This window comes from Poeciliopsis prolifica, unplaced genomic scaffold (genome assembly GCF_027474105.1).
Source record: "Poeciliopsis prolifica strain line A6 unplaced genomic scaffold, Auburn_PproV2 SCAFFOLD022, whole genome shotgun sequence".
Lineage (NCBI taxonomy): Eukaryota > Metazoa > Chordata > Actinopteri > Cyprinodontiformes > Poeciliidae > Poeciliopsis > Poeciliopsis prolifica.
In genome coordinates, this window is record NW_026562397.1 from 6,348,940 (window position 1) to 6,636,557 (window position 287,618).

The following is a 287,618-nucleotide window of genomic DNA, read 5'->3' on the forward strand; positions in this document are numbered from 1 at the left end:
TAAATCTACAATGCCTTCCAGTTTGCTGCTGTTGTACCTAAATTTCTCTACTGTGGGGAAGCATATAATCTTTTTATTTTCATAGATTTTCTTTTATTTTCTAAAAATGTACAATAAATATTTTTATTATATTTTCCAAGTGTTTCGTCTTTTGTTTTTTTACATGACTCTAATTAAAAAAATAAAATAAAAAAACTATGTGCTATTTGGTTTATGACTATTTGATATAAGTATTTCAACTTTTTTATAACTAGTCTAAAAAAAAAGAAGCATTTCTACCACAACAGATACCAGTAAAATCACAACTTTATTTTACAGTTTTATTACCATGTCCACACAACATTGAAACCCTTTTTCTTAAACAGTTTCTCAGAAAGAGCCTGTTAATATTGGATATCCGTTTTGACTGTCTTTCCCATTATATGTTTCTTGGTATTCTGATCGGGTTTGAACAATATTATCCAGCATTTCGGCAGAAAAATACAAAACAGAACTCCATAAGCAGAGGCAAGAATAGCAAATATTTCCACAGCATCGCTTAGTTTACCAGGAGAGCTGACGTATGCTGGGATAAATGTAATCCAGACTGAGGTGAATATCAACATGCTAAAGGTAATAAACTTAGCTTCATTAAAGTTATCAGGCAGCTTTCGAGCCAAAAACGCAAGCACAAAACATAGCACGGCCAAAAACCCAATGTATCCTAGAACAGCGTAGAACCCGATGGCTGACCCGAGATCGCACTGCAAAACGATTCTTTCCTCAAACAGCACAAAATTCATGAAGGGGAACGGAGGACTTATAGTTAACCAAAGTAGGCAAATCAAAACCTGTATGAGCGTGAAGGCTAACACGCTGAGTCTCTGCTGCGCTGGTCCAAACCATTTCATTAAGTTGCTGCCTGGACGTGTGGCCCTGAAGGCTATTAAAACCACCACCGTTTTCCCGAGAACACAGGAAATGCAGAGGACAAAGGTCATGCCGAATGCCGTGTGCCGCAGCATGCAGGACCACTCGGTGGGCCGGCCGATGAAGGTTAGCGAACACAGGAAGCAGAGAGTCAAGGAGACGAGGAGCAGGAAGCTCAGCTCTGAGTTGTTGGCTCGTACGATCGGAGTCTCTTTGTGGGTGAAGAAGATTAGCGTAGCGATCGTAGTCAAAAAGATTCCAAGAAGCGAACACATCGCCAACACCATCCCGAGGATTTCATTGTACGACAGAAACTCAACTGGTTTTGGGATGCAGAAATCTCTTTGGCTATTTGACCAGTACTCCAGAGGGCATTTAAAACACTGCAATGATTCTGTAAAACAAAGTGGGAAAAAACATCTGGTCAGCGCTTGAATCAAAAGACTGAATCTGTACACTGTAAGATTACCGGTTATATTTGTAATTTCGCCTGCTGGACAAGGTATGCAGTCGTGGCAGCAGATTGGCTTTCCTTTCTGGAGGACCTTATAAGTTCCAGGGAGACATTTCTTACTGCACTCTGACACAGGAGCCTTGACAAAAAGATTATTGCAACATTATATTGTATTTCACAAAAAAGTGATCATGTTAAATTAAAATTTTTTTAAACAACAAGAAAAAAGCTCATTACCTCCAACAAGCCATTTGCCCAGACCACAGAGATGTTGTTCATGGTGAACTGTTGGTCATCTGGGAAAGAAGCATCATAAATGCCAACAGTTTCTCCTTCCATGATCCCTCTTGTTGTCATTTGTAAATTTACAAGTTCATATCTTGCTGGTGAGTCTCCATTTCTGTCGAAATAAACTCTTTGCCCATTCATAGTGGTGAAATTTACTCTGTGGAGACTTTGCAAAATCTGCAAAAGACATTCACATGAAATCATAGACAGTTTATTTATTTCACAATAAACTCAGAGTTTCTCACCTGCCATGGCTTTATTTGTTTGGAGTCAAAACAGCTCCTACTGGACGAGGGGGCTTCGTTACCGCCACATTTAATTATGAGGTCAAGTGCATGAGCTACTGCAAAAACGGACTTGTAGACATTATTGGTAAATCTGAGCTCAGACACATTGGTGAACTGGGATTCAACACTCTGCAAGCTCTCTGTGCCACTGCAGGGCCGTCTTTGTGAGTTCACGGTATCATTTAGAGAACAATTAAACACTTCTTCCCAGAAATCTTTGATAAACTGGCTGTTGGGGAACTGTGAAGGGTGCAGCTGCCTCAAATGTTCTTCTAGTCCAGGGATTTTAGCTTTGGGCACAGTGAAACCAAGTGACCCCAGCAGGATGGAGTGTCCTTCGCCATCTGCAAGGGATGAATCTGTGATCCACGCATCACTGCCGATCCACTGCAGTCCTGTGATGTTCTGCTTGTGCAACTCGGAAGCGAGTATTTTAATTTCCCTATGAGACATAAAAGCCACGATGACCTTTGAAGTGGACTGCTTAATGGTTTCTGTTATTCTCTGCACGACGTTGGGCGGGTCAGAAGATGAAAACGCTTCAGAGTACTCTATACAGACTCCATATTCTTCTGCAGCTTGGATGAATGCCGCAATTCCATCCAAGCCATAATCATTATCCACGGCTACGGCCCCAACCCACGTCCACCCAAAATGCCTGACCAGCTTTGCCAGAGCTTTGCTTTGGTAGTAGTCGCTGGGAATAGTTCTGAAAAAAGTCGGATGTTCTCTCCTATTGCTCAGGCAGGAACAAGTTGCAAAATGGCTGATCTATAACAGGACAACAAATCACCTTACATGAGGGTTCAAGAGATTATTATAGAAACTAACTCACAAATCTGAATACTAAGAGAATGCCTCAACACTTCACTGGTATTTTGTCAACCTCTCGTCTGTAACTTACCACAGGTATGTGAAATCGTCCAACAATCTGTGAAAATGCGATGGTTGGACTTGATCCTGAATGGCCTAGGATAGCCCGCACCGCCTCAGTGTCCGGGCAGCCGACATCACCGACGTCCTCTCGGAGCCCACTCACCAGCGCCAACGCAGCCCTCAGTATGTCCATCGTCCCACAGCTGTCATAGATCTTGTAGCCAAGCCTCACACCAGAAAGCATTTCAGGGTTTTTGTTGATCTCATTTATAGCAAAGATCATTGTTTGGGCAAATTTGAATTCTCTGAAGTTGAAACTGGAAACGTACATCACAATTGGAAATCTAAGTCACAACAATGTACATGTAAAATAAACCAGACATGACGCCATGAATCATTTAAAAAGACAATAATAAGGTAATTATTAAATTAGTGTGGACTGAAATACAAGCCCAGCCATACTTGTTGCATTTTCGGAAGCCTGGAACTGACTGAAAAGTGTCGGTAAAATAATTCTGGCCTGTGCGAAATGAAAAAATGCCTCCAATGATGAGATCCCCATCCTGTGCTAATTCAGGCGGTTGTGTTCCTCCTAGCAGTCGACATCCAGTCCTTCCTGTTTTTGTTAGCACAGAGATTAGGAGCAACCTGCACAGCAGCATGGTTCCTCTCTGTTAGATGTCAGATCTGCTCGTCTTCTCAGGGCTTTATACGTTAGAGGTGTGTTTGTCAAAATCCATCTCAATCTCCAGAGGCAGCAACAGACCAGTAAGACAAGCACAATTTTATATACTTCCTTTTAATTCCATGTAGTGCAAACTTTGCACAACATAAAACACTTGATAAATTTCTCTCTTACAGTTCAGCTCAACATTATTCATACCACTTTCAAACAAGAAGTGTGTGGTTATTGTCTTTTAAAAGATAATACAATCTAAAGGGGTGTTCTTTAAGAAATCATTTGAAAAAGGGCATGCTAAAAAGTATTCATAACCTTTTTAATAATCAAAGCAATCAATCCTTTCTTATGTTCAGAACTTTTTTGCACATTTCCACTGGTACGTTGACGATTCATCAATGTTGACGAGCTTCAGGTCTTTGAGGTTGATCCTCACACTAATCTTCAGCTTCTCCTTCAAATTTAGGTCAGGATTTAATATTACGAAAACAACAACAGTATATGGGATTGAAGAAAAAGAGTTGTCTGCATGATGTGTACCATAGGTATGTTTGTACTCTTCATTACTGGGTGTTTAAAATGGACGAAGTTTATGCCAGTCAATCCTGTTCCAGATGGTTTATCTAATTTGGAATAGAAGATGGACTTGTGTGTTTTTTCTTAAGTGTCATGAGAGAAAATTAATAGATTAAGTTGTCTGAAGCAGTGCACACCAAACTAATGTAAATGTGGCTGGCAATAGTGACATGAAGTTGACTGAAAACCAACAGACTTCCTGCAAGACGTGTTGGGTATTCATGTTTGGAGTTTATATGTAGTATCATTGTGAATATGACCAAAATACATCACCAGGCAAATGTATATGCAAACCGGTTCCTAAGCAGACCCACTTCAGTGTCATAATAGGAAGGTATTGCTAAATGTAGTATTTTACAACAAGTTTATTATTTCAACAACTTCTTTAGTCTGACATAATTATTTATTTTGCAAGAAGTTAAGGGAAAATTTGTTACTTTATGTTTCAGTTCTGGGCCTAATAAAGTGATCTGCTTTAGTTCAAACTAGATCCACCTTACTGCGTTTGAGGTTTTTTTTTTTTGGAAGTTATTTATTTTTTGCTGTGGGTTTGTAGATGTGAAAAAACAACCCACTGTCTTTTTATGTTTTTCTTGACCCTTTCCCCATCATATTTTTCTTTGTATTTTTCTCTGGTTTTAGTAAAATGATGTAGCACTTTGGTATGAAAATGCAAATCAGCAGTCCAAAACTGGAGGCAAGAATAGCAAATATCTCCACAGCAACACTGAATTTTCCAGGAGAGCTGACATAAGCTGGGATAAAAGTGATCCAGACGGCACAGAATATCAACATGCTGAAGGTTATCATTTTAGCTTCGTTGAAATTATCTGGTAACTTTCGAGCCAGAAAAGCAAAAAGAAAACACATCATGGCGAGGAGACCTATATATCCAAGGACAGACCAGAAACCAATGGTGGAGCCCAAATTACACTCCAAAACAATTTTATCTTTGAATTCCTTAAAGTTCTTGATTGGAAGTGGAGGAGCTATAGTTAACCAGATGACACAAATCAGAACCTGTATCAGAGTAAAACCCAGAACACTGACTCTTTGCTGCGTAGGCCCAAACCATTTTGTGATATTTCTCCCTGGAAGCGAAGCTTTGAAGGCCATTAGAACCACTATGGTTTTGCCGAGGACGCAGGAGATGCAGAGGACGAAGGTGATGCCGAATGCCGTGTGCCGCAGCATGCAGGACCACTCAGTGGGCTGGCCGATGAACGTCAGAGAGCAGAGGAAACACAGAGTCAAGGAGAAGAGCAGCAGGAAGCTCAGCTCCGAATTGTTTGCCCTCACAAGAGGAGTTTTGCGATGTCTGAAAAAAATGGCCGCAACAAGAGCAGTCATACATGTTCCAAATAAGGAAGCTGTTGTTAGTAATGACCCCATAATCTCCTCATATGAAAGGAACAGCTCCTCTTTCTTTATGCAGGCATCTCGTCCCTCATTTGACCAGAACTCTGGGAAGCATTTGAAACAGGAAATAGAATCTGCAAAAAATAATATCAAAGCGTATCATTTACTGGGGATATGTCATTATGGTGAGACGAAACTTAACACATGCTCTACTTGATCCAAATCCCAACTTGCTTGGGTGATACTGAACCTGTGGTGTTGCTCATTTCTCCTTCTGCACATCGCACACAGTCATAACAGCAAACAGGTTTCCCCTTCTGGAGGACCTTATGTGTACCATGAGGACACGTCTCACTGCAAACTGACACAGGGACCTGCAAAAGCAAAAATATACGTCTAAATATATGTGGTCTAACTTTACAACAAGGTGACAATTGAAATATGCTGGAGTGGATGTAGTTTTTACAGTTAGTTGTTTACCTGCAGTGAGTTTTTCGCCCAGATTAAAGACGTGTTTTTCACACTCAATTGTCTACCTTCAGGTAAAGACGCATCATATATTCCAACACTGACAAATTCAACTGTGTCGTTCTCTCTTGGCTGCCAGTTTATTATTTCATATTTTGCTGGTGGATCTCCTTTGTCATTGAAGGAGACAAAGTCTCCTTCCTTTGTCTTGAAGCGGATCTTTTGTAATTGCTGTAAAATCTGACGGAACAAAAACTACTATTAAGATGAAACAAAGCACAAACCGACCTGTGACTGGGAAATGTTTTTCAGAATTTTATTTTTTGGTATCATGTTCTACTAAAACACAAGGTAAACCTACTGTGTGTGGATCGAGCTGGACGTTCTTGTCACATGTTTTATTGCAGTCGAGAATTTCATGCAGAGCATGAGCCACTGCATAAACCCCTTTATAGACATTGTAAAATATCGGCATGAGTGACATATCCGTGAAGCTGTTTTCTACTCCAGTTAGATCTTCCTCTCCGGTGCATTCCCTCTGAGTCTCTGCCGAGTTTGATTGCTTGAACTTACAGCTGAACAACGCCTCCCAGAACTCTCTGAATAAGACACTGTTTGAGGAATTCAGAGGCTTAACATTAAACATGAACTTTTTGATTCCGTTCACATGCGCTTTGGGGATGGAAAGACCTACAGCTCCATCCAGAATATGACTTTTATCCATTGCTGCAATTTGAGAATCAGAAATCCAGCCTTCGGTTCCCACCCACTGGTAGCCGGTCAAATTGTTTCTAGAAAATTCATGCAGCAGCACGTCCCAATCCATGTTGGAGAGAAAAGTAACAATGACCTTTGAGGTAGACGTCTTAATAATCTCAATTATTTTTTGTATTTTCTCCAATGGATCTGTTCGAAAGAATGATATGGAGTACTCCACACATACACCCAGCTGCTGTGCGGTGGATATGAACGTCGCCATGCCATTATTTCCGTAATCGTCGTTGGTTCTGACGGCACCGATCCAAGTCCAACCAAAATACTTGACCAGTTGGGCCAGTGCTCTGCTCTGGTAATAGTCACTAGGAATTGTTCTGAGAAATGACGGATACTTGGTTTTATCACTGAGACAAGCACACGTGGCAAAGTGGCTGATCTATTAAAATGAAGACAAACATTTTAAAACAACTGCGAAACAAAGATATAAATATATATTTTTTAACTTAAATTTTTATCTTTTTCACCCACCATTGGGATGTGAAAGGGTCCAACAGCAGTCGCTATGGCTGCTGTAGGGGAGGAAGATGTTTCTCCCATTATCACCTGAACCTGTGCAGGTCTTGTACATGCCTCTGCAGGTAAAGCCTCCATTTCATTACCGTTGAGCAAGGCCAAGGCGACTCTCACACTTCTGGCAATGGAGCCACAGGTGTCATACATTTTATAGCCCAGAGTAACTCCCGGAAGTAGATCTGAACTGTTGTTGATTTCCTCAATGGCAAAAAGCATGGCTTGAGCAAACTGGAAATCTCTGAAATTTAAGCTTAAATACAAGTTTGAATAATGAAAATAGATCCAAATTAAGTCTTTAAGTTATATATACAAACAAAATCAGTCAAAAGAATGAATGATCTTTACCGAATTAGCTTTGTAATTCACCTGGTGCATTGCAGTCTCAGAGGGTTTTTTTCATAGCTATCTTGGCTGTTTTTCCAGCTACTGTGGAAAGAGAAGATTCCTCCCAACATTATGTCCCCGTTGCGAATGAGCTGGGCGTCCTCCAGATCCCCTATTTGTGTGCAGGCTGGTTCCTTTGCGTGAGACGAAGACGCCACTACCAGCCAATAAAAAATGGTCCACCTTCGCCGTGGCCATGTCTGTGCAGACGCCATCCTGACACAAAGAAACGAGCTGGAAACCCTCACCTGAATATTTATACGCTGTGAATTTGCATGAGCTTTGATGACAAAATGCTCATGATTTGTCTAACCCACAGGTTGGAGTGAGGAAAAGGGAAAACCCAACCATGTCTGCAGGTACAGAAACACTTTACAGCAGCTTCCATCCCTATAAGATTTCTATGGCAATATTTGCACATTTTTAATGCTGTCTATATAACATGCAAACATTTTATTTACAACATAGCGAAAGTCTAATAATAATTGCTTTTTAAATGTGTTTATTGAACAGGATTTAGGTTCGAATGACTTTCACAGTCTTTCCTCTAGTTTTCTGTAAATTGGCAAAGTGACAGAGCTGTGCACAACATACAGAAGAGTTAAGCTGGGAAAATATAAAACATAAAAGCAAACATAAATAGCGCAATAAAATCAAGTGGCACTTTGTGACTTGTTAGAAGATTGGACTATTGCCTCATAATCTGCTATTAGCCTATTCACAACGTCAGTCGGCGTTTCTTCACCAGTGAACATGACTGCATCTCTGAAGTCGTCACAATTTACTATTGAAGTGACTACTGCATGCAATTAACTCGACTGGACTCGATTTTATTTAGAAACATTCCAAGTGAAAGAAGAAAAAGCAACACTTTTCAGGTTTTTATTTGTAAAACAGCTTGAAAATTGTTTAACTTTATCATATGTATTATGTATTCCTGATGGGAAGTTCAGCTTTTTTCAGAGAGCCAGCTGAAGGAAGCCGACTCCAAGAAAAAAGAGGCAGCCTTTCTTTGGGAGCTCGTTTGGTACTGCTCCCAAAGAAGTTCTAGCTTAATTTGTAAAATGTGAATGCTTTTCATATTAATAAATCCCTTTGCATTGATAGTTTTTATGAGAAATCTTATACTTGCCAGAATCTATTAATTTGCTCTGTTATGAAAGCAGGAATTCTTGCTTTTGTGCAATGTTTCAATCAAATCTTTAGTTTTTTCTTTTTTACAAAAAAATAAATAAATAATTAACCAAAGCACTCCTAGCAAACCTACTGAAGAGAACCAAAGTAGAGACAGAACCAAACTCTCTAGCCAAGTCTCAGTGCAGGTTGGAATTTAAAAAAATATCCATTGCCCCAACTATGGATACAAGGAACTATTATTTGGTTCCTCGTCTGAGTTAGTATTTATCCTGTTTTTGAGAACACTTTCCAAAGAAGACAAGCTTCCATGATGCCAATCAAAACAACCTGCTACAAGCAGGTCGGAGCCACTGAGAGTGAGAGCTGAGCAGCTAAAGGAACAAAAAGTGGAAGAGCTGGCTCTGACATGATGGGAGTGATCGATGAATTTAATTGAGTGTCATCTAAACTCAACCAACCTGCCCTAAAACAAGTAACCAAAATGATTGGTTTAAAAAAATTATTTTGGGGCGCCCTTTCCCATCATGTTCCTTTTGGTGTTTTTTTCTGGTTTCATCACCATGATGTAGCATTTTGGAATAAAGATACAAAACAATAATCCAAAACTGGAGGCCAGGATAGCAAAGATTTCTACAGCGACGCTGAACTTCCCAGGAGAGCTGACGTACGCCGGGATGAAAGTGATCCACACGGCGCAGAATATCAGCATGCTGAAGGTGATGAATTTGGCTTCGTTGAAATTATCGGGCAGCTTACGTGCCAAAAAAGCACAAATAAAACACAACATAGCGAGAAGTCCAATATACCCAAGCACGGCCCAGAAACCCACAGCTGAACCCAACGAACACTCCAAGATGATTTTGTCTTTAAATTCTTTAAAATTCTTGGATGGAAATGGAGGCGAAGTTGTTAACCAGACAATACAAATGATCACTTGTATGAGAGTAAACCCAAGAACACTGACTCTCTGCTGTGTAGGCCCAAACCATTTCATCACATTTCTACCAGGAAGTGTAGCTTTAAAGGCCATTAGAACCACTATTGTTTTTCCAAGAACACAGGAGATACAGAGGACGAATGTGATGCCGAAGGCCGTGTGGCGCAGCATGCAGGACCACTCAGAGGGCTGGCCGATGAACGTCAGAGAGCAGAGGAAACACAGCTTCAAGGAGAGGAGCAGCAGGAAGCTCAGCTCAGAGTTGTTTGCTCTGACAAGAGGAGTGTTCCTGTACTTAATAAAAATGACTGCGACGACGACAGTCATGCATGTTCCAAACAAAGAAGCCGCAGTGAGCAATGATCCCATAATTTCTCTATATGAAAGAAACTCAGCTTTCTTCTTTATGCAGGCAGTTCGATTTCCATTTGACCAGGATTCAAGAGGGCATCTCACACAGGTGACAGAATCTGTGAAATCATGGCAAAACAGATGTTGAGCTGAACTGGTCTTGATCTTAGAACTGCATAAAGAATACATGTGGCTAGATGTGATCAATGACCTATACATAACTAAAACAATGATACACATGGACATATAAATGCTTACTAACCTGTGCTGTTGCTCATTTCTCCTTCTGCACATCTGATACAGTCAAAACAGCAAACAGGTCGACCTTTCTGGAGGACTTTCTGTGTTCCTGGGGGACACTTCTCACTGCAAACTGAAACTGGCAGCTGCAGAAACATGCAGTCCAATGACAAAAATAACACAGATTGTGGTGAATTTTTCAACTATTTGAAATCAAACCAGAAAATCAAGAACAAGTTAGTTTTTAATCATGTGGCAACTTACCTGGCGTGAGTTTTTAGCCCAAACTATTGACCCAATTTTCACATTTAGCTGTTTATTTACTGGCAACGATGCATCATAAAGGCCGACAGCCGCAAAGTTCAACAAGCCATTTTCACCGCGCTGCCAGTTTATGATCTCATATTTTGCTGGCGGATCTCCGTTCTCATTAAAATAAACCTCGTCTCCTTCCTTTGTTCTAAAGCGAATCCTTTGTACATGCTGTAAAATCTAACATAAAATGAGTCAGGATTAATAACAAATATGGCAAAAGGGCCGAGCTTTGATCAATAAAATGTCCTGTAGGCGTCATATCAGTTCTAACATTAAACTTACTGTGTGTGGATCGAGCTGTACATTGATGTCACATGTTTTATTGCAGTCGAGAATTTCATGCAGAGCATGAGCCACTGCATAAACCCCTTTATAGACATTGTAAAATATCGGCATGAGTGACATATCCGTGAAGCTGTTTTCTACTCCAGTTAGATCTTCCTCTCCGGTGCATTCCCTCTGAGTCTCTGCCGAGTTTGATTGCTTGAACTTACAGCTGAACAACGCCTCCCAAAGCTTTGTAAATAACTCGCTATTTGAGGAATTCAGCGGCTTAACGTTAAACATGAACTCTCTGAGTCCACTGAGGTGCGCTTTGGGGATGGAAAGACCTATCGCTCCATCCAGAATGCGATTTTTGTCCATTGCTGCAATCTGAGAATCAAACATCCAGCCTTCCGTTCCCACCCACTGGTAGCCAGTCAAATTGTTCACAGCAAACACATTTAACAACACGTCTAAGTCCATGTGGGAGAGGAAGGCAACGACGACCTTTGAGTTGGACGACTTGATGACCTCAATAATCTTCTGTATTTTATCAGGTGGATCAGTTCTAAAGAATGATACAGAATATTCCAGACAGATGCCCAGCTGCTCTGCGGTTTCAGTGAACGTCGCCATGCCGTTGTTTCCGTAGTCATCATTGGATCGAACAGCTCCGATCCAAGTCCATCCAAAGTGTTTGACCAGTTGGGCCAGTGCTCTGCTCTGGTAATAGTCACTGGGAATCGTTCTGAGAAATGACGGGTACTTGGTTTTATCACTGAGACAAGCACACGTGGAAAAATGGCTGATCTGATGAAGAAGAAACATACAGCTTTTTTTTTTTTTTTTCACAATTTATTTACTATAAGAAAATGCTCAGCAAACTGAATACATGGACATTTTCACCCACCATTGGGATGTGAAAGGGTCCAACAGCAGTGGCAATGGCTGCACTAGGAGAGGAAGATGTTTCTCCCATTATCACCTGAACCTGTGCAGGTCTTGTACATGCCTCTGCAGGAAAAGCCTCCATTTCATTACCGTTGAGCAAGGCCAGCGAAACTTTGACGCTTCTGGCAATGAAACCACAAGCATCGTACATTTTATAGCCCAGAGTAACTCCCGGAAGTAGATCTGAACTGTTGTTAATTTCTTCAATGGCAAAAAGCATGGCTTGAGCAAACTGGAAGTCTCTGAAATTTAAGCTTGAAGACAAATAATTACTAATTTAATATTTATTTCAGCAACATGCAAGATAACTGAGTCACTTTCATATCAGCGTAGAACTGTAATTCACCTGGTGCATTGCAGTTGCCGAGGTTTTTGTTCATAGTTGTCTTGACTGTTCCTCCAGTTGCTGTGGAATGAAAAGACTCCTCCTAACATTATGTCACCTTTCTTTATTAGCTGGGCATCCTCCAGATCGCCTCTGTGCATGCAGGCCTGCTCCTCGGCCAGAGACAAAGACGACACCAACAACAAATAAAAAAGCTCCAGTTGCCGCTCCGGCCTCCTCCCTGCAGACATTGTGCTGAGTGAAAGAGCCGCGTTTAAAAACCTGCACGAATATTTATACTTTATCTATTCACTGAGTTGTTATGAATAAACAATACTCACTGGGCGGGGTGAGGAAAAGGGAAGGCCCTCGTAAATATGACTAAAACTACAGAATGGTTTTTATTTTTTTACAGTTCAGAAGTTTAATTTTCAAACTTTTTTTCAAGCACATTATTTACCTCAAACTTCTGCAATTAAAAAAAATGTTTCATGTTAATTTTTTTTCAAAATCTGTGCAGTTTCTAATGGTTAGGATAAAGTATTTTCTGTTTGGTTGCCATGTTTAAATCAATGGCGTTTGTCCTGCGTGAAAGCAAAGTAGAGATCTGTCATCACGTGACTGTTTGGTATGAGTAAACTTTGAATAAAAAAAATAATCATGCTCCTCCATCTCCTTTTTAAGATATTATTACCATGTACAGAAATTCACTGTTCCTGGTCAGAAACAACCAATTACAGTCCGGGGGAAGGTCTTAGCGCCGTCAATCAAGTCTGCTGCATCCAGTGCTCAAGATGCAAATGGGAGAGAAAGAACTTACTGTTTGAGGAAAACTGTTTATCCACTGGTATTTATTAAGGGTGGCCATGCTGACTAGCCCCTGCTATGCTGCAGAAGCTGTAGTGCAGAAGAAAGCAGGGATGAGAGTGTGAGCAGCACGTACATATAGACAAAAAAACAAACAAATAATAAAAACATTTACTTTACAGCTTTATTCATGCAGACATTTACTTTACAGCTTTATTCATGCAGATCGTCCTATTGAGATTGAAGCATATGAAGTGAGGCATAGACATATTTTAAATCATACAGTTATTTCAGGGCACCCTTCCCCATCATGTTCTTTTTTGTATTTTTTTCTGGTTTTATTAGCATGACATAACATTTTGGAATAAAGATACAAAACAATAGTCCAAAACTGGAGGCCAGGATAGCAAAGATTTCGACAGCGACACTGAACTTCCCAGGAGAGCTGACGTACGCCGGGATGAAAGTGATCCAGACGGCGCAGAATATCAGCATGCTGAAGGTGATGAATTTGGCTTCGTTGAAATTATCGGGCAGCTTACGTGCCAAAAAAGCACAAATAAAACACAAGACGGCAAGAAATCCTATATACCCAAGCACGGCCCAGAAACCCACAGCTGAACCCAGAGCACACTCCAAGATGATTTTATCTTTGAATCCTTCAAAGTTTTTGGATGGAAAAGGTGGAGAGATGGTTAACCACAGAATACAGATGATCACTTGTATGAGAGTAAACCCAAGAACACTGACTCTCTGCTGTGTAGGCCCAAACCATTTCATCACATTTCTACCAGGAAGTGTAGCTTTAAAGGCCATTAGGACCACTATTGTTTTTCCAAGAACACAGGAGATACAGAGGACGAATGTGATGCCGAAGGCCGTGTGGCGCAGCATGCAGGACCACTCAGAGGGCTGGCCGATGAACGTCAGAGAGCAGAGGAAACACAGCTTCAAGGAGAAGAGCAGCAGGAAGCTCAGCTCAGAGTTGTTTGCTCTGACAAGAGGAGTGTTCCTGTACTTAATAAAAATGACTGTGACGACGACAGTCATGCATGTTCCAAACAAAGAAGCCGCAGTGAGCAATGATCCCATAATTTCTCTATATGAAAGAAACTCCGTCTCCTTGTTTATACAAGCATCTCTATTTTCGTTCGACCAGGATTCAAGAGGACATCTCACACAGGTGACAGAATCTGTGAAATCAACAGACATGCAGAGTTACAAATGCACTTATGTCATTTGTAAGTTTATCCACAAGTAAAGGCAAATAAATGAGTTCAAAATTTGATTTTTTTTTTGTTTTCCAATTGGCATTTTTTCTGTGACAAGTTCTGTCTTTAGCTCTGACTTGCCTGTGCTGTTGCTTATTTCTCCTTCAGCACAGTGTAAACAGTCATAACAACAAATAGGTTTTCCTTTCTGGAGGACTTTTCGTGTTCCAGGTGGACACTTCTCACTGCAAACTGAGACAGGCATCTGCACAAAAAAATACCACATCTTAAAATAAATACATAAATAAATAAATATTTTGCCATTTTTGATTGAAGCTTACCATCAGTGAGTTTTGAGCCCAAATGATTGACTCAATCTGCACATCCATCTGCCTGTCCTCTGCCAACGACGCATCATACAGACCCACTACTGCAAATTCCACAGGGCCATTGTCTCTTCTTTGCCAGTTTATAATTTCATATTTTGCGGCCGGATCTCCGTTTTCATTAAAGGACACTTCATCCCCTTCCTTTGTTTTGAAATAAACCTCTTTTATTTGCTGTAAAATCTAAAGAAACGTGTAAAATCAATACTCGGTAGTCACTTTTTGCCGTACTGACGACTTTAACAGTTTGTTCATTTCCTTGTAGCACTTCATCGTAACTTTGATCACGGCATATTTGCTGTGTCGTACAAATGACGTAAGTTCAACAAAAACAAGGAAGAGCTCACCGTGAGCGGACGCAGCTGTGCATTGCCGTCACATGTTTGGTTACAGCTGAGGATATTGTGCAGAGCGTGGGCAACAGCATACACCCCTTTATACATGTTGTTAAATATGGGCATGAGCGACATGTCGGTGAAGGTGTTTTCGACTCCTGTCAGATCCTCCTGTCCTGTGCATTGTGCCTTAATCTCCACTGAGTATGTCTGCTTAAACTGGCAGCTGAATAATGTCTCCCAGAACTCTGTGAACAAGTTGTTGTTCGATGAAAACAATGGCTCCACATTCAGTATGAACTCTTGAAGGCCACTGACGTGCGCTTTGGGGATGGAGAGGCCAACGGCTCCGTCTAGGATGTGGTTCCTGTCTCCTGCTGCTGTCTGGAAATCAAATATCCAGGCCTCCGTTCCCACCCACTGGTACCCAGTCAGGTTGTGGCTGGAGAATTCGTGTATAATCACATCCATGTCAGCTTGGGAGAGGAAAGCGACTATCACCTTTGAAGTCGAAGCCTTGATGATGTTAATTATTTTTTGGATTTTGTCGGCTGGATCCGTCCTGAAGAAAGACACGGAGTACTCCAGGCAGATGCCCAGATGCTGCGCAGTTTCTGTGAACGTCGCCATGCCGCTGTTGCCATAATCATCGTTCGTTCTGACAGCTCCGACCCAAGTCCATCCAAAGTGCCTCACTAACTGGGCCAGAGCTCTGCTCTGATAGTAGTCGCTGGGTATTGTTCGGAGAAACGAGGGATATTTGGATTTGTCACTGAGACAAGCACATGTGGCAAAGTGGCTGATCTACAGCGAAAATACACATAAACAAATCACATTATGCTGAAAAATACAGTAGAAACATTCGAAAAATGATATATTAAAAATGATAACTCATTTACAAAAAGGCAGCGGTGTCCAGTTTCACCCACCATTGGTATAAAAAACGGTCCGATGACAGTGGCTATCGCTGTGCTTGGAGAGGAAGAGGCTTCTCCCATGATGGCCTGCACTTGAGCAGGTCTTCCACATTCCTTGGAAGGAGCAGACACATTTTCATAATCATTAAGCAAGGCCAATGCAACCTTAACGCTTCTGGCGTTGAAGCCACACGTGTCATAGATTTTGTAGCCCAGAGAAATCCCCGGCAGCAGGTCTGAGCTGTTGTTGATCTCCTCGATGGCAAAAAGCATCGCCTGGGCTAACTGGAACTCTCTGAAATTCAAGCTTCATTCAAGACAGTGATTAATCATTTTCAACATGTTCAGTTTCTTCTGGAAAATCAGCATGACAGAAACAGGTCACAAAACCTGATGTGTTGAACACTCTTGATTTATTTCAACATATTTTATGAAATCACTTTTTGGATAGAATTACCTGGTACATTGCAGTGGGAGAGGTTTTTCAGTGTAAGTCTCCTCTCTTTCTTTCCAGTTATTGTGGAAGGAAAAAAGCCCCCCCAACATAATGTCTCCATCCTTCACTAGCTGAGGGCTTTCTAAATCGCCGCTCTGACTGCATACAAGCTCTTCGGCCTGAGAAAAACATGCTGTCAACACGAACTGCAGTAGTAACCAACTCTGCAGTAACATTCTCTTAGCGGACGTCATGCGGAGCAGTAGCTACACTGACAGGTGGCGTCACATGTGCAACGACAAGGGGCAGGCTTGTATTTATGCTTTTGTGCATTGGAAAAGGGACTTTTCATCTCTGTGGACCTGGAAGGTGGGGGCCGAATGAAGAAGCCCGAAAGCAATGAAATTAAATGAAAATGGACGGTAAAAGCGATGAGGTTGCAAAATTATTTTAAACGTTAGCAATCAGAAGCATGAACCCAGCCTTAGGCTAAACTCCTGACAGCAAAAACATCAACACAAAATTAGGAAAACTCAGCAAAACAAACAGAAAGTAAATATATTAAATAAATCCCTGGGATTTTAAAATTCTCCAACAATAACCCTGATGCTCTCCTACAGATAAATAATGTTCTTAGTTTGTTAAGAGTTGTATTTTTGGCACAAACTTGTTTTTTATACACCTCTAGATGACAAAGAAAATGTATTTGTGGGTTTTATTCTAGAACAATGAAAAAATGCTTTCTTATCTTCAAGCTTCACGTATAAGAGCTGTAATCTGTTCAGTCTTTGCCATCAGCAAGTGGCCAGTTGTCAATTGCTGACAATCAGGCCTTGTTAGTCATTTTAACGATGATCATTAAAATGATTTAATGAGGCTTTGGATCAAACCAGATACTGGAAGCAACTCAACTAATCCACACATACAAAACAAATTAGTTAGTCGTAAACAAACTTGCCTAAATATATTTAATACTTAGTACAAAAGCCCCCCCTTTTTTTTTTTTGTGGAAATGACAGCTATAATCAGTGATGGCATAGTTACTTTGAAAAAGTAACTTTAATCGAATTACTGACTACTACTTGAAAAAGTAACTTTGTTAGATTACTGATTACTTGATTTAGAAAGTAAATTGTTTGTTTCTGTCGTATAGAAACGACGCATAGAGGAAATAAAATTAAATTATAAAAGATAGTAATGCAAAGTGATTTTGTAACTAGTCTGACGACTGGATTTGAAACAGCAATGCGTGAGATTACTCGTTTCTGAAAAAAGCAGTCCGACGTTAGTAACAAGTCACGAAGTGACATCACTGCCTATCGCAAACATTGACCAACTGAGTTGATTTGGTTCTTCATTCAAATTGATTTTAAGTCACTGGGAGCTGTGGACAATAATCATCAGACTTGATGGAGTTAAGTCAGGTGGCTGACTGGACCAAAATGGCAATTTGATTTTCTTTTTCTGAAATTCTTAGGCTGTGTGTTTGGGATAATTGTCTTGCTGACAAACATTTGTTTTCCCCTCAGATTTATGTGATGAATGTCTAAATTCATTTTCCTTCTTTCAGTTCTCAGCTTCAACATTTCACAGTTACCAAGGTGAGTTAGAAGTGAAGTGCAGTGCCCTTCGTCCTTGAAGATGAGTGTGTCAACAATTATGATGAAACCAGATAATATATATATTGTGCATCTGAAGGAGGATTTCTTTCCAAATACCTTCAGATTTAATCCAATTTCATGTGGCCATTCACACTAGATACATAAAATTGAAACTTCTTATTATAGACATCCTATTATTTTATTTTGAAATTACCAAAAACTAAACCAACACATTTAGAGCATGCAAAAGTGGAAAAAAAAAATCTCTGGCAACAATTGTTGCCGGTTAAGGCTTTATTCTCTCTAAACAAAGTAGATGATTTGCCAGTGAGCTCTAAATAATTACATATGTCACTGTAATAAAGCTATTATTACACTCTGTCCCTGGGAGAAACAAACAACTTTAACTTGTTATTTAAGTGCTAACATCAGGATCTGTTTTTTTTTCTGACTGTAACCACAATATAGTTTATTAGTATCATTGCTTTTTCTTTCAGAAAAGAAGTTACTTTTCTCAAACATCAATACAAAGGGAAGACATTCAATTTTATTAGCATCATATTATTAACCATCATAACAATTGAAAAAATAAGCATTTCTAATGGGAATTACAATGTCAGTGTCAAATTTATTTCTATAGCACTTTAAAAACAGGTGTAAAGCTGCACCACAGTGCTGTACAAAAACGACAGTAACACAGATAGATAAAAACAAAGAGTATCAAAGAAATTCTTCAAATAAATGCCAAAGAATAAAAATTTGTTTTGAGAAGCAATTTAAATTGATCCAGGCTGTGGACAGATCTAATCAAGAAAGGTAGATTGTTCCACGATGGAGCAACAACAGAAAAAGCCCGATTGCTTTTCCTCTTCAGTCAGAACGTTCAAATGGTTTTAACATAATGGTAAAAACATGAATATTTACTTAAAAGTATTAACAGACGGATAAATTAATTTCAGATTCTCTCAAGCAAAACAAACAACAAGGCACATTTATTTCTCTTGGACATTTGCGAGGGTCTCTCCTTGACATTTTAACTAAACTATATGAATATAAAATGCTTGCATTATATTGGAAGACTTAAAATTATAAAATGTCTTGACTTATCAACATGGTTTTCAAGCCCCCTTTCCCATCATACTCTTTTTAGTATTTTTCTCTGGTTTCATTAATATGACATAACATTTGGGGATGAAGATACAGATAAGCAGTCCAAAGGTGGAGGCAAGAATAGCAAAGATTTCTACAGCGACGCTGAACTTCCCAGGAGAGCTGACGTACGCCGGGATGAAAGTGATCCACACGGCGCAGAATATCAGCATGCTGAAGGTGATGAATTTGGCTTCGTTGAAGTTGTCAGGCAGCTTACGAGCCAGAAAAGCACAAATGAAACACAACGTGGCAAGAAAGCCAATGTAACCCAGCACAGCCCAGAAGCCCACAGAAGAGCCCAGAGAGCACTCCAAGCTTATTCTGTCTTTAAATTCTTTAAAATTCTTGGATGGAAACGGAGGAGAAGTTGTTAACCAGACGATACAGATGATCACTTGTACGAGAGTAAAAACAAGAACGCTGAGTCTCTGCTGCGTAGGCCCAAACCATTTCATCAAGTTTCTCCCAGGAAGTGTGGCTTTGAACGCCATTAAAACCACCATGGTTTTCCCCAGGACACAGGAAATGCAGAGGACAAACGCGATGCCAAACGATGTGTGGCGCAGCATGCAGGACCACTCAGTCGGCTGGCCGATGAAGGTCAGAGAGCAGAGGAAACAAAGCTTCAAGGAGAAGAGCAGCAGGAAGCTCAGCTCAGCGTTGTTTGCCCTGACAAGAGGAGTGTTCCTGTACGTGACAAAAATGTACGCCACGGCAGAGGTCATGCACGTTCCGAATAGAGACGCTGCGGTGAGCAACGCTCCCATAATTTCCTCGTAGGAAAGAAACACGGCCTCCTTCTTTATGCAAGCGTCTCTCTTCTCGTTCGGCCAGGATTCGAGGGGGCATCTCACACAGCTGACAGAATCTGGAAAAATTAAGTCAAATATGAACCAAGGCTGTGAAAAAACTTTCCAGTTAGATTAACATACTGTTTCCTAAAACAACTTGAAAATGTTTATTGCAACAAAATTGTGTGGCTCAAAAATGTTGATTTATTTAGTCCTAATGATGAATGGATTGTACAAATATTAAAATGATCATCGAAAGCATATAATCATGTGAAAACATTAGTATTTTTTTTCAGGCACCCTTGATACTAAACAGTAGATCAATAGTTTGTTGATTTTCTAAAACATTAGACATTTAATTCACTATAAAGAACTTTTTATAAATAAAAAAGCACACATTAAACAATGCTAAACCTGTGCTGTTGCTTATTTCGCCCTCTGCACACTTTATACAGTCATAGCAGCACACAGGTTTCCCTTTCTGTAAAACTTTGCGTGTTCCTGGTGGACATCTCTCATTGCAAACAGACACAGGCACCTAAACAGGCAAAAGTGAATAAGGAAGTGTAAAAACATTTCTAGAGAGAAAAGGACGAACATTGAAAAGTGACATTTTTAGTTGCAGTTTTAAGTTACCTCTTTAGAGTTCTGTGCCCAAACTAAAGACTCGTTTTGTAGATTCATCTGTTTATCTGGTGGCAGTGAGGCGTCGTAGAGACCCACAGTGACAAAGTCCACAATGCCATTTTCTTTCCTCTGCCAGTTTATGACTTCGTATTTTGCAGCCGGATCTCCATTCTCGTTAAAATAAACCTCATCTCCTTCCTTTGTTTTGAAGTGAATGTTTTTTATGTGGCGTAAAATCTGCAGAGACAAGCAAACCGTGGCTGGAGCGCTTCAGACGCCTGCTCTTTCAAAGCATTCTCTACTTACTGTTAATGGATCGAGCTTCGTGTTGATGTCGCATGTTCGATTGCAGCCCAGCACTGTGTGCAGTGCGTGAGCCACAGCGTACACTCCTTTGTACATGTTGTTAAAGATGGACATGTGGGACATGTCAGTGAAAACGTTTTCCACTCCCGTCAGATCTTCGTGTCCGGTGCACTCTTTCTGCTTTTCTGGTGATTCCGACGGCTTAAACTCGCAGCTGAACAAACCCTCCCAGAACTCTGTGAACAGGTCGGTGTTGGACGAGTTTAGTGGCCTCACGTCAAACATGAACTCTCTGAGACCGGATACGTGCGCTTTGGGAATGAAAAGGCCTATGGCTCCGTCCAGAATGCGATTCTTATCTCTGGATGCGGTTTGGGAATCAAAGATCCAGGCCTCTGTGCCCACCCACTGGTACCCGGTCAAGTTGTACTTCGACAAGTGTTGTATGAGCACATCCATGTCCATGTGAGAGAGGAAACCAACAACCACCCTCGATGTCGAGCCCTTGATCATTTCAATCAGTCGTTGTATTTTGTCTGACGAATCGGTTCTAAAGAAAGTCAGGGAATATTCCACACATATACCCAGCTGCTGTGCAGTTTCTGTAAATATGGCCATGCCGTTATTGCCATAATCTTCATTTGATCGAATAGCTCCGACCCAAGTCCATCCAAAGTGCTTCACTAACTGGGCCAGAGCTCTGCTCTGATAGGAGTCGCTGGGTATTGTTCTGAGAAACGAGGGATATTTGGATTTATCACTGAGACAAGCACATGTGGCATAGTGGCTGATCTGAAAGCACATGTACATATAAAACATTTCAAATGCCTCTTGTAACTGAGATGAATCAGTATTTGTCATTATTGTTGTGTGTGTCAGCCCTGCTCACCAGTGGGATGTGAAACGGTCCGATGACAGTAGCTATAGCCATACTCGGAGATGAAGACGCTTCTCCCATTATGGCCTGCACATTTGCGGGTTTTGTGCATGCCTTTGAAGTGTCAGACACATCCTCGTTCCCGTTAACCAAACCCAGTGCACCTTGAATGCTTCTAGCAATGGAGCCACAGGAATCATAAATCCTGTACCCCAGAGAAATGCCTGGTAGCAGCTCTGATCGGTTATTGATCTCCTCAATGGCGAACAGCATAGCCTGGGCTAACTGGAATTCTCTGAAATTCAAACTTCATGCACACAGTTGCAAATTGCTGGTGTGATAATCAATATATCATAGAATAATTATGTACCTTAGCAATTACATCAATCCCAGATTCATTGAACACAACATATATACAGGTGAACATTACCTAGCGCATTGCAAAGGTGGAGGTTTTTCCATGTAGGTGTTCTCTCTTTCTTTCCAGCTTGTGTGGAAAGAGAAGAGTCCTCCCAACAAAATGTCTCCGTCCATAACCAGCTGAGGGTTTTCAGGGTCTCCTTTCAGTCTGCATCCCTGCTCCTCCGCCTGGGAGAACGACGTCACCAAGAACAGGTGCAGCAGCGTCCAGCCCTGCTCCGGCCACCTCTGTATGAACGTCATGTTGAGTCAAACCCTCAACAACATCGCACGTCCCCGCACTGACAGGCTCACACTGATATTTATGCAGTTTGGAGCAACACAGGACGTAATATTATGTCTCTGGAGCTGAAAGGTGGGGCGAGTGGACAGAGGTGTGACTTGTGATTCTAACCTCACATGTTCTGTTATGCTCTATGTGTTTAAAATTGTTGTCTCCTCTTTTAGGAAACTTTTTTTTTAATTATTATTATTATTATTGATGGTTTTATTCCTAATTCTGAAGAGAACATTATGCACCAGTGAAATGTAGCATCTTCAGTGCACAAACCCTAATCTGTTTCACATCCCAGTGAAACTGCCTCTTTGCTCATAATGCAGTTGTTCACATTTAAATGAATCACTGGGCAAGAAGTGGGAAATCTGCTCGTTTATTTGCACGGTTAAACACGTCAAAGCTCAAAAAGTGTCTCAATTCCAAGTGGCAGACACCCTCTGTCATACCAGTTTGTGTAACGTTCAGATACAAACGGCACAGCTGATGTTTTTGACACAAGAACGAAGCAGAAGGCAATTTCTTTTTTAATTCTTGTGAAGTAAGAATCCGGTCCATTAGTCCTTCCTCGCAGTCGAGACGTCCCCGTCGACGTCTTCGCTGTCAGGATCGCCGCCACGTCCTGTTGACACTCACAGTCCTCAGCTGGTATTTGCCACAGACTGGAACGAAGACAATTTCCCATTTTCTGAAACAAGCAGGAAATGAACTTAGCTCGACAGACCTCATGAGGTGAAGCTAGCAAATTCTTCTCAGTAGCAAAGAAGTTTTACTTTTCAACACAGAATGACAAAAAAAACATAGAAATTATACAGGAAGATTTTTTTGTGCGTATAAATTAGACCACTAAGAGACCACTTAATCTTTACACCATCTGTTTAATGTCAGACAATACATAATCAATTTCATAACACACAGAGACAAAAAACATTCAATATACAGACTATATACAATATATTCTGTTTGATAATATTTAATCACTTTGTTACCTTTCGTCGTCAGAATAACTTTGATTGACCTTTCCCCATCATGTTCTTTTTTGTGTTTTTTTCCGGTTTTAGTAGCATTACGTAACATTTCGGGATGAAGATACAAAACAGCAAACCAAAAGTGGAGGCTAAAATGGCAAAAATTTCCACTGCAACGCTTAACTTCCCAGGCGAGCTGACGTACGCTGGGATGAAAGTGATCCACACGGCGCAGAATATCAGCATGCTGAACGTGATGAACTTGGCTTCGTTGAAGTTATCAGGAAGTTTCCGAGCCAAAAAAGCCAAACTGAAGCACAACGCAGCGAGGAGTCCTATGTACCCGAGCACCGACCAGAAGCCCACAGCCGACCCCAGAGAACACTCCAAGATTATTTTGTCTTTGACTGCTTTGAAATTCCTAAATGGGAAAGGAGGTGAAATCGTCAACCAGAGGATACAGATGATCACTTGCACAGCAGTGAAAGTGAGAACGCTGAGTCTCTGCTGTGTCGGTCCGAACCACTTCATCACATCTCTTCCTGGTAGGGTGGCTTTGAACGCCATCAAAACCACTATGGTTTTCCCCAGGACACAGGAGAGGCAGAGCACAAAGGTGATGCCGAACGCCGTGTGGCGCAGCATGCAGGACCACTCAGAGGGTTCACCGATGAAGGTCAAAGAGCAGAGGAAGCACAGAGTCAGCGAGAAGAGCAGCAGGAAGCTCAGCTCAGAGTTGTTAGCCCTCACCAGAGGAGTTTTTCTGTATCGGAAGAAGATGACCGTGACAATGGCAGTCAAGCATGTTCCAAACAGAGACGCTGCAGTGAGCAGTGCTCCCATAATCTCCCCATATGACAGAAACACGGCCTCCTTCTTTACACAGGCATCTCTTGCCTCATTTGACCAGGTTTCAAGGGGGCATCTCACACAGGTGACTGAATCTGCAGAAATCAGAATGCACAAAAATGTTACATTTACAAAGAAGAGTATATTTTTCTCATGCAAGTTTGTTAAAAATCTTAGATCTTTACTTCTAAAATAGTTTCTTATGGTCCTTTGCATTTTTTCTGAGAAATACATTATATTTTCTGACCTATGAACAAAAAATTTCCTGTTTACATTTAGTGTTGCTAGATTTTTCTCCAATACTGAGAACCTTTTTTTGTTCTCTTGCTGTGCATGCAAATGCCAATAAAAAATGTTCATTTTCATTAACCAAATCAAAAACACGAATAAAATCTTGAATGTAATACAGAGCGATTAAGTTTCACTGCGCTCGAGTTTCCAGCATCATTTGTGTTATGATTGCTGACATGTTGTGTTTCATGTTACATTATTATTTGCAAGCATTCACCTTTAATGTAAAATAGTTTGAGAGCAATCTCTTTTTCCCTTTGTGAAATCTATAAGAGGAAAGTTAAAAGTTTAATGAGAGATTTTTCAGTTTTATTTGAATAACATTTTGCACTGGAAACTTTTAATCAAAGTAACTGTATTTTTAGCGTGATTGCAATTTTAATTAAGCTACTTTTTATGCAAGTGACACAAGTCAAACAACAACTGGATGTAATAACATGTCTTTTTTAACTTTTATGTAAATTAAAATACTGACAAAACTTTCTAACTTCTCATATTTCTTCCCATTTCTTATATTATTTTTTAGGTGTGAAGTAAATCTTATTAAGGATTCTTCATTAATGTACTTTGGAAATGTTTTGACAGTATTGTCCTTCTCAAAACATGTCATCTCGACAGATTGTTTTTTCATGGAAATGTAAAACGTTGCATTACAAAGTTTTTCAACCTGTGGCGTTGCTTATTTCTCCTTCTGCACATCTGACACAGTCGTGGCAGCAAACAGGTTTTCCTTTCTGCAGGACTTTGCGTGTTCCTGGTGGACATTTCTCACTGCAAACTGACACAGGAACCTGCATAGAAAACACAGCAGCACAACAAATTTCTCAAACATTGCGTAATGACCCTGACGAATCCATTCATTTTAGGTTGAAGCTATAAAACGTAGCGCATGGCTGAATACCTCCAATGACTTCTGCGTCCAAATTAGAGCATCGTTTGACAGATTGAGCTTTTTGTCTGCAGTTAATGATGCATCATACAGACCAACAGTGACAAAATCCACCATGCCCTTCTCTCCTGGTTGCCAGTTTATTATTTCGTAAATTGCTGCTGGATCTCCGTTCTCATTAAAATACACCTCATCACCTTCCTTAGTTTTAAAATGAATTTTCTTTAGGTGCTGTAAAATCTAACACAATATCAAGATGACATGATGAACATCTTAAGATGTATATTTTCTTGAGGATCTTATAGTTTCGTCGCAAACTAAATTAAAAATGAAATGCTCACCGTCGTCGGGTCGAGCCGCACGTTGTCATTGCATGTTTTATTGCAACTGAGAATATCATGCAGAGCGTGAGCCACTGCATACACTCCCTTATAGACGTTGTTAAAAATGGGCATGAGTGACATGTCAGTGAAGCTGTTCTCCACTTCTGTGAGATCTTCATGCCCTGTACATCTGCTTTGAAATTCAGCCGACTCTGACTCCTCGAACCTGCAGCTGAACAACGCCTCCCAGAAATCGGTAAATAACTCACTATTGGACGAATTCAGGGGCTCGACATTAAACATGAACTCTCTGAGTCCACCGACTTGCGCCTTAGGAACGGAAAGGCCTATCGCTCCGTCCAGTATGTGATTCTTATCCATTGCTGCGATCTGAGAGTCAAAGATCCAGGACTCGCTGCCGACCCACTGATGCCCGGTCAAATTGTGAGGCGTCAGCTCGTGCATAAGCACGTCCATGTCCATGTGGGAAAGGAAAGCGACAATAACCTTTGAGGTGGAAGACTTCATCATTTCAATGATCTTTTGTATTTTCTCTAAAGGATCTGTTCTGAAGAAAGAGACAGAATACTCCAGACAGATGCCCAGCTGCTCTGCAGTTTCTGTGAACGTCGCCATGCCGTTGTTGCCGTAGTCGTCGTTGGTTCTGACGGCTCCGACCCAAGTCCAGCCGAAATGTTTGACCAGATGAGCCAGAGCTCTGCTCTGATAGTAGTCACTGGGTACGGTTCTTAGAAAGGACGGATACTTGGTTTTATCACTGAGACAGGCACATGTGGCAAAGTGGCTGATCTGCAAAAAAAAAAAGACAAAACAAACAACAACAAATAAAACACCCATGAAACATTCAAAAACTACTGTTTGCTCCCCGTACTTTACAAAACATGTGGCGAATCATATTAATATGATTTATAAAACTGATGACGACGTATTTAACATAAACATTAGAGATGCCATCAATGCTACCCACCAGTGGGATATGAAATGGGCCGATGACAGTGGCTATCGCCGTGCTTGGAGAGGAGGATGTTTCTCCCATGATTCCCTGCACTTGTGCTGCTTTCATGCAAGGACGCTCAGAGGTTGGGGACACGTCGCCGTCGTTATTTGTCAAGGCAAGTGCGACTTTTACACTTCTGGCGATGGAGCCGCATGTGTCGTAGATGTCATAACCGAGCGTCATGCCCGGCAGCAGGTCTGTGCTGTTGTTTATCTCCTCGATGGCAAAAAGCATGGACTGAGCAAACTGGAACTCTCTGAAATTCAAGCTTCACATTCAACGTTCAGAGTTGGCATGAACCAGGAAGACAGCAGCAAAGATGAAAACATACATGTATATATTTATTTTGTTCGACATGGATTTCCGTGGTGCCATTTACCTGATGCATTCCAGTGGCAGTGGCTTTCGTGTGTAAGTGTTTTCTCTGTTCTTCCAGCTGCTGTGAAAAGAAAAGATTCCACCCAAAATAATGTCCCCTTCCTTGGACAGCTGAGGGGTCTCCAGGTCCCCCAGCTGCCTGCAGAACGGCACCTGGGTGTTTGAGAAAGACACTAAGAGCAGCAACTGTAAAAATGTGCAGCCATGCTCTGCCCACCTCTGTGCAGACGCCATGTTGTCGGGAAAGGTGAAGTCGGCGAGTGTCATCTCATGAATGTGGGTCTAACGGCAGACCTGCGTTGGTCCTTATAAACACTTAGACTAGCAGTGATGGTTTGTCTCTGTGGTACAATAAGGTGGAGCAAGAAGTCAGAGGTGGCGACATGTTGTAAGTCTCATATTTTAACAGCATATTTTTGTTTATATCTTTCAGGGCTGTTTTTTTCCCCCAGTGTTTGTAAGTTTCTTCATTTTGAAAGTTATTAACTACCCCGCGACCCTCCAGCTTACATTTTATCTTCAAAATAACTTCTTTCTCGGAAAGGTTTAATCAAATAACATAGCACCAAAAATAAGCTATTGCAATCCGGATGAAAGAGTTCATATGTTTTACAATTACCATCTGATGGATGATGCATATTCCATATAATGAGCACAACAAAATGTAAAAGGCTTGAAGCATTTATTTTTATTCTCAACTTTTGAAAATAACTACATTGCAATGTTAAACGCACCGTGTGCAAATACAGCAAGCGACATGGGGCAAGAAGTTTATATTATATACATGATCCGAGAAAATACATTTCTGGACAATATTTTCACATAATAATAATAATAATAATAATAATAATAGTGATAATCCACAATAAAAGCTGGCATATAATCTGAACATAATATAAACTGATAAATGCTTTTAGTTTCTTCGCAATCATTTTGCTGCTCCCTTCCCCATGATATGTTTTTTAGTGTTTTTGTCTGGTTTCAGTAGCATCACGTAGCATTTTGGAATAAAAATACAAATCAGCAGTCCAAAGGTGGAGGCAAGGATTGCAAAGATTTCTACGGCGACGCTGAACTTCCCGGGGGAGCTGACGTACGCTGGGATGAAAGTGATCCACACGGCGCAGAATATCAGCATGCTGAAGGTGATGAATTTGGCTTCGTTGAAGTTATCGGGCAGCTTACGAGCCAGAAACGCACAAATGAAACACAACATGGCGAGAAGTCCTATGTACCCAAGCACAGCCCAGAAACCCACAGCCGACCCCAGAGCACACTCCAAGATGATTTTATCCTTATACTCTTTAAAGTTCTTGGACGGAAAAGGAGGGGAAATGGTTAACCAGAGGATGCAGATGATGACCTGCACCAGAGTGAAGCTCATTACACTGAGTCTCTGCTACGTAGGCCCAAACCATTTCATCACGTTTCTCCCAGGAAGTGTGGCTTTGAACGCCATTAAAACCACCATTGTTTTGCCCAGGACGCAGGAGATGCAGAGGACGAAGGTGATGCCGAAGGCCGTGTGCCGCAACATGCAGGACCAGTCAGACGGTCGACCGATGAAGGTCAGAGAGCAGAGGAAACACAGGGTCAAAGAGAAGAGCAGCAGGAAGCTCAGCTCAGAGTTGTTTGCCCTCACCAGAGGAGTTTTTCTGTGTCTGTAGAAAACAAACGCTACGAAAGAAGTTACGCATGCTCCGAACAAGGAGGCGGCTGTGAGCAATATTCCCATAATTTCATCGTAAGACAGAAATTCAGCTTCTTTCTTTACACAGATGTCTCTTCTGTCATTTGACCAGGATTCAGGGGGGCATCTCACACAGGTGACAGCGTCTGGAAAGTCAGAACAAAAAGAGTGTTAAACCAGAGATTTAGATTTATCTGTTTTTTTGTCTTTTTAGGTTTTTTTTTTATCTTGATTTAACAATATGGCTACTTGATACAAGTTGTTCTACTGTTGATTAAAGATGGGCTGGTTATACGTCTTTTATACCCTCTGTTGCCACGGCTAGTCATGCTCCATGCAGTTTCATTAAAAAACATTGTTCCACATTTTGTCCTACTACAAGCACAAAACTACAACTTATTTTCCTCCAATATCCCCATCCATGGATGGGGAGCATCTGTCAGTTTGTAATCTGAAAATTGAGCGAAGCCAAACTATTGTAGATTTGCCTTTATGTTTTCTCTGTCATATTTATGACTTGAGGTGATCTATGAACAGGACTTGCTACAGCTTTCTTTCAGTCCTCCTCAGCTTGCACTGAGTCTTTTCAGATGATTTCTGAAGGTGCTGAGTTGGACTTTCTTGATTTTTTTTTTTTTTTTTTTTGTGGGGTTATGAGATTAAATGTGGGCTGCATAAGTGCATCTTCCACACGACAGAGTTTTACTTGTAAAACATTTTCAAACTCCGTGTAAAACCCCTCTATTTCAATAGAAATCTCATTTTAATTCAGTGGATATTTCAAAGGTATTGTGAGGAGAAAATGTGAACCAGAGGTAGGCTAAAGTTACTTTTAGAAGCTGTCTCTCTTTTTTTTAACTAAAACCTGAAGCAAACATTTCTCTCCATTTGCAGTTTCCTCAAAACAGGCCTTGATCATGTATCTGTCTGTGTGCGTTCTTCACAAGTAATTCACACTCAGTGCTGATGACTGAATGCTAGATAACAGGAAGCTAAGAGAAATGTTTAAAAAAATTAAAGAATTAAAAAAACACCAACAAAGCCACTCGGTGTGGTCTTATTGGCTGAAAATGAGCTTACGCTTATTGTGTCATAATCAAAAATGCATCAGAGGTCAGATCAGGTCATGTCACTGCCTATTAAAGCTGTTCATGTGCGGCATTCACAGTGTATTTTTGCATTTGTTTTTGTTCAGAGGGTTGTGTAAATACTACTAAACCTGCGCTGTTGCTGATTTCTCCTTCTGCACAACTTATGCAGTCGTAGCAGCACACAGGCTTCCCTTTCCGGAGGACCTTCCGTGTTCCTGGGGGACACGTCTCACTGCAAACCGACACGGGGACCTGAAAAACAGGAAGCTGCTCAATCAAACAGAGGAAAAGAGTTTTAACTTTACATTTTGCATCTGTAAAAAGATATCTCTATTGCATTTCTTACCTTTGGTGAATTTTGTGTCCAAATGATGGACTTATTTTGCAGATTCATTTGTTTGTTGGCCGGCAACGTTGCGTCATAAAGACCGACCGTGACAAAGTTCACGATGCCATTTTCTCCTGGCTGCCAGTTTATAATTTCGTACTTCGCAGCAGGGTCTCCATTTTCGTTAAAGAAAACCCGATCCCCTTCCTTTGTAGTGAAATTACTCCTTTGTATGTGCTGTAAAATCTGAAAAGACACGTCGTATCAAAGTTAGCAGTCTGACTAAGACATCTGCAGATCTTGTAGCAAAAAAACAAAAAACAAAAGAATTTGTCATTGACACCTCACCGTGAACGGATCTAGCTGCTTATTTTTGTTGCACGTTTTGTTACAGCCCAGGATGTTGTGCAGAGCGTGAGCCACTGCATACACTCCCTTATAGACATTGTTAAAAATAGGCATGAGTGACATGTCAGTGAAGCTGTTCTCCACTCCGCTTATGTCTTCCTCTCCGGTGCATCCTCTCTGGATCTCTGTTGATTTGGATAGTTTGAACTTGCAGCTGAACAACGCCTCCCAGAACTCGGTAAACAAGTCTGCGTTGGACGAATTCAGAGGCCTCACGTCCAGCATGAACTCCCTCAGTCCCGTCACGTATGCCTGGGGAATGGAAAGGCCTATCGCTCCGTCCAGAATATGGTTGACGTCACCTTCAGCGGTTTGAGAATCAAATATCCAAGCCTCGGTCCCCACCCACTGGTAGCCGGTCAAGTTGTGGCCCGACAACTCGCGCAACAACACATCCAAATCCATGTGGGAGAGGAAAGTGACAATCACTTTGGAAGTAGAAGCTTTGATAATGTCTATTATTTTTTGTATCTTCTCCGATGGATCCGTTCTAAAGAAAGAGACAGAATATTCCACACAGATGCCCAGATGCTGCGCAGTTTCAATGAACGTAGCCATCCCATTGTTTCCATAATCTTCATTTGACCTCACGGCTCCGACCCAAGTCCAACCAAAGTGCTGCACCAGGTGCGCCAGAGCTCTGCTCTGGTAATAGTCGCTGGGGATTGTTCTGAGAAACGACGGGTACTTGATTTTATCGCTGAGACAAGCACACGTGGCAAAGTGGCTGATCTAAAAGCAAAGTTTGGTTGTATATTTTGATTAGAAGAAACAGACGTGTTTGTCCTCAACAAAAAGTAATAATAATAGTAAAAGACTGCAAATAAACCTTTTTTTGCTGAAATTTATAGAATCTATACCCACCAGTGGGATATGAAATGGACCCATGACGGTGGCTATTGCCGCGCAAGGAGAGGAAGACGTTTCCCCCATTATGGCCTGAACCTGTGCAGGTCTTGTGCATTCTTCTGCAGGCGAAGCCACCATTTCATTACTGTTAACCAGGGACAGTGCAACTCTCACACTCCTTGCGATGGATCCACAAGTGTCGTATATTTTGTAGCCCAGAGAGATGCCCGGCAGCAGGTCTGAGCTGTTGTTGATCTCCTCGATGGCAAAAAGCATCGCCTGGGCTAACTGGAACTCTCTGAAATTCAAGCTTCATCCAGACAATTTCAAAGCGTTGGTGCAATCAGCAGAAATTCAAAATCCTTTTTGTATTTGTACAAATGGAGGGAAATTTTCTAAATGTAAAAATTGCATATTAAGTTGCTTCTTTTTATTTTTTTATTTCTTTCGTGATGCTTACCTAGTGCATTGCAGCGGCAGAGGATTATCCGTGTAGGTGTTCTCTCTTTCTTTCCAGTTGGTGTGGAAAGAGAAGAGTCCTCCTAACATAATGTCTCCGTTCTTAACTAGCTGGGGGTTTTCAGGGTCTCCTCTCTGAGTGCACACCTGCTCCTCTGCCTGAGTGAAAGTTGCCACCAGGAGCAAATGTAAAAGTGCCCAGCCCTGCTCTGGCCACCTTTGGGTCGACGTCATGGCGAATGACAAACACGAGTCGACCGGTGGCATTACATGTGCCTCGATGTAGATGGCATGATTGCACTGATATTTATGCCATTTGGAGCAGCAAATGGTGTAATAATAGAGCAATGATTAATCATCTCTATGGGACGACTAGGTGTGGTTAAATCATGAAGATAGTCATAAAAATGCACATCAGACATGACTTGTTTTTGTGTGCCATGTCAAATTGATTTATGTTTTTTTTTTATTTTAACAAGTAGAGGTACTCATTGTCTGAAACATCTGATCTTTAAAGTGCACAAATGTTACAAACTTTTCCTTTTTCATTGTGCTCTGTCTTGTATCTGGAAAAAATTATTCCCAGGTTCTTTTAGGTATGTTCTGGCTGCGCTTCCTAAGAACGAGAGCCAGGCCAGAGAGCCGTCAATGGAGGTGACAACTTCTTACAATTTTTACAAACTAGTGTCCATAGTCTCATTTTAAGCATCAGTCTGTTTGTTTATGTTTGTTAAGACACAGTTTTTGTTTTCATTTTAATGCTATTATTACAAAAATTTAAAACGGCAAGTTTGTCTTATCATAAGGAGCAAAACGACTTTTTTTATGTTATTTCTGCTATTACCCTTTATGGCAAAAACAAAGATATATATATATATATATATATACTAAAATACTTATTTTATTTTAGAGTTTGTTTGTTAATTTCTAAAGTGAGGAGGGGCAAATCAGGGGAAGCATTAACACAAAGAAGAAGAAAGAGTCAGATGAAATCTTGTCTGAACTTGGATACCTAGTAAACCCACATCCTACCCAGGGTTTTAAAAGCCCCTGCTGTTGAGTCCTGTCCACACAGGCATGTGACGTCTTTTATAAAATGCTAATTTAAAAAGCTCAGATTCTACATGTGACCTTCTCACTTTCTGGCTTTTTCATTATGACTTTGTGTCAGTATCTCCAAAAACTGGTTCTTAGACTCTACCAAACTGTCTGTAAAAGATGTTTGAACTCTAATTAAAAACATTCAAAAACCTTTCAGCACTTTTAACTTATGAAATGTGAATGCATTTACTCAATCCAAACTGAATCCATAAAAAATATATAATTATAAAAAAACAGGAAAAAAAAGAAACAAATTCATTTTTCAAATCACTGATGCAAATAATTTGTTTCAAAAATAAAAATATGTGTTTAGACTCTCTAATAGCTGTGCGATACCTGAGGGAGATCTAAGATGTATGTGTTGAGCCATCAATATGCTGAATAACTAATACAGATGTAGAATCATAACAATATTACTATTTTTTAACAAAAATAATGATTTCTATCTTAAGCCACTGCTTTGTCTCTTTACTCAGAATTCCCTTGGAACCCGATTCCCCATCATGTTCTTTTTTGTGTTTTTCTCTGGTTTTAGCAACATGACGTAGCATTTTGGAATGAAGATACAAATCAGCAGTCCAAAGCTAGAGGCCAGAATAGCAAAGATCTCCACAGCAACACTAAATTTTCCAGGAGAGCTGACGTACGCCGGGATGAAAGCGATCCACACCGCGCAGAATATCAGCATGCTGAAGGTGATGAATTTGGCTTCGTTGAAATTGTCCGGCAGCTTACGAGCCAGAAAAGCGAACGTGAAACACAGCAAGGCGAGAAGTCCGATGTAGCCCAGCACGGACCAGAAACCCACAGCTGAGCCGAGAGAACACTCCAAGATGATTTTATCTTTAAATTCTTTGAAATTCTTGGATAGAAAAGGAGGAGAGATGCTTAACCAGAGGATGCAGATGATCACTTGAACAAGGGTAAAACCCAGAACGCTCAGCCTCTGTTGCGTAGGTCCAAACCATTTCATCACGTTTCTGCCTGGAAGTGTAGCTTTGAACGCCATTAAAACCACCATGGTTTTGCCCAGGACGCAGGAGATGCAGAGGACGAAGGTGATGCCGAAGGCCGTGTGGCGCAGCATGCAGGACCAGTCAGATGGGCGACCGATAAAGGTCAGAGAGCAGAGGAAACACAGGGTCAAGGAGAAAAGCAGCAGGAAGCTGAGCTCAGAGTTGTTTGCTCTGACAAGAGGAGTTTTCCTGTGTCTGTAGAAAACAAGTGCCACAGCTGCAGTTAGGGACATTCCAAGTAAAGCTGCAGAGGTCAGCAAGATTCCCATAAGTTCTTCAAATGACAGAAACTCAGCCTCCTTCTTTACACACGCATCTCTCCTCGCATTCGACCAGGACTCGTGGGGACATCTGACACAGGAAACTGCATCTGCAAATTCATAATCACGTTTAGGATGTATCTCTGACATTTGGTTTTGTGATGTTTCTTGTGGTCCATCATTAAATGCAATTTCAGTTTCTGTAAGAACTTTTTGCTGTTTAGACTGGTTTTGCTTCTCTCCAACCCTTTTAGTTCTTTATTCTCTGAAAAAACTGAGGCATAACTTCTTGATTTTTCTTGCGTCTATATGCTGGGTGTTTTAACATGACAAATATCCTAATCAATCACAATTAAACTCTTTAAAATTTACTATTTCATTTATTCTGTGCATTTTCAGCAGAGGCAGAAAAGACCCAAAACATTCTTTAGATATAATCCAAATGTTTTTTTGTTTTTTTTTACTTTTTGTTTTTAAATAGCTAAATTTTTAAACTTAGTTTTTAATAAAGTGGTTGGCAAGAACACTGAACCTGTACTGTTGCTGATTTCTCCTTCGGCACATCTTATGCAGTCATAACAGCAGACAGGCTTTCCTTTCTGGAGAACCTTACGAGTTCCCGGGCGACATTTCTCACTGCAGACTGACACCGGCACCTTAGAAAACAAAAACAAATAAAAAAATTAAATAGAATAAAAACTAAATTGAAGTTTTTTTTTGTTTTTTTTTTCATCTTCTAATTTAAACATAAATGTAATGCATGTCAATGAAACTCTATACCTGTGGTGAGCTTTGTGTCCAGGTTATGGACGTATTTTGAAAGTTTAGCTGTGTGCCTGCAGGAAATGACGTATCATAAACACCAACCGTCACAAAGCTCACAATGTCATTTTCTCTTGGCTGCCAGTTTATAATTTCATACTTTGCAGCTGGATCTCCGTTCTTGTTAAAGTAAACCTCGTCCCCTTCCTTTGTCTGGAAGCGAACCTTTTGGATGTGCTGCAAAATCTAGGACAAAAGCATTCATTTAAACTCTGACGTCGTCTCACAATACATCCCTTAAGTCTAGCTGGTGCTCACCGTGTATGGATCAAGCTGCACGTTGTTGCTACACGTTGTGTTACAGCTCAGGACCTTATGCAGAGCGTGAGCCACTGCATACACTCCCTTATAGACGTTGTTAAAAATGGGCATGAGGGACATGTCAGTGAAGCTGTTCTCCACTCCAGTCAGATCTTCATTTCCTGTACACTCTTTCTGAAATTGTGTCAACTGTGCCTTCTTGAACTTACATTGAAATAATGCCTCCCAGAACTTGGTGAACAGCTCATTATTTGACAAAATGAGTGGTCTCACGTCCAGCATGAACTCTCTAAGACCGCTGACTTGCGCTTCGGGGATGGAAAGACCGATCGCTCCGTCCAGGATGTGTTTTTTATCCATTGCTGCAATTTGAGAATCAAAGATCCAGGACTCACTGCCAACCCACTGATACCCTGTCAGGTTGTGGTTGGACAACTCGTGTATAAGTACTTCCATGTCTCTGTGCGAAAGAAAAGCAACAATCACTTTTGCAGTTGACTCCTTCACCGTTTTGATGACCCTCTGTATTTTCTCTAAAGGATCCGTTCTGAAGAAAGAGACAGAATACTCCAGACAGATGCCCAGCTGCTCTGCAGTTTCTGTGAACGTCGCCATGCCGTTGTTGCCGTAGTCGTCGTTGGTTCTGACGGCTCCGACCCAAGTCCAGCCGAAATGTTTGACCAGATGAGCCAGAGCTCTGCTCTGATAGTAGTCACTGGGTATTGTTCTGAGAAACGACGGATACTTGGTTTTATCACTGAGACAGGCACATGTGGCAAAGTGGCTGATCTATGAGAAAAGTGTAAATATTTCACTTTTTGTGTGTAAGAATAAAGTTCCCATTCACAAGGTCTTATTATCTCGGAAACATTCAGAACAATAAGTGTATGGTAGCTGTCAGTGGCCATGCTCACCTGTGGTATATGGAAAGCTCCGATGACGGTGGCCAGGGCGGTGCTGGGAGAGGACGAGGTTTCTCCCATCACGGCCTGGACCTGCACCGGTCTGGAGCACCGACCCCCAGAGGCCAAAGACACACTTTCATCGCCGTCGTTCAACGCGAGAGCAACCTTTATGCTTCTGGTAATGGCGCCGCAAGTGTCGTAGATTTTGTAGCCCAGAGAAATCCCAGGAAGCAACTCTGTGCTGTTGTTCACTTCCTCGATGGCAAAAAGCATGGCCTGAGCAAACTGGAACTCTCTGAAATTTAAACTTTATTTTGAAGCGGGGGAGCAAAAACAAAAAAACAAAAAAATTACAGCATGAAACCCAGACTAAGCAACACCTGAGAGTATTCTCTTGCTCTGTAGTTCTGAAACAGAATAGATAATACATAACTAGTTTACCTGATGCACTCCAGTGGTGGTGGTTTTTGTGTGTAATTATTTTCTCTGCTCTTCCAGCTGCTGTGAAAATAGAATATGCCCCCCAGAATAATGTCCCCGTCTCTGGACAGCTGGGGGATTTCAGGATCCCCTATCTGCCTGCACAGAGGCTCCTGTGTCAGAGAGAAAGACACCCACAGAAACAGCTGCAGAACAGCAAAACTCTGCTCCGGCCACCTTTGCGTGGACATTGTCATATCTGAATAATCCAAAACTCTGGGTGCCGTCCAATGGGAAATTATGGAAGTGACACGTTTGAACCGGCATTTATAAATGTAGCGGCAGGTAATGAATAATCATAACTTTCATTTCTGTGGGACCAGCAGGTAGGGTAGGGGAGGAGGGATGAGATGGTGAGCTCTCATCTTGAGTTTGTCTTATTTGTGTATGTAAGTCTGCTGCATTAAAAGAAAAAAAAAACACATTTTGGACAGTACAGGTCTCACTAATAGGACCTGAGAAAATGGTCATGATAACATTCCTGACATCAACAAAATATTAACGCATTTTCTACGCTTTTAGTTATGTCTTACTGATACTTCAATAAATGCAACTATGTTTCTATATTTCTTAAGCGCTTGATATCTACATTTGAAATTTCATCAACTTTAGTCAAAGCAGCATTTGCTTTTAGAAAAAAATCTAATGAAATACTGCACTTGAAGTAGGATAAGACTAAAAATGTGCGAATTTGAGCAGTTTCTTTTGGAACCGGGATCAAATTAAATAGTGGATTATATCAGCAAAAATTAAAAATCTGGAGGCAAATTAAACTGATCATATTTACGGTGTTATCATAAATATGATGATGTCAGTGTGCTGGTTGGAGCAACATGTCATGATCTATTGCCCTTTAAACTTTATTCCTCACAACTATTTGTAGATGCACCAGAACCAGTTTAAAAATGGGGCTAGAAATTTGGTTTAGGATGTAGAGATGATAAACTTCGGACGTGAAATGATGTCATTTCCAACTCAGTTCGTTTTTGTTATGGGTACTCTCGCACATCACTGATATCAACAAAGGGAAATCGTGTAATTATTATCTTTAATTCTTGTTTTTTACTTAAATGAGAAGAAAATAATTTGAAGCCAAACCAAACGGGATTCTCATTTGAACTTTTTGGCTTGAAACTGAATGATGATCTATAACTCTGACAGTGCCTTGGGAGGAATGTTTCAGGATTGTTTAGGTTTTCATCCGTTCTGGCAAACCGTTTTTTTTTTGGTTACCCAGAAAAGGAGGCGATGCATTGAGATAGTATTTGGGTTCATGGAGGCCTACGTACTGCGTACTTAATGGTACGGTCAGGGAGAAGAATGAACGCTTAAGGGAATCTCTTCAGTCTCAGCTGTTGACTGATAAGGTGAGCAGCTCTATGTTCATGAAACCAACTTGAAGCTTAGCTGCTGCACCTTCACACCTTACAAGTTGGACTTATTTGACCTTCTTCGTTTGGAGATTTTGCCAAAGTCCCAGGCACTTAGAGAGTTTGCTAGCGGACTCTAGAAAGGCCTTGGAATCTTCCAGAATGAACTGGAGGGTGTTGATGGAGAGACGTGTTTCCATCTGGATCTATTATCGGTGCAAACTGACCTCAGATAAGTGGGAAACACTGAATAAATCAACCTGCACACAGGATCTAAAGTTATTAAAGAAAGATCATAGAACATCATTCTTCATTACATTTTTCTTACACAACAGAACATACATGAATTTAAGAGAAGCTTTTATATATTTTTTAAACTACTAAATAAGTTAAAGCTTTTACTTACATTACATTATATTATAAGTTACATTGTTACAAAAATTTACTCTTCAGAATGACTTTTGTGGCCCTTTCCCCATCATGTTCTTTTTTGTGTTTTTCTCTGGTTTCAGTAACATGATATAACATTTTGGGATAAAAATACAAATTAACAGCCCAAAAGTGGAGGCAAGAATAGCAAAGATCTCCACAGCAACACTGAAATTTCCAGGAGAGCTGACGTACGCCGGGATGAAAGTGATCCACACAGCGCAGAATATCAGCATGCTGAAGGTGATGAATTTGGCTTCGTTGAAATTATCGGGCAACTTCCGAGCTAAAAAAGCAAAAATAAAACACAAGACGGCAAGAGTCCTATGTAACCGAGGACGGACCAGAAACCCACAGCAGAGCCCAGGGCACACTCCAGGATGATTTTTTCTTTGAATTCCTCAAAATTTTTGGATGGAAAAGGAGGAGAGATGCTTAACCAGAGGATGCAGATGATCACTTGTACGAGAGTGAAACCCAGAACGCTCAGCCTCTGCTGCGTAGGTCCAAACCATTTCATTAAATTTCTTCCAGGAAGTGTAGCTTTGAACGCCATTAAAACCACCATGGTTTTCCCCAGAACACAGGAGAGGCAGAGCACAAAGGTGATGCCGAAGGCCGTGTGGCGCAGCATGCAGGACCACTTAGAGGGCTGGCCGATGAACGTCAGAGAGCAGAGGAAACACAGAGTCAGAGAGAAGAGCAGCAGGAAGCTCAGCTCAGAGTTGTTGGCTCTGACAAGAGGAGTTTTTCTGTTTCTGTAGAAAATGATTGTCACAATGGCTGTTACACATGTCCCAAATAAAGCCGCAGCAGTGAGGAGTATGCCCATAATTTCATCGTATGATAAAAAGACTGCTTCCTTTTTAATACAGGCATCTCTTCTCTTGTTTGACCAGGATTCAGGGGGACATCTCACACAGGTGACAGCATCTGCAAAACATGGCATTAAACTTAGAGAATACATATTTTTTTGTGTCTTTTGATGTCAAAATGTATCAGATTATGGAAAGGAAGAAGCAATGAGTCTTCTTGGTTTTCTTGCTGAAGTGATTTAATCCTGAGAATCTTTAGAAGGGGGGAAGGATTAAAAAAATTACTTTCCAAACAATTTAGTATTGTTAAAAAAAAAAAAACATTTCTATCAGGTCAACTTTGAAAACATTTTCTACCAACAAATGTTTGGCAATTTGCTGCAAAAAAATCCAAAGAACAATTTTTATGGTATTGAAAACATTCCTTGATGACAAAATGCTGTCATCTGTCATTTAATGATCTTTGCTCCTAAATGTTTTTGAGTTAATTATACTCTAATTCAAGCCTGCAACTGGAATAATACACAGCTACTCTGATTCAGATTTATTCGTGTCACAAATGGGCAATTGATGTTACAGAAAGGACAAAATATAACAAACTGTCATACTTTCACTGACAAAAAAAAATAAAAAATTTAAAAAAAAGTCCAATATTGTGTTAAAATGTTCTATACCTGTAATGTTGCTGATTTCTCCTTCTGCACATCCTATACAGTCATGGCAGCAAACAGGTTTTCCTTTCTGGAGAACCTTCCGGGTCCCTGGGCGACACTTCTCACTGCAAACCGACACAGGGACCTGCAGAAGCAAAAGTGTCAAAAAAGATTCATTTTCCAAGAACTTAAAAATAACAAAGCAGTAACAAGTATTTATTATGTCAGTAAAAATATGAATCACCATTTACAGTTGTTTGTACCTGTTTTGAGCTCTGTGACCACAGTATTGACTTGTTTTGCAGTTTTAGCTGCTCATCAAATGGTAATGACGCATCATAAACACCAACGGTGATAAAGTCCACAATGCCGTTTTCTCTTGCTTGCCAGTTTATAACTTCATACTTTGCAGCTGGATCTCCGTTCTCGTTAAAGTAAACCTCTTCTCCCTCCTTTGTCTTGAAGTGAATCTTTTGAATGTGCTGCAAAATCTAAGGAATATAGTCTTTTTTTAATTGCATAACTCAAAGGATAACTGTATCACTTCTCAGCATTCTTTCCCTTTGCTCTTTTTGATGTATGCACATGGAAAAACCCTGACATTATATCTGCTCACCGTGAATGGGTCGAGATGCACATTGTTGTTGCAGGTTTTATCACATCCGAGAATGTCATGCAGAGCATGAGCCACTGCATACACTCCCTTGTACACATTGTTAAAAATGGGCATGAGGGACATGTCAGTGAAGCTGTTCTCCACTCCAGTCAGATCCTCATGTCCAGTACATTCTCTGTCATTTTCATCCGATTTCTCCCTCTTGAACTTGCAGCTAAACAACGTCTCCCAGAACTCTGTGTACAAGTCGCTATTCAAGGATCTGAGTGGCCTCACGTCTAGTATGAACTCTCTGAGACCACTCACATGTGTATTGGGGATGGAAACGCCGATCGCACCGTCCAGCATGTGATTCTTATCCACGGCCGCAATTTGAGAATCGAAGATCCAGGACTCACTTCCCACCCACTGGTACCCGGTCAGGTTATAGTGGGACATCTCGTGTATCAGCACATCCATGTCCAAGTGTGATACAAAAGCAACAATCACTTTGGAGGTCGAAGCCTGTATCGTTTCGATCACCTTCTGGATTTTTTCCGTTGAATCTGTTCTGAAGAAAGAGACAGAATACTCCAGACAGATGCCCAGCTGCTCTGCGATTTCTGTGAACGTCGCCATGCCGTTGTTGCCGTAGTCGTCGTTGGTTCTGACGGCTCCGACCCAAGTCCAGCCGAAATGTTTGACCAGCTGAGCCAGAGCTCTGCTCTGATAGTAGTCACTGGGTATTGTTCTGAGAAACGACGGATACTTGGTTTTATCACTGAGACAGGCACATGTGGCAAAGTGGCTGATCTAAAAGAAATCAGATATTTAGAAAATACAAACACACGCTTTTAATTAAATTTGGATAACTTTTTAGGAAAAAAAGTAGATTTAACAGCTCTACTTACCAATGGTATGTGAAACGGTCCAATGAGAGTACCTATTGCAGTGCTGGGAGATGAAGAAGTTTCCCCCACTATGGCCTGCACTTGTACTGGTCTGGTACACGGCGTGTCAGAGTTTGAAGATGTATTCACATTGTCATTGTTCAAAGCCAGAGCAACTTTTATTGTTTTGGGAATTGAACCACAAGTGTCGTAGATGCTGTAGCCCAGAGAAACGCCCGGCAGTAGGTCTGTACTGTTGTTTATTTCCTCAATGGCAAAGAGCATAGTCTGTGCAAACTGGAACTCTCTGAAATTCAAGCTTGATTGAAGATTAACAAAAGGATGGCATGACAAATGACAATACAATGGTAAGCTATAATTAAGCGTTTGTGGTGAGAGTTACCTAATGCATTGCAGAGCCAAAGGCTTTTGTGTGTACATGTCCTCTCTGTTCTTCCAGCTGCTGTGGAAGTAGAAGATCCCACCCAACACAATGTCCCCATCCTGGGACAGCTGAGCCATCTCAGGGTCTCCTATCTGCACGCACCAGGGCTCCTCCGTCTGTGACAAAGACACCAGAAAAACGAGCTGGAGAAGAGCACATCCCAGCTCAGACCATCCCTGCATGAATCTCATGTTTTCTGAAATGTGCAAATTACTGGGTGGTGTTTCATAAACCATAATATAAACTAACACTCCGACAGTCTCTTATGAAGGGATCTGCGTATAAGTGACATGGTGTCTCAGTGGAACTACAAAAAGGAAAAATGGGAGGGACTTGGTGACCAACTGTTATTGTGCTTGAAATATGATTTATATGATTTAAATGTGTATCGTGATTCATATCTTGACCTCTTCCCTTCAAGTTTATTTTATATTCAAATTCGTTTTTCTTGATATGTATTTTTATGAAAATTGAAGCTTTTTGGCAAACCTTTTTTCAATGCAGTACAAAAATGAAACGAAAATGAATTCAGTGTGGTAACGATCACACCAACACAATAGACACATTAAAGTTCAATTTGTAAAAGTGTTTCCATCCACAGATACATGATGCAAGTTTTTGCCCTCTTGAATAATCAGTCCGTCTAGATTATGTGCACAGCACATTTCAGCAACAGGGCCGTTCAAAGAGCTTCACTTCTTCACAACACAAGTTATATATACAAAAAACACACCATATATTCAACAGTTCAGAAAAAGCAGAGTGGCGCAGCGGAAGCGTGCTGGGCCCATAACCCAGCGGTCGATGGATCGAAACCATCCTCTGCTATGCTAATCTTTTCACAATACATTCAAAGTGTCTCATTGACCTTTCCATCTTGTTCCTGCTCTCGTCTCTGTGTTGTTTTGTCAAGAAGCAAAACAGTCTTTTCCAAAATCTTTGTTCTGAGCTGCATCGGAACATTGTTTAAAAATAAATCCTCCTTACATCCTGGTAGAGAAAGGATTCTTCCAAAGAAGAAATGATGACTACTGCTCCAACCTCTTGTCTTCCATTGTTTACTTTGCCCTTCATCAATTAACCGGTGGCGTCAAGTGGACTTCCTGTCATGTTTTTGGGACGGAGATGATGCTGAGGACTCTGCAAGGGCAAGCGGCTGGTGTGGACAACATAACAAAAAGTTGCTCAAGCTAGCTAGGAGTTGAACCTGGACTCTTCTGATCCGTAGTCAGACGCGTTATCCATTGCGCCACTAGCCCATCTGGCTGCTAGAAGCTCCTTGTCATCGTGTCGGACCACGACTGACTGGTCCCAGCGTATGGTAAAGAAATTGTACTAATCAAAACACATGCATAGTGGGAGGGTTGAAATCATGACCTTCAGATTACAAGACTGCCACGCTGCCAACTAGGATCTATAAACACTGCAGAAGAAAGATGCAGTGTGTAGAAGCATGTGAACGCTTCTTATCACTGTGCGCCAGCACCGTTGATAGCTCAGTTGGAAGAGTGGACGACTGTAGAATACAAAAGTGGACATTCTTCGGTTCGTTAGGAGTGGCTGATGAACAACACGTTCTAGCGACAAGCCGTGATCACATAGTGTTTAGTACTCTGTGTTGTGGCTGCAGCAACCCTGGTTTGACTCCAGGTCATGGCAAGTTGATTAAAAGCAGAGTGGCGCAGCGGAAGCGTGCTGGGCCCATAACCCAGAGGTCGATGGATCAAAACCATCCTCTGCTATGCTAACCTTGACCTTTCCATCTCATTCCTGCAAATCTTTAGTGGAAAGGTTTGTTAGGAGTGACTGACGACCTATACATAGTGATCGTATAGTGATTAGTACTCTGAGTTGAGGCCACAGAATTCTACCAGTGTTCTCCATCGGCACAAAATAATTGTATTATTCAAAACGCATGGCTCGTGTGAGGTTTGGATTCACGATTTTCAGATTATGCGACCGACGCACTGCATACTGCGCCATCTAGGCTGAAAACTTAAATTTTGTTTTCGTTCATCTGGAGGAAGCACATAAACACACTTTTCTGTTCCAAGGATTTATTCAGTGACTGGATTAGTTCTGAGTCACCCGGTGACGTCGTAATGTAGAGATGTGCATCATCTGTGTGGCTATGAAAGCTAATCTTAGCTAATAGTCTTTAAATTTGACTACGTTTATGCCTTTGAAATCATGTAGATTACAGTTTTATATAAGATCCAGGTTTAGACTTGCTTGTTTTAAAAGTGTTACTGTTTATTTGTACAAGTTGTAGTACACATATGAATTTATTCATGATGAAAAATGCATATAAAGTAAACATCACATTTACATTCAGATTTTGGTGGCGGTGAAGCTTTATCTTCAGAATGACTTTTGTGGCCCTTTCCCCATCATGTTCTTTTTTGTGTTTTTCTCTGGTTTCAGTAACATGATATAACATTTTGGGATAAAAATACAAATTAACAGCCCAAAAGTGGAGGCAAGAATAGCAAAGATCTCCACAGCAACACTGAAATTTCCAGGAGAGCTGACGTACGCCGGGATGAAAGTGATCCACACAGCGCAGAATATCAGCATGCTGAAGGTGATGAATTTGGCTTCGTTGAAATTATCGGGCAACTTCCGAGCTAAAAAAGCAAAAATAAAACACAAGACGGCAAGAAGTCCTATGTAACCGAGGACGGACCAGAAACCCACAGCAGAGCCCAGGGCACACTCCAGGATGATTTTTTCTTTGAATTCCTCAAAATTTTTAGATGGAAAAGGAGGAGAGATGCTTAACCAGAGGATGCAGATGATCACTTGTACGAGAGTGAAACCCAGAACGCTCAGCCTCTGCTGCGTAGGTCCAAACCATTTTATTAAATTTCTCCCAGGAAGTGTAGCTTTGAACGCCATTAAAACCACCATGGTTTTCCCCAGAACACAGGAGAGGCAGAGCACAAAGGTGATGCCGAAGGCCGTGTGGCGCAGCATGCAGGACCACTTAGAGGGCTGGCCGATGAACGTCAGAGAGCAGAGGAAACACAGAGTCAGAGAGAAGAGCAGCAGGAAGCTCAGCTCAGAGTTGTTGGCTCTGACAAGAGGAGTTTTTCTGTATCTGAAAAAAATTACTATCACAATGGCTGTTACACATGTTCCAAATAAGGCTGCAGTGGTGAGGAGTATGCCCATAATTTCTTCATGTGATAGAAAAACAGCCTCCTTTTTAATACAGGCATCTCTTCTCTCATTTGGCCACAATTCAGGGGGACATCTCACACAAATGACAGCATCTGCAAATTTAACAAATTAAATTTATATATACAGTATAAATGTAGTATGTTTTTAAACTTTTATTTCTGCCATAAAGACTCAGCCAAAAAATATCTACAACTTTTAAGCTCAGATAATTTCATTTTGAGATTATTCAGAACTTTTGACCACATAATTTTATCTTACATGTTTGTCATATAGCATATACTCTTAACTTATGAAACTAGTCCTAAGCTTGTTCTCTGAAGATTTATTTTATTTTTTTTTAAATCAGTTTTCACTAGCTGATACTGCAACAAATTGTATATGATACTGGTTAAAATCATTGTGAGTGCATATTCAATAAACAATATCCTTGGAAAATTCCTTCATTTCAACAGCTTAATTTACCAACGGAAACAAATGATATAGATTAACTTCACTCACACTGACGTTTTAAAACCTATGCTAAGATATACATATTTCTATATTTTTATTTTTTATTTTTTTTAGTTTGCAAGTCAAGTTTGTAAGTAAATTATTTTTACCTATAATGAAGAAAAATAGTAGGTTCCATTTCCTTTTTGCAACTCTTTGAGATTGGAACTTCTTTTGTTCAGTATTAACATTTTTTAAATATTGCATTAAAATCATCTATACCTGTAACATTGCTTATTTCTCCATCGGCACATCCTATACAGTCATGGCAGCAAACAGGTTTTCCTTTCTGGAGAACCTTCCGGGTCCCTGGGGGACACTTCTCACTGCAAACCGACACAGGGACCTGCAAAAATCACCTTCACAATATTATATGTTGTTCTCACTGGTCTTTATGACTGTTTTCGAATGAATATAAATATGAAATATAACATAAAAATATTTAAACACTGAAAAACACGCATTTAGCAACTGCAGCAGTTTTTACCTTAGTTGAGCCCTGCGCCCATTTTAAGGCCTTATTTTGAAGACTCAGCTGTTGGTCAAATGGTAATGATGCATCATAGACCCCAACTATGACAAAGTCCAAAGTGCCATTTTCTGTTGGCTGCCAGTGCATAATTTCATACTTTGCAGCTGGATCTCCGTTCTCGTTAAAGTAAACCTCTTCTCCCTCCTTTGTCTTGAAGTGAATCTTTTGAATATGCTGCAAAATCTAAGACACAAGTTTTGTTTTGTTTTTTTTAAATTCCACACCTCAATGGATGTAATACATGGACATCTGCCTTAGTGCACTTCTCTGTAACCTTTGTCTTTACTTATGTCTTTTATCCTCACCGTGAATGGGTCGAGCTGCACATTGTTGTTGCAGGTTTTATCACATCCGAGAATGTCATGCAGAGCGTGAGCCACTGCATACACTCCCTTGTACACATTGTTAAAAATGGGCATGAGGGACATGTCAGTGAAGCTGTTCTCCACTCCAGTCAGATCCTCATGTCCAGTACATTCTCTGTCATTTTCATCTGATTTCTCCCGCTTGAACTTGCAGCTAAACAACGTCTCCCAGAACTCTGTGTACAAGTCGCTATTCAAGGATCTGAGTGGCCTCACGTCAAACATGAACTCTTCGAGTCCGCTCACATGAGCTTTAGGAATGGAAACGCCGATCGCTCCGTCCAGGATGCGATTCTTATCCACTGCTGCAAACTGAGAATCGGAGATCCACCCTTCACTTCCCACCCACTGGTACCCGGTCATGTTGTGGTTTGACAACTCATGTATCAGCACGTCCATGTCCAAGTGTGCGACGAAGGCGATAATCACCTTTGAGGTGGACGTCTTTATAGTGTTGATCACCTTTTGTATTTTTTCCGTTGAATCCGTTCTGAAGAAAGAGACAGAATATTCCAAGCAGATGCCCAGCTGCTCTGCAGTTTCTGTGAATGCAGCGATGCCGTTGTTGCCATAATCATCATTGCTTCGGACGGCTCCGACCCAAGTCCAGCCGAAACGTTTGACCAGCTGAGCCAGAGCTCTGCTCTGATAGTAGTCACTGGGTACGGTTCTTAGAAAGGATGGATACTTGGTTTTATCACTGAGACAGGCACATGTGGCAAAGTGGCTGATCTGCAAAAAGATGACAAAATAAGGATCATCATCATAAATTCATCTTAAATATAATTTTAATTGTACCAGTTTGACATACCAGTGGTATGTGAAATGGTCCGATGAGAGTCGATATCGCAGTGCTGGGAGATGACGAAGTTTCTCCCACTATCGCCTGAACTTGTACAGGTTTGGTGCATGGAGTGTCAGAGCTTGAAGACACACTTTCATTGCGATTGTTCAAAGCAAGCGCAACTTTTATGCTTCTGGGAATGGAACCACACGTGTCATATATGCTGTATCCGAGAGAAATACCTGGCAGTAGGTCCGTTCTGTTATTTATCTCCTCAATGGCAAAGAGCATGGTCTGGGCAAACTGGATTTCTCTGAAATTTATACTTGATTCAAACGACAACAAGAGATAATTGCACGTGAAGCATCCACTTGCACGATAACAGAAAACAAAGGTAAGTTGTAAACAGAGCTTATAAGATATAATTTACCTGATGCATTGCAGTGGCAACGGCTTATGTTCATAGGTCTTCTCTATGTTCCTCCAGCTGCTGTGAAAGTAGAAGATTCCTCCCAGCTTTATGTCGCCATCCCTGTGCAGCTGAGGGGTCTCAGAATCTCCCAGCTGCCTACATAATGGCTCCTGAGTCTGAGAGAAAGACACAGATAACAACAGCTGTAAAAGCACACAGCCCAACTCAGGCCAACTGTGCGTGAAACTCATGTCTGCAGAAGCCAAATCACCAAACAGCATTTCATAAACCTTCAGGCAAACCAACGCTTGGAAAAGGTACTTTATGAATCCTGGATCAATTCATATATGAGGGACAGCCACGTTTTTCTCTTTGTGGGACAACAAGGCGGAGAAAAGGGAGGAGCAACGTTACAGGGTTTGGTTTCTTTTAAAATAAATTGAATATATGTAATTAGGGAAGACAGTTTCACTTCTGAAAATGAATTCATAACAGATGTAACATTAATCCAGCAAAGTTTAAAATAATGCATTCTCCTAACCAACAACACTTTTACAGAAGTTTGTTGTTTCCAAATGCAACAAATGGTAACAGTGATGAATAAACAACTAAATATTTTTATAGTTGTCTGTACGTCATAGAAAACCATCTGGTCACAGTTATCTTCTCCTTTTGCTTTGAAATATCACTCAATAGTTAAATTTTTTTTCTTAGTTTATTATGTTTGTCTCTCATTATGTTATGCATGCTTTATATGTTCAAATATCCATATTTCTAGACGTGGTGTTGCTGCCAGTTTTAGTAGAAGGGTTCAATTATAAGCAAAAAAAAAGTTGTCGTCTAGTAAATGTTTTCTTTTTTGTGGCAATATGTGCGTGTGTGTGTGTGTGTGTGGGTGGGTGCTGTGACACAAAAAAGCCACACTGCAAGTTTTTTTCTGCTTTATTTTAGTCAAGCTTTTATTACTGACAAGACAAGCTTGGACACATGTTGATGTATGAAAACTGTAAAACCTTTATCCTCATTTCATTTAGAGTTCTTTGCATACCAACATGCTGTGTTCAATGTTTTCTTATCACGCACAACAGTGACATTTTCATCAGAGAGAGAAATCTAGTGACATTTGTAGAATTAATTACTGTAATTTATAAAAATTTATCACTCTTGTTTGGTGAGATACAACATTAATATTTTCTCCATGAGAAAAATCACAATAGTATGATTTTTCTTCGTTTTTTTTCTCAGTTGAAACATACATCTTAAAGTGTGCTTTTATTCACCAAGTGCTTCTTTGTATTGTTTTGGGGTTTAAATAAAATGATGTAACACTTAGGCAAAAAAATACACAGCAGCATCCCATAACTTGAAGCCAGAATAGCAAATATCTCCACCGCCACACTGAATTTCCCAGGAGAGCTCACATAAGCTGGAATGAATGTGATCCACACGGCGCAGAATATCAGCATGCTGAAAGTGATAAACCTGGCTTCATTGAAATTGTCAGGAAGCTTTCTGGCTAAGAAGGCCAATCCAAAGCACAACATAGCTAAAACCCCAATATATCCCAACACGGCCCAGAAGCCTAAAGGTGATCCAAGTGCACACTCTAGAATGATCTTCTCGCTGTAATATTGAGTGTTTTTGAATGGATGGGGAGGGCTGACTGTTAGCCATATTACACAAATCAAAACCTGTACAAGTGTGAGAGCTAAGACACCGACCCTCTGCTGTGGAGGGCCAAACCATTTCATCACATTGCTGCCAGGAATGGTAGCCCGAAAGGCCAACAAAACCACCGTTGTTTTCCCCAGAACACAGGACACACAGAGGACGAAGGTGATGCCAAAAGCTGTGTGGCGCAGCATGCAGGACCAATCAGAGGGCCGGCCGATGAAGGTCAGAGAGCACAGAAAGCACAAACCCAAGGAGAACAGCAGCAGGAAACTCAACTCAGAGTTGTTGGCTCGGACAATGGGCGTGTGTCTTTGGCAGAAAAATATCAGGCTTACAGCCACTGTTGAGATTGCACCAAGGAACGATAAGGTGACCAGCGTTATGCCCATTAGTTCTGTGAAGGTGAGGAACTCAACCGATTTTAAGTCACATCGGTTCCTCTCTTCACTGGACTTGTACTCAGGAGGGCATTTTTCACATTTCACTGCATCTGAAAGGATAAATACGTTTAGGCTGTACAGAGAACACATCTTCAAGTAAACCAGTAAAGTGCTGGCAGTGATTTTACCCAGCAGGAACACAATGAGCACCAGGGTAAAGGCTACAAATCCCACCGCCTCACTTGTGCTGTTGCTGAACTCCCCCTCAGCACAGACAATGCAGTCAAAGCAGCAGACGGGTTTGCCTTTGATGAACGCCCGACGAGTTCCAGGCAAACAGCTGTCACTGCAGATGGATGTCGGTACCTGGTTCACAGAGACAAAACGTAAAGCTGAAACGGTGTAAAAACAAACCCCCATTGAACACAGAGTATAAATTGACTCACATCAGGACTTTCTCCTGCCCAGATGGCTCTCACTCCAACTTCCATCTCAAATTGCTGACCTTCAGGTCTGGAGGCGTCGTAATAACCAATAGTTTCAAACTGTATGTACCCTGTCTTGTCCAGTTGCCAGTTCACCAGTCCGTAACGTGCAACGGGGTCACCAAACTCGTCGAAGAAAACATTTTCACCGGTTTTACTGGTGAAATTTACCTGCGTTAGGTAATGCAACACCTGTACAGGGGAAAACATGAGTTTTTCATGATTACAGCATCATTACTGTTTGGATTCGAGCACATTGTTGTTTTTGTTTCTGTTTACCTGCCATGGTTGAAAATTTTTCCTTTCAGCACAAGTATTGTTCTCAAAGGGCCCCTCTCCATCTTTGCAATTAAACAGCATGCTCAAAGCATGAGCAACAGCGTATATGGCTTTGTTGACATTATTCAACAGGCTGGCGTCTGAAACATCAGTAAAACGCGTCGTTACGTCCCGCAGAGTCTCTGCGCCGCTGCAGACTGAAATGCGATCCTTTGGGTGAATCCCTGTTTTGGGTGACAGGGTGCAGTCAAAGAGTGTTTCCCACAACTCAACGAGTCCCCGATTTCCCGGTGCGGTGGACGGTCTGCTATTGGTGAGAAACTCCTGCAGCCCAGGGATGTGAGCATTCAGTGCTGCGAAGCCCACGGCCCCCTGAACCACGGCGTAGTTCGCCTGAGAGGCAAAGTAACGATACGTGATCCAGCCTTCGCTTCCCACCCACTGCAGGCCTGTCACATTCTGAGCATGAAGCTCTTTCATGAGTACATCAAGATCTGTTGCATCTGCAAAAGCAACTATGACCTTAGAGGTGGATTTTCTGATAATATCCACGGCTTGTAGGAACGACTTCCTGGGGTCGGTTCGGTAGATGGCGACTGAATACTCAACGCACACGCCTTCCTTTGTTGCTGCTTCCAAGAAGCTGGCCATGCCACCATTTCCATAGTCATTGTTAGTTCGGATTGCTCCCACCCAAGTCCAGCCAAAGTGTTTCACAAGCTTTGCTAGAGCTTGGCTTTGATGAATATCACTCGGTATGGTTCGAAAGAAGGACGGATAGATTCTCCTGTCGCTGAGACACGCACAAGTGGCCGAATGACTGATCTGAAAAGAAAAACAGGAAATTAAAGTCGCATCATTCTCTGCAGTCAGTCAGAATGCATGAATGCCACTCACCACAGGAATACTGAAGGGACCCAGTGAACGTGCTATGCCTATCGTAGATGTGGAGGTGGTGTCCCCAATGACAGCATACACGTTGGAGAGGTGGCTACACAACCCTTCTCCGTTTTCATATGGATTCATTAGATTCAGCGATGACATGATAGACAGAGGTACGCTTGGGCAGGAGTCAAAGATCCTATAACCGAGTGTCACATCTGGCAGCAGTTCAGTGCTGTTGTTAATTTCATCTATCGCAAACATCATGGTGTACGCATACTGAAGCTCGCCTATTTCCAGCCTGTAAAAAAATCCGAAAAAGACATGAAAATCACAGGATGACAAAAGTTTCAAATTTACCGATAACTATCTTACCCTTCACACTGAATAGCTCCCGGGTTGACTGTGAGTGCTGGACTGACTGTGACCGGGTTCTGGTGGAAGGAGAAAATGCCTCCGATGATGATATCTCCCTCCTTAGAAAACTGAGACAGTTCTTTTGTCCCGTATATTTGACATGAAGGGTTTTCCCCTCTTACATCATCCACAAGAGAGAGAAGCAACAGGCCCACAACAGGCAGCATAATTCCTCACCTGAGTACTTAGCACATAAATACTAAGTGAAAGCGCAGGCAGAGTCTGACTGCTTTATAGGAGCGCATCATACCCCAGCAGGGTTGTTTCTGAATATTTTCATTGTCTCCACCAATAACGTTGCTTGTTTTGTCACGGACAGGGAAGCAGAACTTTAAGTCCTGCACGCTCTCCTGTAAATGCTTCTATAAATTAGTTTTATCATAAAAACATACTTTTAACAATTATTACTCAGGATGCTTGAATACATTCTTTCAAAAAAGTTTGCCAATTTTTTTAAGAGTCCACAATCTCTCTCGTTCATTCACTTTAGCGGTGATGTTTGCCACGCATGTGCTAAAATGTCTCACCTGAACATTGTTTAACTGTATTTTTTTATTATTATTATTTATATTATATGTTTGCCTGGACACAGACATGTGTAGTCATCAATAATTAATCTGTTTTAGATGCTAGGATTGTTTTGTGCAATTAACTGAAGAAACAAATGTAGGTTTATGATAACAATTTAAGCTACTTTTCCTTTTTTTTATTCTTTCGTGACACTTTGCTTTGGATGACTTAAAATTTTATGATTAATTTTCCAGCTCCTCTTTTCCAGACAGCAGAGGATGTCAGAGGAAATGTAATTGTAAAAGAAGAAGTAGACTTTTAAGACTGAGTGAGAAACTAGTGTGAACAGCTAATAGGACAGCTGTGCAAGACATCACAATAAAAATAAAATAAAATAAAAAAAACAGTTTTTTTTGTCTTTAAAACTCCTCCACCAGACGCAGACATAGCAACACGTCGTGCAATTTGAGTGTCAGACATTTTAAACTCTTAGATCAAGATTTCTGCTCAAAACTGGGATCAGAAAAGGACATTTCAACGACACAGATGTCTCTTATTCCATTCATCGGCGCTCACTTGGACACAAGAGCTTCAAAAAGATCACAAAGATGCGGTTCTCCTTTTTATGACTGTTTAATAAGTAAAGCAAAGAGTTTACAGCAGATCAAAGGACCCACCAACACCAAAACCGTCAAGCCCCAAAAAACTTTATTTTCAAATCAAGTTTTTCAATTATTCTGTACTTAATGTTGTGAAATTATTACGCCGATTGTACCGGCTGAATTCTGTTTTGTAATTCTGTGTCACTGTAATTTGTGCAAACTTTTCTTTTGTTTTTTCTCTTTTTTTTTTTTTGCAATTAGATGTTTACCTTTCTTTCCTGTTTCAACCTAAGAATTTTATAATGTCAAGGTGCTGTAATAAAAAAGTACATTCCCTGGTGTTGGGAGTCGATGTCACTTATTTTGCCATTATTGAGGCTGCTCAGTGTAGCTCAACAGGAATATTAGCAAGTAATGATTAAACGCATACTGGATGGTGAATGCATTTTTCTCATTGAGATGAATAATTAGTGAAAAGTAAACACAAAGAACCGAAGAAATTATGAAAGTCTTCAGAAATGTGGACTGTGTTACCACTGTATTTTTTTTGCTAAGGATTGTGTCGTCCCATCAAATGTTTTTTAGTATTCCTCTCAGGTTTCAGTAGTAAAATATAACATTTTGGTGCAAAAATGCAAAAAAGCAAGCCAACGCTGGAGGCCAGGATTGCAAATATCTCTACCGCTACAGTAAACTTACCAGGAGAGCTGACATATGCTGGGATGAATGTGAGCCAGACAGCACTAAATATCAGCATGCTGAAGGTGATGAATTTAGCTTCATTAAAGTTATCAGGTAACTTGCGGCCTAAAAAAGCCAAGAAAAAGCACAGCAGGGCCAGAAATCCTATATATGCCATCACAACCCAAAACGCCACAGTTGATCCTAAATCACACTCCAGAATAATCTTTTCTCTGGCGTAAACTGTGTTCTTGTGTGGAAATGGTGGAGCAAAAGCTAACCATGTCACACAAATAAACACTTGAATTAAAGTACACCCAATGACGCTCGTTCTCTGAAGTGGAGCTGAACACTGAGGAAACACATTTGCTGGTCTCTTAGCTTTAAAGGCCATCAGCACGGTTATGGTTTTAGCAAGAATACATGAGATGCACAGAGCAAAAGCTACGCCAAAGGCTGTATGACGGAGCATGCAGGACCACTCAGTGGGCTGGCCGATGAAAGTCAGAGAGCAGAGGAAACACAGAGTCAAGGAGAAGAGGAGCAGGAAGCTCAGCTCAGAATTACTGGCTTTGACGAGTGGCGTGTGCCGAAAGCGGAAAAACACACACAAGACCACGAGTGTTAAACTGGCTCCGCACAGCGAGAAGGCAGTGAGGAGGGCCCCCATAGTCTCTCCATATGACAGGAACTCAATCACCTTTGGGACACATTTGCTGTGGTCGACATTCGACCAGTAGTCCGCCGGACACCGTGAGCACTCTGCAGAATCTGATCAGGAAAAATGAAAACCGGAATGGTTTGGGTGTTCTACTATGAACATTTGCACTATTCATAGTAGGAACATGGAGGAGTACACTTGTTTTACTCACTGCTTGTGTTGCTGATCTCTCCAGCAGCGCATGGGACACAGGAGAAGCAGCAGATGGGTTTGCCTTTAATGATTGCTTTCCGGAAGCCTGGCAGGCAGTTCTCACTGCAGACAGACAGCGGCTTCTAAAACACCAGATCAATTCAACAATCAGTTCCCCAAAAATACATGAGCTGTGTAAATGAACAGATTTTAAAATACACTTGCTAAAAGCAATAACTTTTTATCTGTACCATGTTACAATTGCTTTGTTTTATGAAGTTTAACACTCAGAAACACTCATTTGTTTATACCTCCACAGACTCTGCGGCCCATGTGATGTCGACTCCATTCACGGTCAACTGGTTTCCATCTGGATGTGATGCGTCGTAATTTCCTACCGTTGCAAACACAACATCTCCTGCAGGGTTTCTCTGCCAGTTCACAAGCTCATAAATTGCTGCGGGGTCTCCGTTTTCATCAAAATACACGTTTTCTCCTGACTCTACAGTAAAATTAATGTCCTGGAGATATTTCACAACCTATCAATGTTGGAAAGAGGTTTATAAGCACAATTTTAGATGTATTCTAAAACAGCAGACATTTATGTAAAATGTTAAATAAATTTTTAACCTGTCGTGGCTCTGGACGGTCTCTTAAATCGCAAGGGTGAGTCACATTTTCACCACCTTGCTTACATTTCAACATGCTATGCAAGGCATGAGCAACGGCATACACAGCCTTGTACACGTTGTTGGATATCCTCAACTCTGACACATCTGTGAAAGCGTTATCTACATCTCGAAGACTTTCGGAGCCAGAACATAATTTTGTGTCAGCTGTACTGGACTGGAAACTGCACTCAAATGTTGCCTCCCAGAACTCTTTCAGCAAATTGCTCTCGGGTGCCTGACTTGGGTTCACCTGTAAAAGAAAGTCCTGCAGGCCTGTGATTTTTGCCTTTCTTATTGCAAAGCCCAGCGACCCGCTTAGTATGCCAGAGTACCGTTTCTTAGCCAGATGAGCAGATGTAATCCAGGATTCACTGCCGACCCACTGTAACTCCGTCAGGTTTTGACTCAAAGCTTCCTCCAGCAAAACATCCATCTCATCATAAGCCAGGAATGCAACCAAAACACTCGCTGTGCCTCTACGGATCACTCTGACAACCCTCTCCACATTCTCTCTGGAGCCAGTCCTTGAGACGGACTCAGAGTATTCGACACAAATCCCCTCCTGATTCGCGGCTTCGATGAAAGTTGCCATCCCATGTTACCGTAGTCGTTATCACTTCTTACTGCCCGACCCACGTCCAGCCAAAGGTTTTACCAGTTTGGCCAGCGCTCTGCTCTGGTAGTAGTCACTGGGAATGGTTCTGAAAAAGGAGGGATACTCCCTTCTGTTACTGAGACAAGCACATGTTGCAAAGTGACTAATCTAGAGGAAAAGAGAGTGACACAAACACATTAGCAAGTGCAGTGATGCTTTCTCACCTGCAATATTGTTATGTGTTTTTGTTTTGCCTGTAGATCTTGTGAAATATGTGTGACCACAATCTGATTTATTTGATAAGTTAATTTTGAACTTTCTTGAGTTGAGTCCCACTAAGCTAAATAAGTGTAAGCATTTACCACTGGTATTTGGAAAATCCCTGAAATTTGCAACATCACAATGGTGGTAGAAGACTCAGAGGTTCCAACTACGGCATGAACGGACGATTGGCCGGAGCAGTTTTTTCCAAAAGTCCTTCCCTCTCCGTTCATCAAACCCATTCCTGCACGTGTCGTAGGCAACGTGGAAGCGCAGCTGTCGAATATCTTATATCCAAGTGAGACATTAGGCAGTAGGGAGCTGCTGTTGTTAATTTCCTCAATGGCAAACAACATCGTTTGAGCAAAACGGAATTCCCTTAAGTTAATTCTGTAAAAAGACATGTTGAGGTTTGTGCATTTCGTCAGAGTTTAAAAAGCCAGTTAAAACAAAAGAACAGGAATCAGCGTACAAGTACCTGGAGCACGTTAGAGGTTCTGGTGACTCAGTCCAGGAGAGTAAAAGCTTTGAGATTTGGCTGTGTAGGGAAAAAGCTCCACCTATCACAATATCTCCCTCCTCAGACATCAGAGGAAGCTCTCGGCTCCCCAGCATTTCACAGAAAGCTGTTTCATCCTGTGCAAATCCTCGAGTACAAACTACAAACATCAGCATTATGCAGATGTTTATCCACATGTTGGGAAAAAAAAGGAAAAGACACAACATACAATCGCCTTTTCTCTCCGATTCACTGAAAATTGGGCTCTCTGTGAGGTTGTGCTTTATATTGGTGGAGATGATGATGGCAAAGGTCCTCTAATCCAATCAGAGTGACGATGATGTAAGCAACTTTCAATTCACTTGTTTTTTTTGTTTGTTTTTTTTATTGTTCATAATTTTTTCTACACTACTTCAAATCTATAATGTAGAAACACAGATTTTAATTATATTTCTAAATATATTTTATATGTTGTCTTTCAGGATCTTTTAGATTCTATGCCCTTTGAACCATTTGTATTCAATAACTTGAATGAATAATTTTATAAGCAATATTATTCTACTAACAGCGCTTGCATAGGTTGGATCTAGGATTATATAAATGTAACTTAAAATACAGAAGCCCACTCACCTCAGATTCCTCCATGCAAATGAAGCTAAAAAATGTTAAAATATTTATTCATATATGTCTGTAAATGTATATATAATGACAGAAAACGTTTAAAACATAAAATACTTAAAACTAATTTCATATGATCTAATCTGAACATAATTCCTCAGATTTTTCTGGTGATTCGTGGACATGTCACTGTTTCTGTTGTTTTAGTTTATTTTATGTTAACAAAATGTTGTGTTCATTTCACATAAACTTTTATTTGTGCATTCATGTCGAACAAAAAGCCTGACCCCCCCCCCAAGTTCATGTGGAGTCTGGTCTGCTATCAACTGTGCCACTGTGTGTATCATATTAGAAAATTCATACAAGACTGAAATTTCAAATTGATAACGTCCCCAAACTTTGTGGGATATTAATTGGCTGAAGTAATTATTTTGATAATTAAATATGAGATTATATACATTTCTTTCTGTTAGATCATGCCTTAGCAATACAATTTAAACATATTAATCTTTCATATGTATATGATGACAGCCAATAAGTGTAATGGATGCAATGTACTTAATATAATGTTATAGTCAAGAGGTTCCCAAAGTGTGGAGCGCACACTTTGGGAACTATATATAGTCAATCTACGTTGTTAGTATTTAACTAAAGTTTACTAAAGTAACTCTTTTGTTTGTAACACTCCAAATATTCTTTCATTGTGCTTTTGCCTAATTTCGTCCCATCAAATGTTTTTTAGTATTCCTCTCAGGTTTCAGTAGTAAAATATAACATTTTGGTGCAAAAATGCAAAAAAGCAAGCCAAAGCTGGAGGCCAGGATTGCAAATATCTCTACCGCTACAGTAAACTTACCAGGAGAGCTGACATATGCTGGGATGAATGTGAGCCAGACAGCACTAAATATCAGCATGCTGAAGGTGATGAATTTAGCTTCATTAAAGTTATCAGGTAACTTGCGGCCTAAAAAAGCCAAGAAAAAGCACAGCAGGGCCAGAAATCCTATATATGCCATCACAACCCAAAACGCTATAGGTGAGCCAAGGAAACACTCCAGAATAATCTTTTCTCTGGCGTAAACTGTGTTCTTGTGTGGAAATGGTGGAGCAAAAGCTAACCATGTCACACAAATAAACACTTGAATTAAAGTACACGCAATGACGCTCGTTCTCTGAAGTGGAGCTGAACACTGAGGAAACACGTTTACTGGCCTTTTAGCTTTAAAGGCCATCAGCACGGTTATGGTTTTAGCAAGAATACATGAGATGCACAGAGCAAAAGCTACGCCAAAGGCTGTATGACGGAGCATGCAGGACCACTCAGTGGGCTGGCCGATGAAAGTCAGAGAGCAGAGGAAACACAGAGTCAAGGAGAAGAGGAGCAGGAAGCTCAGCTCAGAATTACTGGCTTTGACGAGTGGCGTGCGAAAGCGGAAAAAAAACACACACAAGACCACGAGTGTTAAACTGGCTCCGCACAGCGAGAAGGCAGTGAGGAGGGCCCCCATAGTCTCTCCATATGACAGGAACTCAATCACCTTTGGGACACATTTGCTGTGGTCGACATTCGACCAGTACTCCGCCGGACACCGTGAGCACTCTGCAGAATCTGATCAGGAAAAATGAAAAGAAAGAAAACAGGATGACTCTGTAAAACGCAAAATAAGTAGCAGACTATAGAGCGCACCTCCCTATAAGCCGAAGTTAAAAAAAAAAAAAAACTGGAAATGTACAAATATAAGCCGCACTGGGCTATAAGCCGCTAGTATTTGCACTGCTCTAGGTTTTCTGCAAGAATGCAGGAGAGAGCTGTGTCACTGATAAATCTGCTATTAAGGATGCAGCCATCGCTGAACCAGTGGTAAGCCTACATGCACTACCACATCGATAGCCTTTAACTTAAAAGTAGCATCATATGAACTTCTTCGTGTGGTTTCCTTGATGAGGAGGTATGAGCTTGCCTGCTGCCAGCTTGTTCAAAGTGAAAATCAGCACTTTATTTTTTGATTTCCATGTTTGACTTGCAAAGATTCACTGTCTGCTAAAGAGCCCCCTGGTGGTTGAAGAAAAATCCTCAGAAAAGCGCACAAGCCTCATGGTTCAAAAAATGGGAAAAAAGTAGCGGCTTATAGTCCAAAATGTACGGCATAAGTTTTATATTGTAACCTGGGTTCTCTCACACAATTAAATTAAAAGCAGAAAGTAGAAATAGATTTTGTCGCTCACTGTTGGTGTTGCTGATTTCTCCTCCAGCGCAGGGAACACAGGAGAAGCAGCAGATGGGTTTGCCTTTGATTATCGCCTGACGGAAACCTGGCAGACAGTTTTCACTGCAGACAGACAGCGGCCTCTGGAACGAAAGCAAAAATTCAACCTGAAATAAGAAAAACTGACATGAACTTACTTTCATATGTAGTGTTTAATCAGATATGTTGATACGTTGAGGTTAACAATTAACAAAGGGCGGGAAAGTCTATAAAAGTTATGTAAAAGTGAATTTGTTTTCTCAACAATAGCTAAACTGCTAGACATTTTTGGGATATTTTGTCTTTTTCCAGTTAACAATCATTGCTTCAATTTATAATCACCAAATTTATCTTATTTCATTCAGTAAATGATGACACTTTAAATACAAAGTTGCTTTAAAAGTCCATTAAAAGTGGATTGCATTATTTGGTCAATATTGACCCTTTGAATGCAAAGTTCTATTAAAATTTGTACTAAACGCCCATTGAAAGTATCACCTCTGCAAGAAAAGTGTCATTATGTACTGAATAACCCTTCAAGACAACAATCATAAACATTCATGTTCGTGACAGATGTTATGTCAGTCTCATGCACACCCCTTCGAATCAAGTGTTACCAAATTATCTTCAACAATAGTCAAAAAATGGATTTTTACCTCCCAGGATTCTGCGGCCCATGTTATTTTCACGTTGTTCATGGTGAACTGGTTCCAGTTTGGTTGTGAGGCATCATAGTTCCCTACAGTCGTGAACACAATGTCTCCTGCATGGTTTCTCTGCCAGTTCACCAGATCATATGTTGCTGCTGGATCCCCATTGTCATCAAAGTACACTTGCTCCCCAGACTGTAGTGTAAAATTTACCTTCTGGAGCTGTTCTGCAACCTGTCCACAGAGAAAAACAGAAACAACAGCACACAAACTTACAAAAAATAACATACAAAAGACCTGATATTTCAACTAAGTAACACAAGCAAACTAAACAAAACAACAAAACAAAAGCAGCCATTCATTTTCCAAGGTAAGCTTTCACCTGTCTTTGTTCTGAATGATCTTTTAAGAAGCACGAGTGCGACACTGAGTCACCACTTGGTCCACATTTTAGCAAACTATGAAAGGCATGAGCAACGGCATACACAGCCTTGTACACGTTGTTGGATATCCTCAGCTCTGACACATCTGTGAAAGCGTTATCTGCATCTCGAAGACTTTCAGAGCCAGAACATAATTTTGTGCCAGGCGCACTGGACCGGAAACTGCATCCAAAAGTAGTTTCCCAGAACTCTCTCAGCAGGCTGCTCTGGGGTTCCTGACTTGGGTTCACCTTCAAGAGAAAATCTCGCAACCCTGTGATTTTTGCCTTTCTTATCGCAAAGCCCAGCGACCCAGTTAAAATCCCAGCGTACCTCTTCTTAGCCAAATAGTGTGCTGTGATCCAGGATTCACTGCCAACCCACTGCAACCCAGTTAAATTTTGCGTCAGAACTTCCTCGAGCAGAACATCCATTTCACCCTGGGCCAGGAATGCAACCAAAACACTCGCTGTGCCTTTACGGATCACTCTGACAACCCTCTCCACATTCTCTCTGGAGCCAGTCCTTGAGACGGACTCAGAGTATTCGACACAAATCCCCTCCTGATTCGCGGCTTCGATGAAAGTTGCCATCCCATTGTTACCGTAGTCGTTATCACTTCTTACTGCCCCGACCCACGTCCAGCCAAAGTGTTTTACCAGTTTGGCCAGCGCTCTGCTCTGGTAGTAGTCACTGGGAATGGTTCTGAAAAAGGAGGGATACTCCCTTCTGTTACTGAGACAAGCACATGTTGCAAAGTGGCTGATCTATTGGAAACAAAACAGACAAATCAGAAACCATAAGAATTAAAGTAACAGATTTTATCTGGTATGATAAAAGCTCTGAAACTTCTAGCTCAAATCTTATGTTCTTCACAACAAACAGCCGAAGCCTGTAAAGTGCATAATTCAGAGACTGAGGTCCAGACAAAATTCAGGGAGCAAAAACAATCTTTAATACATCTGCAGACAGAGAGCAAAAAGTACACTGCATTAGGCGACAAATCATTCTGCTCTAACAAACTCAGAGTTGCATAGTTGCTTTCTTCACCTCTCTCTGCTAACAGAGGCAGAGACTCAATCTTCGAAGACCAAACAAAAGAAACAAAGGAAAACAGATAGAGCAGTTCAACCTTACACTCTCATTCACTGTAATGTCTACGGGATGCGAAAACTAAACACTCTATCTCCATGCAGGGAAGGCCACAGGAAAAACAGCAAGTTCCCAAATAACCCGTCTGGGAAACTTCAACAGACACATCTTGTTCAATTAGTTTGTACGCCCTCTGAAGCGGCATGAAAAAACAACTTGACTATGCTACATATGATGCAAATAAAAGATTTTCTCTTTAAAGAAAAATCTACTTCACAAGCCGTACCAAAATTACATCTGAGAGCAGCTATCTTAGAATTTTTATTTCCAGGATATAAAATGTCATGAAGATAAATTAGATTTACCATAGGTATTTGGAAAACCCCGGAAATCTGTTGCATTGCAATTGTTGAGGAGGATTCAGAGGCTCCGATGATGGCATGAACAGAAGAACAGTTTTTACTCCAGGTGTTTTCCTCTCCGTTCATCAGACCCATCACGGCCCATGTTGACGGAAGTGTTGAACCGCAGCTGTCAAATATCCTGTACCCAACTGTAACATCGGGAAGCAGTTCGCTGCTGTTGTTAATTTCTTCAATGGCAAATATCATCGTTTGCACAAAACGAAATTCTCTGAGATTGATCCTGAGAAAAGAATGTTTTATTTTCGATGACATGAAATCAAATTGCAGAATAAAAGTTTGCTTTACCTGGAGCATTTGAAAGGTTCTGGTGTTTCAAATTCTGAGAGTGAGGACATTGAGATTTGACTATAGATGGAAAAAGCCCCACCAATAATGATATCGCCTTCCTTCGATAAGAGAGAAACCTCTGGGCTTCCGTACATCTCACAGGTACTGTCGTTCTCCGCCTTAAAGAATCGCAGAATGACAATCAACAGTGATATTACGCAAATCCAGTCACCCATCTTTGTTCAGACTTCTATGAGTGTTTAGGTGATTTCTTTCTGAAAGAGGATGGGCTTTGTACTTATACACATGATGATGATGATGATGATGATGATGATGATGATGATGATGATGATCCTCATCGAATCATGTATGTCATGATTCATTTACATTTGATGTGACATGAAATATTTCCAAGGTGCTACATCAAGAATAGCATTACTTGTTATAGATTTATTTTTACATATTTATGTAAAAAAAATTATGTTATTTAGCAATTTTTCCGTGACAACCTGATAGGATTCAATCATGACTCTATGAGTCATTGTAAAACCATATTTCGAAAAGCATGCTTTCTTTTAGACATACGTACGAGTTTTTCGAAACATATTTGAGGAGGGGTTTTTGTTGTTGTTTGTACTTTTCTTAAGCTTTTCCACTTTGCCTTTATCACACATTGTAACATGAACAGATTTAGTCGATTGCATTGAGTGCAGGTGTGTTGTGAAGTCAGGGACTTCACACAAAGTGTGCTTTTCGCATTGACTGCGTCCTTATCTCTGATGAGTGACTAAATGAATAGCGTAATTGCAGGGGCTATGGAAAAACAAAAACAAAAACAGAACACAGAGCTATTTTTAAATCTACTGACCTATCCAGGTTCCCCTGAGAAAACAAAATCAAAATTAACAGTTTGACATGTAACCCTCCATCCCTTCCATGTCTCAAAATATGATAAAACGATGCCAAAGGACTCTTTGTTTAAAAAGCATTTAATCGTTTTCATCCACTTTTTATTGACAGGCAAAACATATTTACACTCTTTTTTCTGATGACCGAAAAAATCCAGCTTCTTCAAATGTTCCATTGATGACGTTCAGATTTATTTTTTTGTGGTGAGTCCTACGTCATTGTAAAAAGAAGTTTCAAGCTATTCTTTTCAGATTATTCCCTCAACAGATTCTCCATTAGATTCATGTCAGGACTTTGTTTAGGCCATTCCAAGACACTGCTATTACTTCCAGTCGGAGGAAATATCTTTTTGTAAAATGAAAACATTCCTTCAACCTAATTTTGCCAGAGGTGTGGATTTCTTCTGGCTTGGTGTATCTATTTTCCTCTTTGTGTAACTCTATGGCTGTGAGAAAGTCAGAGTTATTCAGCAAAAGCAGATAGTTACCCATCATCACTCCATGCTGTAGTTAAATAGAGGAACAAAAAAAACTGTTACTGTGTTGTTTTATATTTGACACTGGTTTTGTAAAGTATTCTAATCTTTTGAGGCTTTAAGGTTGATTAAAAAAAAACATTTTTTACTGTTTAATAATATTTTTTTTACAAAACAGATAGAGAGATATAAAGTTTTTTTTTTATAAAAGAGGACCTTCAACTGCAGCCAATTGTGAAATAATAATAATAATAAAAAAGAAAGTATTGTGTACATTAGAAAATATAGTACGTTTTACATAACATAAGATATCTATTCATCTTATTTGTGAAAAGATATACAGTCCCTATATAACATAAAGAAACTGCCAAATTTGTAAAAGCTAAGAAAAGACTATGTTTCATAAGAAAATGACTAGTGTTGTGTTTTTCCCAGCAGGTGTTTCTTTGTGTTCAGCTTAGGCCTCAGGACAAGGATAAAACATTTTGGTGCAAATATACAAAACAGTATCCCATAACTTGACGCTAGAATAGCAAATATCTCCACAGCTACCGTGAGATTTCCAGGAGAGCTGACATAAGCTGGGATGAAGGTGATCCAGACGGCACAGAAAATTAACATACTGAAGGTGATGTGTTTGGCTTCATTGAAGGTATCTGGCAGCTTCCTGGCTAAGAAAGCAAGGACAAAACATAGCAAGGCCAGGAGTCCAACGTATCCCAACACAGCCCAAAAGCCAACAGGTGATCCCAGAGCGCATTCAAGGATGATTTTCTCCTTATAGTAATTCATATTTTTGTAAGGAAAGGGGGGATTTATTGTTAACCAGAGGATGCAAATTATGACCTGTATAAACGTGAAAAACAAAACAGTGAGTCTCTGCTGTGCAGGCCCAAACCATTTCATCACATTGCTGCCTGGAAGTGTGGCTTTAAAGGCCATTAGAACCACGATAGTTTTCCCAAGAATACAAGAGATGCAGAGGACGAAGGTGATGCCGAACGCTGTGTGCCGCAGCATGCAGGACCACTCAGTGGGCTGGCCAATAAAGGTTAGAGAACACAAAAAACACAGAGACAAGGAGAACAGCAACAGGAAGCTGAGCTCAGAGTTGTTTGCTTTCACCAGTGGAGTGTCCTTGTTGACTAAAAACAGTGTCGCTACTATTAAAGTTAGCACAACACCGAACAAAGTGAAAAATATCAGTATCTTGCCCATAACTTCAGTAAAAGAGAGAAACTCAATTTCTTTTGGTAAACATGCATCTCTGTTTTGATTGGACCAAAATGCTTCAGGGCATTTTTTGCAGCCAATAGAATCTGTAATAAAAATAATGGGGTTTTTTTTGTTATTGCAGTTCAATAAGTCGCACTCTAACAATATTTACAAATGACTGTATCATTGCTAGTTTCAACATAATACACACACTGTGGCAGGCAATTTGTGTGCACATTTTACTGCAATTTGTGTCTGTTGTACCTGTCGTGTTGCTAAATTCTCCAACTGGACACGGCACACAGTCAAAGCAGCAAACGGGTTTTCCTTTTGAAGGACTTTATGGGTTCCTGGTCGACAGCTTTCACTGCAAACTGACACAGGTGGCTGTAATAATAAAAACATGATTAAAGAAAAGGACTTTGTGAAATATCTTTACAGGTGTAATGAGATTTTTTTGTCAGGAAAAATCATTACCTCTTTTGTCCCCCCTGGCCACATAATGGCGTCTGTGTTAAGAATAAACCTCTTGCCAGACGGTAGTGAAGCATCATAGTAGCCAACAGGTCTGAACTGAACAGATCCATCTGTTCCACGTTGCCAGTTCACCACCTCATACCTGGCAACGGCAGCTCCAGTTTGATCAAACCGCACTCTGTCCCCATTCTTGACAGTAAAGTTCACGTTCTTTAGAGCCTCTACTACCTAAAGAGCAATCAATAAAACTTATTTCAACATTATAGTTTTACACCAAGAGTCCAAACAATACAGGAATAATGATTTATTCTTATACCTCCCATGGCTTAATTTCCATTGTTTTTCTACATCCTTGTCCCTCTGAACATTTCATGATGCTGTGCAGAGAATGTGATATGGCATAGACGGCTTTATAGATGTTAGTGGAGTACCTTAGCTCTTCCACATCATCATCCTTATCGCTGAGCTCCATTAAATCCTGACTGGCTCTGCAAGGGTTTTGACTGGTCTCCATGTTTGCCTCATTGCACAGGAATTCAGTTTTCCAGAAATCTCTAACTAGAAAATCCTCCAGGCCACTGATATTGGCCTTTTGCACTGCAAAGCCGAGTGCACCTCCCAGCACACTAAAGCTGGTGGGAGTCACAAGGCTGTCCGCAGTGATCCAGGCCTCCACGCCGATGAACTGCCGTCCCGTGATGTTGTGGAGACTCAACTGCTCTAGCAGGTTATTCATTTCCATATGGGCAAGAAAGCCAACAATCACTCGAGCTGTGCTCTTTCTGATCACTTCTACCACCTTCAGTAGTTTCTCTGGCTCTGCTCTGTCAAATTTCTCTGTGTACTCCACACAAACTCCTTCCTCTTGGGCCGCAGAAAGGAAGATGGCCATCCCATTGTTGCCGTAATCACTGTCACTGTTGACTGCTCCGACCCAGGTCCAGCCAAAGTGTTTGACAAGCTGTGCAAGGGCACGGCTTTGATGAATATCACTTGCAATGGTTCGAAAAAAAGAGGGATACTCCTTCCTACTGCTCAAACACTCGCATGTGGCAGAATGACTTATCTGTTGACAGACAAACAGAACAGTAAACTGCACAATAAAGAGCAAAACAACATAAAAACTGATTGAGATCACTCTTACCATTGGAATTTGAAATGGTCCAGTAGTGCGAGAAAGGACAATGGTTGAAGAAGATTCAGACTCTCCAATAATTGCATGAACTGCCGACTGACCAGAGCAGCTATTTCCCAAAGTCAGCTCATGGCCGTTCATCAGAGCCATCGCTGCACGCATCGAGGATAATGTCGACCCACAGTTGTCATAAATTCTGTATCCAATTGATATATTCCCAAGAATATCCTCATTTTTATTAATTTCTTGAATCGAAAATATCATTGTCTGAGCAAAGCGAAACCCCCTTAGGTCAACACTGAGAATAGAAATCACAATGCAAAACTCTGTTCACAAAGACAAAATGTTGATGCAATATTTTATACACAGTTCAGAATTACCTAGTGCACTCCAGTGTTGTTGGTCTTTCTGTAAAGGAAAGTGAAGGTTGTGTGATTTTGCTGTGGATTGAAAAAACACCTCCAATCGTCACATCTCCATCTTGAGACAGAAGAGGAAATTCTGGATGTCCCCGTATCTGGCAGAGAGAATCAGGCTCCCAGATGGCATTGGATGCAAACAGGAGGCTGATAAAAATAAAGACTCCTAATACGGAGGACATGTTTATCTTGGTGTTTCCTTTCTGGGAAGAGTCTCATAAGTCAATATGGTTGCTTATTAAAGTAGCTGGTGACAAGACTATATTTTCATCATCCAATCAAAAAAAAAAAAAAGTGGGACGGCTGTGACTGGAGCTCGTCATTGTGTTGTCTGAGAATATTGTTCTTTGATAGATAGTGCATAGAAATTTGGTCATTTCTATAATACGCTATCATATAAGACAGTGTTGAATGAAATGAATGCAACTGAAGCAATGTTTAAGTTTTTCATTTATTGTCTTAATGTACACTTTCTGATAAATTAATTCTCACACAGAAAGTGTTAACAATCAACTTTAGTGAATCACTGAGATCCTTCTGCATCCATAAAACAAACCAGATGTGATGCATGCTTCAAAGTGTCGATGCGGTGATTCTTCGGGAACAAAAGCTCTGCAGGCCAAACTTCAGGTGAACAGTTAAGATTTTATTTCAAACTTCAACCAAACTCAGCGCCACCGAATCTTGAGGAAATCTTGTCCCAATCGTAGAAGATTACATGACGACCTCTGGAAGCCCCTCTTTTTTAGGGAACTTGATAACAGGACACAACACCATATCTGGTTCCCCCCCACACAACATATGCATTGTACAGAATTATTACTACATGCATGCTTTCCACCTCAGTTCCTCTTAGTACCTGGTGCCACCTATCACCTATTTATGCGCTGGAATCCATTTGTTTAGACTCAGTGTCTCCAGATTATCGCCCAAGCGCACCCCAAAGTCCTATTGTGTGGTCAGACACTACGCAGATTTCCCACCTCAAGAGCGCAAAGCATAATAGACTATTTACAATATAAATCTCTACCACTGGGGTAATAATCAAAAAACCTGTTTTCAAATAATCACAGAAATGCATTATGACATTATGTTCACTTCAGTGTATCTTAAGGTTTTTATTTATCTTCAAAGATCGTTGTACCTGTGAATATATGCTACATTTTTACATGAAAATTGGTCATATTGTTTACATTTTGTAAATAAATATACAAGTTTTAAGACATAATTGAATAAAGTGGAGTTTTTTTAAGCTAAGGAAAGACTATGTTTCATAAGAAAATGACTAGTGTTGTGTTTTTCCCAGCAGGTGTTTCTTTGTGTTCAGCTCAGGCCTCAGGACAAGGATAAAACATTTTGGTGCAAATATACAAAACAGTATCCCATAACTTGACGCTAGAATAGCAAATATCTCCACAGCTACCGTGAGATTTCCAGGAGAGCTGACATAAGCTGGGATGAAGGTGATCCAGACGGCACAGAAAATTAACATACTGAAGGTGATGTGTTTGGCCTCATTGAAGGTATCTGGCAGCTTCCTGGCTAAGAAAGCAAGGACAAAACATAGCAAGGCCAAGAGTCCAACGTATCCCAACACAGCCCAAAAGCCAACAGGTGATCCCAGAGCGCATTCAAGGATGATTTTCTCCAAATAGTACTTGAAGTTTTTTAAAGGAAAGGGGGGATTTATTGTTAACCAGAGGATGCAAATTATGACCTGTACAAACGTGAAAAACAAAACAGTGAGTCTCTGCTGTGCAGGCCCAAACCATTTCATCACATTGCTGCCTGGAAGTGTGGCTTTAAAGGCCATTAGAACCACGATAGTTTTCCCAAGAATACAAGAGATGCAGAGGACGAAGGTGATGCCGAACGCTGTGTGCCGCAGCATGCAGGACCACTCAGTGGGCTGGCCAATAAAGGTTAGAGAACACAAGAAACACAGAGACAAGGAGAACAGCAACAGGAAGCTGAGCTCAGAGTTGTTTGCTTTCACCAGTGGAGTGTCCTTGTTGACTAAAAACAGTGTCGCTACTATTAAAGTTAGCACAACACCGAACAAAGTGAAAAATATCAGTATCTTGCCCATAACTTCAGTAAAAGAGAGAAACTCAATTTCTTTTGGTAAACATGCATCTCTGTTTTGATTGGACCAAAATGCTTCAGGGCATTTTTTGCAGCCAATAGAATCTGTAATAAAAATAATGGTTTTTATTTTGTTATTGCAGTTCAATAAGTCGCACTCTAACAATATTTACAAATGACTGTATCATTGCTAGTTTCAACATAATACACACACTGTGGCAGGCAATTTGTGTGCACATTTTACTGCAATTTGTGTCTGTTGTACCTGTCGTGTTGCTAAATTCTCCAACTGGACACGGCACACAGTCAAAGCAGCAAACGGGTTTTCCTTTTTGAAGGACTTTATGGGTTCCTGGTCGACAGCTTTCACTGCAAACTGACACAGGTGGCTGTAATAATAAAAACATGATTAAAGAAAAGGACTTTGTGAAATATCTTTACAGGTGTAATGAGATTTTTTTGTCAGGAAAAATCACTACCTCTTTTGTCCCCCTGGCCATAATGGCGTCTGTGTTAAGAATAAACCTCTTGCCAGACGGTAGTGAAGCATCATAGTAGCCAACAGGTCTGAACTGAACAGATCCATCTGTTCCACGTTGCCAGTTCACCACCTCATACCTGGCAACGGCAGCTCCAGTTTGATCAAACCGCACTCTGTCCCCATTCTTGACAGTAAAGTTCACGTTCTTTAGAGCCTCTACTACCTAAAGAGCAATCGATAAAACTTATTTCAACATTATAGTTTTAAACCTAGAATACAAAATATACAAGAGTAATGGTTTATTCTTATACCTCCCATGGCTTAATTTCTACCATTTTTTGACATCCTTGTCCCTCTGAACACTTCAAGACTGTGTGCAGAGAATGTGATATGGCATAGACGGCTTTATAGATGTTAGTGGAGTACCTTAGCTCTTCCACATCATCATCCTTATCGCTGAGCTCCATTAAATCCTGACTGGCTTTGCAAGGGTTTTGACTGGTCTCCATGTTTGCCTCATTGCACAGGAATTGAGTTTTCCAGAAATCTCTAACTAGAAAATCCTCCAGGCCACTGATATTGGCCTTTTGCACTGCAAAGCCGAGTGCACCTCCCAGCACACTAAAGCTGGTGGGAGTCACAAGGCTGTCCGCAGTGATCCAGGCCTCCACGCCAATGAACTGCCGTCCCGTGATGTTGTGGAGACTCAACTGCTCTAGCAGGTTATTCATTTCCACATGAGCAAGAAAGCCAACAATTACTCGAGCTGTGCTCTTTCTGATCACTTCTACCACCTTCAGTAGTTTCTCTGGCTCTGCTCTGTCAAATTTCTCTGTGTACTCCACACAAACTCCTTCCTCTTGGGCCGCAGAAAGGAAGATGGCCATCCCATTGTTGCCGTAATCACTGTCACTGTTGACTGCTCCGACCCAGGTCCAGCCAAAGTGTTTGACAAGCTGTGCAAGAGCACGGCTTTGATAAAGATCACTTGCAATGGTTCGAAAAAAAGAGGGATACTCCTTCCTACTGCTCAAACACTCGCATGTGGCAGAATGACTTATCTGTTGAAAGACAAACAGAACAGAAAACTGCACAATAAAGAGCAAAACGACAGAAAAACTCATTGGGATCACTCTTACCACTGGAATTTGAAATGGTCCAGTAGTGCGAGAAAGGACAATGGTTGAAGAAGATTCAGACTCTCCAATAATTGCATGAACCGCCGACTGACCAGAGCAGCTATTTCCCAAAGTCAGCTCATGGCCGTTCATCAGAGCCATCGCTGCACGCATCGAGGATAATGTCGACCCACAGTTGTCATAAATTCTGTATCCAATTGATATATTCCCAAGAATATCCTCATTTTTATTAATTTCCTGAATAGCAAAAATCATTGTCTGAGCAAAGCGAAACTCCCTTAGGTTAATACTGAGAATAGAAATCACAATGCAAAACTCTGTTCACAAAGACAAAAAGTTGATGCAATATTTTATACACAGTTCAGAATTACCCAGTGCACTCCAGTGTTGTTGGTCTTTCTGTAAAGGAAAGTGAAGGTTGTGTGATTTTGCTGTGGATTGAAAAAACACCTCCAATCGTCACATCTCCATCTTGAGACAGAAGAGGAAATTCTGGATGTCCCCGTATCTGGCAGAGAGAATCAGGCTCCCAGGTGGCATTGGATGCAAACAGGAGGCTGATAAAAATAAAGACTCCTAATACGGAGGACATGTTTATCTTGGTGTTTCCTTTCTGGGAAGAGTCTCATAAGTCAATATGGTTGCTTATTAAAGTAGCTGGTGACAAGACTATATTTTCATCATCCAATCAAAAGAAAATGTGGGACGGCTGTGACTGGAGCTCGTCATTGTGTGGTCTGAGAATATTGTGCTTTGATAGATAGTGCATAGAAATTTGGTCGTTTCTAAAATAGGCTATCATATAAGACAGTGTTGAATGAAATGAATGCAACTGAAGCAATGTTTTAGTTTTTATATAATTATTTTAATGTACATTTTCTGATGAAATAACAGGACACAACACCCTATCTGGTTCCCCCCCTCTCAACATATGGATCGTACAGAATTATTATTACATGCATGCTTTCCACCTCAGTTCCTCTGCAGTACCTGGTACCCAGTATCACCTTATGCACTGGAATCCATTTTAGGCAGACACAGTTTGTCCAGAATATCTCCCAAGCCCTCCCCAAAGTCCTATTGTGTGGGACTTTGGTGTGTCCCACACAATAGGTATTATGCAGTTTTCCCACCTCCAGATATATAATATGAATCTCTGTCACTGGGGTAATAATCAAAAAACCTGTTTTCAAATAATCACAGAAATGCATTATGACATTATGTTCACTTCAGTGTATCTTAAGGTTTTTATTTATCTTCAAAGATCGTTGTACCTGTGAAAATATGTTACATTTTTATATGAAAATTGGTCATATTGTTTACGTTTTGTGAATAAATATACAAGTTTTAAGACATAATTGAATAAAGTGGAGTTTTTTTTTAAGCTAAGAAAAGACTATGTTTCATAAGAAAATGACTAGTGTTGTGTTTTTCCCAGCAGGTGTTTCTTTGTGTTCAGCTCAGGCCTCAGGACAAGGATAAAACATTTTGGTGCAAATATACAAAACAGTATCCCATAACTTGACGCTAGAATAGCAAATATCTCCACAGCTACCGTGAGATTTCCAGGAGAGCTGACATAAGCTGGGATGAAGGTGATCCAGACGGCACAGAAAATCAACATACTGAAGGTGATGTGTTTGGCCTCATTGAAGGTATCTGGCAGCTTCCTGGCTAAGAAAGCAAGGACAAAACATAGCAAGGCCAGGAGTCCAACGTATCCCAACACAGCCCAAAAGCCAACAGGTGATCCCAGAGCGCATTCGAGGATGATTTTCTCCTTATAGTAATTCATATTTTTGTAAGGAAAGGGGGGATTTATTGTTAACCAGAGGATGCAAATTATGACCTGTACAAACGTGAAAAACAAAACAGTGAGTCTCTGCTGTGCAGGCCCAAACCATTTCATCACATTGCTGCCTGGAAGTGTGGCTTTAAAGGCCATTAGAACCACGATAGTTTTCCCAAGAATACAAGAGATGCAGAGGACGAAGGTGATGCCGAACGCTGTGTGCCGCAGCATGCAGGACCACTCAGTGGGCTGGCCAATAAAGGTTAGAGAACACAAGAAACACAGAGACAAGGAGAACAGCAACAGGAAGCTGAGCTCAGAGTTGTTTGCTTTCACCAGTGGAGTGTCCTTGTTGACTAAAAACAGTGTTGCTAATATTAAAGTTAGCAGCAAACCAAACATAGTACAAACCACCAGTATCTTGCCCATAACCTCAGTGAAAGAAAGAAACTCAATGTTTTTGGCTAAACATGCATCTCTGTTCTGATTGGACCAAAATGCTTCAGGGCATTTTTTGCAGCCAATAGAATCTGTAACAAAAAGTGATATTATTACTCTACTTACATCAAATATACTCTAATAACATTCATAGCTGATTGTATAGCAGCTAATTTGAACATGACAAACACGCTTAAGCAGGTGAAGTGTGTACAAATGTTGGTGTGAATTAGGACTCTGGTACCTGTCGTGTTGCTAAATTCTCCAGCTGGACACGGGACACAGTCAAAGCAGCACACATGCTTTCCTTTTTGAAGGACTTTATGGGTTCCTGGTCGACAGCTTTCGCTGCAAACTGACACAGGTAGCTTTAAACAAACAAACAAAAAATGTTACTCACGATTAAACTTTGTTCAAATTTTCTAACATGTATTGTACATGTTAGGTCTTTACCTCTTTTCCTCCTCCAGACCATATAATGGCCTCTGTGTTAAGAGAAAACCCTTCGTCGGAGGGCAGGGAGGCATCGTAGTAACCAACGGGTTTAAACAGAACGGATCCGTCTGATCCACGCTGCCAGTTCACCAACTCATATTTGTTGACAGCTGCTCCAGTATTATCAAACCACACTCTTTCTCCATTCTTAATGGTGAAATTCACATGCTTTAGTGCCTCCACCACCTAAAATGCAGGAGACATCACTTTTTGTCAGAATTATTTTCTTTACATATATGTAAAGACACTCATTCCAGTCTCCAGTGTTTTTATTATTTTTATTTTTACCTCCCGTGGCTTGATCTCTGGTGCCTTATTACACCCTTTTTTGTCTGAACACTTCAATATGTTGTGGAGAGAATGAGCTACTGCATAGATGGCTTTGTAAATATTAGTGGGGTATCTCAACATCTCCAAATCATCATCATGACCTTCAAGCTGAAACAGATCTGGATAATCTTTGCAAGTTCTCGAAACACTTTCTCTGTTTGTCTCATTGCACAGGTATTGAGTTTTCCAGAAATCTCTAACTAGAAAATCCTCCAGGCCACTGATATTGGCCTTTTGCACTGCAAAGCCGAGTGCACCTCCCAGCACACTAAAGCTGGTGGGAGTCACAAGGCTGTCCGCAGTGATCCAGGCCTCCACGCCGATGAACTGCCGTCCCGTGATGTTGTGGAGACTCAACTGCTCTAGCAGGTTATTCATTTCCACATGGGAAAGAAAGCCAACAATTACTCGTGCTGTGCTCTTTTTAATGACTTCTATCACTTTCAGGAGTCTTTCTGGCTCTGCTCTGTCGAATTTCTCTGTGTACTCCACACAAACTCCTTCCTCTTGGGCCGCAGAAAGGAAGATGGCCATCCCATTGTTGCCATAGTCGTTGTCGCTGTTGACTGCTCCGACCCAGGTCCAGCCAAAGTGTTTAACCAGCTGTGCAAGGGCACGGCTTTGATAAAGATCACTGACAATGGTTCGAAAAAAAGAGGGATACTCCTTCCTACTGCTCAAACACTCGCACGTGGCAGAATGACTTATCTGTTGACAGACAAACAGAACAGAAAACTGCACAATAAAGAGCAAAACAACATAAAAACTGATTGGGATCACTCTTACCACTGGAATTTGAAATGGTCCAGTAGTGCGAGAAAGGACAATGGTTGAAGAAGATTCAGACTCTCCAATAATTGCATGAACCGCCGACTGACCAGAGCAGCTATTTCCCAAAGTCAGCTCATGGCCGTTCATCAGAGCCATCGCTGCACGCATCGAGGATAATGTTGACGCACAGTTGTCATAAATCCGATACCCGATAGAAATGTTGGGAAGGAGATCTTTTTTGTTGTTTATTTCCTCAATTGCAAATATCATTGACTGGGCAAATCGAAACTCCCTTAGGTTAATGCTGAAAGAAAAAGACCAAAGTACAACATTCTGTTTACTTAAGAGAAGAACATCATGCAACACACTGCTTAGAGCTCAAAATCACCTGCTGCATTCATAAGCTGTTGGTCTCTCTGTAAAGGAAAATGAAGGCTGCGTAATTTTGCTGTGGATGGAAAAGGCACCTCCGATCATCACGTCTCCTTCTTTAGACAGTACAGGAAACTCTGGACTTCCCCGTATCTGGCAGAGCGAAGCTGGCTCCCCCACTGTGACACATGCTTCTATTAGGCCTATCAGAGTAAGTACTGTTGCACCTGGTGACATTTTTATTTGGCTGGATACAGCGAGAGAAGAGTCACCCCACAAATGGGTTTTGTTCATGAATATAACCCACACTAGTGTAGCCTACCTTCATACTGACCAATCAGACATGTGGGACGGCCCTGATTGGAACTAACAGCATCTAAAAAATACAAACAAAAAAAAAAGCATATTGTGTTTTTAGGGATAACACAATTGAGATTTAGTTATTTATACAAAAAAAATAACACATTGCCAGGGAGGCAAGATAAATAGATAATTCAACATGAATTCAACCATCCTAATCTGGTCCCAGAACAGAGGTGTCCAAAAGCACTCTATTGTTTCTAACGTAATGCTTTTGCTATAACAATGTACCAACAATTGTGTTTCAGGAGATCTTGAGAGGAAATAAATGTACAACTTAAAGCATTGAATACCAATGTTTGAGCTACTGGATAGGCTATAAAGATCTATTACTATATTTGTCATGTGATTAGCCAAAATATTTGTCTCTGCAACACAGCCAGATCAAATTATTATGTTGCTAATTTTTCCTTGTATGGTTGCATGTTTTCCAAAGATCACATATAATTATTTTGTCAGGTTTATGCATGTCCTTTTCTGGAGACTGCAGAGTAGCTGAGCGAGACGGCTGACTCAGAAAAAGAGTGAGAATAAGAAAGAAAAAAGCTCTAACAAACTAATCCAAGCCTGGCGAATTTGCAATTATTATTATTTTTGCTGTAACAACAATTTTTGTGTCCTGGGTCCGAATCCCGGCCCAGGTTCTTTTTGCCTGGAGTTTGCAGGTTCTGCCTGTGCATGAGTGGGTTCTCTCCAGGTACCCACAGTCCAAAATCATGACTGTCTGTTGGATTGATCTCTCTAAATTCTCCTTAAGTATATGTGTGTGCATGTTTCATTGTTTGCCCTGTTTATCTCTGTTGCCCTTGTGATGGACTGGCAACTTATCCAGGGTGAACACCGCCTCTCGCCCGTTGACCACTGGAGGTAGCCACCAGCATCCCTGGTGACCCCACCATGGATAAGAGTCTTGGGCAATGGGTGGATGGACTGATGAACATTTTTCTTCCTCACACCCAAATTGTTTCGGGGATCATTTGAAATGAGCTAGTTGAGACATACAAAACATTATATGAGAACTGAGATCTTTTGATTTCTCTGGCTGGAAGAACACCTAACACATATAGTTCCTGTAGTAAGAGAGACAATAGCTTGTTCCCATGATATAATAGAAAAAACGACATTTGAGATATTTTAACACTTTCTGATAGAAAAGTTTTCACATTAAAACACAATTTAAAAAAAAAGGAAAAAGGGTTGTGCAATGCAGTGGTCTTTTTTCCAAAGCTACAGTATACATATTTTTCAGTGACTTTTTCTTTGGAGTTCAAAGGTCACAAAAAAGTTGGTCAATACCAACAATCTTGCTTTTTCACTTGGCAGTTATTATTAATAGCTTTCCATGGGTGCTAGTCTATCAATAATAGATTCTTTTGAATAAAAATGCAGATATATCTTATTTTAAATTCTAGTAAAGCCTATTTCTGTGCTCATCCACTAGCATTTACAAGCATTTAAGTTGGTCTTGTTATATCACATTTATAGATTTCCAACATATATTTGGTAAATGCAGTTCAAATATGTAGTAGCTGAACATCTTATTGTACTTATGAGGCCTAATACTAGTTTTCTTTAAATGTGGACTTCCATCTATGTAAAAAGTTTATTTCTTACTGCTTTACCCAACATGTCACTTCACTTTCAAAGTTGGACAGTGACAAGGGACTTAAAGTTGCACATCTGTCAACTGATCAAAACAAGAGTTAAACACAAATGTTAAGCAGTGAGCCATGTGACATTTAATTTGATGTTTTTCTCTCTTACCAGCCTGAGGGGTGTTTAGAGGTCATCCTATGTGCCTTTCAGTCCCTTCATTAATTAAAAAGGAAATTGTTGTTTGAATATTTTTAGAAAGGCCTAATTTATGAAACGCCTTAGACCTGCTTTGTTAGGTCATTTGGGAATTGATTTAGAAAAACAAATGGCACCTGTGCCTTGGGCATGGTTGTGACTTACATGCACTTTCCAATAACAAGCCTACAAACCCTCTGTAGAGTTCACGGTTCCATCCCAACAACAAGATCTTCTTAAAGTTTGACTGGGAACCTTTCCTTCAGGTTGCATCATAGTTCAATAATAACTATAGAGACACTTTGTCTGTACACAGCCGTCGTTCACAACAAAGTTGCTTTGTGATCTTGGTCAACTTGCAAAAGTTACATAGTGTAAATGTTAGAGATTTTTTGATATGATCATTTTGTTAAAGTGTTCTCTTCCTTATGTGTGTATGGGCTGACCTGGAGGTACGATTGTCTTCATGCGAGATAGTAAAGCTTTATGGTTCTCAGACCTTCCTCTCTGGTGTTTATCTACCCAGTTTTAGGTGACAGTTTGACCCAGAGCTGAACTGGGCTCAGATTGTAAATTAGATATCATACCTGGAACTGAGTTGTTGGTCTGTTTGTGTTAAATGTTTTACGACCTGCACCATGCTGACCTGTACCATGTGACTGTTGTTCTTTGACAATAAAGAGGGAGCTCACGTGAAAGCAGATCAGAACTCTCTATTGAACAGCTTGGAGGAGCTGTTGATTGGAGATTTCTCCTTCTGCAGAAGCCTGACCATATTTAATTCATATACGTTGTCTGTGGTTATTTTATTGTAGGTTCGAGGAAAATACCTAACAGTAAATATGTTTCTATTTGGTCGATATTAGTGATAATTGACTTTTAAATTGTATGACTTCATTCAACTTTTTGGGTTTGAAAAAATGTGTGTCTTTCTATATAGCTTCTGTAAACATATGTTTTCAGTTGTATGTTTTTGAGTTGTTGAAATAACGTTGAAAGTTTAAATCAAGATTAAAAGGCCAAAAGGTTCAATTGCAAAGCCGGGTCTGTTTACGCATTTGACCTATGGCCTGTTGTGTTCATTTCAATGTGTAACACCAGTTCTTATTGATGTGGGCCAATCAATATGCTTACCAACAATTTAAGATGGTAAATAAGTAATGTCAGACAAATTCATCCATCCCTTCCTCCGAATGTAAAACTTCCTCACCAGAATTTGAATTCAGGTTTCACATTATTATCATTCCTAAGAGATACACTACAGTCAGAGACAATAGATCCCTCTATCTATTTGTTCAAAAATTAGCTTCTACTCTTTGGATTGTGATCTAAGCTGCTGTTTCTCCCCGCCAATGCACAGACCAATATCAGTAAACAAAAAATATATATAAATCTGGGCTTCACACAAATGTTCATAGACACCAAGAATAACCTGCATATTTAGGTTTCTTACAGTGACACACCCGACTAAAATAAATGGATTAACAGGCTTCAAATTGTTTGTATTCAGTCCGTGAAAAGAAATTTCTACAAGGTAACCACACTGCAGTTGTAGAAATGATTTAAAATGGATGGTGGCCTCCTCAATGCTTCAATAACTGGGTTTTGTTGGACAGCTAGATGAGACATATTTATAATTAGTTGACTTTGAAAACCTGAAACAACTTTTAAACTATTTTATATGTCCATGAAGTGTCTAGCTTTAAATACCTTCTTACCGCAATGTTCAAGCAACTGGCTGTGCTGCTCATAGAAATGTTGAATGAAACTCGAAGTATGTTTGACAATATGAGCCTTTATAAAATCCTGTAGGATGTGGAAATTGGCTCAACAATTGTCTATAATGTCGATGAATACAACAGCAAAAACTTTCACTGAATTCACAGGAAAAAAAAATAAGAAGAAAAAATAACAATAGGTACTGAAAACAAATAAATTCCCACATTCCAGATCAGGCCAATATGGATTGAGATGAGTTGAAAGACAAACCATCCATCCTATGTTTAAGGGTATTAGACAGAAATATAGCAGAGACAATGCTGCCACCTCCAGACCATATTGTGCTACTGCTGACAACTGTGTTCAATTAAACTGAAAAGGTGAGGCAGACAGATAAACACAATAAGAAAGCACATGTCATTTTCTTAAAACAGAGCATAAAAATCAAAATATATTTATTTATCGTTTGATAATCCGTGAAATTAAATTCAAGAAATTGACATAGTTCAAAATAGAAGGATTTCCCTGTGTACATTGCCCAGGGGCACCTCAACATGTGGCAGGAGGACGCTGGAATTGAACCTACGACTTCCCGATCACATGACTGCAATGGTGGACCATTGTGCCAACATAAAACTCCAGAGTTTGAGCTGTTGTGTTGAATGAGTATTGCATTCTAACCAGGTGAACATAGATCTCACAAAAGTTAGATGTGTGAACTGACTAGAAGTGAGCTCAGTTCTCAAGTCTTGTTTAATAACAAAAATAAAACATGCCATTTTATTGCATGGTTTCTATAATGACAAGATTATTATTGGTTATTAGTTTTACATACAAAAACTAAATGTTGTCGTTTTTAGATTGCTAACCTAACCCAGCAAGCTAACATAATATTTTGCGTGCAATATGTTCACATCAAGCTTTGTTATTGGCATGAAAATCTGAATTTTAGAAAGCACAGGTTAGCTGAGTTTCAGTGGTGCAGTTAATATTTTTACCCTTTGAGGCCACTAAAAGTGTTTTTATGTCACCATCTGCCAGCTAACAGCCAGGCATAAGTGGTGCAGACTATTTATTTTACTTCTTAACAAGACAACAAGCAATGCAAACATTCACACAAAAACAAAGGAGGCTCAGTACAATTTATGAAAAAAGGTCTGGAATAAATAGATTGTCATCTTAAGTCATTTATGACCACTTGTCACAGAAAAAACAAACAAAAAATGCAGCAATGTATTCTGTTACAAAACGTAAGTCCCGTTTTACTTAAACTAAAATGGTTCATGATGGTAAAACTGTAGAGAAAATCTGCAGACAAGACAGAGGCTGAAAACAGCCGAGGTTTATGAGAGTTCCAGCTGAGTCCCACATAGAATACAGTGGTTCGGCCCTGTTGCATGTATGAGAGTGGGTAGGCGGCGTATTAATGCGCGAGTGGGTTGAAAACATTTTTCTGTCCGCCACTCTGTTGCCTACTACTTGTAAAGCATTTTGACTGAAACACACTCACACATTCACCCATAAACAAACACTGGCAGGCTCAGAGGATAAGCAAATGTGAAAGCAAAAAACAGAATAAAACTTTAAAAAAACAACAAAAAAAACAGAATGAGTGATTGTATGCAGTGAACAGGAGAGTTGATTTAATGGACAACAGTGTTACAGTTTGAGAGACAAACTTTAACAGCAGACAACCAATGAGGGTTATTCCTTTTGGGACAACAATCCATCTTGGATGCTGCGCTGCCTGTTCACCAGCTGTGGTCCATCCAGTAAAGAACAAAGAGAAGCTTCCATCTCCCTGTAGGCCTCCATGAGAGCTCCAGCAGTTATACAGGAGAGGTATCGTACCGGCAGAAACGCAGAACAAAACTGCCCATCTCAGAGGTCGTTAGGTCACCAAACACGACAAACATTCTCAGAGACCATGTTGCTGCTTTTCTTGCAGGTGAATGCTCTGGCAAACTCTGGAAGATTCTGAAGGGAGCCAAGTACTCTAGAGCATACAAAGGAGACTGGAGTTAGCAAGTGAACTTTGTGTCAGAGGGATTCTGCTTTTTAAACTGTACTTTATGTCACAAAGTGCTGACTTCATGTCATTACCTGAACATCCCTGGACTGTGCACTTCTACTTTAATGGAATTAACGGCTTGCTCTGGTCGATAGGATCCACACCAAATCTTAAAAATACATACAGGATGTAACATATCAGACAAGTACAGAGCTTCCTGAATTCAATATTAGGGGTGTCAGGTATCCTACTGTATTTCTGCCATCCCACCCAATAAGCATAATCATTTTTGCAAAAGGCAAATAAAAATCCTGACATTTTCTTTAACTGCAGTGCCATGTTGTGTTTTTCTATATTATTTGTGTTATCTAAGCTTTGGAAATGCTATTAGCTCATTTACCATGCTTCCTACTGCATACTGACATAAGGACCGTGAACAATGTTCAAAATAGAAACTGCAATTTTAAATAGGTGGATAGCAACTTCACAACTTTGAGATCATACTTTCATGAATGGCATTTTTCTCAAGACAAAAAAAAAAAAAAATAGGAACAGCCAATGCCTAAAATTAAAAGGTTGGACTTCTACTAAACTGGTCAGTGTCATTCATCATGAACCTGCTATTAAACTATTTTTCATTTTAATGCCAATTGTTTTACAAATTAAAGCAGGTCATAATTGAGTTACAGTAAAGAATTATCAAGTAACTATTACAGTAGTCAGAATGAATTGTGTCAGAAATATTGATGAAAAATATTTAATACTGAACTTTATTAAAATGCATTAATATCAAAGATTTTCTTTGATTACCTGTCCAAAGTTAAGGAAGAAGAGCTGATCATGTGAAAGGTCGATTCCAGGCAGCAGTGGCTCCGCTCCATTCCTCTCCACAAATTTCTTGTATGCCTATAATAAAATACAAAATTTTTTATATTTTACACACAGTTAATAAATGTTTGATTGATGCATTTTTGAGTAATGCGCTACATATACTTCTCATTTATGTTTGCTACCACAGCTTCTACGATACAAAGTAAACATTTGCTGTTGCAATACATGTATTGCCAATTCAAACAGGTCCTTTGTTGTATTATACTGAAAGCAAAAATCAAACATTTGATTTTTTTCCAGAAAAAAAAAAAAAAGTTTGAAAACATGTGAGCCACACCACCGAAGATAGAAAGCAGAAAGAAATAATCATGGAGGATCTCAAAGAAAAAAGGAGTATGTCTAAATATAAACAGTGATAAAAAAAACAAAAAAAAAAACATTTCTATCACTTTTTATGTCAGTATTCAATTATGTCTAATATATATTATTTATATAAACATTTACAAATGCATTTCTCCGACTATTCTATAGATATAAAGCAAAAGTGGGAACTGAATATTGTTATTCAAGATGAGGAGTGGGAGGAGATCTGTGAAAAAAGGTTTTAAGATCACCCACAGTCCAGGTTGGAAGAAATTTGACTGGAAATTGAGAATAAGATTCTTCAAAACACTTTTCAGTATTTCAAATTATGACAGAAATGACATAATTGGTTGTGCCTTTATCTGGTGCACTAATGAGCGGAAGGAAAATAGAATTTTTGATTATGTGCCAGACCAGTCACTGGTCAGGTCTGATCAAGCAAAAAAATGTATAAAGCAATGATGACAAAGCGATTTCTCTTTGCATTTCTAATTCAGAGTAATTATCTTGGAGCAGCTTGCAAGAAAAATTCTGTCATATTAGTTGTTTTTTTGACATACAAGATCATTTTTTTTGTTTAAATAACATTGAAATCTTTTTGCAGAGTTGTAATGACTTTAAACTGGTTAATGACTTTGTTGATCTGGAGGTACAATATCAGCCTTCATACAACCTAACAAACATGTCAACGTCCTGACAAATAGACTTTGACATTTTTTTCAAGTTGTATGAAGCAGGTCACATATGTAAACAAAACATTTTTACAGCGTCTCTTAAGTTCTTCACCTGGTATGCCAGTCGAATCCCTCCATTGTCAGCTATGTTCTCACTGATGGTGTTGTCGCCATTCAACTAAGGAGAAAATATAGGTGCAGAGTCCAAAAAATGATAAAGAGACCTGAAAGTTTTCCCTCCATATTTTCAGTAAATTGCAGATTTCAGTTTCTGGGTTAAAAGAACGAATCACCCAGGGAGGAAAAGAAGCATTGTTGAAAGGAGCAATACAGGGGAAGGATAAAAGGAGAAGTACTCGTATGTCAACACAAACACTAAAGAGACCTAAAGCAGAGAGAAGATGAAGCTGGAAAACAGGAAGAAAGATTGAAAAATGACAGATGGATAAGCTGGCAAAGACAACAGGAATTCTGGTAACATCCATAAAAGTGAAGTTAATGGAATTTTTCATGTGATGTTCCAGAAAAATAGGAAAAAACGAAACAATTGACTGTGTGAACATACATGTAGACCATTAGCCAGGTCCCAGGAAAAGTTGCTGTACTGGTCAACGATGCACCTTGAGAATTGCAGAAATTTTTCAGTAGATTCAGGAGTCCACCAGTCCTTTAGATTGCCGTCCTTGTCAAACTTGCGACCTGCAGACATAGAACAGATGGGAGCTAGGAGATAATGTGACATTGTTTAGGTTAAAACAGCATTGTTGACAAAGGGGATCCCTTGGTATTGACCCTTTGCATGTATGTCAATCATTCGAAGCGCCATGATGTAGATCAGAAGTGGGAATCGGGAGTATTGAACTGGTTGGATACAGTTGTTTTTCCAAGTTGTTTTTGTCAGTTTATTCATGGTTTCCACTTGCTGGAATTAAGCTAATTTATCTGTCAATGTAGCACACCTGGTTGGGAAACATGTTCCTCTATGGGCCAAAGAGCCAGAAGAAACCTCTGCACTTCCCTTGTTAAATTAAAATGACTAAACTGGATGGAATTTTGTAGTTTGAAACTGTAAGTTTCTTAAGGCTAAAAATGATTGTTAGATATTAGAATTTGTCATGTGTAAATAAGAATGCAGATGACATACCTGAGGTGGAAAATAATTTAAATTACAGTACTATTACAAGTATCCTGAGGCCAAAGGCATAATAAGGTGAAGCAAAGCTCTTCTCTAAACTGATACCAGTTACAGGGGGAAATTGATGTGTTCACAGACTAATGTAACCCAGCAAAATGTAAGGAAGAACAATGAAGTAGAAAAATCCTACCTTTGATATCAAAGCCATGTGTAATCTCATGACCAATTGCCATGCCAATTCCACCATAGTTGAGAGATTTAGGCTGGCCTTTGCTAAAGAAAGGGGGTTGAAGGATACCAGCAGGAAACACTACAGACAGAGAAACAATTTTTAAATTTCAAAATATCTTAGGATTTATGTTTTGTGGCTGAACATAATTTCCGATGCTTATTTGGTACCAATTTCATTAAAGTTGGGTGAGTAGAAGGCGTTGATAACAGCAGCTCCAACAAACCACCTTGAAAAAATAAATAAAAAATGAGAGAGGTGTTATCAAACAATGACACTATGAAACTACATTGAGGCAATAAAAAGCCTACGTGAAGAAAATGTGTAAAATTAACACACAGCTTTTAACACCCCAGGTTAATGTCTGACTCTGCTGTTAAAGCTGAACTCTAAATGCATGCAGGAGTTTTTGTGGTATAAAGTGAACACACTGCACAAAGAATAAATTAGGTAAACAGTGTAGTAGTTCACTCTGCTAGGACCATGAATAAGACAGGAGATTTAAATATCAAACCATGCACTTTTCATTTATAACACATCTGGAGTAAAGCTGGTAAATCCACCGCCACCACCAAAAAAAAACAAAATAAAAAAAACCTTACGTATTCTTGACTTTTTCTCGCAATTTCTGTAGGTATTTCTTGGCACGATACTCCTTGCTCCGCAGGATGTTTTTAAAGTATTCCTCTGCACTGAAGTTCAGCTAACAGTAACACAGCCAGGAAAAAAGAGGAACACATTTCAGGCAAAAATTCACTGGGATGTTTTAGGAAGGATAAAAAATGCAACTTTCCTGAAGAAATTTTTGTTACAAAGAACTTAGTGAAATATGGTTAACAGAATTTTTTCATAAATACTCACATCTTTGTACTCATTGTTTAGATATTCGTCATTCATGATGTCTTCAGAATAACCAATGCGTTGACGGATAGCTCGGGCCTGAAAAACAAAAGCAAAAAGGAAAATGAGAATAAACCTGGTTTATTTGTTGTTCTAAATAGAAATAAGATGATTCTTGCAACTGATGTTCACACCTTCTCTTCAGCTGCTTTTTTGGTCTTTTCATCCATCCAGGAAAGGTCATTAAGGTTACTAATGAAAACTTCCCGAATGTCTTTAATAAGTTCCTCCATCTAATCTCCCAACACACCAAAGAGAGAGCAATGTCATAAGATGCCAATGATAGAACAAGAAAATGCATCATGAAAAGGTGCTCTGCTGTTTCTGTTGTTGTTCATCAACTCTAATTGGATCAGAAATAAGACAAATATAATTTATGTCAAACTATTAACAGAGTTCCTAAAATTATTAGGCTTTACATATCCACATATCAGAACGTTTCAGACTTGCATATTAGTCTGTTAATATGACAACTGCATTGACATGATTGTTTTAAAAATAACATATACTCAAAATTTTAATATTTCTATCAGGATTTTTCTTGGAGGACTTGGCCATACACTTGACTAAAAGAAATAAAAATTTGCTCGACTTCAAATATTTCCAGGGTCAATGTCATTATCAGTTGAACTGCCAGTTTTCCAAAACCAGGAAATAATCTGCAGTGTGTAAAGAATGTAAGGAAGAACAATGAAGTTGTATGAAATATCACTTATATCATACAGTGATATAAGTATGACTGTATGCAAACTTCTGAATTTAAAGAAAAAAACTATATACAAAAATATCTAATTACTTATAGATGAATAAATCTCAGAAATCATTTCTATAATGATTCATCTATATGTAAGGGATTTCTAACTTGAATCTCAGAATTCTTACTGTGATCTGAGTAGGCAAACATCTTTATTGAGATGCTTAAGAGTTACGAGGATGTTACTCATACACGAAACAATATTGCAGCAAAGCCTGCGTTATGCACATGCACAGAGGCACACAGTTGAGATTTACAGCATCGGTGGTCTGAGCATAATAACAAGGACGCCTCATTCAGCTGCTTCCAGTGGATGCAAGCAAGATAACACTGAGGCACAGACACGAGACAGATGTCTCTTAAACTGTCTCATTCTACATGTGAATACATAAAAACACTCACTTTCTTTATGTCATCAGTTCAGACTGTCAATGTAAAATAAAGCTGTTCAATAAAGTTTTTTTAATCTGATAATCAGCCCAATTCAGCCTCAACCAACCAGCTCTTTGCTGTTGTCCGAGAAAGCCTCCTGCACATAGAGCCGTCCCACAGCTTTCGTCAGAATGGCGTTGACAGAAAGTGCACAACGTCTCCACACGGCATCCTCTGATGTTGTACCGGTCAGAACCTATTGGGAAGTTGAGAGAAAATTTGTGAATGAAGGAGAAATTTCAAGGCAATACTTTATTCATCGGTTTCTCTTTCAGGACGTAGAGCGAAAGAAAAAAGATGGATTATGAAAAAAAGTTTACAAGAATCTAGAAAACACAAAAAATAAAGTACACATTGCCTGAACATTTGAATTTCCTTGAACTATCAAGAGACAGTTCAAGAGAAATTGCAATTCAAAAACAAAGTAATGCTGAATTATTCTGTAGCATGGAGCTGAACTCAGAGCCCTTCTGATAATCTGATTGGTAGATCTACTTGCACTGAAACGGATAACATAAACGTTGCAGTGAATCTGGTCATGACAGACCGGAATCCAAACCACTGTAGCACTGGTGTTATGTTTAGGGTCATTGTCTTGCTGGGAGATAAATCTCCTCCCCAAACTGATTATAACTAGTCTCCCTGCTGCTGTTTAGTCATCTGAACAGAGCTCAAGGCCAATAGCCTCTCAACAAATTCTCACATTTGCTGTTCCGTCAAAAATTCTATGAACGTTTTGCTTCTTTGACCAATTCAAAGGTCAACGAAGCAAAAAGATACAAAGGTCTAGACTCTGTGGTGTAAAAATGATATCTCATGCTCCATGAACCACTCTTTCACAATTTGAATCTGATGAATCCTGACATTGTCATCTAGGAATGTGCTCTTGCCAACAGGGAAGAAGAAATCCATTGATGAAGTAACCTGGTCATTCAGTATAGAATCGTCAGATTACATTATTCTTTCAACCTTAGTGTTGCTGAACATAGACCTAACCTGACAGTGCTAAGACCTGGGGCAACAACCCAGATCATGCTTATACAGTAGGCGCCAGGCATGATGGGTAATAACTTCACTTGCCTCTTTTCTTTCCCTGATGCGGCCATCACTCCGGAAGATGGTGAATCTTAACTCATCAAACAACATGATCGTCTTCCATTGCTCCAGAGTCCAATCCTTATTCTCCAGAGCAAACTAAAGCTTTTCTTCCCAGTTAGCCTCACTGATTAGTTGTTTCTAAAGGCTATACAGCTGCTCAGTCACAATCCATTGAGTTCCCTTCTCACTGTGTGTGTGGAAATGCTCTTACTTTCACGATTAAGCATAGCCCAGAGATCCACTGTTGTATTTCTTCTATTTGATTTCACCAAACGATTAAGTGATCATGGTCATTCAGAATTATTTTTTGGCTACATTTCTTCTTTAGTAGATTCTGCAATCTCCTTACATGTTTTCTCATGTTTGATGACTGAGATTGGACCCTTCTCAAACACACTGAGATCTTCCTTACTTCAATGACATTTCAGAGACTATTAAATGTAACATCTATAAATTTTCCTTGCACCTTTTTTTCAACAGCTACAAGTAACTTTTTACACCAATACAATAAGTTGCATTTTTGAAATTGTTATAAAGACATTGCAAGGACATTCATGAAAGACATTTTCCCAAGTCAACAAGTCAAGGTGATATGGGGGTGTGTACCTTGAGGAAATCATTCCTGGTGTTTCTGTAAGCTCGACTCAGTGTCCCTATTGTTTTCATAAGAAACCGCCAAACCACATAGTTTTGCAGATCCCTGAGAAACAAAATGCAGCAAGGATCAGGAGATCGACATAATCCGCATACAATTACTGCAAAGGTAAGCAAGTTCTCTGGAAAACAAAAAACATCTCTGACAGGTATTGTCTTCCATACCTCTTGGTGTATTTGGCTAATACAGTTTTGAGTTTTCCGTAATATCTGGGGGAGTAGTTGATAATTTTCTCCGATTCGGGAACCTTGATGTTCACGCTGTCCATTATCTTAGCTGTGAAATAACTCCAGTTGAATCTCTTCAGGATGAGCCAAAACACACACAAGGAAATCAAGTTTAAGACATTTGATGCCAAGTTTAAATTATAGAAATGCTCACATGCTAAGATGTTAGCATTACCTGAGAGTCAATTTCAAAAGAGAAGATTCTATTCAGAGTCCTCAGTTCGATCTTGTTGTAAAGAAACACTGGATCCCTCCGAAACTCTGATGAGTCAGTGGCCTAGGAGGAATCGAAACACATGTACGCTCTCAATATATCTCCAGAAGCATGAAGCATTTTCAACCCAGGAGGCCTCAGGTCTGTAAATGTCAGAGTTTGAATGGTTTAACTGCTTTGTAATAATGAGCAGCAGAGTGGAGAGGAAGCACAGCATGTAAGCAACAGGAGAAGCGCAGATTGACAAAACAGGGTTACAAATCTGTTGATTGATAGGAAATTCTTGGTGTGACAGGTTAACAAGCTTGTCACAAAATTATGTGTTCATGCCCAAAATTATTTAGTACTGTGAACTTTTTCTGAATTTGCTAGTATACTTTGATGATTATGCCGGACGATGCCGGTTACATAAATGCTAATAAATATGCCAGGGCTTTAAAATACTAAATGGATAAATGTGGCCACACTTTTCTAACATTTGACTGTTCCACTACTTTAGCTGTACAAGTAGACCAGAAGTAAAAAAGCAAAACAAAAAAAACAGCATGTATGAAGAAAATGGTAGGTTCTAGAGAAACCACAAAAGGGTCATGTTATTTTCCCACAGACGTTGCTGACAAGAAAAGCTCCAATAAGCCCACCTAACACCCCAAACCATACATGTTTTTCTTTTCATTTAATACTGCAAAAGATTTTATTTTTTTTTGGCTGTGCCGTAGACATGATCAGTGTCAGTAGCTGTCTTTAAATGAGTTCCAAATTCAAAGTTTCTACATCCCAAAGTCCAGAACTGGTAGAGAACTGCACTGGCTGCGTTTCTACCAGTGTCTTCTGGGCAAACATTCCAACTATGTTTGTCAGGTCAGGTCTTAGACAGAGGCTAAGGTGGAAAAACTAGAGCAGTTCTTGGGAAGTAATTTAATTATTACATGAGATAATAGGCTAATAGGGCTTTAGATAAGATTTTTGAGGAATATTTCTTTGTGTTGTAGTAATACCTTTTTTACTTAATCAAATCATTAAGGGAAACTTAGTGTGATTATAATGAAGCTATTCAATGGCTAAATCAATAATGAATGTTTTTTTTATCATCATTCTTAATAATTAAGAGTAGAGTTTTTCAGCTGGGTTGACTGATCCAAGTATTTTTGTTTGACTAACCAATTATTAACATGCTGTCCCTACTGAGGGAAAAACAAATGTGAAGTCCTTTAGTTAAGCAAAGACAAGAGCATGGCATGGTCATGAGTGTACATTTCAGTCATCTCTGAAACAATAGATCTATCCTCACAATAAAGATGTCTTTCTCCAAATCCACAACTCGTTTCACCTCTGCTTTCACCTCTGCTTCGTTGAATTTCAATCCCGGTTCAGTGCGGATCAGCTTTGCCAGATTAAACATGACTGTTCATAAGCTTCACATGCCTGTAAAGCACATTGATGTTTGTTTTCCCAATACAAAAATAAGATAAATGTTTAAATAACTATTAAACATGTCAGCATACCTTTGCATAGCGACCCTTGCAGGTGTAGTAGTCTTTGGACAAGAGGCCAAAGGACGCTTGTTGGTCAAACTGACAAAGAATGGAAGACAAAAAAATTTTTTTTTTTAAAATCAAGACAATATTCTAGTTATCTGACATAATGATCATTATGTAACCAGGTTTGGCCAACAGATTGAACTTTCTCATTACAAGAGACACTTGTTCAAGAATTTAAGTATGTCTGATTTATCAGCTATAAAATAGGAAAATTAACTATTTTTCACAGGTTTTTGGTTTTAATTAGTTGAAATACTGCAAAACCATTGTTAATTTTCCTACTGATGCCAAATATTTTATTGTTTTACAAATAGTAGGGGTCTTTGCAACATAAAAGAACAAAAGCAGAACATTTTGGACTATTTTTTATTCCAAAATTATATTTTTATATTGTTCAAATCTTTTCTGGGAGATTTTGTTTCAAGATTTTTATCAACTCTAAATCCAAATAATAAAAACTTAAAAAAACAAATATGCTTGAATTGTTGTTTACCCTCTCTGTTAAAATTAGTGAAAAATTAACTGACTAAATTCTAATTCACTGTGATGCACTATCAGGGGTTTTACAGCCGCAAGCTTTTTACGTACATGAATGATGTGTGAAGTGGAGTCTCTGTCATCGGTGCCAACGAAAAAGCTAACCACAAGTTGAGTTGAATATTTCCAATTTAACCTGGCAAGGACATCCTCTAACCTCCAGGTTTTCCCTGAAGAAATAGGATTGGACAAAAAAGGACATATGAGGGAGGAACTGCAATAAGTGACTTATAGCATGATGGCAGCGAGGGGAAGATGGGTAAAAATGTAATACCATAGACAGTCTCCCAGTTGTCCACAGCTATGGGCCACTCAAAAATATCTGGCAGCATGTCGAACAAAGGACGTCCTCCTTTCTGCTCAATTAATTCTACAGTGAAGCATTGATGAAAGTGAAATGGAAATTTTTGATATTATATCTAATATTACATTTCTATCTTCCACATTTTGTAAGAAATGGGATTTGCACAAAAGAATGCCAATACAAAACATAACAGTTTATCTAAAGTGAACTAGTCCATTCACATCTTATGTCTGCTGACTCACTCTCGTTTATGCAGGAGTTGTAAAGTGTCTTTGCCTTGGTGAGAGCAGCAGCCTCCCTGTCTACCTTCTTTTCAAGGACACCTGCATATAAGCACAAACAAAAGCACACATGGAAAAATGGACAAGATAAAGGTGAAATCAGAGTACCTGATAAAATTCAGAGGTGAGGGTGTATGTGGAGCAGCACATGCTTGCAGAATGATGCAGAGCTGTTTTTAGATTTAGCTCCAACAGTGTGTGCGTGTTCTTACAATAGAAACTGTCAGCCTGCTTATGTTCTTAATTCAAAGGTGTGACCACTTCAAGATGCCTTCAAGTGAAATATTTTTTGGGAATAAACTTAACTTGCCTTGTTGTTTTTGATAGTAGTTATTAGACTTCTGCTCAACTGCAGTCCTCACAATGTGAAAATCCCCCAAACTCTAAAATAGGCCTTTTCTTTTTTTTTTCTTTTTGTTAATGAAGCTGAGTTTTAAATGAATTATTTCATATCTCACACTCATGAACCAGAAGAAAAAAACCTTTTAAAATTCTGTCACCTTTGAGGATGACCTCCAAGTTAGAGTTTAAGACGTCATACAAGCCATATTTGGAGCTTGTCTCTGGGATGACGTTCTTTTTCAGCCATCCTCCACAGGCATACTGATAGAAGTTGTCACAAGGATCCACGCTAGCATCCATGTTCTTAATGAGGCGAGACGCTGCAGGAAATTGAGAGGTTTGTTGGAAGGGGAAAATAATCTTGAACAAGTATGAAATAGTTTGCAATAGTATGAGTTGGAAGAAGCCCTATCAAATTATGCAGATGAAATACAATTTAGTTCTGCTAGGAAGACTGTCAAGACTGTAATAAAACTTACAAAGAGAGAGAACTGGAAGGCAGGGAAATAAATTAGTGAACAACAAAGCAGCAACAAGACAGAAGAACATAAAGACGGTCTAACTGATGAGAAAGAAACTTGAGCATTGACAAGAGTAGCCACGCTTCATTTAATACAGTTGTGTACCAAGACATAGGTGCTCCAGACAAAAGGTCTTTCAAAATAAGACAGACTGATATTGTTTAAATTTAAATGTGGATCTGCATCACCTGCATAATCTAGAAAACAAAATTCATGCTATTCTTGAATTGTTATCAACGGACGCCCACAATCATTCTCCTGGCCGCAAATTGCCTCCAGGTTGCACTTTGGCCAGTCCCGTTTTTTAACCTCTTGGATAAGCTCCAATTTCTAAGACTTGGAGCTCATGACCAAAGAAATATCACTAAACAATGGGCTAGATTGCTCTACTATCAATTTTAGTTAAGTTTTCTGTTGTTTCAAGGACACAAACAATTTTCAACGTGACATTTAATAAATCAAATGTAAATAGTAGGAAGATGAATTTTCTTTTTAATAAATTTAATCTTGTACATTATTTTTTGTACAGTTGGTAGCATTATTGCCTTGCAACAAGAAGGTCATGCGTTGGATTCCCGGCCTGGAGTCTTTCTGCACAGGGTTTGCATGTTCTCCCTGTGCATGCGCAAGTTCTCTCCGGGTACTCCGTCTTCCTCCCACAGTCCAAAAAACATGATTGCTAGGTAAATTGGTCTCTGAATTCTCCCTAGGTGTGACTGTGGGTTCATGGTTGTTTGGCCTGTTTGTCTCTGTGTTGCCCTGCAACAGACTGGCGACCTGTCCAGGGTGACCCCGCCTCTCGCCCAGAACGTAGCTGGAGATAGACACCAGCACCTCCTGACCCCACTAGGGATAAGGTTGCAAAGAAAATGGATGGATGGACATTATTTTATTATCTTTGTAGATGTCTGTTTCATTTCCTGTAAGAAACAAACTCCTTGATTGATTGAAAATACATACATGTAGAACATGCACAATTCTAGGGCTGATCATATCTGTTTTATTGTGGTTTTGACTGAAAGAGAACATGTCTCTTTCGAAGAGGCCATTTTCAGTGAGCAATGTCTAAAATGCTTCTGTTGCAGCCTCACTTTTCCCATGCCGGCTCCCGCTGGGAGAAGTCAAAGCCTTCAGGATGAAACAATAGAGAGAGAAAACAAGCAACACAAGCTGCTTACCCGAATGTGTGCAGTCAGCTGTGATGCAAGTTTTATCTGCAAGAGAATGTAAAACACATTTCCATAACTCAGTGGGTTTTTCAGCACCCAGTGGTGATTACATCTAAATCAGTTCCTTCTTCTGCATTTCTTGTTATTAATTAATTTGTTGCATATACGTAACGCAAACTCCTCTCAAGTGTCACTTTCTCTCTGTCAGAAATGTGTCAGTCAAGTGACACTTTGATGCACTGACAGACCAGCAGAAAATGAATAATAGCTCTTTTCAATTTTCTTAGATCATCATCCTGTTTTGAAAAGAAAAATAAAAAACACTTTCAAGGACATATGCAGTTCCTCGGATCAAGAAATTTGAGACAGTGTTTTTGAATCATTAAAATTAAGGGGACGTTTGAACACACATATACACATATATGAGCAAAGGGCAGCACTTGTGCATGCTCTTAGTGAAACCTAATGAATGTCCTAGACAAATCCTTTCAAATAGATGATTCCGTTGTTTTGCTCACACGTTTGTTTGACTTTATTAAAGACAAGAATACATGCCTAAAACATATCAGTATCAGTGCTAATCTTTACTTAAAACACTCACTTGACTGGGTGGCAAACAAGATGATGAGGACAACAATGATAAGAAGGAACAAGGAGACGACAGTAAATAGGCCCATTTCCAGAGGGGTCCAACGGGGCTTCCTTGCCGATTTTGGAGTATCGGTCTCTGTCATCCTCAAGTCTCCTCTTTCACTGGCTGCATCATCTGATCTAATGGGGAATAAACCATTAGTCAATTTATTAAGAAAGCTCTTCCAGACCAGCCTCGAGACTTCAACAGACAGTCAATAGAAGGACCTCAATGCCTCCAACAGACACCAAGATAAAATAACTAAATGACGAACTTGCTATCACTGTGCTAACCCACAATTTCATGGAGTTACTGTCACTGCCAAGGACTTCCATTTTCTTATCATACAGCTGACTGTTGACCCTGGAATATTTTGGAGTGAGGAATTTCACAACTAGATTTATTGCAAAGGTGGCATCCTATCACAGTGGAAGTTCAAACTCTTTCACAAATGTTTGCAAAAACAGTCTGCATGTCTAGGTGCTTTAACTGTATACTCCTTTAGCCATTGAAGTGATTGGAACATCTGATTCCGATAATTTGGATGGGAGAGCAAATACTTTTGGAAAAGGGAAAATGATGCAGAAAATCAGTTACTTTTCACTGCAAAGAGCATGGCGATTGGTGATGTCACTTCCCCTATTGATAAAGAATAAATAAATTCTCATTTTAAATAATCTACTGACTAAATTACAATATTGTTCATTACAACCTATATTTTTACTCTAAAGTGTGCCAATAATTAATTGGCACACTTTACCTTGTCATTATATATACCTTGTTGTTGGGCTTTCAAACATATTAGCTTGTGTGAGAGAATATGTCAATGACAGGCATGAACTTAAAATAGCTGTAGAACAGCGCTTTATGCAATTTGGTTATGGCATATTCATCAAATTCGATATGGCGGCCACGTTTACTATTAACATCTACTATTTAATTCCTTTAAATACAGAGACAAACAGATTCGGACTTACTATTATTATAAATTAAATATACAAAATAAACACATAAATAGTAATCCCCTTTGTCAAAAATGATTTAAACTGAACAATGCAGGACATCTGGAATCAATCTCAAGCTAACATTAGCCTTTAGCTATAAATATGACTACAGCAAAAATAATAAAAAAACAGTAAAAACAGACATTTCAAGACCTCAGCAGCCAGACAACGTCGTAAGCGAACACATGTAATTGCCTTACAGATTATTATTATTCCTAATAAACGAAACTAAATATCTTGTCGTGTGAATAAAGTGTTTGCTAACAGTGTTTAAAGGACATTGTAAAGTATTTCCAACGGTTGTTGAATAAATAAGACGAAGTTGGTAGAAAAAATATCGCTATGTGTAGATTAAAATACATAATTTATTTGGGCAGCACAACAAAACAAACAAAAGAAGAAAAACGTGAAAAACTTACGGATTAAATTTGGTTCAACCGAGCCCGCTGCCATGGCGACCGAGCTGACGCCTGTCACGCTTTTTGTCACGCTCTTTGACGTGAACCGAGTTATATGTGGCTGGCAGTGGCATGCGGTCAGGAAAAATAACATAGAATGATGAAATAATCTATATTGCTATTTTCACACGGTGGTTTGTACTATGAAGTATTTATTTTTTCATTTAGCGTAACCAATTTTGAATATTTTTTCTTCAAAATTGCTGAATTTTCTTAATTTTCCATTCAAATGCTCGGAGGCAGCAGCGAGCTGATTGCGCAACCTTTCACTTGATGAGAGCATACTCCTTCTGTTTGTACGTCGGTAATAAAATTATTAAAAACATGTATTAACTTATTTTCCATAATTTAGCTCATGTAAATAATGTAAAGTGTTTCTAGTCCCCAACTGTGTGTGTAACGTGTTTCGTGTACTGAATAGCCATCATAAACGGCAGAGAACAGTTCCGAGGCGAGGCAGGCAGTTTTCTTGCCTCATGGCAGGGGGCGCTCATGATCCCAGATATTGTGACTGCACACAATGGAAAGAGTAAGAAACAGTAACAACGAGCTCGCCATAGAGCTAGCCATACAGTAACTTCAAGTGCAGAGATATATTTATAGTTTTCTCTTTTTACCACAGACAGCAATCACTTATTAACAATCACATAATAGACATTAAGCTTAAAACTATACTACTTCCACAGACAGAATGTTCTGCTTTCTGTGTGGGAAATATTTCAGTGATTTTTGTATTTGTTGTTGTCAGTTGCTATGGTAACGAGTCTCCTCATTGCTGCGCTGATACAGAGGAAGAAAGAAGTGGTTTTGAGTTGTACTTCAACGGCTTTTTCTGTTGCTGTGGAGCAGAGCACGAAATTAATAATATGTACATGTCCAAGTTTGATTGAGACAACGAAATCATATATATATATTATATATATATATATATATATATATATATATATATATATATATATATATACCTTTTTTGGTAAATTGTGGGTTATTTATTGTTTATTGTTATTTCTTTGTTGTTTCTGGTGATGTGGACAGTTTACCAAAATAAAATGAATGATATATTGCCAAATAATGAGAAAAATGTTTCTTTTTTTTCTTTCTTTTCTTTTTTTTGCATTTTCAAGCCACTACGTTTTGAGTTCTAAAATTACAAAATTTCTTCAATGGAAACTGTCTTACTTTTTTCACTTTGGAGTTATTAATAGCTCTTTATTTGTGCTTGCCTATCAATGATACTATTTTTAATTCTGCTAAAGTGTATTCCTATGCTCATCCACTTCAGTTTACAACAATGTAAGTTGTTTTTTTTATTATTTCTCAGTTATTTGGTTAGCGCTGTTCACATGTCATAGCTGAACTTCTTATCTTATAAACTTTAAAAAAAAAAACACAAGGAGCGTTTGTATCCAGTGAGCAGAAGATTGACAGGTGATTTATTGAACAACAGTATTAAAGTTTGAGGAGACAGCAGATAATAACCCGTTAGGGTTATTATCTGGGTCATCCATCTTGGATGCTGCGATGCCTGTTCACCAGCTGTTGTCCATCCAGTAAAGAACAAAGAGAAGCTTCCATCTCCCTGTAGGCCTCCATGAGAGCTCCAGCAGTTATACGGGAGAGGTATCGTACCGGCAGAAAATAAGGACCGTGTTTGGTCTTTAGGTCACCAAACACGACAAACATTGTCAGAGACCATGTTGCTGCTTTTCTTGCAGTTGAATGCTTTGGCAAACTCTGGAAAATTCTGAAGGGAGCCAAGTACTCTAGAGTATACAAAGGAAACTGGAGTTAGCAAGTGAACTTTGTGTCAGAGGGATCCTGCTTTTTAAACTGGGACAACTTTTAAGTCACAAAGTGCTGACTTCTGCACTTCATGTTATTACCTGAACAACACTGGACTGTGTACATCCATTTGAATGGAATTAATGGCTTGTTCTGGTCGATAGGATTCACACCAAATCTTAAACACATATACAGGATGTAATGTATCAGACAAGTACAGAGCTTAAGCAAATGTATTCATATATGGATGCATCAGTGTATCGCACTAATTTACTGAACTAAACATATATTTCCACCTCTGACCCACATGCATATACTTTTTTTGCAGAAGATAAATAAAAGTCCTTACATTTTTTTTAATTGCCGAGCCAATTAAAAATATTTTGCTTTTCCAACATTTAGTTGAAGGACAAAGCACTGAGCTTTAAAAATGGCATGACGTCACTTACCATGCTTCCCACCGAGAGTCATGGCAAGCTGAACTTCACATATGTTGTCAACATCCAGCTGTGTTGACTTTCTAATCCTGACTGACTTTAAAGCTGCAGTTTGAAACTTTCGTAGAACTTTAAAAAAAATATTTGTTCAAACCACAGGTGTCAAACTCCATTCCTGGAGGGCCACTGTCCGGCAACCTTTAGAAACGACTCCTCTGCACCACACCAGAATAGAATACTTAGGTCATTAGCAAGGCTCTGAAGAACTTATCTACACAAGAAGGAGTTAATTAAGCCATGTCAATCCAGTGTTTTGCATCTGTGGCACATCTAAAAACTGCAGGACACTGGCCCTTGAGGTCTAGAGCTTGACACTCCTTGTTTAAACTGTCATCATGTCGTAACAGACTGAGACAAATAATCTAAAGAAAAAAATAAATGAATACAAAAATAGAGCTTCACTGCTTTCTCAAAGTACACCCTGCGCAAACTAGAAAGAACCAATCACAACTCAGGTCTTAGCATTGTTAGTCACAATCTCATGTGGCGTCACGGCAGATAAATGCTATTGTACTGGTAAGTTGTTTCTCTGCCGTTAGGAGATTTGTGGCGACTACATGAGATTGAGCAACAGCGATAAGACCTTTCTTCTGGCTCTTATTGGTTGTTTTAGGTCGAGGGTGGTGGAGTTCTTCAGATGGTGAAAGTCGCTCAGGGAGGTGTTGGAGGAAACTGATGTATTCACATTATGTTTTATACTGTCACAATATGGTGACAGTTTTAACAAATAAATAAATATATTCTTTGTAAAATATAGTGCTGCTTTAAGTATAGGTGGGCATGAATGACATTTTCTCAAGACTAAAGAACTGACATTTATTTTCTAGGAACAGTTAAAGTAATTTTGTTTAAAGAAAAATAGCAATACGTTAGTTTCGCATTTATCCCACTGCCTAAAAGTACTACAATTAAAATGTTGGATTATTACTAAAGTGGTCAGTGCCATCATGCACCTGCTACTAAAAAAATTACAATTGAAGGTTAATTGTTTTATAAACTAAAGCAGGTCATTGTGGAGTTACAGTAAAGAGCTATGAAGTAACTATTGAGATAGGCAGAATGAATTCTGTCAGCAATACTGACACATTTTTTGAAATACTAAACTTTCTTAAACATTTATAAAAATTAAAGATTTTTTTTTAGTTTGACTGATTACCTGAGCAAAGTTAAGAAAGAAGAGTTGATCATGTGAAAGGTCAATCCCCGGCAGTGGGAGCTCCTCTCCATTCCTCTTCACAAATTTCTTGTATGCCTACAGTGAGACACAAAATTTGATCTATTTTACACACATTGAAAAATTCAAGTTAACAACAGTTTCATTTATTAATGTTTCAAAAACATACAAGATATATTTAAGGTTTCGAGCTGACGGGAGCGAGCACATAGCCAATGCGAGGCATGGCTGTTTGTCTGCTCCCAGCAAGGTAGGGAACTCCACTGTTTTCACTCTGCTTTTTCCATCCATCTTCATATTAGTATGTTTCTGAAGTATGTTTCTCATACAGACGTCTAACCTAGAAACTTAATTCAACTTTTAATTGGTATCCAGGTTCAGGACCCACACTGCTACTCAGACTCAAATGTTAGGGCAGGTTCGACTGGGTGACGCATTTCAGCTTACAAAACTCATGTGAGCAAAGCCTCTTCGAAATATTCTTCAACAGATGAGCCAATGTGCAAACGTTTTTGGTCTGGAATGTTTTTCATCAAAGAGCCATTAAAACTGCATTAGCCTAAACCAATCTCGCCCCCTCGTATCTACTCTGAGGCAAATGAAGCCTAGCATAATATACATTAAGGAAGAACCAAAAATTGTGCTGGATGTTTGATTTTTTTTGCCCAATTAGAATGTAATAGCTTAGCAAACATTGCTTGGAAAGAAGCTGCAAAATTAAATTGCTCATAATTTTGAAACCGCAATCCTTTGCACCTCCAACTGCAAACATTATCTCTCTTTTTCAGTGTATAAAACTAATCAGAAGTTTTGGTTAAGTTTTAATTTCTGGGTCTAATCCAATTTGATTTCTTTCTGCTTGTAGTCCTGCTCTTTCTCAACCTTTTTCAGACAGGATTTAAAAACAAGCCAAGACTCAACTCTGCTTATAAAGAACTTCTTAAATAATTACTCTGACTAAAAATTTGAACAAATAATTGATGCCAAAAAGAGGCAGCCCTCACAAACTGATCCTATTTGTTAATGTAGAAACATTACATTTTAGTATTTATTCCCTAACAGACAATGTTGTCATTGCAACCTAGTATATTAATGAATGGAAGGACAATTTAATTTTTGATTATGTCACCAGTCACTGGTCAGGGCTGATCAAGCAGAAAATTATAAGGCAATGAAAGCAATTTATCTGCATTTCTAATTCACGGTAATTATCTTGAAGCAGCTTGAAAGCAAAATGTATCTTATCAGTTGTTGTCTCTAAGGTTCGTATCTACGTTAGCATTTTGTAAAAAACACAAGATACATATTTTTATTTTTTTAATAACATTTAAATCATTTTTATAGGATTGGTTAATGACTGTTATTCAGAGTCACAGTATCAGCAATCATGCCCTCATGCAACCTAACAAACATGTCAACGTCCTGACAAATAGACTTTGACATTTTTTTCAAGTTGTATGAAGCAGGTCACATATGTAAACAAAACATTTTTACAGGAAATCTTAAGTTCTTCACCTGGTATGCCAGTCGAATCCCTCCATTGTCAGCTATGTTCTCATTGAGGGTGATGTCGCCATTCAACTAAGGGGAAAATATAGGTGCAGAGTCCAAAAAATGATAAAGAGACCTGAAAGTTTTCCTTCCATATTTTCAGTAAATTGCAGATTTCAGTTTCTGGGTTAAAAGAACGAATCACCCAGGGAAGAAAAGAAGCATTGTTGAAAGGAGCAATACAGGGGAAGGATAAAAGGAGAAGTACTCGTATGTCAACACAAAACACTAAAGCAGAGAGAAGATGAAGCTGGAAAACAGGAAGAAAGATTTAAAAATGACAGCTGGATAAGCTGGCAAAGACAACAGGAATTCTGGTAACATCCATAAAAGTGAAGTTAATGGAATTTTTCACGTAATGGTCCAAAAAAGTAGAAAACCAAGTAAACATACATGTAGACCATCAGCCAGGTCCCAGGAAAATCTGCTGTACTGGTTAGCGATGCACCTTGAGAGATCCAGGAATTTTTTAGTAGATCCAGGAGTCCACCAGACCTTCAGTTTTCCATCCTTGTCATAGCTGCGACCTAGAGGCACAGAACAGATGTCAGGAATTTAAGGGGTGGAAATATTAACATTTATTTATACTGCAAAAGTAATCAAATAATGAATGATACAGGTATGATACGATTTACAATTTAAATTGTAATATAAAAACTCAACCTGTAAAATTTAGTGTCAATTTGAGAGGTGATGCTGCATCCACTTTTAAAAACTATGTTGCCTAAAAAAGATTTATTATTGTTTAAAATGAAAAATGTAGTTTTCTTTCAGCCAGTTGACAAGGAGTCTGGAGTGATGTGTGAGGAAGGGTAGCAAGTCGATCTATGTTCCAAACAGGCAGAAGAAACCAATGGTCACCCTGGCACATTCTATGTGACACTTTGTATGTATTTAATTATGGTTACTGCACTTTTGGATGTTTTGAAGTTTTGCAGGGACTGTTGTATTGGAGAAACTAATAAAATGATTATCTTATATCTGAGGTGGAAAATAGTTTAATTTGCAGTACAATGCAAATGCAAGAAACTGTAGCAAAGAAATAAATCCAAACACCAAAGGCATAATAAGATGAAGCAAATCTCTTCTCTAAAGTGGTATCAGTTACAGGGGAAGTTAATTTGTTCACAGACTAATATAATCCAACAAAACCTTAAGACACAACAATGAAGTAGAAAAATCATACCAATGCCATCAAAGCCATGAACAATCTCATGACCGATTACCATGCCAATTCCACCGTAGTTGAGAGATTTAGGCTGGCCTTTGCTAAAGAAAGGGGGTTGAAGGATACCAGCAGAAAACACTAAAGACAGAGAAAGTTTTTTTTAAATTTCAAAAGATCTTAGGCTTTATGTTTTGTGGCTGAACATAATTTCCGATGCTTATTTGCTACCAATTTCATTTGAGTTGGCTGAGTAGAAGGCGTTGATAACAGCAGCTCCAACTGGCAACCTTGAAAAAATAAATAAAAAATGAGAGAAGCGTTATCAAACGATGGCACTATGAAACAACATTGAGGCAAAGTAAAAAGCCTACTTGAAGAAAAATGTGTAAAATTAACACACAGCTTTTAACACCCCAGGTTAATGTATGACTCTCCGCTGTTAAAGCTGAACTCTAAATGCATGCAGGAGTTTTTGTGGTATAAAGTGAACACACTGCACAAAGAATAAATTAGGTAAACAGTGTAGTAGTTCACTCTGCTAGGACCATGAATAAGACAGGAGATTTAAATACCAAACTATGCATTTTTCATTTATAACACATCTGGAGCAAAGCTTGTAAATCCACCGCCACCACCAAAAAAAAAACAAAACAAAAAAAACCTTACTTATTCTTGTTGAATTTTTCTCTCAATTTCTGCAGGTCTTTCTTGGTCAAATACTCCATCATCTGAAGGATGTTTTTAAAGTATTCCTCTGCACTGAAGTTCAGCTAACAGTAACACAGCCAGGAATAAATCAGGAGGATTAGCAGTGATGGAAGCTGTCAATACTCAGTCATGTATTCACAAAAGTAACTCGTTTTAGGCAAAAATTCACTGGGATGTTTTAGGAAGAATAAGAAATGCAACTTTCCTGAAGAATTTTTTGTTACAAAGAACTTAGTGAAATGGTTAACAGAATTTTTTCATAAATACTCACATCTTTGTACTCATTGTTTAGATATTCGTCATTCATGATGTCTTCAGAATAACCAATGCGTTGACGGATAGCTCGGGCCTGAAAAACAAAAGCAAAAAGGAAAATGAGAATAAACCTGGTTTATTTGTTGTTCTAAATAGAAATAAGATGATTCTTGCAACTGATGTTCACACCTTCTCTTCAGCTGCTTTTTTGGTCTTTTCATCCATCCAGGAAAGGTCATTAAGGTTACTAATGAAAACTTCCCGAATGTCTTTAATAAGTTCCTCCATCTAATCTCCCAACACACCAAAGAGAGAGCAAATGTCATAAGATGCCAATGATAGAACAAGAAAATGCATCATGAAAAGGTGCTCTGCTGTTTCTGTTGTTGTTCATCAACTCTAATTGGATCAGAAATAAGACAAATATAATTTATGTCAAACTATTAACAGAGTTCCTAAAATTATTAGGCTTTACATATCCACATATCAGAACGTTTCAGACTTGCATATTAGTCTGTTAATATGACAACTGCATTGACATGATTGTTTTAAAAATAATATATACTCAAAATTTTAATATTTCCATCAGGATTTTTCTTGGAGGACTTGGCCATACACTTGACTAAAAGAAATAAAAATTTGCTCGACTTCAAATATTTCCAGGGTCAATGTCATTATCAGTTGAACTGCTAGTTTTCCAAAACCAGGAAATAATCTGCAGTGTGTAAGGAATGTAAGGAAGAACAATTAAGTTGTATAAAATATCACTTATATCATATAGTGATATAAGTATGACTGTATGCAAACTTCTGAATTTAAAGAAAAAAAATATATACAAAAATATCTAATTACTTATAGATGAATAAATCTCAGAAATACTTTCTATAATGGATTCATCTATATGTAAGGGATTTCTAACTTGAATCTCAGAATTCTTACTGTGATCTGAGTAGGCAAACATCTATATTGAGATGCTTAAGAGTTACGAGGATGTTACTCATACACAAAACAATATTGCAGCAAAGCCTGCGTTATGCACATGCACAGAGGCACACAGTTGAGATTTACAGCATCGGTGGTCTGAGCATAATAACAAGGACGCCTCATTCAGCTGCTTCCAGTGGATGCAAGCAAGATAACACTGAGGCACAGACCCGAGACAGATGTCTCTTAAACTGTCTCATTCTACATGTGAATACATAAAAACACTCACTTTCTTTATGTCATCAGTTCAGACTGTCAATGTAAAATAAAGCTGTTCAATAAAGTTTTTTTAATCTCATAATCAGCCCAATTCAGCCTCAACCAACCAGCTGTTTGCTGTTGTCAGAGAAAGCCTCCTGCACATAGAGCCGTCCCACAGCTTTGTCCAGGTTGCGGTTGACAAGAAGTGCACAACGTCTCCACACAGTATCCTCTGATGTTGCACCGGACAGAACCTGTTGGGAAGTTGAGAGAAAATTTTTGAATGAAGGAGAAATTTCAAGGCAATACTTTATTCATGTTAAAATAAAATTGATTTCACTTTTACAACGTAGAGCGAAAGAAAAAAGACGGGTTATGAAAGAAAGTTTACAAGAATCTATTAATAACAACAAAAAAAAAATACAGCATCCTAAAGTGGTCCTCAACACCTGGGGCTCGGACCGGTACCGGTCCGTGGACCAATTAGTACTGGGCCGCACAATAATCAATTCAATTTTTACATTTCATGTATTATTTGAGTCGAGAGGATCTTTTATTTTGAAAATCCTATAACCGGATTGTCTCATTTACGCCTTGCGGCGCCAACATTGAGCCACAAGCAGCAAAATGAGTCAGAAATATCAGATGTCTTTGGAAAGATTTTTGTGAAGGAGAAAAGGCCCAGAAAAGAGACAGGAGAATGGATTTATCCCTGTAGGTGATTTCCACATTCCAAGCCCACTCTGCATGATATGCTCGTTGATGAGGCAATGAAGCTTCAAACTGCTTTGCCACGTAGAAACCATGCACCCAGTGCATAAGCAACACTTCGGGCGTCATTGTCTCCTCATCACTGACAGATGGGAGAAACAAGCTCAGGGCTCCCATTAGTCGTTATCTTGAGTTAATATTTTCACAAAAGTAAAATGTTTGTTTTTGTGGCACATCTGTATCTCATTTTGAAGGGATATGTAAACGTCACCATAGCGACCAGAGTCAGAGACCGTCAGGGCAGCGGTCGATACGAGATGAGAGGAGTAGAGCTTGTGAGTTTTAGGTCTGGCTCACACGGCACGATTTAAGGATTGACGGCCGATTTTCCAAACCTCTGTGACCACAGAGCTGATAAATGTCCAACAGGTTCGGTCTGTTGGTGTGTCCAGCCACAAGGCAGGAGCAACACACCACAAGAACTGATTCCACTCATTAATATCCTGATTCCAGAAGAAAATCCAGTCAAACCCCCCAACATATCATACGTCAATTTAGAACAATCAAACAGGGATGACCATGTAGAAGCAGTAGTGATAGTTTCCTGGACTCATTTTAAGCGATAAAAGATGTAACAAAGAGAAAAGGTGTTTGATAAAAGATGGCGGGAGAAGCCGCTCTATTTGTTGTACTGAATTATGTTTTTTTTGTAATTAACATTTTTAACTGAATAAATATAACCACATATAATAAACATAGATAAAAAATTTATTACATATAGTAATAAACATTTCCACATTCACCTCCGATGTCCAACGAACTCTCAGTTGCCATGTCAAGATTCCCTCTGTTATTACGTCACCGCGCTTTATGATTGGCTACTTGTCACATTCAACAGGCTGCGTTCTCGCTCCAAGTCAAGGAAAACCCCACAGGATATGATAATCGGGCCAAGACAATGTTAAATATGCTTGATTTTAGATCTGGCATATTCAATATACCACCACATAACACACCAAACACTGCAGGATGTTGTAAGATTTTTGTAAAGGGAACATTGGGGCAAAAAAAGGCTTTAGCGAGAACACCAACATGCAGAAGCCTTATCTTATGTACTCCCACCCTCACCGGGCCGCAGCAAAATTGCCAGGCCACAGTAATATAAAGATTGGGGACCACTGACCTAAACATTTGAATTTCCTTGAACTATCAAGAGAGAGTTCAAGAGAAATTTCAATACAAAAACAGCACAAAAACAAAGTAATGCTGAATTATCCTGTAGCATGGAGCTAAACTCAGAGGCCAATAGCCTCTCAACAAATTCTCACATTTGCTGCTCCATCAAAAATTCTATGAACGTTTTGCTTCTTTGACCAGTTCAAAGGTCAAAGAAGCAAAAAGATACAAAGGTCTAGACTCTGTGGTGTAAAAATGATATCTCATGCTCCATGAACCACTCTTTCACAATTTGAATTTGATGAATCCTGACATTGTCATCTAGGAATGTGCTCTTGCCAACAGGGAAGAAGAAATCCATTGATGGAATAACCTGGTCATTCAGTATAGAATCGTCAGATTACATTATTCTTTCAACCTTAGTGTTGTTGAACATAGACCTAACCTGACAGTGCTATGACCTGGGGCAACAACCCAGATCATGCTTATACAGTAGGCGCTAGGCATGATGGGTAATAACTTCACTTGCCTCTTTTCTTTCCCTGATGCGGCCATCACTCCGGAAGATGGTGAATCTTAACTCATCAAACCACATGATCGTCTTCCATTGCTCCAGAGTCCAATCCTTATTCTCCAGAGCAAACTAAAGCTTTTCTTCCCAGTTAGCCTCACTGATTAGTTGTTTTCTAAAGGCTATACAGCTGCTCAGTCACAATCCATTGAGTTCCCTTCTCACTGTGTGTGTGGAAATGCTCTTACTTTCACGATTAAGCATAGCCCAGAGATCCACTGTTGTATTTCTTCTATTTGATTTCACCAAACGATTAAGTGATCATGGTCATTCAGAATTCTTTTTTGGCTACATTTCTTCTTTAGTAGATTCTGCAATCTCCTTACATGTTTTCTCATGTTTGATGACTGAGATTGGACCCTTCTCAAACACACTGAGATCTTCCTTACTTCAATGACATTTCAGAGACTATTAAATGTAACATCTATAAATTTTCCTTGCACCTTTTTTTTCAACAGCTACAAGTAACTTTTTACACCAATACAATAAGTTGCATTTTTGCAATTGTTATAAAGACATTGCAAGGACATTCATGAAAGACATTTTCCCAAGTCAACATGTCAAGGTGATATGGGGGTGTGTACCTTGAGGAAATCATTCCCGGTTTTTCTGTAAGGTTGACTCAGTGTCCGTACCATTTTCATAAGAAACCGCCAAACCACATAGTTTTGCAGATCCCTGAGAAACAAAATGCAGCAAGGATCAGGACATCGACATAATCCGCATACAATTACTGCAAAGGTAAGCAATTTCTCTGGAAAACAATAACCATCTCTGACAGGTATTGTCTTCCTTACCTCTTGGTGTATTTGGCTAATACAGTTTTGAGTTTTCTGTAATATTTGGGGGTGTAGTTGATAATATTCTCCGATTCGGGAACCTTGATGTTCACGCTGTCCATTATCTTAGCCGTGAAATAACTCCAGTTGAATCTCTTCAGGATGAGCCAAAACACACACAAGGCAACCAAGATTAAGACATTTGATGCCAAGTTTAAATTATAGAAATGCTCACATGCTAAGATGTTAGCATTACCTGAGAGTCAATTTCAAAAGAGAAGTCTCTATTTAGCGTCCCCAATTTCATTCTGTTGAAAAGAAGCACTGGATCCTTCTGAAACTGCGATCGGTCAGTGGCCTAGGAGGAATCGAAACACATGTACGCTCTCAATATATCTCCAGAAGCATGAAGCATTTTCAACCCAGGAGGCCTCAGGTCTGTAAATGTCAGAGTTTGAATGGTTTAACTGCTTTGTAATAATGAGCAGCAGAGTGGAGAGGAAGCACAGCATGTAAGCAACAGGAGAAGCGCAGATTGACAAAACAAGGTTACAAATCTGTTGATTGATAGGAAATTCTTGGTGTGACAGGTTAACAAGCTTGTCACAAAATGATGTGTTCATGCCCAAAATTATTTAGTACTGTGAACTTTTTCTGAATTTGCTAGTATACTGTGATGATTATGCCGGACGATGCCGGTTACATAAATGCCTAATAAATATGCCAGGGCTTTAAAATACTAAATGGATAAATGTGGCCACACTTTTCTAACATTTGACTGTTCCACTATTTTAGCTGTACAAGTAGACCAGAAGTAAAAAAGCAAAACAAAAAGAAACAGCATGTATGAAGAAAAATGGTAGGGTTCTAGAGAAACCACAAAAGGGTCATGTTATTTTCCCACAGACGTTGCTGACAAGAAAAGCTCCAATATGCCCACCTAACACCCCAAACCATACATGTTTTTCTTTTCATTGAATACTGCAAAAGATTTTTTTTTTTTGGGGTGTGCCTTAGACATGATCAGTGTCAGTAGCTGTCTTTAAATGAGTTCCAAATTCAAAGTTTCCACATCCCAAAGTCCAGAACTGGTAAAGAACTGCACTGGCTGCGTTTCTACCAGTGTCTTCTGGGCAAACATTCCAACTATGTTTGTCAGGTTAGGTCTTAGACAGAGGCTAAGGTGGAAAAACTAGAGCAGTTCTTGGGAAGTAATTTAATTATTACATGAGATAATAGGGCTAATAGGGCTTTAGATAAGATTTTGAGGAATATTTCTTTGTGTTGTAGTAATACCTTTTTACTTATTTCAAATCATTAAGGGAAACTTAGTGTGATTAATAATGAAGCTATTCAATGGCTAAATCAATAATGAATGTTTTTTTTATCATCAATCTTAATAATTAAGAGTAGAGTTTTTCAGCTGGGTTGACTGATCCAAGTATTTTTGGTTTGACTAACCAATTATTAACATGCTGTCCCTACTGAGGGAAAAACAAAATGTGAAGTCCTTTAGTTAAGCAAAGACAAGAGCATGGCATGGTCATGAGTGTCACATTTCAGTCATCTCTGAAACAATAGATCTATGCTCACATTAATGATGTCTTTCTCCAAATCCACAACTCGTTTCACCTCTGCTTTCACCTCTGCTTCGTTGAATTTCAATCCCCGGTCAGTGCGGATCAGCTTTGCCAGATTAAACATGAACTGCTCATAAGCTTCACATGCCTGTAAAGCACATTGATGTTTGTTTTCCCAATACAAAAATAAGATAAATGTTTAAATAACTATTAAACATGTCAGCATACCTTTGCAAAGTCACCCTTGCAGGTGTAGTAGTCTTTGGACAAGAGGGGAAAGGACGCTTGTTGGTCAAACTGACAAAGAATGGAAGACAAAAAAATAAAAATAAAAAATCAAGACAATATTCTAGTTATCTGACATAATGATCATTATGTAACCAGGTTTGGCCAACAGATTGAACTTTCTCATTACAAGAGACACTTGTTCAAGAATTTAAGTATGTCTGATTTATCAACTATACAATAGGAAAATTAACTATTTTTCACAGGTTTTTGGTTTTAATTAGTTGAAATACTGCAAAACTATTGTTAATTTTCCTACTCATGCCAAATATTTTATTGTTTTACAAATTTCAGGGATCTTTGCAACACAAAAGATCAAAAGCAGAACATTTTGGACTATTTTTTATTCCAAAATTTTATTTTTGTAGTGTTCAAATCTCTTCTGGGAGATTTTGTTTCAAGATTTTTATCAACTCTAAATCCAAATGATAAAAAACAGAAAAAAAAAAAACAAATATGCTTGAATTGTTGTTTTCCCTCTCTGTTAAAATTAGTGAAAAATTAACTGACTAAATTCTAATTCACTGTGATGCACTATCAGGGGTTTTACAGCCACAAGCTTTGTACGTACATAAATGATGTGTGAAGTGGAGTCTCTGTCATCATTGTCAATAATAAAGCTAACCAGGGCATCAGTTGCATATTTCCAATTTAACCTGGCAATGACATCCTCTAACCTCCAGGTTTTCCCTGAAGAAATAAGATTGGACAAAAGAGGACATACGAGGGACGAACTTCAATAAGTGGTTTATAGCATGATGGCAGCGAAGAAGGGTAAAAATGTAATAATAGACAGTCTCCCAGTTGTCCACAGCTAGGGCCAATCAAAGATATCTGGCAGCATGTCGAACAAAGGACGTCCTCCTTTCTGCTCAATTAATTCTACAGTTAAGCATTGATGAAAGTGAAATGGAAATTTTTGATATTATATCTAATATTACATTTCTATCTTCCACATTTTGAAAGAAATGGGATTTGCCCAAAAGAATGCCAATACAAAACATAACAGTTTATCTAAAGTGAACTAGTCCATTCACATCTTATGTCTGCTGACTCACTCTCGTTTATGCAGGAGTTGTAAAGTGTCTTTGCCTTGGTGAGAGCAGCAGCCTCCCTGTCTACCTTCTTTTCAAGGACACCTGCATATAAGCACAAACAAAAGCACACATGGAAAAAATGGACAAGATAAAGGTGAAATCAGAGTACCTGATAAAATTCAGAGGGTGAGGGTGTATGTGGAGCAGCACATGCTTGCAGAATGATGCAGAGCTGTTTTTAGATTTAGCTCCAACAGTTTGTGTGCGTGTTCTTACAATAGAAACTGTCAGCCTGCTTATGTTCTTAATTCAAAGGTGTAACCACTTCAAGATGCGTTTAAGTGAAATATTTTTTTGGAGTAAACTTAACTTGCCTTGTTGTTTTTGATAGTAGTTATTAGACTTCTGCTCAACTGCAGTCCTCACAATGTGAAAATACCCCAAACTCTGAAAAAGGCCTTTTCTTTTTTTTTTTTTTACAACCAACTAAAGGACTCAACCTGCGGTCCTCAGGAGATGCTGTTCTGCAACTTTTAATAACTCCAGTGCTTCAAAACACCTCAATTATTGTTTTGATAATCAGGAACTTCACAGTGTTTAGGGAGAAAAAAAAAGAAATTTCTCTGAACACTATGGCCATGCCTGTGTTCAGGAAAACAAGCTGTTGAGTTTAACATCTCTCATTTTTAAGGCTGCAGTGACAAGCATGCTTATGCACTTTACTCAAAAACACTTTCTTTGATTCAACTTTAATACAGCAGTGTAAAAGCAGCATCCTTCTTTAGAAACAATCTTTTGTGGCTTCCTTTGTTGAAGATATAATTGACTCTCCTGGACAATTGTCCATGAGGGACTCTTTCCCTTGAATGTGTAGGTTACAACATGGAATGTCACAGGATGTATTACAATATTTTATCAAAATTCACAGAGTAAAGAAAAATGCTTCAGATACATCTCTGTTAATGAAGCTGAGTTATGAAATAATCCATTTGAAACTCAAACTCGTGAACAAAAAAAAAAAAAACTTTTAAAATTCTGTCACCTTTGAGGATGACCTCCAAGTTAGAGTTTAAGACGTCATACAAGCCATATTTGGAGCTTGTCTCTGGGATGACGTTCTTTTTCAGCCATCCTCCACAGGCATACTGATAGAAGTTGTCACAAGGATCCACGCTAGCATCCATGTTCTTAATGAGGCGAGACGCTGCAGGAAATTGAGAGGTTAATTGGGAGGGACAAAAATAATCTTGAACTAGTATGAAATAGTTTGCAATAGTATGAGTTGGAAGAAGCCCTATCAAATTATGCAGATGAAATACAATTTAGTTCTGCTAGGAAGACTGTCAAGACTGTAATAAAACTTACAAAGAGAGAGAACTGGAAGGCAGGGAAATAAATTAGTGAACAACAAAGCAGCAACAAGACAGAAGAACATAAAGACGGTCTAACTGATGAGAAAGAAACTTGAGCATTGACAAGAGTAGCCACGCTTCATTTAATACAGTTGTGTACCAAGACACAGGTGCTCCAGACAAAAGGTCTTTCAAATAAGACAGACTGATATTGTTTAAATTTAAATGTGGATCTGCATCACCTGCATAATCTAGAAAACAAAATTCATGCTATTCTTGAATTGTTATCAACGGACGCCCACAATCATTCTCCTGGCCGCAAATTGCCTCCAGGTTGCACTTTGGCCAATCCCGTTTTTTAACCTCTTGGATAAACTCCAATTTCTAAGACTTGGAGCTCATGACCAAAGAAATATCACTAAACAATGGGCTAGATTGCTCTACTATCAATTTTAGTTATGTTTTCTGTTGTTTCAAGGACACAACCAATTTTCAACGTGACATTTAATAAATCAAATGTAAATAGTAGGAAGATGAAATTTTTTTTAATAAATTTAATCTTGTACATTATTTTTTGTATAGTTGGTAGCATTATTGCCTTGCAACAAGAAGGTCATGCGTTGGATTCCCGGCCTGGAGTCTTTCTGCACAGGGTTTGCATGTTCTCCCTGTGCATGCGCAAGTGCTCTCCGGGTACTCTGTCTTCCTCCCACAGTCCAAAAACATGATTGCTAGGTAAATTGGTCTCTGAATTCTCCCTAGGTGTGACTGTGGGTTCATGGTTGTTTGGCCTGTTTGTCTCTGTGTTGCCCTGCAACAGACTGGCGACCTGTCCAGGGTGACCCCGCCTCTCGCCTAGAACGTAGCTGGAGATAGACACCAGCACCTCCTGACCCCACTAGGGATAAGGTTGCAAAGAAAATGGATGGATGGACATTATTTTATTATCTTTGTAGATGTCTGTTTCATTTCCTGTAGGAACCAAACTCTTTGGCTGAATGAAAATACGTACATGTAGAACATGCACAACTCTAGGGCTGATCATATCTGCTTTATTGTGGTTTTGACTGAAAGAGAACATGTCTCTTTCGAAGAGGCCATTTTCAGTGAGCAATGACTAAAATGCTTCTGTTGCAGCCTCACTTTTCCCATGCCGGCTCCCGCTGGGAGAAGTCAAAGCCTTCAGGATGAAACAATAGAGAGAGAAAACAAACAAACACAAGCTGCTTACCCGAATGTGTGCAGTCAGCTGTGGTGCAAGTTTTATCTGCAAGAGAATGTAAAACACATTTCCATAACTCAGTGGGTTTTTCAGCACCCAGTGGTGATTACATCTAAATCAGTTCCTTCTTCTGCATTTCTTGTTATTAATTAATTTGTTGCATATACGTAACGCAAAACTCCTCTCAAGTGTCACTTTCTCTCTGTCAGAAATGTGTCAGTCAAGTGACTCTTTGATGCACTGACAGACCAGCAGAAAAATGAATAATAGCTCTTTTCAATTTTTCTTAGATCATCATCCTGTTTTGAAAAGAAAAATAAAAAACACTTTCAAGGACATATGCAGTTCCTCGGATCAAGAAATTTGAGACAGTGTTTTTGAATCATTAAAATTGAACACATATGCATATTTTACTTTTTTTAAATTCTGTTCCAAAGACTGTTTTGAAGCAAAGTTGAGAAGCACATAGAACATATATGAGCAAAGGGCAGCACTTGTGCATGCTCTTAGTGAAACCTAATGAATGTCCTAGACAAATCCTTTCAAATAGATGATTCCGTTGTTTTGCTCACACGTTTGTTTGACTTCATTAAAGACAAGAATACATGCCTAAAACATATCAGTATCAGTGCTAATCTTTACTTAAAACACTCACTTGACTGGGTGGCAATCAAGATGATGAGGATAACAATGACAAGAAGGAACAAGGAGAGGACAGTAAATAGGCCCATTTCCAGACGGGTCCAACGGGGCTTCCTTGCTGATTTTGGAGTATCGGTCTCTGTCATCCTCAAGTCTAATCTTTCACTGGCTGCATCATCTGATCAAATGGGGAATAAACCATTAGTCAATTTATTAAGAAAGCTCTTCCAGACCAGCCTCGAGACTTCAACAGACAGTCAATAGAAGGACCTCAATGCCTCCAACAGACACCAAGATAAAATAACTAAATGACGAACTTGCTATCACTGTGCTAACCCACAATTTCATGGAGTTACTGTCACTGCCAAGGACTTCCATTTTCTTATCATACAGCTGACTGTTGACCCTGGAATATTTTGGAGTGAGGAATTTCACAACTAGATTTATTGCAAAGGTGGCATCCTATCACAGTGGAAGTTCAAACTCTTTCACAAATGTTTGCAAAAACAGTCTGCATGTCTAGGTGCTTTAACTGTATACTCCTTTAGCCATTGAAGTGATTGGAACATCTGATTCCGATAATTTGGATGGGAGAGCAAATACTTTTGGAAAAGGGAAATGCAAAGAGGATGGTGATTGGTGATGTCACATCCCCTATTGATAAAGAATAAATAAATTCTCATTTTAAATAATCTACTGACTAAATTACAATATTGTTCAATACAACCTATATTTTTACTCTAAAGGCTGCCAATAATTAATTGGCACACTTTACCTTGTCATTATATATACCTTGTTGTTGGGCTTTCAAACATATTAGCTTGTGTGAGAGAATATGTCAATGACAGGCATGAACTTAAAATAGCTGTAGAACAGCGCTTTATGCAATTCGGTTATGGCATATTCATCAAATTCGATATGGCGGCCACGTTTACTATTAATATCTACTATTTAATTCCTTTAAATACAGAGACAAACAAGATTCGGACTTACTATTATTATAAATTAAATATACAAAATAAACACATAAATTGTAATCCCCTTTGTCAAAAATTATTTAAACTGAACAATGCAGGACATCTGGAATCAATCTCAAGCTAACATTAGCCTCGAGCTATGAATATGACAACAAAATAATTTAAAAAAACCCAGTAAAAACAGACATTTCAAGACCTCAGCAGCCAGACAACGTCGTAAGCGAACACATGTAATTGCCTTACAGATTATTATTATTCCTAATAAACGAAACTAAATATCTTGTCGTGTGAATAAAGTGTTTGCTAACAGTGTTTAAAGGACATTGTAAAGTATTTCCAACGGTTGTTGAATTAATAAGACGAAGGAGGTAGGAAAAATATCGCTATGTGTAGATTAAAATACATAATTTATTTGGGCAGCACAACAAAACAAACAAAAGAAGACAAACGTGAAAAACTTACGGATTAAATTTGGTTCAACCGAGCCCGCTGCCATGGCGACCGAGCTGACGCCTGTCACGCTTTTGTCACGCTCTTTGACGTGAACCGAGTTATATGTGGCTGGCAGTGGCATGCGGTCAGGAAAAATAACATAGAATGATGAAATAATCTATATTGCTATTTTCACACGGTGGTTTGTACTATGAAGTATTTATTTTTTCATTTAGCGTAACCAATTTTGATTATTTTTTCTTCAAAATTGCTGAATTTTCTTAATTTCCCATTCAAATGCTCGGAGGCAGCAGCGAGCTGATTGCGCAACCTTTCACTAACTTGCACTGGCTGTCACTTGATGAGAGCATACTCCTTCTGTTTGTACGTCGGTAATAAAATTATTAAAACATGTATTAACTTATTTTCCATAATTTAGCTCATGTAAATAATGTAAAGTGTTTCTAGTCACCAACTGTGTGTGTGACGTGTTTCGTGTACTGAATAGCCATCATAAACGGCAGAGAACAGTTCCGAGGCGAGGCAGGCAGTTTTCTTGCCTCATGGCAGGGGGCGCTCATGATCCCAGATATTGTGACTGCACACAATGAAAAGAGTAAGAAACAGTAACAACGAGCTCGCCATAGAGCTAGCCATACAGTGACTTCAAGTGCAGAGATATATTTATAGTTTTCTCTTTTTACCACAGACAGCAATCACTTATTAACAATCACATAATAGACATTAAGCTTAAAACTATACTACTTCCACAGACAGAATGTTCTGCTTTCTGTGTGGGAAATATTTCAGTGATTTTTGTATTTGTTGTTGTCAGTTGCTATGGTAACGAGTCTCCTCATTGCTGCGCAGATACAGAGGAAGAAAGAAGTGGTTTTGAGTTGTACTTCAACGGCTTTTCCTGTTGCTGTGGAGCAGAGCACGAAATTAATAATATGTACATGTCCAAGTTTGATTGAGTCAACGAAATCATATATATATATATATATATATATATATATATATATATATATATATATATATATATATATATATATATATATATATATATATATATATATATATATATGCCAAGACTGCAAAACCCGACACACCAACCTGTGCATGGCTTGGATTGATTACAAGAAAGCCTATGACTCAATGCCGCATACTTGGATCATTGAATGCTTAGAGATGTATAACATCAACAGGACTCTGAGAGCCTTCATTGCAAACTCGATGAGGCTGTGGAAAACCACCCTTGAAGCCAACTGCAAACCACTTGCACAAGTGTCCATCAAATGTGGCATATACCAAGGAGATGCTCTGTCCCCGCTACTGTTCTGCATAGGCCTGAACCCCCTCAGCCAAGTTATCAACAAGACTGGCTACGGATACAGACTCAAAAATGGGGCCAATATCAGTCACCTACTCTACATGGATGACATCAAGCTGTACGCCAAGTGTGAGCGAGACATCGACTCACTGATCCACACCACCAGGATCTACAGCACGGACATTGGGATGTCATTCGGACTAGAGAAATGTGGTCGGCTGGTCACAAAGAGGGGGAAGGTCATCCACACAGAAGGGGTCTCACTCCCAGAAGGAACAATAGCAGACATAGAGGACAGTTACAAGTACCTAGGTATACCACAAGCAAATGGCAACCTCGATGAGGTCACAAGGAAAGGAGCCACAGCTAAATACCTCCAACGAATAAGGCAAGTCCTGAGAAGCCAGCTCAATGGCAAGAACAAAATCCGTGCGATAAACAGCTATGCCCTGCCAGTAATCAGATACCCTGCTGGAATAATTAGCTGGCCAAAGGAGGAGATAAAAGCCACAGATATTAAGACCAGAAAGCTACTAACAATGCATGGAGGGTTCCATCCCAAATCCAGCACGCTGAGACTGTACACGAGCCGCAAGGAAGGAGGCAGAGGACTAGTGAGTGTGAGAACCACTGTCCAGGACGAAACAACTAAGATCCATAAATACATCAGGGACAAAGCCTCAACAGACAATGTGCTCAGTGAATGTCTCAGACAACAGGGAACGGAGGTTGAGGTGCCAGAGATACCATCATGGGAGGACAAACCCCTACATGGGATGTACCACCAGCAAATAACCCAAGTGGCTGATATCAGTAAATCCTACCAATGGCTGGAAAAAGCTGGACTCAAGGACAGCACAGAGGCCCTCATCCTGGCCGCCCAGGAACAGGCCCTAAACACCAGAGCAATAGAGGCCCAGATCTACCACACCAGACAAGACCCAAGGTGTAGGTTGTGCAAGGAGGCCCCTGAGACAGTCCAGCACATCACAGCAGGGTGCAAGATACTGGCAGGGAAAGCGTACATGGAGCGACATAATCAAGTGGCAGGCATAGTGTACAGAAACATCTGTGCAGAATATGGACTGGAAACCCCGAGATCAAAGTGGGAAACACCCCCAAAGGTGGTGGAGAACGCCAGAGCTAAGATCCTGTGGGACTTCCAGATCCAGACAGACAAAATGGTAATGGCGAACCAACCAGACATTGTCGTAGTGGATAAACATCAGAGGAAAGCCGTTGTGGTAGATGTAGCAATACCAAGTGATTGCAACATCAGGAAAAAGGAGCACGAGAAACTGGAGAAATACCAGGGTCTCAGGGAAGAACTGGAGAGGGCCTGGAAGGTGAAGACCACAGTGGTACCTGTGGTCATCGGGGCCCTCGGGGCAGTAACCCCCAAACTGGAGCAGTGGCTACAACAGATCCCAGGAACAACATCAGACATCTCAGTCCAGAAATGTGCAGTCCTTGGCACAGCCAAGATACTGCGCAGAACCCTCAAGCTCCCAGGCCTCTGGTAGAGGACCCGAGCTCAGAGGATAAGAACCACCCACGGTGGGTGAGAAGGGAATTTTATTTTATATATATATATATATATATATATATATATATATATATATATATATATATATATATATATATATATATATATTAAAAAAAAAAAAAAATCCCTTCTCACCCACCGCGGGTGGTTCTTATCCTCTGAGCTCGGGTCCTCTACCAGAGGCCTGGAGCTTGAGGGTCCTGCAGTATCTTGGCTGTGCCAAGGACTGCACATTTCTGGACTGAGATGTCTGATGTTGTTCCTGGGATCTGTTGTAGCCACTGCTCCAGTTTGGGGGTTACTGCCCCGAGGGCCCCGATGACCACAGGCACCACTGTGGTCTTCACCTTCCAGGCCTCTCCAGTTCTTCCCTGAGGCCCTGGTATTTCTCCAGTTTCTCGTGCTCCTTTTTCCTGATGTTGCAATCACTTGGTATTGCTACATCAACCACAACGGCTTTCCTCTGATGTTTATCCACTACGACAATGTCTGGTTGGTTCGCCATTACCATTTTGTCTGTCTGGATCTGGAAGTCCCACAGGCTCTGGCGTTCTCCACCACCTTTGGGGGTGTTTCCCACTTTGATCTTGGGGTTTCCAGTCCATATTCTGCACAGATGTTTCTGTACACTATGCCTGCCACTTGATTATGTCGCTCCATGTACGCTTTCCCTGCCAGTATCTTGCACCCTGCTGTGATGTGCTGGACTGTCTCAGGGGCCTCCTTGCACAACCTACATCTTGGGTCTTGTCTGGTGTGGTAGATCTGGGCCTCTATTGCTCTGGTGTTTAGGGCCTGTTCCTGGGCGGCCAGGATGAGGGCCTCTGTGCTGTCCTTGAGTCCAGCTTTTTCCAGCCATTGGTAGGATTTACTGATATCAGCCACTTGGGTTATTTGCTGGTGGTACATCCCATGTAGGGGCTTGTCCTCCCATGATGGTATCTCTGGCACCTCAACCTCCGTTCCCTGTTGTCTGAGACATTCGCTGAGCACATTGTCTGTTGAGGCTTTGTCCCTGATGTATTTATGGATCTTAGTTGTTTCGTCCTGGACAGTGGTTCTCACACTCACTAGTCCTCTGCCTCCTTCCTTGCGGCTCGTGTACAGTTTCAGGGTGCTGGATTTGGGATGGAACCCTCCATGCATGGTTAGTAGCTTTCTAGTCTTAATATCTGTGGCTTTTATCTCCTCCTTTGGCCAGCTAATTATTCCAGCAGGGTATCTGATTACTGGCAGGGCATAGCTGTTTATCGCACGGATTTTGTTCTTGCCATTGAGCTGGCTTCTCAGGACTTGCCTTATTCGTTGGAGGTATTTAGCTGTGGCTCCTTTCCTTGTGGCCTCATCGAGGTTACCATTTGCTTGTGGTATACCTAGGTACTTGTAACTGTCCTCTATGTCTGCTATTGTTCCTTGTGGGAGTGAGACCCCTTCTGTGTGGATGACCTTCCCCCTCTTTGTGATCAGCCGACCACATTTCTCTAGTCCGAATGACATCCCAATGTCAGTGCTGTAGATCCTGGTGGTGTGGATCAGTGAGTCGATGTCTCGCTCACTCTTGGCGTACAGCTTGATGTCATCCATGTAGAGGAAGTGACTGATGTTGGCCCCATTTTTGAGTCTGTATCCGTAGCCAGTCTTGTTGATAATTTGGCTGAGGGGGTTCAGGCCTATGCAGAACAGTAGCGGGGACAGAGCATCTCCTTGGTATATGCCACATTTGATGGACACTTGTGCAAGTGGTTTGCAGTTGGCTTCAAGGGTGGTTTTCCACAGCCTCATCGAGTTTGCAATGAAGGCTCTCAGAATCCTGTTGATGTTATACATCTCTAGGCATTCAATGATCCAAGTATGCGGCATTGAGTCATAGGCTTTCTTGTAATCGATCCAAGCCATGCACAGGTTGGTGTGTCGGGTTTTGCAGTCTCGGGCAACTGTGCGGTCTACGAGGAGTTGGTGTTTGGCTCCTCTGGTATTTACACCGATACCCTTCTGTGCTGTGCTCATGTGTTTATCCATGTGTTTGCTTATCTTGGCCGCTATGATATATATATATATATATATATATATATATAATATATATATATATATATATATATATACAGCTGTTTACCATAGATCATCATAATCATTTGTTTTCAGATCATACGTTTCTGCAGAGGAGTTAGTTCAAGATGTCTTGAATTTTTTTCTTTATTCACAAAAAGTTCTTTAAAGATTGTGGTACTACATTTTTATATATATACTACATATACTACATATATATATATATATATATATATATATATATATATATATATATATATATATATATATATATATATATATATTCCTTTTTTGGTAAATTGTGGGTTATTTATTGTTTATTGTTATTTCTGGTGATGTGGACAGTTTACCAAAATAAAAGAAATGAATGAATGAATGATATATTGCCAAATAATGAGAAAAATGTTTCTTTTTTTTCTTTTTTTTGCATTTTCAAGCCACTACGTTTTGAGTTCTAAAATTACAAAATTTCTTCAATGGAAACTGTCTTACTTTTTTCACTTTGGAGTTATTAATAGCTCTTTATTTGTGCTTGCCTATCAATGATACTATTTTTAATTCTGCTAAAGTGTATTCCTATGCTCATCCACTTCAGTTTACAACAATGTAAGTTTTTTTTTTTATTATTTCTCAGTTATTTGGTTAGCGCTGTTCACATGTCATAGCTGAACTTCTTATCTTATAAACTTTAAAAAAAAAAACACAAGGAGCGTTTGTATCCAGTGAGCAGAAGATTGACAGGTGATTTATTGAACAACAGTATTAAAGTTTGAGGAGACCAAGATGGATGCATCGCAGCATCCATCTTGGATGCTGCGCTGCCTGTTCACCAGCTGTGGTCCATCCAGTAAAGAACAAAGAAGCTTCCATCTCCCTGTAGGCCTCCATGAGAGCTCCAGCAGTTATACGGGAGAGGTATCTTAACCGGCAGAAAATAAGGACCGTGTTTGGTCTTTAGGTCACCAAACACGACAAACATTGTCAGAGACCATGTTGCTGCTTTTCTTGCAGTTGAATGCTTTGGCAAACTCTGGAAAATTCTGAAGGGAGCCAAGTACTCTAGAGTATACAAAGAAAACTGGAGTTAGCAAGTGAACTTTGTGTCAGAGGGATCCTGCTTTTTAAACTGGGACAACTTTTAAGTCACAAAGTGCTGACTTCTGCACTTCATGTTATTACCTGAACAACATTGGACTGTGTACATCCATTTCAATGGAATTAATGGCTTGTTCTGGTCGATAGGATTCACACCAAATCTTAAACACATATACAGGATGTAATGTATCAGACAAGTACAGAACTTAAGCAAATGTATTCATATATGGATGCATCAGTGTATCCCACTAATTTACTGAACTAAACATATATTTCCACCTCTGACCCACATGCATATACTTTTTTTGCAGAAGATAAATAAAAGTCCTTTCCTTTTTTTTTAATTGCCGAGCCAATTAAAAATATTTTAATTTTTCAATATTTAGTTTAAGGACAAAGCACTGAGCTTTAAAAATGGCATGACGTCACTTACCATGCTTCCCCCGAGAGTCATGGCAAGCTAAACTTCACATATGTTGTCAACATCCAGCTGTGTTGACTTTCTAATCCTGACTGACTTTAAAGCTGCAGTTTGAAACTTTCGTAGAACTTTAAAAAAAATATTTGTTCAAACCACAGGTGTCAAACTCCATTCCTGGAGGGCCACTGTCCGGCAACCTTTAGAAACGACTCCTCTGCACCACACCAGAATAGAATACTTAGGTCATTAGCAAGGCTCTGAAGAACTTATCTACACAAGAAGGAGTTAATTAAGCCATGTCAATCCAGTGTTTTGCATCTGTGGCACATCTAAAAACTGCAGGACACTGGCCCTTGAGGACTAGAGCTTGACACTCCTGGTTTAAACTGTCATCATGTCGTAACAGACTGAGACAAATAATCTAAAGAAAAAAATAAATGAATACAAAAATAGAGCTTCACTGCTTTCTCAAAGTACACCCTGCGCAAACTAGAAAGAACCAATCACAACTCAGGTCTTAGCATTGTTAGTCAGAATCTCATGTGGCGTCACGGCAGATAAATGCTATTGTACTGGTAAGTTGTTTCTCTGCCGTTAGGAGATTTGTGGCGACTACATGAGATTGAGCAACAGCGATAAGACCTTTCTTCTGGCTCTTATTGGTTGTTTTAGGTCGAGGGTGGTGGAGTTCTTCAGATGGTGAAAGTCGCTCAGGGAGGTGTTGGAGGAAACTGATGTATTCACATTATGTTTTATACTGTCACAATATGGTGACAGTTGTAACAAATAAATAAATATATTCTTTGTAAAATATACTGCTGCTTTAAGTATAGGTGGGCATGAATGACATTTTTTCAAGACTAAAGAACTGACATTTATTTTCTAGGAACAGTTAAAGTAATTTTGTTTAAAGAAAAATAACAATACGCTAGTTTAGCATTTATCCCACTGCCTAAAAGTACTACAATTAAAATGTTGGATTATTACTAAAGTGGTCAGTGCCATCATGCACCTGCTACTAAAAAATGTACAATTGAAGGTTAATTGTTTTATAAACTAAAGCAGGTCATTGTGGAGTTACAGTAAAGAGCTATGAAGTAACTATTGAGATAGGCAGAATGAATTCTGTTAGCAATACTGACACATTTTTTGAAATACTAAACTTTCTTAAACATTTATAAAAATTAAAAATTTTTTTTAGTTTGACTGATTACCTGAGCAAAGTTAAGAAAGAAGAGTTGATCATGTGAAAGGTCAATCCCCGGCAGTGGGAGCTCCTCTCCATTCCTCTTCACAAATTTCTTGTATGCCTACAGTTAGACACAAAATTTGATCTATTTTACACACATTGAAAAATTCAAGTTAACAACAGTTTCATTTATTAATGTTTCAAAAACATACAAGATATATTTAAGGTTTCGAGCTGACGGGAGCGAGCACATAGCCAATGCGAGGCATGGCTGTTTGTCTGCTCCCAGCAAGGTAGGGAACTCCACTGTTTTCACTCTGCTTTTTCCATCCATCTTCATATTAGTATGTTTCTGAAGTATGTTTCTCATACAGACGTCTAACCCAGAAACTTAATTCAACTTTTAATTGGTATCCAGGTTCAGGACCCACACTGCTACTCAGACTCAAATGTTAGGGCAGGTTCGACTGGGTGACGCATTTCAGCTTATAATTACAAAACTCATGTGAGCAAAGCCTCTTCGAAATATTCTTCAACAGATGAGCCAATGTGCAAACGTTTTTGGTCTGGAATGTTTTTCATCAAAGAGCCATTAAAACTGCATTAGCCTAAACCAATCTCGCCCCCGTATCTACTCTGAGGCAAATGAAGCCTAGCATAATATACATTAAGGAAGAACCAAAAATTGTGCTGGATGTTTGATTTTTTTTGCCCAATTAGAATGTAATAGCTTAGCAAACATTGCTTGGAAAGAAGCTGCAAAATTAAATTGCTCATAATTTTGAAACCGCAATCCTTTGCACCTCCAACTGCAAACATTATCTCTCTTTTTCAGTGTATAAAACTAATCAGAAGTTTGTGGTTAAGTTTTAATTTCTGGGTCTAATCCAATTTGATTTCTTTCTGCTTGTAGTCCTGCTCTTTCTCAACCTTTTTCAGACAGGATTTAAAAACAAGCCAAGACTCAACTCTGCTTTTAAAGAACTTCTTAAATAATTACTCTGACTAAAATTTTGAACAAATAATTGATGCCAAAAAGAGGCAGCCCTCACAAACTGATCCTATTTGTTAATGTAGAAACATTACATTTTAGTATTTATTCCCTAACAGACAATGTTGTCATTGCAACCTAGTACATTAATGAATGGAAGGACAATTTAATTTTTGATTATGTCACCAGTCACTGGTCAGGGCTGATCAAGCAGAAAATTATAAGGCAATGAAAGCAATTTCTCTGCATTTCTAATTCACGGTAATTATCTTGAAGCAGCTTGAAAGCAAAATGTATCTTATCAGTTGTTGTCTCTAAGGTTCGTATCTACGTTAGCATTTTGTAAAAAACACAAGATACATATTTTTATTTTTTTAATAACATTTAAATCATTTTTATAGGATTGGTTAATGACTGTTATTCAGAGTCACAGTATCAGCAATCATGCCCTCATACAACCTAACAAACATGTCAACGTCCTGACAAATAGACTTTGACATTTTTTTCAAGTTGTATGAAGCAGGTCACATATGTAAACAAAACATTTTTACAGCATCTCTTAAGTTCTTCACCTGGTATGCTAGTCGAATCCCTCCATTATCAGCTATGTTCTCATTGAGGGTGATGTCGCCATTCAACTAAGGGGAAAATATAGGTGCAGAGTCCAAAAAATGATAAAGAGACCTGAAAGTTTGTCAACACAAAACACTAAAGCAGAGAGAAGATGAAGCTGGAAAACAGGAAGAAAGATTTAAAAATGACAGCTGGATAAGCTGGCAAAGACAACAGGAATTCTGGTAACATCCATAAAAGTGAAGTTAATGGAATTTTTCACGTAATGGTCCAAAAAAGTAGAAAACCAAGTAAACATACATGTAGACCATCAGCCAGGTCCCAGGAAAATCTGCTGTACTGGTTAGCGATGCACCTTGAGAGATCCAGGAATTTTTTAGTAGATCCAGGAGTCCACCAGACCTTCAGTTTTCCATCCTTGTCATAGCTGCGACCTAGAGACACAGAACAGATGTCAGGGATTTAAGGTGTGGGAATATTAACATTTATTTATACTGCAAAAGCAATCAAATAATGAATGATACAGGTATGATACCATTTGCAATTTAAATTTTAATATAGAAACTCAACCTGTAAAATTTAGTGTCAATTTGAGAGGTGATGCTGCATCCACTTTTAAAAACTGTGTTGCCTAAAAAAGATTTATTATTGTTTAAAGTGAAAAATGTAGTTTTCTTTCAGCCAGTTGACAAGGAGTCTGGAGTGATGTGTGAGGAAGGGTAGCAAGTCGATCTATGTTCCAAACAGGCAGAAGAAACCAATGGTCACCCTGGCACATTCTATGTGACACTTTGTATGTATTTAATTATGGTTACTGCACTTTTGGATGTTTTGAAGTTTTGCAGGGACTGTTGTATTGGAGAAACTAATAAAATGATCTTATCTTATATCTGAGGTGGAAAATAGTTTAATTTGCAGTACAATGCAAATGCAAGAAACTGTAGCAAAGAAATAAATCCAAACACCAAAGGCATAATAAGATGAAGCAAAGCTCTTCTCTAAAGTGGTATCAGTTACAGGGGAAGTTAATTTGTTCACAGACTAATATAATCCAACAAAATCTTAAGACACAACAATAAAGTAGAAAAATCATACCAATGTCATCAAAGCCATGAACAATCTCATGACCGATTACCATGCCAATTCCACCGTAGTTGAGAGATTTAGGCTGGCCTTTGCTAAAGAAAGGGGGTTGAAGGATACCAGCAGGAAACACTACAGACAGAGAAAGTTTTTTTAAATTTCAAAAGATCTTAGGCTTTATGTTTTGTGGCTGAACATAATTTCCGATGCTTATTTGCTACCAATTTCATTTGAGTTGGCTGAGTAGAAGGCGTTGATAACAGCAGCTCCAATTGACCACCTTGAAAAAATAAATAAAAAATGAGAGAAGCGTTATCAAACGATGACACTATGAAACTACATTGAGGCAAAGTAAAAACCCTACTAGAAGAAAATGTGGAAAATTAACATACAGCTTTTAACACCCCAGGTTAATGTATGACTCTGCTGTTAAAGCTGAACTCTAAATGCATGCAGGAGTTTTTGTGGTATAAAGTGAACACACTGCACAAAGAATAAATTAGGTAAACAGTGTAGTAGTTCACTCTGCTAGGACCATGTATAAGACAAGAGATTTAAATACCAAACCATGCATTTTTCATTTATAACACATCTGGAGTAAAGCTGGTAAATCCACCGCCACCACCAAAAAAAAAACAAAACAAAAAAAACCTTACTTATTCTTGTTGACTTTTTCTCTCAATTTCTGCAGGTCTTTCTTGGTCCAATGCTCCATGCTGTGCAGGATGTTTTTAAAGTATTCCTCTGCACTGAAGTTCAGCTAACAGTAACACAGCCAGGAATAAATCAGGAGGATTAGCAGTGATAGAAGCTGTCAATACTCAGTCATGTATTCACAAAAGTAACTCGTTTTAGGCAAAAATTCACTGGGATGTTTTAGGAAGGATAAGAAATGCAACTTTCCTGAAGAATTTTTTGTTACAAAGAACTTAGTGAAATATGGTTAACAGAATTTTTTCATAAATACTCACATCTTTGTACTCATTGTTTAGATATTCGTCATTCATGATGTCTTCAGAATAACCAATGCGTTGACGGATAGCTCGGGCCTGAAAAACAAAAGCAAAAAGGAAAATGAGAATAAACCTGGTTTATTTGTTGTTCTAAATAGAAATAAGATGATTCTTGCAACTGATGTTCACACCTTCTCTTCAGCTGCTTTTTTGGTCTTTTCATCCATCCAGGAAAGGTCATTAAGATTACTAATGAAAACTTCCCGAATGTCTTTAATAAGTTCCTCCATCTAATCTCCCAACACACCAAAGAGAGAGCAAATGTCATAAGATGCCAATGATAGAACAAGAAAATGCATCATGAAAAGGTGCTCTGCTGTTTCTGTTGTTGTTCATCAACTCTAATTTGATCAGAAATAAGACAAATATAATTTATGTCAAACTATTAACAGAGTTCCTAAAATTATTAGGCTTTACATATCCACATATCAGAACGATTCAGACTTGCATATTAGTCTGTTAATATGACAACTGCATTGACATGATTGTTTTAAAAATAATATATACTCAAAATTTTAATATTTCCATCAGGATTTTTCTTTGAGGACTTGGCCATACACTTGACTAAAAGAAATAAAAATTTGCTCAACTTCAAATATTTCCAGGGTCAATGTCATTATCAGTTGAACTGCTAGTTTTCCAAAACCAGGAAATAATCTGCAGTGTGTAAGGAATGTAAGGAAGAACAATGAAGTTGTATTAAATATCACTTATATCATATAGTGATATAAGTATGACTGTATGCAAACTTCTGAATTTAAAGAAAAAAACTATATACAAAAATATCTAATTACTTATAGATGAATAAATCTCAGAAATAATTTCTATAATGGATTCATCTATATGTAAGGGATTTATAACTTGAATCTCAGAATTCTTACTGTGATCTGAGTAGGCAAACATCTTTATTGAGATGCTTAAGAGTTACGAGGATATTACTCATACACGAAACAATATTGCAGCAAAGCCTGCGTTATGCACATGCACAGAGGCACACAGTTGAGATTTACAGCATCGGTGGTCTGAGCATAATAACAAGGACGCCTCATTCAGCTGCTTCCAGTGGATGCAAGCAAGATAACACTGAGGCACAGACACGAGACAGATGTGTCTTAAACTGTCTCATTCTACATGTGAATACATAAAAACACTCACTTTCTTTATGTCATCAGTTCAGACTGTCAATGTAAAATAAAGCTGTTCAATAAAGTTTTTTTAATCTGATAATCAGCTCAATTCAGCCTCAACCAACCAGCTGTTTGCTGTTGTCAGAGAAAGCCTCCTGCACATAGAGCCGTCCCACAGCGTTGTCCAGGTTGCGGTTGACAAGAAGTGCACAACGTCGCCACACAGTATCCTCTGATGTTGCACCGGACTGAACCTGTTGGGAAGTTGAGACAAAATTTGTGAATGAAGGAGAAATTTCAAGGCAATCGATTTCACTTTTAGGATGTAGAGCGAAAGAGCTTGTGAGTTTTAGGTCTGGCTCACACGGCACGATTTAAGGATTGACGGCCGATTTTCCAAACCTCTGTGACCACAGAGCTGATAAATGTCCAACAGGTTCGGTCTGTTGGTGTGTCCAGCCACAAGGCAGGAGCAACACACCACAAGAACTGATTCCACTCATTAATATCCTGATTCCAGAAGAAAATCCAGTCAAACCCCCCAACATATCATACGTCAATTTAGAACAATCAAACAGGGATGACCATGTAGAAGCAGTAGTGATAGTTTCCTGGACTCATTTTAAGCAATAAAAGATGTAACAAAAAGAAAAGGTGTTTGATAAAAGATGGTGGGAGAAGCCGCTCTATTTGCTGCACTATGATTTGGAGGCGAGTTATGTTTTTTTGTAATTAACAGTTTTAACTGAATAAATATAACCACGTAAAATAAACGTATATAAAAATGTCTTACATATAGTAATAAACATTTCCACATTCACCTCCGATGTCCAACGAACTCTCAGTTGCCATGTCAAGATTCCCTCTGTTATTACGTCACCGCGCTTTATGATTGGCTACTTGTCACATTCAACAGGCTGCGTTCTCGCTCCAAGTCAAGGAAAACCCCACAGGATATGATAATCGGGCCAAGACAATGCTTGATTTTAGATCTGGCATATTCAATATACCACCACATAACACACCAAACACTGCAGCATGTTGTAAGATTTTTGTAAAGGGAACATTGGGAAAAAAGGCTTTAGCGAGAACCCCAACATGCAGAAGCTTTATCTTATGTACTCCCACCCTCACCGGGCCGCAGCAAAATTGCCAGTCCACAGTAATATAAAGATTGGGGACCACTGACCTAAACATTTGAATTTCCTTGAACTATCAAGAGAGAGTTCAAGAGAAATTTCAATACAAAAACAGCACAAAAACAAAGTAATGCTGAATTATCCTGTAGCATGGAGTTAAACTCAGAGCCCTTCTGATAATCTGATTGGTAGATCTACCTGCATTGAAACGGATAACATAAACATTGCAGTGAATCTGGTCATGACAGACTGGAATCCAAACCACTGTAGCACTGGTGTTATGTTTAGGGTCATTGTCTTGCTGGGAGATAAATCTCCTCCCCAAACTGATTATAACTAGTCTCTCTGTTGCTGTTCAGTCATCTCAACAGAGCTCAAGGCCAATAGCCTCTCAACAAATTCTCACATTTGCTGCTCCGTCAAAAATTCCATGAACGTTTTGCTTCTTTGACCAGTTCAAAGGTCAAAGAAGCAAAAAGATACAAAGGTCTAGACTCTGTGGTGTGAAAATGATATCTCATGCTCCATGAACCACTCTTTCACAATTTGAATTTGATGAATCCTGACATTGTCATCTAGGAATGTGCTCTTGCCAACAGGGAAGAAGAAATCCATTGATGGAATAACCTGGTCATTCAGTATAGAATCGTCAGATTACATTATTCTTTCAACCTTAGTGTTGCTGAACATAGACCTAACCTGACAGTGCTAAGACCTGGGGCAACAACCCAGATCATGCTTATACAGTAGGCGCTAGGCATGATGGGTAATAACTTCACTTGCCTCTTTTCTTTCCCTGATGCGGCCATCACTGTGGAAGATGGTGAATCTTAACTCATCAAACCACATGATCGTCTTCCATTGCTCCAGAGTCCAATCCTTATTCTCCAGAGCAAACTAAAGCTTTTCTTCCCAGTTAGCCTCACTGATTAGTTGTTTTCTAAAGGCTATACAGCTGCTCAGTCACAATCCATTGAGTTCCCTTCTCACTGTGTGTGTGGAAATGCTCTTACTTTCACGATTAAGCATAGCCCAGAGATCCACTGTTGTATTTCTTCTATTTGATTTCACCAAACGATTAAGTGATCATGGTCATTCAGAATTCTTTTTTGGCTACATTTCTTCTTTAGTAGATTCTGCAATCTCCTTACATGTTTTCTCATGTTTGATAACTGAGATTGGACCCTTCTCAAACACACTGAGATCTTCCTTACTTCAATGACATTTCAGAGACTATTAAATGTAACATCTATAAATTTCCCTTATACCTTTTTTTTCAACAGCTACAAGTAATTTTTTACACCAATACAATAACTTACATTTTTGCAATTGTTATAAAGACATTGCAAGGACATTCATGAAAGACATTTTCCCAAGTCAACAAGTCAAGGTGATATGGGGGTGTGTACCTGGAGGAAATAATTCCTGGTGTTTCTGTAAGCTCGACTCAGTGCCCGTACCATTTTCATAAGAAACCGCCAAACCACATAGTTTTGCAGATCCCTGAGAAACAAAACGCAGCAAGGATCAGGAGATCGACATTATCCACATACAATTACTGCAAAGGAAAACCCACAACCAAAAACCATCTCTGACTTGGATAGTCTTCCATACCTCTTGGTGTATTTGGCTAATACATTTTTGAGTTTTCCGTAATATCTGGGGGAGTAGTTGATAATTTTCTCCGATTCAGGAACCTTGATGTTCACGTTGTCCATTATCTTAGCTGTGAAATAACTCCAGTTGAATCTCTTCAGGATGAGCCAAAACACACACAAGGAAACATAGTTTAAGACATTTGAGGCCAAGTTTAAATAATAGAAATGCTCACATGCTAAGATGTTAGCATTACCTGAGAGTCAATTTCAAAAGAGAAGATTCTATTCAGAGTCCCCAATTCGATCCTGTTGTAAAGAAACATTGGATCCCTCCGAAACTCTGGTGGGTCAGTGGCCTAGTAGAAATCGAAACACATGTACGCTCTCAATATATCTCCAGAAGCATGAAGCATTTTCAGCCCAGGAGGCCCCAGGTCTGTAAATGTCAGAGTTTGAATGGTTTAACTGCTTTGTATCAATCAATCAAATTTTATTTGTATAGCACATTTAAGCAAGAAGGCATTTCAAAGTGCTTTACATCAAAAACACAAAACACAAAGTCATGCAACTTAAAGATTAGCCTCAGTCTGGTTCTTCACTTAGGATTCTAATTCCGAGGACAGAAAGTTTCACTCACAGAGAGAGATGAGCACCACTCACTCTTGTATGCACACACACACACAACAGCAATGACACAGCAATAAAAACCGCAGCAACAAACAATTTCCTATCAGTGCGAGGATTCTTCCTTATGGGAAGTCCTCATAAAATTAGGGGCTCTAAAAACACCTCTCTTGTAGATTTTAGTTGAACCAACTGGGATTCTACACCCTCTGGGAATTTAGTCAAGTTGTTCTGACAAGGCCTCCAACCTGGGAATTTAGCTGAGAAGTTGAAATCACCATAATGAGCAGCAGAGTGGAGCGGAAGCACAGCATGTAAGCAACAGGAGAAGCGCAGATTGACAAAACAGGGTTACAAATCTGTTGATTTCTTAATAATTAAGAGTAGAGTTGTTCAGCTGGGTTGACTAATCCAAGTATTTTAGGTTTGACTAACCAATTATTAACATGTAGTCCCTACTGAGGGAAAAACAAAATGGGAAGTCCTTTAGCTAAGCAAAGACAAGAGCATGGCATGGTCATGAGTGTCACATTTCAGTCATCTCTGAAACAATAGATCTATGCTCACATTAATGATGTCTTTCTCCAAATCCACAACTCGTTTCACCTCTGCTTTTATCTCTGCTTCGTTGAATTTCAATCCCCGGTCAGTGCGGATCAGCTTTGCCAGATCAAACATGAACTGCTCATAAACTTCACATGCCTGTAAAGCACATTAATAATGTTTGTTTTCCCAAAACAATAAAAAAAATAAAATAAATGTTTAAATAACTATTAAACATGTCCGCACACCTTTGCATAGCGACCCTTGCAGGTGTAGTGGTCTTTGGACCACAGGCCAAAGGTTGTTTGTTGGTCAAACTGACAAAGAATGGAAGACAAAAAAAAAAAAATCAAGACAATATTCTAGTTATCTGACATAATGATCATTATGTAACCAGGTTTGGCCAACAGACTGAACTTTCTCATTACAAGAGACACTTGTTCAAGAATTTAAGTATGTCTGATTTATCAGCTATAAAATAGGAAAATTAACTATTTTTCACAGGTTTTTGGTTTTAATTAGTTGAAATACTGCAAAACCATTTTTAATTTTCCTACTGATGCCAAATATTTTATTGTTTTACAAATTTCAGGGATCTATGCAACACAAAAGAACAAAAGCAGAACATTTTGGACTATTTTTTATTCCAAAATTTTATTTTTGTAGTGTTCAAATCTCTTCTGGGAGATTTTGTTTCAAGATTTTTATCAACTCTAAATCCAAATAATGAAAACTGAAAAAAAAAAACAAATATGCTTGAATTGTTGTTTTCCCTCTCTGTTAAAATTTGTGAAAAATTAACTGACTAAATTCTAATTCACTGTGATGCACTATCAGGGGTTTTACAGCCACAAGCTTTGTACGTACATAAATGATGTGTGAAGTGGAGTCTCTGTCATCATTGTCAACGATAAAGCTAACCAGGACATCAGTTGCATATTTCCAATTTAACCTGGCAAGGACATCCTCTAACCTCCAGGTTTTTCCTGAAGAAATAAGATTGGACAAAAGAGGACATACGAGGGACGAACTTCAATAAGTGATTTATAGCATGATGGCAGCGAGGGGAAGAAGGGTAAAAATGTAATACCATAGACAGTCTCCCAGTTGTCCACAGCTATGGGCCAATCAAAGATATCTGGCAGCATGTCGAACAAAGGACGTCCTCCTTTCTGCTCAATTAATTCTACAGTGAAGCATTGATGAAAGTGAAATGGAAATTTTTGATATTATATCTAATATTACATTTCTATCTTCCACATTTTGAAAGAAATGGGATTTGCACAAAAGAATGCCAATACAAAACATAACAGTTTATCTAAAGTGAACTAGTCCATTCACATCTTATGTCTGCTGACTCACTCTCGTTTATGCAGGAGTTGTAAAGTGTCTTTGCCTTGGTGAAAGCAGCAGCCTCCTTGTCTACCTTCTTTTCAAGGACACCTGCATATAAGCACAAACAAAAGCACACATGGAAAAATGGACAAGATAAAGGTGAAATCAGAGTACCTGATAAAATTCAGAGGGTGAGGGTGTATGTGGAGCAGCACATGCTTGCAGAATGATGCAGCTGTTTTTAGATTTAGCTCCAACAGTTTGTGTGCGTGTTCTTACAATAGAAACTGTCAGCCTGCTTATGTTCTTAATTCAAAGGTGTAACCACTTCAAGATGCATTTAAGTGAAATATTTTTTTTGAATAAACTTAACTTGCCTTGTTGTTTTTGATAGTAGTTATTAGACTTCTGCTCAACTGCAGTCCTCACAATGTGAAAATACCCCAAACTCTGAAAAAGGCCTTTTCTTTTTTTTTTTTTTTACAACCAACTAAAGGACTCAACCTGCGGTCCTCAGGAGATGCTGTTCTGCAACTTTTAATAGCTCTAGTGCTTCAAAACACCTCAATTATTGTTTTGATAATCAGGAACTTCACAGTGTTTAGGGAGAAAAAAAAAGAAATTTCCCTGAACACTATGGCCATGCCTGTGTTCAGGAAAACAAGCTGTTGAGTTTAACATCTCTCATTTTTAAGGCTGTAGTGACAAGCATGCTTATGCAGTTTACTCAAAAAACTTTCTTTGATTCAACTTTCATACAGCAGTGTAAAAGCAGCATCCTTCTTTAGAAACAATCTTTTGTGGCTTCCTTTGTTGAAGATATAATTGACTCTCCTGGACAATTGTCCATGAGGGACTCTTTCCCTTGAATGAGTAGGTTACAACATGGAATGTCACAAGATGTATTACAATATTTTATCAAAATTCACAGAGTAAAGAAAAATGCTTCAGATACATCTCTGTTAATGAAGCTGAGTTATGAAATAATCCATTTAAAACTCAAACTCGTGAACAAAAAAAAAAACTTTTAAAATTCTGTCACCTTTGAGGATGACCTCCAAGTTCGAGTTTAAGATGTCATACACGCCATATCTGGAGCTTGTCTCTGGGATGACGTTCTTTTTCAGCCATCCTCCACAGGCATACTGATAGAAGTTGTCACAAGGATCCACGCTAGCATCCATGTTCTGAATGAGGCGAGACGCTGCAGGAAATTGAGAGGTTAATTGGGAGGGACAAAATAATCTTGAACAAGTATGAAATAGTTTGCAATAGTATGAGTTGGAAGAAGCCCTATCAAATTATGCAGATGAAATACAATTTAGTTCTGCTAGGAAGACTGTCAAGACTGTAATAAAACTTACAAAGAGAGAGAACTGGAAGGCAGGGAAATAAATAAGTGAACAACAAAGCAGCAACAAGACAGAAGAACATAAAGACGGTCTAACTGATGAGAAAAAACTTGAGCATTGACAAGAGTAGCCACGCTTCATTTAATACAGTTGTGTACCAAGACATAGGTGCTCCAGACAAAAGGTCTTTCAAAATAAGACAGACTGATATTGTTTAAATTTAAATGTGGATCTGCATCACCTGCATAGTCTAGAAAACAAATTCATGCTATTCTTGAATTGTTATCAACGGACGCCCACAATCATTCTCCTGGCCGCAAATTGCCTCCAGGTTGCACTTTGGCCAATCCCGTTTTTTAACCTCTTGGATAAGCTCCAATTTCTAAGACTTGGAGCTCATGACCAAAGAAATGGGTTAGATTGCTCTAATATCAATTATAGTCAAGTTTTATGTAGTTTATCAAGGACAGAATCATTTTTATGTGACATTTAATAAATCAAATGTAAATAGTAGGAAGATGAAACTTTTTTCATAAATTTAATCTCATTGTACATTATTTGGTTATATTTGCAAATGTCTGTTTCATTTTCTGTAAGAAACAAACTCCTTGATTGATTGAAAATGCATACATGTAGAACATGCACAATTCTAGGGCTGATCATATCTGCTTTATTGTGGTTTTGACTGAAGGAGAACATGTCTCTTTCGAAGAGGCCATTTTCAGTGAGCAATGACTAAAATGCTTCTGTTGCAGCCTCACTTTTCCATTGCCGGCTCCCGCTGGGAGAAGTCAAAGCCTTCAGGATGAAACAATAGAGAGAGAAAACAAACAAACACAAGCTGCTTACCCGAATGTGTGCAGTCAGCTGTGGTGCAGATTTCATCTGTAAGAGAATGTAAAACACATTTCCATAACTCAGTGGGTTTTTCAGCACTCAGTGGTTGATTTTATCTAAATCAGTTCTTTTTTCTGTTCTCTTCTTCTGCATTTCTTTTTATTCATTAATTTGTTGCACATATGTAACGCAAAACTCCTCTCAAGTGTCACTTTCTCTCTGTCAGACATGTATCAATCAAATGACACTTTGATGCACTGACAGACCAGCAGAAAAATTAATAATAGCAGAGAATCTTCCGCTCTGTCGTCCTGGCCTCGACTGCTAAGGTAAAAATTACTCAAAAAATGTTGGCGGTGAGGCCTTGAGTTCCACTACCTCTGATATTATAGAACTGTTTGTCTGAGGTTTGCTCTGATCCCGCATGGTGGAGGAGGTGCCGTCATGTCAATTGGATGGCCTTTTCTGTCAGGATCATCTATCATCATGACCTGCTGAACTTTATCAATAACTAATCTATAGATCACCTGCTTAGGTCTTGTTAGGTCATTTGGGAACTAACTCAACCCCTATTTCACTGCTTATTTTAAAACAGAAGCATGAAGGAGTGAAAATCTAAAACTTGGACTTTGAACTGAATGAAAAAATTTGGGCCTTGGTTTTCAATTTTTCTTAGATCATCATCCTTTTTTGAAAAAAAAAAAAAACATTTTCTAGGAAATATGCAGTTCCTAGACTCAAGAAATTTGAGACAGTGTTTTTGAATCATTAACACCTTTTTAAGGGGACGTCTGAACACATGCATATTTTTCTTTTTTTTTAAAATTCTGTTCCAAAGACTATTTTGAAACAAAGTTGAGAAGCACATTGAACAAGCTCCAGATATGAGCAAAGGGCAGCACTTGTGCATGCTCTTAGTGAAACCTAATGAATGTCCTAGACAAATCCTTTCGAATAGATGATTCACTTGTTTTGCTCACACGTTTGTTTGACTTTATTAAAGACAAGAATACATGCCTAAAACATATCAGTATCAGTGCTAATCTTTACTTAAAACACTCACTTGACTGGGTGGCAAACAAGACCATGAGGATAACAATGATAATAAGGAACAAGGAGACGACAGTAAATAGGCCCATTTCCAGAGGGGTCCAACGGGGCTTCCTTGCTGATTTTGGAGTATCGGTCTCTGTCATCCTCAAGTCTCCTCTTTCACCGGCTGCATCATCTGATCTACTGGGGAATAAACCATTACTTAATTTATGGACAAAGCTCTTCCAATCACAGCTGCAAATACTTTTGGCAAAGGGAAAAATGAGGCAGAAAATCAGTTATTTCTCGCACTTCTCCAGATGAAGTCCCTCTGTGCAAAGAGGATGGTGATTGGTGATGTTATCATAAAGTATCTGCTGACAAAATTACAATGTTGTTCAATACAATCTATAGTTGCAGCACAGCGCTTTTATGAAATTTGGTTAATTTGCTGATAGCTTATGGCATATTCATCAAATTCGATATGGCGGCCACGTTTACTATTAATATCTACTATTTAATTCCTTTAAATACAGAGACAAACAATATTCGGACTTACTATTATTATAAATTAAATATACAAAATAAACACATAAATTGTAATCCCCTTTGTCAAAAATTATTTAAACTGAACAATGCAGGACATCTGGAATCAATCTCAAGCTAACATTAGCCTCGAGCTATGAATATGACGACAGCAAAATAATAAAAAAAAAAAACCCAGTAAAAACAGACATTTCAAGACCTCAGCAGCCAGACAACGTCGTAAGCGAAAACAGATTATTATTATTCCTAATAAACGAAACTAAATATCTTGTCGTGTGAATAAAGTGTTTGCTAACAGTGTTTAAATGACATTGTAAAGTATTTCCAACGGTTGTTGAATAAATAAGACGAAGTTGGTAGGAAAAATATCGCTATGTGTAGATTAAAATACATAATTTATTTGGGCAGCACAACAAAACAAACAAAAGAAGACAAACGTGAAAAACTTACGGATTAAATTTGGTTCAACCGAGCCCGCTGCCATGGCGACCGAGCTGACGCCTGTCACGCTTTTTGTCACGCTCTTTGACGTGAACCGAGTTATATGTGGCTGGTATTAATAGTAGCTTTTTATTTGTGCTTGCCTATGAATACTATTTTTTAATTCTACTAAAGTTTATTCCTATGCTCATCCACTTTAGTTTACAACAATCTGAGTTGGTTTCATTTCTGGACTTCCCCGTATCTGGCAGAGCGAAGCTGGCTCCCCCACTGTGACACATGCTTCTATTAGGCCTATCAGAGTAAGTACTGTTGCACCTGGTGACATTTTTATTTGGCTGGATACAGCGAGAGAAGAGTCACCCCACAAATGGGTTTTGTTCATGAATATAACCCACACTAGTGTAGCCTACCTTCATACTGACCAATCAGACATGTGGGACGGCCCTGATTGGAACTAACAGCATTTAAAAAAAAAAAAACATATTGTGTTTTTAGGGATAACACAATTGAGATTTAGTTATTTATACAAAAAAAATAACACATTGCCAGGGAGGCAAGATAAATAGATAATTCAACATGAATTCAACCATCCTAATCTGGTCCCAGAACAGAGGTGTCCAAAAGCACTCTATTGTTTCTAACGTAATGCTTTTGCTATAACAATGTACCAACAATTGTGTTTCAGGAGATCTTGAGAGGAAATAAATGTACAACTTAAAGCATTGAATACCAATGTTTGAGCTACTGGATAGGCTATAAAGATCTATTACTATATTTGTCATGTGATTAGCCAAAATATTTGTCTCTGCAACACAGCCAGATCAAATTATTATGTTGCTAATTTTTCCTTGTATGGTTGCATGTTTTCCAAAGATCACATATAATTATTTTGTCAGGTTTATGCATGTCCTTTTCTGGAGACTGCAGAGTAGCTGAGCGAGACGGCTGACTCAGAGAAAGAGTGAGAATAAGAAAAAAAAAAAGCTCTAACAAACTAATCCAAGCCTGGTGAATTTGCAATTAAAGTTTAGGTTAACTGGGTTTTAGTGGTGCAGTTAATATTTTTATCCTTTGAGGCCACTAAAAGTGTTTTTATGTCACCATCTGCCAGCTAACAGCCAGGCGTAAGTGGTGCAGATTTTTTTATTTTATTTTACCTCTTAACAAGACAACAAGCAATGCAAACATTCACACAAAAACAAAGGTGGCTCAGTACAATTTATGAAAAAAGGTCTGGAATAAATAGACTGTCATCTTAAGTCATTTATGACCACTTGTCACAGAAAAAACAAACAAAAAATGCAGCAATGCAGGTTAACTATTCTGTTACAAAACATAATTCCCGTTTTACTTAAACTAAAATGGTTCATGATGGTAAAACTGTAGAGAAAATCTGCAGACAAGACAGAGGCTGAAAACAGCTGAGGTTTATGAGAGTTCCAGCTGAGTCCCACATAGAATACAGTGGTTCGGCCCTGTTGCATGTATGAGAGTGGGTAGGCGGCGTATTAATGCGCGAGTGGGTTGAAAACATTTTTCTGTTTGCCTCTCTGTTGCCTTATAAAGCATTTTGACTGAAACACACTCACACATTGTGAAGAAGTTTTATTCGTATTAAATGATGTTCCTTTATGTATCATATAAATGTAATGTTTTTTGTATCACAGTCAAGGTTTTTTTTCTGTGCAGCTGGAAACGGTGTACAAACTAATGAAGCATGATGTGTCTACTGAAGTACGTTTCCCAGGGTTGCTGAACTTCCCCAGACAATTATTTGGAAACTTTCTGTTTTTCCCGTGGCCTTCCCTGTATGGAGATGGTTCCTTATGTGTTCCTTTGTCTCTTTTGTTTGGTCTTAGAAGATTGAGTCTCCGCCTGAGTAGTAAAGAGAGATGAATAAAGTAACTATGCAACTCTGGGTTCCTCAGAGCGGATCCTAATTTGTGCCTAATGCAGTGTATTTCTTGCTCTCCGTCTGCAGACGTATTAAAGATTGTTTTTGCTCCCTGACTTTTGTCTGGACCTCAGTCTCTGAATTGTGCACTTCACAACATTCACCCATAAACAAACACTGGCAGGCTCAGAGGATAAGCAAATGTGAAAGAAAAAAACAGAATAAAACTTTAAAAAAACAAAAAAAACAGAATGAGTGATTGTATGCAGTGAACAGGAGAGTTGATTTATTGGACAACAGTGTTACAGGTTGAGAGACAAACTTTAACAGCAGACAACCAATGAGGGTTATTCCTTTTGGGACAACAATCCATCTTGGATGCTGCGCTGCCTGTTCACCAGCTGTGGTCCATCCAGTAAAGAACAAAGAGAAGCTTCCATCTCCCTGTAGGCCTCCATGAGAGCTCCAGCAGTTATACGGGAGAGATATCGTACCGGCAGAAAGCAGAACAAAACTGCCCATCTCAGAGGTCGTTAGGTCACCAAACACGACAAACATTCTCAGAGACCATGTTGCTGCTTTTCTTGCAGGTGAATGCTTTGGCAAACTCTGGAAAATTCTGAAGGGAGCCAAGTACTCTAGAGTATACAAAGGAGACTGGAGTTAGCAAGTGAACTTTGTGTCAGAGGGATTCTGCTTTTTAAACTGTACTTTATGTCACAAAGTGCTGACTTCATGTCATTACCTGAACATCCCTGGACTGTGCACGTCTACGTTAATGGAATTAACAGCTTGCTCTAGTCGATAGGATTCACACCAAATCTTAAAAATACATACAGGATGTAACATATCAGACAAGTACAGAGCTTCCTGAATTCAATATTAGGGGTGTCAGGTATCCCACTGTATTTCTGCCATCCCACCCAATAAGCATATTCATTTTTGCAAAAGACAAATAAAAATCCTGACATTTTCTTTAACTGCAGTGCCATGTTGTGTTTTTCTATATTATTTGTGTTATCTAAGCTTTGGAAATGCTATTAGCTCATTTACCATGCTTCCTACTGCATACTGACATAAGGACCGTGAAAAATGTTCAAAATAGAAACTGCAGTTTTAAATAGGTGGATAGCAACTTCACAACTTTGAGATCATACTTTCATGAATGGCATTTTTCTCAAGACAAAAAAAAAAAAAAAATAGGAACAGCCAATGCCTAAAATTAAAAGGTTGGACTAAACTGGTCAGTGTCATTCATCATGAACCTGCTATTAAACCTATTAAACTATTTTTCATTTTAATGCCAATTGTTTTACAAATTAAAGCAGGTCATAATTGAGTTACAGTAAAGAATTATCAAGTAACTATTACAGTAGTCAGAATGAATTGTGTCAGAAATATTGATGAAAAATATTTAATACTGAACTTTATTAAAATGTATTAATATCAAAGCTTTTCTTTGATTACCTGTCCAAAGTTAAGGAAGAAGAGCTGATCATGTGAAAGGTCGATTCCAGGCAGCAGTGGCTCCTCTCCATTCCTCTCCACAAATTTCTTGTATGCCTATAATAAAATACAAAATTTTATATATTTTACACACAGTTAATAAATGTTTGATTGATGCATTTTTGAGTAATGCGCTACATATACTTCTCATTTATGTTTGCTACCACAGCTTCTACGATACAAAGTAATCATTTGCTGTTGCAATACATGTATTGCCAATTCAAACAGGTCCTTTGTTGTATTATACTGAAAGCAAAAATCAAACATTTGATTTTTTTCCAGAAAAAAAAAAAAAGTTTGAAAACATGTGAGCCACACCACCGAAGATAGAAAGCAGAAAGAAATAATCATGGAGGATCTCAAAGAAAAAATGAGTATGTCTAAATATAAACAGTGATAAAAAAAACATTTCTATCACTTTTTATGTCAGTATTCAATTATGTCTAATATATATTATTTATATAAACATTTACAAATGCATTTCTCCGACTATTCTATAGATATAAAGCAAAGTGGGAACTGAATATTTTATTCAAGAGGAGTGGGAGGAGATCTGTGAAAAAAGGTTTTAAGATCACCCACAGTCCAGGTTGGAAGAAATTTGACTGGAAATTGAGAATAAGATTCTTCAAAACACTTTTCAGTATTTCAAATTATGACAGAAATGACATAATTGGTTGTGCCTTTATCTGGTGCACTAATGAGCGGAAGCAAAATTGAATTTTTGATTATGTGCCAGACCAGTCACTGGTCAGGTCTGATCAAGCAAAAAAATGTATAAGGCAATGATGACAAAGCGATTTCTCTTTGCATTTCTAATTCAGAGTAATTATCTTGGAGCAGCTTGCAAGAAAAATTCTGTCATATTAGTTGTTTTTTGACATACAAGATCATTTTTTTTATGTTTAAATAACATTGAAATCTTTTTGCAGAGTTGTAATGACTTTAAACTGGTTAATGACTTTGTTGATCTGGAGGTACAATATCAGCCTTCATACAACCTAACAAACATGTCAACGTCCTGACAAATAGACTTTGACATTTTTTTCAAGTTGTATGAAGCAGGTCACATATGTAAACAAAACATTTTTACAGCGTCTCTTAAGTTCTTCACCTGGTATGCCAGTCGAATCCCTCCATTGTCAGCTATGTTCTCTCTGAGGGTGTTGTCGCCATTCAACTAAGGAGAAAATATAGGTGCAGAGTCCAAAAAATGATAAAGAGACTTGAAAGTTTTCCTTCCATATTTTCAGTAAATTGCAGATTTCAGTTTCTGGGTTAAAAGAACGAATCACCCAGGGAGGAAAAGAAGCATTGTTGAAAGGAGCAATACAGGGGAAGGATAAAAGGAGAAGTACTCGTATGTCAACACAAAACACTAAAGAGACCTAAAGCAGAGAGAAGATGAAGCTGGAAAACAGGAAGAAAGATTGAAAAATGACAGATGGATAAGCTGGCAAAGACAACAGGAATTCTGGTAACATCCATAAAAGTGAAGTTAATGGAATTTTTCATGTGATGTTCCAGAAAAATAGGAAAAAACGAAACAATTGACTGTGTGAACATACATGTAGACCATTAGCCAGGTCCCAGGAAAAGTTGCTGTACTGGTCAACGATGCACCTTGAGAATTGCAGAAATTTTTCAGTAGATTCAGGAGTCCACCAGTCCTTTAGATTGCCGTCCTTGTCAAACTTGCGACCTGCAGACATAGAACAGATGGGAGCTAGGAGATAATGTGACATTGTTTAGGTTAAAACAGCATTGTTGACAAAGGGCATCCCTTGGTATTGACTCTTTGCATGTATGTCAATCATTCGAAGCGCCATGATGTAGATCAGAAGTGGGAATTGGGAGTATTGAACTGGTTGGATACAGTTGTTTTTCCAAGTTGTTTTTGTCAGTTTATTCATGGTTTCCACTTGCTGGAATCAAGCTAATTTATCTGTCAATGTAGCACACCTGGTTGGGAAACATGTTCCTCTATGGGCCAAAGAGCCAGAAGAAACCTCTGCACTTCCCTTGTTAAATTAAAATGACTAAACTGGATGGAATTTTGTAGTTTTGAAACTGTAAGTTTCTTAAGGCTAAAAATGATTGTTAGATATTAGAATTTGTCATGTGTAAATAAGAATGCAGATGACATACCTGAGGTGGAAAATAATTTAAATTACAGTACTATTACAAGTATCCTGAGGCCAAAGGCATAATAAGGTGAAGCAAAGCTCTTCTCTAAACTGATACCAGTTACAGGGGGAAATTGATGTGTTCACAGACTAATGTAACCCAGCAAAATGTAAGGAAGAACAATGAAGTAGAAAAATCCTACCTTTGATATCAAAGCCATGTGTAATCTCATGACCAATTACCATGCCAATTCCACCATAGTTGAGAGATTTAGGCTGGCCTTTGCTAAAGTAAGGGGGTTGAAGGATACCAGCAGGAAACACTACAGACAGAGAAACAATTTTTAAATTTCAAAATATCTTAGGATTTATGTTTTGTGGCTGAACATAATTTCCGATGCTTATTTGGTACCAATTTCATTAAAGTTGGATGAGTAGAAGGCGTCGATAACAGCAGCTCCAACAAACCACCTTGAAAAAATAAATAAAAAATGAGAGAGGTGTTATCAAACGATGACACTATGAAACTACATTGAGGCAATAAAAAGCCTACGTGAAAAAAATGTGGAAAATTAACACACAGCTTTTAACACCCCAGGTTAATGTCTGACTGCTGTTAAAGCTGAACTCTAAATGCATGCAGGAGTTTTTGTGGTATAAAGTGAACACACTGCACAAAGAATAAATTAGGTAAACAGTGTAGTTGTTCACTCTGCTAGGACCATGAATAAGACAAGAGATTTAAATATCAAACCATGCACTTTTCATTTATAACACATCTGGAGTAAAGCTGGTAAATCCACCGCCACCACCAAATAAAAAAAAAAAAAAAAAAAAAAAACTTACGTATTCTTGACTTTTTCTCGCAATTTCTGTAGGTATTTCTTGGCACGATACTCCATGCTCCGCAGGATGTTTTTAAAGTATTCCTCTGCACTGAAGTTCAGCTAACAGTAACACAGCCAGGAAAAAAGAGGAACACATTTCAGGCAAAAATTCACTGGGATGTTTTAGGAAGGATAAAAAATGCAACTTTCCTGAAGAATTTTTTGTTACAAAGAACTTAGTGAAATACACTGTAACAAATTGCCCAGTATTTTTACAGTAAAATGCTGGCAGCAGGGTTGCCAGCATTATACCGTTAATATACAGTACCCTTACTGTAATCAGCTTTACAGTATATTACCGTCACAAAAGAAATCTTTTGATTACAGCACATTGCTGTTTTTTTTTATCAGATTCACAGTAGACTACTGGCAGCAGTGTTGCCAGTATATTACTGTTTTTCTACACTAACAAATTGTGCTGTATTTTTACAGTAGACTACTGGCAGCTGTGTTGCCAGTATATTACAGTTTTTCTATGGTACCATTACTGTTGAATTCACATACAGCTTACTACTGTAAATTTCCAATATAAAATAGAAACATGAAAAAAAAAACACTTAGAAAATGTAAGTTCCATCATGTCAAACATTTATTTGGAAAAAAAAAGAACCAACTCAAACATTGACTCATACACAGTCTTTAGTGGGCCACATAATAAAGACGAAGGTTTTGAAACGACAACGTATGTGTGCCTTAAACCTAAACCTTTTCTACAAGAATGTTGAGGGTAAACTGTCCAAAGTAAGTCATATTCTGGAAAAACAGTAAGAAAATCACCATCTATTTTGTGAAATAAATTTCTTAACTGATTTAAAGAGTTTTTGAATAAAGCATGAATTGTGGCCTTTTGATTAGTCTGAAATTAAATAAGTATGAAATAAATTATGGAAATAATGCATTGTACAACTCAGCACACTACTTTTTCAATACAAAATACTACTTTTTGTGGAAGTGAGGAACAACATGATGCAACATAAAACAAATGAAACATTTAACTTTCAATCTAAAGCATAAAAAAAATTGCAAATTTTAGTTTGATAAAAATTTAAATGAAACATTTAGACTTGAATTTCCTTTAGGGCAAAATCAGAGCTCCAACTTCAAAATATAAAACAGTGAAACAATACTTGACAACACTGCCAAGATAAGTTAAACATGGTGCCTGTACAGTCAAAATTACATCTGAAGAACAGAAAGTGGGAGCCTTAACAAAATTTATGCTCTTAATTAAAAGAGATGTCTTAAGATTATGCTGACCTTTAAACCAAAAAAAATCTCTCAAGAACACTCCTGTTCAGGGATTAGTTGCCTTCATGCCTGTATAGTTTTTTGTTTGTTTGTTTTTGCGTGGAGGGGCAACAATATCTATAGCTTGGTTAGAAAGTTCTCACTATGAAATTTCACTCAAAGTTCATGAGGTTTTTCATCAGAGTTGAAACACGGGGGATGACAGTGACCGACTTCTTTTGAAAAGTTTTCCCTGTCCTCTTGGAGATGATATTGCTACAGCTGGCCTTGGTCCGGGTTGATATCAAGAAAGCGCCTGAAAATGCAGTAATTTCAGATTAGCATATGATGCTTAAGGAGTCAGGGTTTAATGTGTGCTAGATGAAGACAAACTTTTGAATGTTAAGAGTTAATAAAGAGACACCAGCATAACATTTAAACAGTTTTCTGCCAAGTCAACTCTGTGAAACTCCAAATTCCCAGTTGATATCCATTCACCAATTTCACTTTAGCAGCAATTCAAGTCAAATTACACAAAAGAAAGAAAAAGAGCTTCCAAACATGTCAATATTTGTAAATATGAATCATCAAAAATAACTTACCTTAGGATTGGCTCATAAAATGCAGGATTCAAATGGATAGTCCTTGTAAAGAAAGTTCTAGAGCAGGGGTGTCAAACTCCAGTCCTCGAGGGCCGGTATCCTGCAACGTTTAGATGTGCCTCTGCTGCACCACCTGAATACAATAATAGGTCATTAGCAAGACTCTGGAGAACTTATCTACACAAGGAGGAGGTAATGAAGCCATTTCATTCCAGTGTTTTGTACCTGTGGCACATTGAAAAACTGCAGGACACCTGGAGGACTGGAGTTTGACACCCCTGTTCTAGAGGTTGCTTCCACATGTCACAACAACATGTCTTCTTCAGAAATACAGTAGCGTTCTGTTTGAAGACAGCCTCCTTACCGTTGAATCTAAAATCATTCCCAAAATGCAATGCTACTCACAGTATACTACAGTATTTTATTAAAAACAGTAATAATTGCCCAGAATGCATTGCTTTTCACGGTGCAGTACCGTTTTCAATAGAAACAGTATGATACTGTTCAGTTTTGGCCGATTTTTACAGCAATTTGTTACAGTGTATGGTTAACAGAATTTTTTCATAAATACTCACATCTTTGTACTCATTGTTTAGATATTCGTCATTCATGATGTCTTCAGAATAACCAATGCGTTGACGGATAGTTCGGGCCTGAAAAAAAAAGCAAAAAGGAAAATGAGAATAAACCTGGTTTATTTGTTGTTCTAAATAGAAATAAGATTATTCTTGCAACTGATGTTCACACCTTCTCTTCAGCTGCTTTTTTGGTCTTTTCATCCATCCAGGAAAGGTCATTAAGGTTACTAATGAAAACTTCCCGAATGTCTTTAATAAGTTCCTCCATCTAATCTCCCAACACACCAAAGAGAGAGCAAATGTCATAAGATGCCAATGATAGAACAAGAAAATGCATCATGAAAAGGTGCTCTGCTGTTTCTGTTGTTTATCAACTCTAATTGGATCAGAAATAAGACAAATATAATTTATGTCAAACTATTAACAGAGTTCCTAAAATTATTAGGCTTTACATATCCACATATCAGAACGATTCAGACTTGCATATTAGTCTGTTAATATGACAACTGCATTATGATAAAATATATTTTAATATATTGTTCTTTTAAAAATAACAACATATCGTCAATATTTTAATATTTCTATCAGGATTTTTCTTGGAGGACTTGGCCATACACTTGACTAAAAGAAATAAAAATTTGCTCGACTTCAAATATTTCCAGGGTCAATGTCATTATCAGTTGAACTGCCAGTTTTCCAAAACCAGGAAATAATCTGCAGTGTGTAAGGAATGTAAGGAAGAACAATGAAGTTGTATTAAATATCACTTATATCATATAGTGATATAAGTATGACTGTATGCAAACTTCTGAATTTAAAGAAAAAAAATATATACAAAAATATCCAATTACTTATAGATGAATAAATCTCAGAAATAATTTCTATAATGGATTCATCTATATGTAAGGGATTTCTAACTTGAATCTCAGAATTCTTACTGTGATCTGAGTAGGCAAACATCTTTATTGAGATGCTTAAGAGTTACGAGGATGTTACTCATACACGAAACAATATTGCAGCAAAGCCTGCGTTATGCACATGCACAGAGGCACACAGTTGAGATTTACAGCATCGGTGGTCTGAGCATAATAACAAGGACGCCTCATTCAGCTGCTTCCAGTGGATGCAAGCAAGATAACACTGAGGCACAGACCCGAGACAGATGTCTCTTAAACTGTCTCATTCTACATGTGAATACATAAAAACACTCACTTTCTTTATGTCATCAGTTCAGACTGTCAATGTAAAATAAAGCTGTTCAATAAAGTTTTTTTAATCTGATAATCAGCCCAATTCAGCCTCAACCAACCAGCTGTTTGCTGTTGTCAGAGAAAGCCTCCTGCACATAGAGCCGTCCCACAGCTTTCGTCAGAACGGCGTTGACAAGAAGTGCACAACGTCTCCACACGGCATCCTCTGATGTTGTACCGGTCAGAAACTATTGGGAAGTTGAGAGAAAATTTGTGAATGAAGGAGAAATTTCAAGGCAATACTTTATTCATCGGTTTCTCTTTCAGGACGTAGAGCGAAAGAAAAAAGATGGATTATGAAAAAAAGTTTACAAGAATCTAGAAAACACAAAAAATAAAGTACACATTGCCTAAACATTAGAATTTCCTTGAACTATCAAGAGACAGTTCAAGAGAAATTGGAGCACAAAAGAAAACAGCACAAAAACAAAGTAATGCTGAATTATCCTGTAGCATGGAGCTAAACTCAGAGCCCTTCTGATAATCTGATTGGTAGATCTACTTGCATTGAAACAGATAACATAAACATTGCAGTGAATCTGGTCACTGCAATGTGACCAACCAAACCAGTCATGGTTTGATTGGAATCCAAACCATGACTGGTTTAGATTCCAGTCATGACAGACTGGAATCTAAACCACTGTTGTACTGGTGTTATGTTTAGGGTCACTGTCTTGCTGGGAGATAAATCTCCTCCCCAAACTGATTATAACTAGTCTCCCTGTTGCTGTTCAGTCATCTCAACAGAGCTCAAGGCCAATAGCCTCTCAACAAATTCTCACATTTGCTGCTCCATCAAAAATTCCATGAACGTTTTGCTTCTTTGACCAGTTCAAAGGTCAAAGAAGCAAAAACATACAAATGTCTAGACTCTGTGGTGTAAAAATGATATCTCATGCTCCATGAACCACTCTTTCACAATTTGAATCTGATGAATCCTGACATTGTCATCTAGGAATGTGCTCTTGCCAACAGGGAAGAAGAAATCCATTGATGGAATAACCTGGTCATTCAGTATAGAATCGACAGATTACATTATTCTTTCAACCTTAGTGTTGCTGAACATAGACCTAACCTGACAGTGCTAAGTCTTGGGGCAACAACCCAGATCATGCTTATACAGCTTATACATCATTCCTGGTGTTTCTGTAAGCTCGACTCAGTGTCCCTATTGTTTTCATAAGCATGATGGGTAATAACTTCACTTGCCTCTTTTCTTTCCCTGATGCGGCCATCACTCCGGAAGATGGTGAATCTTAACTCATCAAACCACATGATCGTCTTCCATTGCTCCAGAGTCCAATCCTTATTCTCCAGAGCAAACTAAAGCTTTTCTTCCCAGTTAGCCTCACTGATTAGTTGTTTTCTAAAGGCTATACAGCTGCTCAGTCACAATCCATTGAGTTCCCTTCTCACTGTGTGTGTGGAAATGCTCTTACTTTCACGATTAAGCATAGCCCAGAGATCCACTGTTGTATTTCTTCTATTTGATTTCACCAAACGATTAAGTGATCATGGTCATTCAGAATTCTTTTTTGGCTACATTTCTTCTTTAGTAGATTCTGCAATCTCCTTACATGTTTTCTCATGTTTGATGACTGAGAATGGACCCTTCTCAAACACACTGAGATCTTCCTTATTTCAATGACATTTCAGAGACTATTAAATGTAACATCTATAAATTTTCCTTGCACCTTTTTTTTCAACAGCTACAAGTAACTTTTTACACCAATACAATAAGTTGCATTTTTGCAATTGTTATAAAGACATTGCAAGGACATTCATGAAAGACATTTTCCCAAGTCAACATGTCAAGGTGATATGGGGGTGTGTACCTTGAGGAAATCATTCCTGGTGTTTCTGTAAGCTCGACTCAGTGTCCCTATTGTTTTCATAAGAAACCGCCAAACCACATAGTTTTGCAGATCCCTGAGAAACAAAACGCAGCAAGGATCAGGAGATCGACATTATCCACATACAATTACTGCAAAGGTAAGCAATTTCTCTGGAAAACAAAAACCATCTCTGACTTGGATAGTCTTCCATACCTCTTGGTGTATTTGGCTAATACATTTTTGAGTTTTCCGTAATATCTGGGCGAGTAGTTGATAATTTTCTCCGATTCGGGAACCTTGATGTTCACGTTGTCCATTATCTTAGCTGTGAAATAACTCCAGTTGAATCTCTTCAGGATGAGCCAAAACACACACAAGGAAACCAAGTTTAAGACATTTGAGGCCAAGTTTAAATAACAGAAATGCTCACATGCTAAGATGTTAGCATTACCTGAGAGTCAATTTCAAAAGAGAAGATTCTATTCAGAGTCCTCAGTTCGATCTTGTTGTAAAGAAACACTGGATCCCTCCGAAACTCTGGTGGGTCAGTGGCCTAGTAGGAATCGAAACACATGTACGCTCTCAATATATCTCCAGAAGCATGAAGCATTTTCAACCCAGGAGGCCTCAGGTCTGTAAATGTCAGAGTTTGAATGGTTTAACTGCTTTGTAATAATGAGCAGCAGAGTGGAGAGGAAGCACAGCATGTAAGCAACAGGAGAAGCGCAGATTGACAAAACAGGGTTACAAATCTGTTGATTTCTTAATAATTAAGAGTAGAGTTGTTCAGCTGGGTTGACTAATCCAAGTATTTTAGGTTTGACTAACCAATTATTAACATGCAGTCCCTACTGAGGGGAAAACAAAATGTGAAGTCCTTTAGCTAAGCAAAGACAAGAGCATGGCATGGTCATGAGTGTCACATTTCAGTCATCTCTGAAACAATAGATCTATCCTCACAATAAAGATGTCTTTCTCCAAATCCACAACTCGTTTCACCTCTGCTTTTATCTCTGCTTCGTTGAATTTCAATCCCCGGTCAGTGCGGATCAGCTTTGCCAGATCAAACATGAACTGCTCATAAACTTCACATGCCTGTAAAGCACATTAATAATGTTCGTTTTCCCAAAACAAACAAAAAAATAAAATAAATGTTTAAATAACTATTAAACATGTCAGCATACCTTTGCAAAGTCACCCTTGCAGGTGTAGTAGTCTGTGGACAAGAGGCCAAAGGACGCTTGTTGGTCAACCTGACAAAAATGGAAGACAAAAAAAATTTTAAAAAATCAAGACAATATTCTAGTTATCTGACATAATGATCATTATGTAACCAGGTTTGGCCAACAGATTGAACTTTCTCATTACAAGAGACACTTGTTCAAGAATTTAAGTATGTCTGATTTATCAACTATACAATAGGAAAATTAACTATTTTTCAAAGGTCTTTGGTTTTAATTAGTTGAAATACTGCAAAACTATTGTTAATTTTCCTACTGATGCCAAATATTTTATTGTTTTACAAATTTCAGGGATCTTTGCAACACAAAAGAACAAAAGCAGAACATTTTGGACTATTTTTTATTCCAAAATTATATTTTTATAGTGTTCAAATCTCTTCTGGGAAATTTTGTTTCAAGATTTTTATCAACTCTAAATCCAAATAATGAAAACTGAAAAAAACCCAAATATGCTTGAATTGTTGTTTTCCCTCTCTGTTAAAATTAGTGAAAAATTAACTGACTAAATTCTAATTCACTGTGATGCACTATCAGGGGTTTTACAGCCACAAGCTTTGTACGTACATAAATGATGTGTGAAGTGGAGTCTCTGTCATCATTGTCAATAATAAAGGTAACCAGGACATCAGTTTCATATTTCCAATTTAACCTGGCAAGGACATCCTCTAACCTCCAGGTTTTCCCTGAAGAAATAAGATTGGACAAAAGAGGACGTACGAGGGACGAACTGCAATAAGTGATTTATAGCATGATGGCAGCGAGGGGAAGAAGGGTAAAAATGTAATACCATAGACAGTCTCCCAGTTGTCCACAGCTATGGGCCAATCAAAGATATCTGGCAGCATGTCGAACAAAGGACGTCCTCCTTTCTGCTCAATTAATTCTACAACGAACCATTTATGAAAGTGAAATGGAAATTTTTGATATTATATCTAATATTACATTTCTATCTTCCACATTTTGAAAGAAATGGGATTTGCCCAAAAGAATGCCAATACAAAACATAACAGTTTACCTAAAGTTTATCTATAGTCACATCTTATGTCTGGTGACTCACTCTCGTTTATGCAGGAGTTGTAAAGTGTCTTTGCCTTGGTGAGAGCAGCAGCCTCCCTGTCTACCTTCTTTTCAAGGACACCTGCATATAAGCACAAACAAAAGCACACATGGAAAAAATGGACAAGATAAAGGTGAAATCAGAGTACCTGATAAAATTCAGAGGGTGAGGGTGTATGTGGAGCAGCACATGCTTGCAGAATGATGCAGAGCTGTTTTTAGATTTAGCTCCAACAGTGTGTGCGTGTTCTTACAATAGAAACTGTCAGCCTGCTTATGTTCTTAATTTAAAGGTGTAACCACTTCAAGATGCCTTCAAGTGAAATATTTTTTTTTGAATAAACTTAACTTGCCTTGTTGTTTTTGATAGTAGTTATTAGACTTCTGCTCAACTGCAGTCCTCACAATGTGAAAATCCCCCAAACTCTAAAATAGGCCTTTTCTTTTTTTTTTTTTTTTTCTTTTACAACCAACTAAAGGACTCAACCTGCGGTCCTCAGGAGATGCTGTTCTGCAACTTTTAATAACTCCAGTGCTTCAAAACACCTCAATTATTGTTTTGATAATCAGGAACTTCACAGTGTTTAGGGAGAAAAAAAAAGAAATTTCCCTGAACACTATGGCCATGCCTGTGTTCAGGAAAACAAGCTGTTGAGTTTAACATCTCTCATTTTTAAGGCTGTAGTGACAAGCATGCTTATGCACTTTACTCAAAAACACTTTCTTTGATTCAACTTTAATACAGCAGTGTAAAAGCAGCATCCTTCTTTAGAAACAATCTTCCTTTGTTGAAGATATAATTGACTCTCCTGGACAATTGTCCATGAGGGACTCTTTCCCTTTTATGTGTAGGTTACAACATGGAATGTCACAGGATGTATTACAATATTTTATCAAAATTTACAGAGTAAAGAAAAATGCTTCAGATACATCTCTGTTAATGAAGCTGAGTTATGAAATAATCCATTTAAAACTCAAACTCGTGAACAAAAAAAAAAACTTTTAAAATTCTGTCACCTTTGAGGATGACCTCCAAGTTCGAGTTTAAGATGTCATACACGCCATATCTGGAGCTTGTCTCTGGGATGACGTTCTTTTTCAGCCATCCTCCACAGGCATACTGATAGAAGTTGTCACAAGGATCCACGCTAGCATCCATGTTCTGAATGAGGCGAGACGCTGCAGGAAATTGAGAGGTTAATTGGGAGGGACAAAAATAATCTTGAACAAGTATGAAATAGTTTGCAATAGTATGAGTTGTAAGAAGCCCTATCAAATTATGCAGATGAAATACAATTTAGTTCTGCTAGGAAGACTGTCAAGACTGTAATAAAACTTACAAAGAGAGAGAACTGGAAGGCAGGGAAATAAATTAGTGAACAACAAAGCAGCAACAAGACAGAAGAACATAAAGACGGTCTAACTGATGAGAAAGAAACTTGAGCATTGACAAGAGTAGCCACGCTTCATTTAATACAGTTGTGTACCAAGACATAGGTGCTCCAGACAAAAGGTCTTTCAAAATAAAACAGGAAGTCTGCTCAATTGAGACTGATAATCAAAAACTCTAAATAAAAACTCCACACATTGAAAAGAAATGAATCAGTCCAACATCACAGATCGAGACAAGTTCAACTTTTAATGAGGTCTTTTACAACAGCTACTATCGACCACCTAATAAAAGATGCTCCAATGTCACTAATTAATACTCTGACATTCTGGGAAATATGTTTAATCATTTTACACCAAAGTATTCAAAGAGAAGATTAGCTAAGAACCTGTTGAAGGACGAAGGCTGCAGCTGATTAGCTGACTGCTAGAAAACGGAAAGAAGCTAAAAAAGCTCAGTGATTAGAGTGATCTAATCCTCCTACAAAGCTAAAGGGCCAAAACACTAATTTCAGATACTAACACAAAACCTAATGTGTTTAATCATCACTGAAAAATGAGATGAAATTATTTAAGTTATGGATGAACTTTAAGAATTTATTGAGGTTGCTTTGATTATTTTCACTGATTTAATTAAAGAAAGTACATTTATCTGTGAGTAATTTGCACTGAGTCAGACTATGTTTTAGCAAAGCTTGTTGCAAGGTAAGAGCACTCTGTTGTAGGCCTTACAATAAAAATGGAAACTAAACTGTTTCAATGTTTAACTAGATAAACATAAATTGGGAAATATTCAATGAAGTGTGAAGTCAAGTTTTCAGTCAGTGTAGATTTAAAGTAAAAAATCTAAAACGAAAATCAGTCAAGCTGTTTTGACGTTTTTGATCCCTATTGATCATACATTAAATGAAATGAAATTAAAAGTATTTGCTATTTTAGGAGATTTACTTGTGTGTATTTTTTTAAGTCTGTCATCTAAAAATGTCCTCCTGACATTGTTTAAATTTAAATGTGGATCTGCATCAACTGCATGAACCAGCAAACAAAATTCATGCTATTCTTGAATTGTTATCAACGGACGCCCAGAATCACTTTGGCCAATCCCGTTTTATAACCTCTTGGATAAGCTCCAATTTCTATGACTTGGAGCTCATGACCAAAGAAATGGGTTAGATTGCTCTAATATCAATTATAGTCAAGTTTTATGTAGTTTATCAAGGACAGAAATCATTTTTATGTGACATTTAATAAATCAAATGTAAATAGTAGGAATATGAAACTTTTTTCATAAATTTAATCTCATTGTACATTATTTGGTTATATTTGCAAATGTCTGTTTCATTTTCTGTAAGAAACAAACTCCTTGATTGATTGAAAATACATACATGTAGAACATGCACAATTCTAGGGCTGATCATATCTGCTTTATTGTGGTTTTGACTGAAAGAGAACATGTCTCTTTCTAAGAGGCCATTTTCAGTGAGCAATGACTAAAATGCTTCTGTTGCAGCCTCACTTTTCCATTGCCGGCTCCCGCTGGGAGAAGTCAAAGCCTTCAGGATGAAACAATAGAGAGAGAAAAAACAAACAAACACAAGCTGCTTACCCGAATGTGTGCAGTCAGCTGTGGTGCAAGTTTTATCTGCAAGAGAATGTAAAACACATTTCCATAACTCAGTGGGTTTTTCAGCACTCAGTGGTTGATTTTATCTAAATCAGTTCTTTTTTCTGTTCTCTTCTTCTGCATTTCTTTTTATTCATTAATTTGTTGCACATATGTAACGCAAAACTCCTCTCAAGTGTCACTTTCTCTCTGTCAGACATGTATCAATCAAATGACACTTTGATGCACTGACAGACCAGCAGAAAATTAATAATAGCAGAGAATCTTCCGCTCTGTCGTCCTGGCCTCAACTGCTAAGGTAAAAATTACTCAAAAAATGTTGGCGGTGAGGCCTTGAGTTCCACTACCTCTGATATTATAGAACTGTTTGTCTGAGGTTTGCTCTGATCCCGCATGGTGGAGGAGGTGCCGTCATGTCAATTGGATGGCCTTTTCTGTCAGGATCATCTATCATCATGACCTGCTGAACTTTATCAATAACTAATCTATAGATCACCTGCTTAGGTCTTGTTAGGTCATTTGGGAACTAACTCAACCCCTATTTCACTGCTTATTTTAAAACAGAAGCATGAAGGAGTAAAAATCTAAAACTTGGACTTTGAACTGAATGAAAAAATTTGGGCCTTGGTTTTCAATTTTTCTTAGATCATCATCCTTTTTTGAAAAAAAAAAAAACTAGGAAATATGGAGTTCCTAGACTCAAGAAATTTGAGACAGTCTTTTTGAATCATTAACACCTTTTTAAGGGGACCTCTGAACACATGCATATTTTTCTTTTTTTTTTAAATTCTGTTCCAAAGACTATTTTGAAGCAAAGTTGAGAAGCACATTGAACATATATGAGCAAAGGGCAGCACTTGTGCATGCTCTTAGTGAAACCTAATGAATGTCCTAGACAAATCCTTTCGAATAGATGATTCCCTTGTTTTGCTCACACGTTTGTTTGACTTTATTAAAGACAAGAAAACATGCAAAAAACATATCAGTATCAGTGCTAATCTTTACTTAAAACACTCACTTGACTGGGTGGCAAACAAGACCATGAGGATAACAATGATAAAAAGGAACAAGGAGACGACAGTAAATAGGCCCATTTCCAGAGGGGTCCAACGGGGCTTCCTTGCTGATTTTGGAGTATCGGTCTCTGTCATCCTCAAGTCTAATCTTTCACCGGCTGCATCATCTGATCTAATGGGGAATAAACCATTAGTTAATTTATTGACAAAGCTCTTCCAATCACAGCTGCAAATACTTTTGGCAAAGGGAAAAATGAGGCAGAAAATCAGTTATTTCTCGCACTTCTCCAGATGAAGTCCCTCTGTGCAAAGAGGATGGTGATTGGTGATGTTATCATAAAGCATCTGCTGACAAAATTACAATGTTGTTCAATACAATCTATAGTTGCAGCACAGTGCTTTTATGAAATTTGGTTAATTTGCTGATAGCTTATGGCATATTCATCAAATTCGATATGGCGGCCACGTTTCCTATTAATATATACTATTTTATTCCTTTAAATACAGAGACAAACAAGATTCGGACTTACTATTATTATAAATTAAATATACAAAATAAACACATAAATAGTAATCCCCTTTGTCAAAAATGATTTAAACTGAACAATGCAGGACATCTGGAATCAATCTCAAGCTAACATTAGCCTTTAGCTATGAATATGACGACAGCAAAATAATTAAAAAAAAAAATAGTAAAAACAGACATTTCAAGACCTCAGCAGCCAGACAACGTCGTAAGCGAAAACAGATTATTATTATTCCTAATAAACGAAACTAAATATCTTGTCGTGTGAATAAAGTGTTTGCTAACAGTGTTTAAAGGACATTGTAAAGTATTTCCAACGGTTGTTGAATAAATAAGACGAAGGTGGTAGGAAAAATATCGCTATGTGTAGATTAAAATACATAATTTATTTGGGCAGCACAACAAAACAAACAAAAGAAGACAAACGTGAAAAACTTACGGATTAAATTTGGTTCAACCGAGCCCGCTGCCATGGCGACCGAGCTGACGCCTGTCACGCTTTTTGTCACGCTCTTTGACGTGAACCGAGTTATATGTGGCTGGTATTAATAGTAGCTTTTTATTTGTGCTTGCCTATGAATGATACTGTTTTTAATTCTACTGAAGTATTTTCTTATGCTCATCCACTTCAGTTTACAACAATCTGAGTTGGTTTCATTATATCTCAGATTTCCAACATATATTTGGTCAATGCAGTTCACATCTTATTGTACTTATGAGGCCTAATATTAGTTTTCTTTAAATGTGGATTACCGTCCACATAAAAAGTTTATTTCTTACTGCTTCACCCAACATGTCACTTCGCTTTGAAAGTTGGACAGTGACAAGGGACTTAAAGTTGCACATCTGTCAATTGATCAAAATAAAGCAGTTAAACGAAAATGTTAAGCAGTGAGCCATGTGGCATTTAATCTGATGTTTTTCTCTCTTACCGGCCCCAGGAGATGTTTTGAGGCCATCCTATGTGGCTTTCAGTCCTTTCTCTTAATTAAAACTGATTTTTGGTTTGAATATGTTTAGATAGACTTCTAATTTATGAAACGCCTTAGACTCACTTTGTTAGGTCATTTGGGAACTGATTTAGAAAAACAAATGGTACATGTGCCTTGGGCATGATTGTGACTTACATGCACTTTCCAATAACAAGCCTAAAAACCCTCTGTAGAGTTCACGGTTCAATCCCAACAACATGATCTTCTTAAAGTTTGACTGGGAAACTTTCCTTCAGAGTGGTTGCATCATAGTTTAATAATGACTATAGAGACACTTTGTCTGTACACACCAGTCGTTCACAACAAAGTTGCTTTGTGATCTTAGTCAACTTGCAATAGTTCCAAAAAATAAAAAATGAAACAAATATCAAATGGTACAATAATAATAAGGCTAATATGGGCTTAGATAATGAGTTGAAAGACACACGGTTACAAACGACCCTTTGTTTAATAACATGAAACCGAAATATATATTGTACAATGCTGCCACCTCCTGACCTTATTGTGCTACTGCTGTAATCTCTATACAATTCAACTCGAAAAAGAAGGCAAATCGAGAACCTAAGAAGTCACATGACATTTCCCTATATATTATTTATTGATAATTCCTAAAAATTAATGTATGAAAGTGATTAAAATTGTTCAAAATATGTTTTATCAGAGTCTATGTACATATTTTGTAAACTCCTGAGATATAAAGGGTTCATTTAAGATGTCGACAAGTTGTACAGGTGAATAAATCAAGAGAATTTATTTGAATTCCTAGAGTATAACGGTGACACAGTCAAAGACACAGTTTTGAGGGAACATTTCTGACGGGAGGAGAGGCGTACAGAGGGTGCGCTTGACTAAAAGAAATAAAAATATGCTCAACTTACAATATTTCCTTTTTTGTGTTGCAAATGTCATTGTCAGTCGACCTGTTAGACTTTTCCAAATAATCTGAGCTTTCCCTTAGTGTTGAAAGAAATGGAAATGAGTTCCTGCAAACCTCTGAATTTGAAGAAAGTCACAAACAAACAAACAAACAAAAACTGTTCTGAAAATAACATAAATGGAGTATGTTTTCTTTTTTTTGGTTGCAAATACATACAATATTTAATATTGTATTGTTACATACAATATTATTAAGCAAATCGAAAATACTTTTGGTTACTCTAACCTAAAAGAAGAGATATTGCACGGGAGTTGCAATAGAAAATTTGTTGAATCCTGTTCAATGACAATAAATGCTATTCTATTCTATTCTATTCTATTTTGTCTAATTTAACTTCAGACAGTGAGAAAAAAATGCCTTTTTACTCTGAATCTACAATTCTTGTTGCAGACATAAATAGACAGAACAATTTTGAAAGCACAATCTATGACCTTGCAACCAAAAGAAAGAAAAACAAGTTTAATATTTTTATAAAATGATGTTCTTAATTTTGTCTTTATCCCCTTTTTCAAATCAGCATCACGAGCAATGTGTGTTGTTAAGTCCATACAACAAATTCAGCATGAATAGCAGTTCAATATTTTTTTTTCTGTGAGTCTACCCTTTTTATAATGTCACCCAAAAGAGTTTCCACATTTTAAAATGCATTGCTTCACACAAAGAATTAAATGAACTGAGAGCTACTTTTAGACCACAGCAAGACAAAACCCCCTTGTCTCGTCACATTAGTGGACCCATTGCTTACTCATTGCACAACCCTATTAAAACGTTGCAGTTTGCCACAAACTGGCAGAGACCACACAGAGCTTTTTCTGACAAGCCTTTAGGTTGAGATTGATGCAGGTAGTTTGTACAAATTTCAGAATAAACCATCACTGATTTCATCTTAGTTTTAGAGCGAAAGCTTCCACTTAGATGTTTTATATCAGATAAGCATGGTGAGTAGCTGAAACTAGAGCTAAACAAGAAACATGCTGCTTATAGGGTTGGAGTTCTTCATTTATCAATTAATGTTCTAGTACACTGATTGTCTCTTGACCACTAATAACTGGACAAAGTATTTGTGTGCGCAAGAAGAAGGTCTGGTGATGATCTGGATGACTGATCAATTTCTTCCCGCAGAAACAAACAAGGTTTTCCCCAGTGTGTCATAAACCTGGCGGCCCACCACGCTTTACAAGTACTAAAAAATAAAATAATTTAAAATAATTCCCACATCTCAGATTTGTGTTGCAAACAATCCTTTGATAAGTAACAGTGAAACAGAAATGTAGGATGCTGCCACCTCCTGACCTTATTGTGCTATTGCTGAAAACTGTACACAATTCAACACAAAAAATAAAGCAGAAAACACATTGAATCTCCCAAAAAAGCTAATACAACAGAACGTACAAATATATATATATATATATATATTTATATATATATATATATATATATATATATATATATATATATTTATATATATATTGTATTGATACTCCTTGAAAATAAATTGAGAAAATTGCTAAAATAGTTTAAAATGTTTTGTCATTATAGATGGAAATTTGTTTAACTTCCATAAACTAACTAGGAATCAGAATTTGTTGTCGCTGATCATAATTTATAACAAATCCTTAAAATAAAAAAATAAATTCATTTAAAAAAAAGTATATATCTGAGAATGGAAAATATATATTTTTGGAGGAACTGGCCTGTGTTTCAATGATTATATTTCAGACGTATAAAAACGTTTTAGAAGTGAAGGAATCAAGTGAATTTATTTGAATTGTGAGTGACACACTCAGTCAAAGAAATGAGACTTTGAAAGAAGGCAGTGTGTCCTATAACATTTAAACAAGAAGTAAAGGATTTAAATGAAATTTCTGACCTTGCCAGAATTTAGTAGCAATTATTAAATATTATTTAATGACAAAGCAGCAGGTTTGGAGCTGATGTCGCAGACATTTTTTTATTCCAGTTTCAATCTTCATATTCAAGACACAAAACATAATATTTCAGTATATTAACTTCAGCTTTTGTTACGCATTAGTTTACTACTTCTCAACTTCAAATCAATTGCCATATTTACAGCTGAAAGGGAAAAACAAATGATGCAATTTAGTCTCCCCAATTAAGTTAGCACGGTGTTTTGGAATAATCTGTACAACCTAAAGTAATTAATTTCCACCATAACACCTGCGACCTCCTATTTTGTAGCCTCTGGCATCGATGTAGTCATTCTTGCTTGTCACTGCATGCCCATTGCACCCTCTCCCTCACACAGCCACATACACACACACACACACACACACACACACACACACACACACACACACACACACACACACACACACACACACACACACACACACACACACACACACACACACACCTACGAACACTTCCTCCTCAGCATCCACCCTCTGCCTTGAACATCATTGGACAAAAGGTAAATTGGCACTTTGAAGATGATGTAAGGATGTCACCTCTTGATACACACAAACACGAAAACAAGTTTCAGGGTTTCCCAAGTGTGTTGTGCTTCTGCAGATGTTGTTCAGAAAACACATCTGACCTGAACAACAAGTGTGGTTCATTTGCCATTTTCCTAATGCATAAGGTCACACAAACAAGTCGCACCGACATGGTTCCTCCAGATGTTAAAAGTTTGCTTTTATCTAGGAAAATAAGTTATGTCATAAAAACACATATGCTTTATGTCCACAAAGAAGCCTAAATTTTGTACTTCAATTAAAAAAAATGTCTGTCTAGAATTAGAGACAATTAAAGATTACCTTACTGTTTAATTTTATCTTTAGGTTCATTTAGTTAAATGAATTATAATACCACGAGAACTTCAAATCTATTTAATAATTTTTTTTTGTGATGGTCCTCAAATATGTTTTGTTTTTTCTTTATGGAACTTTACAAGGCCGTCACTAAAATTGTCATAACATAATTACTTCAATACTTTGGACTTTGGTTAGTAAAATTCATCCTAAAAGATCAGATTACTTACTTGGACAATTAAATACATTTTTCAAATACATATAAATAAAACAATGTGTGCTTTCACACATGCAGGAAGACTGCATGTTTCTTTTATTTTCCTGCCCTGTTGAGTACACTGGAATAAATTCAGTAAGATCAGGTTGAGTTACATAGCCTTAGATTTATGTCAACATATAGCTTATTTATTTGTAAAAAACTGAACGATAATTGATGGAAGTTGACGGCACAGTCCACCAGCGAGCCAAAGCGGTCTGACGTTTATTAGCTGAATCGATCAGGAAGCAGAACGGACACGGATCAGAGAGAGTGGCTCCAAGAAATCTGTAGAGCAAATTTTCATTAGAGCAGAGGGAGCTTCTGCATAGAGCAGCCTGAGGTAGAATGATGTTGTTGCTGGATCTTAAACTTGTTGTCTTAGCGTTCTGTTGTTCAGACCACAGAATGTTGCAACATGCTCACAACATTAGCGGCAATTCTATGAAGATCAAGATATATACCACACTAGTAGCTGCCTGGGGAGGACATAATGATGTCTACATGAGGTAATATATATTAATAATATGTGTATTATTTCTTACATAATAAAGTGAATACTTAAAAGACAACATATGCATAAAGACATAAAGACAACATATGCATAAAGCTTCATACAAAGTCTGGCATTTTTAAGAGTGAAATTAAAAATGTTATACAAATAAATATTAACAAAACAAAAATACAAATGAAGCACATTTTAATTTATGTTTTTTTTTTCCAAATATTACATTTGTGAAATTAATACTTGTAGTAGTTATGTTATTTCAAACCTTTGGCAGTTAAATTAAGTGGGAAAAGCCTGAAGATGGCAAAAAAAAAAAAATGTAATTAAGTCATTTGGATAATAGCACTTGTATGTGATAATTTGAGAAAAATTTGTGAATAAAGTACTTTAGGCTATGTTTGTGGCATCACAGTCCCAGCTCAAATAACAAGATATAATATAATCTCTGCATTTTAGTTTTAATGATGCAAATTGGTAAGATAAATGCTCTCAGGCAAATGAAGGATGCAACATGCAGGCATGAAGGGTCCTTTGCTTAATTTTTCAAGACTTCCATTAACATTTTATTTAAATGAGACAGAAAAATAAAAAATACAATTCTCTGGCAAGGGAATAAAAAGAAGAATGAATAAATTAACTAAGAATACAGTCTGATTTGAACCTAAGTGGCATGTTTTTCTGGTCCATATATAAATTAATTACAACCCACATAGTACAGTCCTGTTCATGTCTTGGCCTTGCAACCCTCAGGAGTCATATAGATATATAGTCTTGCCATTAGCAAGACTATATGTTATAGGATAGGTGCTAATAAAAAGAATCAAAACACAATTGACATATAGTGATATTTCTTAGACAATGTTTATATTGGAGCACAATATGATCGTAATGAAACCTGCATCATAAAAAGTTTATTCAATACCAAAAAAAAACCCACTTTGCATTTCTGTGCTCCTTGCCTTGTTTTTATGTTGTTTGTTCTGTTGTTTCTCAGAGTTTCACTATTTCATTATTCATTCCCCTGTGCTCTCTGAGACAGCTCTGTGTCTTTATCTCTCTGTCTGCTTTGATATTCATCCTCTCTGCTGAAGTCTATTGCTGTCACAGAAGTAAATACGTTTCCACACAACATCCCTTTATGACATAAAAATTACACTATGAAAACATATGCTGTAAAAGCACAATTGCCTTGTCAAACATATTGCATTGTGTAAATGTGATAATTATGTTGTGTAAACATAATTATTACGTTGTTCAAGTGTAATAATTTTATACACAAGATGGCAGCAGTGTGCTTTTAGTCTGTGCATAATGAAGGCCTGTGCAATGATAAAATTACATGAGTTATTCAGCTTTTACTGACTGAAATGAGTCATCCAATAGCTGCATTTACATTGAAACATGGGAAAATGTAAATGTAAGTTTAACTTTCTCCCCTGAGAGCACATGTTCATTTGAGCCTGGAATCTTGCCTAGACGTAAAGGACCCGATGTCTGCTGGCTCTTGCGGCATGTCTTCATCTGGTGCCACACAGGGAAATATTAAGTTTGCAGACACACCTACCTGCCAGAGGCTACACAACAGGCTGCATGTAATATTTTGTTTGCTTCATGCTCTGAGGTGCTCTGTTGTGTAGCCCGAAGTGTTTATGTCGGTAATAATGATTTGTGAAACACCCCAGTCGCTTGCATGTTACACCACAATTATATATAAAAAAAGCATGAGCTGTATTGTGAATGAAATGAAAGCACATTAAATTGTGGAAACAATGAAAGTAAATTTTAAATCCACAAGAAGATATTTCTATCCTTTCTAGTATTTGTTTTTTGGGCTGTTTGGACAAAATAACTTTCCTGCAGGAATCAAAAAAGTAATCTTGAATCTTGCAACTTTTCCGATTGCTTTGACCTACTTACAATACCTGGGATTCCACTGAGTTGTCATCATTACTATTTCAGCAGAGTATGAGACACCTCCTGGAAATGTGATGAGAATTTCTCACTGGTTTGACACATTTTCCTCACCCTTTTGCAAAACAGTTCTTGCAGATTTCAATCAAACAGTCCACATTCCCTTACCTGCTCCGAACTATTAAAAGCTGTCAAGATCATTATGAAACCACTGAAGCACCAGTTTGAAATCTTCACTTAGAAATCTATTTACAGGCCTTAAAAGGTGTCACGTCTGCGTTATTCTTTATCAGTATGGATCCAGACTGAATACCAATAGCAGGAATTTTTTTTACTTTAAAAGATTTTTTTTTTTTAATCCGATACTCTCACACTCGACCTAACAGCGTACACATTTATGGAACTAGGTAGGTCACATATTTCACATTTCTCCTAAAAACTTAGTATTGTACTAAGTGTATTCTACAATATTGTTATATTTTTAATCAATTGCTTTGGTGCATTTCTCGGATCAAAATGAAAAAATTCCTCAAAACTGTGAGTTCAACCTCCACAATATTAAGTCATAAGCTCATCACGGTATGGAGTTTTCATTTCTTCCAAAAAACTTCACATCCTTTTGCACATGCATCAGTTGTTTCCATACTGTTCTCTCCCATTTTATAACATTATAACTTATGTATGTTGTTTCTTAACAATGATGTCAGGACTATCATTTTGATGACATTTTGCATTTCTGTGAAAGATCTATTCATTTTAAACAAGTGATTTGCTCTTGGTGTTCATTCTTTTTTGGGGGAAACACTAGCTGTTGTACAGATAAATGCACTGGAGGAACCGAGAAAAACTAGAACAGAAGTATGACAACTTTTATATCGAGTGCATCGGTCTTTTTAATTCAACCTGTTTTATACACTACGCTGTTGTTGTACATATATGTTGTAGAAGTCAATTAAAATTTTGGAAAGTGATGCTTCCAGGAAGGATTAAAGTCTTCTAAAATGATGGAAATAGTCTCTCTGTTTGTGCACTTGACAGACAAAAAGTGGATCTAATGTAGTTTAACAGACCCAGTGACACTTGTCTGCTGTGTGTCTCATCGCATTAGTGCAGGATGAATTAACCTTACTCAAGCATAACTCTGCGTTATGACAGAGCTCATATATCCCTTCCCCCCTTTGTTTTTTTGTTTGCCTGCTGTGAAACGGGGATTTTTCCACAGAACACAGAAGGGAAATTAAATCTTTTGCTTGATTTGATTGATAGAAATGCAGAATCTCTTACATGACACCAGAGGCTGGATAGTTAATCTGCTGCTTTATGAGGGGCTGCGAAGACACAGAACTCTGGAGGTTTTTTGAATCAGGCTGAAACGTTCCTCTGAACTCGTCGAGTCTGCTTTTTTCTGTTTTTGTACAACCTCTTCAAATGTGCTGTCATTTGAAGAGGCTTTGATAAAGTAGGATGAAGCTATTTTGGATGGGACTGGTTGTGGTCATTCCTACAACAAGGAGAGCCCGGTTTGTGCTTTTGAGTTTTGTCTTGAATCTGTTATTTCCTCGCAACTCCAGCCAAGACCTGAGCCTGCAATGTCGAATGATACCCAATACTATGCCTGTGCTGGAGAAAAAGGGGGACATCATTTTGGGGGGCCTCTTTTCCCTTCATGACATGGTGGAGGAGCAAAGTTTGCCTTTCACCTCCCAGCCTCCTAAAAGTAAATGCACCAGGTAAGACTTGTAATTGGGTGCTATGTGTGTGTAAAAAAACAAAACAAACAGTTATCACCCTGATCAGAAAGTTTCTTCATGTGGCTTTCTATCGACACTTTCTCGAACCAGATTCAATTTCCGAACCTTCCGCTGGATGCAAACTATGATCTTTGCAATCGAAGAGATCAACAAGGAGGGGAGGCTTCTTCCGAACATCACAGTCGGATACAAGATCTATGATTCATGCAGCACACCGCATCAGGCGTTGAAGGCTGCCATGGAGCTAATGGGGGGTGAGAAGAGCTCAGAGGCTGGAGAAAAAACTTGCAATGAAAGCGTGCCGCTGGTGATAGGAGACGGAGGCTCCACTCAGTCTCTCGTTGTGGCTCGTTTCCTTGGCGTCTTCACCGTGCCACAAGTAAATGCATGTTTTACTGTGACTTAGAAAACAATTTATATTCAATGGGTTTTTTAAAAATATATTTTTATTATTCCCCTTCAAACACAAGCTTTCTTTTTTTTCAGTATTTTATGTGAAGGACCGGATTGAATACACACTTTTTGAAATGTTTTACAAATAAGAATCTGAAAACCGCAACATGCAAACGCAGCAACCAGCAATTTTCTTGTCCCGTTTCGAGAGAAAAGTTCTCGCAGCGTGATGATTCCATCATGTTTCATTGTGCGTCTCGAGGCCATTTGCAGTTTCAGTTTTCTAGCAAACAAGGGGTTTTTGGTTCAAGCAGTTATGTTTGTGTCGGTGTATCCCTTAAACAAACACAAAAAGATACAAGTTTGTCACATGGCCAAATGTGAAAAAAAAACCTTTATAGCAGGATTTGTAAAGCAAAGAATTGTGCCATTGTCACTTTCAGATGTAGGATTGACAAGTTTTTCGTTAGATTGGCAAAAGTTGGTATTGTTTCATAATCAAACCCTGCTTTGAAATGCTCCACCACCACCACTGTATTAGTTGGCCTTTGTGAATATGTTTGCTCTAATTTTCACAGTACCAGAGTCATATTTACACTGAGATTTATTGAATAATTAACTAAAAGAGGTTGTTTATTGCTGTAGATTTTAAAGTGGGTTTAGTACAAATGCATGATACGCTTTTTTTTTATTTGTTAAAAATGGACAAAAATGTTAAATATGTTTATTCCTTTCTCCACACTTTTAACTATAAGATGGTCTACTATTAATACCTCTCCATTTCTAATTATAACTCCCCATTTATTAAAAGTTGTGATCATTTTACAGATAAGTTATTTCTCCAGCTGTGCCTGTCTGAGTGACAAAAAGCAGTTCCCTGCCTTCCTAAGGACCATGCCGAGTGACTTCTTCCAGGTTAGTGAGTTTAACAAAGAAACATTGAGCAGAAACAGAAACATGTCCATGTCGTCTACATAATTAAGTGATACGTCCTCTCACTTCAGCGTTCCTCTATTCCCAGGTAGACGCTCTGGTTCAGCTCATTAAGCACTTTGGCTGGACGTGGGTTGGTGTGATTGCAGGTGATGATGCCTATGGTCGTGATGGGGCAAACATTTTCGCTAGTGAGGTGGGTCGAACATTCATGTTTACAAGTATAAATATTTTGTTTTGTGAGCTAACGTTAAAATATAGCTCACTATGGATCTTCCGGGTTTTTTCTTCTTCTCCCAGGTCACAAAGTTGGGTGTTTGTGTTGCCTTTCATAGAATCATCCCTAAGAACCGACACCAGGAGGAAATTTTATCCATCATTTCCGTCATCCGCCTGTCTGGGGCAAAGGTGATTCTGGTTTTTGCTGTGGAACAAGATGCGGCGGCGTTGTTTGATGAAGTACAAAGGTGTGATACTTTAGCTTTAGATTTTGCTGCATGCCAATCATACACAGAGAACACACTTTCAGTGATTTTATTTCCATCCATCTCTGTTACATACAGAAGCGAGCTCACTGGGATACAGTGGTTAGCCAGTGAAGCTTGGAGCACAGCAGCTGTACTTTCCACCCCCAAAAGGTACCACCACATCCTCCAAGGTACGGTTGGCTTTGCCATTCAGCAGGCAAACATTCCGGGATTGCGAGACTTTCTGCTTCGCTTGAATCCATCGAGATCGGAAGCCCAGACGGATCCCTTCCTTGTGTCCTTCTGGGAAGAGGTGTTTCAGTGCAGCCTGGGTGCTCAAACTGAAAGTCAGGAAAAGGAAGGCGAAAATAAGCCTCCATGCTCTGGGAAGGAAGACCTTGGGAACGTGACGAATATCTATTCAGATGTATCACAGCTGAGGATTTCCTACAACGTCTACAAAGCGGTGTATGCTGCCGCCCATGCTCTTAAGGCACTGAAAAGCTGTGTGAAAGGAGAAGGACCTTTTTTTCAGAGGTCCTGTGCAGATCCAGATGTTATTCAGCCTTGGCAGGTACAATTGCATGTTTAAGTTACTCACTGCAGATTAAGATGTGCTAACGTTCACTTCTTCTACTCACACACACACACCTTCTTTGTGTTAGCTGCTTTATTACCTAAAGCAAGTGCAGTACTTGAATTCATTTGCAAGTGAAATTAAATTCGATGAGAATGGTGACCCTGCAGCCATGTATGATCTCGTTAACTGGCAGATGAATCCAAATGGGGAAATTGAGTTTATCAACATTGGCAAATTTGATGGCAAGACCGGAGACGTGAAACAAAAACTTTACATCCATGAAGAAATCATTTTTTGGAATGGCAACCGAACCAGGGTAAAAAATAGAATAAAATGAAAATAAATTGCTAAAATATATGTGGGATTTGTAAACGGTTTTAGCAGAAATGAAGTTCATCTTGGTTTTGTTTTTTTTCCTCTAGGTTCCCTCATCAGTATGCAGCACTGTTTGTCCTCCGGGCACACGGAAGGCGATGAGACCCAACTTTCCTGTTTGCTGCTATGACTGTGTGGCTTGTACAGCTGGGGAGATCAGCAATCTCTCTGGTGAGGCAAAATTATTCAGCAGGCCCATTGTGGTGAATAATTTTACATATTGTACAGGTGCATCTAAAATTAATTTATTAGTTCATTTGAAAATTAATGAATCAGACTAACCTTACTCCGGTCTTAGGGGAAGGGTTGGTAAATGGTGCGGTTTGCCCCATCAAACCGTTGTTTTCCAACACCACTCACACACACACACACACACACACACACACACACGCAGACACACTAACACACAAAAAAAAGTTAATCAAAGTGCACACCGCTGGACCGCACACAGTTGAAAGCTTGTGAGGTCGAAATGAAGCCGTCTCTGAAGACTCCATAAGGGTTACATACCATGTGAAATATCTCAACTGACCCTGAGGTCTGTTACTCAGAGAGCTAAATATATTTTCAAATTCCCACCAAAGTATCAAGGACCACACAACGTATCAAGGACCACACAAAGTATCAAGGACTAAACGAGACACAGTGTTCCCGTCCCTGGGTCAGGTTTTAACATCCTTTCATCCCAATGAGGAAATTTGCACATAATGCGTGAGATGTTTCCAGTGCAGAGCATCAGATTTTTCTAAGGATTTGTCCAGCCTTCCTGTGGGGGAGAAAGGTTGGGATTATATTCTTTTGAGCTAAAACCCCTAATTTCTCCACTCTGCCACACTCAAAATTTCTTTGATGATCTGGCCTGAGGTGTGACTACCGATGTCAAGACCAGTCTCAAAGTATATGTTGCAATAAAACTCCCAGTAACCTCCTTGGCTAGCTAAATTTTTGCAATCCTTCTTGACTGTCTGACATTGACTGCAAGGTCAGGGTACTTTTCCTTTTGAAGGCCTTTTGCTTGGCGTCCTCCCAACAAACTGTGAGCTCGACAAGGTATGCATTGTCAGGACTCAATTTGGTGATTGCTCCACTGCATATATCTGTAAATCTCCCTCAATCTCCATATTTCCTTATGTCTTTTTTTTCCTTCGACGCATTTCTTCTTTTACTCAGCTGTTCTTTGCATACAACATTCTTTGAACAGCCAGTATCCTCAGACATGACCTTTAATATTTTACCCTTCTTGTTGAAAGTGTTATTGTTTAGGGCATCTGTCAAGACTTGTGTCTTCCCCAGGATTCGGTAGGAATGGCATAACATTTCTAGAGTAAAACAGTTTTTAATGTGTTTACATATATATATATATATATATATATATATATCTATATATATATATTATATATATATATATATATATATATATATATATATATATATATAAAATACAGTTTTCTGGGGAAATTCTCTGAGTTTTCTGAGAAGTTTTTGGTTTTCATTAAGTCAAGTGAAGTCAAATATATTCGTACAGCTTGTGAATCATAACAAATGGACCATTGACCAACATGTTAAATTGGTGATTTTAGTGATTTCAACAGTGATACTTGACAAAATGCATTGTCTGTTATTCAGCATCAAAATGGTTGACTATATGTGTTTTTTTTTTCATCATGATGTCAAACACTTTGAACTGCATTGTTGATGAAAAGTACTATACTAATTAAATCAAACTTGATTGATTTATTGGTCTGTCATTCAAACATCATACAGTCATCATTTATGAAACAGGCAATAAGCATTGAATTGTGTCAAATGATATCATCAAAGTCATAAAGCAAGTCCTCATCAAATATGCTGATCATTGTTCCAGTCAAAGGAATAATGATTTACATTGACAGAACAAAAAAAACATTGAAAAATATATTATTGAATCTGCACTTTTTGAAATAAGTTGCTAAAAGAAATTGATACTTTAATAATATTCTGATTTACTAAAAAAGCTTTAGGCACCACAGCTAAGTCATTTCCATCTCTCTTTTAGACACCATAGAGTGTGCAAAGTGCCCACCGGACTTCTGGTCCAACGCTGAAAGGACCGCGTGCGTCCCCAAACGGGTGGAGTTCCTCTCCTTCAGAGACACCATGGGCATCACCCTGGTTGCCATTTCTTTCATCGGCTCCTTCAGCACTTGTCTTGTGGTCCTGATATTTTTCTGCAATAGAACCACACCCATCGTCAAAGCTAACAACTCGGCGCTGAGCTTCCTGCTGCTGTTCTCCTTGACGCTGTGCTTCTTGTGTTCTCTGACCTTCATTGGCCAGCCATCCAAGTGGTCCTGCATGCTGCGCCACACAGCGTTTGGGATCAGCTTTGTGCTCTGTATCTCGTGCATCCTAGGGAAGACATTAGTGGTGCTGGTAGCCTTCAATGCAAAACTTCCAGGCAGCAATGTCATTAAATGCTTTGGCCCCTCACAGCAAAAAGCAATTATTGCCATTTGTACCATCATCCAGGTAAGACTTTGCTGTTTTTCTGTTTGTTTTTTTATGAATAATCTGTAAAGAACTCTCAAAATGTTTGAGTAAGACATCTGTTTTTTGGTTTTTTATGCAGGTCCTTATTTGTACCGTGTGGCTGCTCATTGCTCCCCCTGCTCCACGCCAACTGATGCCACGTGAGGAAGACTTTATCATTCTCTTATGTGACGAAGGCTCGTACATTGCATTCGCTTTGGTACTGAGCTACATCGGGCTCTTGGCAGTCCTCTGTCTTTTCTTGGCCTTCCTGGCCAGGAAGCTTCCCGACAGCTTCAACGAGGCCAGACTCATCACTTTCAGTATGCTGATTTTCTGTGCCGTTTGGATAGCATTCATTCCCGCCTATATCAGCTCTCCGGGGAAGTACGCAACAGTCACAGAAGTGTTTGCGATCCTGGCCTCCAGTTACGGGCTGCTGGGTTGCATCTTTGCCCCAAAGTGTTATTTGATCCTGCTCAGGCCAGACAAGAACACAAGGAAACACTTGATGTCCAAAGCTCCCTCTAGCAGATTTTAGAAACATCTTGTTTCATCTTCGAGCCTGAAAGTAAGAAAGTGCCTGTGGATATATTTTACCACCAGATGGTAGCAGTGAGCTATTAAGATCAATTTAATCTCTGGCTGAGAAAAATGAAACCAGGAATTTCCTTCCTTCTGTCTCACACCTTTCTTCCTACACACTCCCTACCTTTGCAAGACTTCAGAAACAAAGCAATGTCACACAAAGGAGACGAGATGAACCTCCACCTCCCGCCACCGTGAAGGTAAATATGAAAGACATCTCAGAGCTGAATCGTTCTAGGATTTGGCAGTCGTGTCATTGCTCAGCTCACAAAACAGACTGATGAGGCCCAAGGTTTCTGAGGTTAACGCTGTGCAGAAATCCCAGCGTTCGCTGGTTAATTGAATCCTGATTCTCTGGAGGCTTTCGCATGAAAACATCCCGCCTGGCTATTAACAAACCAAATTGTGTGACATTTTGCCTCTTTTCCCAGCTGCATTAACACCAGCAATGCTTATCCTGGACTGATGGATCGCTTGTTTTGTCCCCAGACATATTAATGTGGCTGAATATGACAGGCAGAGCATTACTGGTGTCCAAGGAATAGACAGAAAAAAAGATGCAAGAATATTTTTTTTATAATTGACATTGACTCATATCGAAACTTCATTTGGAGGATTTTTTTTTCTTTTGTCAAAAAATAATTTAGAAGCTTTGGATGGATCTTTGTTCATAGTGCTCCGTCTGCAATGATTAGAAATGCTTATGAGTGCAGCAATATTTGTTTGATTTAATCCAGAAAACTGCAACACATGTATTCCAAATGATGGTTAAACAGTTAATGGAGTTAGAATAAGAAAATGTTTGGTAATTTCCTCAATGAGATGAAAGGAGTGAGAGGTTGTGAGAGGCTGAAAATAAATTCCCTTTTTGAAGGGAAGAAGTGTGAAGATGATGATATGGGAGATGTAATAAGAGAATGACTGGCTCTTGTGTACTCACGTCTTATCTGTTAAGATGTCTGGGACTGAGCAGAGGAATCGCGGCGGTCTCTTCTGTCTAAGAAAAAAGTTGAGAACTTTCAACCCTAAAGAGAAAGAAGTTGGCATTCGCTAAGCTGTGAGACATATGGTGTAACAGTTTAAATGTAAAGAAGCAAAAAGGAGAGCTCCTACTGCTACTCATTAAATTTGAGCAGACATGTTAATAATATCAATGCACTTCATCTGATAACACCTTTTAATGAGGTCAGACCCATTACGTTAGCTTAACAGAATGCATTAAGGAAGATGTTTGCCAGATTGTGAACCGTCTTTCATTTGCCACCGTTTGCAGCCTGCCACTGACATCTACTTTGCAATTATAATGTTTGAGCTTTTTTCCTCCTACCTTATTTTGAAGTGCTTGCAAATAACACCAACAATTCAAGCAAAAAAAAAAAAAAAAAAAAAAATACAGAGGCAACACTTGGCATAATGCTTCTGTGTTTGTCTGAGAAGCAATATTTGTATTTATTTTTTTTGGGTTGAGTGAAACGTGTAACTGAAGCCAAACAGTCCTGGATGTTGTTAATGTGTCAGTCATAAATGTTAAACTAAATTCAGAAATGACACAGAAGTGTAGATAAACATTTAATATGAGTCTGTATAATGTAACTTATATGTAATGTGTTTATCAAATTTGAGGGTGGAGGTAAATAAATTAAAATCTAGCCCTTAAGTTATGTGATTCATACCATCCCAAATGTGTAAGCCACATATTGTAAAGATTTTTTTTTTTTACACAGACTGACACATTTCAAGTGTTTATTTTTGGTAATCTTGATGACTATGACTCGTCCGTGATGAAAACACAAAATTCAAATTCACAGAAGATTTGGAAATTCAGATCAATAAAAGATTTCCAAAACAAAAGTGTTACATTAGGACCATGTTGTACACAATCATATTGAAGATGCTGACTCTACAGTTGTTCTGCAACCAGTCACTAAAACTCTCCACAAAAAGGCACTTCTAAAAACGACACTTGCCAGAGAGCCGCATATTAACGGGAAGCTGAGTGGAAGGAAAAATTGTGGCTTGAAAATGAAGCCCTGAACAAGACCTGCAGCTCTGGACTTTTGAGAGCGTCACACACAGATGTATATTAAAACATGGATCACAACTTCTGCATTCTAAAGCAGCAGCACAGTCAAGTTAAGAGGAATGAATCACTGGGCTGTTGCTCATGGGATCACGCACTCTGAAGCTCATGTATTGTGCTCAGTATTGGTACTTTGTCAGCGAGAGCAGGTTCCAAGTTCTGTCATAAAATAAAATCAGCATCTGCATAAGTTTTATGCAGATGCTGACCAATTTGACTCAAATAAAACATGAATTTCATTGCGTTCCAATGAAACTCGTGTCCCATACCCAGTGGTTTATGTACGTCACCCAAACACAGAGACGGAGGCGGCAACTGATTTTGATGATTTAACAAAAAAGAATAAAAAACTCAAACTTACACAATGACATGTACTTCAATAAACATTTCCTCTGGGGACTTCCTAATGATTTGGCAAATGTGGTAAAAGTGAACCAAATTTTTACAACCAACAAAAAGGTTTTTCCAGTGCAACGTGTTCAAAAGAAGCACAATTGGGGACACTGCTCTCCCTCCATCTCTGAAAATATGTAAGTAATGACAGATTAAAAAATATATTTATTCAATAAAAAACCCAACATATCCACATGAGACATTTTGAACAACCACATACTTGTGAACTCTCTCACATATAAACGATGCTTCATTGTAACAATAAAAGCCCCCAGATAAGAAACTCTTGATGATGCAGTGTTGTTCTGAAAAACCTTGACTTGTGATATTCATTCGGACATTTCTTTGATGCTCATCACCCACTCAGTATGGCTGAAAAGAGAAGCACAGAATACTAAAGCCCTATCTCAGCATGTAGGAGACCTGCTTTTCTTCTAGGTTTTCTGGGTGGAGGACAGATTTTACAAACATACTTGAATGATGAGATTGTGTAAAACCCCTTCGCTGTCACGAGGGCATCTGTGTCACACCGATGCCCTTCTGCTTCTATCATCTACCGCAACACACTGTCACGTTTGTGGAGGAGTCCAATCATCGACGGGTCAAGGCTGTTCCAGCAACAAAAGGTGGGAAAAGTACACATGTTGTTATAGGTGATATATTGGATGTGTGAAAGCACAACTTCTACTGAACAAACATTTCGTTTTACCACAGAGTTACTCTATGCTTTTGATACTGGCTCTTCCAGGTGGCTCTTTTTTACTCTTTACATCTTCTGATAAAAGAAATGAGATCGCAAAGGCCCATAGAAACTGAAGCACAAATAATAATAAGCTCATCCACTGTCACACCAATCACCAGACAGCATTATGTTGTCCTTTTTTACATAATCTATCAAATAATCAGAGCCTTTGAAGATCCTTTTTTAAGTTGAAGTGGTGTCATTAAGATGCCAAGTAGGGAAAGTGCTAAAAAACATGTCTAAATATGAACATTTGGACAACATGAAGCTGAAAGATTCATGGTGTCTTACAATGAGAGACCTGGGAAAACTCACACATCACACATATTTAACGACATACAACCCAAAACATAGCTCATAGCAAAAGTTTGTCCATTTTTAGAAAATGTGGCATGTTTAATGTTTTACATTCAATGACTTTAAGGATTAAGCAATTAATTAGTAGACCATACTTGCAGACAAGATTAACGATTGGGACATTTGAACTGTTAAATTATGTGTCTTTATTTTTTTCATTTTTAGTTTTTTGCACTTTAAAACACAAATCCCTATTTAACTCCATACAAACTTTAATTTTAAGAGTTTATGCCCTCTTTCTTACTATTTTTGATGTTTTTTTTGTTGTTGTTTTTTTCCTGAGCATTCACAGAACACCAAATCCAAAGAATTACAAAACAGGAACACGTAACTCGAGGAAAAAACAAGTAAAATCTCAGACACAATTGAGAGACTTCCATTAGAGCTAACGTAAGCTCGCCTAATAGCCATGCAAACAGGAAAGATCAGCATTCTGACGGTGATTAGCTCGCCTTCATTAAATTTGTCTGAAAATTATCCATGCTTGGAATGCCAGGAGGAGTCAGACACGGTCCAGGCAATAAGAGGCAGTAAAACTCTCACCGCCAACATTAATGCACATAATGTTCTCCAGTTGTCCATAATCTTCTTTCCGCTCTCTCCCTCTGCAGGGGGAGACGGAGGCAGACGCAGCAAATACCTCCACAGCTGGTAAAATAAGATTAAACTCCAAAGTATGGAGAGGTAGAAGTGAGGAAAACAAAACGCAAAGATTGAAGCACGAATCCCACAGGGCGATTTTGATCACCAAGAGAGACGATTTCAAACTGTGGGACCTTTGCCGGCTAAAAGGTTAAACTTAAATGTGAAATATTAAACTGGGGATCGATCCGAAAGGGGATTAAAACCTGGAATCTGTGTTTGGTAATGATCTGCTTACTATCTGTACCTGAAAAGATCAATCTTGTTTTTATCAGCCCTTTAATATGTTATCTTTCCTTTGCTGTTTTGGCTGGTCAATTATGAAACTTGTCACTGTAAATATGTAATCTTTTCTAGGATTGGGCTTCTTCCTGAGAGCTCCACTTCATCTAGTCGTCTTGTAATTGTTGCAGCGCTCACAGACCTTTTGTCTTTCTGTTTCAAATACGGAACAACCTTGCTGATTGAGCTCTGCACTGTAATTACATTAAAAATGTCCTTTTAAGGACATTTTGCTTAATTAATTGCTTAATTAAGGAGTAGCAGCAATAAGCATGTCATGTTTCTTTTTTTATAAGCACCAGGAAATTATTTGCTACATAAAAATATAACTTCAGTCGAAAGAAGGGACAGCTCTGGTTAGCAAAGTCAGTCTTCTCTTATTTTCTTATAATTAGTTTTGTAAGATAACTTTAACAAACAACATGACCTATAATACTGTAATTGATTACTCTTCTTCAACCATAACTACTTAATTAAAGGAATGATTTTTACTTTAATAATCAGAATAAAATGAATGTGGTCTTTTAAAATGCTGTTACTGATGCAGAATAGGAATCCCTCCCCCTGCCCCCCAAATTAAAACTAAACAATGTATTTTAAGTGGTAGCAAAACAACTGAGAGTGCAGTATGGTTGAAACGCTGCAGCGATGCAACAGGCAGAAAAACAATGTGGTGTTCAGGCTGGTCATTAGGAATCAATTAAGGATTAAAACGTGAAGCCATATTACAATCAAAACTCTTTAAAAGGCTGCAGATTTCTCAATATATTGAAGATAATGCAGCTGACAGAAACGCATTGCATATTTATTTAACAGCTGAAAGTTAAAAGGCGTTTTACTCAGCTTCTGATGAATTTTTCAAAACCTCATGTGAATTAATTGAACTCTTCTAAATATTCTTGTTTTTGTTCATTTTACTTTCAGCATGGAAAAAATGACTTAAAGCCCCACACTGTGCTCTTTGCACAGCTATTTTTATTCAATTTTTTTCAAGATAGATAACTACACACAGCTCTGGGTAGTTAAGAGACAAACATCACAGAGCTGTTAATGTGGGGCAGATACACAAAGACGATGCTGTTATACTGAGAATCAAACCCATTCCCTCTCAATTATCCACTCAGTTTCCTGCAGGTACATATTTATATTTTATTTCATATTAAATCATATCAGCTTCTGAACCACTCCCTGCTCTTAGAAGACCGACAACGGTCAACAATGTCAAACTGCGTTGCTTTGTGACCTGTAAAATGCCAAAAAATGATCATATCAAATAAGGAAGTGAGTCTCCTTTTCTTTAAAGTTCATCTGTTTCTTTCCAGGTGTAAAGTCGACTTGAATCACCCTTTCTGGTAAAGAAAGGAGCTTTATATATATATTTATATATAAATCCCCTGTGATCATGATGACGTCTTTGACTTCTTCTGATTGTAAGGGTTCCTTTGCAGGTTTGAAACTTCCAGACTTGAAGCTTCGAGTCTGGAGGAAGAATATTTACTTCAGTGTACTTTCTAATGTAAATATATTTAAATAATCTGGACAGATTTATCTTTTCACTGCGAAATACTATTTACAATTTGTTTAATGTCACTAAAGTCTGACATTAAATAAGATAGAGGTCTGCTTTAATATAATAACTTCCTGTTTTAGATTAGCTGGGATTCACAAAAGTGTTGTTTGTACTCAAAGGCATGCGCTGTTCAAGCTTTATTTAAAGCCTACAGAGGAACACAGCTCCTATCCAAATGGCCGCAGACTGAAACCAAAACCTTATTGCCAAAAACTTGGGGAAGCGTTACCTCTGCAACTCTTCCCCGAAGAAGAAACGAAACAGTGTTTGAGTAATATTCATCCCAAAAATCCCTTCAATGATGTATTACTTTCTAATGATGTGACAACAAGCCAGCGACATTTACAAATTACTCCACTTGTGATTAATTACAGCATCTTGCAACACAAATGTGACTGCGCTGGAGAAGCAAACACATTTTACTTTAAATGTGACGCTTCCATCTGACCCGTCACAGCAACAAGAATCAGGGAGGGGGGGAATAAATCTTTCATCCTCTACTGGTTCTCAAATGTTAAACATCGATTTGTTCCATTGGCTGAAATAAATATTTAAACCCCTAAAAAACAAAACAAAAACAAAAAAAAGAATCAACACTTCTTTCTCCCACAACAGGCCATGCACCTAAATAATCAATTTTATATAATCCTGATCTCAGCTCATTATGTAAATAAATCACACACAGAATCAATTTTTCTTTCTCACTTCGCGACGATGGGCGAAACCAAAGAGCTTTCTATGTACTACAGTAGAATCCACACAAAGCTGGGGTCGACTTCAAGGCATTCAAGTATTGAAAAGCTGACACCAAATGTCTGACAGTTAAACAGAAATGGAAAAAAAAGAGAGAAAAAAAGATAGTTCCTTTTTATAGCACATTGCATGAATCTTGTTCAGATCCTGTACCTGTTAAACATCAGCAGCTGTAATCAGAGTCACAGTTTTGATTAATGTTTAGTAGCAAATTAGAACCTTGGAAATATATCAAGCACAGTATTAATTTATTTGAAAATCTACAGACTAAAGTATGGAGAAGAAAGGTGTGTGTGGGGTGGGAGCTGGACAGGAAGGGAAGAGTAACAGAGAAGATTAATACGGTTCCTAAATGGTAAATATTAAACAAGTTACAGAATGTTGCAGCCGGGAAGCCCATCTAAGATTATCTCGTCAGGCAAAGCTGTCAGCTGGTCTGAATATAGAAACACAGAATAGTTTTGATGTTTTCATCAACTGTTTGGCTTTGTTTTTTTCCTGGCTCGTCCAAGGGACCGAAGAGGAGAACCGTGGAAAGTGACAAGACACAGAGGGGAATTGTAGCGACAGTTTTGAAACGATGCATCAAAGTAACCTTGGAAAGATTTTGGTACCCCCCTCCTGAAAACACCTATCATCACTGGAATCTCAAGCCTGACAAACTCATCGTCTGCAGATACCCTCTATCAGGAGCAGCAGCTGAGCCGTAGTAAATTTATGTGCATGATCAGTGGGCATTGGGCAAACGAACAGCTTGTAGCCTGCTGCTCATACAGGAAAGGAAGTAACTGACTGGAAAAAAACAGCAGCGCTTAAATACATTCACTGCGTTTCATGAAAGTACTCATATTCATTGTTCTCCCTTTTTGTCACACTGCAACTACAATGCACCCTGTTGGAGAGTTATGTGACATACAGTACAAACAGCCATGCTCTACAGACGGACTTTCCTGTGGTCTGGTCCAGTGGACTTAAAGAAAATATTAATACATTTCAAATAATTCAAAACGGAGCAGCTCACATTGTGCCCCATTGTCAGGTGCTAGAAACAATGCATCACGTTTCAGGATGGCTTTCCATGAAAGATGGATAAAACTACACATTACTTGCATTTTTCAAAAACATTGCTTTCTCTAGAACACCTGTGATGTTTATTCAGAATTCATTGTTCAGCCAAAATACGGATGTTCACTTTAGTGGGCATGCTATTAAATCCCTTTTGCCTGAAGTTAGAAGAAATGTACAGAAGAAAACTGTGCTATTCCATGTTATGCAATGCCAACTGACGGCATATTTAATGATAGTAAATGTTTCAAAGGACAAATTGCACAATGTTTTAGTGAACTGATTTTAAATTGACTCTACTACAATCCACCTAATCATTCGCTTAAGCTAAAATTACATGTGTTCTGTCACACTGTCTTTGCATGTTTTTATTTAATCTCTAAAAACTGTTTCAGTGATGTAAGGTTTACAGCATATGTCAGAACAAGATCACACTTGTTCCTGTTATGTTTGCCACTGTTAAGGATCAGAAATAATCCCCTCAAAAACCAACAGCAGCAGCGAGCCATTAGCGACTCTCACCGTGGTCACGTAAAACACCATAAAAGAGGCCTGAAGAGCTTCACAATCATTAACCAGCGTCACGCTTAAATGCATACACAGCATTTTGGATTTGCCAAATGATATTTCTGTCCAATTATCACAGGCCTGGCTGCTAATAGAGCTGAGCTGTGTGCCAAGTAAGCATCAGCTGCCACAAGTGAAAACGTGCGGGGTGTGTGAGTGGAGGCTGTGGCGTCCTCCGTCTTAACAAGGAAGGAAAAGGTGGGAGTCTTGTTCACCTCAAGAAAAACACGTCAACAACAATGCGTAATCCCGACAGGGTGACCTCGAACCGAGTAGGAGAGACGTGCCGAGCACCAACATCTGCGGCCTGACAAACACTACCTGGTTTTTAGTTCACCTCAAACCGGCAGGGGCCCCCAGCCGTGCCCGACACCGTGCCACCGCAGCTGCACAGCATCGGCCTGGGCGAGAGGAGGGCCTGTGGGGGAATCCAGAATGGTGAACAATAAACCATGAAAGGACATTTGTCACTTCACACGTTGAGACACGGTCAACCAGGTTTAAAGTGATGCAGGCAACATACAAAGACGAAAAGCAACAACAAAAACAGAAAGCAATACTGCCGATTGCCGAAGTAACCAAGACGGATTCGTGCTTCGAGCAACTGTTGTTGCGGGTCATTTCATGACACATCAAAAGGCGGAAGGAGGAAGACAAGACGTCTGATCTAAGGTAATCGCTGCCAAGAGGGAGAAAACCCAACTATGTTTTAGCAGGGGAGGAAATCGGAGGAAACAAGAGGCACTGTTTGTTACGTGGAGCGAACTCAGGAGAAACGGTGCAGGCAAATCACCTACAGACTCGGTCGGGACTGTAATTAAAAGTTCGGCGAAAAGGCTTAATAAAAGGAAAGATATCTGCGAAAGGCTTGAGACTGTTCAGCTAATCACACCCCATGCATCAGAGTGGATTCTCTGGCGGCATGTGAGGGTGTGTGTGCATGGGAGCGGATGAGGGAGTCCGTTTTACAGTAAGAGAGGTTAAATGGAGAGAGAGACTGAGAGAGAGAGTTGTCATTTTCAGAAGCAGACCCTGCCGGTTGCAAGTGCTCATCCAATTACACTATGAGTGTCCTCTCTTCCTGTCCTCTCATTTTTCCTGCGCTCTCCACTTTCCAGACCACCTGCTCCCTTTCTTTTGTCTGCTTTTCTCGTTCATCCTTTTTTTTTCAGTTCTTGAGAGGTCATGAGTAATGAGCGCTCCCTTTCTCCTCTGTGCTGGGCTGAGAGTGTTCAATGCGCTCAAACGCCAAATGCGGCGTGGACAAAATACTAATTTATTCCTGGCGCTCCGTCTTCTCTCAGGCTTGTTTTTAAGCCTTGCGCTTTAATTCCACGTCGTCTCGTTTCGAACATTTTCAGCAAATTCAAAGGACAAATTGAGAGTTTTTACTGAGGAGTTTAAAATACTTTGTGCTTCAACGTCAGTCAGCTGGAGATGAAACGGGTGAACTACTTGACGTTGTATTTCTGTTTTGGTTTCTTAAACTGAAACATTTTTTTGTTTTATAATTTTATAAATATATTTTTGAGGGTGTGTATGTGTGTTTGGATAAAGTTTATAAGCCTGACTTTAAAAGGTAAGACATTTTTTCTGGGATTTGGCTTTTTCCAAACCTGGCCACGTCTTAACCATTGGTTGTAATATGTTTCAATTTATGAAGTGAACAACTTGATTCTTCTTTGAAAAAGACAGGAAGAAAGCAAAAATTTCCAAAGTTGCATTTAAATACGCAGCAGTTCAAAATTACCGCACCATTTGCTCTTTTTGGTAGAAATTACTTACCAAATAATTTACAAAATCGTGACTAAAGTCCTGTTTACACGATAACAATTTCTGGTGAAAATGGAAGAATTTTGTTTTGTTTGTACTGTACATTTACATAAAACCACTGAATGTTTCCTCTGACAACGGCGCGGATTGAAAACAAATTCCAGAGTGCAATGATTCTGAAACGTACCGGTGTCCGTTGTCTTGTAAACAGAGTAAATGGATCTTTTCTGTCAGGGAATCCCTAGCTCGTGCATAGTACGGATCAAAACATAGCTACGTCCTACAATCCACAGAAGAAGAAACTACTGACAGTGCTGGTGTTACTGCAATTTGCGTTTCCCCATCCGATACGGTTTCCTCACCGTCTCTCCTTTTCGATGTGTACCGCTACTACAAAAACAAAGATTGTAATTAGATTGTCTTTGTGTAGATATGTTAACAGAAACAAAACAAAAATAACATTTTCAATGCATCATTGTCATGTAAACAGGGCCTCAGTGTAGCAAAAAGCAAAGGTATCCAACAGTCCTGACGTTCAATCTGTTGGCTCAGTGTAATTAAGTGATTAACTTGAAAGGTCGCGTTCTAAATAACACCAGGATGCGTTGAATCATTTATTCCGAGAAGAAACAGGTGCCAAACATGTGGACCTTGTTTAAGGCAATAAATGATGATAATATGTTCCTCTCAGGAAACAAACAAACAAACAAACAAACAAAAAACGAGTAAAAGGGTTAATTCCAGACACTGTGCAAAAGAACACCCTCATTGATTAAAGAGTTGATTGGAAACATAAAGACATAAACAAGTACAAAAAAAGGTCAGGCTGCTCAGCAAAACGATCTGATGTAGCTTTAAAATTGAAGCCACAACCGGACAGACGTGGAAGAAATCGGAAAAACAACGGATTGGTTATCAGCGCCGTGGTAATACTGAAGGGTTTACACTTGCCTGAAAGCGTAATAACGTCGTGACGCTAATGTGAAGTCGCAATGTCGACTGGAAATCGAAGTCAAATGACGTCCTGGAGAGGCAACACTTTGCAAAAGAAAACAGAAAAGGTACATAGTCCTGACTGAGATGAAAGACAGACCGCTCTGTTAGAGTCTTGACAGTTCATCAAAAATAGACACACTACACTACATGTTGGCTTTATTATTCAGCGACATACTTATTGGTGGATTATTTGATGCATTAAAACACTTCAATAGTTTTCAATGCTTTGTGAGAAGAAGAAAACGCCCTTGAAATGGGCGACAAAACAAGCTCTCTAACGCTGCAAAGCCTCTCTGGATTCCTGAAAAGTACAAAGTATATCCTAAACACTGTTAACAAACGACTGTGCTGCTTAATACACAGACAACATTGTCCTGAAACATGCACATGTAACCGAAGCGACCAGTCTGCTCTGTGATCCAAGCATGTAAATGTAGGAAGCATGGTGTGAAAGCAACAAACTCCCTGCTTTTCAAATTGGTAAAACGATAGAGAGGATGTGTAGAACATAACACTTCAATTTAATTATCAGACTAAAAGTTTGACCTGAATCAAAACATCCTAGCTATACTCTCCAACGGAGTCATCCAGAGTCCTAGGGCAGCACTTTCTGTCTTCAATCATCTGCAAAGTGACTGAAGCGTCAGAGAGATAAATATTGAAGAACAACAGCGTTTAGAGCACTGAACAATCGCAGCTGTGCGACAATAAAGGACGCCAAGGACTTTCCTATTTTGACCTGAGATTAATTCGGGTAAACAGGAGATTTGCAAATTCAATAGGTTAACAGTTTGATTGTTTTTTCTTACATCATTTTAGTAAGTTATTCCTTCTAGTTTGAATAAACTCTGGACAAATTTCTCATTTCACTGGAAATCTTCAGCTTATATTCATTCCACTGTGTAAAAAAGTTAAAGATGGCAAATCAGGGACATTCTCATTCGATCGCGAGTATCTCCTTGGCATTTCTGAAAGCTCATTATTGGATTTGCTGACTCCACTAAACACCAGGGAGCTGCAGCCGCATTACATTCTGGGTTCTCACATCACTTTAAAAGCTGCAAGCAGTAAAAGCCGTCAGCCCTGTTTAGACTTCTACTTTCATTCAAAGGAAACTTGGCTGAGAGTCGTGTAAGAACATCTAAAAACACAATACACAAGACAATAGTCAACATAATACAATAAACCTGAGCAGTACAGTCATACACTGTAAGTTATTAGGCAAATATATACAAATGTATATATCAAATATATGAGATAAAGTCTTCTGGTGCTGATTAAATGTAGTGAAATGTTACAGTAGCTCCCTTGGAGAGTTTTTACTGTTTTTAGTGCCTTGTTGCTTCTGCCAACTCAGCCTCAAGCCATAGATAACTGTGTGAGTTTTGTCTGAAGAAGCCAACAAGTCAATATTTAAACTGAAACTGTGTCAGATGATTGTTGAGAGTGTATTACTTACCACAGAAAATGGCCTACCATTTCCATTTTAAAGGATTGGGTGTACAAAGCAAAAAGCTTGACAGTATTGCCCTTTAAAACAAAACTCATGGAAAACAGCGAAATGTATTTGTGTCTCTGAAAAAGACACAGTTTTCAAAATTGCTGTTAGTGCCAAACATTTTTGCAGCGAGATACCCTTTATAGATGAGCAGCTGCTGCCAGGTCCCCTTGCAGTACGAGCAAATTTTGCAAGAGCTTTCAAAGTCAGGATGCTTTTAATCTCACTATAAACCGTGTCCACACTGAACTACGGCAAAGGCTTTCAAGTACCACAGCAGCTCTAGCCAAACATAACATTTCCTAGCAGCAAGACGTCTTTATGGTTTGATTTCTACACATTGGATGAGACTATTTCAGCATTTATGGCAGCAATTATTCTAACACCTGAGTCCGTCCAGACACATGACGGCTGACGTAACCGTCTCATTCTTTAAAGCAAAGTTACTGAACTGCAACAGTTACGTGCCACGTTCTTACAGAGAACGGCCAAAGAACATTAATGCTTAATTGAACTGGATGTTTTTACAAGAGTACAAAACCGGTAAAACAAACTAATCGGTTATGTCCAAACTTTGTCGGCTTAGATCATTTTTGCATTAATTCACACACTTGTGTGGTTCATTTAATTGTATTATTTTTGTCTGTACCCATCGTTCTAATTGTGCACGATGCAGTCCATTAATTCGCTTGCATCTTGACACAAAACACGTCCTGAAGTCTGGGGCAAGGTGGTGAGGTTTCTCGAATGGTGGGTCTGCTCCACGTTAAACTGTCTGGTGGTCAGGCTGCGTTTTTTTGTTTTTACCCCATAAATAAAGAGCCTGAATCTTGCGGCCGTTTTTGTCGCAGTAGAAGATGAAATGTTAAAGTCGGTCGGTCTGACGGTTTTCGCCCCGAGGGGAGTAACGAGCGGCTCCCCAGGTTTGAAAAAGAAAGGAACAAAGAGATGAGTGGGACTGGAAAACTTAGGGAGGGAACATGTCGGAGGCAAATGCGTCACATTAACAGAATATTTTCCGTAGTGTAAGAGCCATCTGATGACTTGGGACCAAGCAGCAGGTTAGCAATCACTGCCTATATGGCTCTGTTATGCCATATAGTGTGTTTTTGTTTCAGGATGTATTCAGAGCAAGCAGAACATCAAAGGCAGCCTATTAGGAGTGTTGGACCACAGGTGCATAATTACACTGCTTGGTCAACAAGGATAAAGCAGTGTGTTATGTTTTCCTTATTGCAAAATAAAACATTGTAGGAGAAAATCTGTGCTCAAAGAAAAACAAAAACATGTCTATAAAGGCTATGCTATGTTTACCCCCCCCCATAAATCTATAGCTTTTTTATCAGCTAAAGCTAAAAAATACAAATAAAGTCTGTTATTCACTTCTTGCGTGTTCAGCACTTTTTAAAGATGATTTTTAGAATGTTTGTGTTCTAACACTATGAATTCTGAGCAAAAACTCCAGAAAGTTTATCAATGTTATTTGCTTTTGATGTTTTAAACAAAGCCAATCGCTAACATTTGACCGTGACATACTGTATGTAATGTACCAGCTTGATGGCTCTTACTGAAAATCGCATCACAATAAATAACCTTGTGGGGAACAGGGCCACAACAGCTTTCCCAGCAATAAAATATAACTCATTTTTCTTGCTCCGACTTTTAACTGCTCAATATTTGGAAGCCTGGCCAGTGCAAACTGAATGGCTTCGTTTATTTCCTTTATTGCCACTGTTAAAAAACCCCCACAACGGTAGCAGATTATGGTTCTAACACAATACATATTTGTTGAAAATTATCATTATTATATTGTAGCAGTCTAAGATAGCTGAGATATTTCTCCTGGGTCTCTTTGGCTTTTTTTGACAGGGAGCTTAGCAAGCATAGCAAGCGTAGCACTGGCAGGAAGTGGAGGAGGAGCTTCATCTTTTCATCGATTGTTAGTATTATACAGTCGCTGTTAGTTACATATACATTTAAGGTTGCTGTTCTGATGGGTGGTGAATTTACACCTCTGTGTTTTGCCCTGAATGTAGCTCCATCTTTCTATTAACTTAAACCAGCTCTGCTGTTTCGGCTGGAGATGATTATCCCCAAACCCGGATGCTGGTGCTTCCATGTCTGGATTTTATATTTAGGGTGTCGCACAGTGTTGACTATTGTCCATACTGACATTGTCTTGCCACTACGATAAAGACAAATTAGTGGACTGTTGGATTTATTTTTTGTTGCGTGGACAGATAATCCCACCTGAGCTGCAACTTGTTCTAATAGTTTAGTTGGATGGACGGACTCTATACTTTGTTTCTTTGTATTATAGGATAATGAATTAAACAATACATTGTGAATAAAGTTTAGAATATTGTTTATCCCTGACCTGCCTGTCGTATTATTATCATTATTATTATCATTATTATTGTTATTATTATTACTATTATTATTATTATTCTTATAATTATTTAAGATATTTTTTTTATCCTGAAATGGTTTCCAGTTCATCTAACTACCAGGTTTCAGAAATGTGGGGGAAAGTACAAATGCTCACCACACAGATATTTATTTGTGAAAATGAATCCTCAACATTTTTCTTCTATTTTGCAATTATTCATGACTTTGTGTTGGTCTAACTCATGAAAAAGCAATAAAGTATGTTTATTTATTTATTTATTTATTTTTTTATGTGATAAAATGAGAATTTTTCGCACCATGATTTTTTATTAGCAAACTGAGAATGGGCTAAAATGATGCAGGACAATGATTTATTTTATTATTGTTTTTCGTCTTACCCGGTCCTTGTGGACGGGATAAGATTTTTACTGGATCGATTCGGGTGTTGCGACATTCAAAAGTTGGAAAAGAAAAGTCTGAGAGAGAGCGAGAAAATGTCATCATTCATCCAGAAGTCTGCAGGATTAAGTACCTACTCTGCAACCTGCCAACACCACTGCTGTTTCTGTAATTGTTGTTTTAGTTGCCGGCCAGAGGCCTTTAGCCAATGTTTGCTTCCAGTGTAAGGACACGAGGAATTGTTTTCTTTCCGTGTTACGTTTTACAAGAGTAGAAAAGTTTAAAAAAAGGTCTCCGTGGTTCCCTCTGTAAAAACTAAACAGATAAATTCAAGACAACAAAAATATCCAAATATTCCTTCTTAATGCAGTTCCGTGTATCTGTTATAAAAATTGTTTCTAGAGATTTAGTTATTTTGAGAAATTTATATTTGTATTGAATACATGATCCCCTGCAGGAACAAATTACTGTTATTAGTCGTTTTTATTAATCATTTTATTCCTATTTTGCATTTCCTGTCACCTAATTTCAAATACTTTCTAACATATATCTGACCTACATTCAAAACTCTCCCTGGATGACTTTTTTTTTCTTACTCGCCACCTCATCAACATGTCACTACAGACATCAGCTAAGAAAAAACAAAAAACACTTAGAACTGGGTGGTGCATTCAGACTTTGTGCAGTGGATTCACTAATGGATTCTGACTTTTCTCTCCCTCTCTGGGGGAAAAAGGGTTGAAATTTAATTTGTCACGGGAATAGTTTTCCTCCCAGGGGGGACAGAAGAGAGAGAAAAATCATCACAGCGATTTGCAAACCATTTACTGCTATATACATGCTTTCATTCATTTTGGCACGTAAGCAGGAAACTGAGCCGTAAATCATAATCTACAAAGTCTATTGATATTGGTACTTAATTTAAAAGAAAACTCTTGTTAATATGCATCAGTCCTGTTTTACATTAGCCAAATTAACATATGTAGGATTTTCTTTCCATTCAGAGTGAACCGAATAAATATGAAAGCTCTCCCTCCGCTCCCAAAAAGCACATATATTCATAAAATATACAAAATTAAAAATGTTGAGATTTGAGTTGTGTGCATTTAGAGCTTGCAAATCTCTTTGGAGTTAAAGTATATCCTGTTTATCATTTATGACCTGAGAAGAAAATGAATAAAGTCTGGTGTCAGTGTGCAGATGAGTTACTCGTGTTATGGGGACTTAAATCTCCCTCGCACCGTTTGGACCTCCCACAGTTAGTTGATGAAAAGTCCCACCAAAGTAAATCTAAAACTTTAAATATGCATTGTCTGGGTTTTGATTGAAGAGCAACTCAGACCTTGAAGTCAGACTTCTGCACGATTGTGAACGACACACCATGATCAAACCAGGAACAAGTAGCCTGAGCAGAAATAGAGAAGAAGCACAAAAATATGTGCTTTTCCCAGAAAATAGTGATTTAAATTTATTTTCCCCTCCAAAATATACCAGTTGAAGTCATAAAGAAACTACTCCATGCTTCAAGTAGCAGTTTTGGATGCTTTACAACGATAAGCTATCATTTAAAAAACATAATTCTCTGTGGACTTGTCTGCAGAGTTAATTTGAGTCTGCAGGCGTTTAGGTTTCGGGGAGCTGGTTGATAAAGAAACACATTCGGTGTGGTCCTTTATCAATCAGAAATAAAGGAACGCACCTTTATTCCTGGTGTGTTTTTTGCAAGCAAAGAGCGATTATTCTTTACTTGTATAATCTTTACAAGTAATAAAAAGAGAATGAACAGCCTTTGACAGCCCCAAGTAGCTCCACAAGTTCTTCCTCCCATTGAAACAATGACAGGCGTCAATAAAGAACTTCGAGACAATGAGCTTCCATTTGAGTCACATACAGGAAATGTTGTAAGAAGCTGAAGATCAAACAGTTCAGTTCAGATTGAGGAAGCATCCTGTTTTGATGACCTTCCTGCCCTATAAATTATTGTGATGTTTATATAAAAGCACTTAACCAGTAGTCTCCAGTTGTTGTGGAGCATTAAGGTTCATAGTAGGGTATTAATCTTTTACCCACCACTGTAATTTATTTTCTCAGGTGAACTGGCCATGATTATCAATCTGTAGGCTCAAGCGTCGGTAATTATCCTCATACCTGATACAGAGTATGAGGATAATCAGAACTATCTTTCCTCCAGTGCCACATTATTATGATGAGAAATTGGAAAACAATATATATTTAGATACTTATATTTCCTTATTGCTTCTGTCAATGGGGAATCCTCCTCAACAGGATCTGAAGTGATGCACTTTGATTTCTCTGGGACAGTTTGAATTTCTTTCAAAGGGCAAAGAGAAATCTTCTTTTTGTCTTGGGGCAAAATTATGTGTTATGTTTTTATTGAGTCAAATTTTATTGCTTGTGTTTGTAATTTTTGCATCAAAACAGCACAATTTATATTGGAAATGTGCAGAATCCTTTCAGTTCAGTAGATGTAACATGAAACTCCTTAGTGAAGCAGAAGTGTGGACCAAAATCTCTCCACCTTCAAGAAAGAAAACACAACACAACTTTTAATATTTAAATCGACCCTTGTTGTGTGTTTTTATGCATAATGTTGGATTGTTTGATTCTATATTTTTGTACTCCTGTAAAGAGTCTGTGAGTACTTAGAAAAGTGCTATAAAAATAAAAATATTATTATTATTAGTAGAAATATAACATATAATTTAGTTTCAGTTATGATCATGATCAATATTGATATTTTTGTTTCTTTTGTTTTTCCAAACTGTTGTGTATTCAACGCAAAACTGGCACAAAAAGACAAAACAAACCTGGCAGAGTTACGTATGTATAAATAAACAAATCATTTTGTGAACTGAAATGAACAGAATTTCTAAAACTTGTACTTGGTGCGAGAACCAACGAAATTACTCAGTTATGTTCTGACATATCAGGTTCACAAACTGGCAAATTCTCTCATCCTGTAATGGAAGCGCTGTCGGCTCCAAACCGCGCAGTGAAGCCTGCGTTTAATGACAGGAAATTACATTGTCTGGTTGGTACTGCAGGTTGCGCCGCGTCCATTTCTCAGCATGCAAGAGACAGAAGCATTGCACAAAATCCCGCCCCGGCTAAATAACCCGGCGCATTTTGGTGTTTTGCTCAACATGTGCAAAAGATAAAAAAATAAAAAAAAACTCAGTCTGACAGACTAATGAGGTTGAAATGGAAACTTTCTGTGCCGCAGCACTGGGACATAATTAATGAATACACACGCAACAGCTGTCTGCACACTCATAAACATGTAAGCAAAAAAAAACAACAAATCCTAACATCTGTCTAAACAGGTTATGGGATGTGCTGCGCATTGACTTTAATTCACAACAATTCAGCAATTACACTGCTACACACTCATCAGGATATAAAGTCCCTTAAAAACCAGCTACTAATGTTATTTTGGCATCATTACACCTTAATTAAGAAATCATTTTGGTCTTTGGTGATGGGAACTTGCATCAACCCTACATTAGCCCTGTCCATGTTTTTCTTTTGGATTGTGTGATTACTGCCACGCTTGCACAGTTTGTTTTATTATTACTATTATTTGGAAAGGTTACAACCACAGTAATTGAATCACATTCTAACCATCACAATTTGCATTACTATTTTGTATTCGTATCATATTTGTTTCCACAGGAAACCCCGTGCAACACAAGTTAACAAACCAAATAAAGAAATTGACAATAAAGCAAACACATGAGAAAGCATACAAAAAAAAAGAAGAGCTCACTGAGTCAGCAAAAATTTAACTCTTTAGAGGCAGAAGATTTAACAGCCTTGGAGCCAAAAGCTGAAAGACGCAACGCTTCTTAGTTTTCACTCTTATATGAGGAGAAACCAGCCGATGATGCGCCTGGGATGTAGAATTATCAGTGCTTTGAAACGAAAAGGGTAAAAAATAGATTCAGTGGTTATCGTACTCGTACCTTGACTCATACTTAAGTATATTTTTGGCAGGTGTTAGAAAACTACACATTTTTTGAAACCATCAATAATTCTTACAGCTTAATTCAAAGCAAGGACTGAAAATTTTGAATCGAGTTTAGGTAAGGGAGGGGAACGTTAGCCGGCCTACATCCATTTCAACTCCAGTTTTGAATCATGTTTGCAATCAATGTTCAGTTTGAGAAAAAAAAGCATCATCATGCTCAGACTCAACCATCCAGTCCTCTTGAGGTACAAACCTTCAAGTTTTAGAGGAATCCCTTCTCTATGACAGCTGAAACAAATGAACGTCGAGTATCCCGGTGTCCACAGAGCTAAATGAATCCTGGTTTGGATTTACCGTGTTTTCTGGACTATAAAGCGCACCTTCCTATAAGCCGCACCACAATTAAAAATAAAATAAAATAAACAACTGGAAACATACATATATAAACCTCACTGGGCTATAAGCCGCTGGTTTTTCTGTTTCTCTCGGTTTTCCGGTTATAATCTGCTATTAAGGAAGCAGCCAACGCCGAACCACGGATTCGTTCTCGCCAAGCTTTAAGTGCAGCGGCTATCGAAAATACTGAAAACAAACATTAGCGTAACGTGTCTCATTTTAGCACACGTTTACCTTCACTGAAACTGGATTTTATGAGTTCGAACTGTAAATTGCAAACATTTAACAAGAAGCAGTTCAACACCAGAGGTTAAAAACCCCCGACAGCAATTACAATAAACCGATAAATGATAAAGTAATACCAGCATTGACTTGGTCGAAAATTGAGAGGAATGATAAATCCTACATCTATTTCATCCATATTCACACAAATCTGAATCAAGTCTGCATTATATGAAAACATATAATTTACCATTATGATTGTTTCCTTAAACGCCACTTGAACCACCAGAGTTAAGGGATTTTGCTGAAGTTAGAAAACTCATGCTCTTGGCCGCACGTTCAGGAAAAACTCAAATTGCGTGATTATCTAATATGCAGAAAATTATGATAAAGAATCTGGTAAAATATCTCGCATTCAACTTGTTGCTTCTGAAAACTCATTGGAACAAAAACTGCCCCCTCGCATCACACCGACCTAAAAGTCCTGGTACTTTGAACCACCACATGAGGTCACTGTTTTACATAGATATCAGACCCTGTGAAAGCTCAAAGATCATTTTCATTTTCAGTTTTGCATTTTCACAATCTGTTTGTGATCACCGTCCAAAAATACCCAGTTACATACCTGGAGCACTTACGTTACTCCCAAATAACCTTACCTTGTAGATTGTCTTTTTTTTTCAGATTCTTTGCCTATGAACTCAAAAGCCCAGTTTTCTTTTGTCACAAAATCCATTTTTTTATTTGACCTTGTTCCAAGAAGGCTTTCTAATTTCAAGAGTAGTCAATTAAGACTGTTTTGATGCGGGGAGGGAGAGTTTTAAAAGCCTCTTTAAAATCATAATGGCTGATTATCAGTGCTAGCACAGTGGAGTGCACTTCACAGTTAGAGCCCATTTCAAATCAAATGCCCACCTGTCTTTTGCCTGTTTGAATTTCTGTTGACTCACGATCCCGGCGCATCATTCGTTCGTGCCGTCGGCCACTTTCGCATGTGCGGCTGAGAACGTGTTCTTGTCAGGAGTGTGGCGAGCCTGAACACACATGCAGATAATGTTCTGTGCTCCTTTTCCACAAACTTCAGTCTCGACCAATGACCGTCTGTGGTCCCGACACGCCACCCCAAGTATTGCCACACACAAGCACACACACGCAGACATTCCAGTGGCTCTGTGTTGTTCACCCTTTACTTCCACCACACTCGTATAACCAAACACTCACATACCACTGAACCCACTGTTAGGGTCACCCTAAGGGCAACATCCCAGTGAAGAAGTTTTACGACTATGGGGCAAGAAAAGAGAGTGAAACTATATTATGGGAGGAAAAGCAAGAAAAAAGTCTGGCATGAGTGACAGAACATTGCCATCAGGCTTTTAGGTTTCAGGTACTCCCCTCACCTCCTCTTTTCTTTTGTAAATAGTAAATTTCAAAACAGGTTTCCTACTGCCACTTGGCTTAAATGACCTCTCTGGTCTGTTACTCTGGAATGAGACCTCAGCAGTTTGCAACATTCACAGTGCAAAACACTCGGTTGAGCCTCCCAGGAACATGCTGAGGTGTTGTAATGTTAGCTGTGAGGGTAACTAGCATGGCCACTAACGACAGGGAGGGTGAAAGCACGAGGTTGGTGGGTGGTGTGAATTTTCAGTGATCTGCCAAAGTGCTGTCGTCCAGCAGGAGCAACAGGGGATATTTGTTTACGACGCATGATGCACGGACTGAAGGTTAGATCACGTGAAGCATCTCAAAAACTATTTCTGAGAAAAACAACCTTCTGTGAATGTTTTTCATGTTGGTTTTACCTTTTTTTTCTTTTTCTTTTTTGTTGGGGGGGACAAATTTTACTCACACCAACCACCTTGTTAGACACAGCTTGACTGTAAATAATTGCCTTCACCTGGCTTAATTACACCGTATCTAGAATCAATGAGGTGTCAGAAACTATCCTCGAAGATTCATGCAAGAGATTCTGCAAATGAAATGTGTCAGGGCTCCCATCCGACACATTTCAAATGTGCCGTGTTAATCGAACTGCACCGCAAAGAAGAAGTCACATTCAACACACCCGTTTCAAAGGATCTGATTTCCTTCCAGTCCCTTCTAATTGTGAGGGATCGTTACTCTCTTGCTAAGTTGACCTTATTTTTGATTAAACGGACTCATCAGCTGATGAACCTCTGCAACAGGTAGAAGATTAAATGATTCACTTTAAACCAATATATGTTTTTTTAAGTTTGGGGGGATAAGACACAGAAATAACCACATAGGACAAGTTACAGACAGATTTGACATGTTATTTAAAGATTTATTTTAAAAGAAAAGAAAGCTCCTCAATAAGATTTGTTATAACAAAGTATCTAAATACAGGCAACTGAGGTATATCTGTCATCCTACAAATAGAGAGAAATGGAGGATAAATCGAAGAACAGTGGCAAAGAAAGCAAAAGATTGAGCGAAGGAAACCAAGACGGTAAAGAGTTGACATGGCAGACATGCTGGTGGAGTGGTTGACGGTGGTGAAACAATTTTTCTAATATATAAAAAAGCTGAGTTTTCCACATTTAGGGACCCAGAATTACAGTTTCAGCTACATTTGAACCAAGGAGAACATGGGAGTCCATAGTTTATGCTGTTGTGTTGAGCAAGTGACCCATTCAATCAGCTGAAGAGGTTAGTTGTATGAACTGGCCAGATGTTGTGAGCTCAACTCCTAAATCTTAAAAACAAACCTGCCAAAACTTGTAATTTTTTTTTTATAGCTTGCTTATGTAGCCTAGCATAGCTAACATGGTGTCTTGTGTGCAATATATTAAAATCAAGCTTTGTTATTGGGATGAAAATCTGAATTTTAGAAAGCACAGGTTAGCTGAGTTTCAGTGGTGCAGTTAATATTTTTATGTCACCAACAGCCAGCTGCCAGCCAGGCATGAGAGTTGCGCAGATTTTTATTTTTTATTTTTGTAACTTCTTAAAAAAACAACAAGCAATGTAAAAAGTTAAACTATACTTTAATATATATTCAGATTCTTTCTTTTTCATAAATGCACACTTGTGGTAACAATCATAAGGCCAACAGCAGGCAGTGATAATTGACATGGGTACAAAGCATAAACATTCACACAAAAACAATGGCGGCTCAGTACAATTTATGAAAAAAGGTCTGGAGCAAGTAGATTGTCATCTCAGTTGTCAAAGAGAAAGAAAAAAAATATGCAGTTTTGGTTAATTATTCTAATATAAAACAAAAGACCCTGGTCAACAGCCATGAACTTACTGTGTATTACATAACTTTGTAATAGGGTATCATGATTAAATATTTTTACATTAGACAAAAATAAAATCTGACTGTGTGATAATTTACTTAAACTAAAGTAAATTAAACTACAGTTTTCCTATGATGGAAAAACTGTAGAGAAAATCTGCAGACAAGACAGAGGCTGAAAACAGCCGAGGTTTATGAGAGTTCCAGCTGAGTCCCACATACAATACAGTGGTTCGGCCCTGTTGCATGTATGAGAGTGGGTAGGCGGTGTATTAATGCGCGAGTGGGTTGAAAACATTTTTCTGTTCGCCACTCTGTTGCCTACTACTTGTAAAGCATTTTGACTGAAACACACTCACACATTCACCCAAAAACAAACACTGGCAGGCTCAGAGGATAAGCAAATGTGAAAGGAACAAAACAGAATAAAACTTTAAAAAAACAACAAAACAGAAGGAGCGTTTGTATCCAGTGAACAGAAGATTGACAGAGTTGATTTATTGAACAACAGTATTAAAGTTTGAGGAGACAGTGCTTCTGCCCACGAGGGTTATTGTCTGCTGCCATCTTGGATGCTGCGCTGCCTGTTCACCAGCTGTGGTCCATCCAGTAAAGAACAAAGAGAAGCTTCCATCTCCCTGTAGGCCTCCATGAGAGCTCCAGCAGTTATACGGGAGAGGTATCGTACCGGCAGAAACGCAGAACAAAACTGCCCATCTCAGAGGTCGTTAGGTCACCAAACACGACAAACATTGTCAGAGACCATGTTGCTGCTTTTCTTGCAGTTGAATGCTTTGGCAAACTCTGGAAAATTCTGAAGGGAGCCAAGTACTCTAGAGTATACAAAGGAAACTGGAGTTAGCAAGTGAACTTTGTGTCAGAGGGATTCTGCTTTTTAAACTGTACTTTATGTCACAAAGTGCTGACTTCATGTCATTACCTGAACATCCCTGGACTGTGCACGTCTACTTTAATGGAATTAACGGCTTGCTCTGGTCGATGGGATCCACACCAAATCTTAAAAAGACATACAGGATGTAACATATCAGACAAGTACAGAGCTTCAGCAAATGTAATCGCTTATAGATACATAAGGTATACCACTAATTTACTGAAATATTGCATATCATTTTTGCAAAATAATACCAATTCGTACATTTTCTTTGTTTCTAGTTTTTACTAAAAAGCTCAGTGTGTCATTATACTCCTGCTATTAAACTGTTTTTCAATTTAAGGCAAATTGTTTTGCAAATTAAAGCAGGTCATAATTCACTTACAGTAAAGAGCCTCCAAGTAACTATTGAGCTACTCAGAATTAATTACGTCAAGCAATAATGATTAAAAATAAACATTTGTGAACTTTATTAAACCTGAATTCCAATTTTTTTCTATTGTTTGATTACCTGAGCAAAATTAAGAAAGAAGAGTTGATCATGTGAAAGGTCAATCCCAGGCAGTGGGGGCTCCTCTCCATGCTGCTTCACAAAGTTCTTGTATGCCTACAAAAAGACAAAATTATTTTATTTTACTCCTGCATTACAAAGCAGACTGTTGCAATGAACACCTTGATAATTCAGAGCTTAAGTTTGCAGTCAAAAATATGTGCTCTCTCTTTTTCAGAGTACAAACCAAACCAGAATTTTGAGACTCATTTCTAATTTCTGGGTTTAGTTTGTTTGGATTTCCTTCTGCTTGTAGTCTTGCTCTTTCTTGACCTTTTTCAGTCTCAATTTAAGATGCAGGTCTAGTCTTAACTCTTTAATTTTGAAAAGCTTCTTACATAATTGCTAAAATGTTAAAGAACTAATTAATGCCAAAAAGAGGTCACCCTCACAAATTGACTGTTCATTAATGTAGAAACATCACATTTCCCTAACAGACAATGTTGCCATTGCAACCTGGTCGTCCCAATATGAACTGGAGGAAAATTGAATTTTTGAAGAGCAACAGACCAGTCAGTAGTCAGACTGATCAAGCGGAAAAGTACAAGGTAATGATGACAAAGCAATTTCTCTTAGCATCTCTACTCAGTGAGAATGCATTACTGCATTTATTAAGTTCCTGTTAACGTTTTTCAGTCCTTAACTACTTCTGCTAACTTTATCAAAACGTTCAGTTTCTTCTGAAGTTTTGTGCTATATCTTTTGCTACTTTTTGGAAATACTTGCACTTTTGTGCAAATTTCAACTCCAATGAAATACAATAAACTCCTACAGAATTCTGCTAAAATCTGCTTTTTCGCAGCTTAATACTTCTGCCTACTTCAACCTAGAAACTCCATCCAACTTTTAATCAAGTCACAAGACTTTGAACTGTCTTCAAATGTCTTGGCTTTTTGATATCTCTTATGGATTTTCCACAGTTGCAAATTAAGTTTTGTGCAGATTTTTGACCGTTTTCAGGTTTACAATGTAATCCTATGGTGAAATTCTCTGGTTTTTTTTTCATGCTTTTTAAAAAAAAACTAAATGATGCTGTTCATACATATTTAACTGTACATAAATAATTTATGCATTAAAATGTAGCCACACGTGTCTGCTTTAAGGAACTATTATTATCATTCCTACATCTTACTGTTTTTTATCAAACTGTTCTGGAGAACCGACGTGCAACACCTTCTATTGCTTCAATGCATTTCTCCGTTGTGATCCTTTTCTGTGTCAGCATTCTGCTTGTCTACCTTTATGCCTTCTGCTTTTACTGGTTTTACTGTCTGCAAAGGTCATCTGCAAACTTTAATCAATTTTAGTACATCAAATGTGCTGCTTCTTCTGCTGAATTATGCTATATCTTTTTCTATATTTTACAATCACACTTTTTTAACAATTTCAGGTTGCATACAAACGTCTGCTATTTTTATTTTATTTTTTTGCTATTTTGATATATTAAACTTTTAAACATTTCCCAAATATTTCAGTTTGAATACAAATTTCTGCTTCTGTTGAATTATGCTATATCTTTGGCTAAATGTAACTATTTAGCAAAATATTTCTATCATGTATGACTGTAGCTTTCTTCTGCTTTTTCCCTACTTCTTATGCTTTGCTCTGCTTTTTCTTGCATATTCTGCAGCAATCATTCTGCATTCTCACAGCTGTTTCGCTAGGAACAGCAGTTTTTCTAGTTCAGAGTAATTATCTTGCAGCAATTTTTATGCAAAATTTATCTTCTCAGTTGTCGTCTCTCAGGTTCTTATCTACTGTAGCATTTTACATACAAGACAAGGTACATTTTTTTTTTATTTTTAAACATTTAAATCATTTTATAGGATTGGTTAGCGACCCTCTGATGATCCAGAGTCACAGGACCAGCAAACACATCTTCATACAACCTAACAAACATGTCAACATCCTGACAAAGAGGCTTCAACATTTTTTTCAAGTTGTATGAAGCAGCTCACATATGTGAACAAAAACATATTTTTTTACAGCGTCTCTTAAGTTCTTCACCTGGTATGCCTGTCGAATCCCTCCATTGTCAGCTATGTTCTCACCGAGGGTGTTGTTGCCATTCAACTAAGGAGAAAATAAAGAGTCCAGAATGCACAAGGGGAATAAGAGACTTGAAAGTTTTCCCTCCATATTTTCAGGAAACTGCACATATCAGTTTCTGAGTTATAAAAACAAACTACCCAAGGAATAAAAGAAGCATTGTTGAAAGGAACAGTACAGAGCAGGAAGGATAAAAGGAGAAGTACTCGTATGTCAACACAAAACACTGAATATACCTAAAGTTGAGAAAAGGTGAAGCTGCCAAACAGGCAACAAGAGTTCAGGTAAAGTCAATGAAAGTGAGGCTAATTGGAATTTTTCACGTAATGTTCCAAAAAAGTAGAAAACCAAGTGAACACACATGTAGACCATTAGCCAGGTCCCAGGAAAAGTTGCTGTACTGGTCAACGATGCACTTTGAGAGTTCCAGGAATCTGTGAATAGATTCAGGAGTCCACCAGTCCTTCAGATCACCGTCCTTGTCATAGTTACGACCTGCAGACACAGAACAAATGTCGGGCACTTAGACATGGAAATATTAACCGCAAAAACAATCAAATAATATATACTACAGGTATGACACCATTTTCAATTTAAATGTCATTATGCAGTTGCATTTTGCAACATTGTTCTTGTAAGCAAGTTAAAAATGTAGTTTTTTTTCAGTCAGCTGACAGGGAGTGTGACATAACATGTAACAAAGGGCAACATGTTCATCTATGGGCCAAACACCCAGAAGAAACCTTTGCACTTCCGCTGTTACATTAAAATGACTAAACCGTAAAAAGAGAAGGATGGGATTTTGTCATTTTGAAACCGTAAGCTTCTAATGGCAAAAAATGATTGTTAGATATTAGAATTTGTTTTTTGAGTAAATAATATTGCAGGTGACATACCTGTGGTGGAAAATAAGTTAGAGTACAATTCAAACACAAGAGATCGTATCCAAAAAAAAAAAAAAAACATCCAGAGGGCAAAGGCATAAGGTGAAACCAAGCTCTTTTATACAGTGGTACCAGTTACAGGGGGAAATCCATGTGTTCACAGACTAATGTAATCCAGCAAAATTGTAAGGAAGAACAATGAAGTAGAAAATTCTTACCATTGTCATCAAAGCCATGTGTAATCTCATGACCGATTACCATGCCAATTCCACCGTAGTTGAGAGATTTAGGCTGGCCTTTGCTAAAGAAAGGGGGTTGAAGGATACCAGCAGGAAACACTACAGACAGAGAAACAATTTTTAAATTTCAAAATATCTTAGGATTTATGTTTTGTGGCTGAACATAATTTCCGAAGCTTATTTGGTACCTATTTGGTTTTTACTGGCCGAGTAAAAGGCGTTGACAACAGCAGCTCCAGTTACCCATCTTGAAATAAAAAAATAAAAAGTATTAAACGATGACACTATGAAACTACATTGAGGCAAAGTAAAAAGCCTACTTGAATAAAAACGTGAAAAATTAACACACAGCTTTTAACACCCCAGGTTAATGTATGACTCTCTGCTGTTAAAGCTGAACTCTAAATGCATGCAGGAGTTTTTGTGGTATAAAGTGAAAACACTGCACAAAGAATAAATTAGTTAAACACTGTAGTAGTTCACTCTGCTAGGACCATGAATAATACAGGAGATTTAAATACCAAACCATGCACTTTTCATTTACACCACATCTGGAGTAAAGCTGGTAAATCCACCCCCTCCACCAAAAAGAAACCTTACTCCTCCTTGTTGACTTTGACTCGAAGTCTCCGCAGGCGTTTCTTCTGCACATACTCCAGGTTCTGTAGGATGTTTTCAAAGTATTCCTCTCCACTGTAGCTCAGCTAACAGTAACGCAGCCAGGAAAAAGTCAGGAGGATTAGCAGTGATGGAAGCTGTCAATACTCAGTCAAGTATTCACAAGAGTGACTCATTTTAGACAAAAATTCACTGGGATTTTTGCCTGAAATGAGGAAGGATAAGAAATGCAACTTTCCTGCAAATTTTCTGTTACAAAGAACTTAGTGAAATATGGTTAACAGTATTTTTTCATAAATACTCACATCTTTGTACTCATTGTTTAGATATTCGTCATTCATGATGTCTTCAGAATAACCAATGCGTTCACGGATAGCTTGGGCCTGAAAAAAAAAAAAGGAAAATGAGAATAAACCTGGTTTATTTGTTGTTCTAAATAGAAATAAGATGATTCTTGCAACTGATGTTCACACCTTCTCTTCAGCTGCTTTTTTGGTCTCTTCATCCATCCAGGAAAGGTCATCAAGGTTACTAATGAAAACTTCCCGAATGTCTTTAATCATCTCCTTCATCTAATCTCCCAACACACCAAAGAGAGAGCAAATGTCATAAGATGCCAATGATAGAACAAGAAAATGCATCATGAAAAGGTGCTCTGCTGTTTCTGTTGTTGTTCATCAACTCTAATTGGATCAGAAATAAGACAAATATAATTTATGTCAAACTATTAACAGAGTTCCTAAAATTATTAGGCTTTACATATCCACATATCAGAACGATTCAGACTTGCATAGTCATCTGTTGTTCATTATTTTGGAATAAGTGACTTTGTCGTGATCGTTTTAAAAATAACTCCTGTACAGAAATAGTGTTCAATTGGGGAAAAAAAGGATTCCCACCACTGTAGAACTATGCAAATATATAGACATACAACCTGGAAAAACATGCATAAAATTGAAATTCAGAAATGCTAAATAAACTAGACAAATGCATTATGTCTTACATTTGTTCGATTCTGAAAGTTCAGCAATTTATTTAGTTCAGTTATGTAAATCATTTTGGTTAGTCCAATTGATCTGAAGCTAGAGATATGTAGTGTAGAAAAGAACATGCATTTTTACTCTGAATGCACCATTCTTGCTCCAGATAGAATAAGGAAGGGAAGCAAAATGTGTGATCTTGCAACCAAAATAAGGAAAAACAACTTTATATCAATATAAAACTTATGTTGATTGATGCTATTGTGATTATATCTTGTTTTAAAACTAATATTACAAGCAACGTGTGCTAACCCTGTTCAGAGGGTTTTCTTTGTTTTTTTTTTCCCTGGAGGCTTTCCTGTAACTCCATCCTTTTTATAATGTCACCCCCAAGAGTTTCCACATTTTTAAATGCATTGCTACACACAAAGAATTAAATGAACTGAGACCTACTCTGAGACCACAGCAAGAGAAAACCCAAAAACCCCTTGTCTCGTCACATTAGTGGCCCCTTGCTTACTCATTGCATAAGCCTTTTAAAAAGTTGCGGTTTGCCACAAACTGGCAGAGACCACACAGAGATTTTTCCAACAAGCCTTTAAGGGAGATTGTTGTGTGTGGATGCAGGCAGTTTGTATAAATTTCCCAATAAACCATCACTGATTTCATCTTAGTTTTAGAGCGAAAGCTTCCACTTAGGTGTATTTATATCAGATAAGCGTGGTGAGTAGCTGAAACTAGAGCTAAACAAGAAACATGCTGCTTATAGGCTTGGAGTTCTTCATTTATCAATTAATGTTCTAGTACACTGAATGTCTCTTGACCGCCGATAAGTGGACAACGGAGACTGTCTGGTGATGATTTGGATGACTAATCAATTACTTCCCACAGGACAATGTATACTTTTTAAATTATGATCTAATTGATGTACAAATTTCCTCCTGGAAATAATTTCTTCCAGTTATAATGAAAAAGATTCATGCCTTTAATATCAGAATTCAAATTGTTTTTTTTCTCAATTCAGACTTTTATGCAGATGGGCAGCTTGGCAGAAACATTTCAATCACAAGGATGCAAGTTACGGAGGAAAAACTTTCTGGAGGAACATGTTGGATATGAGCCATTTTTTTCATGGCTGAGGAATCTCCAAAGACACCCATTCATTAGTAGAAGAGCAAAAGGCTTTCCTGGTGCCCATCTGCTTTAAAGAGTATTTCTGAGAAAAAAAATAAAAATAAGAGGAGGCCCTAATCCTCCTCTGTACAGATACTCTGTTGAAATGAAAATATTCCAAACAGGGTTGCATCAATAATCAAATAAGTTCATTATGGTTGCTTATTGACAAAACAGCACTCCCTGCTGAGAGATTGTGTCATGAAGTATTTATGTTTGTACTAAAATATGTGTCAGCTGTTGGTCAGCTCAGACTTTATGCTGGGTCATGTACTTGAGGAACGGGGGAAGCAGATACGTATGTTCAGAGCAGCCATGTGTCACTTCTCACTTAACCAAATACGCACACACACACACACACACACACCCACACACACACACACACACACACACACACACACACACACACACACACACACACACCCCCCCCCCCCACACACACACACACACACACACACACGCACCCACACACAGCAGGGAAATGGGATCTGTCTGAGTAGGCAAACATCTTTATGGAAGTTGAGATGCTTAAGAGTTACGACGGTGTCACTCATACACAAAACAATATTGCAGTGAAGCCTGCGTTATGCACATGCACAGAGGCACAGAGTTGAGATTTGCAGCGTAGGTGGTGTGAGCATAATAACAAGGTCGCCTCATTCAGCTGCTTCCAGTGGATGCAAGCAAGATAACACTGAGGCACAGACACGAGACAGATGACAAACTCACAGATGTCTCTCAAACTATCTTGTTCTGTTTATGAATACATGAAAACGCTCACTAGTTTTATGTCATCAGTTCAGATTGTCAACATAAGAGAAAGCTGTTTAATAAAGCTTCTTTAATTTGGCAAAATTGGTCCCGTTCAGCCTCAACCTACCAGCTCTTTGCTCTTCTCAGAGAAAGCCTCCTGCACATAGAGCCGTCCCACAGCTTTGTCCAGGTTGTTGTTGACATACAGCGCACACTGTCGCCACACGGCCACCTCTGATGTTGTACCAGACAGAGCCTATTTGGAAGGTAACGACAGAAAATTTGTGAATGAAGGAGAATGTTTATGGCAAGACCTTTTTCATGTTCAAATGAAACCAAGATCCATTTTAGGAAGTGAAGCAAAAGAAAAATGATGGGTTATAAAAAAGTTCAAAATCCATACGCATAAAAGATGAAGGGAATCTGGCCATGACAGACTGGAATCCAAACCAGTCCATTGCAGCACTGGTGCTATGTTTAGGGTCATTGTCCTGCTGGGAGGTAAGCCTCCTCCTCGAGCCTTTTACTGCCTTTTCTAGGATTTATTCTAGGAATGCCCTGTACTTTCCTCAGTTGATTTTAACCACCCTCCCCTGCTCCTGTTCAGTCATCTCAAAAGAGCTCAAGGCCAATAGTCTCTCAACAGATTCTCCCACTTGAGCCAATGGACTTTTGCTGCTCCGCCAGAAATACCATGGACTTTCTGTTTCTTTAACTAATATTTCACATTATTTTGCATCTTCCGAAGGTCATTATTACTTGTACTGGATATCTTTGGGGAGGCATCAGAGTAAAGTCGGCTGAATACAAAATGCGTACCTACATTGTGCAAGTCATGTATAGTTTTTGTGCACTTCTGCACTATTTTGTTCTAGTCACATAAAATAAGTTTTCGTAATGCGACAGTGTGAGAAAATTTACTAAAGCCTCTGCAAGACCCAGTCGTGAGACACAGAATATGTTCCTGCTTTTTATACTCATCTCACGTATTCATTAAAATTTGTGTGGCATCAAAATGAGAAGCTGTTGACAGGTTTTAATAAAAGGTAACATGATTCTACCATCATTAGTACTTCAATTCAACCTGTACTGTCATCGGACAAATAAAGGACAGAGAAAATCAGAGAACTTCATCATGAAATAATAAAAAAAAGCATATTAATTTATGACAAAGATGTCTTTCTTGTTTTAACATTTCAGAAATTAATGTTTTATTAATTTCAACAGCTTTGAAACGCCATCGTATTTTTGTTTTTAATAATTACAGCTAACCACTGTACTATAACTTTCCATTTTGATATTGTTATAAAGACATTGCGAGAACATTCATGAAAGTAAGTTTTTCCAAATCAACATGTCGGGGTAATGTCAGGTTGTGTACCTTGCGGAAAGCTTTCCTGGTGTCTCTGTAAGCTCGGCTCAGTCCTACTACCATGGTCATAGCAAACCGCCAAACCATGTAGTTTTGCAGATCTCTGAAAAAAGGAAACGCAGCAAGGTCAAGGAGATCGACATAATCCTGCAGTGATCTAACAGCAGTGTGTGACCAGATTTTTCTGACCGCATCCTGTGACTCATCTTGACAGAAACGCACACAATTACTGCAATCGCTCTGAAAAACAATAACCATCTAATTTTGTATAATCTTACACACCTCTTAGTGTATTTGGCTAATACAAAGTTGAGTCTTCTGTAATAGTTTGGGGAGTAGTTGATGATTTTCTCTGATTCAGGAACGCTGATGTTCACAGTGTCCATTATCTTAGCCGTGAAGTAACTCCAGTTGAATATCTTCAGATTGAGTCGAAATACACACACAAAAAAGTTAAAGATATTTAACACTAAGCTGAAATAATAGCTCAGAAGCTAAGATATTACAATTACCTGAGAGTCAATTTCAAGAGTGAAGTTTCTGTTCATCTCCGCCAGTTCCATCTTGTTGTAAAGCAACACTGGGTTGTTCCGATCTTCTGGTGTGTCGGTGGCCTGGGAGAAAACAAAAACAACAAAATATAAGAGTGGGATTTAAAAACTCCATCAAAAATCTTGTTTCCCCAACACATGTACGCTCTCAGTACATCTCCAGAAGCATGAAGCACTTTCAGCCCAGGAGGCCTCAGGTCTGTAGCTGTCAGAGTTTGAATGGTTTACTTGCTTTGTAATAGTGAGCAGCAGAGTGGAGAGAAAGCACAGCATGTAAGCAACAGGAGACAAAACAGGGTTACAAATCTGTTGATTCCTAGGAAAATATTGGTGTTTGACACATCAACAAGCTTGTTTCAAAAAGACGTTCATATTTAGCAAAGTATTTTTTACAATACGCTTTTTCTGAATATGCTAGTATACTGTGACGATTAAGTGCACCTTACTTTCCAAGGCTGATTAACTCCAAGACAAACATAGCCCATAGCCTGGAGCCCAAAATGATGCCAGTCACCTAAATGCCTAATAAATATAATGCCCAAGGGCTTTATAAATACTAAATGGTCACAACTCTGTTATAACATTTGCCTGTTCCACTACTTTAGCTGCATTAGTACTGCAAAAAAAAAAAAGAAAGAAAATTAGCATGTATGAATTAAGATGGTAGGCTTTTATAGAAACCGTAAAAGGTTAATGTTATTTTCCCCACAGAGATCTCTTGACAAGACAAAATTAAGAAGCGGCTCCAACACAGTTGCTGTTTACACAAACACTAATGTTAGCTCATGCTAATGAACCTACCTGCTGCTGCTAATGGCAACAGTTTCCATCAGCAGGAACACAAACAGACAGTGCACAGGAAAGACGGCAGGCCAAATTATCATAATAGACAGGACCTTTAAAACATATTTAATGCTTCAACTCTTATGTTATTTCTATAGAGTACTGTGGATTTCTAAGGCAAATCTGATCTTGACCAACGTCTGCAATCCTATGGCTAATAGTGTTTAAAATATAAAAATTTAATTATGTGGTGAAAACCTTTAGATTAATTTGAAATATTAAAAGAAAAAACCCACAAAACTAGAGCTAGTCATCCACAAAGGACTCAGCAGAGCCACTGCTCCTTCACTTCAAGAGGAGCCAGTTGAGGTGGTTCGGACATCAGGTCAGGATGCCTCCTGGACGCCTCCCTGGTGGTGTGTTCTGGGCACGTCCCACTGGGAGGAGTCCCTGGGGAAGACCAAGAACATGATGGAGGGACTATGTTTATCGGTTGGCCTGGGAACATCTTGGGTTTCCCCAGAGGAACTGGCCCAGGTGGCTGGGGAGAGGAAAGTCTGGACCTCAGGATGCTACCCCCGCAACCCAACTACGGATATGCGAAGAAGATGGATGGATGGAAATCTATAACTGCAAGCAGTTACAACGTGTTCCTCGTCTGACCCGGCACGTCCACCTCCTTTCACTAGCTCCCCACATGCCTGTCCTTTGACCTGGGCTTCGCCGGCACGCTGCATGCCTCAACAAAGTCTGCAATTTTTCAGAACAGTTCGGTCTAGAGAAGCAGGTCAGTCCAGGAAGTCGTCAATATACAATTAGCCATTACGTTCTAACAGGGCAAAACAATCAAACAAGCAAAAAAAAAAACTACTGCAATTCCTTATTTTGTTCCTTCTTTAATATATATTGTGCTAGGTTTTTATTTCAGAGTTGATCCTAGATAGAAGGTGAGACTGGTTTTGACTAATCTTAATGGCTCTCTGCTGAAACAAAATATCCAGGCCAAAATGTTTCGCACATTGGCTCATCTGTCGGAGAATGTTTCTAAGAATCAATTTTGTTGGTGTGATTTGTAGTTTTTGAATTCAGATGAAACATGTATTTCCTACCACAGCGACACCTATAGGTGAATGTGGCTGAATATTTGTATCTGACAAGTAGTGGAAACCAAATCGAAGTCGTAGTAAGTTTCGGGGGTATGCTACAGTGCACGTTTCAGTGGAGAAATAGAAGAAGAATGGAAAAACGGAGTAAAACAAAAAAGTTCCCTGCTCCGCTGGGTGCAGGCGAACCGCCATGCCCTACATTGGTTCGCTCCTGCAGGAGCCCTAATCATTAAAAAAGTAATATCCAGTATTTAGTATATGGATAAAAAGAAAGAAAAATAAATTTTACATTGTAGAAATAATGGTAAAAACAATTTCACATATCCAGAAAAATTCAATCTAAGTGACAGAATTTGTGAATATGGATATTTTGAGCTACAAGCCAAATATAAATGAGTGACAACACAAGCTGTTTTAAGGAAGACTGCTCAAGTATATTAAATGTTTATTATGGATATAAAGAAACTACAATATAGAACCACAGATTAGAAGAAGAGCTATAGTTTGATTGTATGTCTGAACCTTTAAGAACAAAAATAAAGATTTCAGTCTGAAAAGCCCATGGATACATGATGCTTTTTATAGCAAGCTTGTGCATGATGCCTCAGCATGGAAAGAGTTAAAAGCGTGAAAGTCACACCATTTATCAGTCTCAGTCCCCTGACTATGCTCCTTGAAAGTGCAAACATCCACAGCAATAAAATCAAGAAATATGTCTGCTGAAGAAATTGAGAAGATTGCAGTAATGAATCATTTTACAGAAATGTTGCACTTGTAGCAATAAGCAGAAAATCAGTTAAAAGCAGTTCTTAGATAACAGCTAAGCAATAATGACAAAAAGAAAAAAAAAGGACAAAATGGGTGCCCTCTTGTTTGCAGTTTGTCTTATGGCTCGATAGAAATAGAAACACCTCAGCTTAATATGTCTTGCAAACATTCGGTGAAGCACCAACAGCAGGATCCAGAGTTATAAAAAAACACGAGTCGGGTGCATTGCAATGCATTCAAAGCTTCAGTGTAATGAACTGATAAAATGTGATTATTTAAATCTAGATAATGGTACAAAGATGGAGCTGCTTACCATGGCTTACAACTCATTTGGGTGTGAAGATGGTCTGAAAAAGCCGTTTACAGGACAATGTCCGTTTTCAAACAAGATCTTAATTATACATGAGATTTTTGCTGTGAATTTAATGAACAGAGATAAGCTCGAGTTACAATTAGGCGACAAGAAATGTGTCCGGCTTACAGGGACCAGAATAAAGTCTCGGCTGAGGAGGCATCGAAGGCCAAAAACTAAAGTCTGCATTGCCACAGAGAGAGAAAAAAAAAAGGGTCCATTTCTCAATTTCCCAAAGGACCCACAAAGGTGTGATGCAGAAGAAAGAAAAAAATATTGGATGCCAGCGGTTTTATGGCTTAAAACATTTGAGCTGTCAATGGTCCACAAAGCTGCAGCAAGTGCAATTTGTTCAAGTTTATATTCAAAGGACCTGCAAGAATTTAAACAGGTACACAGAGCGTTTCTCCCGCTTGAGCCCCACACCCACCGTAGCGGCAGTGAAAGCAAGCGCCAGATTTTACATAAAGCAGGGGTTTCCAAAAGCAGCCAACAAGAGCTTGCGCGTGTTTTAGTTCTCTCTGCTTCAACACACGTGAATCAAGTGATGGCTTGTTAGCAGACCTCTGCAGAACACCGACATGTTGAGGAGGTCGTAACCAAACATGAGGGATATCGACTCTTGAGGACAGACTTTGGACACCTCTGGCATAGACCTTCTTAATTTCTTTTACAGCAAAGATATGTCTTGTGGAAAGCCTGGTATATCACAGGATATATATCACAAGATATATTGTAGGGATATTCTTGCAAATTGCCTGCTTTCTGCTGCACAGCATGTCGCTTTTTATTTTCACATCGCTTAAATCTTTAACTGTGGTTACATTTCCGAAGGAAGAAAATGTTCGACTGCGTCTAAGTCTGCATTTCTTGATCTATAGCACGAGCGGGGCACATCTTGTATTACATGACAGCCATGGCAAATCCCTTCTCCCCTGGAGCTACTAACAGCAGGAACACAAGCTACCGATAAACGAGCCTTGTTTATGTGCTGAAAACGGTGAATCTCTCAAACAAAGCAGCTGGTGCATTCTTACAGGCTGAGTGTTTCTGCTTAGCCAAGTCCACACATCTTTTAACCCTCCTGCAGTCTTAGCGCAATGCTCAGGAAGAGTGCAGCAAGCGGCACGGTCAGACAGCCGGGCAGTAGGAAGAAGGTATCCCATCAGACCGTCAATTCCCAAAACCAAACACACACAGGAAAAAAAAGCTCAAAAGCACATACAGGGTCAGTGCGACCTCACACAGTAAAAAGCTTTAGGGGTCCAAATGCTCTGATCTCTTCAGACCACAATAGGGTTCAATGTAGTCACAGAAACCGTATCACACCAACATTGAGTCTGAATCTTTGAGCATAATAGTCAAAGATCCTGAAACCATTTTTATTTGTAATATGTCAAACTAAATTGTATAAGGAAAATTTAGTTTTTTGCTACATTAGGCATTCAGAAGCATGTGGCAAATAATCCATGTTTAATTACTGTGTAATGCTACAACGTTAACCTACCTTTCACTCAGTAGAATAGTTGCATGTTTTTGCTGACATTGCACGCTGCAAAGGATTTTGGTTATTTTGGGTTTGATCAGTGTCAGTAAGAGTCTTTAAATGAGTTCCAAATCCAAAGTAAGGGACATTTTGACAACTATCTGACCCTGAAACTAGGCACAACCTCTTTGTTTTAATCACGGTTGTCCTGATGTGAGAAGCTCTCAAAGTAGCACCACGGAGACTAGCTAATGTTTGGACCTTTAAAGCAGCTCAAGCCTTATTCTGATGGAATTAGCATGTGGTGCCTTGGTAAAAAATATTGTAGTAATTACAGAAATTGTCTGTTTTCAATCCTTTGTGCGGATTAGTCTGTCAGTCATTTGTAAAGGCCACTCAGTCACTTTACAAATGACTGAGTTCCCACTGAACTCTGAGGTCCTGTGATAGTTCTAGTCCAATTTGAATGAATAGGCATTTACGTGATTTCTACAGAAACGAACGGGATCTGTTACATAATTAGGCATTTTTGGTTTCCTGGGTGCATTTTTATTTGCTTTTGTCTAGAATGAGTCCCAGGCCTTGAAGACCTGTAGTGTACAGCATAAAAAACTCCTACAAGGCTGAAGAGGATGAGCAAAATCACATGCAAAGTAGTAAGAATCATTTTCTTCTGTTTGTAATTTCTGCCATACAGCTGGCTGACGCTGGCAGTGACACGACATCGAGCTGTGGCCATGGCCCGAACAAAAGGTTTACCGTTTTAATGTTACACAATATGCCGCGCAGTCCATCTGGGAGAGGTCTGTAAATCTCGGGCTTCAGTTGGTCCGAAGCCTGAGATTTTGCTAAAGTGACGTGAATATGCCACATAAAAAGCAGATGTTGGTGATTCATTTATTTAATTCACAGGGTGGGTCCCGAGACAAAGCTTTTCCTGTCCCAATAGGGCTTTAAATGAGATTTTGAGATCCCCTCTCCCCAACCCTTAGTCAGGTTGAAAGAAGTGTTTGTGTCTCTTTTCACCTAATTAAAATCATTAAGGGAAACTGAGTGTGATGAATAATGAAGATGTCTTATGAATAAATCAATAAATAATACCCAGAGATTGTTTTTTTTAATCTTCGTCCTTAATTTAGTGCAAAATGTTTCAGCTTTGGTTTGACCAATTCACCTACTTTAGGTATGAGCAACGGATTATTAGCATGCAGGAAAAACATGCTGTGAAAGTCCTTTAGATAGTCAAAGAAAAGAGCAAACACCAAAACGTGCGTCACATTTCAACTTGAGTGAGCTGAAAGAATAAACGTATGCTCACATTGGCGATGTCCCTCTCCAAGTCCACAACTCGTGTCACCTCTTCTCTTATGTGGGTTTCGTTGATCTCCAGTCCCCGGTCAGAGCGAATCAGCTTCGCCAGGTCAAACATGAACTGCTCGTAAGCTCGACATGCCTGCAAAACAATTGTTAACAGTAGTTGTTGCATAATAACAAAAGGTTTCTCCTCGCACCAGTGCACAGACTAACTATTGCTGTCGCTGCGTTTTGGTAATCAAATCAACGGTTCACAATCAGCTGTAAAGTAAAACCAGAACAGAGGACGTCTGTTACAGTAACAACACTTGGTCTGTCTTACAAATACTTTTCCCCCATTTTTTATTCACAACAGACCTCTGAAAGGCAATATATTTTCCTTACAGTTTAACCCAAACATTCTTACTACTGCATTTAAGCAGTGCAAAAAAAGTTACTTGTTATAGTGATGCTTTTCATGGGCTGGGCGATCTGGCTGTAAAACCAGTTTCTATCAGTCGAAAGACAATTATCAATATACTTATTCACTAACATTTTGCGTTCCAATTATTTGACCTGCTGCCAAACTGGTAGCCTGAGATTTTCCTTTTTATCCAGTTTTCACTCCACGCCGTTCCTTTTTATTTTGAAATAAAATACTATTTTAGGCAAGTTAGAAGGAACGATGGCAAAACCTGAAACAGCTGCTGCGCAGGTTACTCATCAGGTTGTTGCTAGGTAACCAAAGAGCAAGTGAGTGAGTTGATGCCACCCGCAGTTATTGATCGGCTGTGAGAGGTTCAGAAGCCGTGGCCTTTCCTATTCCTACATCTCCCAGAATGCTGCGGGGTTCTGAATCGGAGTTCAGGGAATATTTTATATATTGGATATTCTATCGGATGTACTAGCTATTAATATTGATCTCCTGTCTATCATCAGACATGTTATTGATTCAAATTTTCAGCCAGAGGCTTTATGGAAAACCAGCTTTCCATGTTAACTAATATGTCAACAAAATAAACCAACTCAAGCACAAATTAACTTTTTGAACTGATTTGGCTGCGAGTTAATTACACATGACTGCAACATTTCAGCACACCTCTGCATAGGGACCCTCGCAGACATAGTAATCTCTGGACAAGAGGCCAAGGGTTGTTTGCTGGTCAAACTGGCAAAGACAAAAAATAAATAAATAAATAAAGACAATATTCAAGTTGCTGGATAAAGAGACAGAGGTACATCTGAACAGAACATAAACAACAAGTATTACAGCACACAGTTATAACATATACTAAGACATCCACCCCTTAGATTTTTAAGAGTTCATTTCCATTTGTTTTAAGGACTGTAGATTTCAGCTGGTAAAAAATATGAAGTTTTTGTTCAGACTACAAAAACAAAACAAAAACATTTATGCATGAAAGAAAAAAAGATATCCCTAAATGCCTCTTCCAACTATAAATAACAAATTGAGTGGAAAAATTAGGTGTATGAGGAAAATGCACTCAAGAAGCAAGGATTGGCACAGTCTGGAATCATGACCATTATTTTACTCGGTTTGTCCAACTGAGATTTAAATATCTTGTTGGCATGAGAGACTTTGCCAATAATTAAATAAAATGATTGCTAAATCATTCAGTATGTCTGATTTATCAACTACCTGACTGCCATCAATCAGCACACAAAATGGAAATAAACGTAATGGTTGAGGACGATTGTTTAATCGTTTTTCAAATTTTGGGGATCTTTGTGACAAAAAAGAAAAAAAAATGCTTCAATTGTTGTTCACTCACTCTGTCGAAATTAGTAAAATAAAGTAACACACTTAATTCAATCACACCGAGATGCGCCTTAAGGGGTTTTACAGCCGCAAGCTCAATACGTACATGAATGATGTATGAAGTGGAGTCTCTGTCATCGGTGCCAACGAAAAAGTTAACCAGAAGTTGAGTTGCATATTTCCAATTTAACCTGGCAATGACATCCTCTAACCTCCAGGTTTTCCCTGAAGAAATAAGATCGGAGGAAGGAGGACGAACGAGGGAAGAACTGCAATAAGTGATTTATAGCATGATGGCAGCGAGGGGAAGATGGGTAACAGTGCAATACCATAGTCAGCCTCCCAGTTGTCCACAGCCATGGGCCACTCAAAGATGTCTGGCAGCATGTCGAGCAAAGGAAGTCCTCCTCTCAGCTCTATGAAGCCTACAGTGCAGCATTGATGAAGGTTAAATGGAAATTAGCTTCCATGCTGTAATTTTACACAAACTGAAAAGTAGCAACATTTACTAATCAGTTTCTGGCTCATTCCTTCGAAGTTGAAATGTTTTGAAATGGAAAATGTTGTAACTTTACTACATCTCTATTTCAAACAGAAATCTACAAAGGAACGTTTTGTCTCCTTGGTTTCTACTTATAGATTGAACCCTTTTGTTCAGTTTTGAAATTCTGTCGGATAGAAAATGCGTATTCAAGTTCTCCAAATAAGGTCATAAACTACCACAACTTGAAATAACATTTTCTGGACAAGATTTCCAAGTTCCAGATCAAGCAAAAAGTAGTGGGTAAAAAGTATTTTTAAGATTGTTGGGTGATCATTACAACATCTAGATTATGCATGCAAATATTATGTGCAAGTTATATACAAAATACAAATATGATTCTGTTTGTTGTATTTAATATTGTACTTTTTATCTTCAAACTGAAACAAACGCACAACCTTCAACAGCTGCACAAAGTACTGCCTATACAAAACATAACAGTTTATCTAAAGTGAACTAGTCCATTCACATCGTATGTCTGCTGACTCACTCTCGTTTATGCAGGACTTGTAAAGTGTCTTTGCCTTGGTGAGAGCAGCAGCCTCCCTGTCCACCGTCTTTTCAAGGACACCTGCAAATAAGCACAAACAAAAGCACACATGGAAAAAACGTACAAAGGTGAAATCAGACCACCTGTCGAAATTGAGAGGGAGAAGAGGAGGAGTGGGAGTAGCATACGCCTGCCGGAAGACGCAGAACTGTTTTTATGCGAGGGTTCAAATGAATTGATGGTGCTTATATTACCAATTTGTCCCCGTGTCACGAAGAGCCCTGGAAACTAAAGCAGTCATTGCAAAACCCTGGCAAAGGATTGCAGTTATTGACAAAGGCAATATATACATTTTTTAAATGGCAGAGAATTAAAAACATTGTTCACTTTTTTATGAAAAAAATGGAAAAATGACTTCAAAGTTGAATTTCTCAATCCAGGTTCTGTTTTTTTGTTTTTTTTTAATTATATTTTTGGCAACAAAACTAAAAGGACACACCAAGTGTTTGTAGATTGGAGCTTTGAAGAATCAAAAAGCCTTATAAAGGAGTACAAGTTTCCACAAAAAACAATGCTTTAATTTCCATCTTCCTATAACAACAAAACACGTCATGAATCCAAGCAGACTTTATAAAGCCTTTGTGAAGATTTAAAACCATTAGCTCTCCTGTGATCTTAAGCTATGTGGTTATTTTTTACTCTGAGTGGCCTGGTGATCCCGCACTGACCCCCCGTGCACTTTAACAATTCTTTTTTTTTTTATGTTATTTTTTTGTCGTTTTGGGAACTGATGGTGTGACGGGACACAAGCCCCGCCCCCCACACACAAACTTCCCTGCTCTCCGGCCATGACATCTGCTGCACTCTAGATGGTTAAAATGGATGTGGTGCTTTTGGTGGTTTAGGGAAATGAGAGGGAGGACAAAAACAAAAAAAAAATAAATAAGAAATTCACACTCATCCTGAAGATGTCCCGTCACTTCAAAAGCCCCTTCAGACTTCAGGGACTGCACCCAGTCAGTTTTTTTTTTCTTTCTTCCTTTCATCAGCCAGTTCTCCTCACAAACTTTGTCTGATGCTGCTAATCCTCCAAGCATTCTCAATCCATCTTTATCTCTGAATCCAAGAAGGGTGAAATAAGCTACCAAAGTGCTTCCAGAGCCCAGAGCAGCATCAATGTTCTGCCTTCAGCTTGATTTCAGAGGCCTAACCTGTACTTTTTTTTTTTTTTTTTTTTTTTTTTGCCGTACTTTGAATTGGATGTCATTCACCTAAAATAAAAAGCTCCAACTAAAGTTTCCTGCAAAAGTGGAATCTATCTTAAAGTTTTTCCAATTCTTTTAAGTTGCAACCAAAAACTTTTACAAATAGAAATCTAAAGTAGGTGGCATGCATCTGCATTCGGTCCCCTTTTTTACACTAATACCCTAAAGACAGGTGGAACATGCTATCTTAGGATTAGTAAATAAAATCTATTTGTGTGCAATGTAATTGTATATCTACACATGTTCTGAGAACAACTCAGTGATTGGCTGTTGACAAGCTTGATGGACAAACAGAAGAAATATAGCAGGCAATTCAGGGATAAGGTTGGGGAAACGTTTATAGCAGGGTTCAGTTAGAAAACAATATCTTAAAGTGTGGCACAACTGTGAGCCTACCGAGATGTGGTTGTCTGCATAAGCTGGCCGGCCATGGAGGGCAATGATCAATAATCTGACTCTGGAGCAGCTGAAAAGATCCACCACTCGGGTGGGAGACAACTGATGATCCTCAAACAAATCTGGCTTTTCAGAAAGACATTAGAAAAATGCATATTTGTTTTGGGCTTCAAGTCATGTCGACTAAACAGCAAACATATCTGCTCATATGAGACGACGTGAACTTATTTACCTTTATTAGAGGCACACAATACGTTTATTTTCTGTGCTATTTTCAGATCCAACTCAGTGAGTGACCAGCCAATCATCACATGCTGTTGTGTGTTCATGCCTTGGCCATATGCACTGTGGCACCATGCAGCTTAGCTAGGTAAGAACAGTACGGCGGACTAAAAGAGACGCGAAAGCTAAACACCTTATGTAGAAGCAAACAGGCAGTGGGACATCCAGTCACCAAGCCAAAGTAAAAAAGAAATGCGCTTCGTTTAAGATGGAATGGCTGTCAGAGTTTGAGCAAATAGAAGAACAGCACGGTGGAGTGACGTGTCAAGGAGGCAATGGGGACCTCATCAGGTGATGGCAGAAAAACTGGTGAGATTAATCTTTTTATTGGCAAGCGATGTGATCACACGGACGCTCGTTTTGCAGAGGATGAATTAAAGGAGTGAGCTCAGACATCAGTTTTGACGATGGATCAGCAGACATTTCAGGCAAAGTAGCATGAGGATATTCTCCCCCACCCACAGTATATGGGAGGCCATTAACAGTCTTGCTGAAATCAAGAACGTAATGAAGGAAAAACTTAAACAGGGGTCAATAAGCACATGATGGCTGCAGCACTTAGATGTGAGGACATGGAGGAGATCTCGCAGCCGGTGGATATTTGTGCTGCATTTCAAACATCCAGTGCTGATTGTGAAAGAGGATTTATATAAAAAGCAAACTAATGGAAATTGCTGATGTAATCTGATTTTTTTAATAAACCATGCAACTTGCTAGGATCCCAGGTTTATAACCAGTGTAATACTGGTGTGTGGCATGTCTGATGTTGCAACTGAGGACTCATAAATTTGCAAGGGACTTCAAAAAAAAAATCTCCTTCCATGTTTACATTTCTGTCGCTGATAGTGTTGCATAAAGACGCCGTAGAAGGAATGCAAAAAATAGCAACGCACAGTAGCACAAAAGTGATTCCGATAAGTGACTGTAGTCTGACTACTGGATTTGAAATAGCAACGTGCTAGATTACTCGTTACTGAAAAAAGTGGTCCGACGTCAAGGCATTACTGACATCACTGGCCCGGACACATGACAAATTAGAGGGAACATTGCTGGTGACATAAAATTCCAGTAAAAGACCCCGGTGTATGCAATATGGGAAAACATGCAAAAGGTCAAAGGGTTCAAAGTGTGAAACATTTTGCATTTCCCTTTAAATAAGTAAACTTGTATTAGCCTGACAAGCCTGGAGCACCAAAGTGTACTCTACACTAATTAAAACAAACTAAAGAAAAACAAGGCATTATTCCAGTTCCAGAGCCATCTCCTGAAAAATGAAACCATTTCTAAACAGGCCATTTTACAGGGCAGTGTTTGTATTTCAGCCAAGTGAAAGACGGGGCTCCCTTCTCCTGGGAGCCACAGCTCCACAGATGTGACAGTAAAAGGCCATTTAGAAACAAGCGGAAACACCAGTGGTTGATTTTATTGCCTTGGTTCATTGCCTGCTGAAGACCTGTTGTGGGCAGAAAGATGCCAGTTGCATCTGCCTCGGGCGAGTGTTTTTCCAGCAGTCAACCAAAAGGAATGAACAACGCTGTGGTGGAAACCGGCGCAGCTGAGGGGGGAAGGACAGCAGGACTTTGCCTGTGCAGAGTTGCATGGTTGGGTTTGCGCAGCATCTCCAACAGGAGCTGCCATTCGTTAAGTGGAACACTACATAATGAAGATCAGTGAAGGTGAATAGAGAAACATAAGAGATTTTTAGAAATGGCAAATGTTCTAGTAATTGTAAAGGTCTGGGTCTTTATTTATTCAGTCTAGATAAATCAGTGGTTTCATTAAAGCTTTTCTAGCACTAGAACAAAGGTGACAGTCATAACTTAATAAATGTGTACAAAATCTTTAACTTATACCCAATCATACCAGAAGTGCCACTTTTCATTATCTAAAAACATGCCTCAGAACCAGTGATTAAACCGAGTTTTAGGCATGTATGAACACCGACATTTAGGAACAAAGCTGTAAATACGAGTCATGTGAAACAGAAGCAGGCAACGGTTACAGTTTTTCACAGAACTTGCACTCAGAGTTGTGCTCAAGTCACCAAAAAACTCAAAAGTAGACGCATCACATGACACCCGACTGTGATGCATTTTGAAAATAAATGCAAATGGTGAAAGACAATCGTCTCGTACTCTTAATTAGGACGCTCTGCTAATCCCAAGGAACTCCTGATTCCTCTTTGTCTGCCATCTAATTTTGCCAACCAAACCCCTAGAAAGCCATAAGTGTGTTTTGCTTGGTTAATTATTAACCAGTAGCATGATCTGCTCTGCAAGCTGTAATTAGAATAGACAGCTCAAGACTGTCAAAATATATGATGAAGAAGGCAACAAAAACACTAGAAAACTTCAAGACACTCAAAACACAAAATCTCTGAAACAGAAGAACAACCAGACAGAGTGCAGCATTAGCGTCAGTATTTCAGAAAGCTACCCTGGCGTACGACCGTCAGTGGGAATGAAGAATAATTGGAACCAAGAAAAGGTTTTGCTCTTGTCTAGAGTGAAGAAAGACCTTACAGAAGGGTGCTAAACATTCACAACATTCAATAGTATTTTTGAGGCCAATCGTGTTTCGTTTTGAAAAACTCCGGTTGGGATAAAATATTAGTTGCCATTAGGAAACCGTGAGCAGCTGCAGCAAGAGAAAACCTGATCAAATGTAGCGGGTTACTGTAGTGCATCGTTAAAAACCATTTAAGCAACTACACTGAAGTAGCCCGGTGTTACGGATTCTGTGTTTTCCTCCATCTCTTTTACCCTCTTAAAAATTTCACGAGGGATTGAAGTGTGGATGTCAGGAGCTGAAAGATTATATGGAAGCTAATTTTGTGCAAACAACCGGTTCCTATGTCAAAACACTTATAGAAAGTAGTTTAATAGTACATACATTCACAGAGAAAATGTTTGGTTCAGCCTATGCAGTTGGGTACGCACACAGACAAAAAAAAAAAAAAAACAGACGGCGCTGATTTGAGTGTAAATAAATGAAGGCCGTTTGTGAAGAACTAAGTGACCAAAGTCTCTTTCAACATTTATTACTTGATTGAAATCGATCCAGGACTTAATGTTTGTCCCACTGTACAAAAATCTGATATTTTTCTTCCCTTCTTTGAATTTTCTAGTAGTTGCTGCCACATTACTGCCACCTGCTGGCACAAGGGACCGATAACGACTGCAAACATTTATTTCCAGTGGATTAAGAAAAAAAATGTGTATGTTAATTTAACTGGGATTTCATTACAAGTCGCTGCTTAGCGTTTTTGATTTATCTGTCCTAAATAAAGCAGACATAAAATGAAAGAAAAAAGCAAGTGAAGGCCCTAGTTAAAACTGAAACGGCTCACTCCCCAATGAGCCCTTTCAAAACAAAACCCACTCAGTCAGGAAGATGCAATTCTCACCAAGTCACTTGAAGCTTCTTTTTTTTTTTTAATCTGTACTGCTGACAATTTGTCCCCGACCCTGAAATAAAGAATTTTCTTTATTCATCTTCTACTTTTAGGTCTTTTAATCTGTTGCCTTTTACAGCGTGGGGACCTTTTGTGAATTTTAATCATTAACCATTTGAATTCATTATGAAGCCAGTCATGAATTATACATAATGTAAATCTCTTTCAAGTCTTTCTGCCTTGTAATAAACTTTCAGTACATGCAAAATGTATGTTAATGACTGAACTCAATATTGTTGATGACAGTTAAGAAGAAAGGAAAAGACGTTTCGTGTGTTGCGTTTGAAAAATGAATGTTACTAGGAAGATGCGCAGTCTTATGCCAATTTGTTTTAGCGTACATGCCGAGTGTGTCAGAAATATCTTTATGTATAAAAAGAGTAAACTTTAGACTTACGATTTAGCGTCACAGTGAATAAACCGCTTCTCTTGCCGTTTGTAGTTACTCTAGGAATCCCCCTTATCGAAAGCATCACAAAGAGGAGACCAAATGTTCACCATTTGTCCCCTAGCCCTCATTCTTTCCTGTACAGTGCAAGCTTCTCCCCCCACATTCAGTGGTCATCATCGTCAAGCACTTTGAGTTTAGTTGAAGCTGAGGGTTGATAGTCCATTAGAGTATTCAGCTGACGACCAAAATTGCACCATTTGTAATCTTGTCTGCTGGTGCAGTTCACTTTCACACTGCATTGTGTCAAACGATGTAAAGCAATTGAAATAACCTGTTCCACCCCTCACCTGTGTTGGTACAGCACCAAGACCTCCTGAAGGAAATGGCGTGTTGTTGAAGGAAATGACACAAAGACCTCTGAAAACTACATGAAACCAACATTGTTCCTGAAATTTAAGCAGAAATTGAGTAGCGTCCCATTTCAGCATTTGTCGTATTTCTCTTTGGTAAAAAGAGAAATACGACAAATGCATTAGACTAGCATTTGTTTTAGTTATGTTTACCCCACATGCTTAGTGCTTGGGTCCACTTCCTGCTTTTGCAGCAGTCTCCTTGCTTCCTTGGCATTTATACACGCATTTGAACTGCGCCAGTCGCTTCAACCGAATTGAAACCTCGGTTTTAAAGTTTGCTCCACATCAGAGTTGGATTTTGCATTCACACCTCCCCACACATACCAGACTTTCAAGGCAAACAAGTTGGAGTTCAATCAAAGCAGACTAAACAGGGCTGGTGTGAACGCACCCTGAAGGTCTTTAGCTCTGTGTGTAGAAACTAATCAGGCATTCGCCGTTGCTTGTGTAGAAACAGCTTTTCTAAGCATTTATGATTTTCTGCAGTCGGGCGGCCTTTGCCAGATCTCTTTGTTAAATATTTTTATCCATGCAATACGAGGCATAAAATATGCATTTCTATCATTTGTTTTGGTGTAAAAAAAAAAAAAAAAAAGAAAAAATTACTATTGTAGCAATAGTGCATAAGATTTAGGAAATGACACCTTTATTTGAACTATGCTAAATCAAAACAATAGAGAAATATAGAGGATTCTCCTTATCCACCATGTGGTACAAGTCTTAAAGTGAAAGCAGGACAAATGGAAACCTTTTAAGAAGTTTACCAACTGAAATGCATTATGTTGTAAGTAGAACAACCCTTTGACTTTGACGAGCCTTCACCCATCTGAACTTGACATCAGCCCTGTTTGTCACTCGGTGTCATCTCAAATGTTGCATCAACCGATACACAGCATCACACACTCGCTTCATCTCAAAGCAGCACCAGGATCAATACAGGAAAGAGGCTGGGTCTTAAATTACAGAGGGAGCTGAAGAGGAACTCTCCCTGGAGTCCAGAAAGGACATCACTCACGTCACTTTGAGTTGAGATCAAAAAATAAAAGACAGGGAAGCTGAACCCTTTTTTTTTCCCGCTTTGTAAGTTTGAGACCAAACAACAACACGGTGTGATAAAACCGAGAAGCAGAGCAAATGTGATTCATGTTCCCTGCTTTTGTTCAATGTCTTTTAAAACGTCTGCCCTGAAAGCAAAAGAAGGCACAGATTAGTAAACGACAAAGTCAATCTGTTATAGGATGTCTGTGCTGCTGACGCCTCAGCACCAGCAGTGACAGGGACTTTTCCAGAGTATGAGGCTCAACTCTATCGATCAGAATACAAAATGTGTCTTCATCTCCATTAATTAGCATGAACCGAACTTGCCTGCATTGAATTAGATTGATCTGATTACAGATATCTGTATATAAACGATTGGTCTCGTCAAGCGCTTTGAGATGACATTTGTTGAGAATTAGCTTGGCTACGTTTAGAACCAAACTCGGAGTGAATCAATGCGATGAGTGAACTGGAATGAACAGTCACTTGCAAATTGATTTCAAGCGGCTCTTGATTCGAGGATTATGGCTCACAGCTAATGAAACTCAAAATTTGTTTTATCGCAGACTAAGAAAAGAACAAATAAAAATTCCCAGCTTATTGAACACTACGTCCACATGCTCTTCAGTGCAGAGCAGGTCGGAGCTTTTTTTTTTTTAATAAAGTGGAGCGTCGACACGTTTCAGCGTAGATATGAGCATCATCAAACTAGATGATGATCGAACTTGCAGTTTTTAAATCTGCTTAAAGATTTAAAAACTTTATGCAGATTTAAAGCTTTTAAATCTGCATAAAAACTTGAATGCGTTTTTATGCATCGCTTTCATCTTTCAGTTAACTTTCCATGAATAAGGCCACAGCACACTGAACCAGTCGCGGCTCCAGACGAACTTAGTTGGAGGGGAGAAAAGGGGGGAGGGTACGGTAAACAGACTTTTATGTTAATCCAACTACATGAATGTTTATGTAAGCTTTCAAATAAAATAACCCTGTTTATGAATACAAAGTAACCAATAATGATCTGCACGATGGCATGTAGAAAATGCTGTGTAATTATGATTGAGATCTACATAAGCATTAGCTCATACTTTGCAGATATCGAATTCCTTAATGAGCTTTTGTGGTCAGCCCTTGTTGAAGATATTCATGACTGCTTGCGGGACAAGAGTCAATGCAGCTGTTCCCACCCCCACAATATAGCAGCACGTATTATAAATGATCATTTCAGTAATGTTGTAATTATCTAAAACTGAATTTTGGGCTCCAGTTAGCTGTGAGCCATATTTAGAAACATTTGTTTTTGTTTAAATGCTTCAAATTTTTCATTTGTAATTCTATTTGAGTTTCAATGTTAATATAACTCCAAAAAAAAAAAAAAACTCTTCAAGTATGTTCAAAATAGGATCCACCTGGACGGTCCATCCCAGCTCCCCATCGATCACCAGTTGTGTCATTTGGTCCTAAGATACGGAGCCAATTCTGAACAAACAGCAGAAGATGTGAAAGTTTTTTGAAAAATAAATGAGTCTTTGGCTTAATTTGTGTGCTTTAGAATGGTTCATACTGACCACTTTCTTTTGGCTTTGATTTTTCTTTTTTCTTTTTTTTTTCTATGCATGGAAAAGAGGATTGGAGGCAAGTGTCTCACCATGCCCCCTTTTGAATAAGATGCAAAGGACTTTAGAAGACAGGCTAGATAAGAGAGCTTTGAAACGTTAATCCTGTTGTAGTTTGACCGAAGCATCTCATACATTTCACTAAGAACTCTGCAAATTGTGTCAGTTTCTTGAAAAAAGGGGGCATAATCTGTCTCCTTTAAATCTGCTTTCTTTCTTTCCGGTCATGCATGAATGCATCTCGCTTCAGATTATACGTGTGGTTATTTGCCTAATCCCCCCTTTCAATTTATTATCACGCATGCACTATTCATGCGCTCGTTTAATTGTAATGAAGTCCTAACCCAGAGACCCTTCACAGGGTGCCTTCCGCTAAAGGGCACGGATCATGTGTGTGGGTGTGTGTGTGTGTGTGTGTGTGTGTGTGTGTGTGTGTGTGCGTGTGTGTGTGTGGGGGGGTGTGTGTGTGTGTGTGTGTGTGTGTGTGTGTGTGTGTGTGTGTGTGTGTGATTGGATTACAGACTGCAAAACACTCGTGTTTAACCACGGCAAAGGTTTTAAATTAAAGCCATCACACACACACAGGTTTGTATTTGAAAGTATTTGATCATTTTGTCCAGAAGAACAGATTTCAAATTGGCTTTGCCATTTTTTTTCTATACTGCTTTACATTTCTATGTGTAAATGCAAAAACCTTGAAAGTTAATCAAAATTTCAACTTTAAAAATTATTTACTCCATTTGTTGTACTTAAGAGCTGCATAACTTTAATTTGATGTTTTATTATAGTTGAAAATCATAATTTGAGGTAGTTTTTGTTTTTAAATACCATTGATTCTTTTGATGGTGAAAGCTCTGTTCAGCCGCAGTAGAGGTAACAGATTTTACACAATCATTTGAGTTTTCATTTCCACAACCTTTGCCCAAAATTTTAGCCTCCACCACAATTCTTGATTTCTGTGCTTTTAACTTCATATTAAGAGAATCGCCGTTCCAGGGTGACTCCTGTGATCCTACTTAGAAATGTCACGGCTGAAAAGTAAAAACACAATTTTCTCAAGCCACATATCTAAACAAGGGGGGGCAAAGGCTGGAAAGATGTTCCCACTCAGGATAATAATCTTTTCCCCCGGATGAACTGGAAGTGTACACAGACAAAATTAGTCCAGACAGGAAGGACTAATTGTGCTGGAGGGAGAGGGAAATATAGGGGCTGCTGCAATAAGCTGTGGGACTCCTGCATTTATCTCGGTCTTACAGAAAGCCCAGCTCTACTGATCTATGTTTGTGCTCCAAATCCATTGCATAAGGTCATTTAACACAGTGTGTGCATGTCTCTCTCAACATACTCCGTTATAAGGTTTAAAGTCCAACACTTTTTGAAATTCTTGAGGGAGAACAAAAAAAAAAAAAAAAAAAAAAGGTGGGGGGAAAGGACACTGTCCTGCTCACCTACCTGAAGTGAACGGGTGATTAACAAGCTTCTGCAGCACTTAATGGTAGGCAACGCAATTATTAGAGTCAGTCGTGCCTGAGCAGGGAAACGTCTAAAACATAAAAGGCAAGAAGTAGTGAGGAGCAGGATTTAAAAACACCCTTTTCTTTTTGTACGGTTCTCGACAACCTGAGTGAAGTTGACCTTCGAATCAGACAAAATCGGTGTCAAACGTTTGTGCAGCAAAAATTTTCGTTTGTGCCGCCGTCATTTTGAAAATGTCAAGAAATGCTTCCAGAGGACACTCAAATCAGACAAAATCGGTGTCAATCAACTCGACTACGTTTTGTGCAGCATTTTTTATATTTTATTTTTTTGTTTGTGCTGCTTTGGCTTTAAATAAATTAATGGAAGTTTAAAGGTCATTTTGATTTAGTCCAAATTTGGGGGTTGGGGTGAGTTTAAATTATAGAGATGCAGTCAAAGTGCAAGTCATGTTGAGTGATAATGGAAAATAAAAAAATGACAATGAAGAGTTTTCCCCTATTGAACTGTCAGGATTCGTTCATTTTCACTCAAACACCTCTTTATTCTTTATTCTTGCAACAATGAGAACAGCAAGCAGACATATCCAGTGTCTGTGATAACTCAAGTACAGTGACTCTGTCTAGTTACAGACCAAAGTTTCTCACAGGGAGTCTGGGAACCAACATCAGGGGCATTAAAGACCTTCGAAACCTGGAGGAGCTTTCCGTTCTTATCTGAACCCTCCCTGGATGTTAGCAGGGTGAAAATACAAAAACCTTCACATAAAACTGGCTACAGCTGGAAAACGCAAGGTGAACACCTTCCTTGGTTCACAGAAACAAAGCAGAAGCTATTTTCTGACATTCCACTAATCGAGTCACACAGGTCGAGATATTTTATTTATCTGTATTAATTTTGATGGCCTCTAACTAGTAAAAAAAAAAAGTAAATTTTCTTAGAAATCAACAGTCTTACATGAAAACAATTTGATTGCTGCATTATTGCAACATGCCGATTCTTTAGAAATGACCCTATTTGGTAAATAAATTGTTTGAGCTGCTGATGTTTTACTTAGCTGAGAGGTACCAACAATGAGACGGAAATTGTAAACAAAAATAGACTTTTTGTATTGCTTAACGTTAAACTCTTGCTGATGATATGCGGGATGCTTATTTTCATTCTATCAATTATAGCTGGCCTGTTGTTAAACAGCAGCTACGGTAAACGTCTAAGTTTTACTAAAACGGAAAGAGAGAAAAATGACCATAAATATATAAATTCAATATTTTAGTTCCAAAAGTCAAATCTTCAAAACTGGGCTCTATAATATTCAACAGTCCCTTGAGCTCAATATCTTTAAACACACACACGCACACACCCACACACACACACACACACACACACACACACACACACACACACACACACACCCACCCACACCCCCCCCCCACCCGCCCCCTCACACACACACACACCCATACCCTCCTCAGTAAGTGGAACTCATTTTGGATTTTGGAGTCTCCAAATGGAAAATGCAAGGCAGAACCTGCAGTAATCAGGTCCCTCTTTGAAAGCTGTTCCCGGTTCCGGTTTGAGAGGCAGACGCTCTGATTTAAAGTTTAAAGACCGACCTCTCAAAACACTATTAATATGAATGGATCAGTTGATCTCAAACCTCCCATCCTATTTTAGTCTTATTTACCGCCGTATTCTCTGAAACTCTTTTGAGCTCCAATTTTATTCATTTCTAAGTTTTACCCCGTATTGTGTAGCCGCTATTGAGATGCTGGAGCAGCATGGTGATGCAACCGTTAGCCTGATTACATTGCAGCAAGAAGGTCTTCAGTTTGCATGCTTACCAGGGGCCTTCTTGCATGTACATTTTATGCGCTCAGTCTGCATGTCTCTCCGGGGACTCCTGTGTTTCTACTGCAGTTCAAAAACATGCACTTCAGGTTATTTCATGGGAGAGTGTGTGTGTGTGTGTGTGTGTGTGTGTGTGTGTGTGTGTGTGTGTGTGTGTGTGTGTGCGTGTGTGGGTGTGTGGGTGTGTGTGTGTGTGTGGGGGTGTGGGGGTGTGTGTGTGTGGGGGTGTGTGTGTGTGTGTGTGTGGGTGTGTGGGTGGGTGTGTGTGTGTGTGTGTGTGTGTGTGGGGGTGGGTGTGTGTGTGTGTGTGTGTGTGGGGTGGGTGGGTGGGTGTGTGTGTGTGTGGGGGTGTGTGTGTGTGGGGGGGTGTGTGGGTGTGTGTGTGCGTGTGTGTGTGTGTGTGTGTTGACTTGATCTCTTTAGCATTTATGCCCAGTATGAGCTGAGATGGGCATCAACCCCCCAGAGACAAAACGTGGAGAAACTGACTGGATCTTTTAAATACATAAATTAAGACGAAGTGAAGTTTACAGCAAAAGTAGATATTAAAAAAATAAAAAATCCAGTGTGTGCAGACAAACTTTAGTCGTTTAAACCAACGTCACCTTTCTGGCATCCGCGCTCGAACTCGACTGTCGTGCTGCATTGCAAATTCTCGGGAGAAAATATTTTGAAATGCTCATTTAGGAGTTGCCGTCACTGCAGTCGCACACCATAAAACCCTGATCATAATGTCTACCAGAATATTCTCGTGTGCTTTAATGTTAAACAGCGTCTCATGCACCGCCGCAGAAACCTCTTATCTCTGTGAAACGCGTAATTTTAGTCTCCGTCTCATATTATGCAAATGCGTTTCAATCCTGGACAACAAATGAGGTGTTTCGGGCAATTCAGGATGAGTGTCGAGAATAAATCTCCGGGATGCAGGCGCTTTAAAACGCGGCACGGTTTCTTAACATGCGCGACACACGTTCAAGGAATGCAGCGTGCCCAAGAGACAGCTTTAGAATTCAAGTCCATATTTTAATAACTTCAGAATCCTATTCACATTGTAATGACAGAACAAGCTTCTGTTTCAGTAGAAAGATTTTCACCTTTGGGCAGCTGGTGCAGACAAAGCGGTCAGTGGCTCATTAACGCATCTATTAAACTCAGTAATCTGTATGAGGGGGTTTTACGTGTGCAATCATTATTAAAAGAATGAGCGAAACCTTTTGGTGAGGTGCAGCTGCTCTTGGAGTCACCTGCCTAAATTCTGCCATTCACATCATTTTGCTAATGTCCCTCCTGTTTATTAGATTGTCCCTTGTTGATTTTTAAGTCAAGACGCATCAGACGAGGAGTGGTTTGGAAGTGTTAAAATTATTTTAACAGAAAAGCAAAAAAAAAAAAGAAAAGCTGCTTCTACGTTGACACTCCTAAATGAAATCCAGTGCAACTTTTTCAGATAAAATGTCTGATTGGTAGATAGAGTCCACCTGCTTTTGATTTCATTCCAGCAAAAAAATTTGAGATTTCAGTTTGATATATAAAAGGCATTAATTGATCGGCGGAGAAAGGAGAACATCAATCAGAGACGCAACCATGGCATCCAGATTTGCCATGGTTGCGTCTCATTTAGGACAATATGACAGGACAGTCATAAGTTACGCTTGTTCCAAATCTGGGTTTAAGAAGAAAAGACTCATTGTTGAAACAGTCCTATGAATCTGTGAAACTTACCGCAAACCATGCCAGGTAAGCATTCATGCAAATTACTATGCATCACTTAAATCAATGATCTGCAAAGCCCCAATTAACAACACTTCACAAAAAAAAAAAAAAAGTAAATATGACCAAATTAGAGATTCAGAGTCGATGCAGGTTATAAAACATAGCAAAGCTCATTGAATCCAAGGTAACCTGGAAGAGTTACTGAGTATACAGTGACTCCGAGCTCCTCACACCATAACATCTGGTGACGAGATTGATTCCCGTTAAAGTGAAGCGCCATTTGACAGGAAGAAACCGCCAACAGAACCTGGGTGTGTGGGTGAAGTTGAACATTTGTATGCTGCTACAGCTCTTTCCGTTAGTCTTTGAGTTCAACACAGACAGGTGTTTCAGACAAACAGGCCAGGTGCAGCTTCAATAAATATGTGTTATAAAAAGAAAGTAAAGAGGCATTAAGTGCAATAACTGTATGTAGCAAATAGCATGAGTCAGAGGAAAATCTGTCCTCCTGCAAACCTCAGACTATAATACTGTAGCCTGAGAGACAGCTTGGGATAATCTCTGACTGTAAGATTTCTCAAAAAAAAAAAAAGAAAAAGAAAAAGTAAGCTCAGTCTTAAAAACAGACACAGTACTCAGTAAACTGGGAGCTGGATCCAGAACAGATGAGCCTGATAACCAAGATCTGCCTTCCGTTCTACTTTTAGACATTCTAGGAAGCAGCAGTCACCCTGCTGATGGTCTGAGAGCGAACTGCTCACACTCTGTTGGTAACGTATAAAACAATCATGTCTGAGGGAACTGGATTGTCAAAGGAAAAGTTTAGATTATGTTCTGGAATTAACAGAATGAAACTTTTCGCTTTCACGTAAAAATCGTGTGCTACTCTGGGGCATGACAGTGACAAAGGCAGTAGCAGTTTCTCCTGTCACCAGAGGATTGGTGGTTCAAATCCCTGCTTGGTTTTAGTTGTTGCGTCCTTGGGCAATACACTTCACTTTCCTGCTGTTGGTGGTTTACCACCATCACTGCATGAAGGCGAATTGGTGAATAACAAATTGTGTGAAGCGCTTTGTGGTCCACTGGACTAAATAAAGAACTCTGCAAGTACATTTACCATTTCCTTTGCATTGCTGTACGAAACAGAGTGACATTCACGACTGCAGGCTAAGAATATCGACAGATCTCAGATGTTAAAATAAAAAAATAATCTCCATTTAAGTTGTTGTTGCATTACAGCTGATATCCGAGTTACATAAATGGGCTGTAAGTGTGCAGAAATGTGCAAACTCAATGAGAAACGAGCTCAGACTCAAATATAGTAGGAAAAAAAAAAGAGAAACATAAAAAGTCCTGAAGTCAAGCAAAAAGCAGGAACTCAGCAGTTTGTAAAGAGCAGTCACTGATACACAGGCTATAGCCAGGAGATGATTACCACACGCTTGATGTGCTTTGACCTATCTTGCGATTCCCCTGGTTACAAACTGCACTTCGCGCCCAGGCTGCCCCTCTTTTTGTGAGCTACATTTCAACACCCATCATCTTCAGCTGTCACCCACCTTTGGTTTCTTAACTTCAGCTCAAGATTTTTTATTTTATTTTTTTTTTTTTAAACAAAGCCTTTTATCCTCTCACAGTTCCTGCCTTCCTCTTCTGGGAAACAAACTAATTAGTAATTAAAATGCTCATGGTCAATTGGGCAAATTATTGCACAGTATGCCACACCTGAGAGGGAGGGAGGAAATTAAACTATAAAAAAAAAAAATAGAAAGCTTGTGTGCATGAATGCTGTGAGTATCAGGGAGGAAAAGAAATGTATCATTAAATACATACGGCGTCCTACAGGAGTAGAGAACCATCCCAAGCATTTACGAGGAACTGCAAACCTCACTATTTACAAGCACCCAGACTTTTTTCTTTTTCTTTTTTTTTTGTTTTTCTTACAGCTGTGATCCAGGCAAAGCCCTCCAGTGTCCAGGTGTTTTCAGACTCATGCAGCTGTTGAGAGCAAAAGCACCCATCAATCAGCGGGGGGGCGATGTTCAAACAAGCAGCCGTGGCGAGCCCCATGATCACAGGCTGCATGTTTGATGTCAACCTTAAAAGCAGAGGTCATTAGCGTGCTCGTCACCCTGTAGTCTCTGAGAGTATTTTTCTAACCATATTTTCTAACACATATAGCCGTTAAGGAGCGTTGTGCCTACTTGAAGTTTATCCAAAGGAACGTGGCATGCAGTTTGTTTTATTTGTCTTTAAAAGTGATTTTTACATGGAGGCTCTCACACCCCCCCACCCCCTCCCCACACACACACACACACACACCCACACACACACACACACACACACACACACACACACACCCACACCCGCACACACACACACACACACACACACATGCACATAGTAAACCTGCACATGTGTTTACTGTACCGCCTGAGACATTCCATCTCCGGATGGTGAGCTCCACAGCCCAGAGGAATGAGCACAACACCGACGGTCAGAGCGGATGAATGATTAGGAACAGTCCCCTGGCAGTCCTGTTCCTCTCTGTGGTAAACAGCATTTAGAGCAATTAAGCTAATAATTTGACAGCGTCAACCTTTGCACTTTGCTCACAGTTCTGATTTTTTTTCTTTTGTTTCTCTATTTTTTACTGTCTCTCTCTGGTTATTTCCTCTCGCAGCACACTTTGCTGTCAAAAAGTTTATAAAAGCGGCTGAAATGTAGGAAGAAAAAAATACAAGGAGTGCGAAATGAGAGTTTCACACAGAGGTGTGCCATGCATGTAAATGGCCACGGTATCAGATTGCGAAAAATACGTTTGTTTTTCTTATTCCCCACCACTCACTGTCTGCGGCTTTTCTGAGAGTGGCCTGCCAAGTAGGAGCCAGGGCAGAACAGAGTGGCTCCAAAGTCACCCTCCAAGAGTATTTGCACTCCTGGAAATTTGACATTTTGTCACATTATGTCAGCAAACTTCTATGCTTTTTTTTTTTTTTCTTAAAACTTTGTTTATTTTATGCAACAGAACCTCACAAAGAGGCACGCATTCGTGAAATGGAAACGATTGTATCAAGTGTTATGTGATTATGTGTTCAACCCCTTTTATTGTTACGTAAAATCCAGTCCAAGTAGTTGAAATGATTTCATTATGAATGTTAAAGAACTCACAGGACAGTCAGAGAACACTAGTGAAGTTCATGAATACTAAAACAAAAGTGTGAAGGAAACAGTTTAAAACAGGGTTTGGTTGGAATATCTCAAACTCGAGCATGCCTGTCGCTGCTTGAACTGTAATTTCACCGAGAAAAAGAGGAGAAAAAAATCAGAAAAGGTGCCAACAGGCCCAACAACTCATGAGGGAAACTCTGGTGACAAGACAAGCTGTTGAATGTGCACAGTTGTGCCAACAGGCTGGTTCGTTTTTTTTTTTTTTTATTTATTTATAATCATTCCTTTTTTTTCTTTTTTTTTTTGCCACTGGCCACATAGGAGACAGAAAAATGTGGGGAAAAAGTTGAACTGGTCAAAAAAAAAAAAACTTCTAGTGTTCATGAATAAACTTATGTGGCAGAAAACAGTAGCTGTGTTTCCAATGACCAGATGCACAAATTGGAATTACAAAAATAAATTCAACAACTCCTGTTTTTTTTTTTTTTTTTTTTTTTTACAATTTTTTTCTTAGGATGAGGTGGTTTTTGCTGTTTTGAACTTGGTGTATTATTATTATTATTATTTTTTTTTTTTTTTTTTTTTTTTTTTTTTTTTACAAACCTGCAATAGAAACACTTTTTTCGCATCGCACATGTGATCAACAAGCGACAGGAAGGGACGGGAGGAGGACGACGCAGCATGTTCTTTTAATGACTTGTTGCTTGAACAAACGTTGAACTTGTGGGATTTTAATTGTGTTTCCCGTATAAAGCAAAACCCGCAATTGCAAAACGGTGTTTTTCCAACATTGGTGGAATATCAACAGCAGCTGAACACCATTCCAAACACGTAACCAAAGGAAATAGAGTGACAGTAACATCGTCCTTATTTATTAGCAGAAAAACTGCTTATTGGCAGTTCGTGGGAAGACAGTAGGGATGTAACGAATCCTTGAATGAGTCGAGTACCTCGATTATTAACATATCTGCCTCCAAGCTTCCGGACGGATCATCATTTGTTTCGGGGCAGCGCTCTCACTTCTCCCGTCAGCCTATGAGTTGTTGCAAAGGGCCAGCAGAATAATGTCAGATTTCCTGGGCTTTTTTAATCAATTTTTTGGGGGAGGGAGAAGGATCAAATAAGCTTTCCTAAACTGATTGGTGCCATGCGTGGAGTGTGTCCTCCTGGGACGAAGAGCGCTGCGGCTCAGAGAGCGAGAGACAGACAGAGAGAGGTTTTCTTTCCAGAGTGCTCGATGAATCGTAAGAATAATCAATGGAATACTCGATTACTAAAATATTGGCTAACCGCCCTGGAAGAGAGATTCGGCTCATCTGGAAGAAAACCACAAAAAGGTTGCAAACATTCATCTTCCAGCCAAACGGTGACGCTAAACATAAAGCCGGAGCTCAAAGATCACAGCATAATAATGACTATGTCATGTGTTAGAATGGCCTAGTCAAAGTCAAAAATCCAAGTTAAACTGATATTCACAGTTGCTCTTCATCCAGTGTTACCAAGCTGCAGTTATTTTGCAAAGAAAAATAATGCGATCCTCCAGATGTCCAAAACTAACGCATGCAACGGTGATCACACTGTAGGGCGGTTCTCCAAATGTTACTCACTAAAGTGAAAATGATTACAATGCAGGGCAGACTTTGAAAGCCGTGTTTCCCTTTTCTTTTACAGTGCAATAAAGCTCTGCTTTATGTCGGTCTGTTGTATAAAATCCTATAAAAACGTAGTTAGAATTTGACAAAATGTGGAAGAACTTCAAGGGTTATGTTTTTGCACAACCCTTGCAGGTGTGCCAGAACGTTTCTGAACCAGGAGCAAAAGTCTTGCTTTAAAACTCTAGGGTGAAGGAGTCCCAGGTTGAATTCCTAGTGCAGAGCCAGAAATATTGCAGCACTCATCGATAAAGTCCCAAAACTCTAAATCCCAGCCCCTACATTTCTACCATCTTCTAATTTTCTGCACCAAGAAATCCTCAGAAGGTTAACGGCAGAACGAGCAGATTTAAAAACCTCTTACATTGATTTTACTTTTATCCACCATCATGAAAAGAATGAAAAGAGAGAAGAAAAAAAAACTCAATGCTGGCACAAATTATTTCATTAAGCAGTTATTGTCAACACCCTAAATGGCTTTTCTTAGCCCTGAAGCTTCACTTAGCCCTCGTAATGCACAAAAAAAGTACTGCCAGTTAATTTGAACATTCATGGCACATGAGGAGTTTCTGTTGTTCATGGAGGCTTTGTCCTCCATAAAGCTTTAGTGCCTTCAGCTGAGCACTCGAGCGGCCTTCTTGCAGACAGTCCTGGGTGAAATACGGACCTCACACAAATGCATACACCCATAAATCCCCAAAGCACACAAACGCAGCCACAGAGTAATGTGACCCTCTGTATATCACAAGAACCAACAAGGCTCTAATGCTCACTAAGAAAACAGAGAAACACCCGAGCCTCATCCAAATACAAATATATATATTTTTTTATATATATATATTGACATGCGTGCTCACTTATTTTCCCAAACTCAGCCATCTGCTGGCAAAGTCCCACATGGTAGAAATGAAGCCAAACTCCTGTAGGATCTGAGATATCCATAGAGCTGTAGTCCCTGAAGGACAAATATCTTTAAAAATCTGACTTCTTAGCAACCAAAAAGAAAAAAGAAGAAAAAGCTGTTCAACACCTTCACAGAGCTAGCCTGAAAAGAGAAAGAAAGAAAAAAAGAGAGTAAATGTAAAATCCACTTTTGGAGCTTCATATCATGTTATCCCCTCAAGTGTTGCTTTGATTCATTCATGTTTGAAAATTCTTCAATCCCTTGTTGGCAGCCACTATGGGGTGCCTAGACCTAAATGCGTGCTCATACAATGCACTGCCCATTTCCCCTCAACGTACACCTGCTCTCGGGTCCTTCAAACTAGCGGCAGCAACAACTAGCGAACTGCAAATTTGGTGAGCCGAGTCCAACGCTCCCAAGAACGATTGTAAAGGGCATCAATGGGCAGCATGGAGAAATATTGTTGTGATGACATGCTAAAGGGAGCTTGTCGTAGAGGGTATGAGGTTCTTAAAGAGACAGAGGTCAATGTTAGTGCATCAGATCTGGTAATGATGCAAAGGAAAACTCGTCTTTCAAAGTGATATAAAATGGCACAATGTCACTGAAAAACCCATAACACCCAGCTTTAATATTTGGATTTTCAAGAGTTTTTTTTTTTTTTTGTTGTTGTTGATTTTGCAAAATTTGAAGTGCACTTTCTCAGAAATGCAGGTATTTCAGCCTGCAGTCCATACTGTAAAGTATTTGCACTCAGTGCTTTTTGCCGAAGTTACAAATCCATGTGACGTAAAGGTGACCATCGCGTGCCTTTACTGAGAGGTTATGGAAGCCCAACTCGCTTTAATTGAAACCCTGAGCTTGTCTGCATTGTTGGATCTGCTTCCTCTGTCTTTTTCTTGTCAATACTGCAAAGATTCCGACTCCCCCCCTCCCCCCCAAAAAAAAAAAAACTTCTCAGACTTCTCAGACGCAATTTGGATTCCACGCCTCGCCACTCTTCCTCCAAACATTTGTGACTTCTGCTCAGCTGCAGTTCACACCTTGTGGATATCCCCTGAACTCTAAAGCAGGCTCTGCCTCACAATCAAGTAAGGGCTCTCGACCTCCGGTTCTCAGGGAGAAGTTGTCCTGCATCCTACAGCGGCTTTTTGCTTCAAAATATAAGAATCAAATTATCAGCAGAAACTTTTTTTTTGTGTCAAGGGAAAAAAAATATAAAAATTTGCCAAGCATATTCAGTATTCAGGTGTGGAGGACCAGGGCCATGTTGAAGTGGCACTGATCCTTCGATGTGGACCAGGGCCAGCTGTTGAGGAGTTTAATCTCACTTTCTTAAAGCTATGGTTGCAAGTTAGTTTGTGCACTTTCCCCCGCCCCCTTTCATCTAACTTTATTAGGCTTGAGAGCATCACTCTACAAGCAGGATGCTTCTTTAGAAACAATCTTTGTTGAAGTTTCTGTTGTTGAAGTTATCATTGACCCTACTGGACAACTGTCAGTGCAGCAGCACTTTTCCCCCATTATTGTGCAGGTCACAAAATACACAGAGCAGAGAATAATGCTTCACATAGACCTCTCTTCATGAAGTTCAGTTTCACATGGCTTATTTCCTAACTCCTAATTGTCAACAACAACAACAAAAAAAGCCTCAGTGAAAATCTTTTCAGAGCTTTTATCTCAATCAATTCTTGCAGGTCCCAGACCTTTGAGGATGACCTCCAAGTCGTCCCGTAATATGTCGAAGGTGCTGTATCTGGAGCTTGTCTCTGGGATGATGTTCTTTTTCAGCCATCCTCCACAGGCATATTGATAGAAGTTGTCACAGGGATCCACGCTAGCATCCATGTTCTCAATGAGGCGAGACGCTGCAGGAAATTGAGAAGGCAAGCTTTAGGTTTACCGGGAGGGGAAAACAACGTCCTAAACAAGTATGAAATAGTATGAGTTGGAAGAAGCCCTATCAAATTATGCAGATGAAATACAATTTAGTTCTGCTAGGAAGACTGTCAGGACTATAATAAAACTTACAAAGAGAGAACTGGAAGGCAGGGAAATAAATAAGTGAACAACAAAGCAGCAACAAGACAGAAGAACATAAAGACGGTCTAACTGATGAGAAAGAAACTTGAGCATTGACAAGAGTAGCCACGCTTCATTTAATACAGTTGTGTACCAAGACATAGGTGCTCCAGACAAAAGGTCTTTCAAAATAAAACAGGAAGTCTGCTCAATTGAGACTGATAATCAAAAACTCTAAATAAAAACTCCACACATTGAAAAGAAATGAATCAGTCCAACATCACAGATCGAGACAAGTTCAACTTTTAATGAGGTCTTTTACAACAGCTACTTATGACCACCTAATGAAAGATGCTCCAATGTCACTAATTAATACTCTGACATTCTGGGAAATAGGTTCAATCATTTTACACCAAAGTATTCAAAGAGAAGATTAGCTAAGAACCTGTTGAAGGACGAAGGCTGCAGCTGATTAGCTGACCACTAGAAAATGGAAAGAAGCTAAAAAAGCTCAGTGATTAGAGTGATCTAATCCTCCTACAAAGCTAAAGGGCCAAAACACTAATTTCAGATACTAACACAAAACCTAATGTGTTTAATCATCACTGAAAAGTGAGGTGAAATTATTTAAGTTATGGATAAACATTAAGAATTTATTGAGGTTGCTTTGATTATTTTCACTGATCTAAATCAATAAAATGTGCGGTGAGCACCCAGAAGTTTGCACCAAGTCAGGCTACTTTTGCAAAGCTTGTTGCAAGGTAAGAGCTCTTTAGTGAAGCTGAGTCGTAATTCTCACAATGCAAGTGGAAACTAAACTATTCGAATGTTTAACTAGAGAAATTTGGGATTTTTTTTTTTATGGAGCACCTGCTTATGAAGCTTTGTAAGTTTGTCAAAAATATTTTCTCCCAAGAAATAATTGACAGTACCACAAAAAAAAAAAAAAAAAAAAAAAAAAAGTTAAAATTGATTTCCCCCCCCCACCTTTCCATCGAGGTACCATTTCCAGACAAGTAAAATCTTAACATTAGATCTGTAAAGAGAAAGCAGCATAGAGGTGGTAATTGGGTTTTGTTCAGGCACCAGCAGTGAAAATATGTTCACTTTTTTTTTTTTTAAAGCAGAAATTAAATTACAGACGGCTGCTCACTCGGAGATCCCTTGTGACAAGGCTGTCTATCAAATCTGACTGAATTGGGACACCGACTCTGCAGAAATGCTGCAGAAATAAATTGGCATCTGTTGCTGAAAACCGTCACCAAAGATGTTCATCTCTTACTTATCGCTGTGGTTTTCATTTCCCTACCAACACATTGTTCTCCAGCGCACAATATGCGTATGAGGAGGAGACGCGGTGATGAAGCACTCAGTCGTTGGGAATACGGTTGAAGGAAGGATAGGAGGTGCCGCTTTATCACATGAAATTCTGGGATAATGGTTCATATCAGATACATTTGCACGAGTTGGGCTGTGAGAATAAGAGGGAAAAAAACATACATATTTTGACAAAGGTTTCCTTCTGTTATGTAATGAAAGCTATAAGCTCTTCCTTATCACTCCATGTATATCTTCAAGCATTTCTGGCTTTCACTAAGCCTTTCCAACACATTTTTGAACCATTCATTTTTCTGCTGAATAAACCTCAAACATTTAGCAGAAAATTTTCTTTAATGATTCCCCCTCCACCCCCGTCACGGTTCTTTTAATTTTACGAAGTGATCCAGCTCAGATACTCTACCACCAAGTTTGGTTCATAAATTGATGTTATTTTTTATTATTTTTTTTATGTTTTTGGGAAAATGTTGTGCTGCTTTTACAGAAGATAGAACAAGACAGACATGTTCCACCCAGGCTACCTCAGTAAACAAAATCTAAACTTTTTGGCACGGGGGCCAAAACTGTCAAGTTGAAACAAACAAAACTTTTAGTTTTGTGTATTAAAGTTTTGTGTATGTAAATTCTAAATTTATTTCACCTGATAAATAAACAATGCTAACTAACAACAGACACTTTTTGCCTCCCCCCCAATAAAATAAGCAAAGCAGTCAGATTGATTTGACGAGGGAGCAGTGAATCAATGTAGTTGTAAAACAAAGGCAAAATAAGTTGCTCGTTGGACATATGAAACAAGAAAATTGCGATGTAAATTTTTCAGGTTCATCTTTTGTTTTTCTAGTTTTACTTGGTGTACTTTCAGCAGCAACAACAGGAGGCAGCCTACTTTTGTTGCATTTTGCCAAGTTTATTAAATGGCAAAACGAGTCTGTACCTTAATGCAACGCGCTGGATATTTTTTGCTCCCTATGACATTTAATGTATTAGTGTTTAATACATTAAATGAAATTTGTTTGCATTTACCATAATATTTTTAAGCGTGGACCTGCATCAACATGTTTATCAAGGTTACAAATAATTTTCTACATGAAACATGAATATTTTTTTCTGATCTCATTGTACATTAATTTATTGCTTTTTGAGATGCAAGCTTCTTGGTTGAATTAAAAGTCGTATGTGCAGTAGGGCTGATCATATCTGTTTTATTGTGGTTTTGACTGAAAGAGAACATGTCTCTTTCGAAGAGGCCTTTTTCAGTGAGCAATGTCTAAAATGCTTCTGCTGCAGCCTCACTTTTCCCATGCCGGCTCCCGCTGGGAGAAGTCAAAGCCTTCAGGATGAAACAATAGAGAGAGAAAACAAACAAACACAAGCTGCTTACCTGACTGCGTGCAGTCAGCTGTGGTGCAGATTTCATCTGCAAGAGAACGTAAAACACATTTCCATTACTTAGTTGGTTTTTCAGCACCCATTGGTGATTACATCTAAATCAGTTCCTTCTTCTGTATTTCTTTTAATTTATTAATTTGTTTCACATACGCAAAACTCTGCTTTAGTGTCACGTTCTCTCTGTCAGAAATGTGTCATTCAAGTGACACTTGAATGCATTGACAGAGCAGCAAATTGCAATCCGACCTTTAACACAACGCTTTGTGGGTTATATGAGTCAGCGCACATAAAATGAACCCAGTTGAGTGTAAACATGGCTGCAAGCATTCAGTGTTCATTTCCCTGACAAAGCAGTTCACACATTAATAAAGCACGAGACTGCAAAAATTAATAATAGCTCAACACGGCCACAAAAGCCAGACGAACTCCATCAAACTTAATTGGATGACCTTTTCTGTCAGGGTTCTGCCATCATGACCTGCTGAACTTTGTCAATAATTAATCTATAGATCACCTGCTTGTGATAAATCAAACCCTATTTCACTGCTTTTTTTAAAGCAGAAGGAGTAAAACCTAAGATTTGACATTGAACTGAAACAAATAAAAGGCTCCAGCCTTGCTTCTCAATTCTCCATTTTTCTTCATACAACATCTTTTTTGAAGAAAAAAAAATATTTTCTTCTTGGAAATATGCAGTTCTGAGAATCAAGCCTACATTTAGAAATTTGAGTCTGTTTTGAGTCACGAAAACCTTTCAAAGGAGACCTTTGAACACATACACATATTTTTCTTTCCTTTTTTTCTGTTCTGTGCCAGAGACTGTATTGAAGCACAGTGGATAAAAGCACGCAGAACAAGTGTCTTGTATCTGAGCAAAGGGCAACATTTGTGCATGCTCTTTTTGTGCTTACCATTTATCACGAAGTGAAACCTAATGAATGTCCTTGAGAAATCCTTTCGGCTACATGATTCACTTGTTTTGCTCACACAGTTCTTGTTGTTTGAGTTATGTTAAAGACAAGAAATAAAACATGAACACATATCAGTTTCAGTGCTAAGCCTCAATTAAAAACACTCACCAGTCTTCTGGGTGGCGAACAGGATGACGAGGGCAACGACGACGATGAACAGCAGAGAGACGATAGTGATGAGGCTGATTTCCAGAGAGGTCCAACGGGGCTTCTTTGCCGATTTTGGAGTATTGGTCTCTGTCATCCTCAGGTCTCCTCTTTCACCAGCCAGCTGTATCAACTCACCTAATGGGGAAATAAACCATTAGTCAATTTATTAACAAACCTGTTCCAGTCACAGCTTCCTGTTGCTGAATAAGGTCCAGTTCGCACCTGGTTTTTCTAGAACCTCTTGCCATCAGTTTCCAAAACTCCAAAGAAGCTCAATAGACGGGCCTCGATGCCTCCAATAGACACCGTGAGACCGTGAGTAAATGGCGAGGTCACCATCGCTGTGGTAACCCAAAATATGGATGGGGACAAAGACAAACTGGGACGTCAGGGTGGATTTCCACTTGCAGACTGGGTGATATGTGGTCTGACCTCTGTTTTGTAATCTCTCCAGCAGCCCTAAAATGCAGTTGCCACATCGACAGTCTGGCCACAGACAAAACGGATTTTGATAACTTTCCTGTTCGTTTGGAGAAAATAAGACAATGGGACGTGTTGAGAAACGTCTGGGAGGTTGCATCACTGATTAGGAAAGAACTTATTCTTGGTTGTGTGACTACGATGTTGCCATGATGACTAAAAAATGTTAAAGATATAATCACACTACGTAAGGGGAGTATCGCTTTTATTACAATAAATTCTTCAGAAACTTCTCAATAATTAATAAAAAAGTAAATCTGTATTTGCATTATAAGCAAACATTTCATAGGCTTACCTTTTTTTTCTTTTTACTGGATTGTAAATCTCAGATGATGGGCTCAGAGTCTATGAGGATGAGTCTATACTTGTCATCCACAAATTCTCTCAGATTACGATCTGAACTTCTGGAGGACCAATCATTGCCTCCAGTCCGAATAAATATGGTGGTATAATGAAAAGTTTACTTTAATCCTAACTCTATTAAAGGTAAGAATATATTTGGGCCATGAATCTGTTGTAATGCACATGCATAAAACAAATATCTCCCTGGATAACATTACTCAAATTGCAACAATTAACATGCAATATTAATTTCATAGATTTGGGAACAATTACGGCAACTCTGTTTTAAATAAAATCAAGCATACCATTGTGTAAAAAAAAAAAGAAAAATTCCCTTCTCACCCACCACGGGTGGTTCTTATCCTCTGAGCTCGGGTCCTCTACCAGAGGCCTGGGAGCTTGAGGGTTCTGCGCAGTATCTTGGCTGTGCCAAGGACTGCACATTTCTGGACTGAGATGTCTGATGTTGTTCCTGGGATCTGTTGTAGCCACTGCTCCAGTTTGGGGGTTACTGCCCCGAGGGCCCCGATGACCACAGGCACCACTGTGGTCTTCACCTTCCAGGCCCTCTCCAGTTCTTCCCTGAGGCCCTGGTATTTCTCCAGTTTCTCGTGCTCCTTTTTCCTGATGTTGCAATCACTTGGTATTGCTACATCTACCACAACGGCTTTCCTCTGATGTTTATCCACTACGACAATGTCTGGTTGGTTCGCCATTACCATTTTGTCTGTCTGGATCTGGAAGTCCCACAGGATCTTAGCTCTGGCGTTCTCCACCACCTTTGGGGGTGTTTCCCACTTTGATCTCGGGGTTTCCAGTCCATATTCTGCACAGATGTTTCTGTACACTATGCCTGCCACTTGGTTATGTCGCTCCATGTACGCTTTCCCTGCCAGTATCTTGCACCTGCTGTGATGTGCTGGACTGTCTCAGGGGCCTCCTTGCACAACCTACACCTTGGGTCTTGTCTGGTGTGGTAGATCTGGGCCTCTATTGCTCTGGTGTTTAGGGCCTGTTCCTGGGCGGCCAGGATGAGGGCCCTGTGCTGTCCTTGAGTCCAGCTTTTTCCAGCCATTGGTAGGATTTACTGATATCAGCCACTTGGGTTATTTGCTGGTGGTACATCCCATGTAGGGGCTTGTCCTCCCATGTTGGTATCTCTGGCACCTCAACCTCCGTTCCCTGTTGTCTGAGACATTCACTGAGCACATTGTCTGTTGAGGCTTTGTCCCTGATGTATTTATGGATCTTAGTTGTTTCGTCCTGGACAGTGGTTCTCACACTCACTAGTCCTCTGCCTCCGTCCTTGCGGCTCGTGTACAGTCTCAGGGTGCTGGATTTGGGATGGAACCCTCCATGCATGGTTAGTAGCTTTCTAGTCTTAATATCTGTGGCTTTCATCTCCTCCTTTGGCCAGCTGATTATTCCAGCAGGGTATCTGATTACTGGCAGGGCATAGCTGTTTATCGCACGGATTTTGTTCTTGCCATTGAGCTGGCTTCTCAGGACTTGCCTTATTCGTTGGAGGTATTTAGCTGTGGCTCCTTTCCTTGTGGCCTCATCGAGGTTGCCATTTGCTTGTGGTATACCTAGGTACTTGTAACTGTCCTCTATGTCTGCTATTGTTCCTTGTGGGAGTGAGACTCCTTCTGTGTGGATCACCTTCCCCCTCTTTGTGATCAGCCGACCACATTTCTAGTCCGAATGACATTCCAATGTCAGTGCTGTAGATCCTGGTGGTGTGGATCAGTGAGTCGATGTCTCGCTCACTCTTGGCATACAGCTTGATGTCATCCATGTAGAGGAGGTGACTGATGTTGGCCCCATTTTTGAGTCGGTATCCATAGCCAGTCTTGTTGATAATTTGGCTGAGGGGGTTCAGGCCTATGCAGAACAGTAGCGGGACAGGGCATCTCCTTGGTATATGCCACATTTGATGGACACTTGTGCAAGTGGTTGCAGTTGGCTTCAAGGGTGGTTTTCCACAGCCTCATCGAGTTTGCAATGAAGGCTCTCAGAATCCTGTTGATGTTATACATCTCTAGGCATTCAATGATCCAAGTATGCGGCATTGAGTCATAGGCTTTCTTGTAATCGATCCAAGCCATGCACAGGTTGGTGTGTCGGGTTTTGCAGTCTCGGGCAACTGTGCGGTCTACGAGGAGTTGGTGTTTGGCTCCTCTGGTATTTACACCGATACCCTTCTGTGCCGTGCTCATGTGTTTATCCATGTGTTTGCTTATCTTGGCCGCTATGATGCCTGACATGAGCTTCCAGGTTGTGGAGAGGCAGGTTATTGGTCGGTAGTTGGGTGGGACTGGACCCTTTGATGGATCCTTCTGGATTAGGATTGTCCGCCCTTCAGTTAACCATTCAGGGTGAGTCCCACTTTGTAGCAGCTGGTTCATTTGGGCTGCCAGTCGCTCATGGAGAGCAGTGAGTTTCTTTAGCCAGTAGGCATGGATCATGTCAGGCCTGGTGCTGTCCAGTTTTTCATACCTGAGACTCTTTCTTGAACATCTGTCACAGTGATGGTTACCGGGGCTTGCTCAGGGAGGTTGCTGTGGTCCTCTCGTAGAGAGATCAGCCACTGTGCATTGCTGTTGTGGGACGCCTCCCTTTCCCATATGCCTTTCCAGTATTGTTCAGTCTCCAGCCTTGGTGGGTCTGCTCTGTTGTTATTACCCTGCCATTGAGAGTACACCTTAGCTGGTTGAGTGGAGAAGAGCCGGTTAATCCTTCTGGATTCATTCTCCCTTGTGTATCTCTTTAGGCGGCTGGCCAAGGCTTGGAGCCTCTGTTTGGCAGTCTCGAGTGCTTCAGGTATGGGCATCTGGCTGTACTTTCTGGGTACTGGTCTTTTCATTGTACCCTTGTGGAGCTCTGACAGTTGGCTCACTTCCCTCCTTGTTACCTTGATTTTAGCCTCTAACCGTCTTTTCCATGGTGGGTATTGGGTCTCATGGTTGCTCTTATAGCCAAGTATCTCAAGGATCACTGATGCTGAGTTGTAGATCAGCTCATTGGTTTCTGTTATGGTGTTGGTAGGGATCGTTCTCAATGCTGCATTCACATTCTCAATGAGACTTTCTGATGGTACTTCACTCAGCCGTTGTAATTGGCGCCGGGGAGGCCTGGTTGTCATTCGGGTCATGATTCTCTCTCAGGTCAGCAGCTGTCTCGTTCAGCTCTGTTTCGCTCATTGGGGCCGTGTATCCCCTCACTGGGTGGGGACTTGTAGTTAAGTCCCCACAGTCCTGACATCCGGGTTCCTCCTTTTGCCGTAGCATTTGTGTTGTATCTCGTCAATCTCAAGTTGTGATAGCAGTTGCCGTTTTGCGGATGTTGGAACACTGAGCTACTAGTTGTTTAGCGCTTAGTGTTGACTGGGGATGTCGAAGTAACCATTCCTTCCCCAGTCTTTGCATGTAACCTCTCTCACTAGGGTTACTTGAGTAGTAGCATTCCAACAGATCCACATTTTCATCTCTCGCCCATTTCCGTCTTGTTCCAGTAGCCCATTTGTCATCAAGGTGCTCTGGTTCCCCAACACCTGACGCAGACCTTGTTTGGCCGGGCGACGTCTGAGCCGGCATGTTATGCAACTTAGTATCTCTCATGGTATGAGGTAGGCAGTAGCTTGAAGGGTCTTGCCTAAGGACCCAGACTGGATTCGAACCCTGCCCTCTCGGGTGATATACTGATGCCTTATGTATTGAGCTATCCAGTCAGCTATATTGAGCTATCCAGTCAGCTATGAGCTATCCAGTATATATATATATATATATATATATATATATATATATATATATATATATATACATATACATGTACGTCTCAGTCAGCAAGAGGAAACTGCGATGTAGTGAGATTGTTCTATTGCATTCAATGGTCTACCAGAAAAATGTAATACCGGTCAGTGCCTGAATAAAAATGAAATTCTGGTGAGTGTTTTCAAAGAGCTGTCAACAGTGACCATCTAATCCAATGCTGAACTTATTTTCATGTTTTTGTTTGGTTGTTTCTCTTATTTTCCAATGGAAATGCTGCAAACTATTCCAAAACAATGCATTTTAAACCTATCCATAACATTTTTTTATTTTATTTTTTCTTTTAAGAAATGATTTTGTTTCAGCTTGAGATATTGAATTTACCATAAAGAACCTGACAGACTACAGGTTTCAGACCCTCCATACTGAAAATGGAGCGTCTGGCTCCACAAAAAAAAGGCTCTTCCAACCAATAAAACATGAAACCTGGAGGCTCTTGAGGAATCATGATGAGGTGAAGGGAGAATGGGCTTTTGTTATTATAACAAAGTCAATGTCAGCCCATTAGTTCAGCAGCTGACAAACTAAATGGGAGATTACTGAGATTTAGATAGGATTTTAAAAAAAAATCTATAACTATGCAACTTGAATGCTAAATCTGGTTAGTTTTTTGTTTTTGCCAATGTCATTTAAATATCCAAGTCTGTTATCGATATTTGATTTGATCAATCAACTGCTTTCCTATTGAGAAACAAATATAGAAGAACATGTATAACAGTACAAAAGTGGACACTTTTTCAAAGCCCGCCTGACAAAACTGAAAACAAGAAGTGGAAAGCAGAGATGAAGGACGAGCTGCAGTCATAAAAAGGACAAAAAGAGGAAAAAAGAGCAAGAGGTGAGAACAACTCAAGTTCTTACCCTCACGGCTCTGCACTCCAGATCAAGAAACGGCAGAGAGAGATAAAGTGGAAAAAAATGAGCAGCAGCAGACAAAAAGCCAGACTTGTCCACTGCTCCTTACAGTCAAGTGTTGTTTTCCTCTCAGGGGCCAGGAGAGAACTTAACAAAGTTCATGTAACAAGCACTTAAGTCTATCTGTGAAGGTCTGAAGGCAATTAATCCTTAATCCCTTAACAGCGCCGCATGGACTTGTGCACACAGACACGCATCCACAGCCATGCTCCGGCACACTTTTTACAAGCCAGTGCCATGAGGTGTCTGCGCAGATGGGTGGGTCTCAGTGTGAGCAGCCCAGGATGAGAACATCGCATGACCAAAGTCTCTTTGCTCCCTCCGAAGGAACAGGCCCATCATTTGAGGCGCACGCGTACATTTATTACTGGAAAATATTTTCCTGCTGAGTGTCAAATTGCCCGTCATTCCTCTGCATGACAAAACAATACGCTGACGTAAAGTAAACTTCCCTGATTATGGTCATTATCCAACCGCACACTGTCTCCTGGCCCCGAAGGCAGTGTGATGACATCACCGCAGGTCACGAGATTTAGCACAGGAGCACGACGACCGAATGCAACTTTACAATCAGTAGGTGAGGAAATGAAGTAGGAGATATTGCTGAGATTAAGAAAGAAAGACAGGAAGAAACAAAGAAGGAAAAAAAGTGATAAGACAGAGGGAGGACACGAGTTGACTTCCTGACAGCTCCTCTATGTCTGCAGGAGAGGGCAGGCAAAAAAAAAAATCCCAGATTTCTGTGACAGTGAACCCACAGCTTTAATAAAACTGTGTGCATGTCAGCACTGGAGTCCATGCGTGATCTTTATTCCCTCCAGCTCTGACAAACAACTGCATGTCAATGGGGTTTATCAAAAGGGAGAAGTGGTTGGGTTACACACGGGGCAGACTTGGCTTTTAAAGTCAGTGAAACTCGCACTACACATTGCAAAGCAATACCACAGGCAGTTTTTAAAATTTCGCTTGGTGACCTCCTTGTCACTTGTCATTGGATGAAATGTAGCTTTACGACTTCTTCGCTCTGTGTGCAAAGGCGTAAAAAAAAAGTATTGTAGTCTTAAAGGTTTCTTAGGCAGAATTCAGCCACACTGGACGGTTTCGGCTGCAGCATTTTAAATGGATCCAAGTCCAGATTTTGACTACAATTCAAACCCTTTATTTCCTTTAAGGTGGCGGACTTGCAAGTGATTTTCAGATCATTATTCTGCTGCATAATTCAAATGCTTTAAACCAATGTTCAGACATTCTCCTTCAGGATTTTCTGAAGGAGGGAAGAAATTATGATTCCGTTCATTTCTTCCATTGTGTACCACTGTTAATCTACCATCTTGTACTGAGGTACTTAAATCACAGCATGTCAGTTTATCTTTTGGTTGTTTTTTTTTTGGACCAGTTGAGTTTTGTGCGATGGATCGTGACTCCTTGATGAAATTAACTCTATAGGTGACCTCTAGCCCATTGGAACATTTCTACTGAAGTCTTCTGACCAAATTTCCCTAGAGTAGGCCAAGCACACAATATAGAAGATTACTTCAAATCAACACTCATAAAGATGGGTACAAAATGTCTCTGAGGCCGGTATGAATTGGTGCATGGTCAGAATGAAATGACCTAAGGAAAAAACAATTTCCATTTATTTATTTATTTTTTATAAAGATTGCAGACGTAGGATGTAGCAAAGTGGGATTACAACCAGCACCTTCTCGCAGTCATTCTGGTATCGACGTAGCTACATGGTAGACAGCGTCTGTCTGTCAAATCCGTATTTCTCTGGGACCAAATGAGAAATGAAGACTGAATGAGTCCATGAAGCCATGCTGGAGTCTGTGGTGAGCCTCCCGTCTGGCGCTGGGCTCATGAAAATTGCTGGGTCACCTTGGAACTGACCTCTTCATCGCCTAGCAGTTGCCTATAATTATTTTCCCATCTCAGGTCAGTTATTTCAATCCGCCGTGACATCCGATTTCCTTCAATGGAAAGTCTTGTATCCATTGGAATAATAATCTGAACTTGAGAGCATTGTTGTTGAGTAGGATTTAACTGGGATTCAATATCCCAGTTAAATCCCAGTAGGGATGTATGCAACTGACTTTGGACCAGTAGATGATTGTATTGAGTTTTTTGTGAAGCGCCTTGACATGATATTTGTACTGTACATATATATCAGTAAGCTGAACTGACCTATATGCTTCCACATGTGTATTAAGACTGGATTTTTATTATAAATGCAAAGTTTTTGAAAAGTAAGCCCACCAACCTGTAGCCTTGCCAGTTGAAAGGCGTATCAAAACTAAACATAAAAACCGCTTATTGTCAAGTTATTGTATCTTGTTAATACTTGATGCTTCTTTAGGGATCAGAAACTGTCCCACTCAAAGTAAAGCTTCTGTTGTGGAAACTTTTAAGGCATTTATACAGCACATTTTCAGCAACACGGCCATTCAAAGTGCTTCACGTGAATTAGAAGGAAATACAACACCACAAACCAAAGAAAAGAGCAAAAGACAAAAACACAAAAAACACAAAAATAAATCACAGACTGATTATGTTTAAGAATAATTAGTCTGTGATGTATAAACTAGTAGGAGTTTCTCTGGATTCTGAGTTTGTTCTAATTCCGGCTTTGGGTTTTACCATCATATATGTGCATATCAATGATGTCTTTAATGAGTTTTACTCCAATAGACAGAGAGAAAGGAGCATCTACAACTTTAAACTCAGAACTTGCAGTTTCCAGGGAAAGTCTGCACCTTTTTTTTTTTTAACCGTAGTTCTTTCAAATGAGGTTTGGTGTTGGGTGAAAGCTTCCAAAAAGGCAAAAGACTTAAAACTCTTGTTCTCCACGCTCTCTGACGTGATCTATGGAAAACATTAACAGCCGTCGACCTCACAAACTACGTTGAAATTAAACCCATCATTCAGCGAGACATCACACCAAACGTGTCTGCAAATCAGCAGGGCGAAGTCACTTTTTCTGCAAACTGCATGCGACTCCCTGAACACATGGGGCATCTAAATGAGTATCAGTAGAAACGTGGCCTACTTTGCATGAAGGTATAACATTAAAAAAAGAAAAGAAAAGAAAAGAAAGGAGTTCTCAGCTCAGGGCCTTTGGCTCCCAAAAAAAAAAAAAAAAATCACTTCTGAGACAAGAGACATGGTGCCCAGAGGTGATGTGATCTAGATAAGAAGTACACCTCCTAAATTGCTTTCCTGATTGCGAGTAAAAATAACTTTTAAAGGGATATTGCGCCTACTGGTGCAGATAAAGTAATCGGAGAGGACGCCCAGCTGGACCACCGCTTTCCAACTGGAGCCAATTTACTAAACTGTCAAAACTCCAGTGATAAAAATATCCAGCACATGCAGCGCGCGCGCGCACCAAATGCGTGCCGGCGTCTCATCTCCTGTTGCACGTTGTGAACTCAGAGGGGGGGCGGAAGGGGGGAGGAGGGGGTCATGATCAACTGGTGCACGCTGCCCCGTGTCACCCATCCGGCTGCAGCACTCACGCCCAGAAATAATTTCATAAAAATCGCATTTATGCGTACGCACGCACGCACGCGCGCGCGCGTATGAGCACGCCGATCAACGCAGATGGCACCGCGTCGCGAGTCCGGCTCGGGCTGCGTGTGGCGACTCACCAGATATGTCAGGAAATTTTCGGTCGATGATATATATGGGCATCACATCCACTGATCAGATATCCATCAAATCCTCAAAGGGAGAGCAAAAAAATGCTGAACAGTCCGCCACTGATGAGCCCTCCGCTTAGAAGCCCCGATTTGAGCCAGACACGAGCCCGTTCCCGCCTCCCTCCTCTTCTTCTTCTTCTCCTTCTCCTTCTTCTACCTTCAGCTCTTTGTTCTAGAAGTGCATATTCAGACGGACGCGAACACGCTCCCGCGCACGGATCCCCTTTCCACAAGTACCAAAGCCGCACCGCGCATCTATCTACCCAGAGAGGATCGCTGAAGGAGAACGATCCATCAGCAGCGTGGCGCGGCGCAACCGCTCAAGTGCGAGAGCCACACGCGCGCGGGTGGAGAGGAAGAGGGGTCCCATATTCACAAAGCCCGTGACAGACGGCTTAGACAAAGAGGTGGAAAGGTTCCCAAGTTCCCTCTGCGGACGACTGTTGGCGCGACGTCAAAGAGCGACCCATCAAGGCGAAGAGTTGCGCCTTGGTGGTTTCGGGGCGCAGGTTCAATTCGGCAGTGGGATGAAAAGACGTGCGCCACTCTCAGCTACTTTCACGCGGAGCTCTTAGTAGATGTTAGGCAACACGGTGCCATGCAGACTGGCAGTCCTTGCCCTGGGCGAGCCTCTGTGCATTGTCTCTGATGTGCAAATGCACAAAAGTGGTTCGACAAGAATGAGAAAGGAGGAGAGATGTGTTAACTGTCTTTAAAAGAAAAGTAAGACTCTGAAGTGATTTGAATGATTATTATTTTTGTTTGTTTCTCTTGCGCAAATTTGCCCGAAAAGCTGAAACAGTGTCGGCTCGTGTTCAGCCGGTATGCTTGCATCACATTTAGGTTCTCTTGATGTCGATGAATAATGAAATGATAAGAACATATGCTTTTTAAATCTCAAACAACTTCTGTTCAGAATAACTGAGTTCAGGTTTGATCTGCGAGCTGCGGCTTCAATTTAAACACTTAACTGGAGGTGATTAAAAAGTCCAAAGTTACAAAAAGGAATCTAAAAATTGGCTGTCGATTTTGGTTTTGGGGGGATTTTTTGTAGGCCAGAATCAAGAGTTGGCCATATTTCCAACACAGAGGGAAGTCCAGACACTATTGACTGGAAATTGCAAAAAAGTAAAAAATAAACAAATAAACTTGGCATCTTTTTCTTGAGTGATGAGTAAGAAAAGCAGAAGATGTGTTCTATGTCCCTTCTAACCTGTAAACCCCATGAGATCTTATGTAATCCTATAAAGAATAATAGAGGAATGTTTAGGTTTTTGGGTGGACGGATGGACGGACGGACGGACGGACGGACGGACGGACGGACGGACGGACGGATGCTTAAGTAAGTGGTGGCATCATAAGGCCTTTGATGTGTTAAAGAGAGTTGTGTTTCAATGTCAGTCAGCCCAGTTAAGTGTTTCTCACTAAACACAGTCGATACCTCTTGCACAGGCTGCCATACACTGCCAGCACTTGACAGCTTTCGATAAGGACTGCATTGTGGGCTTATTAAAGGTTGTATTGTGCAACAGCCCTAGAGTACAGTTGTCACTGCGTCCTTATATTTGAAACAATGGATAATAAACGATGGCAGCTGCAGACATCCGGATGTTGCAAAGCGAGTACACCTCAGCTGCTTTGATTGTTTAAAACCAGGCCTTTCTTTGATATAAAAAAAGAAGCAATTTGTCTAAGCATTTTTAGCAATAAATGAGCAAAGAATTTCTGTTTGATTACATGCCAGCATGTGTGTTTTAACTATGTGAATGTGCCTCAAACTCTAAAGGAAATGACAGAATTTATGCTAAATATTTATGTAAATATTTAACGCAGATCCAGCTCACAAAGTCCACATGCAACATCCGTGTGCATACGATTACCCTGCAGTAGGATCTGACTCTCAACGATCAGAGCTGTTTGAAGCCATCAGTTGCCTTCTGGCTTGTTTTACATACATTTAGAAAGTGCAACAAAAAAAATTGCTCTAGAAAGAACATTTTAATTCACTCCACCATTATATTTTATTTCTTTACACCTAACAGGAACTTAAAGGTTGAATTGTGCAACCTTTAAGCGTTTGTGCAAACAGAGAACTCTGCAAACACATAAGGAGGTTTGAGGTTTTTTTGTTTTTTCTGGTTTAACAGCAAGAGTCGGCATCAAAGTAAGAAGAAAGCTAGGTATGCCGCTGTGGAGAATAAACGACCCAATTTCCGCTGGAGCGATAGCGTTTGGATGAGACGGTGTGATCAGTGAATGATCGTCTGTCGTGAATGCATATTGAGCTTAGATTGCTTATATAGGTGAATGTGTTGGAAGCAGTGAACAGTTTTTATAATGTTGTTTAGTTCTTATAAAAAAAACAATCAGAGAACATCAGCCGCAAGAGGGATGTAGACGCGGTAGAAGATGATTTATGATCTCTCTTTGTTATGTGCAATTTAGCCCAGTCTCACTGTAAGTCATGAAACAGAGGCAGAACATAAATTATTATATCCCTAAGTAAATTAAGGTTTATTTCGCAAAGTGTTTCGCATTAAAGTAAGTCATTCAAAGTGTAAAAAGTAACAAAAAGTGAGGAAAAACTGATGTCATTTTCAAGGAAAGGGTTTCTAGTGACTAAAGCTTTCTCTCCTTCAGGCTTCAGTCATGAATCCATCAGGCTCTCATTGCACGACCTTGATGACCTGCTGGTTACACAAGTGTGCCAAAGTCAATTTTTTTAAACCACAATCTTAAAGTGGAATGAGAAGCTGAAGGAGAGTTTGTTTAATTGGAGAAGCTGCAGACTGGACGTGTGGATCGAGGCCGTGTTCGTCGACATGCTTGTGAAACTCCCTTGGCTATTGACTGCATTTTGGATCGACTTGGGCCGTTTCTACACCAGACACGGTCCAAGTCATGTTTTCTCTGACAAGAGTTTTGTTGCGTTCCTCTGACACAAAACATAAATGCTTCCCACAATCCACAGAAGAAACTACCAGTTATGTAAGATTTTTTCATGTATATTAACATCTCCCTGTGGAATATCTGTAGTTTTATATATTTTTCTTTATTATAGAAAGGCACCACAAACCCATTATATAAACAAAAACTCTCCCTAAGAAGGAAAGAAGGAAGGAAAGAAGGAAAAATACATCTAAACTATTTAAACTCTTTTTTGGAGTTATTATCAGTAATAAAATCATCTGACAGTTTAAATTGTGTCTCTATTGTGCTGGTCTGGATGGTTTAAATGGCCTTTTCCATGTGCAGTTCCATCTCAGTCTTACACAGACACAAAACATGTGGTGAATAAATCGATTTTGCAGAGTTTTATTATTATGAAACATGTCAAACTAGTGGTGGTCGAGGGCCGCATCTCATCTGTCCGTGCATCAGTCAACTCCAAACCACTTCTTTGTTCCGTCACAATTATCAATTGGTTCCATTTTGATTATCATGCTCCAAACTTTGCAAGAACCGATCACCGCTTCCTCATGCACACAAAGCCAGCAGGCCAGAAACCTTCTCATCCATACTTGATGACAGAAACATAGACACGCCCACCAACCAGGTGTCAAAGCCCTGTGCTGCTGTCATGTCAATAATTACTTATTTCATTCATATGGCTCCTACAGAGCCGCAGTGAAAACGTGTTTGTCATTATTAACTCTTCGGTGCAAAAAGCTTATTGAAAATCAATTTATTCGCTGCATATTTGTGTCGGTTAAGGTTGAAATGGAACTGAATAGGAGAACGGCCCTTTAAACCATTTAGACCAGCACAATAGAGACACAATCAAAACCATCAGATGACTTGGTACCCGCGATAACAACTCGGAAATAGTCCTAAATAGTTTGGATGCATTTTTATTTCTTTCCTACTTATTGAAAGTTTGTGTTTATATCACAGGTTTGTGGTGCGTTAACTAAAGACAAAGATATAAAACTTCACATATTTCATAAGGAGACATTAACATTTGCAAAAAAAATAAAATTTACATACCCCTGTATTAAAAAAGTATGGCGAAAGGCTCACAGTATTCAATTAAGCCTCATGAACTGATCAGTTCATTATTGCCAGAGAACGCAAAAGAAAAATATCCCCCATCCCTTTGAGGGCTCCTTTCATTTAAGTAAAAAAAAACAAGAAGCAAGAATAAGAGGAAAGTTTAGTGAAGCAAAGACTTCTTCACAGATTGATTGCTGAGCCTGCTTTGAGTTTTCACAGTTTGGTGAAGTGATAAGACTGGAGGGCAGCTAGAGTTCTGTGGCAAGGGCCCAAAAAAAAAAAAAAAAAAAAAAACACAAATAAACACACCACAACGCTGCGTGGGGTCATTTAATTCTCACCACTGCTACGACATTGGACGATCTACGCCAAGAAGAATACAACGTCTGCTTTAGAAGACAGCAGTGGTCAGCAGCCAAAGACCAGTGGCGTGTGTTGCTGAACAAAGTATTGCAGAGATGTATTTTTCATGCTCTGAATCACCTACAGTGGATGTGATCTGGCTTAAAAATGGGAGATGAACAGGAAGCAATAAGATTTTCTGTAATGTTTGAGTTCTATAGTGTGCATAGAACTTTTGTCTGTGAAATGTTTGTTACCTTGTGGGTGTGCCGTTGCAGCGGCCATCTTGGAACCCTGCCAAGAAGGAGACCCACCTCAAATCCAACTCTTTTAATGGAGGGAGCAGCGATAGCTGTGGTTTGATTGGCTGGGGGTAAATTGAGAACCAGTGTACAGGCAGACTGCTGGATGTAGCAGACAGACTGACTAATGGGAAAGCTGCCATTTTGAACTGTGCTGTGATGCTGGAGGCCTAATAAACCAGCTTGGAATATTAAACACCCAAGTTTGCTGATTTTTTTTTTTTTTTTCTCGCTTCCATATTTTGTTACACCTGTCAGTGTAACAATATTTTATGCATTAAAGCAGCCCGGCTCCACTTCTTGCCTCTTTTGGTTCAGCGATTTGTCCATTTATAAGACTTTGCGCCGTCTTGCTGGCTCTGTTTGTATTTTATGAGTAAACAGAGGAGTTTATCTTTCTGGCTTGATGACAGAACAGTTTTGTGAAATTGGCTCACGTCACACTGGATGAGAGATGGTTTAACATTTTATAGCCTGCTCATTTTTTCACATTAGGGAGTGTCATTCACTTCTATGAGGCCCTTCAATCTACATGACCTTAAGGTTCGAAGGTTTTTGGTGGAGACATACTCTGTAGTTTAAAGTGGATGAAAAGTTCAGCTTTCTTTCTTTTTTTCTCTTTTTTTAAGATGAATTTTTCAGTACATGGAGGATGCCTTGCTGAATATAACCTTCTACTTGAGATCCTTCTAAATGGCAAGGGTGGTTTATTTTTGCAGCCCTTGTGGCTGTCAAGGTATAATATCCACAATTCCAAGGTTGCAAAATCCATCAAATAAAATAAACTTTTTGGGGGGAGAAAAAGAAAGTTACTTTGTTACTTTGTGGCAAAGCATGTTTTGAAATTGCATTTTGAAAACGGATCACGGAACATGAACGTGAAGGGGTGGAACCAACAACCCGGATCAGAATGCAAATTGAGACAATCAGAACGGTTTTGTGCGGTTTGACAATGAGTTTTATATGACTCATTGTCACATAAAACAACGGGTTGGTTACCAAAAGAATGATTCACACAGAGACGGTCGTCTTTTTTTTTAATTTTCAGCTTTAAGGCACATATGCAGTAAAACTCAAAGCTGTCATCAAGCACTGAAACAATAATATTGTATTTCTGCTGTTGTAGCAACTTTGGGAGAAACACACACACACACACACACACACACACACAATAGGATATTTGATGGAGCGGTTCATATTTAACTCACAAATTAATAAAGAATTTATGTTTTTGTGCCCGTGCTAAATAATCAGAGGCATAGTTGCTAAAATAAAAAATAATATAGATATAGATTTTTTTTTTCAAATGCATGTATTGTTAGAGGTGGTTTGTAAAAAATAAATAAATAAATAAAGTTGGATATTTTCTTTATTCTCAGAGTGTGTTGTTCAATTTCAAACGAGAGCACCCATCTTCTGTTTGTTCTTTTTAAAAATATTATTTCCAGTGATGCCACAGAGGACATGTCCTTCATGCAGGCCTGCAGCAAGTCGCGTTATTTTTCATGATCTGGTCCAACACATTTAAATTGCTGTACAAAAATAAATAAATAAATAATATCGCTACTACAGGAAGGGAGGGGATTAAACTGTCCTACAGGCTGCGGCTGGGATAATACTTTCTGATAGGAATGACAGTGAGAAAAATTCCTCATTACCTTTTGGTGCGACAGCTAAAGCCAGCTGCACACAGCAGGGTTGATAGTGTGTTGTCAGCTGCGGCACCAAGTGGTACGAACGGATCTGTCAAGTCTCTTTCTATCTGCGTCTTCCAGGCTTTCGGGGCCCTTCATGTGAGATAATTCAAAACGCAAACGAGGTGTTAAATCATCTCTCAGGCGTCGTTTCCGTGGAAGTGAACGTGTGCGCGCAGGTGCCATGTCTCTGTCGCCGCAGGTCGCGGCGGAAGCCGATCGATGCTCACAACAGCCGAAGAACAATCTGAGCCTGGACCGAATGCTGATGGGAACCCCGTTCCAACTCACATTAAAGCACAATCAGAGTCGAAGTGATGTGAGCTTTCTTTTGTCCAGCTGAGAAGACGGCTATAGACCTTATGAAGTCACTTAAACACAGACACACACACACAAATGTGGATTTGTACGCCATTGTAAGCGAATGCAGCCTTTTCCATTCATTTAATAAAGCAGAAAATAACCTGCTCTGCCATTCGATCCTGGTGCTTCTTGCTAAATGTCAGTCTGCCCTTGATTTTTTTCTTCTTTTCTTAGAGGAAACCTGGCAAGCGTCCAAACACCTCAGATGCTTTTCTCCAATAAGCTCTGCGCTGGTGGCAACCCAATCCTTTGGCAGAATCTTCTTTTTCTATGTGTGGTACTCGCACACATTACGTCCGTTTTGGAAAACGCGCACAGCACTTTCTGTCAGTTTTGTGCAGCATTTTACTAATGCTACTTTTTGTGTGAACTTATATATCTTTTGCTGCTGTTACACCTGAATTCCCCCCTGGAAGGACATTAAAGGCTGTTTCTGTTCTATTTGGTTCAATTCTTAAGGGAAATTTGCTGATCACATCAGATCAAGAGTCCAAAAGCTCCAGTGTTGTCCGCACTGAAGCGAAGAAGGTAGAGCACATCACTCTTATTCTAAAGTCTTCTCAGAGAATAGACTTTAAAATACTTTTGCAAGTTTATAAATCGCTGAATGGCCAAGCAACCAAAATGCATTAAAGATGGGTTTCTGAATAAACCTTTCAGACTTTTATGCTCATCTGATCTGGAACAAACTCCCAGAAAGTAATAAAAAATAATAATAAAAAAAACCCCACTGAGTTCATTATAAATCAGATTTAACTCCACCTATTTAGTGTTGCCCTTGATTAATATTTATCGGAACATCAATAATTTTTGTCTGTATTCCAGCTATTCATTACTTTCCTTTATGATGCCACAGTAGTGAAATATTTGCACTGCGTTCAGCGTGACCTTTTTCTTTTCTAATTAGTTTTTAGGAGTCAGTTCTGACACTTGCTGGACTTTTTGTTTTTTTGCACCCTTTCCTTTGACCGGATCCGCCTGGCCTCTTGCAAGTTCTTGACGGCTTAATCTATTTTTGATTTGGGTGCAGTTTTACCGTCAAAAAACCGTCCTTGCGTAAAACCACGATTGACACAGGACAGTGATTACGGGATGTGTTGCCTCTGAGGTAACCCGCGGCTGTCAAAAGGAGAACGATTTCAAGCACCACTCCCTGTGAAGTAAACTGCCATGTTTCACAGAGGCGATGTTGCGTTCGGGGTTATCATGCACTGTTAGTTTTACGCCACACTTTTGAACATGGGTCCAAAAACAATCAAACAAAGAAAAAAAATGCTATTTTAGTCCGTTCTGACCAAGATTGTGGCCTTGATTCACTGGAATTTACTGCCACGCAACAACTGATGCAGTTTTTGCTTTTTTTTTAATCAATCTGAAAACTTTGCAACACAACTGTAAATGTTATATGAATGACATGACAGCGTGCGTACCACTGCGTGCATGTCGTTCGCTTCATGCTATAGCGGCTTTGATCCTGAGCGACGTCAGACCCCCCACCAAGGAGTTTCTCTCCTGAGTGAGTATCCAGAAGAGAAGTCACTCCAAGGCTGGACTGACTGACGTTTTCAGACCCAGCGTTGTACATGCATCTAAAAGATTTGTTTGACATGCAGCCTCTGCTTTTACGTGTTCCATCTTTGTGTTCCTTTGCTTTAAACATAAAGGAAAAAAAGCCCCTCTAACCCCTTTTTCTCTGTTGGCCATTTAAGTTCTGCTTGCTGTCAGTAAACGCAGCATGTTATGGACTCCCGGAGAGTGTTGGATTTTAATTGCACTGTGCTTGGTGAGACGCCGGTATTAAACAGCTATTGCTGCAGAAACAGGCACTTGTGCGAACGCAGACGTTACCAAACGTGTTGTTTCTGTGGAGTGAAAGCGGTCGTGCCTCTTGAGCCGTTTCGCTCCTGGTCATTTTTAGAGATTCGACTAAAATGAAGCCTCGGTGTATTTTGCTGAGATTCTCACAAAAAGAAAAGAGGCACATGCTTGCGGAATGGCATGAAAAATGAAACATATTTTATGGGGTTTTCTTGGGAATGAAATCCAGAAAAGGTGTCTATATTTACATAAATTTGGACCCCCTTTATTCCGATGCCTCTAAATACAGTCTCATGCAAATTCTTGCCTTCGAAGTCACCTTGTTGGTAAATAGAGGCGGCAATCTTATTGCAAATCCAGCTATTGTGTGAAGGTGTGTTGTTGAACATTAGCGATCAAACAACATCACAAAATGCAAGGGAACTTAGTGAACAGGATGGCGCTAAAGTCGTGGAGAAGTTTAAAGCAGGGTTAGCTTATGAATATCTAAAATCTCAAGCTGCTCAATCCCTCATCTGAAACTAGAAAATGTGTGCCACAATGGCAAAAGGCCATAATTCAGAAAAAACATCAAAAAATACCAGCAACTCTGGAGGAACTCCAGATGTCAGACATCTTCTGTGTCCTATCAACACGCTGGCAAAAACCAGAACAATTATTACTCATGCAAAGTGGTACTTCATGGATGAAGAGCAAATTCACAAATACGCCTGTGCCTTTTTTTAAACATTATTTCAGAAAACAAAATTGTAGTAGAAGTTTTTTTTCAGTGAGTGGCATTTCAGTGGTGATCTAAAGTGTCGGTAAAATATGGGGTTTATGTTTGTTTCCACCTGATGTGTTTCTAAAGGTAAAAACAACAACGCGAGGAAATTACTTTTTTTGTTTTCACCAAATCGACAGAGGTTTCATAAATCTCAGGCTATGTTTCAGAGAAGTCATATCCAGTGTAAGGTGAGCCACTGAGACTGGACCAGTGAAAGTATCACATAATTTGAACCGTACATACTGTACTGAAAGTAGAGAAAACCCTTTAATTTTATAACAAAAGGAAAAGTACAAATTTGATGCCACTTTTGGGGATGCTGGAGGCAACTCAAGAAAAAAAAAAAAGGTGCAGGAAAGAAATCTGGACTTTTTTGAAGTCAAGAAGACATAAAACGACCCAAAGAAGTCCTGTTTGAAATTAACCTTTGACTGGAAGGTGACAGGACATGTACGCTGTTCATTACCCTAATCATAACATCGCCAAGGTAAAACGTCAGTGTTAACATTGTGCTATGTGGATGAATGGATCTCAAAAACATAAAGAGAAGGTTTGTGAGTAGCCAAAGCACAGGCATATAGGCACACCACGTTTGTTTTTTAATTCTTTGCTTTCTTCTGTGCAAAAATGTGCGAAACCACAAAACATGGCAACATTTTTATGCTTCGGGGGAATATGCATCCAGCACCCGTCTCTGTTTAAAATAAAACAACACTCTTTGTCTCTATAAATGCATTAAAGCAGGGCAACTCTTTGGCATCAGCGTTTCGGTAGTCGGCCTCGTGGTTATGTGCCACGGCAACTCTTCAGGAGTCTTGATCTATTTTCACTCAGACCAACAAGCGTGAGTCACGTCTGTGAGACTACGAAAACTGCATCAACTACCACCGCAAACACGACGCAGACGGCAATTGGGCAACAACGCAAACATTTTTGTTCACTTCTGAAAGGCACTGATCCCCCTTTCTCAATAAAAGTGACTCATTAACACTAAGTTTCAAACGACAGCTTTGCGGTCAAAACAAGTGTCCCAGCGAACTGGAAGGAAAAACCGTGACTAATGAGCAGCTCCGCATTTGCTCTGCATATGCCTGTGAATCACTCCGGAGAGGCGAGTCTGACACACACTGGGGGAACTTGAGTCTCTGTCTCGTGAGACATTCGGCTGGTGGATGTGTGTCTTCAGAGGTGGTTGAGATGAGTTTCGTGGGTTTGGATCAAGGACTTTTAGGCTCTGGTGTACAGCTACTGTGGGACAGCAAGAAGGGGGAAGACAGAAGGTGGAAAAATAGATGTTCGGGGGAAAACATCTATTCAAAAAAACAAAAGCAACTTACCCAATAAATTCACATGTGTATTGTCTGCTTCTTTTCTATATGCTTTAGGTATTCGGGAAGAACGGAACAGGGAAAGTAATGCTATGAGTGAATACAGGAAAACACTGTGGTGCTAATGAAACTCACGCTGCAAATATTACAGCTTTTATTGCTTACTTGAATAATTTATCAACGTCTGACGTAAAATTAGAGCGCGCACGTATTGAAAGTATACATTAGGAGCACAATCAGTCCGAGAGTGAGCTTCCGTAGATCGACTGCACCGAACTCTACCTGTGCTGCTGCTGCACGCTTTCTAATGGCCTCGGAAGATTTAATTTGTGCCTGGAAACTAAAGGCACACCCAAACTGAGAGGGTTTTAGTTCCAAGCTGACAAACATTGGTCAGTGGAAAATAAACACTACCTATTTGGCCCACAGCCATTGCTACGCAGCAAAATAAATAAGATTAACACTGCCCATCAAGATGGAAATATCGTCTCCCACAGTGACACTTAAACACAGAAAATCCTGTAAGAAAACCTCTTACAAATAACTTCCTGCAAAAAAAAAAAAAAAAAAAACGAGCGAGACTACAGCCACAAAAAGAGCTACCCTGTGTTGGTCTATTACATTAAATCCCTATTAAATAGATAAAGTGCAAAGATTAGAGGGATACAATTACTTTTTGCTTATTCTCTTGAGGGTTGGATTGGTAAATCCTTACAGTAAAAGTCAGCAGTTTATCCTGCAGCAAGAGTTTGAAGAGGAATAAAAACAGAGAACTTTGTTCAATTTCAGCTTCTCTTGTTTAACTCCCTTGATAAATCCAGAACAAAACATAAAATAATTCCTTCTCATACTGTATATAAAGCCCCCCAATTATCAAGATCAATTTTACATGAGCGATCATTGTCTTATATGTTCCCAGCAGAGCACTTTCCTCTTATTTCTCTCTCTCCTAGACAAGGGAATAAGCCGAGTTCTCACAGCGACTGTCTGCAGGAATCCGGTGTAGAAAAAAGACATGATGTGCTCATTTCTCCTTTTCAATATCTTGTAATCCGATGAACTCAGATTAGATATTGCTGGTAAAAAAAAAAAAAAAACCCAACAATCTTGCATTCATATTCTAACAGTAGATGGTGTACACACACATAGACACACTCACAATTAAAAAGAGAGTTACAAGATGAAACATTATATAAAATCAAACAGTAACTTTGGTTTTAGGATGAAATTGTTAAAAAGGGCTCATGAAAAAAAATTGGACATAATGCTTTGCCAATTATTACCGTAATACACTGATCGAGGCCCATTCAATAAGAAAATAGATCCTGGTAAACTAATTGCAGTTTTTACTCAATTTTGTTGTCGCTTCTGCGTTTGACACGCGACTAGTACAGCTGTGTGTGTACCAGTGGCCTACTTGGAAAATATATTTAAACAATTGTTCATTCTGACTAAACGCCAGGAAGTGAGGAAAAATATTAAAAATATCTCATTAGTCACCATCTGGTATGCTTTACTTGATTGACAAAAATGATTGTCCTGGAAGAAAACACTGAAATGCCCTTGTTACTAAGGCAGGCACATGACGGTGGACAGTCATCCACAAATGTTGTCTTTCTACTCAATATGCATGCCAGATCTCACACTTCTTAAAACACTGAGGCTCTGTGAAACATAAAAAGTCCACCGGAAAAAAAGGTGTGACTGCATGAAGGTGGATGCACCACGAGCATTATTAAAGAAATGTAATTTAAAAAAGTGTGAATTTTTCGATAATGGTTGATCATATGACTGCTGCTCTCACCTTGAGTTATGTTGAGTACATTGTTAATTGTCTGGGTGAAGAAAAACACTTCAGTTGATGTAAAATATTAAAGTAGGTGAAACAATTTAAACTCTACTTCACAAGAGTTCTTAAAACGTCGAGTTCTGGCCTTCCTGTAATCCACAGTTATTTGCTTTTAGTCATGTGGTTCTACAGCTCCCACACACTTCAATGAGTCTTAATCATCTTAAGTCATAAACTCGACCTGTTGAGTCAAAGTACGGGGTCAACCCTTTCTACTTTGATACCCTTATGTAAAAGCAGCAAGTAAATTCCACATGTGTGAGACGTGATCCCGGCATAAAACCGGCTGGTATGTGCAAGTCTCTGGCATTTCTTACAAATTTCTTATAAAATAAGACGCAGAGCTTTGAACATCTCGCAGAGATCTGCTCAATCCATCCGTCATCTGAGAATAGAACGAACACAAAACAATCGTGCAACCTACCAAGACAAGGCCATCAACCTAGACTGGAAGGCTGGGGAAGGAGAGAATTAATCAGAAAAAAAACAGCCAAGAGGTACAAGTGGGAGGCAGGACAACTATTCATCATGGAGCTAAAAAGAACGGAAGTCTTTATGGAATAGTAGCGCAAATCTAGGCCTTGTTGGAAAAAGAACAAACAAACATCTGATGCTTTGCTGTAAGTCAACATGTGGATGAACCCAAACACAAACATTTTGACCGAGAGGAAAAACATTAAAGAGTGGAGGGAAACCAGTTTGACTGCTAACGCCCCTCCAGTCCTGTGGTGGCAGCACCAGGAAAGAAAATTTGGTGAAAATGAGACGCAGATGGAAAGAAATATTTCACAAAAAATTAATGATTCACCTGATTCTCTTTTATCCACTAAACAACCCACAAATACTGATTTATTTATTTTTTTCACTTCTTTCCAGTTTAAAATTGGCCATCTTGTGCATCTCGAAGCTTCACTGTTCAAAAAGCCTCCGAAAAAAAGATCCTTCATCAAACGTCGAATGGAAGTGCGGCAATGTAGGAAAAGCTTACGATCTTCTTTCTTCGGTCGACGAATTTATCAGGATGAAAAGTCTGCCTCAGACATGCGATTCATGAAGTGTGCTCCCAGTTAATGTAAACAAAATTAGTGCTGATCTCCTGCCTCAATGAGCAGCCTCCAAACGCATTTCAGCCCGCCTTAAAAGGCAGCCACAGTCTGTGCCATCAGCACTCAAGCTTTGAAAATAAACTAGCTATATGCGAATGCATAAATATCAGTCTTTCTTGTCATGCAAAACTTACTCCAACCTGTAACCATTTTTTTTTAAGTAATAGATGTGGTTTTTTTTCTCCTTTCCTTACTAAAAGGAACCACTTGTCCTAAATCTCCTTCTTTAGGGGCCCACAGGTGGTAAACGAATGCGGCGCATACGTCCCCCCTCACACCTGCTTTAGAACGTGACAGGAAGCGGCAGCTGCTGTTGCTCTTCTTACATCTAGGGGCGGGGTGCAAGTTAAACTGAAAGGATGTGTTTCAGATGCGCAGGTGTCTCATATCAGGAAGGGTTTGTCAGCTTGTTTGCTCCATTCCCCCCTTCTGACAAGCACACGCAGGCACACGCACACAAACACATTTCCCCTGTCCCTTTAATGTCCTTCCCGTGGTGAGCGCTGGAGGTCAGGAAGGTCAAGTTGTTTGCTGCAACAACAGCTTTCATCTCGGGCTTAAAGCGATTATTTCCCGGACCGATTTATGCCGCTTCGACTCAGTGTGTGTTACTCCTCAGCAAGAACAAGGGCTGTGAAGAATTTTGGGGGACAGCATTGCATTTATATGTGACTGATCACAATCGTCTGTCCCTGTCATTTTTGTGGTGCAGCGAGTCTTATTAGTTAGGTCTGCAGCGTGTTTTCTGCAGGTCTAACTGAGACGTACGCACACAGCCGTCTAATGACAATGTCACTACTACTCAACCAGTCCCTCCGCATGAAGAGCGTCTCGGTAATCAAGATTAACAATGTGAACGGTACTCTATTTCAGGAATTTGTTTCAAAATTTAAAAGTGAAATGCTAGATCAATTTATTACAACTTATCAGTTGTAAGTCACACGTAAGTTGGATGAGTCGACAAATTGCTAAGTAAAAGTGTATTTTCTCAGAAGTCATGATGTTACATGATTTTGTAAATGATTTTAAAATGATTTTTTTATTTATTTATATTTTTTAGTATAAAATGTTGTGTTGGGGCTGTGTAACATGACTGTTGACTTTGCAGTTGTCACCGATGCCCTTTGCAAAAATGGTGAGCCACAGTCGGTCTGTGTTAAGTTAGGTTGCTTGGAAAGTTGAGTGGAAGAAAAAAACTGAAAAAGTTACACAAGAAATAATGGTAGCCACACACAGCAGGATTTGTGACTGCAGTCTCAGTGCTTCAAGAACTATTTTACACATATACGTCTGGGACAAAAGCCGTCACTTCGTTGTTGTTGTTTTTTATTTCATCAAGCAATTTCCTAACCAGAGATTAAATCAGAAGCATCTTACCTCTGCTACAGAGATAAAAAAATAAAAATAAAAAATTACAAAGGGACATTTGCTCAGTGGTGCAAAGTTATTTTTTCAAATTAAAGTAAATGTGTTTCTTACACAAAAACAAAGTTCCAGATTAGGGAGGAAGAGATAAAAGGCTCGACATCCCAGTTGCTTGAGGTTCAGTATGAATCAATTTTAGAGCCATGCCATCTGCTGATGTTGATCCAAAGGGTTTTCAGAAGTCCACAGTCAACACAGAACATCACTGAGCTGAGGGAAGCATGTCAGGATGCTTCCCTCAGCAGACAGGTTCAATGGAGACGCTGAGTTTAGCTTCAGCAGGACTTTCAGACGGTCAAAAGCAGCCGAACGCCACAACCGCCAAAATTAAAGAAACGAAACACTTGAAACTCATCATTCTGTCTAACGAATCCATGTAACATTTCAGTTTTTGAATTGAAGAATATTTTTATTTTAAATTCTGCATTGAAAGGAGAAAAAAAAAGTATTATTTTTTTCTGCCCTGATTTTTGGAGATGTGTTTCTTCAATTCAACATCTCAATCTTCATTACAGTGTTTAATGAACCTCGTGTGACTTTGCTGTCAGTAACTCAGCAGGTAAACGTGTTGCAATGATGAGCCAATTTGAAAGTGTGAATTTTCTAAATTCAAGAAATAAAAAGTCACATTTGTCTCACAGAGAACTTCTCAGTGGAAATAATTGAAAAACATAATACTAATGATAGTAATTGAGAATCTGGCTAAAAATACTGATGGCATCACTGATGGTTTGATTGCTATAACTAATGACTTGAAAGCTGTTTTTTTGTTTTTTCTTCTTCTGCAAGATTTGCATTCCTTAAAAAGTTGCAAACGCATTTGTGGTGAGTAACAAACGCTTCAAAGCAGGAGACGTTTCTTGACGTGTTTCAGCAAAATCAATCTTTGAAGGACTGAGAAAGAGTCACAGCGAAATCTCGGGATGTCACAACTGATTGCTGCTCTCTTCCTGCTGAGAAACCTCCTTGGCCCAACTTCTCAAAAAAAAAAAAAAGACTCGAAAGCTTGTTGCCACACAACATCTTGATTTAGACATAACAGCAAAAATAATCATAATCATCCTGGCTCTAGGACAATCGTCAAATGATAATGGATAGAGAATGTTTCATAACAAGCTCTTCATCATCTCGACAGAAGCATTTTGAAAATTCCTCCTGTCTGATGCAGGAAAAAGAAGAAAGGAAAAAAAAAGCAGCAGAATATCTTGTGGAACAGCTAATCATACCCAGAAAGGGCATTTCAAAAGCAATGTAGCGTTCAACCATTATTGATTGCATGGTTGTATGACTAAAAGCTTTTTTGGGAGTATTTTAGGAAATGAGGTGATGACACTGGATTTTTCTATCCAGTTATGTTCATCTCCATTACCACATCAAAATGGAAAAAATATGTAAGCGCAAGACTGAATAAGTGAATTTTCTTTTTTTTGTTTTCAGGGTTTTTATGGAGGGGTGGCGGGGAGACTTTTAGCATAATGCTACCACATAATGCAACGTGTGTTAAAGGGGCAGTAACATGTTAAATAACCCTCCAAGTTAAAAAAAAAAAAAACATACCTGGAGTATGTTTTTGAGTATGTTGTAGAAATCCTTTAATCACCTGTGGCAAACCACAGCCACCTTTGAGAATGAAGCTCCTCCCCCAAGCTGCAGTTTCCAAGCTTCTGAGCTCAGCTACTTCAGACTAGTGGCAGCAGTAATTAACAAACACCTGCGCTGTACACTTACATTTTGTGTATGATGAACTCAACTCATTACACGAGCTACTTCTCAGTGCAACTTTGGTAAGAACGTTGTTGAAGAGTTAGTAGAGGAGGCCTCCTGTCTTCAGGAGGACTTCCTGAAGACAGCGTCAAGAAGAGGAGGAGTTGCATAACAGGTTTGCATCCCAAACACACACTGAGGCAGTTTCTGGCAGTTTTTTTTACACTACACACAGTCTGGCGAAGTCCCACTGACTCTGCATGCGCTATTATCAGGGTTTTGTGTGTGGGCGCGAGCTTTTAGGAACTGATGGGACAACCCCCAAACTTCCTCGCTGTCCAACTGTGACATCTGCCGCTCTTTTCCTGAGCAATGCGTTAAGCGCAAGGGAGGGTTAAAACTCAATCCTTCTTGAAATCATATACACTCTGCTTTGAAGCTGAGTCCATGGAGGTAAATCAACCAAATCAAATCGACTCCATCTCGCTCAACTCAGTTCTTGCTTCTGAATTCCAGTGAAGTTGTATTTGCACGAGTCTGCTGTCTCTCTGCCCTGTTTCGTATTCCTGTGTGCTTTTGGGCAGCCAACACAGCAGATTCCTCTTAATCTCGATTGAATTAAAACGTCACGCAGGCCGAGACTGATTCAGAGACAATTATCCACAGAGAATCGTGGCAGCCTGAGTTAATCTTTTGGACAAACAGCTTTACTTTCTGACAAAAGTCTGAGTTGAACGACAGCCCATGACTCGTGTGGTCACCATTGTGGTGTTCTGGTTTCTGCTCTGCTACAAGCACTATTTGTCTTGACATGCCAACATGATCCGTCGACCACCTCCGACATTCCTGCACTTCTATTTGGATTTGCACACTCCGTTTCCTCTCCTGACTCCGCTTCTTGCCAGATTTCTCTGACAGGAAATATTTTACTTTATTTGACTTTAAACTCTGGAAACAATAAATCTGCATGAGCTATGACTGGTTGTTATTTTCCCTTTTCATCATCCCAAACAGCAAGTGAGCTTGTAAGTAGGCAGAACTATAAGAAGAGAGCAGCCTAAGGGTAAAAATGAAAAATGAAAAAACGTACAGAGATCTGCATGAACAGATAATTATCACTTTCTGCTTGACTATTATAGTACTTTAAAAAGCTTCTCGGTGATCTGGAATCTGCTTTATGAGTAGAGCTATTGCGATCTAATTCCATGCAAAGAAAGCACAGAAACATCTATTCATAGCTGTCACACCCTCAGGCAAAGCACACTTGTTATTTTTAGTGATTTTCTTTTTTTCTTTTTGAGATAGATGTTTCTTTACCCTAACTAAGTTTTTCAAACTGTTCGCCTGTGTGAGAGTGCGACAAATTGGAAAAAAGAAAAAAAACCCACAAGATTAAAGACGCACTTCTTGCGATAAAATCTGCCACTCAAGGTTTATGGCTCGAATCGTAATGGAGGAAATAAAAGAATAAATGACTTTTAACCCTTTTTTTATTTTTTACAACCAATCTGAAATGTGTGTGTTTTCTTAATTTGTTTTTCTTTTTCACTATTTACCCCCAAAATAAAGTTGAATTTAAGTTTAAGAGAGTCTTAGATGATCTCAGGGAGCTCTGTACAGTCCACTGTCGGAAAATGGAGATTATATTGCACTGCAAATCTACCAAGACTGGCAGCACAGAAAAACAAAGCATCCATCTAAATAACTCAAGAAGTGAGCTGGAAAGTTAATGGCAGGATTCGTGTTTTATTAAGTTATATAAACCGTGTAAACAAATAAAAAAGCCTATTTTAGTCAAGGAAATTCAGCTTAACTGATTTCTGCTGTTGTGTCGCCGATCAGTTTTGACTTGTAACTTTAAAAGACGTGTTAAGAGAAAATCAGAGGTGAAAATAACAATCAGTTGTTGGATATTTCAATCATTAATAAACAAACTAAAAAGAAAAAAGCTACGTTTAAGACAAGATATATATATATATATATGTGTGTGTGTGTGTGTGTGTGTTTGGATGGTCCAGGGAAACTAAAGTCAATCTGGCTTGTACAATTGAGTGGTGAGAAGAAAAATCATTGCTCAAAGAATGGAATAAATGATCATAATGAAAGTGAGATGGTGCTCTGATCGGGTCTTCAACCAACCCGGGTCATCGCCCTGATCCCACCATCCATAGAATAAAACATGGTGGTAGCTGCATCATGCAGTGGGAATGATTATTTTAATCAGGGACAGGGAAACTAGTGAAAAATGATAGGAAAACGGGTGTAATTAAAAACAGGGCAAAGTAGGAAGTACAAACCTAATCTTTTTTGTTTGTTTGTTTGTTTGTAACTTGCTGTTTGCAGATGCTCTCTATCCTCTCAGACTGATTAGAAGCTATTTTGCTCCCAAGAATATTTAAAATTTTATTTTCTGGATGTGCAAAACTCCTACTGAACATCTATGGCAAGACCTTGAACCGAATAGATAAAGGCCCTATTGAACAATCTTTAGTAGGTTTTGCAAAAAAAATAAATAAATTACAATAATAAAATAAATAATAATAATTAGGCAGAAATTTTGTCACAATTCTGTCTGTTCGCCAAACCCACAAAAAAGGACTTAACAAGCATGTCTTCCATGTTCTGGTTGTTTCTTCAGAAGAACGGATGAGCGGTGAGAAAGGGGCAGGAGGTAAAAAGCAGGTACTAATGGGTCCTTAATGAAAACCTCCAGCCTGCTCATTAATGTAGATGCATTCACACATCAGGGACTCGGCCGCAAAAAGGAGGGCAAGACACAACAAACATGCAAGTGTAAAAATACACTTGGAAAGGAAAAATGGATGGGCTTGTCGCATCGTGTCACTTTAATGCTCCTCTTTAATCTCTGCTCTCTTCCATCACATATCAAGGTCTTTCAGTGTGACGGGAGAGAAAACAAAATAACAGCCCGTCATCGTCCTTTTTGCTTCATAGATGCTGAAACAGGCTGCACAGGTGCACTCCTTCCTCCCTTTTCCCCAACCTCTCAGTAACCATGCAGGTGAATTACTCTCCGCTGGTTGTTTTCTTGGCATTTTTTTTATGCTTTCTCTACTAGTAATTACTTCCATTAGGCCGGCCATGCCAGACGAATTCATGATGCCGATTAGAGCAGAGAAGCTTGTTGGCAAAGAGTTTGAAGATCTTTCAGCGAGGTGGTCAATAAAACAAATGACCAATTTTACACATTTGTTAGCAATTGCTGTCCCTGTGGGAATTCATTTGTGGTTCGACTGAAACTCACCTGGATGGTGTGTATTAAGAGTTCCACAGAACTGCTCCAGAGAGCATTAAACACACACACACACACGCACACACACACCCCCACGCACACGCGCACACACGCGCACACACACACACACACACGCACCCCCACACGCACGCACACACACCCACACACACACACACACACCCCCACACACACACACACACACACACACACACACACACACACACACACACACACGCAGCTGCAGTTGTTGCTTCAGTTGTTGCTGCAGTTGTTGCTGCAGCGCTCCTCTGCCTGCCAGGTAAACAAAACATCATTGTGAAAGTGCTGCTGAGGGATGAGTAAAAATTCAGAGTATATTTACTCATTTGAACTTGTGAAAACAGATCGTTTACATCCTAAAAATGAGCTAATGTTGATGAGGGGTTTGAATTACAAATTTGCAGACTCCTGTTGGTGGCAGCATCAAACTATTACTACTTTAGATGTGATGATGTGATTCCTGTTGACCATTTAATGCACTGCAGCTGCTACAGGCGCTGCTTGCCTATCTTGCGCTGTCGACCTTTAATCTTCCATGTAAAACACATTTACAAAAATGTCTTTCTTTGCTATGTCTTGCAGGAGTCTTTTGGTGAATTTTGACATCGGGTCATGACAGCACCGACTCCTGTCTTTCAAGACGGCTCTGCAATAACAGAATGACAGAATAATAAATCAGTGCTCACCCTTCGGTGTGGTTTCTGATCTTTTGACAAAGTGTTTCTGCAGGTACTTTGCTTCATGCAGAATGGGTTGGGTTCATACATGTTCACTTCAGTGATGAGGGAGCGCCTTACTGTTTGGATCGTCTTCATGCAAAGAGATTGCAGCGCTGAGGGGGGATTCCAGCGTTTTTTTTTAAGAAACAATTGAATGGACAGCATTTTTGGTGCAGTACACTTACTTAGATCTGAGGTGCAGATAGTAATGCAGGCCAGAAGAACGACACCCTGGATCGCAGACTTCATGTTTGTCTCAGATGGAGCAACAATAAAGTTTCTTGCAGTGTATATATATATATATATATATATATATATATATATATATATATATATATATATATATATATATATATATATATGAATCACTTTGGGTTTTGCAACAATTGCATATTTATGGTCTTTGGAGTGCAGTTTATGAATCAGTTGCAATTAGTAGAATTGATTTTGAATTTCTAAACGGAATAGTGGGACACCAACCAGTTTACTATTTAAGACATTATGGTAAACAATGATAACAGTTGAGCTTGTTAGAAGTTCAAAAGTCATTTAATTTGTTTGTAAATTATATTCACAATGCGAATAAGAAAAATATTTGCCAAATAAACAGAACAAAAGTGTTCTGTGAATGTGTGAAGTAAAAATTGTTATTATTTCTTTTAAGAATTTTATTTTAATTCTTTAGTCATTTAACACTAGCATTGTTTAGTCTGTTAAACCATGTAGGTCAAGGAGTCTTTAAAGAATCAGTTAAATAGGTTTCCTTTTGACCTCTCCTTGGAAGAGTTTCAGTAGGTTGTCAGTAACTAAAATCAGGCGCCAGTGTTTCTTAACAGATAACAATAAACAGGTTAGGTAATTGTAGTAAGATGGAATAAACCCTAAGGCTGAACAAATTCCTCCATTGAAATGTCACAAGCTAAGGCTACGTGCTGAGTGAACGTACAAAGTCTGATAATGTTCTTGTTATGCAAAATTGTTCCATTAGTAAACCTAATTTTTGGAAATGCACCTATTTTTGAATAAAGATGTTTATCATCTGAACAATTAACTTACAATTACCCTAAGAATGGATGTTGCATTCTCTCTATACCCTGTTAAGAGTGACTGTGCATTAACCTGTTCGACTGGCTCTGGGCCAGGGAGTGACCACATTGTACAGAGAGTCCTATATATTGTTAGAGCTTGCAGCTCCAAATCAGAACTCATTGTAGGTACAGCTGTTTTGTTGTGGTTACTGTGTGTTCTCCATTTGCAAACGACTAAAATAAAGATTTTGCTCTTTGCCATTTGCCAGAGTCTCAAGCCTGATCTGTTAGATATAGTTTTTTTTTTCCACAAATGGACAGACCAAGTTGGCCAAAACTGTTGACTAAACGTTTTACCGACCAAACCTCTTTTCCATCTAGTCCTTATTAAATAAGGCAAAGGATATTCTATTTTAGATTTTAACTTATTTATTTTAAGAATACCATTCACAACATCAAAATCTATTATTTGAACTTCAGCACCAGCAAGTATTTGTTTTCTGCGATGGACTGGCGATCTGTCCAGGGTCCCTCCAGCAGCTCTCACCACCCACTGCACGGATAACCTGAGAGTAAAATAATTAATGGATTGATAAATGTGTTCTAAATGTAGTGTACATTTGTCTCTGAAATGTTAATTTATGTTTTATGACTTTTGTTTGGGAAAGTTAGGGTGTAAGAATAGATGAATACATCTCCATAATGATTCTTTATTATTGCTTATTTTAGATTGTTTGTTACTAATACAATTTTAACATCCGAAAACAAAGATTTAAAAAACATTTAAAAATAAAAAAGGGACATACCACGTGACAGACATACCACGTGACATAACACATGGTATGTCATTTTCTTACTGTTTAATTTGTAGTTAATTTTAAATTTTAAAAGTGTTATTGGGTGTTTTTAAAGGCGTTGTCAAATAAAATGCGTTATTATTATTATAATTATTAAAACACGGCTGGTACAGGAAATGGTGTCACTAGCGCCCCCTTCATTTCCGGAACGCAATAGTCCCATTTCCATATAAGGTCTGAGACTGACAGTGGTCCGTCCCCGCCCCTTTCCGAAGCAGCGAAGTGTACTTGCCCCTGCCTGGTGCGAGATCCCAGGATCGTGGTATGTTGGAAGGCAGGGTTTAAATTGCCTTTTCTCTGGATGTAATCAATATGGAGGCTCCTTTAGATTTATTTTGAAAATGTTTTCCAGATGTAAAATCCCCCCGCAATTAGCAAACCGACCCCTAAAGCCGAACCAATACCTATCGCGATATTCTTGAGGAATTTGCTGTCTTCTACTTTCTTATCTTGAGTTGCTTCGATTTCTCCCTCTTTTTGGTTTTCCGTCTCTTCCTTTTGGTTTTCTGTTTGTGAATTTTTTTGGATTTTCTTCTCTTCCTGTTGTCTTGTCGTTTCTGAATCTTTGCCTACGTTTTCTAAACTGCTTTGCCAGCTGCTGCATCATGTTCAAAATCTCTTTTGCTGTATTGACTCTTGATTTCAAACTTAAATGGGCCTTCTCCAATAGTTCATCAACTAACTCAATTTTCCTAAGTTGGGATTTGTCCACAAACTTGAGGCTGATATCATTTTGCAGTTTCAATATCTCCTCTGCTGCTCTCAAAAGTCTTGATCTTATGCAGTCCATCTGAAAATGGTCATCGGAAAGACGATTTTTAAGACCTTGTCCCAAATTGTCAGGTGACATTACGTTTTTTAGTCTCTTAAAATGTGTCTTACATCAGAGACTATAGCTTGTCAAGCTTCTTATGTATTTCCATCTCCTTTTGTTTTTCCATCTGTGCTATGTTGGTCATTTCTATGTCCTCCTTTTCCCTTTCTGTCTGTGTGTTGTTCTTCAGCTTCATCACCTCTTTACGAACATCTTTTATCTGGCTGTCCAGTTTTTGCAATTTTTTCACGGACTTCGCTGCTCTGTTCAATCTTAAATTAAAATTTAAATTGCCCTCTTCAACTAATTTGTTTAATATTTCAATTTTTCTGATTGAATATTTATCTATCTCGCTGATGTCCACAGTTTTGTTTCTAAGCAGCTGATGTTCTAAGCACATGATCTGTTTTTCCAAGAGCTCCATCTTTTCTGTCCTCTTTCGTTTCTCTGCTCTCTGAAAAATTTTTGGTTAATTCTCATTAGCGTCCAGAAGGTGGTGCTGTGCTCTGGAAAGCATTACTTCGCCCTGCTGAAGCAGAGAGAGACGTCAGCAGCCGCTAAAGGTAGAGAGAGCCACTGCACGCTGACACACACACACACACACACACACACACACACACCACACACACACACACCACACACACACACACACACACACACAAACCAAGCAGCCAGAAGGCATCAATTGGGTCAACAAGGAAATGCTGTTCGTTAACTCTGCTTGTTTTAACATATTGGCTCCGGGCGAGTTTTTGATGTCCAGTCCTGATCAATTATGAGCTAAATTTGAGCCGATTCATTACGCAAGGCTGCCGTCCCACAGTGCGACACTGCCATCTGGTGGTAAAACTGGAAACTGAACATTGAGGTGATCTGTTGTGCCACAGTTCCTGTAAAAACCCACTGAATACAAAAGCCTTTTCACACCTGCAAACATATTTTAATGAAGATAATATATACGTACATTGTTTCTATGTACAACGTCTGATAGGTTTCTGTCAATATTTACCCCTGGAATATTTGTAAATGTTGCATCCTCCTTGTATGACTTTACATATGTGAGAGGTAGTGTATTGGGAGTGAATTTATATTATTTTAATTTAGAGCTAAATAAGGGGCTCCAAGTGTAACATTTTGATGTTTAGCTGGGTTTCATCACACATTTAATTCCAACATCATTCTCACCCCTGGCCGACTTTATTTCAAGCCTTAAGTTGTTTTCTGACTGAAAATGTCAGGGTTATGAACGCCCCTTCAAGTAAAGCATGACCGGCTTTTCAGTGTATGAGAGGAGACAAAGCGCTGGCTCATGTTTCTTCAAACCATCTGTTTATATCTTATTCTGAATCTTGAGAAGTCCTGAGGAATTTATGTTAGTGACCGTTTGAACCCTTCATAGGAAGTCTCAATTCTGCCTTTATAATTCAGCGTCTTCTGTTTGCATTAGAGGAAAACATACGGTTCATTCACGTTGGATGTCAGTGGTGTGTTTGAAAGCAGTGCATCATATGTTTAGGTTTTGCTGATCTTGGCACCACGAACAATAATTTCTGCAGTAGTTTTGATATCTCTGACTTATTGCAATAACAATTTTACTGTTGACCTTGCATTTGAAGTGCCAAATGTAAACATCACATCTTTCCAGTTTTCCCCTTGAAAAACTGATCCTTAAAGGAAAATCCAAGGACATAAGTTAAAATATAGCTAACTGGAAATATGGTTCATTAAATAACTTTTTTAGCAATCTGCTGTTTAAAAAACAAACCATGCCACAGACTGTTTGCTTTGTCTCATTGTCACATAAGCAATTCAACCTCGGCTTTGCTTCTTTTGTCCCCGTCTTTCTGCTTCCTGTAAGTAATGCAGAAGCATGACATTGAATGCAGCAAAACAATCAAACCCACGGTAGAGGTTCGCAAACTGATCTGAAATAAAGCGAGAGCACGCATGCAGCACGGCCACTCAGTGAAACACTGCAAACACGCGGCATCAGACGAGTCAGGTGTGCTGAGAAAACGCACACTCCACATTGATTTACTTTTAAAGGCTTCTAACAAGAGTGCCTTAGAAAAGTGTTGTTCCTCTAAAACGTAGACCAATTTCATTAAATTCAGTTCAGTTTCTTTTCACTGCTCCAGTTCGCAACAAATGACATTTCAAGGCAATTCCCAAAATAATACAGGACCTATTCATCTCCAATTACAGTTGTCCTCTGTCTGTTCACAGTTCTGTACTCACTGGTTCATCTATTTGCAGATTTTTCTGAGGAACATTTCTCCTGATTATTTGTTCTGGGGAGTGTGGTTTTGGCTATGAATAGCTAATTCAAATTTAATAAGTCGGGGCCACTACTTTATTGTCAAGAAAATAGCCAAACAGATCAGTGTCAGATCTCGTTTAAATACGTGCCTGATGAGGTTCGGGTTTTAGACCATGAGTCCAACGCTGGTTCTGCTTGAACATCAAGATACTACACAACACATTAACATGGAATAAATACAGACACTGTTAGCAAAAGGAGTTCGGCTTCACAGTTAAATACTTTATTCAACAAAATCGCAAGCCTAGTGAGAAGAAGATAAAAGGATGATGAAACTAAAACTACTGAAGGAAAAACAGAATTCTGAATAACATCAAGAACAATTTTCAGTGGTGCTGATTGGCTGTACCTGTAAGCAAAGAAATTAGAAAGACTGCAGTAGTCCTACAATGGTTTATACTGTGCATATTAAGGTATATTTGATCTATTAAAATTTTGCAGTAAGAAGCGATTTTATAGAAGGTATCAAGTTTTTTGCAGATCTCAGATATTCATGGCCAATTGTGGTGCAATGCAAATACTGGGAGTCCTTTGCATAAGGAAATACATGATAAAAGAAAATCAGACCAGCACAGTGTGAACACAGCATTAATCTAGGAAATAAGATTGCTCTGTCCTCTAACTACCCCCAACTCTGACCCATAAAACAAAAAAAAATAGCACGTCTTATGGCCCATTAGGAGCAGTCACTCACCGAACATAGTGTTTGTTGGAAAAAAAGGTCTTTACAGTGTATCAGATATAAACCCACACACACACATGCAAACACATGCACATTAGGGAGATGTTATAAAGAGCAAATGGCACATTTTCCACTCATTTAACCTGTCTAAAAGTGGTTAGATGGCTGTATATGGCCTGCAAATCACATGCTGTCCACTTGCTTGTTCTCAGATTCATTTCCACCAGGTGCTTTAAATTTGTTCCAGTTCAAGAAAAGGCCTATACCATTTTTTTTCCTTTTTTTATGAAAACTGTCACCACTCGAGAAACACCAGTATTAAAAATAATTATCTGGATGACTTGAGATGATACTCCACTATATTTAGAATGTGTCAAGTTAACTGTTATGAATGAGAAGCGTCTAATTTGTGAAAATATTCTCTTTCTAAGAAGACAGAGGAATGAACTAGTTTAGTTTCGTGGCTGAAAAAAATCCCGGTTGCTCTTGATATAAGACTGCACAGCACTGTGTTTGTATTTATCCAGAGGAACAAGAACAGGACAAGAGAAAGACGAGAGAGCAAAAGGTGTTTGTCTAAGAAGACCATGAACTCCAACATTGTTTCCTTGTAAACAGGTGCTGTGAATTCAGTGCAGCCTGACAAGAATTTCTGACAGTCATGATAGTTTGGCTTTAAATGACACAGTCACATAAAAACACGGATTTTTATTCATTTTGTATCTTTTTTTTTTTTACCCCAGTAGCTCTGTTAACCATTTTCAGAAAAAAAAGCTGTTTTTGACTTTAAATTAATATATTACTTCATCGGAATAACTATGTATTTACTACAATCTCTGATACACACTTCCTCCTGTAGGATGACTGGAAACATTTTTTTGTGTCGTGGTGCAAAAACATTTCCACATATTTATCTCCTTAATCTCAAGGCACTCACACACTGAAATTACACATTATCACTACAATATTCTGAGCCAAAACTAATTATATGTATATAATAAAAGCATTTTCTTGTTTTTAATGGAATTTTGGATTTATTTGTGCAGTGAAATTGTCAGGGACTGTCAATTGTCACAGAGACGCAGCAGTTCAGATTGTCAGGTTTTCTTCCCATCAGTTCTGATCATCTACTGGGTCCCTACTGAAGAAAAGCATCCCCATAACGTAACACTTCCACCATATTTTATTACGTATTATGTTATGGCATTGGTTCCACTTTACTTTGGTTCATCGTAGAATCTCAGTGAAACACTTTGTGGATTTACTTGAAAAAGATGTGAAAATTATAAACAATCGACACTAGAAGGTGATGCCTGTTGGCGGAAGTGTTCATCTATTACTTAATCAGTAAGACTGTGTGTTCAGTGGTTTGGGTTTTTTTCCATTGGAGTGCTGGATTGTACACACTTCATAATTTGCAATGATTATTATTTATATTACATGTTTTATACATGCTTGAAAAGTTTGGATGGGAGAGCAAATACACTAATATAGGGCAAACTTGGATTTCCAAACTTCAAACACTGGTTTTTGTTTTCTTCTTTTTACTAAAATCAAAATCAAATAGTACAAATAGATAACAATATAAAAATGAGCCTTGACAAATGGGATTTGTCATGTTGCGCCACATGTAGACATAAATCATGTCTACCTTCTCTTTTCTGCTTTTTATGTGAAGAAAAAAAAGTCTAACCCCGCTTTAACAAATACAGATGAAAATTGTTTTGGAGGCCTGTGTTAGCGTACGGCGTGTTGAAATAGCAGGGCGTTTTCAAAATAAATATTGCGAACTCTTCCATTACGCTGAAAATTAGTTCACATCCAGTCACGATCCAAAGCTTGAAAAACAAAATACAAAAATGAAACGAAAAAAAAAAAACTTTACAGAGTGAGATATTTTGTCAGAATTTAGATAAGACTTTTATTGACAAGTTTCCTTCTTTCCCCTTCATTCTTTATTCATTCATTTTGCATATATTAATATGTTGCTTTTTCAAACTCATCAGTGCTTGAAATCACCTTTCTATCAATGCTAACACACGTGTAAAGGTTACAAGAAGCTTTGTGTAAATTATGTGCCGTTCCCCTAAAGATCACCTCAGCAAAGAATTAAAGAGTTAGTCATTAAAAATGCATGACACTAACTATTCATTTTCCTTTCCTCATTCACTTTTAATTCAATCTTTTATGCAAATATAATCTTCCATCCTATTGCTGTTTCTGGGGCTTTCTGTCAAGTGCTGCTTCATTAATAGTGAATGTAACTTGGGATAATGATGCACAGTGAGACATGGATCGTCCTGTTTTTTTTTTTTTTTTAATTCTGTGCGTCGATCTGAATGCCTGTGCGGGTGTGTGTACGTGTGCGTTTGTGTGAGCTTACAAATCGGGTGTGGGTGGATTCAGGTTTGATTAAAAACACCAAGTGCACTCAGGCAATGCTACGCTTTAAAAAATTCAGACTGTTAATTTGAGATCCACCACCAGAGGCCAGTAAATAACAGGATAACAGCAGAGTGATTCATGCAGAAACATTATTCAAAGGTATGACCACACAACACAGTGCATTAATCATGACTCCGAAGGCTATTTGTACAACACCGTGCAATCATCTGTCATACAATAACCGCTGTTCTTTTATGTTCTGGAGAGTTACCAGGAGTTTCTACTTAATATCGTCCTATGGTTTCATTTCCAAACTTAACATCACAGATGAATGATTTATTAGTCGCTGTGAGATGGCTGCAATTCTCAAATCAAGAGCTTGGTTCATTAGTTTTAATGTAACTGTTCTATTTTTTTTTTTGACCTGATTAGACACTGAATGATAATTTAAGTAGACTAAAACGCCCCCTAAAGAATTGATTCTGTAAGAGAAGACTTAATTTCCCACAGTGCAGCTGAACGCACCATAACTCTGCAAATACTTTCTTGGAAACCTTGAACTATTCATTTCGAAAAGACATACCCACGGTTTATTTTAGGAAAATGTAACTATTCAGATGTGGACACCCCTGGTAAAGACGTTTTTTTTTTTTAAATGAAAGTAAGCTTGATTCACAGTTGCATGTTCTAACGCAGGCAAGCATTGGTACTTTTATTCAATTTGGGGGGAAAATAACAAATCCCATATTGAAAAATATTTGTCTTGAACAAAATCTTCAGTAGCAATCTTCAGTAGCACACTTATTGGTATCCCTGGCTGTCCATTGGACCGTCCATCCTTTATCTTACACCATCATCCCTGGCGGAGTCGCAAGGATCTCCAGTAATCCAGTTGGAGTTAGGTTTGGTTTATTCTAGCTACTTTGGTTTATTCTAACTAATCAAACAGTGTAAGGTGTTACATATTATAAGCAACTTAATTTATTGCTGTTGCACTTTTCTTTGCTGTGGTTCGTTAGCAGAGTAGCTAACTCTGTTACTCTGCAGAGCCAGAGGCAGCAGGAGATTAAATGAATTGATCATTAAGACTGGCTTCATAATTAACTGTAAACTGGATACTTTTCAAACTATCAAAATATTCCCCAGTATCTCCATCACACCCTGCATCAGCTGCAGAGTGTCTTCGATCAGGCAACTGCAGACGTCTGTAGTGACGGATGCAGAACATGTTTCCTAATTATTGTAAACGTCACAGTGAGGTTTGTCACCTCTGACTTCAGTAAGGATTTTCTTTTCAAAACTTGAAATAAGGTGTATATTGTAGTGGACGTTGTTGCTGATACAAATGTGCTGTTTGGAAGTTGTGTTTAACTTTTGCTCAAGAACGCATGCAAATTTAAGCTTTTTGCTGCAGAAAATGTTTCGTTGAACTGATCATATTTTTGCAAAATACCAGACGTCTGAACGCTTCACCCGACAGAGAACTTGCAATGGAAAGAAATGTGATCACCATACTTTTTATTGTACCCACATTTCTGCTTTTTTTTTTTTTTTTTTTTTTTTTTTTTTTTTGTTTTTTTGATCGGTCTGATGTAATGTAGAATTTTTAAAGCTGCAGTATGGAACCTATTTTTTTTGCAGCTCAGTTTTTTTTTTTTTTTCAGATTATTGATCCCATATTATGCTGTCGCAACACAGTGACACTTGTATGTCAGATCCTGGGCTTGTTTTGGTGATTTGATAATGTTTGATGTTCCTCAGGTCTAATTATTCTTTAGTGTTAGGTTTACTTCCTAATCCCTCCTACGCGCTCTCTCGCCCGCTGCGACTCTTTCTCTCTCACTCTCTTCCTTCACACCTGCAATCAGTTAGCCAATCAGCCCTGGTTCTTTGTTCCACATTCACGTTCACAGTAATTAAACACTTCTGGCTCCCTGTGATTTTTCAAAGTTTGTCCAGCATTTTTTCATTCTTTATAATCAGCTCTCCACTTCTGCTACTTTAAAAAACACTCGTCGGGACATTTATGTAAACAAAAAAAAAGAGAAAAAAGACATTTTTTTTTACATACTGCGGCTTTAAGCGACACGTTTTCATTTTAAATGGACAATCATGATTTACAGAAATAAAGACTTTCAAAATCAGTGTGTAATTAATCTACCGTGTGTTTCACTCGGTTATAACGTTCCTGAAATAAATACTAAATTTTTCTATGACTGCAACTGTATGTCACTTTCTATAAAGATTCTTCTGCATTTTAATAAATGATCTAATGCTGTGTTAATTAGACCTTTTTTTTCCCCGCTGGTTTGTTTCATCTTCAACCTCCACATAAAATACACTCAGAGTTTCTCCTCTATTAATAGATCAGTGGATGCAACTTGTCAGGGTGTTAGCTTTTCATATTTCCTAACAGATCCGCTTTCATCACATTTCCCCGCTCCCTCCCCAGCGCACTTATCTGTGACAACCTCACAGACTTGCACTTTCACCTTTGCCCCCCCTCCCCCCCGACCCCACACACCTGAACAAACGGCACATGCGGTCACGCAAAGTAGGTCACGTTGATGTGTGAAATTGCTCTCGGTCTGTGGGTGTGCGTGCGTGTGTTTTTGGTGTTTCTGTATGCTCGTGGGTCAGGCTTTTTCGTCCTCTCCTGTTCCTCTGCATGTGTCCTCGTGGCCCCAGAGAGAGCTGAATCATTAGGCCGGCTGCAAGTCACTTAGCTCGACTCGGATGTAATTCTAAGGCCTTAGGTCAGGCGCATTCGCATTCATGTTTTGCAGTCGTATCACACACAGAGCACAGGATGGATAGATGAGCGTGATTTAATAACACAGGGGTTTTGGAAAACACATGGGAACCTCTTAATGTGTCCTGCTTAAAGGGGGAGAAAAGGAGTAAACACAGCACACTGAGCCTGTCACTAATTTTGGACCTCAGAGTCGATGAATGAACACCCATGAACCCTTTTGGGCAGAGTGAGGAGTCCTTCAGCCTGAAAATCATTGAGCACCACAGGGAGAGATGAGGATTTACGCACACAAGCAGACACTCTCTCAAGCTCTCACAGTTTAACTTTTTTTTTTTTTTCCCCCACTAGGAGCTTTATTTTGGTTGGCTGAATCCACCACTGCTGTCCCCTTTTAAACCTGCAGCTCACAGAACATCAGGCTTATTAATAACTCATCGAACTGCTGCGTCTTTGTGACAAACAAGATTATGATTAACTTTTGTGGGACGGCTTCCATTAGGGCGGGTGAAGCAAGGTTATTTTTCTTTTTTAATTTCATTAACGTGTACTTTTGTCCTCTCGGTTTGTGAGCGCCTCTCCTCTCTGGCAGAGGAGAGGGAAATCCAATCCCGGCAGGCTGACCTCTTTTTTTTTCTTTTTAAGAACATTTCTATTTGGTCGCAAATACTCTTTAAATCCCATCTAAATCATATTTGTCCTTTAACCACAACTGTATTGAGGAATGCCTGTAGATTACAGATGCACACAAACTCTTCAGTACGTCTTTGAACTGCTACTAAAGAGGGCGAACGCACCATTTCCGGTCTAGAAACATCTCCATCAGCTTCCTAACCTAATTTGCAGCAATCTTTAACAGTTAATCACTTACCTTTACAGATTTAGATTAAATTAAAAGAATTATTTCGGTTATGTAATCTCCTCACCATCGACACACTCTTAAGAGCACCACAGCTGAATACTGGTGAGACAAAAATAGACCCCTTGCTTTTTATTTAATTTTGCAACAACAAAGTAAATTTGAACGAAAAATAAATAAATCTTCCTCGCAAACAGGTGCTGTCAGAAGACACGCGATTGTTAAACAGTGGATTTGTGTGTAATTTCATCTCAGCACAAGAAAAAATTCACCCGCTGTGCGAAGGTCTCTGAGGTTTGTTACGGAACGAGATCGATGCAGCAGGCCGGCCAGGAATAAAGTTGCAGGATGTAAAACAGAGGTGATGAAACGTCCGGAGCTTCAAGCATCCCAAGGAGCATCGCTTTAGCTTTTCAAGACTTGATCATCAAACTCAATCTGACTGGGTGAAGAGGGAGGATGAAATGGAGATTCTTCCAGGAGGAACGCGCCAGCTTTCACTTGTTGGAGACGTCTTCTTAAAAGTGGGTGGGTCAAATCCGAAATATCGACGATATCGATACCAAGTTTGGTGTTTGTATTGGATCAATATTAGCATGATGACATTGAATCTTTTCTTTCTGTTGTAGTTTCTCTCACAGCTTTTAAAATAGTTTTTATTTGATCTCAAATGAAAATTTTTAGCACCATATTTAGGAACAGATGCACACAAATTTGTTCTGTCTCTTTCTGTTTGTTTGCCATGTCAAGATGTTAAGAAAGTACATCGTAAAAACCAACGAACGTGATCCAAATTGTAATCACTTTGTTAAAATCCAAGTTTTAACAAGATGAAAGGAAGAACCTAAATGACAGAAGTTTGAAAATATAAAAAACTACAGTAGTTAAGTGTCGGTATCGTATCAGTATCATATCGGATCTATCCGATTACATGGCATTAGATTGATGCCAATTATGGAGTGTTGCACACCTTTAACATCCACAGCTCGAATGGCTGAATCTATTGTGTGCACTCAAGGAGTTTTACTTTTATTAAAGGGTTGCATAAAAAGAGCTTTACATTCTCTACAGAATGTCATAAGAAGTCGTAGTTTAAGATGTGAAGATTTGGAAAACATAAACAAAAAGGTCATCAGGTCAGATGAGAATAAACTGATTTTTTTTTGGCTACACTTTGGAATTAAATTAACGCTGAACGCCCCGTGGAAACACTGCCCGGCTGGGGCAACAGCATGCTTGAGATTCATATCCACACAATCAAAGTCTAAATTTCAATCTAATTTGAAACTGAGAACAAAGAAAACAATATTTACAGATGTGCTTTTTGTAATCAGAATGAATTTCAGTTATTGGAAGTGAAAGCATTTCACACTATTTAAAATGATTTTTAAAAAAACATTTGACAACTGTTGAGCATTCCTCTTCCATTTTTTGTACCCTGCATTGTTCTTCTAAATAAAATCACCAAGAAATAGGTAGATTTGTTAGCGTTCACGTGCACTATAAAGGCAAAATGTTGGTCACCTTGAACACAAATCAGACAGATTTGTTTAAATCGCCCAATGTTTCTCTTTCATTTAGCATGCAGATGCAGCAAAATGCCTCTCAGCCAGCTTGCGGTGTCAGTACGGGACTGACCCGAGAACAGATTCCTGCCATAAACGAAACAGCTGTCTGATGCACCGGCTCCACGCTGGTAGTGGAGCTGCGCTGGGCTCCCTCCCCAATTGACTGCCGTGATAGGAAACGGTGATGACGACAGCGCGTAAATCCGCTGCTGGAAGCCAGAGAGCTGCTCCGGTGACGCTGTGTGCGAGGTGAACACGAGTACCCGCCGGCCCGCCTCCCTTCCTGCCAGCCGACACGGTGAAAACCAGCGGAACGGGGAGAGGTTTGGGTAGGCGCGCGTCCCCGGATGGATCGCAAGGAGGAATGGTGCGCTTTCTGATCTTCCTCCCACCGACACTACTGTGATTTATTTTTTATATATGTAATATATATAGGCTATATATATATATTTACAACAAGCTGCAAGTCAAACTTTACAAGCTGCCCTCCTGAGTGTTTTTAACAGTCAAAACTAAAATCAACCAAAAAAAAAAAAAAAATTAAAAAAAAATGTCAACGACGCACGAGAGCTCCCCTGCGCCCAACCAGAGCCACCTCTCCACGGCAAGCTCGGACAAAGCGGACCCCTCCGGCATGGAGCGACGGATCCAGATTCTCCTCTTCGGCTTGTGCGTAACCATCGCCGCCGCCACCTTAGTCGGAGGAATGTATTCGCTCCTTTCGCTCCTCCGGATGAGGAGGAAAACCTCGCTGTGTGTCATCGTGGCTTCCATGTCGGTGGACGACCTGCTCAGCGTGGTCCCCCTCTCCCTCTTCATGCTCCTGCAGTGGGAGACCCGGCGGGGTGAGGGGTCTGGCGGTCTGTGCACTCTGTCCGGACTTCTCTACGTGTTCCAGGGGGTTTCCAGCAACATGAAGGCGTGCCTCATAGCAGCCTACACTTTTTATGTCACCAAGAGATTCGGGGTGCTCCAGTCTGTCCGCCGGCCGCTGAGAGTCATGTGGGCTGTCGGCGGCGTGTGGGCGGTGAGCCTGACCGTGAGCGTGTTGCCTTTGTGCGGATGGGGCAGCTTCGCGCCGGCCTCTCTCGGCTGTTTCCCGAAGAGCGACAGCTTCTACACCCTGCTGCTCTTCTCGCTGTATCTCCTGTGCTTCTGTGGCTTTCTGGGCTTCTTCATTCCCCTCACGTATCAGCTGCTGTGCTCCAGAGAGCCCCAGAGGACGCTGCTCTACCCGAGCTGCCTGGACGTGGCGAGGGGACTGAGCGGCTCCGCTCACCTCTGTGAGCTCCCGTCGGCGTTCTCCCGGGACAGCCTGGACAGAAGTTTCGGAGCGTACAACGAGCTGAGCCCGAGCTCTTGCGGGACGGGGCTGAGGGGGACGGAGGACGACGGCCTGTCCCCCGTGACCGCCGGCGGGCGCGGGGGGGCGTCGGTCGGAGACACACCTGTTGTCTTCGCGCAGAAGCGCTTCTCCATGATTCTGGCGGTTCTTCGAGTCATTTTATGGATGCCGATGATGGTAAGCAGCATTCCCAAAGAAAACAAACAAACATCTTTGTAACTTGCTCTACCAAGAACTACAGTGTTTCCCCAAAGAACCCTCAACACAGTTCACAATTTGTCACATTAAAAACCATACACTGCAGTGTATTTTCATATCATTTTGTATCAGTCTAACACAAAAGCACAGAAGTGAAAGTAAATAGTTTAAAAAGACAAAGTTTCACAGTTGTTGCTAACTTGTCATTGCTTTAATAATTTCTGCTGCTCCTTTCTGCTTTAGTCATATGTCATAGGCACTTCAATACATAAAGGTTTCTATCTTCTTTCCAATTACACTCTGGACAGAACTCCCAGACCAAATGAGTAAGTTAGAGCAATAGGCTATAGAGTCCATAATTTATCTTCTGCCATGTATTTAGAAATAATGTTTGTCTGGAGTTGAGGCCCCAAGTGAAGTTATGAGTAGGGCCTCATTGAAACTCAGACCAGCTCTGGATGGGCAAATGTATTCAGTTCCCTTTGAGCCAATAGTTTGTCAATACTTTATGTACCTAATAATTGTCTGATTATCTGGGGTTGAAAGTTCAATGACCTATCCAGAGTCTGAGAGTGTCTCCAAGTTGTCAAAAATTTTTTAACTAAATTCAGCAGAAAAAAGATCAGGCCGCCTTGCCGTCAAATCCACTTAGAGCATTCAGCTTGTTAAGGTGAATGAATCTTCAGCAGCGCAGACAGAGCACCTGTACAGAGTAGCATGAGATTCAGGGCTATGACATTTAAGCAGCACTTACTCAGATTCTACTGCAGTGGCATGTATGTGCATGATATAGGGTGGCTCAGACTTATAATACATATTCCATAGAATTATTTTCCATGAGATCAAATTATGAGTGCCACATTATCGAATGCATGTCAGTAACATATCTGTAAATGCGTATATAAAGTGAACGAAATTGAACAAAGTCCCTTTTAAGAAGGTATAAAATAAGATAACATATTCATACAGTAAAAGTGATGATGTAAAAAAAATCTGAATAGTAAGGATGAAAATACAATAATTATCAAAATATCCGTGAGAAAAATTATTTCAGACACCATAAGTTTGTTTTTGTTTGCATACCACAAAGAACTGAAGCTGTTACAAGAATTAAAACGGTACCACAACATATCAACGTGTGACTCCTTTTTGGTCAGGTAGAATGAACAAAAACACAACGAATTAAAAAAAAAAGAAATTAAAGAACCTTTCTTGTTGATGAAGATTTTGTGTTCTCCCCCCTCCATTCATGTGTCTTCTTCCCTGCCGACTCCTCATGCATTTTGTATATCTCACTTCTGGGTGAATTAATTCAGTCTCCTCTCTCGCTTTCACAGACTTTGGTCCTCATACGGCATGCGGTGAACGCGCGCAGCTCTTCTCTGGAGACCCTGAGCTTCTTTCTCACTCTGCTTGCACCCGCGGTCACTCCCCTGTTCGTGCTGTCGGAGCGCTGGATCCATATGCCGTGTGGCTGCTTCATTAACTGCAAGCGGGATCCGCCACAGGAGCCTTCAGGTACAAAGAAGCAATCTAACGATTGTGCTGCTCGAGCACAATAAAACTTTAAACATGATACAAAGTAGGCCTTAAAGGAGAAAAAGAAGCTTCAAATTTCTCTTTTTTTGTGTGTGTGTGTATTTACTTATGTTTCTTCTGTCTTCCTTGTAGAGATGAAGAGAAGATTTGAGTTCAACCTCTCCTTTCAGCAAGGCTATGGAGTCTATAAGCTGTCACATGCCACCAAGTCTCTAAGCAGCCCTCCTATAGAAAAACCCACTTATCACAGCTTTTTTAACTGTGACTTCCCAAATGCACGCCTCGAGGCGCTGGAACCCGGCGGGCTCTCGAGATTGGGCCCCACTTTTGATTTCAGCACCCCGCTGCCGGCGGACAGCTCGCCTCACGCCGGCCTCTTCTTGGAGGCTGGCGTAGGGGGGCGGCTGGCTGATCACCCCACTCTCCCCCACGTCAACCACAGAGACGACGAGGAATTCCACTGCGTCCCCTCGCTGCCTTCCCAACTGCGGGAAAAGGATCACGCTCGGAACGACTCGTCGTCGGTTTTTGACGGACCGGAGAGGAGGCTCTCGCACGAGGAGTGCAGGAAAATCGAGTTGACGGACTGGGAGTGGTGCCGAAGTAAATCAGAGAGAACGCCCAGACAGGTACAGAGTGGCTAGTTGTTGTTGTTTTTTTTGACCCTATTGTTATTTTTATTACCATTATTATTATTCAGGCTATTGTTTTCCTAAAGTTAGCACACACAGGAACCTTTATCTCACAAAATATGGTGAGGTCATCCTCTCTTATTGATTCCAAGACTCAAACATCAACATATTGCAACTCCAAAACGGCTCAGCTCAATTTATTGTGACGTAAAACATCACATTGTTACCACAAACTCCTATGTATTTTTCAGTGTTTTCTGTGACATACCAACAGGAGGTAGTGCACAATTGTGTGGGAAAAAAAGTGGTTATTAGGGCTGGACAATAAATCAGTAACAATTTATATCGCAAAAAAACATGCGATCAATAACAGTAGATAATACAATTGACAGAATATTCAATCGTTTTACTGAACTCCATTCCAGAACCGCAGAGCAGAATTAAGCCGCTCAACCTTTGGCATTAAGAAACTCACTCACTCTTTGGTTACCTTAGCAACAACCTTTTCAGTAATTTGTGCAGCAGCAGTTTCATGTTTCGCCGCCTCGTCGAAACATGTAACTCCTGTCTCACAACCAATTTCTGATTCGGGCGACATGGACAACCACCCAGATGACAAAAACATCACTTACTGTCAAGCTTTCTGCAGGTTCAAACTGATTTTCATCGAGGATCGTCCTGCATTGTTTTTACCTCGACCCATCCTCCCATCAACTCTGACCGGTTTCCCTGATTCTGTCGAAGAAAAGCATCCCATGATGATGAGAATAGCGTGTTCAACGCTTGCTTTCTTCCTGGCACTCTTCAACACAGGGCCAGGTTTGGGTAATAGTTGTCCTGTCAATAGACTTACTCACCTGAGCTGTGTATCTGTGCAGCTCCTCCAAAGATAACATGTGCCTCTTGGCTGCTTCATCCCCTTGTCAGTTCAGTTGAATGGACTGATTTTGCTCAGTTTGTAGTTGTGCTATTTTACTTTGTCAGAAGATAAAATGAACAAACTCCTTATTGCAGTTTGTTCATGAGGTTGAGTTATGCATGTTGCAGTTTTTGTAGCAAAACATGGAAAAGGTTGAGGCTTCTTAATCAGTTTTCAAGGCTTTGTAAGGCTGGTTAAAAAAGGAAATCTTCCTGTCTTCCTGGTGAATGCCTCTCTGACTTTCTCTGGGCTGGTTCATATGTCTTTGGGCTCGTTTTTCAAATCTGCAATTACGCCTTTTGAAATTGTAGATGATCAGCCGGGCAGCTGAGCCTGCGATCTCAATAAAAGTGGGCTTGAGTCCTCCTTTGATTGCCCCGTTTCCTCTCCCCTTCCATGCTTCTCAACCATGGTTTTCCCAAGATATCTTTGTCTGCAGCGAGCGGCAACAGATCCTAACTAATGGAGCGATTGATTGGGACACTATCAGATGCACAACTGTCTTTCAAAAGCAGAATTAAATTCATCACCGCTCTGAGACTCCAAAACAGCACGGCTCAATTCATTGATTTACTCAGGGGAGTTCATTCAGGGGGAGGGCATTCAGATTTATGGCTTTGGGATTGTTGTCAATGAAATGTACGTGCCTGAATTCACCTGAGAATTCTCTGTGATTGTTGAAAAGAGTGAGGAAAACAAAAAAAAGTGATTCATTTTGGAATTTCACTCAGCTTAAAAGTGGAAAGCTGTATAGACGCATTCATTGAAACAGATTAAAATTTAATTTCAATAACTTAATTCCCCAAATAGAGACATTATATAGGTTAATTTACACACAGGATTACTTTCCACTTACAAAATACAACATTTGTCATGATTCTTCTGGGTTTGGATTTAAATTTTCTTCTTTGCATTCTGATCATGTCCTTGTCTATTCATTCCTTATTGTTAATTTTCTTTTTTAGTTCTGTTCTTGGTGTTGACTGGATTTGATTTGTCTGAGATGGTTCTTTTTAACTTCATTTGTAGTTTCCTTGTGTCTAAGTTATTCTCCAGTATTTTTCATTCACCTTTCCCAAGTCTGCCGTTCCCTCTCCTTCACAGCTATTCCCTATAACAGTGGTTCCCAAAGTGTGGGGCGTGCCCCCTAGGAGGGACACAGAGCCATTGTAGGGGGTAGGGGGCACGAGAAGCAGTATGAATGAATGGGAGAAAAAAAAAACAGTGTTTCACTGTGAAGATGGTTTGTAGTGTGTTTTGTTGCAACTTGAAGTTTGAAATAAACTTCAGTGGAGTTTGAAAACAAAATATGTGTATAGATTTATGTCTGGTTGAACAATGTGTGTGCCAAGTTCATTTATTTATTTTCTTTTTTGGAGATAGAATGGAAACCCAGATTGTTTTGATAGCTGCCTTTCTGGGTTAGGTGCCTCTCTAATCTTCAACTTAACAGTCTATTGATTTTCTAAAGGGCTCAGGAAAGAGGAGTTGACTGTCCAGTCAAGAACAGGAACACCAATGTCATCGGACCAACTTTTGGTTCCTTTGGCAGTGTGAGCAGTTGTTAAGTCCAGCTGGAAAGTAAAATCAACATCTCCATACAGCAAAGGGAAACAATGCTCTAGAATTTTCTGGTAGATGCTGCATTGACTGTGGCCTTCAGAAAACACAGTGGAGCGACACCAGTAGATGACACAGGCATCCCAAACCGTCCCGACTGTGGAAACATTACTCTGGACTTCAAGCAACATGGATTCTCTGGATTCTCCACTCTTCCTCCAGATTTAATGACCTTAATTTCCAAATGAAATGCAGAATTTACTTTCATCTGAAAACTTGACTCTGGACACGATTGTGCAAAAATCCGGTTCCTTTTCTCCTTAGCCCAGGTAAGACGCCTCTGATGTTGTCTCTGGTTCAGGGGTGGCTTGACTCAAGGAATACAACATTTATTGCCTATGTCTAGAATTGGTGGCTCTTCTGGAATAGATTTCACTCAACAATCTTCTCAAGGCTACGGTTCTCTGTCCCAGTGTTCCACCTTTCTTACCGCGCTTCTTCCATCCATTCAATTTTCTGTTTATATATCTGGACATAGAACTCTGTGAACAGCCATCTTCTTCAACAACGGCTTTGCAGACCATGATCCTGTAGTCGACTGACCCAGAGTGAGAGGCCGCTTAAAGGCTTGGGAAACTATACAAACTAAAAAACCATATATCCACTTGTATATCCACATACAAATGGATATACAAGTACATTCACTTGTATGTCGTTTCTCATTATTCAGCACGGTCACATACCATGCTGTTTTCCTTGGATTTCAATGGACGAATTCTGAGCATTTTGCTGTTTATCATTAAAATAACTCTTGTCAAGTCTGTGCATGTGGGTTCCCTACCTAAACATGACACACTGGAGAAAAAATAGAGATGTTTTCTTAATGGCAGTATGTTTAATACCTGCTGTTTTTCGCTCTTTCAGCGCTGAACCTTGTGCTTATAAAGTTAATTGATACCTAACTCTTTCCTGTAATTAAGAAAAAAGAATACATATATTTATATATATCACGGTAGCCTAGAAGTAAACACTGAACCTCCAGTCAGCTCCTCCTCCTCTTATCAATTTTGAATGCTTTTCTTGCTTTGTTGTCGGCATGCTTCACTCTAATAATTGCGAAAGCTTAAATCTCTCGGTGTGCTTGAGACTCGAATAAATAGTTAAACGCGGGCAGAACGGTAAAAGTG

General features: G+C 39.1%; 15 protein-coding genes, 1 long non-coding RNA gene and 6 pseudogenes across 24 annotated transcripts in view; 2 read left to right on the top strand and 20 right to left on the bottom strand.

The window, feature by feature from the left end:
* Positions 1 to 356: 356 nt before the first annotated feature.
* LOC129369864 (extracellular calcium-sensing receptor-like) lies at positions 357 to 3,476 on the bottom strand. The gene is made up of 6 exons (XM_055045525.1): positions 3,277 to 3,476; positions 2,843 to 3,131; positions 1,897 to 2,709; positions 1,601 to 1,828; positions 1,379 to 1,502; positions 357 to 1,303 (listed from the first exon to the last, which is right to left on the bottom strand). The coding sequence occupies exons 1-6, from the start codon at positions 3,474 to 3,476 to the stop codon at positions 384 to 386; spliced, it is 2,574 nt and encodes an 857-aa protein (XP_054901500.1). The 3' UTR covers positions 357 to 383.
* A 1,175-nt stretch (positions 3,477 to 4,651) lies between these two features.
* LOC129369851 (extracellular calcium-sensing receptor-like) lies at positions 4,652 to 7,740 on the bottom strand. The gene is made up of 6 exons (XM_055045511.1): positions 7,553 to 7,740; positions 7,142 to 7,436; positions 6,258 to 7,049; positions 5,909 to 6,136; positions 5,679 to 5,802; positions 4,652 to 5,562 (listed from the first exon to the last, which is right to left on the bottom strand). The coding sequence occupies exons 1-6, from the start codon at positions 7,639 to 7,641 to the stop codon at positions 4,652 to 4,654; spliced, it is 2,439 nt and encodes an 812-aa protein (XP_054901486.1). The 5' UTR covers positions 7,642 to 7,740.
* Positions 7,741 to 9,206: 1,466 nt separating this feature from the next.
* On the bottom strand, positions 9,207 to 12,341 carry LOC129369847 (extracellular calcium-sensing receptor-like). Its single transcript, XM_055045503.1, has 6 exons — positions 12,112 to 12,341; positions 11,725 to 12,019; positions 10,833 to 11,624; positions 10,500 to 10,727; positions 10,258 to 10,381; positions 9,207 to 10,114 (listed from the first exon to the last, which is right to left on the bottom strand). The coding sequence occupies exons 1-6, from the start codon at positions 12,339 to 12,341 to the stop codon at positions 9,207 to 9,209; spliced, it is 2,577 nt and encodes an 858-aa protein (XP_054901478.1).
* Positions 12,342 to 13,182: 841 nt separating this feature from the next.
* LOC129369946 (extracellular calcium-sensing receptor-like) lies at positions 13,183 to 16,379 on the bottom strand. The gene is made up of 6 exons (XM_055045624.1): positions 16,204 to 16,379; positions 15,759 to 16,053; positions 14,842 to 15,633; positions 14,450 to 14,677; positions 14,250 to 14,373; positions 13,183 to 14,090 (listed from the first exon to the last, which is right to left on the bottom strand). Exons 1-6 carry the CDS (start codon positions 16,290 to 16,292, stop codon positions 13,183 to 13,185), a joined length of 2,436 nt encoding a protein of 811 aa, XP_054901599.1. The 5' UTR covers positions 16,293 to 16,379.
* Positions 16,380 to 18,901: 2,522 nt separating this feature from the next.
* Positions 18,902 to 22,085, bottom strand: LOC129369945 (extracellular calcium-sensing receptor-like). Its single transcript, XM_055045623.1, has 6 exons — positions 21,967 to 22,085; positions 21,549 to 21,843; positions 20,660 to 21,451; positions 20,363 to 20,590; positions 20,141 to 20,264; positions 18,902 to 19,803 (listed from the first exon to the last, which is right to left on the bottom strand). Exons 1-6 carry the CDS (start codon positions 22,068 to 22,070, stop codon positions 18,902 to 18,904), a joined length of 2,445 nt encoding a protein of 814 aa, XP_054901598.1. The 5' UTR covers positions 22,071 to 22,085.
* A 1,143-nt stretch (positions 22,086 to 23,228) lies between these two features.
* LOC129369944 (extracellular calcium-sensing receptor-like) lies at positions 23,229 to 26,817 on the bottom strand. 2 transcript variants are annotated; one of them, XM_055045621.1, is made up of 6 exons: positions 26,539 to 26,817; positions 25,858 to 26,360; positions 25,569 to 25,818; positions 25,240 to 25,467; positions 25,006 to 25,129; positions 23,229 to 24,142 (listed from the first exon to the last, which is right to left on the bottom strand). In XM_055045621.1, the coding sequence occupies exons 1-6, from the start codon at positions 26,800 to 26,802 to the stop codon at positions 23,229 to 23,231; spliced, it is 2,283 nt and encodes a 760-aa protein (XP_054901596.1). In that variant the 5' UTR covers positions 26,803 to 26,817. The 2 variants fall into 2 exon arrangements, with proteins under 2 accessions (XP_054901596.1, XP_054901595.1); XM_055045620.1 differs by having other exon boundaries at positions 25,569 to 26,360.
* A 1,057-nt stretch (positions 26,818 to 27,874) lies between these two features.
* On the bottom strand, positions 27,875 to 31,876 carry LOC129369943 (extracellular calcium-sensing receptor-like; annotated as a pseudogene).
* A 1,468-nt stretch (positions 31,877 to 33,344) lies between these two features.
* Positions 33,345 to 41,905, bottom strand: LOC129369729 (extracellular calcium-sensing receptor-like; annotated as a pseudogene).
* Positions 41,906 to 44,174: 2,269 nt separating this feature from the next.
* Positions 44,175 to 47,472, bottom strand: LOC129369860 (extracellular calcium-sensing receptor-like). Of its 2 annotated transcripts, XM_055045518.1 has the most exons (6): positions 47,194 to 47,472; positions 46,344 to 47,114; positions 46,259 to 46,297; positions 45,973 to 46,200; positions 45,708 to 45,831; positions 44,175 to 45,088 (listed from the first exon to the last, which is right to left on the bottom strand). In XM_055045518.1, the coding sequence occupies exons 1-6, from the start codon at positions 47,455 to 47,457 to the stop codon at positions 44,175 to 44,177; spliced, it is 2,340 nt and encodes a 779-aa protein (XP_054901493.1). In that variant the 5' UTR covers positions 47,458 to 47,472. The 2 variants fall into 2 exon arrangements, with proteins under 2 accessions (XP_054901493.1, XP_054901492.1); XM_055045517.1 differs by lacking the exon at positions 46,259 to 46,297 and having other exon boundaries at positions 46,323 to 47,114.
* A 1,365-nt stretch (positions 47,473 to 48,837) lies between these two features.
* LOC129369730 (uncharacterized) lies at positions 48,838 to 56,483 on the bottom strand (annotated as a pseudogene).
* A 1,215-nt stretch (positions 56,484 to 57,698) lies between these two features.
* Positions 57,699 to 62,323, bottom strand: LOC129369870 (extracellular calcium-sensing receptor-like). The gene is made up of 6 exons (XM_055045530.1): positions 62,106 to 62,323; positions 61,761 to 62,040; positions 60,264 to 61,070; positions 59,888 to 60,115; positions 59,212 to 59,335; positions 57,699 to 58,594 (listed from the first exon to the last, which is right to left on the bottom strand). Exons 1-6 carry the CDS (start codon positions 62,321 to 62,323, stop codon positions 57,699 to 57,701), a joined length of 2,553 nt encoding a protein of 850 aa, XP_054901505.1.
* A 1,562-nt stretch (positions 62,324 to 63,885) lies between these two features.
* Positions 63,886 to 66,899, bottom strand: LOC129369731 (extracellular calcium-sensing receptor-like; annotated as a pseudogene).
* Positions 66,900 to 68,002: 1,103 nt separating this feature from the next.
* LOC129369866 (extracellular calcium-sensing receptor-like) lies at positions 68,003 to 70,939 on the bottom strand. Its single transcript, XM_055045527.1, has 6 exons — positions 70,794 to 70,939; positions 70,423 to 70,711; positions 69,595 to 70,344; positions 69,282 to 69,506; positions 69,068 to 69,191; positions 68,003 to 68,907 (listed from the first exon to the last, which is right to left on the bottom strand). Exons 2-6 carry the CDS (start codon positions 70,675 to 70,677, stop codon positions 68,003 to 68,005), a joined length of 2,259 nt encoding a protein of 752 aa, XP_054901502.1. The 5' UTR covers positions 70,678 to 70,711; positions 70,794 to 70,939.
* A 900-nt stretch (positions 70,940 to 71,839) lies between these two features.
* LOC129369879 (extracellular calcium-sensing receptor-like) lies at positions 71,840 to 74,741 on the bottom strand. Its single transcript, XM_055045540.1, has 6 exons — positions 74,637 to 74,741; positions 74,264 to 74,552; positions 73,436 to 74,185; positions 73,106 to 73,333; positions 72,897 to 73,020; positions 71,840 to 72,744 (listed from the first exon to the last, which is right to left on the bottom strand). Exons 1-6 carry the CDS (start codon positions 74,723 to 74,725, stop codon positions 71,840 to 71,842), a joined length of 2,385 nt encoding a protein of 794 aa, XP_054901515.1. The 5' UTR covers positions 74,726 to 74,741.
* A 5,365-nt stretch (positions 74,742 to 80,106) lies between these two features.
* On the bottom strand, positions 80,107 to 94,843 carry LOC129370020 (neprilysin-like; annotated as a pseudogene).
* Positions 94,844 to 96,206: 1,363 nt separating this feature from the next.
* Positions 96,207 to 113,973, bottom strand: LOC129370017 (neprilysin-like; annotated as a pseudogene).
* A 5,566-nt stretch (positions 113,974 to 119,539) lies between these two features.
* Positions 119,540 to 135,862, bottom strand: LOC129370019 (neprilysin-like). Of its 2 annotated transcripts, none has more exons than XM_055045769.1 (23): positions 135,759 to 135,862; positions 134,794 to 134,963; positions 133,743 to 133,778; positions 132,584 to 132,745; positions 131,569 to 131,649; positions 131,297 to 131,392; positions 131,074 to 131,192; positions 130,455 to 130,523; positions 130,231 to 130,365; positions 129,294 to 129,395; positions 129,056 to 129,192; positions 128,851 to 128,944; positions 126,428 to 126,556; positions 125,307 to 125,405; positions 125,134 to 125,211; positions 124,819 to 124,922; positions 124,384 to 124,442; positions 124,175 to 124,294; positions 123,380 to 123,513; positions 123,079 to 123,144; positions 121,541 to 121,636; positions 119,990 to 120,066; positions 119,540 to 119,869 (listed from the first exon to the last, which is right to left on the bottom strand). In XM_055045769.1, the coding sequence occupies exons 2-23, from the start codon at positions 134,924 to 134,926 to the stop codon at positions 119,770 to 119,772; spliced, it is 2,226 nt and encodes a 741-aa protein (XP_054901744.1). In that variant the 5' UTR covers positions 134,927 to 134,963; positions 135,759 to 135,862; the 3' UTR covers positions 119,540 to 119,769. The 2 variants fall into 2 exon arrangements, with proteins under 2 accessions (XP_054901744.1, XP_054901745.1); XM_055045770.1 differs by having other exon boundaries at positions 134,794 to 134,966; positions 135,759 to 135,842.
* A 2,049-nt stretch (positions 135,863 to 137,911) lies between these two features.
* Positions 137,912 to 155,029, bottom strand: LOC129370018 (neprilysin-like). Of its 3 annotated transcripts, none has more exons than XM_055045768.1 (23): positions 154,949 to 155,029; positions 153,986 to 154,155; positions 152,950 to 152,985; positions 150,972 to 151,133; positions 149,956 to 150,036; positions 149,686 to 149,781; positions 149,463 to 149,581; positions 148,842 to 148,910; positions 148,618 to 148,752; positions 148,109 to 148,210; positions 147,871 to 148,007; positions 147,658 to 147,751; positions 145,882 to 146,010; positions 144,742 to 144,840; positions 144,570 to 144,647; positions 142,125 to 142,225; positions 141,691 to 141,749; positions 141,482 to 141,601; positions 140,721 to 140,854; positions 140,267 to 140,332; positions 139,114 to 139,209; positions 138,392 to 138,468; positions 137,912 to 138,284 (listed from the first exon to the last, which is right to left on the bottom strand). In XM_055045768.1, exons 2-23 carry the CDS (start codon positions 154,116 to 154,118, stop codon positions 138,185 to 138,187), a joined length of 2,223 nt encoding a protein of 740 aa, XP_054901743.1. In that variant the 5' UTR covers positions 154,119 to 154,155; positions 154,949 to 155,029; the 3' UTR covers positions 137,912 to 138,184. The 3 variants fall into 3 exon arrangements, with proteins under 3 accessions (XP_054901743.1, XP_054901742.1, XP_054901741.1); XM_055045767.1 differs by having other exon boundaries at positions 148,657 to 148,752; positions 153,986 to 154,150; positions 154,949 to 154,991; XM_055045766.1 differs by having other exon boundaries at positions 153,986 to 154,150; positions 154,949 to 154,991.
* An 8,451-nt stretch (positions 155,030 to 163,480) lies between these two features.
* Positions 163,481 to 169,579, top strand: LOC129370021 (extracellular calcium-sensing receptor-like). The gene is made up of 10 exons (XM_055045772.1): positions 163,481 to 163,614; positions 163,726 to 164,014; positions 164,857 to 164,947; positions 165,054 to 165,157; positions 165,262 to 165,428; positions 165,525 to 166,002; positions 166,094 to 166,324; positions 166,431 to 166,554; positions 168,419 to 168,891; positions 168,992 to 169,579. Exons 1-10 carry the CDS (start codon positions 163,481 to 163,483, stop codon positions 169,430 to 169,432), a joined length of 2,532 nt encoding a protein of 843 aa, XP_054901747.1. The 3' UTR covers positions 169,433 to 169,579.
* LOC129370027 (uncharacterized) lies at positions 165,481 to 190,657 on the bottom strand. The gene is made up of 3 exons (XR_008607011.1): positions 190,506 to 190,657; positions 170,420 to 170,476; positions 165,481 to 165,769 (listed from the first exon to the last, which is right to left on the bottom strand). It is a non-coding gene; the product is annotated as an uncharacterized LOC129370027 (long non-coding RNA).
* A 1,925-nt stretch (positions 190,658 to 192,582) lies between these two features.
* LOC129370015 (neprilysin-like) lies at positions 192,583 to 247,376 on the bottom strand. Of its 3 annotated transcripts, none has more exons than XM_055045760.1 (23): positions 246,222 to 247,376; positions 236,966 to 237,142; positions 235,879 to 235,914; positions 232,844 to 233,005; positions 211,516 to 211,596; positions 210,814 to 210,909; positions 210,591 to 210,709; positions 209,804 to 209,872; positions 208,730 to 208,864; positions 202,878 to 202,979; positions 202,648 to 202,784; positions 202,375 to 202,468; positions 201,121 to 201,249; positions 198,561 to 198,659; positions 198,393 to 198,470; positions 198,070 to 198,173; positions 197,658 to 197,716; positions 197,449 to 197,568; positions 196,708 to 196,841; positions 196,305 to 196,370; positions 194,259 to 194,354; positions 193,796 to 193,872; positions 192,583 to 193,688 (listed from the first exon to the last, which is right to left on the bottom strand). In XM_055045760.1, exons 1-23 carry the CDS (start codon positions 246,262 to 246,264, stop codon positions 193,589 to 193,591), a joined length of 2,313 nt encoding a protein of 770 aa, XP_054901735.1. In that variant the 5' UTR covers positions 246,265 to 247,376; the 3' UTR covers positions 192,583 to 193,588. The 3 variants fall into 3 exon arrangements, with proteins under 3 accessions (XP_054901735.1, XP_054901736.1, XP_054901737.1); XM_055045761.1 differs by lacking the exon at positions 246,222 to 247,376 and adding an exon at positions 242,521 to 243,319; XM_055045762.1 differs by lacking the exon at positions 246,222 to 247,376 and adding an exon at positions 237,230 to 238,027.
* Positions 247,377 to 280,141: 32,765 nt separating this feature from the next.
* The window catches only part of LOC129370016 (probable G-protein coupled receptor 149), a 16,858-nt gene continuing 9,381 nt past the window's right edge, over positions 280,142 to 287,618 (top strand). For both annotated transcript variants that reach the window (XM_055045763.1, XM_055045765.1), the window contains exons 1-3: positions 280,142 to 281,760; positions 283,119 to 283,299; positions 283,453 to 283,949. In XM_055045763.1, the coding sequence (XP_054901738.1) occupies positions 280,789 to 281,760; positions 283,119 to 283,299; positions 283,453 to 283,949 (1,650 nt within the window). In that variant the 5' untranslated portion in view covers positions 280,142 to 280,788. The remainder of the gene's footprint in view (positions 281,761 to 283,118; positions 283,300 to 283,452; positions 283,950 to 287,618) is intronic.

Coding starts and splice junctions, on each gene's coding strand:
- LOC129369864 (XM_055045525.1), bottom strand. CDS start 3,476: ATGCTGCTGTGCAGGTTGCTCCTAATCTCTGTGCTAACAAAAACAGGA. Junction 2,710..2,842: donor GACGATTTCACATACCTGTG/GTAAGTTACAGA, acceptor GTCCTGTTATAG/ATCAGCCATTTTGCAACTTG. Junction 1,829..1,896: donor AACAAATAAAGCCATGGCAG/GTGAGAAACTCT, acceptor TGTCTTTTGCAG/ATTTTGCAAAGTCTCCACAG.
- LOC129369851 (XM_055045511.1), bottom strand. CDS start 7,641: ATGTTGGGAGGAATCTTCTCTTTCCACAGTAGCTGGAAAAACAGCCAA. Junction 7,050..7,141: donor GACCCTTTCACATCCCAATG/GTGGGTGAAAAA, acceptor TCATTTTAATAG/ATCAGCCACTTTGCCACGTG. Junction 5,563..5,678: donor AGAAATGAGCAACACCACAG/GTTCAGTATCAC, acceptor TATTTTTTGCAG/ATTCTATTTCCTGTTTCAAA.
- LOC129369847 (XM_055045503.1), bottom strand. CDS start 12,341: ATGTCTGCAGGGAGGAGGCCGGAGCGGCAACTGGAGCTTTTTTATTTG. Junction 12,020..12,111: donor CGGCAACTGCAATGCACCAG/GTGAATTACAGT, acceptor TTTGTCTTCAAG/CTTAAATTTCAGAGACTTCC. Junction 10,728..10,832: donor TACAGCTCGATCCACACACA/GTAAGTTTAATG, acceptor ATTTTATGTTAG/ATTTTACAGCATGTACAAAG.
- LOC129369946 (XM_055045624.1), bottom strand. CDS start 16,292: ATGTTGGGGGGGCTTTTTTCCTTCCACAATAACTGGAAAGAAAGAGAG. Junction 16,054..16,203: donor CTCCCACTGCAATGTACCAG/GTAATTCTATCC, acceptor TCTTGAATGAAG/CTTGAATTTCAGAGAGTTCC. Junction 14,678..14,841: donor CACAGCTGCGTCCGCTCACG/GTGAGCTCTTCC, acceptor ACGTTTCTTTAG/ATTTTACAGCAAATAAAAGA.
- LOC129369945 (XM_055045623.1), bottom strand. CDS start 22,070: ATGGACGGAGACATTTTGTTGGGAGGACTCTTCTCTTTCCACACAAGC. Junction 21,844..21,966: donor CCACCTTTGCAATGCGCTAG/GTAATGTTCACC, acceptor GTGTGCATGAAG/TTTGAATTTCAGAGAATTCC. Junction 20,591..20,659: donor CGAAGCTCGATCCATTAACA/GTAAGTAGAGAA, acceptor TTGTCTCTGCAG/ATTTTACGCCACATAAAAAA.
- LOC129369944 (XM_055045620.1), bottom strand. CDS start 26,802: ATGCTTTTTGCCATCGAGGAGATAAACAACAGCACAGACCTGCTGCCG. Junction 26,361..26,538: donor GCCCATTTCATATCCCACTG/GTGGGTAGCATT, acceptor TTTTTTTTGCAG/ATCAGCCACTTTGCCACATG. Junction 25,130..25,239: donor GGACGCAGAAGTCATTGGAG/GTATTCAGCCAT, acceptor TTTTCTATGCAG/GTTCCTGTGTCAGTTTGCAG.
- LOC129369860 (XM_055045518.1), bottom strand. CDS start 47,457: ATGCTCTTTGCCATTGAGGAGATAAATAACAGAACGGACCTACTGCCA. Junction 47,115..47,193: donor GACCATTTCACATACCACTG/GTATGTCAAACT, acceptor ATCTTTTTGCAG/ATCAGCCACTTTGCCACATG. Junction 46,201..46,258: donor GCACTAAGGCAGATGTCCAT/GTATTACATCCA, acceptor CTTGTGTCTTAG/ATTTTGCAGCATATTCAAAA.
- LOC129369870 (XM_055045530.1), bottom strand. CDS start 62,323: ATGGGTGACTGGATTTGCGTAATATCACTGTTGATTGTCATTCTGCGA. Junction 62,041..62,105: donor GAACCTTTCAAATGCTCCAG/GTAAAGCAAACT, acceptor TTCTTTTCTCAG/GATCAATCTCAGAGAATTTC. Junction 58,595..59,211: donor AGAAATCAGCAACACCAACA/GTGAGCGACAAA, acceptor TTTCCTGATCAG/ATTCTGCAGAGTGCTCACGG.
- LOC129369866 (XM_055045527.1), bottom strand. CDS start 70,677: ATGATTTTTGCTATTCAGGAAATTAATAAAAATGAGGATATTCTTGGG. Junction 69,507..69,594: donor TAGAAATTAAGCCATGGGAG/GTATAAGAATAA, acceptor ATTGCTCTTTAG/GTAGTAGAGGCTCTAAAGAA. Junction 69,192..69,281: donor TGGCCAGGGGGACAAAAGAG/GTAGTGATTTTT, acceptor TTATTATTACAG/CCACCTGTGTCAGTTTGCAG.
- LOC129369879 (XM_055045540.1), bottom strand. CDS start 74,725: ATGATCGGAGGTGCCTTTTCCATCCACAGCAAAATTACGCAGCCTTCA. Junction 73,334..73,435: donor CAGAGATCAAGCCACGGGAG/GTAAAAATAAAA, acceptor CCTGCATTTTAG/GTGGTGGAGGCACTAAAGCA. Junction 73,021..73,105: donor GGTCTGGAGGAGGAAAAGAG/GTAAAGACCTAA, acceptor GTTTGTTTAAAG/CTACCTGTGTCAGTTTGCAG.
- LOC129370019 (XM_055045769.1), bottom strand. CDS start 134,926: ATGACAGAGACCGATACTCCAAAATCAGCAAGGAAGCCCCGTTGGACC. Junction 131,393..131,568: donor CAACTCCTGCATAAACGAGA/GTGAGTCAGCAG, acceptor GCTTCACTGTAG/AATTAATTGAGCAGAAAGGA. Junction 130,524..131,073: donor CCACTTCACACATCATTTAT/GTACGTACAAAG, acceptor ATTCTTTGTCAG/TTTGACCAACAAACAACCTT.
- LOC129370018 (XM_055045766.1), bottom strand. CDS start 154,982: ATGGCAGCGGGCTCGGTTGAACCAAATTTAATCC. Junction 140,855..141,481: donor ACATGGCTTTGATATCAAAG/GTAGGATTTTTC, acceptor CTATGTCTGCAG/GTCGCAAGTTTGACAAGGAC. Junction 138,469..139,113: donor TCTTCCTTAACTTTGGACAG/GTAATCAAAGAA, acceptor TGTATTTTTAAG/ATTTGGTGTGAATCCTATCG.
- LOC129370021 (XM_055045772.1), top strand. CDS start 163,481: ATGATACCCAATACTATGCCTGTGCTGGAGAAAAAGGGGGACATCATT. Junction 163,615..163,725: donor CCTAAAAGTAAATGCACCAG/GTAAGACTTGTA, acceptor TTCTCGAACCAG/ATTCAATTTCCGAACCTTCC. Junction 168,892..168,991: donor CCATTTGTACCATCATCCAG/GTAAGACTTTGC, acceptor TTTTTTATGCAG/GTCCTTATTTGTACCGTGTG.
- LOC129370015 (XM_055045760.1), bottom strand. CDS start 246,264: ATGCCCATATATATCATCGACCGAAAATTTCCTGACATATCTG. Junction 198,174..198,392: donor TAAACAATGAGTACAAAGAT/GTGAGTATTTAT, acceptor CGTTACTGTTAG/CTGAGCTACAGTGGAGAGGA. Junction 196,371..196,707: donor ACCTGGCTAATGGTCTACAT/GTGTGTTCACTT, acceptor TTTTCTCCTTAG/TTGAATGGCAACAACACCCT.